At 45.1% G+C, this 288,358-nt stretch overlaps 3 protein-coding genes and 2 non-coding genes across 9 annotated transcripts in view; all 5 read right to left on the bottom strand.

The window, feature by feature from the left end:
- Nucleotides 1-97,211, bottom strand: part of TRPC5 (transient receptor potential cation channel subfamily C member 5) — a 106,331-nt gene extending 9,120 nt beyond the window's left edge. The window contains exons 1-8 of one of the 2 annotated variants that reach the window (XM_063142088.1): nucleotides 96,834-97,211; nucleotides 74,042-74,563; nucleotides 46,175-46,511; nucleotides 41,071-41,210; nucleotides 27,671-27,993; nucleotides 16,851-17,046; nucleotides 3,915-4,121; nucleotides 2,449-2,490 (exon numbers count right to left, since the gene is read on the bottom strand). In XM_063142088.1, the coding sequence (XP_062998158.1) occupies nucleotides 2,449-2,490; nucleotides 3,915-4,121; nucleotides 16,851-17,046; nucleotides 27,671-27,993; nucleotides 41,071-41,210; nucleotides 46,175-46,511; nucleotides 74,042-74,563; nucleotides 96,834-97,211 (2,145 nt within the window). The remainder of the gene's footprint in view (nucleotides 1-2,448; nucleotides 2,491-3,914; nucleotides 4,122-16,850; nucleotides 17,047-27,670; nucleotides 27,994-41,070; nucleotides 41,211-46,174; nucleotides 46,512-74,041; nucleotides 74,564-96,833) is intronic. The other variant, XM_063142089.1, reaches the window with a different exon arrangement.
- A 19,923-nt stretch (nucleotides 97,212-117,134) lies between these two features.
- Nucleotides 117,135-254,789, bottom strand: PABIR2 (PABIR family member 2). 2 transcript variants are annotated; one of them, XM_063141868.1, is made up of 11 exons: nucleotides 254,406-254,609; nucleotides 252,952-253,030; nucleotides 250,914-250,970; nucleotides 249,135-249,178; nucleotides 249,001-249,055; nucleotides 248,692-248,793; nucleotides 246,824-246,912; nucleotides 245,159-245,223; nucleotides 243,084-243,180; nucleotides 240,183-241,225; nucleotides 117,135-117,149 (listed from the first exon to the last, which is right to left on the bottom strand). In XM_063141868.1, the coding sequence occupies exons 1-10, from the start codon at nucleotides 254,510-254,512 to the stop codon at nucleotides 241,075-241,077; spliced, it is 846 nt and encodes a 281-aa protein (XP_062997938.1). In that variant the 5' UTR covers nucleotides 254,513-254,609; the 3' UTR covers nucleotides 117,135-117,149; nucleotides 240,183-241,074. The 2 variants fall into 2 exon arrangements, with proteins under 2 accessions (XP_062997938.1, XP_062997939.1); XM_063141869.1 differs by lacking the exon at nucleotides 117,135-117,149 and having other exon boundaries at nucleotides 239,101-241,225; nucleotides 254,406-254,789.
- On the bottom strand, nucleotides 244,677-244,810 carry LOC134409424 (small nucleolar RNA U109). Its single transcript, XR_010026185.1, has one exon. It is a non-coding gene; the product is annotated as a small nucleolar RNA U109 (small nucleolar RNA).
- LOC134409423 (small nucleolar RNA U109) lies at nucleotides 251,253-251,389 on the bottom strand. The gene has a single exon (XR_010026184.1). It is a non-coding gene; the product is annotated as a small nucleolar RNA U109 (small nucleolar RNA).
- Nucleotides 254,790-276,374: 21,585 nt separating the features above from the next.
- MOSPD1 (motile sperm domain containing 1) lies at nucleotides 276,375-288,307 on the bottom strand. Of its 3 annotated transcripts, none has more exons than XM_063141672.1 (6): nucleotides 288,202-288,307; nucleotides 281,839-282,096; nucleotides 281,581-281,656; nucleotides 279,352-279,575; nucleotides 277,594-277,755; nucleotides 276,375-277,241 (listed from the first exon to the last, which is right to left on the bottom strand). In XM_063141672.1, the coding sequence occupies exons 2-6, from the start codon at nucleotides 281,990-281,992 to the stop codon at nucleotides 277,210-277,212; spliced, it is 648 nt and encodes a 215-aa protein (XP_062997742.1). In that variant the 5' UTR covers nucleotides 281,993-282,096; nucleotides 288,202-288,307; the 3' UTR covers nucleotides 276,375-277,209. The 3 variants fall into 3 exon arrangements, with proteins under 3 accessions (XP_062997742.1, XP_062997740.1, XP_062997741.1); XM_063141670.1 differs by having other exon boundaries at nucleotides 277,617-277,755; XM_063141671.1 differs by lacking the exon at nucleotides 288,202-288,307 and adding an exon at nucleotides 288,068-288,155 and having other exon boundaries at nucleotides 277,617-277,755.
- Between the last annotated feature and the right edge of the window lie 51 nt (nucleotides 288,308-288,358).

The following is a 288,358-nucleotide window of genomic DNA, read 5'->3' as shown; positions in this document are numbered from 1 at the left end:
CAGACCCCATGTTTAGACAACATAGTAAGTAGGGATGTGCACGGACCCCCCGATCCTCTTTGCGGCTGATCCACAAATTGCAGATCAGGCCCACTCCGCCCCGCCTCGATCCGCCTAGGGTCTGCTCCGCTCCTCTGCGGAGCTCCGGCTCCGAATCGGAGCTCCGCAGCGGTGGGGAGTGGCGCCAGGTTAGGCCCTCCTTCCCCTTACCTGTGTCCGTCCCGGCCCATCCTAGCTTCACTAGAGCCCGCAGCTCAACCAGGAACTGTAGGCCCCGATTGCAGCCTACACTTCCTGGCTCTAGTGAAGGTGGCGACAGGCCGTGATGGACGCAGGTAAGACCCCCCTCCCCCTTACCTGGCTCTGCCACTGTCGCCGCATGAGCAGCAGCGGCTGCAGGGCCAGATAAACCCCCCTCCTTCCTCCCCCTTACCTGCGCCCGTCCGTGGACCCGCGGCTGCTTCAACTGAGCCCGAGGACTCAAACAGGAAGACCAGGCCGCAGCCTGGTCTTCCTGTTTGAGTCCTCGGGCTCAAGTTGAAGCAGCCGCAGGACCGCAGACGGATGCAGGTAAGATCCCCCTCCCCCTGATCTGGTTCTGCCGCTGTCGCCGCATGGGCAACAGCGGCAGGGCCAAGTAAACCCCCCTTACCTTTTTTGCAGAGCTCCGGACCGAGGCAAAGGATCCACCTTCACCTCGATACGCTCCACAATGCTCCGCTGCTCCCCCAATCCTCTTCGCCTCCGCCTTAAGGGGAGGCGAAGCCCCCTGATCCGCTTCTGCTTCTCCGGTCCGAGGAGAAGCGGAGCACATCCCTAATAGTAAGCTTTTAATTTCTGGATAGTTAATGGCTCAAACTAGCATGGGTGCACATCCTTCATGCCCATCCTCCGGTGTTGGAATGGGGCTGCTTATATATGTGTCATTAGTCAGGTAACGCAGCAATCCACAATGCTTTGGGGTTGCTGGAGGATGGAGGTGTTTTTTTAAAGAAAAAAGTTTTCTCCTCTTGCATCCCTGATTGGGATTGCTGTTCCCCACAGTGGACTGGGATCAGCTCTGCTGTGGGGAAGAGTGTGTGGGGCACCTGTGGGTAAAGCCTCCCAATTGTGCATTCCTTCCCTACCAGGAGGACCCAAGTGGGAGCTAACAGGCTGCACACACCAACACACACCAGAATCCTGGCTTACTGCCCTGTGTGAACGCAGCCTTTTCGTATGATGTTTAACCCATGCGCCGGAGCATCTGTGCACGTCAGTAAAACACTACAGAAAAAGAATCTTGAAGCAATCGTAGTAATGATCTCATCCAGACTGTGTTTTGGAAGTGTTTTTAATCAATGCACTTTGGAAACGTCAAGGGAATTGGAGACGCGAATGAGCCGAAGGCACATGCTCACTTCAGCAATTTATTTTAGGAATTCTCGTAGTCCAAAGGGAATTCTGGGTGTGGGAAACGCATGGCAGAGCAAAGCAGAGAAACAGCGAAGCTTGTAAAATGCAAATGTTGTCTCATCATACATTTGCACGGTTCACACCCGACACAGCCGAAGTACTAAGAATACATTTCGGAGGCTTGCTCAGGTGCCGAACAAGAGTATTAGAGAAATCAGTGCCCTAGATCCACGGAACTGGGGCACTATTTCTCTCGGCTAGCTGTGGGAGATTTGGACTAGTGTTTTGCCACACCAAACCACACGGCAAAGCTATTTCGAAGCAGAGGGGTGTTTCAAAAGCAGTTTTTGATATGGCACCGGGAGGGGGAGGGGTCTGCCATTCCAAGGGGAATTTTTAAAAAAGACAAAAATCAGCTAAGAAGGTGTGATTCTGGTCAGTGACTGGACGGAGATCATTTGGGTACCCTGTTTATCTTGGTTTGAATATCAAGATGGAAGAAAGGCAGGAGTATGCTGTAGAGGCCTGCTGGCTCTGATATCAGTGAGGTGGTGAATGTGCTCCGGGTTTCAGTGAGAATCGGTCAGAATTCTAAAGAGGCAGGGTGGTGTAGTGGCTAGAGTGTTGGACTGGGAGTCAGGAGATCCGGGTTCTAGTCCCCACTCAGTCATGGAGACCCACTGGGTGACTTTGGGCCAGTCACAGACTCTCAGCCCAGCCTACTTCACAGGGTGATTGTTGTGAGGATAAAGTGGAGAGGAGGAGGATTATGTACACACTGCCTTGGGTTCCTTGGAGGAAAAAAGGCAGGATATAAATGCAATAATAAATAAAATAAAGGCGCTATCCAAGGCGATGTCTTTTAGAATTCTGATTGGTTCTGATTGAAACCTGGAGTGGATTTATCACCCCATTAACATTGGAGCCACCAGCCTCCACTGCGTAAATATATGCATGAAAGAAAGAAAGAAAGAAAGAAAGAAAGAAAGAAAGCCTCCTCACAGCAAGTCAAGAAACTGCAATAAACCTTCTTTATGAATGAATGCTTTTTACCTGATAATGCTGATTCTGAATCAGGTTGTCAGCATGGCGTTCCTGTAACGAAAGGAGCACATCGCATATATTACACAGGTGGTCGTCCCATGTTCCGCTTTTTCACAGTAAGGCTGGCAGGGTAGAATCTGTGATCATCCAGATGTTACTGGGCTACTATGATCCCTGACCGCTGGCCATACTGGGTGGGGTTGATAGGAGGTGGAGTCCAACAATATCTAGGCCAAGGCCAGCCCTATCATTAGACAGGGTGAGGCATCCACTTCAGGAGGCGGACATTAGGAGGCAGGAGGACAAAGTGGCACGTGCCTCACAGCCTGTCCTCCTACGTCCACCACACTAGCCTGCTTCCCTCATGTGTGATGGGGGGTTCTATCCTGTTGCCAGTGTTGAAGGAAGGCTCTAAGTTTCTGGAATGGAACGGGGTGCCATCTTGTCCTTTGCCTCAGACAGCAAAATGTCTTGGTCTGGCCCTGCTCTGGGCTGTGGAATTAGTTAAGAAGGTAAGAAGAACCTCAGCTGGACCAGATGAAAGGCCTGGCTTCCTTGGCATTTTGCATTCCACTGTGGGCAGCCAGATCCTCCTGGGAAGCCCTCAAGGACAGCCTGAAGGCAATAGCTTTCCCTCCCACCCCCAATGGTGCTGCCCACAAACTGATATTCTGAGAAAAATATTTAGAAAAAAATATTCAGAGATATACAAGCTTCTCAACCAGGATGTACCACTGAGCAATCTCAGCAATGGCTGTTTTTCAACCTGTCATCCACCAATTGGTCTAATTTTTCCCCCAGCAGCCTCCCTCAACCTGGTGCCCTCCAGCTGTTTTGTACAAAAGTGAGAGCGCAGCCAAAATAGACCCATGAATGGAAGAGAAACGTCTCAAGATGCAAAACCCAGAGAGTTTATTTGGAAAGACGCCCAGCGCGTTTCAGCCTATTTTTATTTTAAGGCCTTCTTCAGGGAGTTATGAAAAACATCTGCAGGAATGTTATGTGTAGTAATGTCTCCTACTAGTTGTGAGAGAATTTTAGCAGAAGACATTGCTGCATAATTCTGTGCAGATGCTTTTCATTAGCCCTTGAAGAAGTGCTTAAAGTAATAATAGGCCCAAACGCATTGGGCTTTTTAACAAATATAATATTTGTTTTAGCATCTTGGGATGTTTGTCTTCCATTTGTGCCTCTGCTGTTTTGGACTACAATTCTCAGCATTACCGACCACTGGCTGGGCCTCATGGGAGTGTTTAGTCCAACAACATCTGGAGAGAGACAGGTTCAGCTTGTCCAGTCTTCTCCAAGCAGGTGCCCTCCAGATGTGTTGCACTACAATTCCTAGCATCCCCAGCCAATGCTCAGGAACACTGGAGTTGCAGTCAAAAACAACTGGAGGTTGAAGAAAACCGAGACCAAAACAAATGAAAACGCTAAAACAGAGCCTCTCCGGAGTTCTCTGGCTTCCTCCTTACCGTGAACGTCTTCAGGTTTTCGTGCTTCTTCTGGTCATTCTCCGGGTCCTGAGATGGGCACAGCTGTTTGTGGATCCACTTGCAAAGATACCAGAATGACTTGGGGCTGGGGATGATGTTAAAAGGAGGCGGCAAAGTACCGCCCTCGTCGAAGTAACTCATCCAGAGTTTTGTGCGTGCAAACTTCCATTCGATGTCGGCGTGGTCCTGGGAGGGGAGAGGCGTGCAAGAAAACAACAGCGTCAAGAAATGCTTAGCCTTCAAATTGTTCAAGAAAACCTCTGGCTGAAAAATAAGAATGAGGTTAGTGCTGGGGGTTATGTTTGAGAATCAAATACGATTTGCTCCATCTGGAGCGCAGGAAAGGAAGCAAATTCTCCTCATTTTCGTCCTCCATTTTGGAGGGCTGCAGCACGTGTCTTGTTTCTGGTGCGCAATCAATCTGTTAGGAATTCTCCCCTTTCTAAAAAAAAAAGAAGAAGAAATCTCTCCGTTTTCTACAGAGAACAATGCCTGCGCTGTTTTCTGCATTTTCAACTTCTCTCCCATCCTTCACGACTTCCCTCCGTTACGATTGTTGGTGCATGTGTACACGTTGGTTTTCTGCAGGGTTTTATCTAGCATGTGACAGGTCATAAGTAGGCATGTGCTCCGCTCCGATTAGGAGCGGAGAAGCAGTAGCGAATTGGCCTGCTCCGCCTTACCCAGAGGCGGAGTAGAAGCGGACCGCGGACCCCTAGAAGCAAGGCGAAGAGAAGCGGCCATTTTTCGGAGCTCCTATTTCAGGCGGAGCGCTCCGATCGCCATCTTGAAAACATTTCACCCATAGGATTGCATTGCGGGAAATAATCGCGGATAACTAGGTTGTTTTTGAAGCTATCGTTCTGAAAATTCTTGTGCTCAGAGAGTCGTGGATGGGGGTCATTTTGAGACTACTCTCACCTCTCTGCGTCGTGTGGGTCGCATGCTAGAATTTTTAAAAATCGGGTAAACAAACGGACAGCACGGGTCAAATGGCGGTTTTTGCCCATAGGATTGCATTGAGGAAAAGAATTGGGGATAACTGAGTTGTTTTTTAAGCTATCGTTCTGAAAATTCTTGTGCACAGAGAGTCGTGGATGGGGGTCATTTTGAGACTACTCTCACCTCTATGCGTGGTGCGGGTCGCGTGCTAGAATTTTTAAAAAAATCGGCGGGAAAAATACCTTTTTCAAAGGGCTGAGGGGCAGAGTCAGCTCCCGGTCATGATGATCCCAAAGTTGGAGGAGGGGATAGGCAAAACGGGTAACTTGGGATTCTGGGAAACTTCTCTTTCTTAATCTGAACGGACTTTTCCCAGTGTTTTTTAACACAGTAGCCCCACCAAATGCACAAACACAACCTGAAATCATATACTAAGCCAATAATAAGAGATAGAAACACAGCACTGCTACCCACCCTAACTTTGGGGAACAACTGAAAAGATGTGGTGCAAGGGGATGAGCTCCCCTAGGGCATCTCATTGTGGACGTGCCCCCACTCTCTCCTGTACTGGAAGGCCATCAGAGCCTTCCAAAGAGAGTAACCCGGTGGAGCAATGCCTATCATGAGTCGAAGTGAGCGTTCTACTTCTCTTAGTGGTGGAGCAATGCCTATTATGAGTGAGCGTTTACTTCTCAGAGCTGTTGGTGAAGCAATGGCTTTCATGAGCTGAACTGGCAGCTGCTTCCCTCTCCCCCGGGCACGTCCCCCTATTACTGGTAAAAGACAGATATAGCCTTTTTTTAAAAGTTCTTCTTGTTGTTTATTCAGCAACACTGCTGCTTTTAATTCCACCCCTCCTTTGTTTATTTATTTATTTATTCCATTTTATATGCATTACTGGCTTATCCTTGGCTCACTTCCTTATGCCCCCAGAAATGCCAGCTGCATGCCTGCCTGCCTTCCCTCCCTCCTCCCCTGCCCACCTCGCAGGGATGTTGTGTGTGTGTGGCTTTGACTCAGGGGAGAAGTCCTTCCTGCGCTCACTTGGAGTTTTGGAAGTTCCAAATTTTGCAGGTTTAAGCCCTGCCAAAAAACAGGGGATGATGGGACTGCCTTGAGTCTCGGCGTGCGTATGTATCCCTGGATAAGCTTTCATGGTGGTGAGTTTGAGGTTTCTAACATGCAAATTGACGGAGCTATGGAAAGGGGTGTTGGTTTTCATAAATTCCCCAAAAATCAGGGGATGATGGGACTGCTTTGAGTGTGGGCGTCCATGTGGACACATGGATAAGCTGTCATGGTGCCGAGTTTGAGGTTTCTAACATGCAAATTGACGGAGCTATGGAAAGGGGTGTGAATGGGGTGCCCGATTTTAAAAAATTCCCCAAAAATCAGGGGATGATGGGATTGCCTTGAGTCTGGGCATCCATGAGGACACATGGATAAGCTTTCATGGTGCAGAGTTTGAGGTTTCTAACATGCAAATTGACGGAGCTATCCCAAGGGGTCTGAATGGGGTGCCCGATTTTCAAAAATTCCCCAAAAATCAGGGGATGATGGGATTGCCTTGAAACTTGGCGTGCGTGTGTATACCCCCATGAGGTGTCATGGTGCCAAACATGAGGTTTCTAACTTGAACAGAAAAAAAGTTGTATAATTTTTTAGCTTTCAATGCAACCCTATGGGGGGAAAAAACGGAGCTCCGAGCGGAGCGGAGCGTAAGTGGGCGGAGTGGGGGCGGGGCGAAGCGGCCCGCTCCGAAAATCGCGGATCTGCAAGTGAAGCGGAGCGGGGGGTCCGTGCACACCCCTAGTCATAAGCACCGTCAAATCCAATTTGGGTGCCCTGGCGGAGAGGGAGCATCAATGGAGCATCCCTCCCTTAGTCAGTTTCCCTTGTCATCGTCATTGTCAATAGCTCCTCTTGCTCCTCAATTCTTTTCTCATCATTGCTACCATTTATGTCTTTGACAGGCAGAGAGCCAGTGAGAAAGTAGGCTGTATCATCCCGCTGCTCGTCTTTTTCACTACCACGGTTATCTGGGCCAGAGAGAGAGGCAGGCAAATAAGAAGATCATAGTGGTGAAGAACAGGAGCGACTCCAGGGGGCTCTTGTCATATAGGGTGACCCTATGGAAAAGAGGACCGGGCTCCTGTATCTTTAACAGTTATGTAGAAAAGGGAATTTCAGCAGGTGTCCTTTGTATGCACTCAGCAGCTGGTGAAATTCCCTCTTCACTCCAACAGTTAAAGCTGCAGGAGCCCTGCCCTCTTTTGTATCTGGTCACTCTTGCTTAAGAGGGCAGGGCTCCTGCAGCTTTATATTAATAGAGTGACCATATGGAAAGGAGGACAGAGCTTCTGTATCTTTAACAGTGGTACTGAAAAGGGAATTTCAGCAGGTGTCATTTGTATTTATAGAGAACCTGGTGAAATTTCCTCTTCATCACAATGGTTAAAGCTGCAGGAGCTATACTAGAGTGACCAGATACAAAAGAGGGCAGGGCTCCTGCACTGTTGTGACGAAGAGGGAATTTCACCAGGTGCTGCATGCATACAAATGACACCTGATGTAATTCCCTTTTCTACACAATTGTTAAAGATACAGGAGCCCTGTCCTCCTTTTCATAGGGTCACTCTAGCATTGTGTTCTGAAAGGAAACTGAAAGGAGGGGTTGATATTTAAAATAATGCCTGCTCAGGGTTTTGGTATTTAGATGCTTGCAAAACTAGTCATATGGGCTAATTAGAATCTGTATTTTTCATGCTCAGCAGTTTGCAGTGTATTGAGGTTATACATGGTGTGAAATACCTTCTATTGCTTAAGAGTCCCATAAAACAAAACAATGACAGCTAACAGGGAACTTTTGGACTTCTAGAAATGGGTTGTGGTAGTGTGTGTGTGTGTCGGCAGGATAAGGCTGTGTGGTTCATGTTGTTCTATTTCTTCTTTTAGATTGTCTGTTGCGAGAAACCTCGAACGTCTGTCCAAATCCAATTCAATTGCGTTCCGCTTTGATTTTGAGTCAGAGTACCGTGAAGGTTGTGGGTCAGAAATCGTGCTCCGAAATCCGCAACAGGGGATTCGAGACAGGAAAGAAGATAATTTTAATCTTTGGCTTTCTCACTGTCCCTTCTCTCTCGTAGTCCAGTAAAATTATCCATTCATTTTAGCCGCTTTCCCCAACCTGGTGCTTTCTGGCTCTTTTGGACTACAACTCCCATCATCCATGCCATAAATAAGGAATACCCATTGTGTTCAATGGAACTTACTCCCTTATAAGTGTGTTTACGATTTCACCCTAAATAGCTTTTGTTGTATTGAAAACTACAGCTCTTTGTAAACTGACCAGAGAGCATTGGATACTGGGCAGATTTGAAATGTAATAAGTATTGGATCATATCGTCTCACTTGGTGTTTATTTATTTGCTTATTTATTTTATTACATTTTTATACCACCCGGAGCTGATTAAAAGGCAACTTACCTGCCTAGCACCAGCCTACCACTTTAAGACGATTACCTTGCAGACATATAACATAATACAAAGTTGCACAATGTGCATTTATTCATGCAAGCTGGGCATAAGGTTTTTCTTGTCAATTTAGATTTTCTTTTTTTCCTCCCACGCAGCCCTAGGGAATAAATGGGTGATTGACAAGGCCCTATCACTTCTGTTTTGTTACATTGACATATTTGATGTATGTCGACACATATTTAGTTCACCCCTAACCAGAGATGTTAGAGAAATGCACAACAGAATCAAACGGGTTCAAATTTCTATGAATCTCAACCTGCAGTTTCTACAGTGAACAGGTTTTTCCCGGTTCACACAGATTCCATGGACTTGTGGACTGTTCTTTTTTTACTTTCCGGAATTTTATGCAAATTTAATTGTAGAAAAATACATAAAATAAGAAAATTACTGGTTGAAAAGCTGCATTTGCCTGATAAGCTAAAGCATGAAAAAGCACATGGTTGCTTTTATATATATATATATTGGGAGGGAGAGATTTGCACATTTTTGCAAATGTGAATTTGCACAAATTTGGGAAAGCGAGAAAAAAAATCTAATTCCATCAATGAGCGAACAATGGAAGGAAAGGCACCTGACAATCCACAAAACACAAATAGAATGGATTTTGCAAATCCATACATCTCTACCTCCCTTTCCCAAATGCAATAATTTCCCCAATCCAATGCTATTATTATTATTATTATTATTATTATTATTATTATTATTTGTAAATTACAGTTATACCCAATTTATCTTCCATTATGGAAATCTAGGTGGCTACATGTTGTTCCCAAATGGTCTCCCCTCCAAGCCCTGACCAGACCCAGACCTGCTTAGCTTCAGCAAGGTGGTAGCCTCATGTGCCTTCGGACCATGCCCTGCGACCAGTGCTACAAAGGAAGCTACAAGGAAATGGGAAAGCCACAGTTCCCCTCTCTTGAAAGCAAGATGTGCATCTGCTCTGCATGAGAGATGATTTTTTATATATTTAGTTTTTTCTGCAAAACCTTGGAACCACAAGGGACAAATTGGTGGGAGAATGAATGAGTTAAAAACTAAGCATGCCACTGAGAAGGGCTACCCTTTTCTTGTTGAGGTCCCCAAACTTTTCCAGTTGATGGGCAGAGGAATTTTGAACGAGTGTTGTGGGTGCTCTCCCAAAATGGCTGCCATGGGGGCAGCTTGCCCACTCATAATGACCCCTGAATAGGCTGCTGTGCCATTCAGTACTGCTGCTCTGTGGGCAGGGTCAGCCCAAGACATTTAGCTGCCTGAGGCAAAGAACAAGATGGCGCCTTCTCTTCCATGTATGAAAACTGACTGGACTCTTTATTCAACACTGTCAATGAAACAGCATCCTCCACTGCACCTGAAGGCAACAGGTTAGCTTAGAGAGCACAGGGGGGGGAGGCTGCCACCTCGCTCAGCACCTTGCTGCCACCACCGAGCATTTGCCGCCTGAGGCAACCACTTCACTCTGTCTAATGGTAGGGCCAGCCCCGTCTGTGGGACATTCTGGGCTGAAAATGGCAGCCCACAATTGATGGCTACTTGGGGAAAACCATGGGTGGAGATGTGAAACAAGCAGGCAGATGTGAGAACAGTAGGCAGATTTTGCCCCTCTCAACATTTAGTCAGACATGGTCTTCAGAGAGTCTTATAGAAAAACGCCCAGTCTTTTGTTTTCTTGAATGTTGTAATCTTCAGCTACTCAGCTGCTGGAGCAAATTTTATAGGTGCCCATTGGCTTCTGAGCACCTGGATACTGATGAGTAATAGCTGGTGTAGATTATGGCTCTTGCCTATTATTTTTAGCTTTTCCTTTAGCATTTGGCCATTTTCCCAGGCAAATCTCTTTAATTATATAGATCTGGTTTCCAGGGTTAGGAGGAAAGGAAGAGAAGGTTGCAGAGGGAAACGGGAGAGGGAGGCAGAGCTGGTTTGCCTTCTGTATCTTAGTTTGCTTAATTAATTCAGCAACAAGAGAGCGTGTTAATTTTGCTTGACTCAAGGATGAAAGAACGCACCAGGCACACGGCTCTGTTGCTTCTTCCCGATCGCTTGACTTCCATCATTTAGCAAAGGGCCTCCCTCGTGATGCTGTTTTGCCTGTAATTTGGCACGCAGGTAGCAAAAAGAGAAAAGGAAAAGGCAAGGAAGGAGGAGAGAGAGGAATTGGTAAGATAAGCAGGGGCACGTTTATTTTCAAAAGGGCAATTAAAAGCTGGAGCTGTCTGTGGGCTTCCGATGGAGCAGAGAACATCCCCCCATTTTGTTCTTGTATTGTATGGCAGCCTTTGCCAACCTGGTGCTCTCCAGATGTTCACATTATCCCCAGCTAGCATGACCATCAAGGCAGGTGGAATGGGTTGGGCCAGGCTGCCCTACGACTCCACACACAGAGAGAGATGCAGCCCTGGGTTCCTTTCCTCCTTATTTCCACTTTAATGAATCCCAGATTTGAAGCGTGCACGCAGCTTGACCCGGCCTTCATGTCATTTGCGGCTTGGTCCTGTTCTGCATTATTGATGCCCTTGTGCATATTGAGAAAACTCTGCCCCCACACACACAAAAAAGGCAATCCAGTTGTGACAGTGCGTACGATAGACTCCAGATGGCTTTTGCTGTGGCGTTTTATTGATGCGAACGTGCGCTCCTGCGTACACCGCACGAAAAGCAATCCCAATTACACCTATTTGCATGACCATTGCATCAAAATGGCTTCATGGCAGGGTTTTCTTAACATGCCTGGGTGCATCCGGGATATCAAGGGGGGGAGGCAGAGGCGTAAAGGATCAGAAACGACGGAGAAATGCTACAAACTGAACAGCGCAAGGTTCTACACATTCCAGATTGATTCATTTTTTAAAAAATTGAACAATGGGAGAATTCCTGCCACTTGTCACTGCTGCCCATTCTATAGGCCTCTGTACCAGATCACCCAACCTCCCCAGGGAGGAGGACAAGATATGCAGAAGTGGGCGCTGCTTCTCTCTCTTGTTACTACTCACTCAGGGAAGGAAGGTGAACGGACAGTGCCGGCAGGGAGGAGCAGCGGCAGGGTTCGGCAGTGAGCCCCTTGCTGCAGTGTTCCCAATCATCCCAACTTCTGACACCAGCCCTGGCTGCTGCTTTCTTGCCTTCTCTTTCTCCCAGAGTAGGCAGGCGTGACGTTTCCTCACCACCACCTTCTCTCTCGTATTTGCCTTTCTGCCTGTTCTCTGAATGAATGAGCAGGCAGCAGCAGCAATGGTGACCAGGAGGAAGAGGAGGAGGAGGTGCTGACTGCAGGGGGCACACCAGAGAGACAATCTACTCAAGGATCCTCAAGGATCTACTACTCACAGATCCTTCCCCATGGCCCTGGCAAAACCAGGAAGCAATGCCAAATTATAATAAACTACTATTGGCTTTTTGCATGATTGCAGAGGAGGGAGAAAGAGAGAGAGAGATGTTCTGGCTTGTGCAAAATGCAGCATACAAAGAGGGAAGCGATCGCTTAGAAGGGACCCATTCCTCCGAAGACGCGCAAATATCCTCTCGCACTGAGATGTATCTCAGTGCAAGGGGGCTTGTGGTAGTGGGAGATTCGACACAGACAGCTGGGTTTGTGATGGGCGTATAGACCGCATGGTGAATTGCCTGCCTGGTGCAAAGGTTGCAGATCTCACGTGCTGCCGAAATAGCGTAGTAGCCAATAATGGGGTGGAGTCAGTAGTCATGGTCCGTGGTGCATTTTAAAGGCTGGCTCCAGGCTCAGTGACTGCTCTCCAAATGCATCCAATTCCGGGCTTGAGATCCCTTTCCCCGATTGTCAAACCTGACGTTGGGAACGGACTCCTTCATTCTCCAGGCAGGCAGGCAAGCAATGATGACAACCAGAGAAAGAATTTGCCCGATCGGACGGCCCCATTACCCACACCATTACGTCCAATTGCTGATGAGTAATGGAGTCACCCGGCCATCCCTGCCTCATGGAGATAAATCCCACTCTGTCCTTCTTTTCGTCATCACAATGTATTCCATCTGTATTCATAGAGCACCGCTACTTCTGTTGTGTTTTGGAGAATATTTAGAGGAGGAAATTCATCCATGCAGAAAACCCACTGAGAGCAGCATTCCAGGTGTGGGAGGATAGACTGTACAACCTGACCTCAGCTGATGGTCAAAGCCCCCTAGACCCATTCACTTGCTGAAGCACGAGGGGAGGTAGCATTTTGCTCTCTTACTGAGATTGCTGTGATCGAATATTGACTATTTTTGGAGAGAGAGAGAGAGAGAGAGAGAGAGAGAGAGAGAGAGATGCAAGTTGGTGCAGTGAGACGATCAATAATTACTTTGCCTCAAGGTGCCCTGAAGGGAGCAGACGGCTACTGAAGTTTAAAATAGCTTTGTCCAAAAAAAAGGAGGGGGAGAGATCTTTCAGTTCAGTTCAGCTGCTTCCCCCCTTAAGCAGTGCAGGGGTTATGCTGGTTGGTTGTCTTATTGTGTCTTGTTCAACTGCTCTGTTGCCATCATTATGAAGTGCAGACAGGGAACAGTCCTTCTGCCCCCAGAACTATCCGGCCATTGGGTGAAACGATACTTGAAGAGCTTATAAAGTGGACCTAGATGGCAGCAAGGAAACAGGGTAAGGTTTAAATGAGGAATCATTTCTGTTTTCTGGATGTGCACAGTGTGGTGTAATGGTTGGAGTGCTGGACTGGGATTTGAGAGATCTAGGTTCTAGTTAGAGCTGTGTGCAAACGGCTTCTTGAAATTCTTCACCGTATTTGTGGGCAGAGAGATTGGGGGGGGGAGGATTTCTATCCAGGGGGAGGAGAAATTCCACAACAGTTTCTCCCAGGTAGGGCTCACCATTGGCAGGGACTGTAGCACAGCTTCTCTCCTTTTTGCCTAAGGGTTTTTAGTTTGTTGCACCATTGAATTTCCTTTCAAAAGCACTTTCTTTTCTATCAGGTTGAATGACAATGGTCCAAAAAAAATGTGGAAGAAATTTTCAGCCCTGCACTATTTCTAGTCCCTGCTTGACCATGTAGCTCACTGGGTAGGGTGACCCTATGGAAAGGAGGACCAGGCTCCTGTATCTTTAACAGTTGCATAGAAAAGGGAATTTCAACAGGTGTCATTTGTATGCACGCAGCACTGGGTGAAATTCCCTCTTCATCACAATACTTAAAGCTGCAGGAGCCTTGCCCTCTGTTGTAGCTGTAAGAGGTAACTTTGCACCATTGATCCCAAAGGTCCAAAACTCATGAACAGTTTTGTTCTCAACTGCTTTAGGAACTTCCTGCAAGATTTAGAATCTCTTCAGGTTTGCCTATACGTCAACATCAGGGCTGCAATAAAGCTGAGAAAGGTTCTCTTTCCAGGTCACAGAGACAGGGAGAGGGAGCGTTGATTCCTCTCTCTGTTCTTGACGTCCTGCCAAATGTCCAATGTCACCAAGAGAACTGAATTTCGTGCCCAGTTCTGCATTTGGGTATTCAAGCAAGCAGGCTAGGACCAGTGGAAGCTGGTGGCTCTGATGTCAGTGGGGTGGTAAATCCACTCTGCCGTTCTGTCAGAACCGGTCAGTACTCTAAAGGAGCGATCCAGAACCCTAGATGCTTTACAGTTAATATGAATCACAGAACACACAGCATTCATACCTTTTGCTGATAAGAAATGGCAGGCAGGAATTCTTGAGTTGTATATTTAAACCACATTGGTGGGCCATGGGGATTCCAGTAAAATAGATAGATACAGATAGGGAAAGCTGCTTTAGAGTTCTGACTGGAATCCAAAGTTGATTCGCTGCCCCACTGAAATCAGATTCACCAGCATCCACTGCTTAGGACTACAGTTCTAAGGATACAGTTTTAAGTAGGGCTGTGCACGGACCCCCCGATCTGCTCTGGTTCCCGATCCGCAACTTCCGGGTTGGGTCCGCTCTGCGTCAATCTGCCTATGGTCTGCTCCGCTCTGCTGCGGAACTCCGGATCCGAATCGGAGCTCCGTGGCGGTGGCGGCACCAGGTAAGGCCCCCCTACCCCCTCACAACTTACCTGCCACCATTGTGGGCCAGCGGCGGCTTCAACTGAGGCTGAGGACTCAAACCGGAAGACCGGCCTCAGTTGAAGCCGCCACACGACCGCGATGGAGCCAGGTAAGCCGCCCTCCCCCCTGCCCCTTACCTGGCTCTGCCGCCGTCACCGCATGGACTGCGTCAGCACCAGGTAAGCCCCCACTTACCTTTTTTCAGTGCTCCGGATCGAGGCGAAGGATCCGCTTCATCTCGATCCGCAGCTCCCCCGACCCGATCCATCTCCGCCTTTGTCGGAGGCGAATCAGGCCGCCTCGCTATCGCTTCTCCGATCCAAAGCAAAGCAGAGCACAGCCCTAGTTTTAAGGCATAACCCATCAAGTAAGGTTCTATTAAGTAGGGTTTTATTCCCTCTTATTCTTCTGCTTCTACTGGAGATTCTCCATAGGATTCTACCTTGAAAAACCAATTTGAGCCTTAGAAGCATATCTACTACAGTAGAGTAGACACAAGAGGATAACGATGCTTAGCTTTCAATATAGCACTTTCAGAGTCCAGAGACTGTTTCACATTGGCAGTTATAAAGGTGCATAGCGGAAGGAAAAAAAACTATTCTCTGATCTCTGGCAGACCTAATTCCCTTCTGTGGGGCTACTGTGCTGGCAAATATCGAATTCTGACCAAGAGGAGAGGGGAATATAGCCATTTTTGGATTTTCCATGATAGTCAACAGGAAGCAGGTGACATTGGATTTCCGAACCTCAGCTCGTGTTCAGCACCGAGTCAAAGTGGGCTGACTCTGCACTGGTATGAGCAGAAGCAAGTTCTTTTCTGAAGTGCAAAATGTGGGTCAAAGTTGGAGCTTGGGGTGGGGGTCTGTGCACATTCCTATTTTTCATTCTTATCCTCATATTACAGATGGGAAGACTGAGACTCAAGCTTGCCTATGACCATCCAGTATGTTTGCGACGGAGACAAGAGTCAAACCATGAACTCCCTTGTTTCACACAGCTCAGTTTCCGCCTCACTATGCTACACCAGCTCTTCAAGAAAGCAATGGTGTGTTTAGAATTCTGATAGAGTATTAGAAAGTATGGAAACTCATCATGGGGGGTCATTACATGCAGCCTAACTGAGTCCATTTCAATATTACATTCCTATCTAAAAAGTCACCCCACAGATCTTCAAGCTTTTAGCAGAAGCCAACTGCACACAGCACCGGTTGGCTGACATTCTGCGATGTCAACAGGAAACACACACAGCAATCTCTGGAACAGTTTTTGGGGGGAGAATTTCAACTTGCTTAAATTGATTAAGGTGATAAATGGACAGATAAGTATCAGGTCAGAGAGAGAGAGAGAAGGTGAGCTAAAATGTGTTACTTATTTTAAGCATACTCAGAAGTAAGCAGGACGAGGCACATCTACTCAGAATTAAGTAGAACTGAATCACTCACCAGTGCTTTCCCAAATACTAAGCCTATGTATGTCTACTCACAAGTAAGCAAGATAACCCCCTGCCTGTCTGCTCATATGTAAGCAAGACTGAATCATTCTGCAGCACTGCCAAATAGCATCCAAATACCAAGACAATGCATGTTTAGTCAGAAGCATGACTACTCACAAGTAAGCAGGGAAAACCTCAGAAGTAAGCAGGACTTAATCACTCAGCAGCTTCCTCCCCAGCTTCTATCTCTTCTCCCTTGTTGGGGGGAAACTCTTATCTCCGAACAGCTACTGAGTGGAGATAAGATTTTTTTCTTCCAGATGAAGGGGTAAGTGCTGGGGAGGAGGAGGAAGGCAGGCTGGATGGGGAATCTTTGTGAGCAGGACCTGGTCCATGGGCAGAGGTTCCCCATACCTGCCTTCCATGTAGCTATTAAAGATGTGGAGCTTCTTTCACACACACACACACACACACACACACACACGGTGTCAATCCTTAATCAGAACCATAAGCATGTTTAAATAGACAGGTATTCAAGCCCAGACAATGAAAAGCTAATGTAAATAAATAAATAAATAAGCACTCAACACGCTCTGCCTGAATGGATAAAACTGTCTGATTCATTTTCTCCCACATTTTTTTTTTTTTAAAAAAAAATCTCAAGGGTTTTCTATGAAGAAATTTGCAAATTTTGGTAAATTCTTATATATAAAAAAGTAACCAAATGAAATTCTCGCCATGCCTAGCCTCACCCCAGTGGCTGAGGGAGATATTGCTTTGATCTTTCACATCCTAATACAGCTGACTTTATCCACACTCAAGAGCTCATAATGATTAATTTCATCTGATCACAGAGGGACTCAGCTGGGAATTTCCAACATATTGCACATGCACAAATACACCCACACATACGCACGCAGAGAGTGAGGAACACGCTTGCTTGAAAGGAAACCAGAAACCAGAAAGGAAGCCCATCCATTGACTTACTGCTATCAGTTGGTAGGAGTTGTTCATCATCGCTATAAGCATGTTTAGCAAGACCACCAGGGAGATGACGTTGTACGTGCCAAACATGGTGGCCCCGACGAATTCCGTAAATTCGTGCCTGGCTTTCACGTTCGTGACGTAGAGATTCAACAGACCAAACACAGACCAGAAGAGAGACTGCAGAGTTTCAAAGAGCCTGAAAAAAGACAAAAGTTCTGTTACTGTTTGGGTCCATCTAGGGCAGTGGTTCCCAAAGTGGGCGATATTGCCCCCTTGGGGGCAGTGGGATTGCATAGGGGGGTGTTAAGAGGCAAGGGGGCAGCAGGGGGACACTTGAGGTGGTCTTTTCCAAGAAGCACCTCTCCAGAAGGTCTTAAAACCCAGGGACATTTTTATGGGAGAAGGTAGTTTGGTCCCAAGCCATATAGGGGAAGAATCCACACATGTATTAATACCATTTAAGAAGAGTCCTTTTAACGGTGAACTGAAATGTTTCAAAAGCACCAAAACGCTAATGAAGAGACATACCCTGCTTGGTGTGCCCCGCCACGCTGGCTGCAAAACAGAGGTGTTCGCTCTCTTTCCCCTCCCTTCCTCGGCAAGCCTGCAGTGGGTGCTTCCCATTTAAAGGGGCTGCATACAGGGGGCACTGGGCATGAGTTTGTGGAACCAAGGGGGTGGTTACCTGAAAAAGTTTGGGAACCACTGATCTAGGGTGATAGATAGATGACATTTGATGGGTCAAATAACAGTCAGGCATTTCAAGTTTAATTTATTAGAGCAGTAAGAGGGAGAGGTATGCTGATGTTCAAAGCTGATGCTTTGAAGCTTTAAAGAGGAGGGCAGAACACACAGTAATTTCCAGAGCAAATGCTAGACTTGACTCCTCCTGATGACTGTTTGAGCTTGCCTACTTCTTGCTTCCTCTTGAGCCTGGGATTCCTGTTCTTTGATGAACACAGTACCAGCATATGGCTCGTAGGAGAAGGAAGACCCTGATGCCTAGGGCTGGGCATTAAAATGGCAGATCCATCGAGAAATGGCAGATCTGTCATGAAATGGCCCTCATGCTTCGAATTTTCAAACCCAAAGCCTGTGGTTTGCACAGCCCTAATAACCAATTGTTTTATCTCTTTCTTCTCAGACCCTTAGGAATAGTTGAATGTTTTCAACTCTGCTACTATTCCCTTTAGATATCTTCAATATTGCATAAGGCAATGACTTAACCCCCTCTCCCCCCCAAAAAAAAGTCTAGGGTGAAACTGCAGCTGCAATAGGGGTTCCAAATTTTATCCCATGGTTATGGGGTGGGGGAGGTTAATCTTTTCCCTGTGTCTTTTTCCAATCCGTCCCTCTCCCCCCCCCCCCCCACACACACAACCTTTCTCACTGCTGTAATTTCAACCTGCAGGCTAACAGCAGCTTCAGGAGGGGGTGATTTAGATCAGGCATAGAGCATTGTGTGGGGTGGGGAGTGGGGAGCGCCCTGGCTCTGCTCACATTCAGCTCCCCCCCCTCCCCAGGCTCAGCTTGTAAGTAATAAGAAAAAAAACACCAGACCTCTAGTGCCTTGCGTAGTTTGGCCCTTAGCCTGACGTTTGTCAAAGCAGTACCCAAAATGGGAGAAGCTGCCAAAACCCCGGCCAACGCGAGTACATAATCTTGGAGTTCCCAGTACAGCATGGAGTTTAGTCTACACCTGCTTGGTTGGCACTGGAACTAACTGTCCGTGCCGACGAAACTTCCAGTGGGGAAAATATCAAACTGCAGCAGCTTTCTAAAGAGTCCAAAGCAAAGAGAGTGTCAGATCTCACTTCAACAGCACAGTTGTCGTCGACTTTGTAGTGGCTCTCGAACAAAATCCACCCCGGTCATCAGTCACAGTTCACAAGGAACGGGACTGTAGAAAAGCAGGTCTGTCCGTCCTTCCTTCCTTCCTTCCTTCCTTCCTTCCTTCCTTCCTTCCTTCCTTCCTTCCAATTACCAGTTATAGCACTACGGAAAAATTCTGTGTGTGTTTTTCAGGGGGGGCGGGGAGAAAGGAGAGGGTAGATTGTGCCTGTGAATGTTGAGGAAATTATGTTCTGCAGTGGGGAGATAAAGTTTTCAGTAGGCCTGTGCACGGAGATCAGGAGGGGCGGATCGGCATTTTGCCCCCCTTCCCTACTTACTTGCCTCTGCAGGGGCAAAATGGAGGCCAAATAAGCCCCCCTCCCCCCTTACCTGGCTCTGCCACCATCACCACACGGACTGCAGCGGCAGCGGAGCCAGGTAAGCCCCCCCTACTTACCTGCCTCCATCGCGGTCCAGCACCGGCTTCAACTGAGGGCCAGGCCTCAAACCAGAAGAGCAGGCTGCGGCCTGCTCTTCCGGCTTGTGGCCTGGCCCTCAGTTGAAGCCGGCACTGGACTGCGACAGAGGCAGGTAAGCCCCCCCCCCCGCCCCCTGCCCCCTTACTTGGCTCCGCCACCGTCACCTCATGGACGGCAACACCAGGTGAGCCTGCCCCCCCCTTACCTGTGCCCGGAGCTCCGGATGGAGGCGTACCGCTTTGCCTCGATCCGCAGCTCCCCTGACCCGATCCGCCTTTGACAGAGGCAGGTTGGATCGGTCGGCTCCAGATTCGCTATCCAAATCAGAGCCAAGCACAGCCCTAGTTTTCAGGGATGATTTTGCTTGTCCTTCAACATTGCACGACCCATGTCTACAATTCATGACCACAGTGATGCATTCCTTTAAACTAGCCTTCCCCAACCTGATACCTTCCAGCGATGTTGGACTACAACTCCAACCATCCCAGCCAGCATGGCCAAAAGATTGGGGAAAGCGGCATTGAACTACGAGTCAGACTCTTGGTCCATATAGCCCTGTATTGTTGACACTGACTAGAAGCAATGGCTTTCTGGGTAGAAACTTTTCCAGCCCTACCTGGAGATACCTGGGATTGAACTGGGGACTTCTGCATGGGCTCTGTCACTGAGGCACAGCCCCTCCTTCATCCCCACCAGAGGATCCCTGCTCCCTGCCAAGGGGAAATGCACAACACCATGATGGATTCCAGTAGAGGCTGGCGGCTCCGCTTTTGGTAGAGCTGCAAATCCATTCTGGGTTTCAGCCAGAACTCAAAATGATCTATCCAAGGTGCTGAACCCAGCTTGGGCGGTAGGCTTCAGCACCTTGGATAGCTTCAGCATTCTGGCTAAAACCCAGAATGGATTCATGGCCCCACTGAAATCAGACGCACCAGCCTCCACAGGTGGGTTAAGTCATCTTTTATGTTGCGGATGACCGAGGGGGGGTGAGGAATAGATGCGACATCCCCATTTCTGGCAGTCCTTCCCTTTGTTTTTTCATGTTCCAACCCATGACTCCTTTGTAAATATATTTTCCAGATGCACTATCAAAGCCAGAGACAATTTGCCAAGAACTGGGAGGCCGAAGCATAAAACCTGAATTATGGACAGTTTGACCTTCTGCTGAATATGACCGTCCAAGGACCTGGATCTTTTTAGAAAAAGAGATTAAGAAGACCATCCTTGAGAAGCAATAAGCAGCAGTGTGACAGTGCCGTATTTTAAGCAAGCCAAGCCCTCGCTCGCTGGGTCTCTTCGAGAAGCGGAGCTGATCGAAGCGACTGCTTTTCGCGAAGCGCTGAAGGGGCGGGCCGAGCCAACAGAGGCCGCTCCGCATCATTCTTCCATTAGGGGTGACTTCAACAGAGCAAACTAAAAGTGGCATCGGGGGGGTGGGGGGCAGGGCAAATCCACCGCAACGCCTCTCCTTCGTGTCGGCCCACAGACATAATTCCTTGTTTCGCAGGCCGCCCATTCTTCGCAAGCCCTTCATGCTGAGCGGCTGTTCGAAGAGGAAAATGTCACTTGGCACCAGGGGTGTTAATCATGGCCGCTTTGGCTTTTAAGACGAGGTTGAGCAGAGTTGTGGTGGAAATGCAATTGCCGCGCATTCTCTCCCCGCCTGGGAAGAGGCTGCCGCTCTAATGGTCTCCACCTGCTGCTCCTTTGTTCTCGACCACTAGCTTCCGCTGCAGTCTGAGCCCCCTCACATTGCGTCGTATGCAGCAATTCTACACACACACCCCGCCCTGGGAGTGTGAAGTTTTGCTGGTGCGCGTGTTGCAAAGCCGTTGTCAAGTCACCGTGTGCCGTTGCTGTCGAACGGTTTTCCATACATTTTCTGAAGCTTGCTATTGCATGTTGCTTGAAGATACAACAATGGCTCTCTCTTACAGTCATCATGAAATGTCAGGATTCAAAATATGTGGTCAGCGCCGCCACCAAGCGTCGGTATGGCTGGGCGCCTGCCCCACCCCAACATGGGGACACTGAAAGTGAGCCCCCCAGGGTCACTCCTCCTCGTCACCACGGCAACCTGGTTGTTCACCTGCCTCTCACTCTGGCCCAAATGTACCCCCAAAAACATAATACCAACATGTGTTTGGGAACATGTGTATAACTCACGATACTCATCAGAGAGTCAAGACTAGCTGGATCGCCCCACTGAGTGCACTCTGGGGTTGCCTCCCACTCACATCATGTGTGAAATGACCATAATCCTGTGTTCAGACTCCCCAGATTTGAGAGGTGAAGCCAAGGACTTGGAGGAAATCTGAGAGTGGGAGAGGGAACTGCTCTCAATGCTGACTCCAGACAACTCCACTTTCTTGAAAGGCCCTCTTAAACGGCAACTAGACTTCCTACCACCACTTGGCCTGAGGAGATCATCAGGGCCAGTGTCAAAGGTAGGCATGGTTGAACTCTTCTCGATCCTCCCAGAGTGCAGGACACGGAATAACGGGCTCAAGTTAAAGGAAGCCAGATTCCAGCTGGACATCAGGAAAACCTTCCTGACTGTTAGAGCAGTACGACAATGGAATCAGTTACCTGGTGAGGTTGTGGGCTCTCCCACACTAGAGGCCTTCAAGAGGCAGCTGGACAACCACCTGTCAGGGATGCTTTAAGGTGGATTCCTGCATTGAGCAGGGGGTTGGACTCGATGGCCTTGTAGGCCCCTTCCAACTCTGCTATTCTATGATACTATGATTCTATGAACTTCTGCTGAAGGCCCACACCCCAGCAGGGACACACTGACAAAAGCCCCCTGGAGTTGCTCGCCTTCTTCACCACTGCAAACTCCTTGTTCACCTCTGTCTCACTCCAGCCCAGACAAAAATGGTGGTTAGAAGGAGGATAGGAAATGCCAGGGCCTACTGGCTATTTCCCTGTCAAGCAATCATGTGGTAGAAAATGCTGAGAAGGAAGACGAGGAACAATGGCAACTGATGACAATGGCGGCGAGAAGCATTGGATTTGGAACTGGACAGATCGCAAGTGTACAAAATGGGAAGACCACACTATCAGAAGCAGAGGATTCTGGATTCAAGCAGCATTTCTGTTAACCCAGATCTTTTGGTAGAATGAAACATGAGCTAATTGGACAAAAAAAGGGGGGCAGAAAGGAGAATGTAGAAGAGGGATGACTTTCTGGCCAATTTTAAATCCTGTAAAGAAGATAAACTCACCCATTGAGGATGTCTTGCATGGAAGCCAACCTGGAGCCAACACTGCATAGGATTCTGGGACGTGGAGCAAGCGTTAGCTCTCCTTCCAAAAAAAAAATAAGGAGGACCTCTATATCTTGCCTTCCTGTACTGTGTGTGTGTTGGTACAGACCTTTAAGCCACAGATATTGTAAAGCAGCAATTGAGTGCATCAACGATAAACCGGATGTCCCTGGTTAAAACCTGAGCTCAGCCATTGACTCAGCGGGTGTCCTTAGGCAAACCATTATCTCTCCATCCCAGCTCCTGTCTGTAATATGAAGATAATGCTGCTAGCTGGTGTTATGAGTTTGGATGTCTCAATTAGCCTGAATGGGTCTGTTCCTCCCGTTTCATCTTACAAACAGGGTGGGCGACAGGGGACTTAACCCAACGGCTGGACACGTTGCCTTTGAAAGGGTTATTGTTGTAGTTTAAAAAAAATAATGATTAAAAAGAAAGCCAGAATTACAGATATATATTTTTTTAAAAAAATCTGTAATCAGGTTTCATTTTATTTTTAAATGTCAGCTATTAAGCGTCCCTTTAAAATAACCTGGTTTAAAATGATATCTGAATGCAGTACAAAACAAACATATTGAAATCTTCCCCTGTAATCTCTTTAAAACACAGACCATGGCCATCTATCAAATATATTGAGTTAAAAATCTGCTAATAATAATAATAATAATAATAATAATAATAATAATAATGAGCCAGGGACGAAAATATGCGAGTTTTGAGGATGAGCATTGTAGATGAGACATGACAGGTTATATTTGGTATTTATTGTTGGGCAAATCATGATGAGCTAGACAGTGCCTGGTCCAGGTTTTTGAAGGCTTTGGGCAAGACATCCTCAGTGGGGGGCCTCCCTCAGTGGGTCTTCCTTTTCGACACCATTTTCAACAGTTGATCCCCATCCTTGTTCTCATCATGGCTACCAGTTGCCACCTTGACAGGCGGAGAGCCAAGAAGCAAGGAGGCCGTGGCATCTGCTGCTGCTCCTTCTCCTCACTGCCAGTGTGGCCTGGACCAGAGCGAGAGGCAGGTGATCAAGCAGGTTGCAATGGTGGAGAAGAACAGCAACTCCAGAGGGATCTTGTTACCTCTGGCTATGGGATTCTGGGAGTTGTGGTCCAGCACTCCTGGGGGACATCAGGTTGTGGAAGGCTGTTATAAGATATGGTGCAGGTTTCTACAAATACTAAGATGAACCAAGCTACACCAAACAAACCCACCGCAATAGTGGTGGCAAGGAACATCCCAAGACGACAAAGCTAAAAGTATCCTTAGAGAGCAATGCTATGGCTCCTAGACAGCATCGCATGGGTATGGGGGGATAGGACAGTTCAGATTCCTGGATACGAGGCTGGAGACAGCACTCAGGAGGCCATGTCCCCACTGGAGAAGTCCTCTTTGGAGGAAGAGCTAGAGGCCCCAGAAATCCAGGGCACCCCAGACCAAGGACTGCCACCAGACCCACAGGTGCCTGAGCCCCCAGGGGAGATGGTTTCAGGGCCATCCCTGTCAGGGGAAAGGGATTTTGCTTCTGAGGCAACCTGCAACTCTAGAGTGCCATGCGGTCCTCAGACCAATTTCATGTGGCCCTCTGCATGCGATCAGTTCAGAGCTCTGGCAGGTGCAATCTGTCCCTTCCATGGCAGCTGGGTGGGAAGGAAGAGGGGAAAAAACAGTGGAGGTCGGTGGCTCCGATGTCAGTGGGGCACTAAATCCTCTGGGTTTCAGTCAGAATTCTAAAGGACCTCTACAAGGTGACAACTGAGGACTGTGTGGCACCCTAGGGCCACAGGTTGTCCATCACTGTTTTAAAGAGTGAGCCCAGGCTACCTACTTGCCTATTTATTTATTTATTTATTTATTTATTTATTTATTTATTTATTTTATTGAGTATGCGTTAAACCTCCTGATAACCCGGGTTTTCTGGGCGGTTTTCTGCAAAACACCTTTAGAGTCCTGAATGGTTCAGACTGAAATCCGGAACAAATTCATCACTGGGGAGAAATAGGAAGAGAAAAGAGGCGGCCTGCCTTTGGCCCTGGCCCTGCCCACAGCTGGCTTCAGCCCTGTCCTTCAACCTCCCCCACCTTGGGGGGTGGGCCCCAAGGGTGACCATATGACCAGATTTGCCCGGATTTGCCCGGATTAGGTAGAGCTTTAGCTGTACCAAATTTGAAACAGATCCGTTCATCCATTGATTTTTTAGGATTTTTTTAAAAATTGAGGTTTTAAAATTATTATTTTTAAAATCGTCATTTTTAAAGTTAAAGAGATGAAACTTTGTACCATGATAGGATCTGGGTAGAGCTTTAGCCACACCAAATTTGAAACAGATCTGTTCATCCATTGATTTTTTTAGGATTTTTTTAAAAATTGAGGTTTTAAAATTATTACTTTTTAAACTGTCATTTTTAAAGGTAAAGAGATGAAACTTTGTACCATGATAGGATTTAGGTAGAGCTTTAGCCATACCAAATTTGAAACAGATCTGGGGCCAGTAGCAAACCCTGTTAACCACAGCAACAGCTTGCAATGAGTGAAGATACAGTCAGAAAAGATATTTGAGGGAAGGGGAGAATGTAACACACAGAGTATAGCAAAAGCTTCAAAGTACAGCAAAACCTACAAAAGTAGGAGTGAGTGAAGTTAATTTCAGATACATTGAATCTCTCACTTGTTCTTTATTTCAGTGATTTTAACATTAAGATGTTATGTAGAACAGATTTGTCTTAAATGTGTGCTGTAAAATCAGACATGTGACCAAGGCTATGTTTGGGTGGGCACGCCCCTTTGGGGGCTGGGCATGTTGTCCTCCTTTTTGGTTTCCAAAATATGGTCACCCTAGGGTGGGGGAGGTTGCCCAGCCAAAGCAGGACATGATGGTGGTGGTCACCTTAGTTTGTTATGGGTCTGCCCTATTCTCAGCATAGGTAATGGGGGCAGATGGGTCGGGTCTAGTTTTTTTTGCCTCTAGAGAGATTTGGAGGTGAAGGGAGCTGATCCCTTCCTCCTCCTCCTCCTCCTTCCTTTCTTTCTTTCTTTCTTTCTTTCTTTCTTTCTTTCTTTCTTTCTTTCTTTCTTTTCCACTTTTGGAAACAGGATGTTGGATTAACTGGGTCCTTAGCATGGCTCAAGTTCTTCTGTTCTTCTCAGAACATTCCAAAACATCCCTTGAACAAGAACGCCGTGCCAGGAGCTCTGGTAAGTAAACAGCTTCTAATGTCAAACGCAGTGGCTCTGATTTTTAAAGGGCAGCTTCCTTGGAGCAATGTTGAGTTATTATTTCCCTGACTTGAGAACAGGAATGTTACGGAGATTGAACGGACAGTGTCGATAGATCACCCTTTGAAGGAACTCGTTACCGACGAAGACCAGCGCCACAAACACTTCGGAACAGAGCTGTGCGCAAAGAGCCCCTCAAAATCCTCTACTCTAGTTGTGGCAGAGAAATTGGGGCGACAATTTCACTGAATTTCTCCAAGGGGAGGAGAAATTCTCCGATAGTTTCTCTCACATGAAGGACTCGCCATTGGGAGAGGATGTAGCACAGTTTCTTTCTTTAATTCCTACCTTTTGGGGGGTGGGGGTTGCACTGCTACTGCAAGTGGCAAAAGCATCATATCTGTGGCTAACCCGGCCTCCATTTTGCATCTTTCACAATGCAGTGTTGCGCCCAGCGCCAGGGAAGAGGTGGGGTTTAGTGCGGTGCCAAAACCTGCCCTCCAATTGCCAGAACGTTTTCCTCCCCCATGAAAGAGGATCCGTTGTTCTGCCTCATTCTCAAGGAGTCTTATACTTTATTTTGAATTTAATCACTGCAAGGTGACTGAGGATGCTGTATGTGTGTGTTCTTTTTATTAAACATCCTGGCACCGCTCTGCAGCTTCTACTTCCTCATCCGAAAAAGCCCTACGGAAGGAATTACCTCCTAATGTCTTCCCCTGGGGAAAGATAGGACACGTGTGCACATTCCTCAGGCACCTCCAAAGTAAGTTTAGTGTAAAAAACAAAATTAAACCCAAACCCATGAAAATTGCCTTCTTCACAGCAGCCGCATATTGGGTTGACATTTCCATTGAGCTGTCCACCACAACCCTGAGATCTCTTTCTTCATCGGTAACCACCAGCTCAGATCCTACCAGGTTATATGCAAATGCTAACAGAAAGTATTAGAAGCGTTAGCCAGGGATGTTAATCCCTCTCTCGCCCTGATGGACCACAATACCTGATGGAACACCTCTCCTGACATGAACCTACCCGTACACCGCACTCAACATCTAAGGTCCTCCTCCGAGTGCCTACTCTGAGGGAAGCTCGGAGGATGGCAACAAGGGAGAGGGCCTTTTCAGTGGTGGCCCCCCAACTGTGGAATGCAGCTTGTGCAAAATGCAGCGGCCAGATTGATAACTGGAACAAGGAGGTTCGAACATATAACACCAATTCTGGCCCGCTTGCATTGGCTGCCTATATGTTTCCGAGCCCAATTCAAGGTGCTGGTTTTAACCTATAAAGCCCTACACAGCTTGGGACCGCAATACCTGATGGAACGCCTCTCCTGACATGAACCTACCCGTACACCACACTCAACATCTAAGGTCCTACTCCGAGTGCCTACTCCGAGGGAAGCTCGGATGGCAACAAGGGAGAGGGCCTTTTCGGTGGTGGCCCCCCAACTGTGGAATGATCTCCCCGATGAGGCTCACCTGGCACCAACACTGTTATCTTTCAGGCACCAGTCAAGACTTTTCTCTTCTCCCAGGCATTTAACAGCATTTAACAACGCTAAGTTTGTTTTTTAACGGACCCCAGAACTGTTGTTTTTAAATGGATACTGTTGTTTTTATACTGTTGTTTTTATGTTTTTGATGGTTTAAAATTTTGTATTTTTTTTAATGTTTACTGTTTTTAACTTTTGTAAACCATCCAGAGAGCTTCAGCTATGGGGCAGTATATAAATGAAATAAATAAATAAATGTCTACCTACCCAAGCCCCTTCTCTTCTGACAGGCTTGCCTTTAGCTTTGTCCCTCTGCAGAATGGCTGTCTGAGATAACTCAAGCCGGGCTTACATAACCCTGACAAACGGGCTGATGTTTGCCCATGAATAAATAAAGGGATTTTTTTGCTAACACCAGCAGCAGCAGCAGCAGCAGCCAACATGCCAAGGCTGCTAAAAGAAGAGATGACAGCACTCACAGGTCAAGAACAAAGAGGAAGAAGAAAGAGAGACAAGACGTCTTACGTGGAGAAGGCGTTGTTCTGCTTCTCACACCGGATCCCCTTGCAATTGTTGGGTTCCTCGGAGGCACTGGTCTCATAATAGAAATAGAGCTGGTTGAGTCCATTGGCGAAAGCCAGCAGCACCAGGCAGTAAATAAAGAGGAATTTGAGGATGTCAAGCAGCATGCGTCCCAGAGAGATCTGCAAGGGTCCCAGGTGGGAGTTTGCTGTAAACAGGGAGATGAGACGCAAGGAGCTTAAAATGTTTGATATTGCAAAGAGGGCTTCTGCAATGAGGGTGGGGTGCCACATTTCCCATTCCTGCCTTGGACGGGAACCATTGTACTGCAAGAAATAATAGGGGAGGGGGGAAAGGAACAGACGTGAATGGTTGCGCTCAATACTTCAAATGGCATTTATTTCACTTCTCAGAGCATTTTCGAGATGCACGTGTGAACACACACACACACACTACACAAATGGCTTTAAGCGAAAGGGATGCCAGTCATGCAGGGCAGGAAGCCTGCCTCCCACCCTTTCACCTTCCCCCACCCCATGGTTCAGAGTACGGGCAAGCAGGTTGGAGCAATGCTGAATGCTGCTTACGCGGACCCACCACTAAAATGGCATCCCTGCGAAGGACGACCTGATGGCATTGACCCGATGGCCGTAGAGGCCCCTTCCAACTCTACTATTCTATGATTCTATGATAAACGGTCGTATGATAAATTATCCTGGGAGAAAAATGAACGAACAAAAATTTCTTTAATCACTACAACTTCTAATTTGTTTGCATGTCTGAGATGAAAGGACTTTTACAAGTATTAGCGGGGAAGTGGCCTTTGGAAATTCTCTGCCACGGGCAGAAAAAATGGCTGGGAAAACATTTTGGTGACGTTCTCCAGGGAGGAATTCTCAAAAAAGAAAAAATCTGTGAGGAGGGGGAAGAGCTCTGTATTTGCAAAGCAGAGGATATTTGGTAAAATCACCCTATTTGGTGGTGGAGGTAGTGGTGAGACCCAAAAAATAAGATTTTTTTTAAAAAAAATACCTCTGAAAAATATCTTTTGCGAAATATTGAAGTTGGGGGTTGACGTTGCCCATTAGCAGTGAACACCTGGAGAGCAGACTGAGGACGGCAGACAGATTGCCTGGTCACAGTCTTTCCCTACTCTGCTGAGATGCACTGCATTTAAATTACAATAATAATTTCTAAATTTGCATCTATGTGTATAAATTAGCAAGTGCAAATTTTATGCAAACTAGTGTTCTCTTTAAAACACTAGCACCTTTACCTTTCGTGATGGCCCCTTTTTGCTCTTGTTTTAGAAGGCTGCAGAAAGGGACACAATTTGTCTAAAATTGGGGGTGGGATCAGAGGGCAGAGCCTGTGGATCCCTTTAAAGCCCCTTCCCCCATAATTCAAGCTCCACAAGTGGCTCCACCAGGCTATGTCCAAGCCTCAGACCAGGAGCGTCCAGTTGAAGACCAGGTTTGCCAATGCTAGGGTGGGAAAACTCACAGGTGGTATCTAGGCAGGGTCTGGTGGTGGACCACCACGAGTCAGGGAGAAGACCAGAGAGAAGATGTGCTCTCTGGTATGGAGCTAAGGCCTAGCAGAAAATACCTTTATTCATCAAAGGCATACAGATCAAAATTTAAGAAAAGGATGGAAACAACCTTGCTCATTGCCTAAACAAACAAACACAAACCAAAAATCCACGTGGGTCAAATATTGTCTCTGGTGTGATGACCATAATGAAGCCACTCTCATAGCTTAGTCCAGCCTTCCAGATGCTTTAGACTTCGAGCTTTATCGCACCAGCGTTATACTGTGCAATCACTGCGAATTGCGTGCAAAGGACTCCGAAGTTTTCCAGCTTATAATCTGATTTTATTGCGAAGTACTCCCATGCATCCTGCTTTAATTGTGCTTCGATGGCAAAGGCCTCACCGTATTTTGCTACTAGTTTTCGAGCGTATCATTTGTTGTTTTCCGAGCGGCCCCTGGGGCGCAGGAGCAGGATTTGAAGAAAAATTAAACAAATGCTTATATCTGCGTAAGCTTTAAAGATAAAGACATCAAAATTGGCACAGTAATAGATGTTAAGGAGAGCTTTAAGCACACCAAATTTGAATCAGATTGGATCATCCGTTGATTTTTTATGAATTTTTTTGCATTTCCCCCCTTAAACCCATTTCCTGGTATGCAAAGGATCTAGCTGCCCGGTAGCAATGACAACAACAACAACGGCGACAGCTTAGCGCTGTAGGGGATAATTCAAGGGAAACAGGTACGTGGGATGAAGCTCTATAACTCATATCAACCCTATGGCAGCATGGCCAATGGTGAAGAATGCTGGGAGTTGTAGTCCAAAAGACCTTGGGGTCACCAGGTTGAGGGGGAGGGTGGATTAATCGGTCCGGAAACTTCAACTGGCACAAAACAGGGCAGCACGGTTACTAACAGGGACTGGCCGATGAGATCACATCACGACAGTCCTTTTCCAGGTTCATTGGCTGCCAGCCCAGGTCTGGGCCCAATCCAAAGTGCTGGTATTGACATTTAAAGCCCTAAACGGTTTGGGGCCAGGTTATCTGAAGGAACGCCTCCTCCCATATGTACCTCCCCAGACCTTAAGGTCATCTACAGGGGCCCTTCTCCATGAGCCCCTGCCAAAGGAAGTGAGGCAGGTGGCTACCAGGAGGAGGGCCTTCTCCGCTGTGGCACCCCGGCTGTGGAATGAGCTCCCTAAGGAGGTCTGCTTGTCACCTACGCTATATGCCTTTAGATGCCAGGTGAAGACCTTTTTATTCTCCCAGCATCTTAACAGTCTATAAATAAATTTTAACTGGTGTTTTGAATTTGTAATTTTGCATTGCTGCTGTTTTTATCTGGTTGAGCTTTTATATTGTATTTTATATTATGGTTTTATACTGTTGTTTTATACTTTGAATGGTTTTAATTTTTGTGAACCGCTCAGAGAGCTCCAGCTATTGGGCGGTATAGAAATGCAATAAAGAAATAATCAATGTCTCTCCATATGGCATCAAATGCTGCATATTTTAAAAAATGCCATTATTCACAGGGGTGCCATTTTGTAAGACAATGTCAAGTTGAACCTACTGGTAATAGTACACTTAAAGAGAAAACAACAGGACTACTACCCAAATATCACTTCCTTCCTGGTATTATACTAAGGACTTATTTTTTGCCATATGACTACAGAAAATAAAGGCTGGGTATTTAGACTAGTTTTAAAGGTTTTAAAATGAGTCAGATGTTGCATTCCCCCCTTCCATTTGTTGGCAAGGTATAGATATAGCTTGTTTTTGAACCACACTATAAATTAAATTGGTCTATATGAATCAAGGATTTTGTAAAACTAAAAAAAGAAGAAGGAATTTTTCTGAAGTACAGAGGAACTCAGCTCTTCCACAACTGCATTTCTGCATGACTGCTGATCCCTTCTGACATTTCAAACTGTTCTCTATGTCTACGAACGTCATGGATAGACCCAGTTAATTTGATTTGTGGAGGGCCCTTAAAGTGCTCCCTTTTAACTCTTCACCAGGCCTTTCACTCGAGTTATGTGCACAGAGTGGAATGTGTGCTGCAAAACACAGACGCTTAAGGAATCCATGGGATGCCAAATATGGCTTTGCCTTTTTGACAAACTTTCCCAAAGCACATGGCTCTTGGCCAGTCTTTATGCTGACCTCCTAAGAAAAAAGGACTTGACAAAGTCATTTGATTGCTCAGATCTATATATATTTTGGCAGCTTCAAATGCAAACTCTAACTGGCCCATTAAAAAAAGAAAAATCAATGACGCAGCCTCCTCTTGTCCTACGTAGCAATTCTGGCCATCGTGTTCCAAATCACGATGGAATCAGCTTTCCAAATGCTAATGAACATCAAAGAAGCCTGGACACCATGCATCTTCAACTGGAAGTCCCTCTTCCTAGGTCCTCCACCTCAGCTCCATGAGGACAGGCTGTGTTTGCTCACTGGTGGAGGACTGACACTTTGTACATGCTCCAGGGTAGCCAAGAGTCCTAATTTACAGAGAGCAGTCCTCTGTTTGAAGGTGTTCTCTATTTAATAGGCTGTCCTGTCCAAGTTTGGTTTAAAGACAAGGACGCATAAGAACTGAGATCATCAGGGTCCTTGGAGTTGCAATCAGAAGAACTCGGACAGCAGACTGAGCAGCAGGTACGCAGCTCATGTGGTCAATCTTCTGGACTATGTGGGATATAAGATGAAAGCCAACATGGTGTAGTGGTTAGAGTGTTGGATTAGGAGTAGGGAGAGCCGGGTCAAGAACCTAAGAAGTGCCCTGATGCTGGATCAGACCAAGGGTCCATCTAGTCCAGCACTCTGCTCACACAATGGCCAACCAGCCATCGGCCAGGGATGAACAAGCAGGACATGGTGCAACAGCACCCTCCCACCCATGTTCCCCAGCAATTGGTGCACACAGGTTTACTGCCTCAAATACTAGAGGTAGCACACAACCCTCAGGGCTAGTAGCCATGGATAGCCTTCTCCTCCAGGAATGTATTCAACCCCCTTTTAAAACCATCCAAATGGGTGGCCATCACTACATCTTGTGGTAGTGGATTCCATAATTTAACTATGCGCTGTGTGAAGAAGTCCTTCCTTTTATTTGTCCTGAATCTCCCACCCTGCAATTCCTATTTTCTGAGGAAAACATGCATAAGTGGCTGCCCTGATGTGCTCACAGATGGCTTATTTGAAACCCCCTTTTCTGTGAGTGGCCAAAGAATAAATTTTAAAAAGCATTTTTTAAAAAAGCCAACATTATTTGATGAACTCAAACTGCGTACACTATCCAAAGATGGACTGGTTTGAGTCTGGAACATGAACTTGGGTCTCCCCTGGCCTTGCCTGCTGCTCTGACCACTACACCCCACTGCCCAGAATGCAAGCAGGTGGGGTGAGGATGGGGAACTGGTCATAGGGGAAAGAGATGCAGGTTTCAGAGAAGGGTGGCTGGTCATTTAAGCTTTTGCTCCCAAGAGAGGACATTGCCATTTTCTGATCTTTGAACCTAGATGACCTAAGAGAGTTTCATGCCTCTCATCTCACACTATTGCCTCTCTCATCTCACACTATTGCCCCGCTCGTGCTCTTCGCTCCTCTGATGCCATGTTTCTCACCTGCACAAGGGTCTCTACTTCCCTTGCTTGGCTTCGTCCATTTTCTTCTGCTGCCCCTTACGCCTGGAACGCTCTTCCAGAACATTTGAGAACTACAAGTTCAATCGCAGCTTTTAAAGCTCAGCTAAAAACTTTTCTTTTTCCTAAAGCTTTTAAAACTTGATTTTGCTCTGACTTTTATTCTGCCTGTTTGGTGCATTCTCTTCCCCTCCTTATTGTTTTATTATGATTTTATTAGAATGTAAGCCTATGCGGCAGGGTTTTGCTATTTTATTGTTTTACTCTGTACAGCACCATGTACATTGATGGTGCTATATAAAATAATAATAATAATAATAATAATAATAATAATAATAATAATAATAATAATAATAATGCCCAAGGCAGAACTTCCAAATTTGCCCTGTGACAGGCAGATGAAACAACAAGTCTCATGGCAACTGATTGGTGCATACATTTTCCTGAACTTGGGCACAAATCATGAGATGGGCAAGCAGAAGGTCAAATAGAGACCCCTCAACTGGCCCAGATGAACAGAGAAACCCCTCCTCAAGGATAATATCCAACAGAATGCTTGGGGTGGGGACAATCACTCCTCCTTCTCTCCCCCCCCCCCAATCTACCCAGTTTTGCAATCCCCATTGAAAGGGATTTTGGGAGTCATGAGCACATTTAGGAATTTGAGAAACTGCTGTAAGCATCAGTGCAGAAAGCCTAATCAGTGAATTGCTGCTTTGGCATCTACCTGTCGGGTCCATTGATCTTAGACTGTGTCTTATTCAGCAAAACTTTTTATTTTGTGTCCTACTGGACACCACAATGTCTCTTTTACAAGAGATTGTCTAATTTGGCTAATTGCTGGTGGTGCAATACAGCTAATGTTTGTTTTAAAATATGTTTTGGCAACATCCAGCAGTTGCTTCTTTTGGGGAGGCATTATTAAAACAGATGGATTTTGTACTGGAACAGTCTTTAATATTTACTGATGTACACACTTTTTTAAATTACTTGTTTTGTGGAAATTAACAAATGGTCAGCGTAAACGGATACTCTGCACCTTTTGACAGCTAAAAGACTGATATTTATTTACAAGATTGGGAGGATACTGCTCACCTCCTACAATGTTTGAACTGCTTTTACTGCTTTTAAATTATATATTGTTTTAACTTGGTTCATGGTTTAATTTGTTTTTAACTGTGCATATTTATTCTTTTATACTGTATGCTTTTATCTGTACGCTGCCCTGAGATCTTAATGATATAGGGTGGGATGCAAATGTTTTAATTAACTAAATAAATAAATGGATTGAGGACTTAAAACACTTTCAATATTTGAATGGGTGGCATATCGTTGCTACCTTCAAACGGTTACTTATTTGGATATTTGGTCCAGTTTTGTTGGCGCCTATGCATAATCGCTAGAAGGTTGTATGCATTTCATATGTATTCGTTACTACAGATATATACAAATCCATGTATGTATATTAAAAAAAATGGGAATAAAAAAATAAAAACAAAAAGTTTGCGGGTGCCAAAGGGTTCTGTGTTGTGGACCCCTGTGGTACTCCCTCAGCCCAGCATGGGGTGTAAGACTGCAGCTTAAATCCTTGTTCCCAATGCCCCTGAGCCCTGAGTCTGGGGCAGGAGCCAGAGCCATTGAGAGTAAGGAACTCAGTGGTCACTGCCACTGGCTTATGCCCAGCGCTCTTTGTTACAGCATTGGGTGAAGCAGCTATAACTCCTGCCATATCGTATTTATTTATTTTAGTTATATACCGCTCCCCATTCAGAATTTCAGAGCACTGGACAAAACAAAATAGAATAAAAACAGAATAAAAACACATTAAAAGTACATTTTTTAAAAAAGAAACAAAGTGCAAAATAAACCGTGGCTGGTCATTAAAGGTTAGGGTTAGGGGTTAGTCCTAGTCAGGTACAAGGCAGACATAGGTGAGAACTCAGACTACAGTTATCTCTGATGACTCAGACCCCTTTCGGTGCTCTAGCTAGAATGGGATTATCCAGGCTCCACGTCTTCCAGGAAGTGCAGGTGTTTGCATAGACATTGCTAATCTGTGGGCGTACCGCCAAGTGTTCACCCTTAGAAACGTATTTATTTTATTTAGAAGGCGTGTTTGTTTTTTGGTTTTTTAATTGAGAAGAAATCATCCTTGCAAATCACTGAGGTTTTCCTTCCATCCGCACAATGAGTTTTGTTTGTTGCACAAAAAACCACCGTTGGCCTTTGGAGCTGTGTACAATCATCACTGGGGGGACGGAAGAGTGGTGGGGGAGAGGCGAAGAATGTGTGAACTGGGAAATCATAGAATCATAGAATAGCAGAGTTGGAAGGGGCCTACAAGGCCATTGAGTCCACCCCCCTGCTCAATGCAGGAATCCACCCTAAAGCATCCCTGACAGAGGGTTGTCCAGCTGCCTCTTGAAGGCCTCTAGTGTGGGAGAGCCCACAACCTCCCTAGGTAACTGGTTCCATTGTCATACTGCTCTAACAGTCAGGATGTTTCTCCTGATGTCCAGCCAGAAATTCCCAGAATATAAACTCCAGGTTTCAGTCAGACATCAGAGTCACCAGCCTCCACTGATTGCAATAGCACCCTCCTGCCCATCTTCTCCAGCAACTGACATACAGAGAGCTCATATTCACCCAAACAGGATATTCCACTATGAAAGCAGTATATAAAATGCAGGAGCCACACTACTGCTTTAGAGTGGTATTGAAGTGCACTGACAACTGTTGGGGCTCAACGACCCATACCATATACCACTTTCATAGTGCTATATCCTGCTTGGTGTGGCTCCTGCCTTTTATATACCGCTTTCATAGTGGAATATCCTGCTTGGTGTAGATGAGCCCACAGTCATATATCTATTTTGCCCTATTGCAAAATGTGAGACTGTGGTCTGCCAAGCATTTCGGCTAGTAAAGCTGATGCAGAAAAGGCATTGTGCAAGCAGGGCGGTGGGAGGGGGTGGTTATACAATTAAAATTCTGCTCAAATTCTCAAGCAACCAACTTTGTTCAGTGTGAGTTCAGTAAATGGGCATTCTAAGCGAGAAACAAACAGAAGAAGGTGAAATCACATGTTCTGCATTTGAGGCAGAATCCAATTTGCCCAAAATGGCATGAAGCATTTTCTATAACTTCTTCTGAACTACTGCAAAGGCCATGCCACAGCCAACAAATAAACTGCATGTAGCAGAGCAAAAATGACAACAGTTTTGAGGCACTAGTACCTAATGACCTTTTAAATATATATCTTTATATATATATATCTCAAAGCATCCATAAATATAGATACTAAATGCCCAGGATGAATGCTGACTTTAAAAAGCTCCTGGTATCTACCAGGTATGAGACATTCATTCAGTTTGCATTTCAATGTGAATTTATCGAAATTGCACTCCCTGAGCTTGAAGGCAAACACGATTGCAATGAGGCGTAGTTTTCCAAAGTTTGTGTGGCAGTTTGTAAAAAAAGAAAAGAAGAAAAGAAGTATACAGAAGTGTAGACTTTTGAAAAAGTGTGTGCCCAAAAATGTGCGCATTTGAAACAGTGCCTACAAAAAATGGATATATTTGGGGGGAAATGCATACAGGGAGCATACAACTCCCCTGTTAAAACAGCTTCACTGGCTTCCGGTATGTTTCCAGGCACAATTCAAAATGCTGGTTATGACCTATAAAGCTCTCTACAGCTCGGGTCCAGGTTATCTGAAAGACCGTATTCTCCCATATGAGCATGCTCGTGCTCTGAGATCTTCAGGGGAGGCCTTTCTCTCAATCCCACCAACATCCCAGGCACGCTTGATGGGTACATGGGACAGGGCCTTCTCCAAGCCTCTGGAACTCCCTTCCCAGGGAGGCCAGGCTGGCTCCCTCTGTGCTACAGTTTTGGAGCCAGGCAAAAATGTTTTTGTTTCAGAAAGCTTTTGGAACTATACTGGACCTGTGTTAATGTATTGGATTCCCCCCCCCCTCTTTTAACATGTTACAGTTTTTTTTAATTTTTTAACATGTGGCACCCCAGCTGTGGAATGAGCTCCCCAAAGAGGTCCGCCTGGCACTTACACTGTACTCCTTTCATCGCCAGCTGAAGACCTTTTTATTCTTTTTTTTTTAATACTATTTTAATTGATTTTCAAGTAAGGACAAATACAATAAATACACAGAGTAAAAGAAAACACTCAACAACAATATAGATGTTCCCATAGCACCACTATAAAAAAAACATGGGTGTTCATTCCTTCAATAAGCTCTTGGTACAGAAAAAGATGCAGGTTAAGTTAGAACCTCTGACCAAAAGGATTCCTGAGTCATTGGGGGTCTAGGTTCGCCAGGATTCATATTAATAAATGTGAAAAAGTCCAACCAGTTTTCCACAAATGTGTCTGATGTTATTTCTCCTCTTGCTAACCTGCTATGTTGTGTCAATTTATCATTTAAAGCTAGTTTCCAAATCTTATCAAACCAGCGTTGATGGTCAAAAGGTCTGTCGCTTTTCCAGAATTGGGCAATTTCCCACCTGGCTGCAACCAGCAAATGGGTGACCAAGGCTTTGGGAATAATGTTTCTATTGGCATTCCTAAAAATAGAAAGTAGAGCCAGTGCTGGGTCAGTTTCTACTTCAACATTAATAATGTTTGTAATGGTTTGGAAAACCCTTGACCAAAAAGTTTTGACCTGTTGACATTCCCACCAAAGATGAATATAAGTGCCAGGAACGGAGCAACCACGCCAACAGTGCGGGGATATATTAACACTAATATGGTGCAGTCTAACAGATATACCACCTGTGAGTGATTTTCAGAGTGAGCTCTTTAACTTTTGCTGATATTGTTTTATAGGGTGCTGATTGCCACAAGCTTTTCCATTCACCTTCAGTGAAACTGGTGCACAGATCATGTTCCCAAATCGTTTTTAACCCTCCCTTATCTGGGAATTGACAATTCAACATCATGTGATATATATCACATTCCTCCCTAGCCAAGATAATTTAAGTTTCTTCCACAGTGTCATATCTTTTCTTAGCGCATTCCATAAAGAATCAAAATTGCGTATATGCAGTTGTTTGATTTCCTTAGTGATCTGAATGCCTAAGTATTTTAACCTGCCAAATCTTAAAGTGACTTTGAAAATTCGTTGAATATTTTTCTGTTCAGCCAAAGGGATATTAACACAGAGCAAATCAGATTTGTCATAATTGACCTCCAGACCAGCAACTTCCTTGAAGGTATCCAGACGTGTGCAAAGAGCAGGAAGAACAACCTTAGGTTCTGTTAACATAAGCAATATATCATCAGCAAAAAGGTTGATGCAATGATGTCTCCCATTTATTCTAGGCCCCGATATAGCTGGGTCTGCCCAAATTGAGGTTGCTAGGGCTTCTATTGCAATGGCAAAGATAAGTGGGGAGAGTGGGCAGCCCTGACGTGTGCCTCTAGTTATTTGAAACCTTTTTGATTCCCAAGAGTTAACACATACTGTTGCCTTAGCATCGGAGTACAATTGCTTCAATACCTTAAGAAATTGATTACCAAACGCCATTTTATGAAATAAGCGGAAAATAAAAGGCCATTCCAAGCGGTCAAATGCCTTGAAAACATCAAGAGAAAACAGTGCCAAAGGAGACTTTTGGCTTTCGCTGTGGTGAATTAAGTTAAGTATCCTGCGCACTGAATCAGCTAAGTGTCGACCTGGCATAAAACCTGTTTGATCTTCATCTACATATTCTGTTATAAACTGGTTCAGACTATGAGCAAGCAAGGATGTGAAGAGTTTAGCATCCTGATTAAGAAGTGCTATTGGGCGATAAGAGTTCACTAGGTGGGGATCTCGTCCTGGCTTAGGAATGGTTATCAAGCGCGTGCGTTTCCAGGATTCTGGAATCTCCCCACCTTCTAAAATAAAATAAAATAATCTCACTAAATAGGGAGTAAGGGTGACTTTAAAAGCTTTATAAAATCCTCCCCCCCAGACCATCGATGCCTGGTGATTTGACATTTTTTAAACATTATATGGTCTCTTCTATCTCCTCAGCTCTTATGGGACTATTAAGAAGAAGACCTTTTTATTCTCTCAGTATTTTAACACTTAATTTTAACTTAAATTTAAATTTTACTGTTCTAACTCTGTATTTTAATCTTATATCAATTTTGTTGCGTGGTTTTATCCTGGTTGTGCTTTTTATACTGTATTTTGTATTTGTGCTTTTAACCTGTTGGTTGTTTTATTATGGTTTTAATTTTTGTGAACCGCCCAGAGAGCTTCAGCTATTGGGCGGTATAAAAATGTAATAAATAAATAAAAATGTTTTTAATTTTACTGTAGGTTTAATTCTATTTTAACTTTTGTAATTTATATGTATATGTTTTAATTGTACATGTTTTAATCATGTAAACTGCCTTGAGTCCCATTACTGGGGAAAAAGTAGGATATAAATTATTATTATTATTATTATTATTATTATTATTATGAATAATACAAAAGCAGTTTATTCATCAATTAAACACTTGCACAAATGCCTGCCTTTAAGAAAGTGCACCCTAAAATGATGGGACATACTTAGCAGTGGGGAAAATGGAGCTTGACCAATTGCCCGTCCTTTTCTTTTTTTCCCCAGAACAACTTTAACCGAAAGGAGTACGCTCTTTGCTTTTAAATAAGCGAAAAGCGATTGCAGAGTAAATAGAAACAAAAGGTGGAGAAACACCTTCAGCAATGTGTAATAGTGGTGGTGGTGGCGATGGCGGCGGTGTGCTCAGGCAGCACTCCTTAGTGTGAGAAGACAAGGGGGTACCACAAGAACACAAGATTGTCCATGTGTGAACTGTTGTCGGAGACTTATTAGGCTGTTAACATTTTCTTTTTGAACTCCCCATGGTGCCAACAGCATCCGTCCGTTTCCACTCTAGCTCAAGAGTGTGTGGGGGTGGGGAGTGTACGGAAGAGCAGAGAATGCAGGCTTTGATGCTGTGGTGGAGATCCCTACTTGGGGGAAAGCATCTCCCTTGGTATTCAGTTGGAGAGGCGTGCACTCAACAGGCCCCGTGTGAGCCTATGGCAGCCAGAGTGTTTACTGCACGGCCTTCCTGCCTCACAGCCACCTCCCTGCCAGTCTGTAAAATATTTAGACTCCTGATGCCTCACCTCCTTGCCAGCATTAAAAGCAGCAGGAAATGAACAACAAGAAAGCTTTTAAGAAGAAGTTAGCCCGAGGGTTGCATTCAGCATTAGCACGGGGATTCAGAGGCGCGCAGCACCAAATCGCTCCTGACAAAAAGGGGATAAGGACCCACGTCCATAGCTACTCCAGTGAAACACAAACGTATGCCTCCCCCCTCTAACAGAGTTTTCCTCAACCTGAGGCTCTCCAAATGTTTTGGATGACAACTCCCAGCATTCCTGCCTAGCGTGACCCGATACAAATGAGCAGGGCTCCTGCAGCTTTACCTGTTCCGATGAAGAGGGAATTTTACCAGCCTATCAATGACACCTGCTGAAATTCCCTTTTCTATTCAACTGTTGAAGATACAGAAGCCCTGTCCTCCTCTCCATAGGGTCACCCTACACTGGCTGCCGTGGTGGACTTGACGGTTTACAACGCAATCGTTTTCCGGAAGGCAAACTGGTGATACTAAAAGAAAAGCGGCTTGAGCGATACTTGAATTACAAGGCAGAAGTAAAGTCTGAGATACAAAACACAAAACACGCTTAGGAACCCAAATAAAGAAGATGCTTGAAGACGGCACTTCACTTTGCAACATGACAGGTTCCCTTTTTAAAATATATAGATATATGTTTAATGTTTAAAAGTTTTAAGAAATAAAATAAAAATCAACAGGGACAGTGAATCTGGCAGATGCCAGGAGAGGTGTCCATAGGCACCACATTGTAGACCCCAGGTTTATTTTACATCTCAATGGTAACCATGCTTCCCATCTTAATCAGGATTTGAAATCGGAGTTCATTTGAAATGATGTTGTAAACCCTGGTTAAAAGCTTGGTAGAGTTTGCACTGGAATGGGCCTGATATTAAACCACGGTTGAAGAAGAGAGTGGGGAATTTGTGTCAGAAAGTGAAGGCCGAAGTAGTGGACGCCAACAGCTTTGAAGGCAACTCTTGAATGGACCACACCTCCATGAAATGGAAGGGAGAAGTCGTGATTGTGGGGAACCCCTGCCACCAAAGAGCCCACGCACATGCTCCACGCTTCTGGTACCTTGACGTATGCGACAATCTTCAAGGAGATCGTAGCCAAGTAGAGGGAATTCATTGCAAAATCCATCAGGTTCCACCAGTCGTGGACGTACTCGTTGAAGCCTCCGTCCCACATTTCTTTGATTTCGCCCCAAATAAAACCTGCAGAAAGAGAAGTCGTTTCGGTGAGACACCGTTACCGCGCACCAAAGCAGAGCAAATGGGATGGAAGGAAAAGGCCGTTTATTGCTAACGGCTCGGAAGCGAGATGACCTCCTTCTTTGCTGCGAAATGTAATGACGGTTCAGGGCGGGTTGCAGTGACAGAACATGAAATGCGGCTTGAAATGGTCGGGATGTGCAAGCATAGGCAGATGAATTTCAAACAGAAGGGATGTAAGGTCTCCGGATGAAATGTACACTCAGGGATGACGTTTATATCAAGATGAAAGAGTAAAGAGTGCAATTGGGTCTTGCCTGGAGAAGCTTCAAATTCTTTTTTTTATTATTATTATTTCCCCTTCTTTTGGGGGGAGAGAATCATCTCTTTCCTAAGTTATTAATAAGGTACTAACTTCAAGACTTTTCATGCCACCCTCTTCAACCCAGTGCAGCAGTGGTGTTTGATTCTCTCATTCAGAGTTCCATGACAGTGGACCAAGCGGAAGTTAGTACAGAATGGCTTTTTAGAACACCATCCCTATAATGATTGAACTATGAGCCCTCGTCTTGTTAAAATCTCTGCCAGGCGTGGGCCTCGGAGAACTTCTGCCAGTCAAATGAGACGGTAGTTGGCTAGACTTACTTATTTTATTGATTTGTTACATTCATATCCTGTCATTCCCCCCACCCCAGGGATCCTAAGGTGGTACCCAGTGGAGGCTGGTGGCTCTGGTGTCACCTTGGAGAACTCCTTTAGAATTCTGACTGGTCCTGACAGAAATCCAGAGCGGATTCGTTACCCCACTGACATCGGAGCCTCCAATCTCCACTGGTTTCAGGCCTCACTGGGGTCTTCTCTTCTTTTTATTTTTGGATTGCCAGTTAAATGTCACCGCCATGCTGGCACCGGCAAAGGATCTTTCACTCTTCGGCCACAAATCCTTTGCCTGCACAAACAAATCAGTGGAGAAGCTTCTGATGAAGATTCCCATATGTTACTTTTATTGTGAGTAATCATTGTTAGAGTTGTGTTGCTATAGTTACTGCCATGCCGTCTGCACAGAACGTGACTGTTCTCTCCGTTCATCTTTCTTCTTTTTCAAGACGAGGCATTTCATTTTTTTTCCTGTCCTAAAGAACTTATTTCCAAGGAAATGTTAACTTTCCTTCCTTTCCTTAATCAATAACCCTGTTCTATTTTTGCTGATCTGGGACAAATGCAACCTTTTAAAGAAAAGATTGTAAATGCTAAAAGAACCCCAATGAGGAAGCTGTCCTAGAGAAAGGACACCAATTTATTCACAAAGATCATTTGATGCAGCCAGGGGGGCAAAATCCAGGGCCCCGACAGCTTGGGGGGGGGAGTGAAGAAGGCGAAATGACCAGCTGGAGAGCGGCAGGTGTTGAGGGCAGCAGACAGCAATCTCCATTTTATTCCTATGGTCATGATGATGCTATAATTTAACAGAATCTATAAAAATGCACCTGCTCAGAGTATATTTTTTTTAAAAAAAATCTGGGATAGCAAACAGTGTTGTTCTAGCATATCAGGAATATTAATTGTAAAGCATGGAATCACAGGTTCTTTGGAAGTCAGATGGGGGTGGGGCAGAGAAAAGAAATGTTAGCTGATGGGAATGTGGGAGAGGGCCTTCTCAGTGGTTGCCCCAGGCCTCTGGAAATCCCTTCCAAGGGAAGCTAGGCTGGCTCCCTTCTTGCTATGCAAGCAAAAACATCTGTGTTCTTCTGGCAGGTCTTTGGCAAATAGTCTGGACTTCTGCTTATGTGTTGTTTATGCATTGGATTTTTTTCCCAAATTATTATTTATATTTTAAATATATTCATATTGCAGCATGGTTAATTATATTTTTAAGTTTTGCATATTTCTATTTATATGTTTTAACTGTATATGTTTTAATTTGTAAAGCTGCCTTGAGTCCCAGTATTGGGGAAAAGGCAGGATATCAATAATAATAATAATAATAATAATAACAACAACAACAACAACAACAACAACAACAACAATAATTCTGTTTTCACAACTGAAGTAATACTCATGAGCATCTAAAGCTTCCCCCTCCAACTGCATAAGATAATTAAATGCAGGGTCTAAAATCACCTGGCTACACCACTGCCTTTCCCCAGACAGCTGTCAAAGACAGAAAGATATGTGTTAAGGAGTGGGTCACGGACTTGTTTACAGGCGTGCGCTTTTACACAATAGCTAATTCCCGCTGTTTTGAGCTTTCAGTTCAGTTCATCAACCTCGGTTTCATTTTTAGAAGCTGTGACTGATCTGTGAGAATAGTCCAACTGAAGAAATACAAGCTACAACGGACTAATTGATTTCATTTTATTTTAAAACCCACTCAGCCCCTCCTGTATCTAATTAGAATGTAAATTTCCTTGTAAATCCAGTGAGGTCTGAGGGAATTAATCAAATGTGTGTGTGTGTGTGTGTGTGTGTGTGTGTGTGCGCGTGTGCATGTGTCCTCAGCTACACCAAGCAGAATATTGCACTATGAAAGCGGTATATAAAAGGCAGGAGCCACACCTAGCAGGATATTGCACTATGAAAGTGGTATATGGTATCTGTGTCAATGGGCCCCAACTGTTGCCAGTGCACTTTGATACCGCTATAAAGCAGTCGTGTGGCTCCTGCCTTTTATATACCGCTTTCATAATGCAATATCCTGCTTGGTGTAGATTAGGCCTTATTGGTTTGGTGATCACGCCAGGGGCTGAAAAACAGAGGGAAAAGTCTCTCCCATTCTGAGGGGAGATTTGCCCTCACTCTGCTCTAGCTTTATGCGGTGTCATCATACAGACAACACCGATTGGCTAACTGGTTATGTTGCACTGTGCTATCTTCATTCTGGCTACTTGATCTCTGCTTGGCTGGTCATGGAGCCAGCCAGCCAAGAGAACTCTCTTTTCTTAAAAAAAAGGAAAGGAAAAAAAAGATGGCACCACATTACCTTTTGAGCACGGCCGTGAACAAGTGTGAAATGGTGCCAAAAAGCAAGGGGGTCTGTTTGTGTGTATTTGGGGGGACATTCCAGACTCTCCCAAACCCCACCTTTCATACTGAAAATATTCACCCACAGAAAATCATCTCAGCTTTTCACCATACATAAGGACATTCTGCTACTTGAGGTTTATATGGCTCTTTTAGGTTGCGATTTTTAAATTATTGTTACATTTATATCTCTCCTTTTCCCCCTCTTGCAAAGAACCCAAGGCAGCTCACATGGTGCTCCTCCTCTCCATTTCATCCTCACAACAACCCTGTGAGGCAGGATAGGCTGGGAGTCAGCGACTGGCTGAAAGTTACCCTGTGAGCTTCATGGCTGAGCTGAGTGGGGGCCATAAACCCCCATGTAATCCGCCTTGGGTTCCTTGCAAGAGGAATAATAATTATCATCATCATAATAATAACAACAACAACAGCTGGAGGGACAGAGGTTACCCACTTCTATTGCAAATAACAATAACATTTGGCTATGCACAGACGACAAGGACATGGTTATAGAATTCGTGGTTCTCACCAGGTGTGATATCTTCCAGGGGTCATATTGCTCCTTGGCTCAGTGCAAGGGCCCATCTATTCCGGCACCTTTTTTCTGTCCCACACAGCAAACTCCAAGAAGCCCACAAATAAGGCGTGTAGAAAACAGCCCTCCCTCCTCCAAATCTCTGTTATTGTCAGGCCAACCACCTCTTTTTAGCCATCCAGGCTAAAATTCTCAGAGGAGAGAAGAGCCATCAGGCCTCTTCTCTCCTCTGAGTTGTCCAACCCTCTTTTAAAGTGATCTTCGCCAACAGCTGTCACCACATCTTACAGGACTGGGAATTCCCAGTGTTAATGATACACTGTGGAAAGGAGCATTTTCTCTGGCCTTGCATCCCGAGTTTAGACTCAGAAATCAGAAACAGGCTTGACGTAGGACACCGTGATGCTGTACTCTAAGATTCACAAGGCACATAGGAATCTGCATAACATCTGGTCTAGCACAGAGTTGCTTGCTCTAAGTGCCAGCAACCCTAACCCATCCCCTCCTGCCTTTAACTGGAGATGCCCAGGGACTTAACATGGGACTTTCTGCCTGTAAAGCAAATGCTCTACCATGGACCTGCGGCCCCTGCCCAAAATGTGTCTCAGCATCTTCTGGGGTGGTGCAAAAGGCCTTGGACTGCCCTGCACACATTGTACACCATTTCACCGGTTCCCCTGCCAATATTGCTGTTCCTATCTACCTTTTAGGTCACTTGTACCATTTGTCTGTCCTGAGTACCAGCTCCAGGTTTTTGAGGCAAACCACCCCCGGTGGGTCCCCTCCCCACAGTGAGCCCACCTTCTCACTGCCATGGTCACCAGCTGCTCTTGCTCCTCCTCCTCTTCCTCATCAATGCTGCATCACTCGCTTAATTGATAGGAAGGGAACCAGTGAGCAATTGGGCTGTGATATATCTCCTCCTCCTCCTCCTCCTCCTCCTCCTCACCATTGTAGGGGCCAGAATGAGAGGCAGGTGAACAAGCAGATTGCAGTGATGAAAAGGAGGAGGAACTCCAGGCCGGGGGTGGGAGGGTGGTCTTGTCCATGGGCCCCTGCTGGGGTGGGGGCCCATGGCAGGTTCCCAACCATGCTGACCCTTGATGCCGGCCCTGCTTGGCCCTAACAGGAACCGAAGGCCAGCATCAATGGAAAAAAAGAAAAAGAAGGTCAAGATTTATCACTCTTCTCAATTCTCAAGGTGGGCTGGGTAGAGACCAAAAACAGACAACAAGGCTAAATTCATGAAAATGTGTGCCCCCACCTCACCTCGCCATGGAAGAGACAACAGCTGTTAATGTTGACATTTATGTGCCAAGCTGATTTGCATGGAAATAGCAGCGCCCCGCTCAGAATTAATCTGCACGCGACTCCCATTAGCTCCCACGTGCGTTGGAATTCATGGATTTACCTAGAACCCAGGGGAGGATCATCCATTCCACGACGGTGGGAGGAGGCCCTTGCATGTGGAGGTCCGTCCTGACAATGTGCTGAGAGGCCAGGAGGAGCATGAAGAGGAACGTAAGGTAAGAGCCAGTGTGGCAGATGAACTTGATAAATGGCTTTTTGATGAACAGTCCCAGCCTGCTCTTCGGTGCAATCAAGTAGGCCACGGAGAGCACCGGAAACAGGAGTCCGATCGTGATGCAGGTCAAGAGCTTGACCGCCCAATGCTTCCGCCGCCATCCGGGAAAGCCGTCGTACCAAAGCGTCGCTAGCAGCTGCTGGCAGTTGGGCTGGGCAACGAACTGGAGAGGGAAAATGGGGAGAGAGAGGGAGAGAGAAACGGAGAAGCTGAAAGTGTATTTATTTGATTGATTGATTGATTGATTGATTGATTGCATTTTTATGCCGCCCAATAGCCGAAGCTCCCTGGGCGGTTCACAAAAACTAAAACCATTCAAAGTATAAAACAAACAGTATAAAAACATGATATAAAATACACGCTACAAAGTGATTAAAAACATACCACACAGGGTTAAAACATCTTTAAAATATCCTTAAAACATTCTAAAATTTCACTGGATAGGCCTCCTGGAAGAGATCAGTCTGAATTTATTTATTTATTTATTTATTTATTTATTTATCATATTTATACCCCGCTCCTCAGCCAAAAAAGGCTCTCAGAACAGCTTTTGCTTTTTTAAACTCTAAAAGACTGTCAAGTTGACGAATCTCCTCCGGCAGGCCATTCCACAATGTGGGGGCAGCAGAAGAAAAGGTCCTCTGGGTAACAGTTGTAAATCTAGTTTTTGCTAGCTGAAGGAGATTCTTCCCAGAGGACCTGAGTGTGCGGGGCGGATTGTACGGGAGAAGGCGATCCCGCAGGTAGCCTGGACCGAAACCATGTAGGGCTTTAAAGATGAAAACCAGCACTTTGTACTTCGCCCAGAAACTAATCGGCAGCCAGTGAAGAGATTTTAAAACTGGTGTAATGTGGTCCCCCCTACGTGTACCGGTGACCAGCCTGGCTGCCATATTTTGGACTAATTGAAGTGTAACATTGCAAAGAGGAAAAAGCACCGACAATCACCATAACATAAGAAGAAGAGCTTCAGTGGATCACAACCAAGGTCCATCTGGTCCAACATGGCACCCTCCAGATGTAGTGGACTCCAACTCCCATTGGCCAGATGGGGATGATGGGAGTTGTGGCCCAACACATCTGGAGGGTGCCACATTGGGCAAGGCTGATCTAAGGCCTTGCTAGACCTACCTTAGAATCTGTGTGGGAGGAGGGGCCAGGCCGCGCTAGAAATAGCACGGCCTGTAGACCCCGTCTACACGTGAGACGCGACGGGGCCTAGGAAAGCCCCGTCGCGTCCACCAATTTTTTTTTACTTAAAGGTGCCACGATGCAGGAGCGCACCAACAATAAAGGTAGGGGTTTTTAAAAAGAAAAATAGGGTCCCCTTCTCCCCCTTCCCCCGATTTCCTCCCCCCCCCCCCACGTCCTCCCCTGGCCTCCGATCCCCCCCCCCATGTCCCTACCGCCATGTCCCCCCGCCGCTGCTGTTCCCAGACGCCGTTTTCTGCTGTCGTCATGTCCGGCCTGTGCTGCCTGCTGTCGCCATGTCCCCTGGCCTGTGATCGGCAGTGGCAGGCATCACAGGCCGGACATGGCGACAGCAGGCATCACAGGCCAGGGGACATGGCGACAGCAGAAAATGGCGTCTGGGGACAGCAGCGGCAGCGGTGGGAAATGGCGTCTGGGGACAGCAGCGGTGGCGGGACATGGAGGTGGGGACATGGGAGGGGGATCGGAGGCCAGGGGAGGTCATGGGGGGAGGAAATTGGGGGAAGGGGAGTGGGAGTGGGAGTGCTGCAGCCCATCTGCCACTTTTCCCGGCTGCTCGTGCGTAAGTGTGGTAGCCGGAAAAAGCAGCGGAATGGTCCACACGCCTGCAGTCCCGGCCTCAGCCCAACCTGAGGCCGGGACCGCAGGAAGAACCCCGCTACAAGCGGTTCCGGTTAGTGTGGTGCCAGGGCGGCTCGAGCCCTGGCTGAGGCCGGGATCCCCTGTGCATCATTTGAATGCACAGGGACGAGCACGGGCCTCCCACCGCGCTAACCCCTGGGCTAGCAAGGCCCCCAGCCAGTAGCCTGCCAGATTGATTGATTGATTGAGTTTCTATACTGCCCAGTAACTAAAGCTCTCTGGGCATTTCTGAGATGCTCATAATCAAGATGCTCATAATCTTAAAACAACAGAATTGTTGTTTTTATACTGTTGTTTTATATGTTTTTGATGGTTTTTAAATTTTGTATACTTTTTAATGTTTACCATTTTTAACTGTTGTAAACCACCCAGAGAGCTTCGGCTGTGGGGCCGTATATAAATGTAATAAATAAATAAAGGCGTGAAGCTGATGGTCCTCTTTGTTGGCTTATCCATCTATGTAAATTATTGCCTATTATCATTACAGCCTGTGGCAATGAAAACCCCTTGGGTGCCCCAGCAATTGAAAACATCCCTGTTGAATCAGATCAAGCACCCATCTAGTCTGATGTCAGGAGGTCAGACAGGCACCAACCTTGTACTCCTTTCGGTGCCTCCTGAAAACATCTTTATTCCAAGAAGCCTTTCCTTAACATGCAGCCTTGAATCTCTGTTTTTGCTTCTTTTAAATTTTGTTTTAACTGTTTTATTCTGTTTTTATTTTCATTTTATCTTGTACACCGCTCCGAAATTTTTCAATGGGGAGCGGTATATAAATATTCTAAATAAATAAATAAATAAATGTCTTGTTTTTTAAAAACAACAACAACAACCTGATGCTTCTGGGAATTCAACAAGCAGAGCATGAAGGCAATCATCTTTGCTACTACCACCACCCAGCATCTGGTACTTAGAGGTACACTGCCTCTGAAACTGGAAGTTCTATGCAACTATCACGTCCAATGACCTTTGAGGGACTACATCCTCCACAATTAAGTCTATTTTTTTCCAAGTACCCCCCCCCCCCAACTTCTTTTTAAAGCAAGCCCTAGAAATGGGCCAACCATTTCACATCTGCTGGGCACTGCTAAGTGCATTGCCCATGCTGACTAGTTTGAAGCCAACTTCGGGCCAGTTTACGCAACTGCCGTGCTTGCGATGTGTGAGCCTGCATTTCCAATTTGCATTCGAGGGCCTGTTTGCTGCAAGTTCTCAGGCTCAAACCTCCATTTTGGCACAGGGCGAATTTGCCAGGCACCTGCCTTAGGCAATAGCCAAAGAGCATTGTCGAAGAGCATCAGCCCTGAGGTGGCCCAAACTTGTTCTGTGACGAAGGCCCTTTCTATACATAAGGATTATCCCAGGAAAATTGATGGATCGTCCCTGCCTGCTCCCAGGATCCCCTGTGTGTCATTTGGATGCACAGGGATGATCCCGGGGGAAAAGGCAGGTGTAGAAACGGCCCAAGCCTCTCCTCTTGGTAAGATGCACACTGATGACGCTACATACATACATGTGATAACGGCCTCCCCTCTCCTGCAGCTCTGATGCTTCGGTTATCTGATTAATTCCTTGTGAGTAGATGCTTTACTGTCATGTTCTCTGGCCTTGATTCGCCCCTCTGGCTCAGAAGAGAATTTTGAGCTGGAGGAGGCATCATCCAGTGAGCCATCATCTGTTCCTCTGGGACCCTTCCCCAAATACATTCAAGCAGGTAGGCAGTTTCTCAGATAGAGTGGGGTTAACTTTACAGCCAGATCAGCCAGCCTCCATAAAGCCTCAGAAGACCTCTGCATGATGCTAAGACAACAGTTCTAAGTTCCTGAGTGAGTTCCAGCCAAGAGAGTTCTGTCCAAGGTCCTGACCAGCCTGGCATTCTTGACTCTGTTTGAGTGGCTTTGACTCTGCTCTGTCCTTCAAGTAAGTGCAACTGCTTTGGCTTGGCTCCCTTGGGTGCCTTGAGCTAGATGGGACACATCACCACACCACCCTAAATTTACAGCCACGGCCTACAGATCCTTTGGGTGACTTCACTCTTCTTCAACCAGCAACAAAGACAGCCTTTAGCTCAAAGTTAGACAATCTGGCACCACATGTTTTTGACTACAACCAAGCATGACCGATGATTGGGAATTACAGAAATTATAATCCAAAGCATCTGGAAGCTACCATGTTGGCTTCCTCTGTTTAGTACTAGAGCTCCCACCACCACCACCAAGAAAGCAGGAAACTGCTCCGTTTCTCCCAAGTCCTAGCTGCCCTGTTGCTTGCCAGCTCCAATGGGTTAGCCTTTGGCTCTCAGTCAAGGAGCCAATTGCAAAGTAACCCACCCAAGCATTAGCCCATGGGTAGGCGAACCCTTTGGTCCATGGGTATATATCTGGCAATTTGATAAACTGTCCTGGGCACCACCACAAAATGGCTGCCATGGGAGGCATGGCAAAGGACAAGTAAGCTGTCCAAAGGACTGAGTGCAAGGCGGAGGTCAGGGCTGAGCCCCAACACACTAAATGGTTCCTTTGATCCCCCAATTTTCAGTACCAACAGAAGTCTATTTCACAGTAATCCCAGGTGCTAGCAAGAAAATATGGCAATTAAAAAACAACCACACAAAAATGGGAGGGTGCCATTGGTACCATGTTGGCTACTTTGCTTTAGTCTGATGCTCCTTGCACCTTTGTCCACTGTTGTGTTTCCTCTGGGAGAGCAGAGAAGGGATATCACAGACCCACCCTAATAAGCTGTGTAGCTCAGTGGAACCTGTGTCTTTGGGAAGTATTCCCTTCTGCAGGAATTGTGCTATTCCCAAGGGAACTGGCCTGCCCATTGCAGGCCAGGCCACATGATCAGAAACTCCATCAGCACACTGGAGCACATGAGGGGACTTTGAATGGTGTCATCTATGTTAGCGAACATGTGCTATTCTCCTGCAACTCAGAGTGTGCAGTGAAACTTCAGTGAAATTATTTCATTGCACAAATTGGGCTTTGCGATTAAAAATTAAGAGGGTTCATATTTCATTAAAGAGATGCTATGAAGATTGGCGGCGGTGGCAGTAGCGGAGGAGGAGGAGGAGGAGGAGGAGGAAGAAGAAGAAGAAGAAGAAGAAGAAGAAGAAGAAGAAGAAGAAGAAGAAGAAGAAGAAGAAGAAGAAGACACCATTAAAACCAGCAATTGTATCTTCTAATCAAGCCCGTCTTTGGGAGGAAATTAACTAGAAGAGGCCATACGCAGCAATGATCCTGACCCCAATAACAGCTAAGAGCAAAATTCACAGTTGGAAAGCAATTGAATTACTCTCTGATCATTGAACCACAGCCTCCATAGGCTTAGCGTTGTACGATACTAGGCTATGTCCCTTAGTACCATGGCGATGGGATTTTGCTTAAATATATAATGACTGCATTCATTTATTTAAAGCAAATAATAAGAAAAGAGTGTATAAAATCACTGTGAAATGAACCTGGCATAGTGATGACCTAACCAGTGCTATTCCAAACGCCCACCTTAAAGGAACTCATGCTGCCTTTGCTTTTGTTCTGAGGGATCCCAGAGCCCTGGGCCACAGAACTGGTAGACATCGTAGAGGTTTCTGTGTCCATGTGCTAGAGACCACATGCCCAGTTTATGCAGGGCACCAGCCACATCTGGCTCTTGTATTAGTCAAGGAAGCCCAAATCAGGTCAGCTGGCTTAAAAACGCACTATGGAGCATCTCTCCATAGCGTTGGCCCCGAGCGACAGGACTGAGGATGCTGTGATCTCTCCCCTCCATCCTGCCTGGTCTTCTCCTCTCGTGTGAACCTGAGCCAAGGTGCTGTTATTGTGCCAGAGCTATTAGCATCCTTTGTAACACAATCACTCCAAATGTGATTTTCATTCTACTCTATAATCTTTCTTCGTTTGCCCTGGGGAAGGAAGAATGAGTGCGAATATCACATTTATTGTCTTTCCATATGACGCTGCCATATAGGTCAGGCTTCACTATTAGCTGAATATTTTTCCGCTGAGGGGAAAAAAAGAAAAAGACAGAGAGTGAGCACTAAGAATTGCTGAACATGCTTCATTTTATATTTCCTCGATTAATCACGCTTCGGGCAAACCGCATGCTTGGTACAGCTTCACTTATATTTGCATCTCTGGTCTCTTTTTTTCCCCTTTTCTTTTTTAGCAACAGTGAAATTACGATGCATTAATTATACATGCTCAAATAATCATCAGGGAGGAGACAATGTACTTTCGCCCTGTACCACAGCAGCTGCCGCCTCCATCTTCTTTTTATTAACAGGTAGGGCAGGGGAACTACTAGGCAAATCCGTTAAGCCATGGCACTGGGGACAAGAAAAATGGACGTTATTGGGAGTGCAATGGAGACTCCATTTTTCAGAGTATTCTTCTTAGGCACAAAACGTTAGGAATCAAGTTGGCAAAGATGTGTCACAGAAAAACCTGCGGGAGACGACTCAGCTTGTAGGGGGAAATCTCATTAAGGAAAGGAATCCATACCTATTAATTCCCAGGATGTAGCTGGGTAGGCTCACATTTTGCTTTTTTTGAGTAGAAACTGGCAATTTTGTGACAATGAAATCCCTCCCTCCAAAATAAACCCCAGAGGCATGATTCATCCTCATGCACCTGTACTACAAACGCCGGGAGGGATCACCAGAGGATGCAATAGAACGCTGCTTCCCTCCCATCCTTTGCATGTGCTCTTAGCTGCATGCAGAAACAGAGTTGTTGCAAGGAATGGAAGATCAGTGCGTGCCTTCTGTATCCCCATCCTGCCCTTCCCTTCTGGTTTGGTGGGAATTTCACCTCAGGGTCTGTATAACTTGAACTGCAGGTGGGGGCGGGGTCAGATGGAAGGCCCAGTAGACGGCACTAAGGATGACAGAGAAATCCTCCAAGGATTCAAATGAGTTCAGATTTCTATGAATGCGCCCTGCAGATTCCACAGTGGACGGGCTTTTTTGCAAGTCAAATGGATTCTGCGAACTTGCGGGCTTCCCTTTCACACTCGCGGGGCAGGGGAATTGTGTTCATTCACACTTGCGCAGATGCATTCGTGCACATTAGCTAATGCACATCACTGTTAATGCAGATTAGCACAAGTAGAACAAAATTTTGGTAGAAATATATATCTGGTTTTGTCAATGAGCAGAAGACAGAATGAAAGATGTCTGATAATCCCTGAAGCGCAGGTGGAATGCATTGAACGAAATCCGTACATCTCTAGATGGTGCTGAACTGGCCCAGTGCCAACATCAAAGTCAGGGAGCCGTCCTTACAGAAAAAGCATGGATGCTTTTCAGCCTTCCTTTTTCTGTAAGGAGGGTTGAAAAGTCATCAAAAAGGAAAGGCATTTTCTGGTGTTGCCAAAAACATTTGTAAACCCGGAGATGTTTCAGCTGAGCTTTAGTGAAGAACCATTCTACTGTTGCTAAAGTCATTGCGTATCATCTGTCAGGTCATGCAACTTTTCTAGGACTTCATTTCCTGGTCTATATTTGACAATACAATAGACTCCCCCACCCCATAAAACCTAATGATTCAAAATCAACTAATCATCTGATTTTACTACTTCCTCTTCTATACAACCTCCTCTGGTCACAAATGTAGAAATGGCTCTTCCTCTTATCCAAACTGTTGAAGATTAGTTTTGGCTTTTGAGTTTCTCTGGATCCACCTGGAGAAATTATATTCAAGACTCTAGCAATGGCAAAATATTGATCTTAGTCTAGATCAAGTATTAATCAGCCTCAGAGACCTTCACACATCACAATGTTTTGTAACATGAGAAAATGACTACCTGGTGTTCTCACAAAATCCCACAAATCCCCTTGGAGTCTTGTTGTGCTACCTGAGTTTGATGCCTGATGTGTTTTCATGTGGAAGTGAAGGTGGACGAGAAGGACTTCTAATGCAAATTGAACATTCTGGGCAACGTCGTTTTTAAATTCACAGTATGAATCAGAGTGAAGCAAAAACAGACCAAAATGTGTGCAGATGCTTTGCAGTTTTGCAAAGGAAGATGTATCTGCTCTGTCCTGGTTGCAAATTCTGTCCTTTCCTTCAACCAAACAGGAGTAGCATAGTTTTGTAGATTTTACCATTTCATTTTAAAGAGATGTGCTTTTAAGTCTCGTGTGGAAATATGTGAGACTGGAAGCCCAAAGTCCAAATCTCATCATGGCTAGAACGTTAATAGATGGCCATAGGCAAACCACTCAATTTCGGCCTTGCACACACACACTCCCATCTCCATGCAATATCAGGATAATAATTATGGATCAAAGAGTTCCCCCCTCCATTCTGTTCCTTTATTATTATTCCTTTAGCTCTCTCGTTGCTTTGCATCCTCTTCCTGAATTCTGGTTTATATGCCATTGATGCACCTGTGTGTAGTTGTGAAATGCTGTAAAATAGAAACCTTGCTGGGTTTGCATGTGTGGATGCATCATACTACTGATCCCTTGACCCGCCTAGACCTTCTACTCCTCTTCTTGCTACGTATGCATATATCCAGGCTGTCTGTGGGACACGTACTTTTCGTATACTATTTTGGAAGGGACAAATTGATGCATAAGGGGAAGGGGGAACAACCAGGGCTGGCCAAGACATTTTGCTACCTGAGGTGAAGAACAAAATGGTGCCCCCCCCCAATTCCATGTATAAATCCTTCATAGAACCATAGAATCATAGAATAGTAGAGTTGAAAGGGGCCTACAAGGCCATCAAGTCCAACCCCCTGCTCAATGCAGGAATCCACCCTAAAGCATCCCTGACAGATGGTTGTCCAGCTGCCTCTAGTGTGGGATGACTCTAGTGTGGGATGACTCTAGTTGAATGACTCTAGTGTGGGAGAGCCCACAACCTCCCTAGGTAACTGGTTCCATTGTCATACTGCCCTAACAGTCAGGAACTCTTCTTCAAGACCAAACGTCTTTCTTCAACACAAACAACTGGACAGCATCCACTGCCACACCTAAAGGCAGCAAATTAGCTTATGGGATGTAGGGAAAGCCACGTGGCACACAATTCTCTCCACCAACACCTTGCTGGCACCTCTCAGCATTTGCCACCTGAGGCAACTGCCTCGCTTTGCCTCATGGTAAGGCCACCCCTGGGAACCACTTCTTTCCTCCCTGCATTCCTAACACCAAGAGTCATGATGTTGAGCTCAGCCTATTTTCCTAATGGACAAAGCACAGCAAGCTGTCATGACTCTGAAAATGGTAAATGGCGGCCGCCATGCCTGAAAAACGTGTTATCTCATTTTGGGACTGGGTGAATCATAGCCATGCAATGACAGATTGATAGCCCTTGCAGAAGGACAGCAGGGGAAGCCATGGGGGTGTATTACGACAAAACAATGAGATCCCTGCCACTGGAGACAGAAATCATAGCAGTTCTCCTGACTGAAATCCCTAATGGATTCCGATGAATCACTCTCCTTGGCTCACCCTTTTCCTAAAGAGAAGAGCGACACAATTGTCATCTCTCCACGCCATTTTTTTATAATGACCGCCCTGATCATCATTCTAATTTGGTACAGGCAAAAGTACTGTCACTGCTGCCTTCATATACAATGAATCATTCTGAAGCAGAAAATATATAAATATTTTCTGCTTGCACACAGGACCAATGTCAATGAATGCCATCCTTGGGCAACTGACAAGTCTCCAGGGCTGAACCTGGCCCTATCCCCCCTCTACCTCCAGTATCTGGGGAATAGGCCTACATACACCAGTTGCTGTGGAACATAGGCAGTAGGGTGCTGTTGCACCCATGTCATCCTTGTGGATTCCTGGTCAACAGCTGGTTGACTACTGTGTGCTGGATGAGACAGACCCTTGGTCTGATCCAACATGGCTCTTCTTATGTTATCATAAAAAGTGGCTGGGTCTCAGAGCTATAATTTTAATTTCCCACAATGCCCCGGAATGCTGCTGCCTGCCACTGGGGTCAGCCAGGGAGAAGTTAACCGACGGAGGGGATTTTGCTCCAAGTGGGAAGCCAGTCTGGCTTGCTGAGCAATGAGTTTGTTTGTTTGCTTGCAACTTCAAAGTCTGTGCATGTATGGCTGGGGGTGCTCTATCTGCACAAACATTTCAGTGCATGGTGGCCACAAGAAAAAGATTGGCCTCTGTTGAATGCTAGGCTGTGGCGCTAAGAAAAGTGGGCAGGCGGGGGATAGCTCAGGACAGAGAGTACACTTGGTGTGCAGAATGTCCCAACTCTTGATGTATATGTGAAAACACACACACACACAGAGGATAATATCCAATGTTAAGCCTATGTAGAGTAGACCCATTGAAATGTATGGGACTTATGATCATAGAATCATAGAATAGTAGAGTTGGAAGGGGCCTATGAGGCCATCGAGTCTGACCCCCTGTTCAGTGCAGGAATCATCTTTCCTAAAATCCAGAGTACATGTACAGGTACACTCTGCTTTTGCTTCCTTTAAAATCCAAATGACGCACAGGGGATCCCGGAAGCAGGCAGGGATGACCCCTCCATTTGCCTGGGATATGACATGGTCACTTTCCCCCAGAGTTCCCATGACTAACTGATGTTACATTCATTTCAATGGGTCTACCCTACATAGGACTAACATTGGATGCTACCCATTGAGAGAGAGAGAGAGAGAGAGAGAGAGAGAGAGAGAGACAGAGACAGAGACAGAGAGATCATACCAGGACTGAGAACAACTCCTGGTGTAGACTTCAAAGTGCAGCTACAAGAAGACAAGAGACTAGCTTTCCTCAACTTGGTACCCTCCAGATCTATTGGACTACAGCTCCCATGTCCAGCTAGCACCAGATTGTGAAAGGTTGACATAGACAATCCTGGACTATATGGATCTTTCTGACTCAGGGCATGGCTCATTCATATACATCAGGGATACACATTCTTCACTGCAGCCTCCCTATGCATTCTCCCTATGCAGCCTTAAACCCCCCTGCCAGATCCCCTTTCCCAACAATCCTGATCCAGGTCTTTCCCTGCCTGTGCAGCAAAGAAAGAGTGATTTCGAACAGAGTTGCTGGTGTGTGTGTGCGTGGATGTGTGTATGGACACACACACCCATGTACGTACAGACCCCAAGCAACAAGCTAGCATCATAAGCAGCCGTCACGACCGAGAAGGTTATGCACCTCTGAGATACATGCTGTCATTACATTTCTAGCAAAATCAATGCCCAGACTACAAATAAGCCGTAGATGATGCAACTCCTGAGATACTTGACTAAAATGATGTTTTACAAGTAAAGCTCTCATTGATGTTATGTATGTGATTAAAGAAATTTAGGATTACACACACTTCGGTTTGATCATTGCTATGAAAGGTTCATCATATAATAATTATTTTTATAACATAAGCACCTGCTTTTAGCATGGCGGGAATATCTACACAACAGAGATCCGATGAAGACAGAGGGCCTGTTCACATGGTATTTCGAAGTGCCAGTTTGATCCCACTGCATGGAGCTCACACACCATCCCTTCCTCTCCTGTCCCTAACCCATCTCTGTAAAGAAGTGTTGACTAAGTACTAGGGCTGTGCTTTGCTTCACTTCGGTTCAGAGAAGCGATAGCAGAGCGGCCTGATTCGCCTCCGATAAAGGTGGAGATGAATTGGGTCGGGGGGCTGCGGATTGAGGTGAAGTGGTTCACCTCGATCCGGAGCTCCGGTCGCAGGTAAGTGGGGGGAGGGGGACTCACCTGGCGGCAGTGCCACCGCCGCAGTCCATGCAGTGACGGCGATGGAGCCAGGTAAAGGGGCAGGGGGGAGGGGGCTTACCTGCCTCTGTCATGAGCTTCAATTGAGGTCCTAGCTTGAAGCTGGAAGAGGCTTCCGGCTTCAACCGGGGCCTCAATTGAAGCCCGCAATGGAGGCAGGTAAGGGGGCAGGGGGTTGGCTTACCTGGCACTGCCGCTCCCATCCATACTGTGTTAGCGGCAGAGCCAGATCTCGCTCCGCAGAATGGAGCAGGTGACGGGCGGATCGACACGAAGCGGTTCGGGCCCGATCCGGAAGGTCCGGATCAGGCCACGAAGCAGTTCAGGGGGTCCGTGCACAGCCCCACTAAATACGTTATTCATGCAGTTATTCCTGGATAAAAATCCAGGAATCGACCACCCAACTGACGTGTACATGGTTGTATTCAGACACGCTGCCCTCAAATGGACGCTGCCCTCAAATGGGGGAAATTCTGGAAGTCAACGGACCTGTTCAGACCACATGCTAAACCATGGTTAGGCCGCTCATCCTTTTGCAGGAAATGTTTCATGAGCATGTTTAAACCATGGTTGTCTAGCCACCATGGTTAAGAATGTTTCACGCGACATGCTCAGCCATCAGGGTTAGCTCAAAATGCGCAACCATCGTGGCTTAGCGTATTGTCTGAACAGGGTCAATGCGGTTATCATGACCCGTCAGGCCATCCAGTGTGGAGCAGAGGGTTTTGATGGAGAGGAGGCACAGACCACTTCTCCTGGGGTAGGACAGTCAATGCCTTATTCCGGGTATTCCTGGTCAGAGGACACACCCCTGCCATCCTTCACTGGCTCAGAGGATGCGTCCGCAGCAGAACTCCCAAGTTCTAAGCCTAGGGCTGTTGTAGATGGGCCCCCACTGTATCCAGCATGCCCCATGCCGAGAGGCGCCAGGATTGGATGGAGGCAAGCCTGCTCTGCAAGTGCCCCACAGCTTGGTGACACCTGGCAGCCTCCCGCCGTCATCCTGGAAATTGCAGACATTTCTTAAGAATTGTGTTCTTGCTTGTGTTTGGTGTTGTGAATGGGACATGGCCCTGCCTTTTCTATACCACTTTCATGGTGCAACATCCTGTTTGGTGTAGATGAGGCCTTTGTCTCCAGCACAGATTGGGATCCTCTGTGTGTGCGACAAACACACCTGCAGTGGGGTCAGGGTGGCATGTCTTCAGGGGGGTCTACTTGAAAACTTAAAGTGCCTGATCACGTCAAGCTCTGTATATGCACCTAGAAGAGGCATGTTGCAGGTGTCCATGTGAATGTGCATGGGCAGGGGCGGGGGGGCGGGGTGAAGCCTCCCTCCTGTTTTACACACATCCATTTCATGGGCAGAGGACCTGACCTACTGGGTGAAAAGGGCTTCTGACCTGAGCCAAGCTCAGAGCAGCGACCCAGACAGAAAGGCAACGGACATCTCTGAGGACCACACCATTCTGCTGCTTCTCTGCATCGGGAGTGGAGGAATTATTATTATTATTATTATTATTATTATTATTATTATTATTATTACATTCATATCCTGCCTTTTTTCCTCCAAGGAACCCAAGGCGGCATACATAATCCTCCTCTCCACTTTATCCTCACAACAACAACCCTGTGAGGTAGGTTGGGCTGAGAGTCTGCGACTGGCCCAAAGTCACCCAGTGGGTTTCCATGGCTGAGTGGGGACTAGAACCTGGATCTCCAAACTCCCTGTCCAACACCTTAGCCACTACATCACACTGATCCCATCATGCCCCATGCTGAGATGCACCAGGATTGGATGGAGGCAAGTCCCAGAGATGATAGCCATACAGAGATGCAGCGGGCAACCTCCTCCTTGGATCCGTACCCTGGGGACATGGGAGCCTTTAGCTCAGGGGTAAAGAACTTCTTTATCTCTGAGGGCCAAATTCTATTTTGAAGAAGCTCTAGGGGAGGGGTGCGTTCCAGTGGTGGGTGGGATCGAAGGTGAAAGGAGTGAGGTCCAAGTACCAGTATGTTTTAGCTTAAAGCGCTCAGTGAGTGTAACTGAGCCTGGGCAGAGGAATTTCAGCCCTTTAAAATGAATGTGCGTGAGAAAGCGGGGAAATGATCAATGGTTGGGATAAAAGGGGTGGGGCCAGGAGAAGAGGCGTGGCCGTTTGGGGAGCCTCAAAAGGCATGACTGGAATTCCTGGAGGACCTGAGGTTAATGCTTTCATTTTGGTGGTCTGGTGTGCTTCAGCACACAGTTTGGGGATGAGGATCGGAAGCTCATTAACGTTATACTGGGATCATGCAGGGCTTAGTTTCCTTTGGCAGAGAACGGCAAAACAACAAAGGCTTAGAGTTCATGATATACAAAGAGTTACTGAAGAAAAATGGATATTTTTGAGCTGACGGGAGGTGAAGACTCCGTGGAAATCATGAGGATTGTTTTGAAATGCGTCAAGCCTTGCCCCAAAGAAAGAACTATTCTTCATTGCCGCAACAGGAAGGAAAGAATGAATGAACGAAAGAAAGAAAGAGCTATAGATTTCAGTTGCAGCAGCATAAATTCAGAACGGGGGGGGGAAATACCAGCAGCGTCAGGCCGGTAAGAACATTTAGGGTATGGAAGAATTTGCCCTGGAAAGATGTGGAATATCCTTTCTTTGAAGTTTCTCAGAAGAGTCTATATAACCATGATCTGTCAGGGATAATTTAGGTTAAGTGGCTTTTGCCTGGAATGCAAGAGATTGAAACCAGTGACCTTGGAAGTGTTGCAAGAAGTGACACACACTTGAGGCAAACACTTAAAGGAAGAGACTCGATCGGGAGAGTGCAGGGGGGATGTTCTTCCATTTCATGTTTCAGGCTGAAAATAGTAACGGTGGCTAGAAATGTGCTCTTGTTGATACCGTGACTGAGTTGGTATTGACTGAAGGGCCATGGTTCAGTGGAGGAGTGCATGTTTTGCATGAAGAAGGTCTCAGGTTCAATCGCCAGCATCTCCAGGTTGGGCTAAGAAAGAATGCTACCTGAAACCCTGGAAAGCCGTTGCTGCCAGTCAGTGTCAACAATACTGGGCTAGATGGACCCATGATTTGCCAAAGTATAAGCCAGCATCTTACATTTTTAATTCCTTCCTCAATTGGCTGGACTGATCCCAGCCAGTTAGGGAACTCACATGCCCGGTTCAGGCATTTGCCTGAATATGTCAGGGCTTGAAGTGGGTAGAGAGTTGAGGCACATTGGCCCCACCCCCTATGTCTCTGGGTGCATGAGCCCCGTCCCCTCAGTTTGGACCTTGCCATGTTGAATTGCCAAGGGACTTCTACCCCAACTTGCTTGAACTCGAACAGGACTCTCCACATGACCACAGCTCCTGGCTCATCAGGTCTACCCATTTTAAGCCCTCAGGCATTCAAGTGAATGCCTAAACAGGTGTTAATAAAGACTATGTCACAATGCTAGATAGGTTTGGGTTCATGATTATGTTATTGAGAGTATACAAATGAGGGGTGGTGGTGGACGGATTTGGCAGTACAACCAAGTTCACAACTTTAGTTGATAAATAATTTCATGATACTGCTGGAAAATGTCCCATAAAACAAGTTTTGCTTTTCAGTTTTTGTACACTCTGTTGTGTTACGAAACCTCTGCCCAAGCAAAATGGAACCGTCTTTGGACTCCTGTTTTGCACAATCGTTTTCTGGAGAACTTTAGATTTTATGTTCAGGTTTGGCTGCATTTAGCCTGGGGGTGGAGGTGGGGATTTTACTGGTTCTATTCTGCTGTTGTTCCATCAAGGCTTTAATCTTTGTAAAGCACCCAGACAGCTTCGGCTATGGGGTGGTACATCAATGTAATAATAAATAAATAAATAAATAAAATGGTTTTAGTTAGGGTGACCATATGGAAAGGAGCACAGGGCTTCTATATCTTTGACAGTTGCATAGAAAAGGGAATTTCAGCAGGTGTCATTTGTATGCATGCAGCACCTGGTGAAGTTCCTGCTTCACCACAAAAGTTAAAGCTGCAGGAGCCCTGCCCTCTTGACCAGATACAAAAAAAGGCAGGGCTCCTGCAGCTTTAAATAGGGTGACCATATGGAAAGGATGACAGGGCTCCTGTAATCTTGTAGAGAAAAAGGAATTTCAGCAGGTGTCATTTGTATGCATGCAGCACCTGGTGAAATCCCCTCTTCATCACAACAGTGAAAGCTGCAGGAGCCCTGCCCTCTTTTGTATCTGGTTACGCTACACAGGGCTCCTGCAGCTTTCACTGTTGTGATGAAGAGGGGATTTCATCAAGTGCTGCATGCATACAAATGGCACCTGCTGAAACTCCCTTTTCTATACAACTGTTAAAGATACAGGAGCCTTGTCCTCCTTTCCATGAGGTCACTCTAGTCAGCCTGGCATTCCACTGTGCCTTGTTTCCAATTTAACATGAAGGATTTCTCAAATTAATTCTGGAACCAGTTCATGCACGGTTTGCCATAGCTATTGTCTCCTACCATTTGTTTGCATAATTTTCTCCTGTACTTTATCAATGTTCCCAGAATGATTACTGATGCAACACAGCAGCTGAGGATGCGGCATGAAATCAGGCAAGCAAATGAGCTAATCAAGATCTCCCCCCCCCTTTTTTTTAGTCCTGTAGGGTCTTCTTCTTCTTCTTCTTCTTCTTCTTCTTCTTCTTCTATGCACTTACCTGTACACTGGTACATAGGGATGCCTGAAGGATTTGATCTTTATGAATTCTGGTATAAACTGACCTTCCAGGATAACGTGTGGATTGGAATTTAGTTATCTGTTGGCTTTTGCACTTTATGAATATTCCTACACAGTTCTCAGGTCCAAGAACTTATATAAAAAAAGGTGCATTTTGAGAGCACATATGTGTAAATACCTATTTAAATATGTATTTGAATGCAAATTTCCATGGGGATTTTTTTTGTCCTGGTTTAAAGATACAAATTAATGTGGAATTGGGACAGAACAGATTTAAAGGTGAAGATGTGCAAAGATGACATGGGCCAGAAATAGACTGATTCACCTGTCCTTTTTATTTATTTAGGGTGCAATCCTATGCAAGTTTAGACAGGGGGAAAATGTCCTACAACTCCCAGCATACTGATTGAGAAATACTGGGAGTAGTAGGACTTTTTGTTCTTTCTACACATGCATACGATTACACCCTTAATCAATATACTATATATATCGGGGGCTTCTAAAACCAAACATTAAAATACACCATCACAAATGTTTAAAATATTAAACATCAAAACTAAAAATACACGACATACCAAGCAAACTAACTGGGATGCATAATCATTCAGAGATGGCTAAAACACACTACAGTTGGTGCAGTTGATGCCTTCTGACTACTAGGGAGAGAACATTCTATAGAACATAAGAAGAGCCCTGCTGGATCAACCAAGAGTCCTTCGTGTCCAGCAGTCTGTTCATACAGTGGCCAACCAGCTGTTGACTACAAGCAGGACAAGAATGCAACAGCACCCTCCCCCCCATGTTCTCCAGCCACTGGTGTACATCAGCTTACTGCCTCTGCTACCGGAGGTCAAGCATCTATCTATCTATCTATCTATCTATCTATCTATCTATCTATCTATCTATTTTTATACTTTTTATACATAACCATCAGGGCTAGTAGCCATTGATAACCTTCTTCTCCAAGAATTTATCCAAGCCCCTTTTAAAACCATCCAAAATTGTGGCCATCACTACATCTTGTGGTAGGGAGTTCCATAGTATTTATTTATTTATTTATTTATTTTTATTTTATTTATTACATTTTTATACCGCCCAATAGCCGAAGCTCTCTGGGCGGTTCACAAAAATTAATCATTATGTGATTAATTATGTGTATCATTATGTGCTGTGTGAAGAAGTCCTTCCTTTGATCTGTCCTGAATCTGTCCCCCTAGAGTGGATACCACCACAGAGAAGGCCCACTTCTAGGTTGCTGCCAGATGACAAACTGCAGGTCACAGCAAAACCAGCAAGGCCTCCTCTGATGACTTTCGTGTTTATAGAGATCTATTTCAAGAAGGGCAACGTGCCAGGTAAAATGGTCCCAAGTGATTCATTCAGGGTTTTATATGTCAGCAGCAAGATCCTGAATGTGTCTCTGTAGCTAATAGGTTGTCAGAACAGATGCTTCAACACTGGTATAATATGGCCTTGACCAGGTGCCCCACTCAGCGTCCTGGTCACTGCATTCTCCATCAGCTGGAGCTTCTGGACCAAGCGCAAGTGTGGCCCCACATGAAGCACATTATAGTAATCTAAATGCAAGATTCCCGATGCATGGACTACAAGGCCAAGCTATCCCTTGGTAAGGTAGAAGGGGAAATAATGTGAGAAACTAGTGGAAGGAAATGAAAGCTGTGACAAGTGTAAGGCATACAATGAAGTAAAGAATCAAAATGGAAGAATGGTGGATCGCCAAGGCATTTGTGTCATCCCACAAACCAGAGACAGCAATTCAAACCTTCACATCCTTGGAGAAATCCAAGAGGAGAATTCCATAGCATTCCTAATCTAGAATTGATGTCAGTGTGTTGCCCATAAGAAAATGCATGGGATATCCAAGATGGAAAAAAAGCCCTATGACGAGAGACTGAAACAACTGGGCATGTTTAGCCTGGAGAAGAGAAGATTGAGGGGAGACATGAGAGCACTCTTCAAAGACTTGAAAGGTTGTCACACAGAGGAGGGCCAGGATCTCTTACCAATCATCCCAGAGTGCAGGACACGGAATAACAGGCTCAAGTTACAGGAAGCCAGATTCCGGCTGGACATCAGGAAAAACTTCCTGACTGTTAGAGCAGTACGACAACGGAACCAGTTACCTAGGGAGGTGGTGGGCTCTCCCACACTAGAGGCCTTCAAGAGGCAGCTGGACAACCATCTGTCAGGGATGCTTTAGGGTGGATTCCTGCATTGAGCAGGGGGTTGGACTCGATGGCCTTACAGGCCCCTTCTAACTCTACTATTCTATGATTCTATGATTTCAGCAAAGCTAGAGGTAATGTTGCACTGAAGGAAGCTGGATGGCTACATCATTTGGATACAACGCACACTCTTCTTGCTCACAAAAAGGTTTATTTATAATGGTGTTCAGGACGCATTGAAGTACAATCTGTGCCCTTTGTGGGCAGTCAATCTTAAGTGTTCAGCTTGGCAGGTAAAGGTGAACTCCCACACCTCTCTGAAATCAAAAGGAACTATAAATAGGACGGGTCAAAGAAATCTTGTCCAGTGCTGCAGTTCATCAGCACCTTTCATTGTACCATCTCTTTCTTCTACTTATTTGGGGCAAACTACTTACAATATTGGAACTGGCAGGTTTCATCCTTTAAAATGCACACAGAGACATTGACAAATTCCATTTAATAGAACGAGTGTAGTGGAGAATAATATTAATGACCTATTTTTAATATCTGTTTTTCAAAAATGCTATTTTATTTCCTTTTACTTTACTGCTTTGGGGGGGGTTGGCAAAGGATCTTTGCCTACAGAGCCATGTGCACATTTATTTTCACACTTGAAAGACTCCATTTGATTCCTGCCTTCTGGCTCATATCGGCTCAAGGGAACGAGCAGACAACTTTTTATTTAGAAATCTAAAACCTTCACTGGAGCACTTAGGAAAAGAAAAGAAAAGAAATGGTCTTCCTGAAGGGTAGGCTTCTGCAGACCTTGGGTGCCTCAAATCTTTTCCAAATCATGAACTAAATAAGAAAACATGAACTACACGAAAATGCCAATAATATATTTTGAAGAGATGGTTATGGATCCTTTCCATTCTGGTGCCCATCAAGGCAGTCTTGAAATCAGTAGATCTGGTGGGTGGAATTGATTACCAATAAATTCAGGACAGACAAAAGAAGCTACATCTTAGCACGTGTTTTGCTTATAGAGAGGTCCTCCTTCAATCCCTGGCATTTCCAAGTACAGCTAGGAAGGAATTCTGCCTGAAACCCTGAAGAGACACTGCCAGTCAGGGCATGTCGACACCATGCCTTTTCCCCACGGTCGTCCCTGGCTCATCCCTGTGCATGCAAATGATCCACAGGGGATCTCGGGAGCAAGCAGGGCTGACACCTTTTTTCTGGGATAACTGCTTCCCCAGTTATCCCGATTTTACCCACAGTCCCGGGATTATCCAGAAGGCCACAGCTGGTGTGACGCTCCCTCCTGGGACCTCCCTCCTTCCCAAGAGTAGCATAGCACAACAATCAGGAACGGAGCTATGGGGTGGGGGGGCGCTCCATGCCCATTGAGGGTAAGGGGGCGAGTTTTTTCTGCCATCCCTGGAATGGCTGACTGCATTTTATGGCACCAGCTTTGGGTTTTTTGTTTTGCTTTATCATAGAATAGCAGAGTTGGAAGGGGCCTACAAGGCCATCGAGTCCAACCCCCTGCTCAATGCAGGAATCCACCCTAAAGCATCGCTGACAGAGGGTTGTCCAGCTGCCTCTTGAAGGCCTCTAGTGTGGGAGAGCCCACAACCTCCCTAGGTAACTGATTCCATTGTCGCACTGCTCTAACAGTCAGGAAGTTTTTCCTGATGTCCAGCTGGAATCTGGCTTCCTTTAACTTGAGCCCGTTATTCCATGTCCTGCACTCTGGGAAGATCGAGAAGAGATCCTGGCCCTCCTCTGTGTGACAACCTTTTAAGTATTTGAAGAGTGCTATCATGTCTGTTTTGTGCTGGATCATGCCCTTACACTCACGCAAAAGTCTCCTTTTCTTGGGGGGTTGGATGCCACGCCAGAGCATCCCAGGATCCTCCCCCTGTGTCTTGGATAACAGGTAGGTGTAAATGAGCCCATAGTCTCCAAAATATTGGACTAAGGGACCAAAGCTCTAATAAGGCAACTTCCTAGGTTCCGAATTCACTTGCAGAAGATATGTAATGACTACCCGCTTAGATAGTGTCCTGTCCTAACCCATTCAGAGCTGTTACCCACAACGGCAGCAGGGGCGGTCACTGCAGCACCATGGAAAGCTCTAATTGAGTTGTAGGACTTGTTTCTGTTTAAATACACATAGGATTGCACCCTTAGAGAGCAATCCTATGCCCTCTAGACATAGGCTCTTTCGCTTTCCTGGCTCCAAGCTCAGAGCCAGGAAACTGCACTTGCCCTCATCCCCAGTCCCCTTGCGGCCATGTGAGCTTGTAGGGGGTGAAAAGGTCCATTCCTGGAGGGAGGGAGAAAAGGAGCCTGGGGACAAGGTGATATGAGGTATCCCCAGCCATCCCCAGCCTCCTTTGCTCCTCCTCCCTGAAGCATCCGCTAGATGGGTGGAATCACCCGTTTAGCTAAAATGCAAAGCAGGAGTCACAAGGCACCTCCTGCACTGCATTGGATTCTCATAAACCTCCAGGTTTGGAGATTTATGTGCATCCCATAGGACTGCTCTCTTAAATCTGTGGATCTTTGGTTCTAGTCGATCCGTGCTGTGCCCCAACATTTCTAGGGGATGGTTCTCTGGGATGTAAACCACTATTACAGTCTCTAAAACAACAGCCCTATAATGATAGGGCTGTTGCTGGGGAACATGGGTGGGAGGGCACTGTTGCACCATGTCCTGCCTTGTTGGTCCCTGGCCGATGGCTGGTTGGCCTCTGTGTGAGCAGAGTGCTGGACTAGATGGACCCTTGGTCTGACCCAGCATCAGGGCACTTCTGATGTTCTTGTGATGATGCACTCCTTCAGTTTTGAATTTGAATGTTTGTCTGATTTGTACTATTGTCTATGCTTGTCAATATGAAGGGGAATTTGGCAGCGTTAATCAAATTATTATTTTCAGTGGGGGAGGAGATTAACCGGAGGAAAAAAATCAAATGCCATTTTGATACAATAATATATCTTTCTAAAAAAAAAGGTAGCAGGACTACATTCCACATTACTGATTTAGTGCAATATTTTGTGCAGGGATAAACTGACATCCACCTCACATGTAGCATAACAACATGCTATTTTCGGTGGGGGGGGATAAAATATTATATTTATATTATATAAAAAATGTATACATTATAAATGATCGTTTCTTTATATTTTTTTAGGTCTTGCATATCCTAGAAGGCAAACTACCTTTGTAACAGAAGTGACAGAGAGTTAATTAAACAGGAAACATTAGTACGTGCCCTGCGGTGGTTTCTGTACAATATTGTTTATAAGTGTTGAGATTCAAAATGAAACACTCAGCCTTTCTCGCACGGGAAGCAGTTTACTACGTCGAACAGAAGCACACCATGAATTTCAAATATACCGAGGGCATCTGATGAATTATTTAGAAGACGGGTGGGACGTAATTGTGTGTGATACATTTATGCACGGCACGGACAAAAATAATGCCATTCGAACACAGTACGGATCCTTTTGTTTAGGTCCATCAGCTGTTCATGCATCAGGTGCTGTGTATCCATTCTGCCAATGGTTAGACTCCCTAAGATCAATTGCTTGTCTGATGAATGAAATGAAAAGGGCTGCGTTTGTTACATCTTTTGTATTCACGTTATCTATTTTACTCATTTTGGAGAATGGGCAGAATGAACACAGTCTCTTCTACGCTCCCCACGCAACCTCAATAGCCATATATAAAAACAAACGTAAACAGGAAAAGTCTTCCAAGTCTGCTGTCTTGTGCCATCTTTAATACTCCCCTGTCAAAATGTATGTTCTGTATCTGGGGTGCTGGAACTCTTACAGCCCAGTGGATGGGTTCTGTGTTGCGCCAGAGGCTTCTCCAAAAAGACCCTGTCGGTTGGACTGTAGGTAAACTGTCCAGTTTTAGTTGAAAGGCAACTGCTTAGCTTTGTTAGGCTAATTAAGTTTAGAGGATAGCTCCTAGCATTCACATACCCATCAGGTGTAAAGAGATGTTTATTTGCTGAATAAAGAGCAGATCTCTTTATAAAGAACATAAGAAGAGCCCTGATGCTGGATCAGACCAGGTCCATCTAGTCCTGCACTCTGCTCACACAGTGGCCAACCAGCCATCGGCCAGGGATGAACAAGCAACTGGGGCACACAGGCTTACTGCCTCGAATACTGGAGATAGCACACAACCATCAGGGCTCATAGCCATGGATCGCCTTTGCCTCCAGGAACTTATCCAACCCCCTTTTAAAGCCATCCAGATTCGTGGCCATCACTACATCCTGTGGCATTCCATAACTTAACTATGCGCTGTGTGAAGAAGCACTTCCTTTTATTTGTCCTGAATCTCCCACCATTCAGTTTCATGGGAGGACCCCATTGGGTTCTACTATTTTGAGAGAGGGAGAAAAATGTCTCCCTCTCCACATTCTCCGTACCATGCATAATTTCGTACACCTCTATCATGTCTCTCCTTAGCCTCCTTTTCTCCAAGCTAAACAATCCCAGTTGATGTAACCTTCGCTCCAGCCCCTTCATCATTTTAGTTGCCCTTTTCTGCATTTTTTCCAGCTCTATATTGTCTTGCATCTCAGCAGGACGACTTGGAATCATGACACATATGTGTGTGTGTGTGTGTGTGTGTGTGTGTGTGTGTGTGTGTGTGTGTATCTCCCCCCCCCTTTGTTGGTGAACCTGTGTGCTAGGGGTTGAAGGGAAGACTCTGGAATCATTCGGCAATCAGGGAAGGATCTACATTACTGCTTTATAATGGTTTATAACAGTATTAACAACTGTCAGAGCCCAGGACACATTCCATATACTATTTTCAAACCGCTTCCAAAGTGTTCTATCCTGCTTGGTGTAGATCTCGCCTGGACCAGCAGATATGGCGATTGGTTAGGCTGTTGATTAGGGTGACCATGTGAAAAGGAGGACAGGGCTCCTGTATCTTTAACAGTTGAATTGAAAAGGAAATTTCAGCAGGTGTCATTTGCATGCCTGCAGCACCTGGTGAAATTTCATCACAACAGTTAAAGCTGCAGGTGCCCTGCCGTCTTTTAAATCTGGTCACTCTAGTATAGCTCCTGCAGCTTTAACTGCTGTGATAAAGAGGGGATTTCACCAGGTTCCCCATCTATACAAATGACACCTGCTGAAATTCCCTTTTCTGTGCAACTGTTAAAGATACAGGAGCCCTGTCCTCCTTTTCATGTGGTCACCCTACTGTTGATCATTTAGCCTCTTGAAATCAAAATCTACTAGTTTCCCTTTATGGTTCTCCTGCACAAATCTTCCTTGGATGGATGCCCTGTCTTGAATTGTACATCCCATTTTTGGTGGCTCATGTGTGTGCATGGGGCGGGGGAGGGGGAGATGATGCAAAATCACTGATTAAAATGTCCTTCCAGATTTCAAGAGACTCAAATAGCAACAGCAACAGAACAAAATATTTTGTTGGCTTTTTAGACATATTTTGTTGCTTTCATATCTCTGTGTGTGTGTGTGTGTGTGTGTGTGTGTGTGTGTGTGCGTGCATGTGTTGATTTTGTGGTGGTGTTTTTCCTTCTGTGTTGCACCAGAGGCTTCTCCAGAAAGACCCTCCCTGAGGTAAAGTGCCTGTTGGAAAAAAAGCTTCAAGAGATACTTCTAAAGATAAAGGATTTGAGCCATCATTTCTCCTGGAGACATTTTTGTAGCCCTGAACCACCAGAGAGACAGGTATTACCTCGTGGTATACGGACAGACTTCCCAGTAACGTCATGGAAATCTCTGTGGGGTTCTAAACCTGTCAAGTTTGCCACCACTGCTGGCTGTACATCACCCCTAAGAGACTGTGAGGGAATCTGGACAATTTCTAAAGGGGCACTTCAATCCACTTATTAAAAAAAAGGCCTTTTAAAAACACCAGCGGCACATGAAGAATGCGTGCGGAGTTTGTGGAAATGGAAGGTCCAGTTCAGCACACTGTTTATATATATTTCTGTAAATGCTTGGTATTCTTGAGGAGATGCCAAGGACCTGCCTTTTCTCTCAGCCAGGCTCTAAGAAACTACCCAATTCAAAAAAATACCATTTGTTATTGTTAATGCTGGTAGAACCTAGCAGTTTGTGCCCTTCACGGGTTCACAGATGAAAACAGGGGTACTCATATGTACCTGTAGAACTCCTATCTGCACACCAAGGATCACCACTTAGGCCTATATTCCCCTGCTGTTCCACATTCAGTCCTCTGCACAACAGAATGACCAACCATCCTAGGCTCTGCTATCAATCAATTTCCACATCAGGTTTACATGTATTCATTCACAATTCCGGACCTCTCACAGGATGGTGAGGAGGCTGGAAACCATGAGGCATGGTTAAAAGAACTGGATATGTTTAGCCTGGGAAAGAGAAGATTAAAGGGAGACATGAGAGTGGTCTTTCAATAACTGAAAGGCCACCATGCAGAAGATGGAGCAGATGTGTCCTCTGTTGCTCTAGAGAGAGTAGGGCTACAGCCAACAGCTGGAAATTGGAGGGAAACAGATTTTGGCAAAACATTAGGAGAAACTCTTTAACAGCTGTTCAATGGTGGAACAGGTTGCCTTGGGAGGTGGTGGGTTCTTCTTCGCTGGAGGCTCAATGCAGGAATCCACCTTAAAGCATCCCTGACAGACAGCTGTCCAGCTGCCTCTTGAACGGCTCTGGTCTGGGAGACCTCACCACCTCCCTAGGTCATGGGTTCTCTTGTTGTAGTGCTCTAACAGTCAGGAAGTTTTTCCTGATATCCAGCCGGAATATGGCTTCTTGTAACTTGAGCCCATTATTCCATGTCCTGCACTCTGGGAGGATCAAGAAGAGATCCTGGCCCTACTCTATGTGACAAGGACTTGAAGAGTGCTATCATGTCTCCCCTCAGTCTTCTCTTCTCCAGGCTAAACATGCCCAGTTCTTTCATTCTCTCCCCATAGGGCTTTGTTTCCAGACCCCTGATCATCCTGGTTGCCGTCCTCTGAACACGCTCCAGCTTGTCTGCATCCTTCTTTAAGTGTGGTGCCCAGAATTGGACACAATACTCAAGATGAGGCCTAACATAGAGAGGAACCAGTACCTCGCACAATTTGGAAGCTATACTTCTATTAATGTCGCCCCAAATAGCATTTACCTTTTTTGCAGCCACATCACACTGTTGGCTCATATTCAGCTTGCGATCTGGATAGTTCTGACCAGCTCTGACTGAAACCTAGAGCAGATTCGTTGCCCCACTGACATCGGAGCCACCAGCATCTACTGATTGCACTCATGCCTCCCATATGCATCTGATGGGCCACTGTGGAAAAGAGGATGCTAGACTAAGGCCATAGCTACACCTAAGGTTTATCCTGGGGTCATCCAGGGTTCGCCCCTGCCTGAGCACTGGATCCCCTGTGTGTCACCTAGATGAACAGGTTTGACCACTGGACGATCCAGGGATAAACCTTAGGTCTAGCTATGGCCTAAGATAGGCCTTTGGTCTGCTTCAGCCTCATCCCATCCCATCAAAGCCTGATCTGTGAGTCATCACACTTTACCTCCCAAGTTCTCCCACCACAAGTCTCGGGGCAAACCTTTACATGTCGCTAGATCTGGGATTTCAGCGGATGCTGAGCGCATCGGAAATGTTGCTCTATGTTTTCACAGTAGCACAGACATGAATAAACTGTAAGTGTGACCGGGAAGCGCCATCTGGCAGTGTTCTGTACGTGCACTTGAATGTTCTCACACATTTTCAGAGTTGACTAGAGTTCAAAACAATTGATGCTAATTGGGTACTAGTGATAGATGTGGAGCTAGGCAGAGATCTTGCGCATCAAGGTAATTGCTCACATGGTAGAGAGAATGAGAGGAAATCAACATCGCATCATGTCCACGTGAGCAAAGAATTGTCTAGGGGTCTTAGAGCTAAAATAACTTTGATTGTTCACAGGTCATGGGTGTGTGTTTTTCTCTGTGGAACTCTAAATCCCACCCAATTAACAGCCCTGACAATTATTTATACATTCTCTAGAACATAAGAGTCCTGTTGCATGAGACCAAAGGTCCAGTCTCCTTCAGCACCCTGCGTCCCACAATGGCCAGCCTGATGACTCTAGCAAGCTGAAAATAAACATGCTGTGATCACAAGGAAGATTAAATAAATATGCTGCTCTCTTCTGGGCGAGGAGGCAATTCCACCCATGGATTTAGCCATTGCAGGTTCACTCCCACCCCAAAGATGTCCCACGTCGGCACCTAGACGTTCTCCCATATGTCTGCCATTTACTCCAAGGGAGGAAACTGCTGCACTAGGGCAGTTTCCCTCAACCTGACACCTCCACATGTTTTGTACTTCAACTCCCATCAACCCCAGCAAGCATGGCCAATGGTCAGCAATGCTGAGACTTGTAGTCTGTAACCTCTGGAGGGCATCAGGAATACTGCAGGGAAATGCATGATACATAACCATACAAAGTCCAAAGTCCTTGCAATGGAAGCTGTAAATACATACAGGACCTTACAATTTCGGGCTTTTCTGCACTATCATATCAAGTCCCTAAGTATCGTGTCCTGCTTGTGGCCTTCCCAGAGGAATCTTTTGGGCCCTTTTGGGAAATAGGATGTGGGAGCAGATAGGCCTTTGGCCTGATCCCGTAAGACTCTTCTGAAATCCTTCTGTTCTTATTCTGAGGCTGGGGCGGTAGACACTCACAACCCGTATTTAGATCACACATACACCACATCCCAATTGCTAGGCACAATGGCTCTGTACGGATATGTTTCTCAGCTCAAAAAACGTATCACAGTGCATTTAAAATATGAATGATAGGAAAAGACATTTAGAAATGCATGTTTGGAGCGAAACTGCATCTAAAAATGCAAATTCAAAGAGGGATTTCAGTGTGAATTTTCATAACAAATTTTGATTAAAAATCACAGATCAATGAATGAACACATGAGAAAGTGACATGGACCAGAAATAATTTGATCCAGCCGCCGCTCTACCACAGGCTCCCCCAATCTGGTTCCCTCCAGATGTTTTGGACTGCGTCTCCCATTAGCCCCAACCAGCATGATCAGGGATCTTGGGAGTTGTCATCCAAAACATCTGAGGAACCAGGTTGGAGAAATCTGCGGTGGGCTGTGCATTCACGCACCGTGCATCACGCCGTCCCTGCAGAAAAACAGCCCTTACCTCTTTCTGGTGATACTTTATTGCTACCTTTAGCTTGGCCAAATCGTGACATTTCTGGGGATCCAGTTCTTCGCTCTGGTCATCCCTGTGGTTCAAGATGATTTCCAGTTCTCTGGAGCTCCGCGCCTGGTCCAGAAGGTCCTTGGCGAACCGCTTGCACTGCTGCGAAAGTTCCTCGTATTCCGCCTTGAACTCGTTCTCCACCTTGCTGAGCTCCTTCAGTTCCCAGCCCAGCCGGAAGGCGGTCAGGATGGGGTCCTCACTAGACAAGGCGACCAACGAAGGGCTGGCCAGAGCCTTGTAAATGTTCAGCCTCGACCGGGAATGCCTCAGGCTGTCTACTTCGGAACTGGAGACGCATTCCACGCAGTTGCATCTGATCTGGTGCGGGCGCGGGATCGTCACCCGTCTTTGGACTAGCAGCTTAATGATTTCGTAGTTATTGGTGTGAGCTGCCAGCATGATGGGCGTGATATCGGGGGTGAACTCCGAAAACTGAGTGTCCATCATCAACGTGGGGACCTGCACAAAACCAGTCGGCCAATTAAGATCTTTCTTGCACAAGCTACATACAACCATAGCAAAAGAAACCAAGAGTTTATATAAAGAACAGAGGAATTCTGGCCCAGCCAAGCAGAATTAAAACTTTAAGAAAATAATGATAACGCAGGCTTGAGGCTAGGCCCCATTTCGCAATCACGTAAGCAAAATTGGCTACACAGTTAGCAATACTTGTCTATATATTTCCCTCTGAAAGAATTACTGTAATTTCCAGGCGGAGGACAGAACTGAATTGCAAGATCAACACTTTACTTTCTGTTCTGCTGAGGTGGATAATATTGTCACAAAATGAGATAATGACAATATTTATCCAACTCAGCAGAATAGAAAATAAGCTTACTTTCAGTCCTATTAAGCAAAAGCTATTGCTTCCGAAATCAGCATTTAGGTTGTGCATACTATTAACTATTCACTACTTAGCACACAAATACACACTCACACACACCTTCCTAAGAAAGTTTACACCGTCCCATTCAATGACATATTACACCCATTAATTCACCCCCAATACTGGTAAGCTTGTTTAATTGCAGACTATTATTCTGGAATCTTAATATAAGCATAGGAGTAAACGTATAGCATCATCAGTGGAGGCTGGTTGCTACAATTTCAGTGGGGCGGTAATTCCATTCCAGGTTTCAGTAAAAGCCAGAGAGTACTCTAAGGAAGCTCTCCAGGGTGCTTAATCTAGTTTGGCGATAGGGCCCAACTCCTTGGATAGCTCCTTTAGAGTTCTGACAGGTACTGACAGAAACCCAGAGCGATTTCACCACCCACTAACATCAAAACCTCCAGCCTCCATCTTTAACTAGAGCTTGGAACATTCCACAGTTGGCATCTCCCAACGACTGAAGCCGGATCTTCCTGTATCCAAATTGTGTGTGTTGCCATTGAGCTCTGCCTCCTACCCAAAGACTACTTATTTACTTGTTACACTTATATCCCACCTTTCTTCCAAGGTATGCAAAGTATACATGATCCTCCTCTCTATTTTATCCTCACAACAACAACCCTGTGAGATAGGTTAGGCTGAGAGTCAGGGACTGGCCTAAAGTCACCCGGTGAGCTTCATCACTGAGTCAGGACTAGAACCCAGATCTCCCCAGTCCTTGTCCAACACTTTAACACAGGGGGAGGTAATGTGGCAAGTAACGTATTTTGTTACCGTCATCTGGGATTGCTGTGAAATACGTTTCTGTACACGCTGTTGTTTAGCGCGCTGGGTTTCAGACTCCACCTCTGCCTTGTTCCTCAGTCTTTGGGGCAGGTTACTAGTCCAATGACACCTCACCTCCCATGGCAGCCATTTTGTGGTGGTGCCCAGGACAGTTTCTCAAATTCCCAAATAAGCCCACAGCCCCACAAGGTCACCTACCCCTGCTCTATCCACTGCACCACACAGGCTGTGCACTACACAGGCTCACACGAATTACATATGGTAAAATATGGCTTCTTTACATGCTCTAAACAGAGAATTGTGCCTTGTGTGTAGCTGTATCCCGATTCCTGGCTGCATCATGTTCCTGCTGATGGATTCAGGAGAGTCCGGAAGTGGTTACAGAAGCTTTGATGGTGTCTTACCAGGGGGATCATGCCCAAAGCGGTTGATACTTCCACGTGAGTAATGCCATTTGAGGAGGATGAGTCATGCCCATCAACCTTTAAGAGCTAGCTAAGTGTCTATGCAGTCCAAGATGGAGCACGGGATCAAAATGGAAGCTGACAGAACTAGGCCAAGGCACTTAGGATGGTGGCCATGTGTCCTACTTTACAGAGGACAGTCCTCTAGTTCAGCCTTCTCCAACTTGATGCCCTCCAGAAGTTTTGGATTACAGAGCCCAGTTGGCTCCAGCCAGCATGGGCAATGGTCAGATGGAAGTTGTAGTCCAAAACGTATGGAGAGCACCAGGTTCAGAAAGGCTGTCCTAGCTGACAGGCTTGCAGAGGACAACCCTTTGGTTGAAGATGTCCTGTCTTTGAAGGGCAGTCCAGTCCAAGCCTGCTTTAAAGAGAAACAACCATAGGAAGGGAGACCACGGCCTTGGAGTTCCCCATCAACAGTTAAAGGGGACACCTGATCACAAACTTACTATTTAAAACTGGGGTGGGCAGCTGGGATCCCTGTAGATCCTCCTCCCCCTTCACCATCGGCTGAAGCTGTTGGGTGTTGTAGGGAGGGGGGAATCTGGAAGGGTACAAATTGTCCGCCCCTGATTTAAAGTACAGCCATTATTCCAAAATGTCCTCTCTACATATACATTAGCACAGGCACATTTTATGCAAATGAATGCCCTTTTTTGTGTAGGGTGATGATGCATTTCTTTTTTGGTGATGCGTACATAAAACCACATGGCTGCAGGTCTCCCACACAGGTCAAGGAACTGTCAAATCTGAGCACTGAAATATTCCTAGTCAACTCCTCTACCAGTCCATGATCCCTTCTGCCAGCTTCTCTCCACTAGCTTTTTACATTTCCCCAAAACGTTTCCCCCGAAAGTTCTGACACCATCCAACAATTGCCTGGGCCTCCTCCTGCCACCCCAGACACACACGCAAGACCTGAACGGTTGACTGGAGAATATTCACTCACCACCTTGGACAATATAAAGCGGATTTGAGAGCGACAGCAGCACCAAGGCCTCTGTTGACTGATGAAATGAAGAGACGTTTAGTGAAGAGGCAGCTTCAAGTTCAGAGACAGTGTGAAGAAGAACACTCTCAGAGAGCAAGAGGAGTCCTGGGTTCAAAATGCCAGTCCAGACAGAGGAATCGTGCAGAGGAACAGGCAAGCTGCCGGATCTCAGACTGGAGCCCAGTTTAGACAGCCATTTTGGGCATTGGATGCATCCAGCCACAAATCAATTACGAGCCCTATGATACGGCAATGGAAAGATCTTTTAAATGCTCCATTGCATTTGGGGTGGGTGGGAGTGGAATCTGTAAAGCTGTGGTCTGTCACTAGGAGGCCACAATGTGCAAACTTTGCCATTTAGGGTCTAACGGAGAACCCTGTTCTAAGTACAAGGTGGTGGTGGAAGTCCATCAAACGCTATCAGTGGCTACGAGTCCTGCTGGCTCTACACTACCTAGAGTATCAGAGGCAATATGCTAATATACACCAGTTGCTGGGCAACATGGGTGGGAAAGTGCTGTTGCACTCATCATGCCCTGCTTATGGGTTCCCGGTCGACAGCTGTTTGGCCACTGAATGAGCAGAATGATGGACTAGATGGACCCTTGGTCTGATGCAGCTTCAGGGGTCTTCTTATATTCTTACATGAGTCAGGGTTTTCAGCCCCAGGGCCCAATTCTGTTTCAGAGAAGCTCTCAGGGACCACATTTCCATGGGAGGGGGAGGGGCTAAATGCAAAATCCTCCAAATACCAGCATAGCTTAGCTTAAAGCTCTTACTGCCAGTAAGTAAGCCTTAGGAGCGGCCTTTTAAACTTTTAGAATAAGGGGTGGGGGTGGGAATTGCACAAAAGCCAGGAAACCCCCCAATGATCTGTGGTGAGGGGAAAGGGGGAGGGGCCAAGGGGAAGGGGTGTGGCTATGTGGTGAACTCCAGAGGGGCAGATTTGCCCTCCATGCCTGAGGTTTTGCAAAGCTCAAACAGGAGGCCTGCTTGAAAACAAACATTCTCAGAGGCCTCCTACATTCGAGTAGCCCAAGCCCCAACGATAACGACACGTGCTGATTGTGTAAACTCACCTTTCGTGAAAGGATGAGCAAGGAAGCACATAACGTAACACCTGAATGCACAAATTGCAAGCTTTGCTGTGCATAGCGAAATGACTGATCAAAAGCCCGCCCAGCGCCATGTGCACGGTTCTCTCTCTCTCTCTCTCTCTCTCTCTCTCTCTCTCTCTCTCTGTGTGTGTGTTAAGTTCAAACTGTTATTCAGAAGAAAGAATTGTGGCTTGCTCACCTCCACTTTAAAGTGGAGAAGGGAGGAGGGCGCGAGAAACGCTTAAAAGAGAATGAGATGTAAATAGTCAAAAAGCCGTCAGCCCCACAGCCGTGTGCTATTAAGTTATCAGTGTACCTCACAGCTAAGCCTGGAGCTAATGCATCCCCCCGTTGCGGCTTATTATCGACATCTGGAGCTCAGAAAGCTGAAACGTGAGTGCGCAGCGACCTTTCCAAACAATTCCATCTGTAACCTGGCCAACCCTGTTTGTGGCTGGCATCCACGGCACCCGGCACTTCATGTGCGCGCTCTCCAACCGAACGCCCTCGTCTCCTCAGAGCGTGACTAATGGCAGGTGAACGCTGCACACATTTGCCTTGTGACTGTCAAAAGTACTTCATGGAAAGCATTGTCAAAAGATCTCAGGGGCAGCGGTCTATGATGTAGTCTGAACAAAACTGTATAACTGGAATCAGGGATGTGTGACACCCATCCCTTTCTTTCAGTTTTCCTCTTTCGCACCAGAACATCAGAAGAGCCCTGATGCTGGATCAGACCAAGGGTCCATCTAGTCCAGCATGCTGTTCACACAGGGGCCAAGCAGCTGTCGGCCAGGGATGAACAAGCAGGACACGGTGCATGGTCAGGTTGGGGGAGGCTACCTTAAAGTATACCCGACATGACAGTGCAGTTGTGCATTTTAAGGGACTATTGAAAATGACCGGTGAGCTGTTTGCTATTAACATTCACCTATCGTGATTGAACTCTTTATTGATAAGCTTCAGAGGAACTCCAGAGTCATTTGGTCACTCAGTTCCTAACAACAACAAAAGTTGTCAATGAGTTAAATATAGTTTTCTATGATTATTCTTTATGACTAGTAGATTATCTCTGCATTTAGCGCTATACGTCAGTATCTCTTATCTGCTCAGTATGGTTTAGTTTGGTCAGCTGCTAACACAGAGCATTTTCATGTAACTGTAAACGGGCATGTTCCCAAGACAGGAATCATGCTATAATGATAACAAAAAAATAAAGCATTAATAGAAATCTTAATTAGATAAAACCTTTCAGAAAAACCATGTTTATTATCTATAATATGGGCGTTGTTTTGTATATTTTAGTGTGTTGATATGGTATTTGTATTATTTCAATTGTAGCTCCTGATGAAGGATCTGATGATCCGAAACATTGAGCCTTCTTGAACTTTTAAATAAAAACAATATCTTTTGACAAATACCAGCCTACACTTATCCTCTTTTCCCACACCCTTTTGTGGCATTCTTTCTCCTGTTTTCCCTCATCTTCACTCAGGACACAGCCTGAAAACTGCAGGGTTAAAAAGCTCTGTTCCATCAATCCAAATTCTCCTTTGAAAAATAGGTGTGGAAAACGGTATTCTCCCAGATCAAGAAAGGACTTGACCCCTTGGTCCTTATCTTTACCAAAGGTTAAGAGCCAATAGACTTTATCAAGGGTTAAGCGCCAAAGGGGATGTTGAGAATAAATGCCGGCTGGATTTGTGTGAAGTGATTTTGTGTTGGCTTGCTTCTCCCTAGGTATGGGGAAGAAATTTGTTCAAACATGTCTAGTTTCACACTACTGAACCACTGTGCGAACTAAAACTCAAGTTATTCTTCAAAAATTTGCACTTTTCTGATTTTGGCCAATCAAAAAAGAGGTACGTTAGGAAAGCGACGTTCAAAAATGCATTCTATTAGGAAACTTGCTTGCAAAAATGAGTATGCATATTAGGCAAAACTGCACGCATTAGGGAAATGAGCATACGAAAGCTAAAGGATTTGCATTGCAAACTTTAAAACAAAAATCTGCAGAGTCCAGGATGAACCAAACTTAAGACTGGAGAAATTCTCACAGTTAGAGATGGACCAAACTTTTTAATAATGGGGAAATGAAACACTGAGAGAAACCAGCATTGACAGGTCCATCTCTCCCTGTTGCCAACATGCAATAACTTCATTTCCGCAGAGCTGTTGAAAGTGAGTTTGGAGGCTGCAGGAAATGTAACCCACATTTGCAAAATGGGCAGTCACACAGGTGTTCCAACAATGGGTTCTGAGAACCCGTGTGGTGTAGTGGTTAGAAGATTGGGACTGGGAAAACCGGGCTTTTGGTCCATACTTAAGCCACGTAGCTCACTGCATGACTTTGGGCCCTGATTATCAGCCTAACCTACCTCACAGGATTGTTGTGAGAATAAAATGGAAAAGAGGAGGAGAATGTGTGATACCTTGGCCTCCCTGAAGAAAAATGTGTGATATATATGTAAAAATATAAATCATGCACATCACTTCACATGGCTCCACTTTACATGCCAATTTGGTTGTGTAGATTAGCCCTGGAGGAGCCCAGAATTTGGACTGTTCTCTTTCTCTCTCATACTTTTGGTCCCCAAGCCATTTAACTAAATCAGAGTAATCTTGATGCCTTTGATGGAACAACTCAAGATTCCAGCCAATACTGTCTTTAACATGGAGGCTATCGTAAACAATTTTTGTGTGTTCCAGATTTTGATGGCATCGCAAGGAGGAGGAAAGACAGGACTTTTGAAGGATGGGGAGAAAAGAGACCTTTGCCATTCATACTGACTGGTTTGTTTATACTTTAATGTGGCTGCATATTCAAGTCTTTAAGAAGTGAAATATCCCTTTGGGACTAGCTTGCATACAGAGGTAGCAGGTGTGCTTTGGGCCTCTGACAGCGGCTTCAAAACTAATCAGTACTTGCTTTGTTCATCCGTGCATTTAAGAAATGCACTGGAACTGCATAGACTGTCAGAAGATGTTACTGCTATTTATTGCTCAGACTGCAATTGTTGCTTCTCTGCTATTTGAGTTACACACACAGGCAAGGTTCCAAATTGGGTATTACTACTCAGGGACAATTCTGGAGTCATTCTGGGTACGGTCTCAAATTAGCACACCACACTGCAGCTGTACCAAATCGTAGGAAGAAATTGCAAATTGGTACCAATCTAGAAGAACCTTCTCCAACCTGGTGCCCTACAGATGCTTGGGACTACAACTCATAAGAACATAAGAAATGCCATGCTGGATCAGGCCAAAGGCCTCTCCAGTCCTTTGTTTCCACTGTGGTCCAACCAGTAGGGCGGCCCTATGGAAAGGAGGACAGGGCTCCTGTATCTTTAACTGTTGTGATGAAAAGGGAATTTCAGCAGGTGTCATTTGTATGCATTTAGCACCTGGTGAGATTCCCTCTTCATCGCAACAGTGAAAGTTGCAGGAGCCTTGCCCTTTTTAGCTAGACTGACCACTGCTAAGGCAGACCTGGGGGCAGAACCCAGCAGTTCTTCTGGTGGCCTTGGGGGCAGAATCAGCTCACTTAAGGTCATGCAGCTGGGGGTGGGAAATAGCCTTGCCTCTCGCTTCTCTGGCAGCCAGGAAGCAAGAAAACTGGGCTAGCCATGGCATTTGGTACACCATATTCCTGAGAGAGCACTTTCTCCTTTACCAACCTTCCCAATCACTGGGGACATCAGAGGTCATGCTCCCAGTGGAGTCCACGAGGAGGAGAGCCTTCAGTGTGGTGGCTTCCTTCCTCTGGAACTTACTGCCTCTGGAGATCAGGCAAGTGCCAACACTGTCTTCAGTACTTCCTGAAAACAGCTCTTTTCCAGGAAGCCTTCCTTGCTTGATCAGCCTTACATTCTGTTTTTTAAAGAATAATTTTAATATGTTTTATTCAGTTTATCCTTTGTGAATCTAATCTCTTGTTGTTCACCACTCCGGAATCTATCTAGATATGAAGGGGTATAGAGATGCTATGTTAAAATAAAATAAATCAATAATTTGGGCAGGTGGGACCAATTGACAATCCTAAATTCAGCAAGAGAGACTTCATGGGACTACGCTGATGGTGTGCCTTGGAGTTGCCCATCCAGATTTAGCATGATGTGGACAGCAGCAGCCTGAGCAGGGAAGACACACCGCCCCCCTGGACATAGTCTCCTCCAGCATGAAGAGATGTGTTGTATTTTTGATTAAAATTATAACCATTATTTCTGAATTTCCATCTACACATCTAGAATCATAGAATAGTAGAGTTGGAAGGGGCCTATAAGGCCATCGAGTCCAACCCCCCACTCAGTGCAGGAATCCACCTTAAAGCATACCTGACAGACGGCTGTCCAGCTGCCTCTTGAATAACTCTAGTGTGGGAGAGCCCACAACCTCCCTAGGTAACTGGTTCCATTGTCATACTGCTCTAACAGTCAGGAAGCTTTTCCTGATGTCCAGCCGGAATTTGGCTTCCTGTAACTTGAGCCCGTTATTCCGTGTCCTGCACTCTGGGAGGATCGAGAAGAGATCCTGGCCCTCCTCTGTGTGGCAACCTTTCAAGTCTTTGAAGAGTGCTATCATGTCTCCCCTTAATCTTCTCTTTTCCAGGCTAAACACGCCCAGTTGTTTCAGTCTCTCCTCAAAGGGCTTTGTTTCCAGACCCCTGATCATCCTGGTTGCCCTCCTCTGAACATGCTCCAGCTTGTCTGCGTCCTTGAGTTGTGGAGCCCAGAACTGGATGCAATACTCTAGAGGAGGCCTAACCAGGGCCAAATAGAGAGGAACCAGTACCTCACGCGATTTGGAAGTTATACTTCTATTATTTGGAAGCTATACTTCTAAAATTGCATGAGCACATTTTATGCAGATGGGTGTCTTCTTTTGACCTCTTTTTCTGATGACGTATTTCCGCTGTTTTGGTGATGGCGTAAATGGTCACCCAATGGAGTGGAGGATTGGTGGTGCGCAACCCCAAACTTAGATCTTCAGCATCTAGTTTAAGACTGACGTTTTCATCTTGGTTTCTCTCTCGGCCTTTCTTCAGATGTTCCAAATGAATAAGGATGGCTTGGAGGATTTCATATCATTTCTCAGCAATTTATTAAGTGCCAGGCATCCGTCTGTATGCATTAAGTAATGGAAAAGCTAATCCCTTCTCTTCTGTTTATGACTTCTCACTTTAGTGGTTATAATAAACACACTAGAGTAGTTTATTGTGGTGATGAATTGCAGGCTTTATAGTACCACTCCTCCAGTTATTAAAGGCCTCTGCTATATTTCATTTCTGCCAACCTTCCGCAATCGCTATGTTGGCTGGGGATGTTGGGGATTGTAGTCCAACACCTTGGGAGGGCACCAGATTGGGGAAAGGCTGATTAATGTTATTTAAAGATACCTAGAAAAGATAATGGCCCCATTCAGAAGACACCTTAAACCATGGCTTTAACCACAGTGGTTAAGCCAGAAAACTGGGGCATGTCCAGAAGACACCTTAAACCATGGCTTTAACCATGGTGAATAATGTTTTTTGCCTTAGTCACCATGGTTAAAGGTGTGGTTTAATGTGTCATCTGAACACAGTCCAGCTTTCTGGCTTAACCACTGTGGTTAAAGCCATGGTTTAAGGTGTCGTCTGAACACAGCCCAGCTTTCTGGCTTAACCACTGTGGTTAAAGCTGTGGTTTAAGGTGTCATTTGAACACAGCCCAGCTTTCTGGCTTAACCACTGTGGTTAAAGCTGTGGTTTAAGGTGTCATCTGAACACAGCCCAGCTTTCTAGCTTAACTGCTTGTTTCCAGGTGACAGCTCAGATATGTTCCTTGTGCTGATAATAAAGGAGTAAATCTTCTGATACAGTCTTGTGTTCCACATTGTGATGCTTCTCACTTAAAACACGGGCACACAAAGGGGTATATATGTGCTCTGCCATTCCTTCCCCTCCCCCATTGCTCCAGCTTCAGAGCTATTTAAATGCCAGGAATCAGAATTTTGGTGATAAGAATGACTAAGAATCAACAGTACATTTTGGAAAGAAAGAAAGAAAAAAGACTGGCAATTAATCTTGCTAAAGAGCTTTACCCACTCAAATTCTCTTAATACCTTGTATGGCTGCATTTTATACAATGTACATTTTATGGATAAGATAGTTTTAAATCGAAAGAAAACAGGCTCAATAAAGCAATGCTATGGATAGTTGTTGTAATTATTAACATGTATGCAATTCAGCAGAAGTTTTGCTTAGCTTTCTTTAGGGAGAGTTATTCTAAGGGGAGGGATTGATGTTCAGCTTAGATCACAATCCTATGCACATTTAGATGATGATGATGATGATGATGATGAGATTGTGAACCACCCAGAGAGCTCCGGCTATTGGGCGGTATAGAAATGTAATAAATAAATAAATAAATAAATAATACTAATCCCAAAACTCCCAACGTTCCCCAATCAACATGGCTGACTGGGGGAATCCTGGGAGTTGAAGGCCTTTTCCCCCCTGTCTAAATGTGCATAGGATGGTGCCATCAAAGCCATTTCCATTCATCCGACCTACATCCCACCCAGTGAGAGATCATCTCTAGAGATGTTGGACCTGGCCACGGTGACACATGCCTTAGTTACATCCCGATTGGATTACTGTAACGCGCTCTACGTGGGGCTGCCTTTAAGATTGTTCGGAAACTCCAGCTGGTTCAAAGAGCTGCAGCCAGGTTGTTGACCGGGGCTGGTTACAGGGAGCACACAACTCCCCTGTTAGAACAGGTCCACTGGCTTCCAGTCTGTTTCCGGGCACAATTCAAAGTGCTGGTTATGACCTATAAAGCTCTACATGGTTCAGGTCCAGGTTATTTGAAAGAACGTATTCTCCCTTATGAGCCTGCCCGTGCTTTGAGATCTTCTGGAGAGGCCCTTCTTTCAGTCCCACCTTCTTCACAGGCACGCTTGGTGGGAACACGGGAGAGGGCCTTCTCGGTGGCTGCTCCAGTGCTCTGGAACTCTCTTCCCGGGGAAGCTAGGCTGGCTCCCTCCTTGATGGGCTTTTGGAAGCAGGCTAAAACTTTTTTGTTCAAGCAGGCCTTTGGAGAATAATCCAGCCCTCCATCTATGTTAATGTCATATAATTTTGTTGTGTATTTTTTTTAATTGTTTATGGTTTTGTTTCCCTTCCCCTTTCCCCATGTATATTTTAAACTTTGTAAGGCCGCCTTGAGGCCCAGCATTGGGCAAAAGGCGGGATACAAATAAATATAATAATAATAATAATAATAATAATAATAATAATAATAATACATTGGGTGGCAAATACCAGGGTTGAGAGAGCCTGTTGCTGCTGCTGCTGCTGCTACTCCATCACAAGGTGGAAGGGGAGCGTTGCTCTTATAATGGACAGAGAGCTTCTAAGTCTTCCTCTGTTCACTAGTTTCCCAAATTCAACAGGGCAAACACACATCTGGGTGAGATTTAGAGGAGATTTACAGGAGATAAAATGAAGGTCGTCGAGGGTTAAGACATTCTTCCCCTCCCCTCTGCTGGGGCAGGGGGGAGCACAGTGTTGTGGCGCAAGATTTGCCTGCAAACAGTCCTCAGCAACTCCAGACTGCAGTCCAGCACATATGGTGGGAGGTCCAGGGCAGATAAAAAGGACTTCTTCAGACAGCACGTAGTTAGTTAGGCCGTAGCTAGACCGAAGGTTTATCCCAGGATTGTCCTGGGGTCAAACCTGTTCATCTAAGTGCCACACAGGGCATCCAGCGCTCAGGCAGGGACGAACCCGGGATGATCCTGGGATAAACCTTAGGTCTAGCTACGGCCTTAGTTAGTTCTCCTATAAGAACATCAGAAGAGCCATGGTAGATCAGATCAAGCATCCATCTCATCCAGCATTTTGTCCCCACAGTAGCCAAGTAGGGCATGTGTGCAATAGCGCCCTTCCACATGTGTTCCCCGCAAATGGCACGCAGAAGCATTGTGCCTCTGATACTGAAAACACTATGTAGTGATCAGGGCTAGTAGCCATTGATGGCCCTTATCCTCCATGAGTTTCTTTAACTAGTTTTTAAAAGCCATCCAAATTGAAGGCCAGTACTACAGGTTGCGGTAGCAAATCACATAGTTTAACTATGCATTGCACGTGCCTTCACTATGCTAGGGATGTTAGAGGAATTTGGTAGGAGGGGTGGACCTTGACACACTTTTGTCAGCTCGGCCCACCGGGCTCCGTTCTGTCTTCCACAAGTTGCGCCAGGTGACAGAATTTCCGTAAAAAAACATTTTGCATAAAACAACATTTGCACAAATTTCAGCCACGCGTTTGCAAAATTCACACAAGGTACAGTCATAGTGTGAGCTAATGACTGCTGAAATTTGCTCAAGTTAAGCAAATTACAGCTGGAATTTGTGCAAATTAAGCAAATTACAGTCACAATTGGCGCCCAAAGGTACCACCTTGAGATCCTGGGGAAATGGTGATTTTAGTTGGAGGGGAACCAATTATGTTCCCAGATTTCAGGAAATAGCCTGACCTGGAGGCTCTGTGGAAATCTGACAAACCCAGAAAGGGGCGCATTTCTCCCCACTGGCCATCGCTATATTATGCACTGTGCTCACTGTCTCTTTCTCGGTCTGTCTGTCTCTCTCCTGTGCCTGTAATGCTGCTGCAGCATGTTCTGTGTGCCAGGAAAGGGGGGAAGGGAGAGATGGGGAAAGAGAGAAAGAGAGCCTCCTTGCTCTTCACAGCTTCTTCCATTGCAGCAGCTTCACGATAGCAATAGGAGGGAGGATTTCTTATCTGGCTCGGATTGCAATAGACTCATGTGGATAGTGCTTGTTACCAGTTGTCAGAATTCATATTATCAACTTCAATGGTGTTGCCAGTGATTATTCTTTACCATTGCAAAAGGAAATTGGGGGGTGTGTGTGTGTGGAAGGGGTCCAGTCCATGTTTGGAGGGTTGCAGGGTGCGCAGATGCCTCTAGGTTTCGTCACACACCAATGGCATCATGGGATGCATGAAGAAGCATGGAGGCCAGGTTGCTCAAGATGGAATTGATCTTGGCGGGAGGGGGAAGAAGCAGATTATTTCCCCCCCCCCCATGTGAATATCCTCTTAATTAGTTAATGCTGTTATTGTTTCAATTCTGAATCAGGCTAAAAGGAATGTTCTCATCTCTACTTTTTTATTTCCTTTCTCCAAATCTGCAACCACTTCCATGCACAGCTTCTATTCCTAAGTGACACTGGATTCTTCCACCCCCAGCTCAGATTTTTCCTTATCTCTCCCATTCCGTGAGATGGAATTCTGCAAATAGTTGTGTGAAGAAGAATGGGATTGGTGTATTGGCCAGTGATGTCATAATGCCCTGTAGGCTCTCTTCTGAAGTTGTCTTAAAGTGGCTTTTCCTTATGCAGGGGAAAGGGCATGGAGGGGGCTTTCTCTCCCAGCGGAAGAACACAAATTTCCTCCCCCACCACACACAAATACACACAGCCTCACATCTTCCTCTCCATTTCATAGAATCATAGAATCATAGAATAGTAGAGTTGGAAGGGGCCTATATGGAGTCCAACCCCCCACTCAGTGCAGGAATCCACCCTAAAGCATACCTGACAGGTGGTTGTCTAGCTGCCTCTTGAAAGCCTCTAGTGTGGAAGAGCCCACAACCTCGCTAGGTAACTAGTTCCATTGTCGCACTGCTCTAACAATCAGGACGTTTTTCCTGATGTCCAGCCAGAATCTGACTTCCTGTAACTTCAGCCCGTTATTCCATGTCCTGCACTCTGGGAGGATCGAGAAGAGATCCTGGCCCTCCTCTGTGTAACAAACTTTCAAGTCCTTGAAGAGTGCTCTCATGTCTCCCCTCAGTCTTCTCTTCTCCAGGCTAAACATGCCCAGTTGTTTCAGTCTCTCCTCATAGGGCTTTGTTTCCAGACTCCTGATCATCCTGGTTGCCCTCCTCTGAACATGCTCCAGCTTGTCTGTGTCCTTCTTGAATTGTGGAGCCCAGAACTGGATGCAATACTCTAGAGGAGGCCTAACCAGGGCCGAATAGAGAGGAACCAGTACCCCACACGATTTGGAAGCTATACTTCTATAATGCAGCCCAAAATAGCATTTGCCTTCCCATAAGTATGTCTTGAATCCATGGCAGGAAAAAACCAGGGACGGACTGATTCACATGCATAATATTATTGGGGAGGGGGGGAATAATCTCTGAATTAACTTCCATTGCAAAGCAGCTTACATAAAACAAAAGGTCAGACTTAAGTTAGCCAACACCATTCATTATGGACACCCTTGTTTAATAAGTTCTAGGGGATTAGCAGTAAGACTGCAAAAGTTCTCCTCTTTTTTCCCCCTGCGAAACAAATCTCTTGCCTCTGTTTATTCTTGCAGTATGCATTCTCCAGAGCGGAACACATGGAGATGGGTGTCTGCTGAGCTCTGATTCTGAACAGCAAGCTCTTGGGCTGTATTGACCTTTGAAGCAAAATTCAAGCACATATAACGATTTCACCCTTGATATTGATGCTTTCTGGAACAGCCATTCCTGCTGGTTGAAGTCCTATCTACTAACCAAATATTAATTTGGAGCCATCTGCTGTGGGCAAGTTGCTCACGACGGCAGATATGTAGCCTACTGCCTTTATACAAATCTATGGTGCGACCACACTAAGAATACTATGCACAGTTTTGGTCACCGCACCTAAAAAAAGATACTGTAGAGCTGGAAAAAGTGCAGAAAAGGGCAACTAAAATGGTTAAGGGGCTGGAGCATTTACGAAGGACGGTTACAACAGCTTGGATTGTTCAGCTTGGAGAAAAGGAGGCAAAGGGGAGATGTGATAGCGTTTTACAAAATGATGCATGGAGTGGAGAATGAGGACAAGGAGACATTTTTCTCTTTCTCTCATAATACTAGAACCCGGTCTAAGCCAAATCAGACCACAGCGTTTTCCAACGTGCCAAACTGCAGTCCAAGGCCTTAGCTAGACCTACTGGTCTAGCAGGACGGAGGGGTGAAGATCTCACGATATTTTTATCGCGAAATCTCCCCCTCTGTTCACATGTGGTACGTGATGCCCTCAGAAGGAGAGGCGCCGTGCCCACCATTTTGGTTTGTTTCGTTTTTTTCTTAAAGGGGAAGATGCGAACGAGCGCTCATATGCAAAAGGTAAAGGATATAGATATAGATATATAGATATTCCCCCCTCCCACCCCTGATGGGCACAGTGCTCCTGAGCAGCTCTGAGCCCCATGCATGGTTCACAGCTCCTCACGAGTAGCCATGAGTAACCGGGACAAACCGCAACACCCGGCCACACATTCCGTGGTCTCGGGGTCAGCCTGGGACTGTGGAAAAACCGGGCTCGAAGGGTAGGGCGAGATCCTGAAGCAAGGGAGAGATCATCCCTCCCTCATCCCAGGGTTCCCTGTGCGTCATGTGAACACACAGGGATGATCCTGAGGGTTGCCCAAGGATTTCGCCCTGTCTAGCTAAGGCCCTCGTCAAATCTTATGGTCGGGGCTCACCCCTAATCCCTAGATACGAATGCAGGTGTTTGTAATGCTGCTGCTGCGGCTGAATCTCTTAACTATGAATATGAGATCAGGATAAGCCTAAAAAGGGATGGGGTCAGCAACTCGCATCCATGGGTAACTGCCAGGACCCCTCCTGGCCCACCACGGATATCCGACCTAAGCCATTTTCCTATTTCTTTAAAGAGTGTCAGGATGGAATTTAGTCTCCCTGAGAACTGCACACATCTTAATTTAGCCCGTGGACTTCTCTTGGAGGTTAAAGTAAAATAAAAATAAAATGAAACGTCTCCTCTAACAGGAGTGCAGTGAATTCTTTTGCTAAACGCACTCTGGCACTCCCCTCAAACGGCCTTTCGTTCGCTTGTGGATTGCTAAAGCGTGAGATGTAAACAAAACCTCGTCTCGGTTTTCCTGTCAGGCACCTCTAATTCAAGCAAAGTGGTGAGCTGGGTTGTTATAGTGACTATCCTGTGAATCATCTCCGCAATTGCAATAACATTTTCAGAGAACTGCACTTAATGTGCCGAAATGGCAGAAATAAACTTCCATGAAAGAATTAGGGTGTTGTCACCATTAGCAGTATGGGGACCGACACAATTGCAATATTGTCTGATCTCCTAACCAGGGCTGTGAAGCTGGGAGCACCTCATGGCCTAGAAGGATTCTCTCTTAGTCCTGCACAAATTCTGCATTTCTGCCCAATTACAGATCCCTCAAAAAGTTGAAATGGCAGAACATTCCATGCAAGTCGAATAAGCCTGCAATCTCCTATGAAACAGACATATTTGACTTCTGCACCATCAATAATGACAGGTCTTTTAGCAAATAGTAATTAAAAATAATTTAATAGCAGAAGGTTCCATGGGTTATCGGATGCATGAATGGTTAGCCTTAGGGGTGGACGATCTCCCCCAGGTCACCAGTATCCCACCAATTACCTGACCCCAGTGGGCACACCAGGAGAGCTGCCAACTTAACAGTAAAGAGATGGAGAATCCCAAATTCATGGCAACCAGCTGCATTTTATGCTTCCATGAGTTTGGACCCGTCTCTTCCAATACCATCAGAAGAAATTCTGATACCTGCTTAAAGATGGTACATGGAGCAGCAGTGCAGAGATCCAGAGGCTCGTGGTCCAGGCTCTGGAAGCTTCAGACACCGTGGTTGAAAGAGTCAGTAGCATTGCATGTGTACTGGGCGATTTGCACCAGGCATCAGATATACATAGATGCCAAATTTATCTGTGAGCAACTTGGGTTAAAGAGAAGATCATCGAGTCCAACCCCCTGCACTGAGCAGGGTGTTGGACTCGATGGCCTTGTAGGGCCCTTCCGACTCTGCTGTTCTATGGTTCTACACTACTGCTTTATAGCGGTATTGAAGTGCACTGAGAACTGTTGGGCCACAATCCACTTTCCATATACTTAGGGTGACCCTATGAAAAGGAGGACAGGTCTCCTGTATCTTTAACAGTTGCATAGAAAAGGGAATTTCAGCAGGTGTCCTTGTAGGCATGCAACACCTGGCGAAATTCCCTCTACATCACAACAGTTAAAGCTGCAGGAGCCCTGCCCCCTTGACCAGATACAAAAGAGGGTAGGGTACTTGCAGCTTTAATTGTCATGATGAAGAGGGAATTTCACCAGGTGTTGCATGCCTACAAAGGACACCTGCTGAAATTCCCCTCTTCTCTACAACTGTTAAAGACACAGGAGCCCTGTCCTCCTTTTCATATGACCACCGTAATATACTGCTTTCCTAGTGTGATAACCTGCTTTTTATTCCAGATTTGCAGTGATTTGACACACGGTGTAGATCTGGCCGACGCATGCCTCACAACCTTGCAATATTTGAGCAAGGGCTGCAGTGTGCTTTCAGGCACACCACAACAGAAAGGTGCTCCTCTTTGTGAATGCTAACGAGTTTCCTATCTACCTATAGTCCTTCTTAGTATTCAGGAGGCCTCAGAGAGGCTCCACTGGGACGTAGACAGGTGTTGCTTCTGATATGTAACTTCCAAGGGCATAGTGATGAACTGGCAAATGTCTCCATTGTTTTCTTTGGGGATTATTTACCTCTATTATCAAAAAAAGTCGCTCGCCGCACACCCTGTTAGTGAGAAAGACAATGCCTTTTGTGCTTAAATCCCATTAATCCCTCAGTTCTTTGACACAACAGTGAACACGCTTCAGTGGATTCGGAGACAAAATGGAGAAGCAGAGGGAAAAATGATCAACAGGCTAATCCACAAAGGGCAGACATTGGAAAGCATCTGTTTGTAGCACTATTGGCAGTCTATACAGGAGTTTGCAATACGCCGTGCAGATTAGAGAGGCGCTAATGAGCCAAATGTCCACTCCCCAACACACAAACACACACACACTTTTACAGCTTAATTTGCAGGATGTGCAATTGGGAGACATTCCAGAGATTTTCAGGGATGGGGCAAAATCCAAGGATGGCTCCCCACGCCCCAGAATGCCCCTTGCAATTCTGGTCACCACACCTAAGAAAGGGTATTATACTAGAGCTGGAAAAAGTGCAGAAAAGAGCAACTAAAATGATCAAGAGGCTGGAGCATCTTCCCTACGAGGGAAGGTTGCCTCAACTGGAATAGTTTAGCTTGGAAAAAAGGAGGCGAAGGGGAGACAGGATAGAGGGGTACGAAATTATGCATGGTACGGAGAATGTGGAGAGGGAGACATTTATCTCCCTCTCTCAAAATACTAGAACCCAATGGGGTCATCCCATGAAGCTGATGGGTGGGAGATCCAGGACAAATAAAAGGAAGGACTTCTTCACACAGCGCATAGTTAAATTATGGAACTCACTTCCACAATATGACTTCCTGACTGTTAGAGCAGTACGACAATGGAACCAGTTACCTAGGGAGGTAGTGGGCTCTCCCACACTAGAGGCAGTCAAGAGGCAGCTGGACAACCACCTGTCAGGGATGCTTTAGGGTGGATTCCTGCATTGAGCAGAGGGTTGGACTCGATGGCCTTGTAGGCCCCTTCCAACTCTGCTATTCTATGATTCTATGTAGTGATGGCCACCAATCTGGATGGCTTTAAAAGGGCGGGTGGATACATTCCTGGAGGAGAAGGCTATCCATGGCTACTAGCCCTGATGGTTGTGTGCTACCTCTAGTATTTGAGACAGTCAGCCTGTGTGCACCAGTTGCTGGGGAACATGGGTGGGAAGGTGCTGTAGCACCATGCCCTGCTTGTTGGTCCCTGGCCGATGGCTGGTTGGCCACTGTGTGAACTAGATGGACCCTCGGTCTGATCCAGCATCAGGGCACTTCTTAGGTTCTTACTTCATAATGAAATAGTGTCATTCTGGGGTAGAAAAAGAAAATGGAAGCCACAAGGAGCTGGCTGAAGCACTGGTGTTTTCCGCCCTTCACTTTCAAATTCACCCGACACCAAAAAATTCCCCTTAAATGCCTGTTTGATCTCTCAAACATATGGCCCCGATCTACTAAGGAGACTACCTAAATGGTGCTATAGAAATAAATGTAAGCATCATCAGAGGCATCATTTCATGCAGTGACCAGGATGTGGACACTCCAAGGATGAGATCCTTCTCAATGATGAGATTTGGGGCAACAGTGGCTGTTTAGGCAACACTGTTGCTATGCCCCGTCGGCTAATGTTGCAGGTCTGTTCTGGAAATCAGCACAGAGACAGGCACAAAGGTCAGGTGGATTGCGGATGGCAGGAGTATTGATTGATTTGGACAGCCGGACAGCCACAAACCGCTGCATTTTGGGAGTGCCCCAAGGGGTGTTCCATGTCATGTTTCTTAGTTTAAGTGAGCTCCTAAGAAGGAAGGAGTACGCGGTTGCAATTCTGTGCCAATTGAAGATACTATTCACATACTGCTAGAATGCTCTATTTCTAATGATCTTAGAACCAAATATATCTATTCACTGTTAACATCGTTGAAGGGAAGTCCACCTCTTGTTAAGGCTTGTTTCCTATTGTCTGATGCTGAAAAGTATGTATCTTTTAGAACATCTAAATTCCCTTGTCAATGCTCTACAAATATGTGCCATAAAGTGCAAAGATCCTTGAGCCAACCTTTATAGGATCCAATGAGAAGGATCTTGGAATTGTTGTAGATCGCAAGCTGAATATGAGCCAACAGTGTGATATGGCTGCAAGAAAAGCAAATGCTCTTTTGGGCTGCATTAATAGAAGTATAGCTTCCAAATCACATCAGGTACTGGTTCCTCTCTATTCGGCCCTGGTTAGGCCTCATCTAGAGTATTGCGTCCAGTTCTGGGCTCCACAATTCAAGAAGGACGTTTTTTGTGGTTTTAATTTTTGTGAACCGCCCAGAGAGCTTCGGCTATTGGGCGGTATAAAAATGTAATAAATAAATAAATAAATAAATAAATAAGGACGCAGACAAGCTGGAGCGTGTTCAGAGGAGGGCAACCAGGATGATCAGGGGTCTGGAAACAAAGCCCTATGAAGAGAGACTGAAAGAACTGGGCATGTTTAGCCTGAAGAAGAGAAGATTGAGGGGAGACATGATAGCACTCTTCAAATACTTGAAAGGTTGTCACACAGAGGAGGGCCAGGATCTCTTCTCGATCCTCCCAGAGTGCAGTACATGGAATAATGGGCTCAAGTTAAAGGAAGCCAGATTCCAGTTGGACATCAGGAAAAACTTCCTGACTGTTAGAGCAGTATGACAATGGAATCAGTTACCTAGGGAGGTTGTGGGCTCTCCCACACTAGAGGCATTCAAGAGGCAGCTGGACAACCATCTGTCAGGGATGCTTTAGGGTGGATTCCTGCATTGAGCAGGGGGTTGGACTCGATGGCCTTGTAGGACCCTTCCAACTCTGCTATTCTATGATTCTATGATTCTATATTCTTAAACAAAATATTGCTAATTCTACAAATAGTAAATTTATTATACTAACTTCCTCTACTATTTTTATTTCCTTTTTGTTGTCGTTGTTGTTGCAACCAAGGAAAGTTAAACAGTAGGGCAAATGCTTGTTCACTTTCGTTCGCTGGGCCTTTTCCCATGCAACAATTTCCAAGTTGTTACAGGGGATCCAGATGTCTGCCTTCAACGAAGTGCTTCTATGTTCAGGGAAGATGGAATCTTTCAGCACGAAAAATGATGGGGAAACGCATTTTCCCCCCAGGGCTGGCTCAAGGTATTTTGTTAACTAGGTGAGGTGGGGGGGGACTACCAGAAACAAACACACACACACACACACACACACACACATTGTCATATACTGGAGACAGTGGCAGCAAACAGTGCGGAAGAACAGATTTCAAAAGCCTGTATATGCCCTGCAAAAGCATGTCTTTCTCCCACTGTTTCTGTAAAACACAGTATTAAATATTTACTTGAATCCTTTTCCCTCCCATACAATAAACTGGATGCTCTGTAACTAGGAATGTGTGAGAAATTCATTTGGGTTCATTTTGTTCGGAAAACTCAGCTACTCAGGTGTCCAGGTGCTAACGGTGTTCAGAGGACATGTGGATAGATCCTTGCCACGTGGAGCTTACAGTCCAAACTTCCAACAAAGGGGGAACAAAGTTCTTGGAAGAAAAAAATAAAAGCAACAGACTGATTATTCGTTCAAACAACAATACTGTTTTGTTTTTTCCTGGCGAAGTTGTATCCCTGGCCTATCTCAGCCTATCACAACCGCAGCTGAAGAACTAGGGTGCTCACTTATGCATCACCATCAAAGAAGACAAAGATCTGTGTTACATTTGCCCGTGATAATTTAGATACATAGAACCCACATTGGGAAATAATTACTGTAATTTAAACAGAAATACAATACAGTGAGATAGCCTGTGTGCCTGCTCAATCTGCTGTCCAGGGCCAGATCTACACCAAGCAGGATATAACACTTTGAATATGTTTTTAAAACTGTTTGTGTAGTGTGCCCTGGGCCTAAACAGTTGTCACCACTGTTATAAACCATTATAAAGCAGTAGTGTAGATCCTGCCCAGATGCTACCTGTGGATGGATAACCTCTAGGCCCCTGTTTTCCCTTTTTATGGTTCTGCATCTTAAAACCAGCAGACTTGGACAGGACAGTCCTTCAACCACCGGATGCCTTCCAACAGAGGACTGTCCTATGTAAAGTAGGATACATGGCCACAATCTCCGTTGTACAACGTTGCACATACCAGACTCCCCGTTTGCCAAGTTTCCACTTTGTCCCCCATTGCAACCCATGTAAACGGAAGCCTCCATACACAGCAATGTCTGAGCGTATAAATATCGTAGATCTTAAGGGCCTAATCTACACCAAGCAGGATATTGCACTATGAAAGCCATATATAAAAGGCAGGAGCCACACCAACCAAGATATTGCGGTATGAAAGTGGTACATGGTATGTGTCAGTGGGCCCCAGCCGTTGTCAGTGCACTTCAATACTGCTATAAAGCAGTAGTGCGGCTCCTGCCTTTTCTATACCACTTCCATACCGCTTTCATGGTGCAATATCCTGCTTGGTGTAGATTAGGCCATTGTCCCCCCATCCAAGTTAGATAAAGAAGGTCACGCCTAGGGACGCACAGGCTGTGTTAAATCCATCCCGTCTGCATTTTGCAGATTGTTCGTTGCCTTTCGATCGGTCGTCCCCCCATTGACGGAATGGGCTTTTTTAAACCAGAATTTCATTCTACTTGTGCTAATCCACTAGAGCATGATGCACACTTGTGCAAATTCACACTAACTGATGTTAATGCGTAGTTGCGCTGATGTGAATTAGTGCACATTTTTTCCCCTACCCCAAAGTGAAAAACTGGTCTGCAAGTCTACGGAATCCATGAGACTTGAAAAAAGCCCATCCACTTGGGAATACGCGGGTCATATTCATCAAAACCCAAACTCATTTGAATCCATTCTGGGTGTCGCCAACATCCCTAGTGAAACCATGCAGGATCCACTTCCCTCCTTGACCTACCTGTTTCTCCCCACTTGGCTTCCTGTAATTCAGAAGGAGCTCCACGGCCCCCACCACTTCCTTCCGTATTGCATACAAGAGAGCATCGCCCACGTAGACGCTGTGGCTCAGGAGAAGCTCCATAATCTCCAGGTTCTCGTTCTCTATGGCTATTAAAAGGGCACTGCGTCCAAGAGGGTCCATGCAGTTAATGTTGATGTTGTAGTAGATCTCAGCCTCCTCTAAGGAGTGCTTCACACTGGCATAGTCCCCCTTCTCCACAGCAATGAGGTAGGCCTTCTCCTCTAAGGACAGCTCTGCTTCTGCCCGCACAATTTGCAACGGGATCCTGTCTCTGTAGGGCGAGTAGTTCACCTTTTTGTAGTACAGCTGAGCCATTGTTCATAGCGACTGGGTAGCCTGTTGGGAAAGGAGAGAAAGCAGGTCTTTAAGAAGGAGCTCCAAAATCCCATACTTGGGGAAGGTCTTGTGCGGAATATGTTCTCCGCATGGGCAACTGATGCTTCTTGGCCACTCTCTTATATTGGCTAGAGCTGCTTTGCTCGACTCGATGTCCTTCAGATGTGTTGAACCACAGCTTCCAACATTCCCAGCCATGAGAGTGATGGGAATTGCAGTCCAACGCACCTGACGGGCACCAGATTGAGGAAGGTTGAGTTCAAATTCTGGCTCAGTCATAACACTTTGTCAGGATCAATAGCCCTCCCTCCATTTTATTTATTTATTTATTTTATTACATTTATAGCCAAAGCTGATCTGCCACTAGCTTGCAGAATAAGAGCTATTACTAAGAGGTCCTCTTCATTGTGTGACCACAAAGTGGACCGGAGGCTTGGCACTTGACATCACCTAGATCAGGGATGGAGACCTGCTTGTGGGTTGGGAGCTGGATGACCTCCTCCATGGTCCAGAGGATTTCAGAGGTAGGGCCATGCCTACCTCTGAAGTGGTAAAGCCCATGCACAGCAAAGCTGGGTCCCCGATCAAGGGGCTGAATGGAGGCACCGGTTCTCCCAACCCATGCTTTCCCCTGTTGTTTGAAGCAATTAGCACGAGAAGCACACTAAGGGTCATCCTCACTGGACTGGATGAGGGCTAATAAACTGAAACTCAATCCAGACAAGACTGAGATGCTGCTGGGGGGTGGTTCTTCTGACCGGATGGGGGGTGTTCAACCAGTTCTGGATAGGGTTGCACTCCCCCTGAAGGAGCAGGTTCATAGCTTGGGGGTTCTCCTAGAACCATCTCTGTCACTTGAGGCTCAGGTGGCCTCAGTGGCACAGAGTGCCTTCTACCAACTCCAGTTGGTGGCCCAGCTACGCCCCTATCTGGACAGGGATAACCTAGCTTCAGTTGTCCATACTCTGGTAACCTCCAAATTAGATTACTGCAATGCCCTCTACGTGGGGCAGCCTTTGAAGATGGGAGAGGGCCTTTTCAGTGGTGGCCCCCCAACTGTGGAATGATCTCCCCGCTGAGGCTCACCTGGCACCAACACTGTTATCTTTCAGGCGCCAGGTCAAGACTTTTCTCTTCTCATAGGCATTTAACACCGTTTAACAACGCTAAGTTTGTTTTTTAACGGACCCCCAGAACTGTTGTTTTTAAATGGATACTGTTGTTTTTATTTTGTTGTTTTTATGTTTTTAAATGTTGTATACTTTTAATGTTTACTCTTTTTAACTTTAGTAAACCGCCCAGAGAGCTTCGGCTATGGGGCAGTATAGAAATGTAATAAATAAATCTACAATCAGTCAGTGGGGAATCCTCTCCCTGCTTTCCTTCTGGGGTGGGGCTTAATGGAGTGGGAGTGGCCTCATCCAAGGCCTTGTGAGCTGGAAGGGCCAGCCCCGCTGGCCAAATTTGGCCCACAGGTCAGAGGTTCCCCATCCCTGACTGGTACATCATAGATGCACATGCACCATGAAAATATTTTAGTAAATATCTGGAGGCCCAGGGATGGGATCCCTGCTGAACCTACTTGTTAATTTGGGCATAGACCTAATGCTCCTTACTTTATAACAGCCAGGGGCTGTGGTTGAAAGGCAGATTAATAATAATAATAATAATAATAATAATAATAATAATAATAATAATAATTTCTTTATTACCCACCTCTCCCTCTGGATCAAGGTGGAGAACAACATTAAATACAACAATACAATATAAATCAAACACATAAACAGGGTTGGCAGCATCAGAGTTACAGTGTCTAGCATCACCCCATTCTACAGATCAAACAACTGGACATGTTTAGTCTGGAGAAGAGAAGATTGAGGGGAGACATGATAGCACTCTTCAAAGACTTAAAAGGTTGTCACACAGAGGAGGGCCAGGATCTCTTCTCGATCCTCCCAGAGTGCAGGACACGGAATAACGAGCTCAAGTTAAAGGAAGCCAGATTCTGGCTGGACATCAGGAAAACTTCCTGACTGTTAGAGCAGTACGACAATGGAATCAGTTACCTAGGGAGGTTGTGGGCTCTCCAACACTAGAGGCCTTCAAGAGGCAGCTGGACAACCATCCGTCAGGGATGCTTTTGGGTGGATTCCTGCATTGAGCAGGGGGTTGGACTCGATGGCCTTGTAGGCCCCTTCCAGCTCTGCTATTCTGTGATTCTATGATTCTATGATTCTTCTGTTATCCTTTTCCTGGCAAAACAGAAGAATCTGACTGCCCCCTCCCCCTCCCTGTGTGCTCTGCATGACCTTGCGATAGTTTTATTTACATTCTGACACATTTAATTATTTTTAGTGTAACCTTCTCCCTTTTCTCAATTTATAAATAAACCCTGAATGTGGCTCCGGCACGCAAAAGAGCGCATCAGTCCCCTGTGGTACCCTGATGCCGTATTCAGATGAAACAATCTCTTCCCTTGAGCAAAAACTGAAAATTGAACTTCAGTTCTTAGAATCCATTAGATCCCCTATGGAATGAAAGGTCCCCCAGTCAAAACAGATGGTACATACAATTGAGGGGGTGAGGAGTTGTGAGATAAATCCATCGATGCCCGGGTTATTTCTATTATATTGCAGCCAGTGGGACAAAGCAACTTGCAATCGTATATGTTTCTAGGCAAATCCACCTGTTGGCAAAGCAGAATTGCTCTTCCTGGTGCACTTGAAAGGGGTTTTTTCTCATTTGGTTTTCCACCAGCTCGTAAGCTGAGTGTTTATAGGAAGTGACTAAGACTGGAAGGATAGCTCTGGCTGTTAATGCATAGCCCCAGGGATGCTGGATGCTCTCTTAAACTTATGCTCTTAATGAGATCATTCTCGCCAGGCGACATCTGACAACAGATCTGTGTCCTTTGTGTTATCAGTAATGTGTATAAAGTGTTGGAGATAGCCAGTCCAATTCCCGGCCTAACAGTGCAGAAAAATAGAGGAACCCGGGCAGTCATTTAAACAATATCAAAATAAATAAATAGAGGAAGGAAGGAAGACGGTGTCCAGGAGACACAGATCCAGATGCACCTGTTGATGGACAACTTCAAGGCCCCTACCTGCTCTGCCTTTTAAGGGTTCTTTATCTTTAAAATTTCCAAATCTATATTAGAGGGATACCTTTATTAGTCCAACCAAAAGATCACAAAAAATATGCAAGCTTTCAAGATCTCAGGATCTCTTCATCAGTCGAGGTGTGATAGTGGACACGGACTGGCAGCCCTTCAAAAAGAGGGAGCCTTCAAATAGATGTATTGTATATTTCTATTCATAGTAATTATTGACAAAATAAATTAGCTAGGGATGTATGAGATTCATTTCAGATTGCTTTTTGATCAGAATTTTACCCATTTCGCACCTTTAAGATTGAATACGGACTCAGATGCAGTCTGTGGTCAAAGCACATGTATTTCTGAGCTTGCAATTTGATTGGCAGAGCAATAAATTCATTACGCAGAATGTGTACTTTTGAAAAATGCTCATGAAAATTTATTCATTAAAAAAGCAAAGAAATGCACTTTAATCAATGGGAAAAGAATGTGTGCATTTCAAAGATGCTCACAATGGATGCGTAGATTTGGAAAAAAAAATATGTACAAAAGTACACACAGATTTTCATGCAAAAAGCAAGGGAAACAACCTCAGCACAATCTGATATGGACTCAAGTTGGAATGAGCTTCCAAAAATTAGCATATGGAAATTTTATGCCAATCAGTTGATTTTGGGTGATGCATTTCCTCTTTGGGGCACTGCACATTGGGCTACCCTAAAGCTACCTGCCCTCTGGGTTGGGCCATGCTAGCAATCCTCTATCTAACCCAGCTTCTGATGCTGGAATATAATTTTGCACATTGTATGCAACCCATCTGCCGCTACTCCACAGGAGCGTAGCGGAGACTTTGTCTGCAGACTTCAGTCACTAAAAGGAGAGTGTTAGTCATTCCACGGATATCAAAGGAGATTTGGATCAAACTCTTAAAACTCCACAACCAGCTGAAGCTCCTCAGGCTCATTCCCAGTTGAGTCAGAGTACTGGGATTGAAACCCTGTGTTTTTAAACTCTGTTGCAACAGGCATACATCACCAAGGGTTCATGCTTCCGCTTAAGTGTGGCGTGCCCTTGCTTGTTTCTGAGGCAACCAGCCACTACTAATCTAGCTGGTGGAGGACATTTCCTGGCTGTGTCTAAGAGGAAGGGGGGAAACTAGGCTTGACATCAATGGTTCTTCATAACTGCTGTTCTACAGGCATTCCCAGTGTCAGCACCAAGGTTTAGGGGGTGCCTGGGCAAAATACACTCAATGTCTCCCTCCCTGAATGGACACTCTCCTCATGATCACTGTTACTGTTAGAGCTGTTACTTGGTTTGACAAATCAGGGTAGATATATGAATTCAGGGGTCTCCTGTGTGTGTGTGTGTGTGTGTGTGTGTGTGTGTATGTAGTGGAGGCTGGTGGTGTCAATTTCGGTGGAACTGTGAATCCATTCTGAGTTTCAGTCAGTACCACCCAGAACTTTCAAGGAGCCATCCACGGTGCTGAAACTACTTTGGGACTAGGGTTCAGCACCTTGGTCAGCTCCTTTAGAGGTCTGGCTAGTTCTGAGTTTAACCCAGGATAGATTCACAGCCCCATTGAAATCACAATCACCAGTCTCTCCCCCCCCTCTGTCTTCCCCTTAATTTGGGGGGAGCTGGGGCAAACATTAATGAATTATTTGGGGAGGAGAAAGGCTGTCTTTTTTATATGTCATAAGGTAGCATGACACTGTTGATCCTCCCTTGTTCCCCCTTTCCTTGCGGGGGAGGAGTGGGAATGAAGTCTTAGCTGGCCGGCTGGCTGCCCACCGAACCACTATTATCTTGTAATGGAAAGCAAACCCAGGTGGCTGCTTCTGTGGACAGTACCGAAAGCTGCACCGCATCCCTTGCCACAGAGTTTTCTGTTCTTTCTCAACCGTAGTAGGAAGAGATAAAGTAATGGCCGTCTGCCTCTAACAGCCAGGGCTCAGAGAGAGAGGCAGCACTGGCATTTATGAGCAGGAGTGCTGATATCATTGGCCCACCCTCCTCAGACCTCTGCGTTCCCTGAGTCTAGGGCCAAACTAAACTTTCTTGTAATGTTTTCTTTTTTTACTATAGTGTAAGCACTTGTGGCACCAATTTGGATCAGGGCCACAGTGCTCCCGGACAGTGTGTGTTTCAGCTTCTCCACCCACCCATTTTAATCCCCCAAATTTCACCATCATGGGAGGGGGGGCAGTTAAAAATTAAATTAAGAAAACACATTGACTTCAGTGGAGCTCTCTCTCTCTCTCTCTCTCTCTCTCTCTCTCTCTCTCTCTCTCTTTTACCCCATTCCCTATTTAGGGGGTGGGATTTCAGGATGAAAATAAATGGGTGGGGAAGCCTCCCTTCCCAGAGTGCTTTGCCCAAAACCTGAATCAGGGCAGCATGCAGATACCCTGGAGTAAATAAACATGAATGTTCAGTTTGGCCCTTAGTTTACACCTTGAACCACTCCTTCCGAGTTCTTTGATGGTTCTAGCTGAAACCCGGAGCGGATTCACTGCCCCATTGATATCGGATCACAGGCCTTTGGTCTGATCCAGCACAGCTCTTCTGGTGCTCTCATGTGCTTCCATGCTTTGAACTAAAGCTACAGGAACTGCAAAATTAGTTTTCAATGGTTTCATTTCCACTGTTGAACGGGTAACCAAAGCAATTGTGAAAACAGTTCCTTTAACAAATTAACAAATTAATCTTATTCGTAGAGTGGTTAAGATCATAGGGCATATTGGTCATGATGACACAGCAAATGAGGCAAATTATTTGCTATGGATAAAGATAAATACACACACACACACACACACACACACACACGTTCTAGCCAATATGAACTAGAAGACAATTCCTTCCTGACCCATTGATATTACTCATATCCAGGAAATCCTTCCATGGGTTTCAGTGGCTGACCAGGAAACTGATAAGGAAAGGAAGATTTCTCCCCTGAAGACATGGACGTATCCCCCCCCCCTTGCATATAAAATCAGAATTTATGGAGATCACCCAATGAAATTGATTGGTAGTAGATGTAGGACAGACAAGAAAGGAAGTTCTTCTTCACACAACACATAATTAACTGATGAGGTGCCTTTAAAAGAGGGTTAGAAAAATTCCTGGAGAGGGACAGATCCATCATGAGCAAAATGGAACCTCTGATGAATGGCAGCAACAGGGGAAGATGCTTGCCCCTATGTCTGCAAACATACAGCTAGCCAATTTTGGAAACAGGAAGTTCGCTAGATGGTTCCTTGGTTTGATCCAACAGAGGACTTAGGTTCTTAAATTCACCATGGCGTTCCTCGCATTCTTGCTTAATGTGAAGCACACGAGACATCTCACTGAATCAAGACGAGCACAATTTGTCCAACACGTTCTTCTTCACTGTAAATTATTCATTCATCTCTGCAAAAGAGCCTACAGCTGCTATTCCACTGATCATAAGAAAATGTTGCTGGCAGGCAGAAGCAAATGCATGCAGTGTCCAAGCGACTGTATTTCTTGCAAGTTTGCACATTGAGGAAATTAAGCAAGCTGCTAGTTGACTCCAAGAGGCCTCTGAGGAGACAGGCCTGCTCGAGGGTGGATGATGAGGGATTCCACGCAGGCATTTTAATCTTATTAAGTGAGCTTTCAGATAAAATAACAGCATAATACGGCAGCAGAGGTGAGGGACCCCTTGCAGTTCAAGGGCTGAATTCAATTTCGGAGAAACTCTCAGGAGAAATAGTCCCATAATGAAGGCAAAGGGGGCGGGACCAGAATGCCAAAACAAAACAAAAGCAGCATATTGTCAAGGAGAGCTCTTCCTGACAGTCACAAACCCTTCAGGGAGGCATTTCGATCTTTTAGCATGGGGAAGAAATCACACCAAAGCTGGGAATCCAGTGGAGGCTGGTGGGTCCGATGTCAGCAGGGTGGTGAATCTGCCCTGGGTTTCAGCCAGGACCAGTCAGAACTCTAAAGGAGCGGTCCAGGGGGAATCTCCTGAGATAGTTCTCCTTTGGAGTTCTGACTGGTACTGATAGAAAGCCGGAGTGGTTTCACTGCTCCACTACTGGAGCCACCAGTGTCCACTGTGGGTAACCACCAAATAATGCATGTTTAGGGGAAGGGGCACGGCCAGATGGGTTTGACCCCTGAGCCTGAGGTAACCGACTCCTGAACTAACAACTTGCCATATGCATCGACCCTTTCCCATTGCTAGTTGGTTAACTCTAGGGAACTTCGGCTATTGGGCAGTCAACTTAACAGTCTTTTAGCATTTAAGAAAGCTATAAGACTGATCTATTCCAGCAGGCCTACCCAGTGGAATTTTAGGATGCATTTATTTATTTATTTATTTATTTATTGCATTTTTATACCGCCCAATAGCCGAAGCTCTCTGGGCAGTTCACAAAAATTAAAACAATAATAAAACAACCGTCTAAAAACACAAATACAAAATACAGTATAAAAAGCACAATCAGGATAAAACCATGCAGCAAAATTGATATAAGATTAAAATACAGAGTTAGAACTGTAAAATTTAAATTTAAGTTAAAATTAAGTGTTAAAATACTGAGAGAATAAAAAGGTCTTCACCTGGCGTCTAAAAAGCATATAATGTAGGTGCCAAGCGAACCTCCTTTGGGAGCTCGTTCCACAGCCGGAGTGCCACAGCAGAGAAGGCCCTCCTCCTGGTAGCCACCTGCCTCACTTCCTTTGGCAGGGGCTCATGGAGAAGGACCCCTGTAGATGATCTTAAAGTCCAGGCAGGTACATATGGGAGGAGGCGTTCCTTCAAATAACCCGGCCCCAAGCCGTTTAGGGCTTTAAACATCAATACCAGCACTTTGAATCGGGCCCGGACCTGGACTGGCAGCCAATAAAGTTGTAAAAGGACTGGCATAATGTGATCTCACTGGCCAGTCCCTGTTAGTAAACGGGCTGCCCTGTTTTGTACCAGTTGAAGCTTCCGGACCATTTTCAAAGGCAGCCCCACGTATAACGCATTGCAGTAATCCAAACAAGAGGTTATCAGAGCATGGATAACTGTAGCTAGGCTATCTCTGTCCAGATAAGGGTGTAGTTGGTATATCAACCTAAGCTGATAAAAGGATGCTTTTAGGATGCTTTTAGGAAGTTTTAACAATGTATACTGTGCTTTGATTAATATTCTATGTATTTTATAGTTGTTGTTCCCCGCCTCGATCAGGATGGAGAGGCAGGTTAGAAATAGATTAATTATTATTAAATAATTATTATTATTATTATTATTATTATTATTATTATTATTATTATTATTATTTGATGGTTAAATCCGCTAAGCTGGAACATTGTTTTAACTGTTTTAACTGCTTTTACTGCTTTTAAATTATATATTGTTTTAACTTGGTTCATGGTTTAATCTGTTTTCAATTGTGCATATTTATTGTTTTATACGGTATGCTTTTATCTTTTACCTGAGATCTTAATCATATAGGGCGGGAGATAAATGTTTTAAATAAATAAATAATAAATTATTAAAATGCAATAAATAAATAAATAGTGAGCGCCAACGTGTGGAAAAAGAACTAATGCTGAAGTTGATCAATTGATTTCATTTCTCTGAATTGTTTCTTTCTTACCCTAAAATGAACACACACACACACACTGACCTTGTTCAGACAACACACTAAGCCATGGCAGTTAAGCATTTTGAGCTAAACGTTATGGCTTGGCGTGTCGTGTGAACCATTCCTAACTATGGTAGCTAAATAACCATGGTTTAAATATGTTCACTAACCGTTTGCGGCAAAAGGGTTACCGGCCTAACCATGGCTTAGCATGTTGTCTGAACAGGCCCAATGTGTGGCTAAAAAGGATTCAAATGGTCGAAAACAACAACAACATTGCAAAAAGCGGAACCATTCCCTGAATCTTTGCAAGGAAAAAAAATATTCACAGAAAAAAATGTATTTTAATATTATCTCATTCTCTCTCTTTTGCATACTCAGTGGATGCATTCCACTAGCTTAGTTTAATTGTGTTTCATGTACATGTTCTATATGTCAACTTATACAATCAATCCAAGTCATGTTGCCATATTAATGCCAATGTGCATACATTGAGCCACAGTGGGCCCTGAGCTTGAAGCATGCTGTGTAAGGTGGAATCCTCTGGTTGCCACAGAGAACTGGCCAAAGGGAAGATAGTGCTGGATTATCAGCTGGAGCTCAAGAAGCTTTATGAACATTAAAAGTGCAGCAGATATCAAGTGATGAGGCCACATCCTCCAAATGTCATCCAGGTCAAGGTTAGCCTTTGGTATAAGCCAGAGGCTGGCAGAAGGTAGATCTCCAGATGTTTTGGAGTTCAATTCCCAGCATTCTTGACCATTGGCCTTGTTTGCAGGATCCAACAACATCTGGAGACCTACCTTCTGGCCACACTTAGTATGAGCAACAGCTTTGAATGAAATCTTTATTGCTAAAAGCAATAAGCCATCACAATTTAACATAGAAAAATAAAATACAAGTTAAAGGTGGAATAAAAATAGATAATTTAAAATAAAATAAAAAGATAAACAAAAATATAAGAATATAAAAATACACAATTGCATTTACATAAGTTAAGAGCTCCGCAGTGGGGAACTAGAACAACACATTTAAAAAGGACAAAATCTCCAACTCCCCATTACAATACTGGGGAGGCGTCTGGGGAGGGGTGCCCGGAAGTGACCAGTGTCTTCCTGATCGAAGGGCGCGAGGGGGGCGCTTGCCATGGCCGCCCCCGCCCCGGAGGAACCCCTGGAGGCTCAGCCACCAGCCGCCAAGCACAATCCTGCTGTTGAAACAGCAGAAGAATCTACAGAACCAGCAGAGGAAGATATCAATGAACTTTGTAAGGATATGTTCCCCCAAATGGCCATTTACCTAACAGGTGAATTGACAGCCACTAGTGAAGACTATAAACTCTTGGAAAAATTGAACAAGCTGACGAGTTTGAAGTACCTGGAAATGAAAGATATTGCTAGCAACAGCAAGGTTCAGCTCATTGCTGCTCCTGACCCTCCATTGGCCATAACCAGGTTCATTTTGTAATAGTTTTTAAACTATGCACAAGGGAACCCACAGTACCCAATTAAGAGCAATATAATGTATTACAGAGAAACACAGCAGTGTTTCCCTGTGTTAATAAGGATGAAGAGTATACAAACAGCATTCCACCATGTTAAAAGCCGTTATTGGGGGGGGGGGTATTCTAGCATCCTAAAATGGAAAATATTTTACCAATCTTTCTGAAATGGAGTCCTGCCAGAAAGAAATGCTGCTTTTACATACCATGCACGTTTCAAGAAGATTGGTGAAATATTGAGGGCAGGATGGCACTTTAAATGACAAAAGGGGGGAAAGCCTCTCTGTTTCAAACTGACACAAAAATGCTTCCGGGTGGCGACCATTTTTTGCGCACTAAAAGCTCTGAATTGGGCGCCTTACCATGCAATCCAGTAGTAGGATTGCATTACCCTGTCCTCCTCATTGATGGAATGGCCTTTCTTTTTTCAAAAGTCCATTCCTTCAATTTTTAATTATTATTTTTTTGAAATCTAATGTTTCCCTATGGGGAATCTGATAACGCAGCGCATGCACCTCAGATTCCCTGGAGGGAGGGGGAGAAGAAGGGAGAGTGCGACCCGCGACGACGGAGCAGGTAAGGGGGGGGCTTGCCTGGAGCTGCCGCCGCAGTTTGCGGGGCCAGGTAAAGGGCCAGGCGGGAGGGGGGTCTTACCTGCTCCATTGTCACTGGGCCCGGGCTTGAATCGAGCCCCCAGGTCCACCCGGAAGCAAGGCTACAGGTGCGCCCTTGCTTCCAGGTGGACCAGGGTGCTCAGTTCAAGCCCGGGCCCAGCAACGACGGAGTAGGTAAGACCCCCCCCTCCTGCCTGACCTTGGGAGATACTGACTTGCAATGATGGGAGTTGTAGTCCAACACCTTTGGAGGGCACCAGGTTGGGGAAGGGCTACTCTAAACAAAAAAAGAGAAGTTGTTCGTCATCAGTTTTCCACAACCCCACAGTCACCTCTGCATATCCTATTCTCCATCCTGTCCTCATGGTTTATCTGCTTTGGGAGAATGAGAATTTCACTGGTACTTTCTGCCTCCTTAGGGAGGATGTGGCGTTAAGGCTGGTGAGCCTTAACTCCCAATTTCCCTGCTTTTTGGTGCTTGGTTGAAAACTGTACATCCTTAACGTTGTTTTGTAAACCGTAGGTTTTTTGTTTATTGAATTTATATTTAGTTTATTTAGACATTCCCCAGCCCAGCTTCTACTGCCCATGCACCACTCAGAGCAGTTTGCAAGAATTCCCCCATTCTAAAAGTTTGAAATGTCTCCGTTAAGGCTTACTTGCGACAGTAAGCATATTAAGCTAAAATATGCTGGTATTTTCGGTGTTCTAGTCCCTCCCCTTTCGCCTCTGGCCCCACCCCCAGGATCATCTCTGAGAGGGCCATAAAACATGACATTGCATCGAAAACAGTCACTGCAAACCTCCAAACCACGCATCAAATCTGCGACAATCCTGAGCTGCGTGCAAGCCCCATCGGCTGAACAACCATATTTTGACATTGCAACATTTTTCATCTTCCACATTCCTAGTGAAGAGCGCCGAGACTTAGCTACGCAGCTCCTTATCAAATCTGCAGCCGCGTTCCATATTTTATCTTGTTCGTTGACTGCTTTTGGCCGATGACTGATAGCTGGCAGGGACCATCAGCCCAAACCCATCTTGCTAACATAAGGGAAGCATCGCTATAATGTGTTTTGATTCCGAAGTGCAATGCTCATACATGATGCAAACCATCTGCCTCACCAAAGAAAAATCAGAATCTGGTACATGACAGAGAGAGAGAGAGAGAGAGAGAGAGAGAGAGAGAGAGAGAGAGAGAGAGAGAACCCCCCCCCCCCACTCACCCTTGTCTACTGGGGCCCCGACTGAGCAGCCAAGCTGAAGCAAACAGGCTGGAGCAGACATCAAAACGGAGCATCTGCCTGTTCACAAATAGCACATGGAGCTATTTGCTATTTCCGTCAATTCACTTTGGAAGATGTTGGCAGAGCTGGGCGTGTCTCTTTAAGCACTGTAACTACATCTTATATCATTTTGTCATGTCCTCAAGGATCTGGCTGTATTATCTGGTCTCCTCTGTGAGGTCTCCATGCTGTTATAAAACCAAATAGCCATTTAAAACACAAGTGATTGTTTTGTTTTATTTTTAAAAAAGGGGATGTTACCAAACACCACCTCAGTAACAGTGGTGATTTATGCCCCCCACGCACTCCCACTTAAAAAGTGGCTTTGCTTCAAATTACACCCAGCTGACTGCCCAAGACTTCCCCAAGTTTAGGGTGGCTAGAGTGACCATATGGAAAGGAGGACAAGGGCTCCTGTATCTTTAACAGTGGCATAGAAAAGGGAATTTCAGCAGGTGTCATTTGTATGCAGGCAGCACCTGGTGAAATCTCCTCTTCATCACAACAGTTAAGGCTGCAAGAGCCCTGCCCTCTTTTGTATCTGGTCAAGAAGGCAGGGCTCCTGTAACTTTAACTGCAGGAGCCACTGTCACCAAGTCTACCTTGCTACCTCAGTCCCACCAACTCCTCTTACTCTTGCTCTTGGTCTTCCTCCTCCTCCTCCTCCTCCTCCTCCTCTTTCTCATCATGGCTACCACTTGCTTGCTTGACAGCGAGCCAGTGAGCAAGTAGGTCATGGTATTCTCCTTCCCCTCCTTCTCATCACCACTGTTGTGTCAGCCAAAGAGAGATACAGCTGAACAAGGAGGCTGCAATGGTGAAGAGGAGGTGCAACTCCAGAATGCTCTTGTCAGGGGGTTGTGGGCCCTCAGCAAATGCCCAATCATGCCGGCCCTCGGTGCTGGTGCTGCAGATGCACATTGACAAGACAGCAGTATAATGAGAGTGATACCACTCAAACCACAAGGATATCAAAATAGCTTTCATAAATGAATATTTCAGAAATTTTTACAAATTTTTACAAATATACAAAATACAGGCACAACAACAATATTTCACAAAGCCTGTAATATCCACATACAATCTACATAAGTGAATTATGCATATGAAGCGTCTTTTTTATATAAACAGAAGTCCGGTTACTATGCTGTTTCGAGGGTTCTTCTTCAGTATAACGCCACTCAGTTTATAGAAGGAGCCACGGCTACAATAGAAAAGAAACCCACCAGGGTTTATCACCATATCATTTCTGTTTCCTTAAGCCGACAGTAACGCTCTCAGTCCATTGATAAGACAGAGCAGGGGGTGAAGAGAGACTGGACTTAAGGAGCTGAAATTGTGGGGAACCATATGTACAGGGTGCCCTAAGCCAAATCTAGAAATGAAAATGGAAGAGTGGAGATTTCCTACAGCCTCAGTTCTACTTTGAAGACAAGAACCAGGTCATTTGGAACGCCAACATCTAGGGAGGAATGTGAATGAAGGAATTTTCAAGAGCAGCTCTGCTGTTTCCAATGCAGCTAAAGCCCATAAACAACAGTAGTGCCATCAGAAACCCGCCTGCAAGACCCCAGCCAGCATCATACAATACTTTTGAACATGATGGACATTTTGATTGGCACAGCCAATATTTATCCCAGACCCAGCTCAGACAACCTCTATCGACTTTTGTGTGAAAGGTTTGGTGGTGGTGTTTTTTTAACAAAACAACAGCATCGCTTGCTCATACTGGACTTGGTTCCCCACCCCTTGCTTCCAAAAATCACGCAAAGGAGAATCAAGCACCCAGCGTTAACAATTTGTTTTTAAACTGACAGTGTCAAAGGTATAATAACTGAACAGTGAGATCTAGCTTAAAAAAAGACATTAAACAAGCTCAAGTGACATCAGCCACACTTCAGATGGAACCGTTGATAAGGCTTTAATCAGGAAGTTCTGTAAATGGACATGGTTTTGGAAGAGAGGGAGCACACAGCTACTTGCAATAATAAAACGCTGAACTCAAGAGACATGAGGACATCAATTTTAGCAATCAAAATAAACACCAGACAAGACATAAAGCAGCAGAGGGGGGGAATAATTCCAGTGCTTAATAATGCTGCTTCTTAACAGGAAAAATGGATAAGGCATGGAGATTTGCCGTTCTTAATTCTGGATTAAGACCCCATATAATTCCTCCAGTCTGCCAGCACAATGGTAAGGCTGTACAGGCAGTGAGAAGCAGAAGATTCAGGCAAGTTCTGCTGCATTTCCTTAATCATCACACATACATATGGCACCCTCTGGCTAATCATTCAGAAAAAAGGGGAAACAGAAACACGTCACTTAGCTCTTCTTACAATACTTTGGCTATAGATCCCAACACGTGGCAATAAAGCCAAGAACGTGATGGGAGAACAAGAGAGAGAAACAGCATCTCAAATACCTGTCTGAAAACACACAGAGCATATTTCTCCTGGGGTTTTGCCTGCGCAAACCTTGCCAGGATGAATTGGAGCCACCAGGAATGAGCCAAGGCACATTGGCTGAGTTATTCAGCCAGCTCTTAGAATCACAGAATAGTAGAGTTGGAAGGAGCCTATAAGGCCATCGAGTCAAACCCCCTGCTCAGTGCAGGAATCCACCCTAAAGCATCCCTGACAGATGGTTGTCCAGCTGCCTCTTGAAGGCCTCCAGTATTGGAGAGCCCACAACCTCCCTAGGTAACTGGTTCCATTGTCATACTGCTCTAACAGTCAGGAAGTTTTTCCTGATGTCCAGCCAGAATCTGACTTCCTGTAACTTGAGCCTGTTATTCCGTATCCTGCGCTCTGGGATGATCAGAAAGAGATCCTGGCCCTCCTCTGTGTGACAACCTTTCAAGTCTTTGAAGAGTGCTATCATGTCTCCCCTCAGTCTTCTCTTCTCCAGGCTAAACATGCCCAGTTGTTTCAGCCTCTTTTCATAAGGCTTTGTTTCCAGACCCCTGATCATCCTGGTTGCCCTCCTCTGAACACGCTCATATCTTGTTCATATCAATAAGATTAGTGAAAAAGAACTTCCTTGAGGATTGTTGCTGGACATCAGCTCAAGTGACTTCAACATCCACATTTGGAGACAAGTGTCAGGAAAGGGCCTGTGGAGTAGGAATAGACAACCTGTAGCCCTGGGCCTAACTGTACAACCAAAATACACTTACTAAAACTGGGATGTTGAAGCTTGTTCAGCGGGTCCAGAATGCCAAAACTATGAACATATTTTAGATTGTTACACATGGGGAAAACTGAGCAAAAGCCAAGAATGCACCAAGTGAGTAGTGGTCAGTGGGGTGGGAGAGGAGAGGGGGGCTGGAGGTATGGGAACCTGGGAGGGCCAGATTTGACCCCCAGGTGCGGTTGAAAATTGATCCACGATCTCCACATGCCTATATTATATAGATAAATCCTATTGAGAACATCTGAGGGCCACACTACACAGTTCATTAAAGATGTAGCGTACACCTCGCTTTCTGTTCGTATCCTTTTGCAAAAGTAAGTTCTGAGACCCTGATCCACATTGGGTTCATAACATCTGGGGAGGGGAGGTTTAATCCTTCTCTCTTCAGTTGCAAATCACACACCCCTCCCGTCTCACTTATCAATCATAAAATAAATAAAATAAAAAGTCTCCATTGGCATCCATGGGGGCTTCTTCTTCTTCTTCTTCTTTTACTATTGCTAACTGCCATGCGAGAAGGTGATTGCGGGATGGACACAACCAGGGAAGGGCAGGTGAAACTGCCCCTCCCCTATATTCTGCAATTGTGATCAGGATCAGGTCCTCGCTGGACCTAATTTTGAGAAAACTATAACCAGAAAAGGAGCTGCATGCCATGTATTTAATGCAACGTGTAGTTCTGTTCCGAGTAAAGAGGCACAGAAATAATCCCCTGAACTGAATCCGTGATGCTCTGTTATAGATGCTGAGTTGAAGACTGATCTATACAAAAGAACAAAGAATGAAGAAAAATAGCTTTACAAAAAGGACACAATAATGAATGCAACATACAGCGGATGCCAAGCTTCCGGCTGGACACAGCAACTGGCGGGTCACCTTAAGCACTAAGAAGCAAACTGCATCCCAGCAGGACAATCCAGTGAGGGTATTAGGGAAGGTTACAACAGCTGGGATTGTTTAGCTTGGAAAAAAAGGAGACTAAGGGGAGACGTGGTAGAGGCGTATAAATTATGCATGGTATGGAGAAGGTGGACAGGGAGACCTTTTTCTCCCTCTTTCAAAATACTAGAACCCGGGGTCATCCCATGAAGCTGAATGGTGGGAGATTGAGGACAAATAAAAGGAAGGACTCCTTCACACAGCGCATAGTTAAATTATGGAACTCGCTACCACAAGATGTAGTGAAGGCCACCAATTTGGATGGCTTTAAAAGGGGGTTGGATAAATTCCTGGAGGTGAAGGCTATCCATGGCTACTAGCCCTGGTGGCTATGTGCTACCTCCAGTATTCGAGGCAATAAGCCTGTGTGCACCAGCTGCTGGGGAACATGGGTGGGAGGGTGCTGTTGCACCGTGTCCTGCTTTGTTGGTCCCTGGTCAACAACTGGCTGGCCACTGTGTGTACAGAGCACTGGATTAGATGTACTCTTGGTTTGAGCCAGCATGGCATTTCTTAGGTTCTTATGTATAAAAAAAAAATCAATTATTTCAAGCGGTCTTTTTCCTGTGGTGAATTCAATTAATGATTTAAATAACCTGACCTGGGAATTTGGTGAAGCTCAGGGTACAAATCCCTTAAATAAAGAAGTCACCTTGAGTCAAATCAATCTACCTGGGCACACTGACCCTCTTCCTCCTGTAGGCAAACAGTGAATTTTTCGCTCACGATTAATAAGACAAGTATCCTATATGCACAAATGAAGCTTCATGCTTTCTCTGCTCTATTATATCCTGCAAATATTTGAATGCTTCCTCAAAATCTCAGCACCTGCTAATTTGCTAATGCTGTTTTCAATTAGTTTAGGAGCTTGTGTGTGTTCATAATTATGCTAACAAGGGACCACACTGTTTAACATACTAACATCAGGAACATGTGCTGCACATTTTTCGAGTGCCGAATCTGTTTTGAGCAAATGGGTGCAGGTCGTTATCCATCTCTCCCTTAAACTGATCTTGCATCCAGCCCCACTGAGAACTCTCTGTGGTACAAACCACCAACTCACTGCCCTGGATTATTACTGTGGTTTGCCTTTAGTCCTCTGCAGGCATCGACCTGGAACAGGAGAATGCCTGTTTGCACATGAATTGCTCATACAGAGGTCCTTCCCATGTGTACATCAGCCTTTGGTCTCTGAGGCACAGAGGGAGGACAATGGAAAACATTTTCTCAGATTAAGTAGGGTGACCCTATTATTATTATTATTATTTATTTATATAGCACCATCAATGTATGAAAAGGAGGACAGGGCTCCTGTATCTTTAACAGTTGTATTGAAAAGGAAATTTCATCTGGTGTCATTTGTACATATGGGGAACTTGGTGAAATTCCCTCTTCATCACAACTGTTAAAGCTGCAGGTGCCCTGCCCTCTTTTAAATCTGGTCACTCTAGTGTAGCTCCTGCACCTTTAACTGCTGTGATGAAGAGGGAATTTCACCAGGTTCTCCACATATACAAATGACACCTGCTGAAATTCCCTTTTCTGTGCAACTGTTAAAGATACAGGAGCCCTGTCCTCCTTTTCATATGGTCATCCTAGATTAAGGGAGACAGAGGCCTTAGCTAGACCTACCTGTGATCTCGCAACGGAGGAGGGAAGATCTTGTATTGTGTTTAATGTGAAATCCCTCCTTTGTTTACAAGCAACGCGCGATGACCTCAGAAGGAGAGGCGTCATACCCGCCATTTTTAAAATTTTCTTAAAGGACCAGCAGCACATGAACGCTCGTGCGCAAAAGGTAAGTTTTTTAAAAAATTTAAATTACTTTCCCTGCTCCCCCCACCCTACCCCCGATGGGTGCAGCACTCCTGAGGAGCGCTGCGCCCCATGTGCGGCTCCCAGATCCTCACGAGGAATTGCGCAGAGCCGGGTCAACCCACGGCAACCGGCCACATGCTCTGTGGTTTCGGGCACAGCCCAGGAATGTGGAAAAACCGTGGCCAAAGGGGAGGGTGAGATCCCAGAGCAAGGGAGGGATCATCCTTCCCTGATCCTGGGATCCCCTGTGCGTCATGTGAACACACAAGGATGCTCCTGGGGTTCGCCTCGGTATAAAGCCCTGTCTAGCTATGGCCCTAGATAATGACCAGGACACACTTACTCAAAACAGATTCTGCGCTTGTTAAAATGTGCAGCACATGTTCCTGATGTCAGTATGTTAAACAGTGTGGTTCCTTGTTAGCATAATTGTGAATGGTTCATGCAGGCCTTTTCCAGGGTAGGAATGATGGAGAAAACTGCAACAGATTCAAATGAGTTCGGATTTCTATAAATTCGTCCTGCGGTTTCTGCGCAGACTGGCTTTATCCGAGTCATGCGGATTCTGTGAACTTGTGGGCCTTTCTCAGTTTTGAGGGGGGTATGTGCTCATTTGCTTGAGCACTAATGCATTCTTGCACAAGTGCATGTGTGCGCTTTAATTAAGCCACATTTGCGCACCTGCACATTTGTGGGATCATCGCACAGGTTGACACATATAGGAGGGCCAGGATCTCTTCTCGACAAATGGGTTCAAGTTACAGGAAGGCAGATTCGTTGGACATCAGGAAAAACGTCCTGACTGTTAGAGCAGTACAACAATGCAACCAGTTACCTAGGGAGGCTGTGGGCTCTCCCACCCTAGAGGCCTTCAAGAGGCAGCTGGGCAACCATCTGTCAGGGATGCTTTAGGGTGGATTCCTGCATTGAGCAGGGGGTTGGACTTGATGGCCTTGTAGGCCCCTTCCAACTCTGCTATTCTATGATTCTATGAGAATCAGCACAAGCAGAACAAAATTCTGTTTCAAAAGAAACCAATTCTGAACGTACAACAGAATAAAAGATGCCTGACAGTCCACAAAAACCGACGGAACAGCTTTAACAAAATCCGCACTCCGAGGTGTTTACTCCTCCACAATTTCAATGTGTGAATCTTCCCATCTGTCCGGCCACTTCTATGCTCTGCTGTCTCCCATTGGTTTCCCCCAGGAAATGTACCCCGGAAGCAGGCCTTCCATTCATCAGTGGTGTGATTTCTTGCTTATCAAAGAAATAGTGAGCACTGAACCTTGGACGGGTAAATGTGACTAATGACCTGATTAACCTAAACAAAGATCTAGAGGTGAAAGAGCAGGGAGAATTCTTGTTCTTTGGATGCATGTGCAGCCCCTGGCTTACCATCCGGACTAACTAGGAAGCCAGTAGATAGTTGCACATACGCACACTCCCATCCATGTGGCATGTAGATATTTGGTGCCACCCCCATCCACCCGGCCTGGCCAGGCTGCTACTTCTTCCCTAGAAAAGTTACATTGGTGATCCCACCCAATCAGGAATCACACAGTGGAGACATGATAGCACTCTTCAAGTACTTGAAAGGCTGTCATACAGAGGAGGGCCAGGATCCCTTCTTGATCCTCCCAGAGTGCAGGTCACAGACTAATGGGCTCAAGTTACAGGAAACCAGATTCTGGCTGGACGTCAGGAAAAACTCCCTGACTGTTAGAGAAGTATGACAATGGAACCAATGACCTTGGGAGGTTGTGGGCTCTCCAACACTAGAGGCTGTTAGTAACCTCAACATGGAGATTTGATTTAATTTGATTTATTACATTTATATACCGCCCCTTGGCCAAAGCTCTCTGGGCAGTTTATAAAAGTTAAAAACAGTGAACATTAAAAAGTATACAAAATTTAAAATCATCAAAAACATAAACAGTATAAAATCAGCGGTATCCATTTAAAAACAACAGTTGTGGGGTCCGTTAAAAAACAAACAAACTTAGTGTTGTTAAATGCTGTTAAATGCCTGGGAAAAGAGAAAAGTCTTGACCTGGTGCCGAAAAGATAACAATGTTGGCGCTAGGCGAGCCTCATCAGGGAGATTATTCCATAATTGGGGGGGCACCACTGAAAAGGCCTTCTCCCTTGTTGCCATCCTCTGAGCTTCCCTCGGAGTAGGCACTCGGAGGAGGACCTTAGATGTTGAGCGCAGTGTACGGGTAAGTTCATGTTGGGAGAGGCGTTCCATCAGGTATTGTGGTCCCAAGCTATGTAGGGATTTATAGGTTAAAACCAGCACCTTGAATTGGGCTCAGAAGCGTATAGGTAGCAGGAACGTGTAAGCCACCTTGGGTTCCTTGCAAGTGGAAAAAAGGGGATATAAATGTAATAATATATGCTTTGTTTTGTTTTTATAATACGATGGAAATTGATGGATGGCTGCATGAGTTGCCACACAGGCATTAAGGTGCTTTTTATACTGTATTTTGTATTTGTGTTTTTAGACTGTTGGTTGTTTTATTATGGTTTTAATTTTTGTGAACCGCCCAGAGAGCTTCGGCTATTGGGTGGTATAAAAATGTAATAAATAAATAAAAAAAATCCTATGCATGTTTAGTAAGAAACAAGTCCTACAACTCCCAATATGCTGGAAGATGTAGGACTTACTTCTGACTAGGATTGCGCCCTTAATGTATTTATGTATGTGGTCCTGTTGGACTCCCGTTAGACTAGTGGCAGTCGGAAAGAGGTATTTGCTTGTGTGTGTTTTGTTTAATCTCCATTCGTATCCTAGCTGCTTTTCATGGCTTCATGTTTGCATAGATCTGCCTCATCAACCTTATTTACAAGGGAGCCCAGATTAATATCAATGGAGCGATCCAACGTTATCCTTACAGCACCCCTGCAAGGTTGGTAGGGTTGCCAGATCTTCCATGGCTGACTGTGTGCCTTGGAGGGTGGAGCCTGTGATCTCATGGGTGGTGCCTGGTTGAGCAGAGGGTGAAGCCTAGTAATAGTTGGCAACCTATAGGAAGAGATCTCAAACCTCTAATTTGATCTGATTTCTACAGTGCAGAATCATCACCCTATTTTTATATATATGTTTTCAGAACAGACTGATAATGCCTGAGTTAGAATTTAGCTTTCGGTTGCTGTAGACACATAGAAAGAGATTTGGGGGGGGGGGGTTTGAAAGAAAATGCTGCAAAAGGCAGGGAGTGATTTAAATGTTAGACTGGGGAAAGACTACCGGGGTGGGTGGGGTTTGAATCCTGTGCAAAAATAGCTTGATTCCTGCCCTACACCCTGCAATATTAGTCCTTTCCGGGGAACAGGGGCATTATTAAGCACTCAAAAGATTTGGTATCCATGCCCATAGGACACATGTCTGCATAAAATTTGCATATATTGATGGATATCTATATACACAAATGTAGAAATAATTACTAGGATTTATTTAAAATTCACAGGAGGCAAAGCCGGCCATAAATTTCTCATCCGGATAATCTCAAGCAACGTAACGTTCTTCAATTTATTTGCACCCTGCTTCAGATCATCCAAGACCAACGGAAAGAGGTGTTTTGTTTTGTTTTCGTTTTGGTAAGCTTAATTGCTGTGCAGGGAAAGATTTGGGGAGGAGGCGGAGTTACAGCATGTGGAGAAGCTGGAGTTAACCCTTCCCTCCCTAGCCTGGCAATTAAGCTGAGAAAATAATCTTCCATTGGCACCAGTAGACACTCAGGGCTTTTGGAAATAGATCCTGGTATATACATCTGGGGCCAGGGATGGTAGGTCCAGGCCTAGCAATACCCATGCCTAGGAGGAAGACGAGGAGGAGGAGGAGGAAGAGGAGGAGAAGGAGAAGGCTAAAACTCCAGCACTACTGGTCAAACCTTGAGATTTGGCAAATGCTGGAGATAAATTAGGTTGAAACTTACCTGAAGCTGCCAAATTGAGCTTCCTAGAAGACTTTGGCAATTACCTGTGGGCTCACGTAGCGTGGCCACCACTTATTACCAGGACAAAAGGGGACACAAAACTGCATACAAATTGCATGGGATAAGTTATATGTATAGATGCATATTTGAAAACAGGGAATACATTTTTGTCTGTTTTTTCTGGCTCTCTTGCTTCCAGAAGTATGTTTGTGCTATGCCCCCCCCCCTTTGTGAAACTGTTGCTGTTTGGGTGAGTTCCGGGCTCAGTGAATAGCCAATCAGCTGTGAGGGGCGTGTGCATGAGCATCGGAGGCATGGACCTGTCCGCCATTTTTGCCACATGTTTGGATGAGTATCGGTGTGTTTTATCGCCGAGTATGCTTGTGTGGTTTCTTTAAAATACAAAAATATCTCTACACAGGAGTGCATATTCAACAAAGTTCATATCCCCCCATGTGTTGCTGCACATCTGCGCTAATGCACATCCCTCACAAGTAATTAAAAAACCCCTCTGCCCCGTACCCATCTCCCTAGCCCTGCCCACTTCTATTTATTTATTTATTTATTACATTTCTATACCGCCCAATAGCCGGAGCTCTCTGGACAGTTCACAAAAATTAAAAACATTCAAAGTATAAAACAACAGTATAAAACCACAATATAAAATACAATATAAAAGCTTAACCAGATAAAAACAGCAGCAATGCAAAATTACAAATTTAAAACACTGAGTTAAAATTTATTTATAGACTGTTAAAATGCTGGGAGAATAAAAAGGTCTTCACCTGGCATCTAAAAGCATATAACGTAGGTGCCAAGCAGACCTCCTTAGGGAGCTCATTCCACAGCCGGGGTGCCACAGCAGAGAAGGCCCTCCTCCTGGTAGCCACCTGCCTCACTTCCTTTGGCAGGGGCTCGCGGAGAAGGACCCCTGAGGATGACCTTAGGGTCCGGGCAGGTACATACGGGAGGAGGAGTTCCTTCAGATACTGATAGACATGTGCAAGCACCATAACAGGGCACACGTGCTCCCACAATGGCACTCCTGTAATTACGGTAAATATCGGTTGTGTGTGTCCCTTGAGCGCCAATCGTAGAAACAGGAGAAATTTGGAAGCATTCCTCTTGTGTTGCAAAAGGGCTGCAGGTGAAGATCAGGCCCTAGTCAATTGCATATAGAGACAAATGGCCTTACAAAGCACAAAGGTAGATCATTCCCTCTAGTTCTGACTAAAACCCAGAGCGGATTTACAGTCCCTCTGAAATCTGAGTCACCAGCTTCCGGTGGGTGAGGGTGATCTATTAAACACATACATTTGCTTTTTCCTGTTTGATATTTTCTTTTTCTTTTTTTTACAGTTAGTTATATATGAACAAGAAGATCAGACGCTTGAGGTTACAGACAGGATTCCACTTGATGGCTCTTCTACAGTTATATGAAACATTCAATTCATGAACTGTTTCCCTTTAACCACCACTCTAATCTGACCAAAATACAAATCCTGGGAGAGAGATAGTTTTATCTGATTGTTGGCTGCTAGATTTCAAATAAATCCATTTCAAAAAGCCTGCTAATTATGAGTCTGCACACATTTAGCAGAGAACGCTGTTCAATAAAACATTTCAAGCTAATTTGACTGCCCATTTTCCGCGTCTTGTTTTTTTTTTTTCCCCTCTCTTTTTAAAGCTGCTCATAAAACGTACAGCAAGATGAATATGGATTCTTTTCATCAGTCTGACTACAAAGGGGCTAAACTGTTTAATTGCATGAGATTGGGTGCTCTTTTCTTGAATACTGGTGAAAAAACCCCATTAAAATCTGACCAGTTGCTACTCCCAATTTGCACTGATGCTAATCAAAGTGGAACTGAGCCTCTTGGGATCAATTCTGCTCTGTTAAAGTCTACTGAGTTTAGAAGAACTCCCTTGGATATGTATGAGATTATATGAGTTAACCTCATATAAGGTTGATAAATAAGAAACCTCTGGGAGCTTGGATGTGATGATTTTCTGCTCCCTTTAAATATTATAAACCACTAGGAACTTGTGAAGCATTGATCTGTACCAGCCACCCCTCGCCTTCCAAGCCCTCCCGCCTGACATATCTGAGGACAGGCAGCGGAAGAGGAAATTCACATGCATGCAGTCCAATCCTACGCATCTTTGGGCTGAATTGATTTATATCATGTGAACAGTCTGACTTCCTGATTTGCTGCTGCATGGGATTATTATAAGTAGTAGCAGTAGTAGTAGTATTACCCTTTATTTATTTATTTTAAAAAATTTCTAACCCGCCTCTCCATCCTGATCGAGGCAGGGAACAACAACAGCATAAAACACATAAAACATTCATCAAAACACAATATACATTGTTAAAACTTCCTAAAAACATACTAAAAACATCCTAAAGGCATCCTAAAATTCCACTGGAGAGGGCCAGAAGACATCAGTCTTTATAGCTTTCTTAAAAACTAAAAGACTGTTCAATTGATGAATCTCCTCTGGCAGGCCATTCCACAGTTTGGGAGCAGCAGAGGAAAAGGTCCTCTGGGTAATACCTGTCAACCTAGTTTTGGCTGGCTGAAGGAAGTTCTTCCCAGATGACCTGAGTGTGCAGGGCGGATTGTACGGGAAAAGGCGTTCCCGCAGATAGCCTGGACTCAAACCATGTAGGGCTTTTAAAGTTGATAACCAACACTTTATACTTTGCCCGGAAACTAATCAGCAGCCAGTGAAGAGATTTTAAAAGTGGTGTAATATGGTCACCCCTAGGTGTACAGGTGACCAGCCTGGCTGCCATATTTTGAACTAGTTGAAGTTTCCGAACTAGGTACAATGGTAGCCCTATGTAGAGCGCATTGCAGAAGTATGTGTATGTGTATATATATATATATATATATATATATATATATATATATATATAAAACTCTATTTAACAAAGAGGTTTTAAAAAGTTAAAAATATATATAAAAACATACAAGTCAGACATTGCAGAAGTCAAGCCTTGAGGTTATCAGCACTTGCACTACAGTCTTTAGGTCTTCCGACTCCAGGAAGGGGCGGATCAGCCGAAGCTTATAGCAGGCACTCCTCGCCGTCACATCTATCTGGGCTGTCATTTGGAGCGACGGATCCAGGAGCACCCCCAAACTGCGAACACAGTCTTTCAGGGGAAGTGTAGCCCCATCCAGAACCGGTTGACACACCTCCAAACCCAGATTCTGGCCTTTGACAGCAAGCACCTCCGTCTTGTCTGCATTCAGCTTCAGTTTGTTTTTCCTCATCCAGCCCATTACCGCCTCTAAGAATTCATTATTATTATTATCCTGCTTGAAATATCTTTTCACTTGTTGTTTGGTCAGGTCATCATTTCATTTTGATGTTTTATCAGTTATTTCTATAGTATGAATTAGGGCTGCGCACCCACTCCCCGAACCACTTCGGGTCGATCCGGACCTCCTCCAATCCGCTCCAGAACCGGATCCGGAGTGAGATCCGGCGGTCCAGATCGATATTTTGCCCCCACTTTCCCACTTACTTGCCTCAGCGGCAGGCGGCGTAGGCACATAAGTGGAGAAGGGGGAACAAAATGGGGGGCAAATAAGTCCCCTCCCCCTTACCTGGCTCCGCCGTCTGCCACCGCACAGACTGTGGCGGCAGCAGGCGGCGGAGCCAGGTAAGCCCCCACTCCCCCACTTACCCGTTGCTGCCTTTGTCGCCATATGGTCTACCTATTGATACAGACTGCAGCGGTGGCACCAGGTAAGCCCCCCTCCCCCATGGCCCCTTAACCTGCTTCCGTAGCGGTCCGGACAGTGGCTTCAACTGCGGCCCAGGCCTCAAGCCAGAAGCAGGCCACGGCCTGCTTCCAGCTTGAGGCCTGGACCGCAGTTGAAGCCGCCACCCAGACTGCTACAGACGCAGGTAAGCCCCCCTCCCCCCTTACCTGGCTCCGCCGCCATCGTCCCACAGACTGTGGCAGTGGTGGTGGCTGCAGCAGGTAAACCCCCCTCCCCCCACTTACCTGGGTCTAGAGCTTCAGAACAGTCTGAATCGCTTCAGACCGTTCTGAACCCGCTGAAGCCAGGGAAGGAGAGAGGGTTGCAGGGTCCTCACCTGTCAGGGATACCCCAGACCACTGCCTCGTTTTTAAATGCAAGTTTCTAGGCTCCCTTCTTGAAGAGTTGACTATTCGCACAACTGTTGGTTAGTGTGTTGTCTGTCGGGCCCAGTGCACTATTTTGCAGGGTTGAGTTGACTATCTCGGCTGGCTACAGAGTTCCCGGGCAAGAGTGGCCGAAATTGTGCTGGCGGCTCTGCTACAGTCTGCACAACTTGCAGAGGTTGCTGGGATAGCACCAGGAAGACTGAAGGAGGAGGGTGGGCAGGGAGAGGGCTTTGTCAGTCAAACGCCGGGTTGACTATTAGTCCACTCAATGCCAGCCCCAACCACTCCACGGTTGTGTAGGAACATGTTGTGAGGGCAGTACTCCCTCAATAATCAATAATCGTTGACTATTAACCCACCATGGACTGTTGTGTTGTCCGAACGCAGCCCGGGAGTGGCACCTTCTGCTCTTCCTTCTCACAACCACCATTGTCTGGGCCAGAGCAAGGGGCAGGTGAAAGAACAAGTCACAGCAGTGAAGAGGAGGCGCAAGTCCAGGCAGCTCTTGTTAGTCGGCCCCTGCTGGGGTGTGAGCCCTTGGCAAGAGCCCCACTGTGTCTACCCTTCACGCTGGCTCTGCAGCTCAGACTGTTGCCGGATTATGTGTCTGTCGATGCCCTAGCTTCTCCCTGACAGTTGGAATCCATGTTGTGGCTTTTAAAAAGGTGGGCTGCTTCACCAAGGTTCTGCTCACCATGCTCCCATCATCAACGTGGACCTTAACAACAAGTCCTCTTTGCGTAGCCACTACTCCTTCCCTACTCATCTGGGTTGGCAACTGGAAAGTGAGCATAAGCTCCTCAGTAGGGCATTTTGGCCCTGGGGTCTTCAGTAGCTGAGCTGTATTCTACCATTTCTACAGGATGCATTTTAGATGTGCCAGAGGTTAATGAACGGCTAGCATGAGACTGCAAACCCCTACACGTACAGCAGCCATCTGGCCCCAACACTGCTTGGACAGAGGGCCCCCAGTGCCATTTCACTGTCTAGCACACTGTTACACAAAAGCCCCTCTGAAATCAGTGGGGCCTCGCTTCCAATTCATGTGTACGAAATTCGGCTGTAAGTACAGCATTACTGTTTCATGGCACCACGGTGTTGCCTCAGCTGTGAAACTGTGAATGGATTCATTCCGTTTTTTGTCTCTAAGTTGAATTAATCCCTAAGACAACCACTTTGCCATATTGTGAAAACATGTGTTTGGCTTGCATCTTTTAAACAGATAATTAATCATAGTTTTTGAATTACTATCAACTATTTTAAACACACATCAATGCACCCTAGCTATTCAGGTTTTGAGGAGAAATAAATTATATGTAGTCAAAAGGTCCTCCTCCCATTTGAAGACTCAAAGTTGAAGCTGGGTTATGGACTACAAGCCCCATCATTCCCAGCCCACATGGTGGCTAGGAATGATGGGAGTTGTAGTCCAGCACATCTGCAGCATACCAGGTTATGCCATTTGGCTACACTCATTCTAAGGATTTTAAGGTTGGGTGCTCCTGTCAGAGACTTCTTTTTAATATTTTAAGGCAGAGGTGGGCAACATGATACCCACAGGTCTCATGTGGTCCCAGGGCCCCACATCAATGAATTGGGGGGAGATCAGCCATTTTAGTCCTACAGAGCACTAAGATGGTCCAACTATAGCTTGCTCTCAATAACTCAAGCTGACCCTTTTAGCATTCTGTAGCTGCTACAGAGTGGCAGCAGGGTCAAATTTAGCTTAAAAACAAGCTTAAGTTGATCTTTCTAGTGATCCATCACATTTGGAACTGAATTTTGTTGGAGAAGTGCCAACCTTTTTCAACACCCCACAAAGTGTGGCCTGGGGAAGTCGAGGCAGGGCAGGGAAATAAGTCCCTGTTGTTTTTGCTGCAAGCGTCTAACACGATCACCTCTCTGGAAACAATTAGAAAGTGTTCAATATGGCAGGTCCCAATGTGAGCTGGAAGCATCCCAGAATCCTTAGTGCAGCTTACACCAACCTGGTACTATCCATATGTTTTGGATCCTGGCCATACTGGCTGGGGTTGATGGGAGCTGAAGTCCAAAACATCCGGTAGGCACCAAATTGGGGAAGGTTACCTTAGTGCACAATCCTACGCATATTTAGACAGGAAAAAAGTCCTACAACTCTCAGCATGGCTGGCTGTTGGCATGCAGGACTTTCTTCTGTCTAAACATGCATAGGATTGCTCCGTTAGTGACATCGTCAAGGGCTGTGGAGTGTCCTCTCCCTTTGACTTCTCTCACCCCTAACCCTTTAGCCAGTCCTGGCTGTAGGGCACACTCAATGTAGGGCACACTCAGGTACATTATACAGGAGATGGAGACAAGATTGCTAAAAGTCATAATAATGCTGCACGTCTGGCATTTTATGCCTGTAAAGTTAGGGGGTAATGCACCAGGTTCCATTTTTATTCACCTTTAGCAGCACGGTGAAAAAAAACTAAGCCATATTGGATTGCCCTAAGTGATACTTTAAATGAGATATTCTAATTTAACATTAACCTTACCCTACTGACAGTTTTACTTGGATTAATTAAAGGTGTAGTTTCCCCAAACTGTAAAATCATTTGGGCTGTCTTTTGATTGATGCATGAATATGGCTGGAGTGGAAATTGGAAAGCACAAGTCCCCTTTCTTCGCTAGCTGATAGAATAAGATATGGATCCTGTTAGAAATAAATAAATGTTGCTCCAAGAAAATAAGGCCTGAAATTCATCCTGAAATTTAATGTTATGATTTATGGAAGCCATTTAGCATCTAGCACAGCCTTCCTCAACCTGGGGCACTCCAGATGTGTTAGACTACAACTCCCAGAATGCCCCAGCCAGCTGCAGTCCAACACATCTGGAGTGCCCCAGATTGAGGAAGGCTGATCTAGCACATAGGAGCCAAACCTCTTTCGGCCCAAAGGCTGAATTTAGTTTTGGAGAATTAATTCCAGTGATGGGCACGGCCAAAGCAAAAGGATGTGAGGCTAAAATACTGAAAATACCAGCTATTTTAGCTTAGACCTCTTACTGCCAAAACATAGGGGTTTCTGTGTTAAGGAAAACAAACACATCCTTACCAGGCTTTCCTCCACTCCCCTCAGGTGTTTCCACATTTACTATGGGCATCTTTAGACGGAGACCAATAGCAACCACATGATTTGTAAATGAAAACTTCCCCTCCGGGTGATGCTCCATAAAGTTCAGTGAAATGGTGCCATCTAGTGGCGGTATTGTAGTACAATGCCGACTTTACACACAGGGGATATCCCGCAGGAATTTTAAATAGTGCATTATCTCTGATCTTTTTTAAAGCAAGATTACCATCAGAAGACACAGGAGACACCCTGGTTGTTGACAACGTCGTGTAAAGGGCCTGCAGACTTTCGTGAGTGGCTAATCATTAGCATGCAATAAATTGCTCATGTAGAGAAGCTCTAAGCCTTAGGGGAGGCATTTCAACCTAGAATAGAGAGGGGGGATGAACATGCAAGAACCAAGTGTGTGGCCATCCTGTGATTTCTATCACTTGCTTCAGTCCAATTCCATATTTAAGGATGTCTTGGCAACTGCACCAGAACACCACTTTGTATGATTGAACAGTGAAAAGAGCAAAAGTAAGCTTCCAATCCCTGCCCACTACCTAAATTTATGGAGCAGAATTTGGAAGCAGTGAGTCCTGGGAATGTTCAGGAGATGCTTACTCTGTCCTTCTCTGAGTTCTGGCTCTTTGCTAAGCAAATACAATATATCAGTCAATCTAGCAGTTTTGACTGATTCAAGCACAGTTTTACCAGGAACTTTCCAAAGTGATGTCTGAGCAGCAGCCAAAGTTAAAAGCCAGGAGATCAATCAAGTAGAAATGCAGTCCAAAAGTACAATCAGGTAGAGGTTCAGGGGTCAGTAGCATAGAGAGCCAAACACAAGGTAAAGGAGGAAACAAGTTACAGCAGCCAAACCTAAAATCAGACAATTCCAGTAGCTCTCAAGTTACAAGTGAGACTTGATATTGCTGGAGCCACCAAAGCTCACCCAGGACTCAGCTGCATCATGTTATAAGCTTTGCTCCTGAGGAGTTCCTTCCTCCTGAGGAGTCCTCTTTGGTAGCCAGGCACATCTTCCTATAGGAGCCCTACTGGCCTGCCTTTTGAGGTGATGAACACTCTCACCAGCTAGGTGGTCGCTCAGCTTTAACCTCTGCCTCAGAAGCTAAGCCCTCTGCCTCTAGAGGAGGCAGATCTGAAGGTTATTTGAAGGAACGCCTCCTCCCATATGTACCTGCCCGGACCGTAAGATCATCCACAGGGGCCCTTCTCCGTGAGCCCCTGCCAAAGGAAGTGAGGCAGGTGGCTACTAGGAGCAGGGCCTTCTCCGCTGTGGCACCCCGGCTGTGGAAAGAGCTCCCCAGAGAGGTCCGCCTGGCGCCTACGCTGTACTCCTTTCTTCGCCAGCTGAAGACCTTTTTATTCTCTCAGTACTTTAACACTTAATTTTAACTTAAATTTAAATTTTACTGTTCTAATTCTGTATTTTAATCTTATATCAATTTTTGCTGCGTGGTTTTATCCTGGTTGTGCTTTTTATACTGTATTTTGTATTTGTGTTTTTAGACGGTTGTTTTATTATGGTTTTAATTTTTGCGAACCGCCCAGAGAGCTTCGGCTATTGGGTGGTATAAAAACGTAATATATAAAATAAAATAAAATAATAAATAAGGTGTCAACCCTGAACGATCAGGGCCATCTTGAGTAGGGCCTGTTCCTTGAGGGCATCTACGCTGCAGCAGCAGAGGCTGGTGGCTATGATTTCAATGGGGCTGAAATCCATTCTGAGTTTGGGGCAGAACTCTAAGGGAACCATCCAAGGTGCTGAACCCTATCCTCAAAACAGGGATAGCACCTTTAGAGTTCTGACTGGTCCTGGCTTTAACCCAGAATGGATTCACAGCCCCACTGAAATGAGTGTCACCAGCCTCCCCAAGACCAAATCTCCCCCAAGAGAGTCATGGCACTCCCCCAATGAAAGCCACAGGTCTGTCTTGGATCCCAGTGGTGGCCAGTTCCATCCCCTCCCTAGCTGCACTTTAAGACATCAAAGGACTCAAGGGCAGCAACTGTTTATGCCACCAAGGCAGCTCAGAGGCTGGAGATGTTACCAACCTGATCTCCTCTGTACTGCAGCACCCCCCACATAATGGTCAGAAAGGGTACTGCAGCTCATGAGTTCAGCCAGACCAGCTGCCTCAAGGAAGCAAAGAGGCGGCTGATTCTATATACTGTTGTTTCAAGTTTGGTTCTTCAGTCTGAGCAACTCGCTGCACTAAGTAGCAATGCAGACCTCTTCATGCACCATCTCTTGCCTTGCCTACCTGTTCTGATATCTGACCACCAGCTCATCCTGCCTCTGGCCCTTGGTCCTTATTTGTGTGGTCTGGAATCTGACCCATTGCCAATCCTCGACCATGTCATCCACCAATGTGGACCTTGATTCACCCATACCAAAACTGGAGTTCCAATACTGGTCTGTCTCTGAGTGTAGCTAAGGCCTGACATGGACTTATTTTCTGGTATACAACAGCCAACTTGTGACAGTGTAGCCCAGCCTTCCCCAACATGGTGCCTCCCAGATGTTTTTGGACTACAAGTCCTTGCATTCCTGACCATTGGCCCTTCTAGCTAGGGCTGATGAGAGTTGGGGCCCAAAACATCTGGAGATCACCAGGCTGGAGAGGCATGGTGTGATACACCAAGTCTAGGATATGGCAATGGACATACATTATGGACTCAGAGATGGGGTTCACACAACACGCTAACCCACACTCAGTAGTTGAGTATGGGTTGTTGTTCAACCATGGGTTGTTTGTTGAACTGTGGACTTTTATATTGTCTGAAGCCAGGACATTTTCCACAGGGTGGCTTTTTAACCATGCAGTGTGGCTTATTTGTCTCAAAAAAAAGGCCACCTTGAGAACCCATGGTTAGTTATTGTGTTGTTCAGCAAATTAGAATCATAGAATCATAGTTGGAAGGTGCCTCTAAGGCCATTGAGTCCAACCCCCTGCTCAATGCAGGCATCCACCTTAAAGCATCCCTGACAGGCGGTTGTCCAGCTGCCTCTTGAAGGCCTCTAGTGTGGGAGTGCCCACAACCTCCCTAGGTAACTGGTTCCATTGTCATACTGCTCTAACAGTCAGGAAGTTTTTCCTGATGTCCAGCCAGAATCTGGCTTCCTGTATTTAAGCCACACTGCATGGTTAACAAGCTGTCCTGGATTCAAACCGCCCAGAGAGCTTCGGCTGTGTGGTGGTATATAAATGTAATAAATAAATATAAACATGCTAACCCATGATTCAATAAACAACATGTTGTGTGAATGACATGGAGCATCTCGAGACCAGTCTGGACTTGGCTCTTCCTCTACTGATTGAAGTGAATAAGGGTCCATCCAAAGTAGAATTGGGATAGGCAGCAGATTCATCCTTATCCAAAGCCAAGGATTCAAACATGGGCAAGAATGTGCATGGATTTGCGGCTGAGAATCACAAATACTAGCTTAGAATCATATGGACCATCTTCCCTATTGTAAACAAAAGTGACGATAGGGGTGGGCACCTGCCCCCTAATTTTATATGGTGAGGTTCAGCTCTTCTGAAATGGACAGACATTTGGAGATCAAATTATTGCAATTGCCTTGTCTCTGAACGCTGCCTCCGTCCACTCTCTGAGCTCCCGCTCTCTTTCACTCTGGAGCCAAATATGATTTACATGTTTGTTTACTCCGAACTACATTCATCTGAGTCATTCAACACCCTCTCCTGCTAGCAGATTACAATGAATTCTGAAGAGGCATATCTGTGAGCTAATATTGTGGCACTCAGAAGGTTTTAGACAGCATCCCAAATTCTTGGCTGTATTGTCCTGCTAATTCTCTCTCTCTCTCTCTCTCTCTGTGTGATATCACTGAATTCTTTGAAACAAAGCAAAAAGGCTATGTTGAAATGTTGGTACCTGAGGGGAGGGGAGGGCAGCAGTGACTCGTCCATACCACGTTCAGCATCACTATGGGCCACCTAGTGTCTAGTGGTTGCATGAAGTCTTGCAGAGAATGCTGGATTAGATGGACCCTGAACCAATCCACCCCAGCCCTTCTTATGCTCTTCAGCAGGAGTGCATGCTCAAGAACACAGAACAGAGGTCAGTTATGCCCTAATTGTTCAGCGATCTGAGTATTTTTATTTATTAATGACCCTGTTCAGACAACGTGCTAAGCCATGGTTAGGCTGCTAACCCTTTTGCAGCAAATGCTTTGTTTCATTTTGCAAGGAAGCCAGGGTGGCTTTTATGGTCCTCCTCCTGTTCTCCATTTGGTTTACCCTCACAACAACCCTGCGAGGTAGGTTAGGCTGAGAGTCAGTGACTGGCCCAAGGTCTCCCAGTGAACTTCATGGCCGAGTGGGGACTAGAACTTGGATCTCCTGAGTTCCAGTCCAACACTCTAACCACTACACCACATGGGCTGTCTTTATGTGCTTTCTCTATTTGTTAAACTATGATGGAATATTATTATTATTATTATTATTATTATTATTATTATTATTTTAAAAGGTGGTCATGCTGGACTGGTTAGCTTGTCCCTGTCGTAGGAAACAGGGATGAATACTCTTTATAATTTCTTTCCCATTTTAGTTCTATTTCAGCCTGGATTAAACAAGGCTATTTGCAAACGATGCATGTGTACACATTACAATCTTGAGTAAACTTTGCTTCAGAAGAGTTGATAGCACTTAAAGATTGAGTTCAAGATTTTTAAATTGGGCTATGACGAAAATCGACGTTGAATTAGTAGCAAATTTATTGAGAAATGCTAAAAAAGAACACAGGATCTACACTACTGTTTTTTAACGGTTTAGAAAGGTATTGACAACTGTTGGGGCCCAAGACACATTCCTTAGACCATTTTCAAAATACTTTCAGGTGTTGTATCCTGCTTGGTGTAGATCTGGCAGTCTTGGGAAACTTCAAATTCTGTGTTGATTGAGGAAGAGTTTGAAAACTTGTGAGAAATCACTAAATCATTCAAACAAACTTTTTTTAGAATTGGGGGAATCAGTTTTAAAAAGCCTTTTCAATTAGGTTGGACTAAAGATGTGAATTATTATGGTAATGTTGAAATCGTTTCCTGCATTGTAGCGTGTTCTATTGCATGTAATTTGGGTTGTCCAGTGTGTAATCTCTGACGTCTCTTATGTTGTTAAAAATTCCAGAGGAACTCCCCTAAAAATATATATAGTGTATTGCAGTTTAAAGTATTTATTGCCAGTGAATAAGCCCTGCAAGAAACATTAAAACCTTTTAAATGTGGGAGAAAGAAATCTGCACAGAAGCTGGAAACCGACCACATGATTGGTGGTTTTGGATGGAAGAAGATTTGCAACTCTGCAGGACAACAGCATGACAACCTCCATGAGCAACTGCTTGATGGTCTCACAAAAAAACTCCGCTAGTACTGCACAATTTTATATATATATGGGAGAGGGGACGTTTCCCCCATTCTTGCCCGCACGTCCTTCCAGATACAATTTAGTTTGGAAATGTAATCTAAAACCAATAAATAGCAAAGTGAAGGAAATAAAGGTACATCTCAGATAACCTCCCTCAAATAAATGAATCTGTCCCCACTGGAGTCTCAATTTGGCCCATACCCACTTCCACTGGCTCCACCCACAACCACCAGTCATGTGGTTGTTTTACAGCTTTTGTGCCATTTTCCCCTGGATTCAAAAAGGTTGAAATGCATCTCCTGAGTTACTGGCAATAAGTATTTTTAGATACAACATGCATTTATTTTTGTATTTTTGGACCTTCCTCTTTTGCCTTTAGCACCGCCCCTTTTGCCTTTGGCCCCACCCACCACTGGAGCGTGGTGTCGTAATCAGGCCTGTTCCCCTTGGGGTGGAGGAAGGAGTTTCAGGCTATCAATCAGAATCAGATTCTGAAGCAGAAGAGACAAGGCCAGAAAGGTTCCAGCCTACATGGGAAGTGGTGGAGGTGATTCTCACAGGCTATTCAACAGCTGGTGATGAACCTTCACCAGGTCTTATCAGTGAAGATATTAACAACTCCCAGTCTGTGGGAAATCAGCAATCTTCAGAGGAGGAGGGGACTTCAACGTGGGCTGATCCTAGAGTCTGCCACAGACTCAAAAGGGCAGAGCTAAAAGAAGGAGAGAGGTGATTGGCTGGGCTAGCTTCTCACCGAAGGCTTCTTCAGAGGAATCATAGAATAGTAGAGTTGGAAGGGGCCTACAAGGCCATCGAGTCCAACCCCCTGCTAAGTGCAGGAATCCACCCTAAAGCATCCCTGACAGATGGTTGTCCAGCTGCCTCTTGAAGGCCTCTAGTGTGGGAGAGCCCACGACCTCCCTAGGTAAATGGTTCCATTGTCATACTGCTCTAACAGTCAGGAGGTTTTTCCTGATGTCCAGCCAGAATCTGGCTTCCTGTAACTTGAGCCCGTTATTCCGTGTCCTGCACTCTGGAAGGATCAAGAAGAGATCCTGGTCTTCCTCTGCGTGACAACCTTTCAAGTATTTGAAGAGTGCTATCATGTCTCCCCTCAATCTTCTCTTCTCCAGGCTAACCATGCCCAGTTCTTTCAGTCTCTCTTCATAGGGCTTTGTTTCCAGAACCCTGATCATCCTGGTTGCCCTCCTCTGAACATGCTCCAGCTTGTCTGCATCCTTCTTGAAGTGTGGTGCTGTTGGCTCATATTCAGTTTGTGATCTACAACAATTCCAAGATCCTTCTCATTTGTAGTATTGCTGAGCCAAGTATCCCCAAGGAATCCTCCTTGAAGTTAAAGGGAGCTTAGGAAAAGGCTTTCCCTTTTGTTGAAAGGACAATTGTCTCACTTAGCTTAGCCAAGTATTAGCCTAGAAGAAAGTTCCTAGGGTTTAAACACTCTTGTGGTGCAAAGAGATGTTTATTGGCTGAATAAAGCTTTGTGGATTACTTGGCAGACCTCTTGATTGTCTCGCACGTTGGCGGGAGGGCTTGGAAACACGACATGTGGCCATTGAGAACTTTTTCTGAAATTTAATTTGACCATCAGGCTGAAAGAGATTCCTCACCCTTCACACAGGGCAAATGTGCATAAAAACCAGGGGTCCTCAGGTTTGTTCTGGCTTTAGTTGCCAACCAGAAATTTATGCTCATTTTCCCCTTAGGGGATCAGAGTGGGGTCTTATCTTTGACCTAATGCTTGATTTTGGAGATGGTCAGATCCCAGCACAACAGCAAAGAGGAGTCCTACACCCTCCTTGCCAACTGCTTGCAAAGACAGGAGGAAAGCCTCTCACCCCAGTGAGGGCTTAGCCATGTCATGCTCAGCTTCACCTTCACCAGAGGGTGGAGAGATGCTCACCATGGCAACCATGTTTGTGGACCACCACCTCCACCACCTCCGGGCTAGAGACGAAGGCCTTAGCTAGACCTAAGGTTTATCCCAGGGTTGTCCCGGGGTCATCCCTGTTCATGTAAATGACACACAGGATATCATAGAATCATAGAATAGCAGAGTTGGAAGGGGCCTACAAGGCCATCAAGTCCAACCCCCTGCTCAATGCAGTAATCCACCCTAAAGCATCCCTGACAGAGGGTTGTCCAGCTGCCTCTTGAAGGCCTTTAGTGTGGGAGAGGCCACAACCTCACCAGGCAACTGATTCCATTGTCGTAGTGCTCTAACAGTCAGGAAGTTTTTCCTGATGTCCAGCTGGAATCTGGCTTCCTTTAACTTGAGCCCATTATTTCGTGTCCTGTACTCTGGGAGGATCAAGAAGAGATCCTGGCCCTCCTCTGTGGGACAACCTGTCAAGTATTTGAAGAGTGCTCTCATGTCTCCCCTCAATCTTCTCTTCTCCAGGCTAAGCATGCCCAGTTCTTTCAGTCTCTCTTCATAGGGCTTTGTTTCCAGAACCCTGATCATCCTGGTTGCCCTCCTCTGAACACGCTCCCGCTTGTCTGCGTCCTTCTTGAATTGTGGAGCCCAGAACTGGACGCAATACTCTAGATGAGGCCTAACCAGGGCCGAATAGAGAGGAACCAGTACAGGCAGGGACGATCCCAGGAAAAAACCTTATGTCTAGCTAAGGCCAAAGTGTGTGTTTGGGAGGGAACATCCAGATTCTAGGAACTAAATTGTCAGGACTTCTTTGAATGTTCTAAAGGTTTGCTCATCTAATCAATAGCAATTATGAGACAAATCACGGCAATTTGGTGTCTTTCTTTTCACAGCTCAAGTGCAAGACAGCCCCTGGGCCCTTTCATTGCGGGACATGTGTGTGCAACACAATATCTTAGATTATGTGATCTACATTTCCCTGAAAAACAGACGGGAGAGAGGGGAAGAGAAACTAAGTAAAATGACAAATCAGGTGACATGGAGAGACTGTGTTCGTGTCAACAGACCCATGTGCTTCCTGCCATATATAGATGTATTTAATGTTCACTAGACTAATTGGAAGGGAAATGATGATTCTCCCTTCACCTGGTATGTAAACACTTCAGCTTAAGAGAACTGGATGTGAATATTCACAGAGAGAACAAATGAGTACACATCTCCTTTCTTTTCCTGGACCTTTTTTTTTCTTCCCCCTTTCAGTATAATACAGCCAGGTTTCAATGCCCCTGTAGATTCCCAGGTATAGCAAAAGGGCTCAGGTTTCTGGTGATTTTCTTTTTAAGCTTTATGTGTAAAGAAATCAACAGCAGAAAGGTTTCTTCGTAGCTGCTGCTTGATAAAAGCAATAATAAGGTTTTGCATTTATACCGCCCTTTCCTTAATTTCTGTAAACCGCCCAGAGAGCCCTGGCTATGGCAACGGTATATAAGTGCAATAAATAAATAAATAAATAAATAAATAAGAGCCATGGATCTTTAGTGGCCCTGCACACATTTGACGGGGAAGGAAAAACAGAAAGGAACGGGGAGAGTAAATGAATTGCCCAAGGGTACAAGGGAAGTTTCTGTCATTGCTGGAAAGAGAAAACTGGTACCTTGGCCTCACCATCGTTATGAGAAGAATTTAGCTGAAACCTTCCATTCCATCCCTATTACCTGGATATTGCATTAAAAAAAGGCATGTTACAGTATCACCTGATGAAGGCTTTACTTTGGTCCCTGCTGCTATGCTCAGCAGGGAGACTCACAGACAAAACTAAATGTGATGCCAGCGTCGGAAACTGGCAGAAGCCCTGAGCAAATAAAAGTTCAAACCAATGTTGTCCCTTTGATTAGGCCTGGAGAAGAAAAGAGCTTCATCCTCAGGATGAAATATTACTTATTAGCTGGCCCAAGTCCACACCAAATGCAATGAGATATTATTTGGTAACAAGCACCTACAGTATCTTTGAATGTCAGCATCAGTACCAACAGCAGTTAGGGTGAACATCTAGAGGTATTGGGGAGCAGCAGTTAAACCCTGAGTATAATGAAATCAACCAGAGGTGAACGACGTTTGCAATCTCGAAGAGGCGGCTTCTGCCTTTTAAAATGTCAGGGGGTTCCTAGCAAATGGCCACGTAGCTGACAACTTGGGGAGAGAAGAATTATGCCCGATGTGCAGCCTTTAGGGCAGAAAATGCTTCCCAATGACATCATGTCTACCTTTTCGGATTTCAAAGCTTGCTTATATGTGCATGCGTGTGCAAGGGTGTGGAAACCTCCCTCTCCCTCGCGCGGGCACATGCTCATACGAGCGTGCACGCACACACAAAACATGAAGCCCTGTCATCACAAAAGATCAGCAGCAGAGGCAACAAAAAAATGCATGATTTCCCCCCCACACACCCCATTTTTACCCATTCTTCACAGGGGTATGCATGCGTTTATGTTAGTATTTAAGACTAAGGATAAAAACAGGTATTCACAGGTGCCTGGGATCCAACCCACACTACATTAAATGAAAACTGAGCCTAGATCCACCAGCTGACTTAAATTAAACACCGAACCTTGACCACCTAAGCTCCAGGAATAATATTATTTATTTATTTATTGCATTTCTATACTGCCCAATAGCCGAAGCTAATATCCAGATGAGTTGGCGTCTTTGCAAGTTTGCACAGCCTCAGGAGAAGATACTGGGCCTCCTTGGTCCTGTGAACTGCATTTAGTTTGGGGCAAAGTCAACTCCATTTCGCCTTGGGGCTTCAGTACCTTAGATTTGTCAAAAACAAGCAACCCTCAGGTGTTTGAATTTATAGTTCTCTGAGGGCAAACGGTGTGTATGTGGGTGAGTGAGAGACAAGGGGGGGATGTTTTGAGCCATCCTGTGTTCTGGGACAAGGGATAAAGGCTGTCAGCAAACAGTCAAACCAGGTCATTAAATAAAGGCTGATTTGGAGGCAGAGGTCCTTGTGAGACTGTGTACAGATCATAAAAACCAGGCAATCCCTTTCCTTCATTTTACCCTAAATGGCCTTTCAGGGTACTTGGGAGGCAAAGAACGTTTCCCAAAGGCCTTCACACACATGACATGACAGAAGTATTTGGGCTGGACCACTTGATACAGGACTGGAACCATTCCTCACTAGCCAGTGAGTGTACCTGTATGATACCTGTGCTTCCCAAGGTACACTCATCCCCATGTTATATATATATGAGGTGTAGACTTAAAACAAAGAAAGAAAGTCGTCGTGAATACCTAAACAAAGGTACATGTGAAGCAGCCCTGGGCTCATCTTCACTGTGACGATGTCCATCTTTGGAGACCACAACAACCTTTCTCTCAAGGTGCAGTGAGGAGAGGTGTCCTCTTTGTGTGACACTCTGAAACGCTGCTGCAGTTAGGTAATTTTAGATTCTGGATTTAATGGTCTCATGCTCATCTCTCTTTGTATGGTAATTTGAATTACTTCGGCGTATGCTCAACCAGCCCTGATGGGTTTGTGGGGGCGGAGAGGCGCCTGCTCATGCCGCTCAGTGGGGCCCCGAAGTCTGGACCGCACGGCTACGCTCCAAGTACCAGGTAGCTGCTCTGCAGGATCCCAAATGGGAGATCTGCCAGTCTACTCGGAGAGAAGTCCCACCGAGTTCAGCAGGATTTACTGCCAGAGCTCAGTATGTACAGGATTGCAGCCGTCAGGTTGCAATTTAAATCCCCTGCACACTTCCTTGGGAGTAAGACCCATTAAATTAAGATGGACCAACTCCTGCATACACACACACACACACACACACACACACACGAACAGCAGCAGCAACATGCAATGCATAGACTGGGTCTGAAAGCCCTGGGGAGTGTGCATTTTAAAAAGCATCGCTGATGGTGTGTGACTTTTTCCCAGACCTCTTAAGAACCTGGGTTCTAAGAGCTTCCGAGGAATAACCCATTCACGTGTGGTCTAAGACACGGGGGTTGGGGGGAGAGAGAGAATTGCCCCTCCCTCCCTGGTAGCCCTGACTGAATCCTCAAGTCAAGCAAATGATCCCATCATCTGGCGGTCATGTCCAGGAACGAGAGCACAGCCTTGCAGACCCTAGCACGGGTTCAACCCTCCTCCTCCTCCTCCTCCTCCTCCTCTTCTTCCTACGCATCCGGCAAACCACCACTCCCCGGCTCTCGCTCGCTCTCGCTCTCTCTCTCTCTCACACACACACACCAGGTTTAAGCAGACTCACCTAAGCGAGCGACCCTTGGAGCTCTACATAATCCGGAGCCTGCGATGATTTATCCTGAGGTTCCCTCGTGGGAGACTTGCACTCCTCTTCCGCGGGGAAAAAAATAACAGCAACAATAATAATCCAAATCCCCGTGGCCATCGGGAAGGAGGGGGGAGGGGGAGTCCCGCGGCGGCTGCTTCCATCGGGCTCTTTAGGTGGCCCCAAACTTGCCCATCGGCCAACCTTTAGGCGTCACAGCGGCGGCGGCGTCTTCGTTTCCCAACCCGGTTTCCAAGCCAAGCGGATCCACGGTGCAGAAGGGGCGGCGGGGGGGAGCGAAAGGGGGGCGAGAGGCAGACGCAGCCTTCGCGTCTTTTGCGCTCCGGATTGGCTACAGTCCCAACCTCCTCCTCCTCCTCCGCTGCTGGTTCGATGGGCGAGCCGAGACGGCTTGCGCGCGCCCTGCCCTCGCTCGCGCAAAGGCGAGTGATCCGCGCCACCTGCCAGCAGCGAGAAGAGCGTGAAACTGACCAGGGCGCGCGAAACTGACCAGGGCGCGCGAAACAGACCAGGGCTCGCGCCAAGGCGGCGGAGGCGGCAGGACTTTCGCTCTCTCTGTCCCCATCAAAGACCACGCCGCCCGCCAAAACCCTTTCCGAGTCGTCTTTTCTCTGCCTGGACTGGGATCCAGCACCCACTCACCCCCAGCCTCTTTCTTGGGGAAGGGGGTGGTTCTGGAAAATGCGATCGAAAGAAGAGGGGGCTTCCAGACGAAGGCAACCTTTTTCCAAACACTGAAAAGGACGACTCTCCCCGCCACACACACACACACACACACACACACACACACACACACACACTACTCCAAGGCTTAATGAAGGATTCTCCTAAAACGCAAATGCAAATACATAAGAAGGAAAGCAGAGGATTCCGTTCATTTTTGTCCCTGGTGTGGATAGGAAAAAGGAGGGTTTTTTCCTTGAGTGTGTGTGTGTGTGCGTGTGTGTCGAGGAAGCTCTATGTGTCATATTTATACTATTTTTATTTAAAATATTTATCTCTCGCCTTTCTTGAAAATAAGTTAAAAGGAGGCTCACAACAAGAGTGACAGAATAGGATAAAAGCATATATGCAGTAGGGGGTGTGGGGGGGGGGGGAGGGAACCAAGCAGGCAGCAGTTAAAAGCCTGCAAATTAGAACACTTTAAACAAGTGGCACAATGTTTTGTATATATGCGCCAGCAAATTCAGCACCAGCCACACAAAGCTTAAAAATCAAAGAAAACCGATCAGAAGTCAGGTAGGGTAGGGACTACGTCTCCGTGGTAGAATCCCTGGTTTGCATGCAGAAAGTCTCAGGTTCAATACTCAGCATCTCCAGGTAAGGTTGGGGAAACTCCTGCCTGGAAGTCCGGAGAGCCACAGCTGCCAGTCAGTGTCAACAATACTGGGCTATATGGACCCATGGTCTGATTTGCTCTAAGGCAGGTCCTGATGTTCCCAACTGCAACCAACAAAAAGCCGAAAACCCCTTCTTATTCCACTCTTATTTAAGAAAGAACTCAGGTTGCAGTGGTGGAAGGTTAGCCCGTTTTAGCCTCACAACAACCCTACAAGGTGGGTTATGCTGAGAAAGTGTGATGGTCATAAGGTCAACCAGGGAATGACAATTTAAAGTCTGACCTCGCATCTCTCTCTCTCTCTCTCTCTCTCTCTCGCTCGCTCGCTCACACAGTTACCATTCTTATATTTTTAGAAATAGAAACTCCACTTTTCTTCTGCTGGACAACTCAAAGCTGCTATCAATACAAACATGTAACCAATCAAGACAGCACTGAGAAACATAAAGCATCATCATGAAATAAAACAGTAATGTAAGCAGCAGTAAGGACAACTGGCAACTCTCTGCCAGCAGCCCAAGCCGTGGGAAATGTTGTTCTCTCTTGCTCCTGGAAATAGATGGATGCAACAAACGAATCGAAAAAGCATAAGCTGTTCTTCTTTTCCTTGACTTCTCTTGCAGCTTGAGAAACCGTTTGCAGTGGAACCAAAGAGCAGTTTAAAAAGTCCAGGGATTACCTAGAGTATCAAGGGATATTCTGTGGATCGATGGTAGAGCACACACTTTGCATGCAGAAGGATGCCCACAGGCAGAGCCAGGAATGACTCACCTTTGAAACCCTGCAGAGCCGCTGCCAGCCTGTGTAGGCAATATTAAGTCATTACTTATTTATTTAAACTTCCCATGTTCCGTCCAATATTGTACGATCTCTCAGCAGTATACATAAGAAATACATAAGATTCAATATAAAGGCCAATACAAAATAATGAATGTTTTGTACCAGATACAAAAGAGGGCAGAATTCTTACTGCTTTAACTGTTGTGATGAAGAAGGAATTTCACCAGATGCTGCATGCATATAAATGACACCTGCTGAAATTCCCCTTTCAGTGCAACTGTTAAAGATACAGGAGCCCAGTCCTCCTCACCATATGGTCACCCTATTAATATAAAGCTGCAGGAGCCCTGCCCTCTTGACAGATACAAAAGAGGCCAGGGCTCCTGCAGCTTTAACTGTTGTGATGAAGAGGGAATTTCACCAGATGCTGCATGCATACAAATGACACCTGCTGAAATTCCCTTTTCAATACAACTGTTAAAGATACAGGAGCCCAGTCCTCCTCACCATATGGTCACCCTACTCATGGCTAACATGGAACACTGGCCACTTGGCCAAATTGAAGCAATGGTACTTCATAACCCCAAGAAAATGTTGTCCCAAAATCCTGATGTACAGCTATAAATGTACACCAGCCTTCCCCAACCTCACCCATGCTGGCCAGGAAGGATGGGAATTGCAGTCTGACACTTCTGGAAGGCATCAGGCAGGGGAAGGCTGCCTTAAATACAGAAGAGTGGCACCATAACCACCATCCCCATCATTCTCCGCACACTAGATCTCTCTGTGGACTTCTAAGCCCCATATTGATTTATTCATTTAAAGTAATCTTTATGCAGCTCCTTAGTCAAAAAGGCTCCCAGCAGAGCCCGCATTTAATCAATTAAACAACACAGTCCTTACAGGCTTACCATCTAAAAATGCATGGCACGCAAGGAAACAGGCATGGGGAGGGAAGAAGGGGGGACTATTTTGGCAGAACTGATGGAATGCCCTGCTTCCCCCTCTCATCTTCCAGTATTGGCTGCTGGTGGTGAAAGTATGCACTGTGGCACTTGAGGTCAGGGCGATAGGTGCCACTAGTCTCACAAGGCAGAGGTGGGTTCTGAGCTACAATGCCACTGAAACCACATTTCCTGTGCTGGCAGAAACCTGTTCCAGGCTTTTTCCTCACCCCACCCTCGCTCTCTGCAAACCAACTTGCACACACGCCATCTTTTCTTTTCCTTTCTCCCCTTAAATCACCAAGCATGCACACAAAGAGAGAAAGAGAGAGGGGGCAGGCTGTGGCAGTAGTTGGAGGCCCTCACTTTGCTTGGAAGCCATCTCAGCTCCTGGTAAGAACATGAAACAAATAACATCTGAAGAAATTAAAACTGGGAGGGGTAAGGCACCTCAGTTAGCACCAGGGAAGGTGTCCGAGGGCACTCTGGTGTCTACAGGCATGACATGGTGTACCCTGGTGTAGTTTTCACCAGCCATCTAAAGGCCAATCATGACGGAGCAGCCTTAACCTCCCTGGGAAGGAAGTTCCAGAACAGGGTGCTGCTACACAGAAGGCCCTGCCTGGTCTCTATCAACCACATGTCTCCAATATGTGGGACACAGAATGGAGCCTTAAACAAAGAGTGGATTTATATGGCTGCATTGAGTGAAATTTTAAAAAAAGGAAAAGCAGGGCCCTTCCACCAGCCATGCTAAAAGATGGACTTCTTCTTCTTCTTCTTCTTCTTCTTCTTCTTCTTCTTCTTCTTCTTCTTCTTCTTCTTCTTCTTCCTCCTCCTCCTCCTCCTCCTCCTCCTCCTCCACTAGAATCCCTATATACTGTTTCTACTTCCTCCTCCTCCTCCTCCTCTTCTTCTTCTTCTTCTTCTTCTTCTTCTTCTTCTTCTTATTATTATTATTATTATTATTATTATTACTATTACTCTTCTTCTTCTTCTTCTTCTTTTTCTTCTTCTTCTTCTTCTTCTTCTTCTTCCTCCTCCTCCTCCTCCTCCTCTAGAATCCCAATATACTGTTTCTACTTCCTTCTCCTCCTCCTCCTCCTCCTCCTCCTCCTCCTCCTCCTCCTCCTCCTCCTCCTCTTCTTCTTCTTCTTCTTCTTCTTCTTCTTCTTCTTCTTCTTCTTCTTCCTCCTCCTCCTCTTCCTCCTCCTCCTCCAGAATCCCAATATACTGTTTCTACTTCCTCCTCCTCCTCCTCCTCCTCCTCCTCTTCTTCTTCTTCTTCTTCTTCTTCTTCTAGAACCCCCATATACTACTACTACTACTACTACTACTACTACTACAAATTCTTATTCTTATTCTTATTCTAAAAACCCCATATACTATTTCTTCTCCTCCTCCTCCTCCTCCTCCTCTTCCTCTTCCTCCATCTTCTAGAATCCCTATATTCCTACCTCTGGATACAAGCTGACTTACCCAGCTTGGCAGTGAGCTGACCATGGTCCTGAAGTAGCCTGGATCCAGTCTGAATCTTAACCATGCCCCCTGTAGCTCTTAGCAAGGAAGACAATATCCACAAGTTATTTTTGGTGTACAACCTGTTTTATATGTTAATAGAGTAGGGAGTAATTGCTTAGTGGTTGAGTACCTGCTTTGCATCCAGAAGATCATAAGAACATGAGAACATAAGAAGAACCATGCTGGATCAGACCAGGGGCTTCTCCAGTCCAGCATTCTGTTCACACAATGGCCATCAGGAAACCCACAAGCAGGACATAAGTGCAACAGCACACTCCCAACCATCTTCCACAGCAAGTAGTGTATATAGGCATAGTGCCTCTGCTACTGGAGATACCATATCACCATCAGGACTAGTAACCACTGATAGCCCTTATCATCCATAAATTTGTCTAACCCCCCTTTAAAGTCATCCAAATTGGCGGCCATCACAACATCTTGTGGTAGCCAATTCTATAATTTAACTCCGCACTGTGTAAGAGAAATCTATCTATCTATCCTGAATCTCCCACCAATCAGCTTCATGGGATCAACCCAGGTTCTACTATTTCAAGAGAGGGAGAAAAATATTTCCCCACTCACTTTCTCCACACCATGCATAATTTTGTACACTTCTATTGTGTCTGATCTCACTTGCCTTTTCTCCAAGCTAAACAATCCCAGCTGTTGTAACCTTCCCACATTCAATCCTTGGCATCCCCCATTAAAATGGCAGGCTATGGGGTGATATGAGAGAGAGAGAGAGAGAGAGAGAGAGAGAGAGGGAGAGAGAGAGAGTCCAATTCAGGGTGTTTGACAGCATGTCTGAATGGAGCAAAAGTCAGAACTGGCATTGCCCAGACCATCATTCCATTTCAAAAGGGATACTTTAGCCACACTGTTCATTACAGATGCTTTTATGTGACTTAGCATCCAAGGCTGGCTAAAGCCGACGTTAATATGTGAAATTCCAAAACTGTCATTCTTTCTCTTACCTTTTAGGGATTAGCTAGTCTAATCCTTTTGTTCTGAGAGACAAAGCCCATTCTAAATACATTTGAGCAAGTGATTTAAAGAATTACTTTGAGAACAGCAGGTAAAATCTTATCTCTTTCCAAATCAATTGTTTCATCATTAAAGTTAGTGGAGAGTTTGCCCCAGTACTTCAAAAATCAGAATTTCCTATATAAATTACACACTTCCACCTATGTCATTTCAAGAAACGTTTCACTTGCTTGGGTGAAAAACACTCCACCGTGTAGTAGAGCGTCTCAGTGGATTGTACTCCATGGGTCATATCTAGGGATGTATGAGAAATTCATTTCAGTTTGTATTTGATCAAGATTTACCCAGTTCACACCTTCCAGACTGAACACAGACCCAGATGCAATCTGCAGTTGAAGTCTGTACATTTGAAAGCTTGCAATGGGACTCATTTTATTTATTTATTTATTTATTTATTTATTTATTTATTTATTTCACTTATATACCACCCCCATAGCCAGAGCTCTCTGGGCGGTTTACAGAAATTCTAAAATTAAGATAAAAACGAGTATACAAAATTTAAAATTCTAAAACACAGAACATACACACATAAAGCATTAAAAACCTTTTAAAAAATTAAACATGTGGGTGATTAAGATGTGCCGCCATATGCCTGGGCAAAGAGGAAAGTCTTAACCTGGCGCCGGAAAGATAGCAGCATTGGTGCCAGGCGAGTCTCGTCAGGGAGATCATTCCATAGTCTGGGGGCCACCACCGAAAAGGCCCTGTCCCTCGTTGCCACACTCTGAGCCTCTCTCGGAGTAGGCACTCAGAGGAGGACCTTAGATGTTGAACGTAGTGACCGGGTATATTCACGTCGGGAGAGGCGTTCCGTCAGGTATTGTGGTCCCAAGCCGTGTAAGGCTTTATAGGTCAAAACCAGCACCTTGAATTGGGCTTGGAAACATACAGGCAGCCAGTGCAAGCGGACCAGAGCAGGTGTTATATGGTCGAACCTTCTGGTTCCCGAAATCAATCTGGCCGCTGTATTTTGCACGAGCTGCAGCTTCCAAACCGTCTTCAAAGGCAGCCCTACATAGAGTGCATTGCAGTAATCTAACTTGGAGGTTACCAGAGCATGGACAACTGAAGCCAAGTTATCCCTGTCTAGATAGGGGCGTAGCTGGGCCACCAACCGGAGTTTGTAGAAGGCACTCCATGCCACTGAGGTCACCTGAGCCTCAAGTGACAATGATGGATCTAAAAGAACCCCCAAGCTACGAACCTGCTCCTTCAGGGTGAGTGCAATCCCATCCAGAACCGGTAGAACACCCCCCATCCTGTCAGTGGAATCACCTACTAACAGCATCTCAGTCTTGTCTGGATTGAGTCTCAGTTTATTAGCCCTCATCCAGTCCATTGTCGCAGCCAGGCACCGGTTCAACACATCCACAGCCTCTCCTGCTGAAGATGAAAAGGAGAAATAGAGCTGTGTGTCGACTCATGGACCCAAAAGCTGTGTGTGCGTGTGCATTTGAAAAATGTGCATGAAAAACGGTGGACTTTTGAAAAAATGCACACAAATGCCCTTTAATCAAGGGGAAAAGAATGCATGCATTTCAAACATACGCACAATTGATGCATGCCTTTGGGGAAATATGTATGCAGATATGCAGCGATTTCCATGTGAAAAATTAAACCAGCAAAGATCTCAATCTGATACAGACTTGAGTTGGAATGAGCTTTGGAATGGAATTTGGAGAATTTTGTTGAGGTTGAGTTTTGCTGATTCATGTCATATCTCTGTCTCCCACAAAGACAGCTGCCTGGTGTGGCTGCTTCACCTTTTCTCATGAGCTACCTTTGGTTTTTATTCCAAAGGGATTCTAAGGAAGGAAGAGGGTCTTCTTGATAAGAGTTTCAGGCCTAAGGGGGCAGTGAGGGAGAATCACAGACTTCACACTGCATGTGGAAGAGGACAAGAGTTGGGGAAAGGCTTCACTTTGTCTGTCCAATGAGAGAAGGGAATTGTTTTGGAAGCAGGGTTTGGTATAGAGGTGAAAGGTCTGCGGTCCAGCGCAGCAAGGCCAGAGAGCAGAAGGTTTCAGGAGCCAAGGCAAGAAGCAACAGGAGCTATCTAGAGTTGAGTTTTAGCTCAGGGATCTGGGAGAGAAAGATCAATACTATACATAGATTCCATATATCATGCTCCTTTTATTCCTTGCCCCATTAATTTTAACCCAGATGCTCTCGATGGGGCTCCCGCGCTCATCCTCCTGTATTTCTGTGCAGGGATAAGTGTTTTTAACATATAGTGCAACTCCGCCTCCCTTTCTATTTCTTCTGTCCTTTTTGAACAAATTATACCCTTCAATTGTTGTATTGCACTCGTGTTATTCATCCCACCAAGTTTCAGTTATACCTATCAAGTCATATTTGCCTTCATGCATTAAGAGTTCATTCTGTTTGTTCCCCATACTCTGGGCATTCGTATATAGACATCGAAGACCATGTGTTTTATTGTCCGGCTTCTTTCCTACGTTATTGTGAAGACTATTTTGGGGGTGTTCTTCTTAGAGCTCTTCTCTCTGTTATGGTGCATAAACCTTCATCCTTGCTGCCTCGAAGTTTACATCTCCCGGCCCTGAAGGATTCAGTTTAAAGCCCTCCTGATGAAGTTTTTCATGCTGTGGCCAAACACATTCTTCCCAGCCCTTGTGAGGTGTAACCCATCCCTTGCCAGCAGTCCATCTTCCAAGTAGCGTAGCCCATGGTCCCAGAATCCAAATCTCTCACATTGGCATCACCTTCGAATGACTGGCTATGGCATTAGCTAGACCTAAGGTTTATCCCGGGATCATCCCGAGGTCATCCCTGTGCATCTAAATGACACACAGGGGAACCTGGGAGCAGGCAGGGACGACCCCGGGACGATCCCAGGATAAACTTTAGGTCTAGCTAAGGCCTTTGTGTTCTGTGGACCATTCCTAACCATGGTGGCTACATAACCATGGTTTAAATACACTCGCTAATCATTGGTTGCAAAAGGGATAGCGGCCTAACCATGGTTCAGCATATTGCCTGAACAGCCCCAGTGTGTTTCTTTGAATAGACCAATACAGATGTTTTTTGTGTATTTCCATTTATGTTTCCATCTGTATTTCTCCTTAACCTGGAAGAGGCAGAGGTGCAACCATCTGGATTTTTCATTATTTTCTCCAGTCTATCAATACAGCACACCGCAGAAGAAGTCAAGCCCTTAAAGCAGACTGAGAAGTCAATTATATCTGTAATTGGAGCTTTAGAGAGTGTCTTTTATCTCACAGAGGGAGGGGGGGGAATCAGTCCATTATACAGAAGAGGAGATTTTGTATATTTTAATTAGATCAGAAGTAACGGCTGGGAAAACAAAACTGCACAACTGTCACATCTTTTACTTCAGAATAAATTATTTTAAAAGTTCAGGAACTGGGAGAGTTCCGTAAATCAACAGAACCTATAAATAAATCCTTTTGTGAAAGAAAAACCCTTCATCAACTTCTACCTTTTAGATATGAACATTAAAGTTGGAAACTTAAAAACATTCTATTCCTTACCTTTCAGCTATTCCCCAGCAAGCTGTTTAACCTATGCCTGGACTGCGCCACTTCAGATAGCTGGCGGGGGAACCATGTTCCTGTGATTGGACTTTTATACCAAAAAAAAACTGCCCACAGAGAAACCTTGACATCAGTGGGGAGGGCTATACCTGGAACATCTTTGTGATGTGGTAGGTTTTCTACATGGGGGGAATTGTCTGCATAAAGGAGCATTCAGTCCTGTACGCCCCCACTTGCTAACTGAAGTGGTACAGCCCAGACACGGGTTGACTGCCTCAGTGAGAAGGAGATCTTGGTCTTCTTGGTCTTCTTAGCTGCTAGAATCTGTTCCTCCAAGGGAATTGGACTGTTTGCCATACTGCCTATCAGAGAATCCAGAGTTTGTTTTAGACCTCTGACCATCTGAGCCTGGGACCAAGGTGTTCAAAAGAGTGAGAGTGACTTATGAACTTGGGTGCCTGTTCATTGAACCTCTTCCTTATGAGACTATGGACTCTCCAGTGCCTCTGGATTATCCCCCTGGAATTCATTTCCCCAATTTTACCATGGCCCTAAATCCAGTTCCTGGGAATTCCTCTGGGCTAAAAAGTTACAACTAGTTGATGGGCGAACTTAAGAACATAAAAAGAGCCCTGCTGGATAAGGCCAAGAGTCCATCTAGTCCAGCATCCTGTTCCCACAATGGCCAACAAGCTGTTGATAGGAAACCCATAAGCAGGACATGGGTGCATCAGCTGCTTCCTGCCCATGTTCCCCAGCAACTAGTGTACACTGATATTGGAGATAGCCTCTGATATTGGCAATAGCACATAGGCACTGATAGCCTTCTCCTCCAGGAATTTGCCTAAGTGAGTTACTCTGAGTGAGTGCATTATTTACTCAGAAATTAACAAATTCATCCCTGTGAGTGCAGCTGAGAGTTCTTCTTTTATACAAGATCGCATTCCATGTATATGAGTTTTTGTGCTTGCCCAATATCAAAGTCCTGGGAACTGTCATTTGGAATCACATAGTGCAGCAGGTCATCAGGGCATGACCACCTAATGGGACCTCTTCCTGATTGGTTGTTTTCACGTGGCCAGCCTGCATAATGCGATGTTTACTCGTGATCGCTGTCAGACACAGGAGAGAAGAAAATGGACCTGTAGAGTGTTCTTCCTCCTCCTCCCAGAGTGACAAAGATGAAAGAAATAGTGATGGACACACCAGATCATTCAAGGGTTTAACCAATCTACTGCGCATGCACAGAAATGGCATTGTTTAGATACAGGCAGTGCTGGATTTAGGAAGCCAAGTAAGCCATGGCTTAGGGTTTTGTATTATGAGGGAACTCCAAATACCTTGGAGATAACTAAGTTGAAATCACTTTGGCTTAAATATGTTGGAAAGTCTGATGTACAGCAGAGTTGCCTTATACAGAGAAAGTGTGGCAATACAGCATTTTGTACTGGAGGCAATAAGTGAGCCAGTTTAAACGAAGTTCAAATCAACTGACTTTATTAGTGCTTTTATATACATCTTCAGAGAAGGCTATCTAATACTGTTTAACTATAAGAACCCCTAACACTGGGTAGTACCCTTTCATTACCCTTCCAATTATAATGTAATAACATTATTTTTCTCTTTATTTATTTTTTATGGTATGAGGCCTCTGAATCTTGACATGGCTTAGGGCCTCAGTAGATCTTCATCCATCCCTGGATGCAGGCTGCACGTTGTCTGAAGCTTGCAAGTAATCCCAAACTTAATAGTGCATTTGTAATACATCAACCCAGGCTTGCTACAAAGATGAACAGACGGTTTTTAACCGACTAATTGCAAAATTCAGCAGCAACCACTCATTACGACAAAGAATATTTTCCCTTCTTCTCGCTTACTCCTTACAGTAGCACAGCACAACATTGTTCCTTTTAAAAGTATGACATTTTACTGAGTCCATTCCTGCATTACAAATTAAAGAGGAACCATGAAAGCACTCTACGCCTCCCCTGTTGCTGGCAAGCTATTCCAGTACCTAGGTGTGCCATTTAATTAAGTGAGGGCTGCAACAAAATGACGCCTTGCAGCAGGAATGCGACTGTTCAAGGTTCCAGCCAGCCAAGCCCTTCTCCAGATGCTCTATTCCGTCCTCCTAAGGCATTCTATTTTTATTTTCCATCTGACACTCAACATTTTGAGGTCATCTAGCACGCTTAATTTTCATTGGCCAGTCTTGGAGGGGGTGTGTGCCCCCTTAGGATTTATTCTTTTTAAGTTATATATTCTGACAAACCTTGCTACTTCATCCCTCTTTTTTTCTCAGTGCTCCCATTTGCCTCCATTTCTGTTGGCATTCACCACCTGAGTTTATTATTAGAGGGTGTTCATGACAGCCAATAGCCACATGAGCCCAAACGGCAGACCGGCTCTGCCAGAGTGTAACCGTGATCCTCTCATTTCTTTTGATTTGTACATTTGGCTTCTGCTTGCAACTATAAAATCACAAAACCAGAGCAAGTCATTATTATTATTATTGTTATTATTATTATTTATTGCATTTTTATACCGCCCAACAGCCAAAGCTCCCTGGGCGGTTCACAAAAACTAAAACCATTCAAAGTATAAAACAAACAGTATAAAAACATAATATAAAATCCACATTAAAAACCGATTAAAAACATACCATACATGATTAAAAAATCTTTAAAACATTAAAAACATCTTTAAAACATTCTCAAATTTCACTGGATAGGCCTGCCGGAATAGATCAGTCTTTATTGCTTTTTTAAATTCTAAAAGACCGTCGAGTTGATGAATTTCCTCCGGCAGGCCATTCCACAGTCTGAAATGGTTAGGGGGAACAGTTCAAACCAAGCTCTTAGACTTATTCAGAAGTGGTCCGTCCGTCCCGGCCCCAGATCACACACACCACTTTATTAGTGACAGCTGGATCTCGTCAGTGTCCCTTCCTTAGTTTTTGATCACTCCATCTTTATTTACAGCCTAGCCTTTAATTTAACAGCACCAACACAGCCACATTAGCTGGAATAACTTAATTACTGCACATTCATAATTAGGGTAGTTTGGGGTAGGGGCTATGAACATAGCAGAAACATTTGCATGATAATCATTAGTGTGCTTTGCAGATGGAGGTCAGCCTTATTAAGAAACGTGTTAAATAAGGTAATGCTAGCCTCTTTCAGCACAAAGAATTGTTAATAATGATTACCTTTTTTCTTTAAATGCCTTTCTGTGTACATAGTACTTTTGCAGTTTCTATACTCATGACGTCCCCATTGAGAAACTCCCCTTGCAAATGGTACAGCAGTGGGGGCTGACAGATACACACGTGATACTTCCTTTCCTCAAATCAGCAAAAATTGAAAGCTGCAGTGTGTGTGAGAGAGAGAGAGAGATGGGGGGGGGGGAGAGAGGTTATAATATAAAAAGGATGTGGAACATCTGTACTAATGGGATTTGAAATCTAATTTGCATGTGTGTAATACAGAGGAAAAAATATAGCAGATACTGGATTATCCACTACATTTGTGGCTTTTTGTCCAAATAACAGGTAAGTTCTCATTCAGACTGGGAGGCAGAATTCTCCAACGGGCTTCTGTGCGATCATGATTGAATAGGCGTGCTACCAGGGCAGAGGGGGCATTTTCTTGCAAATACCCTTTTCAATCCAAAGCTGAAATGAAAATAATTTTTAAAAGCTGCAAAGGCCAATACTAGTGGGGGGAAATCTGCCCAACAGACCAGCTCCTCTGCAGCTGAGGGCAAAGCAGGTCTGCCTTATTTAACACTAACAACTGGACCTGGCTTTGCATGGCTTGGAATAGCCCTTGGTTTGACTCACTGGACCCTTCAAGCAAACGTATGCAGCCGGCAGGGTTGAACACATTGTGCCTGGCCTGTCTGAGCGAAGGCAGCCACGCCGGCAGCCCTGCCATCGTGCAGCCTTAGAGGCCCACTAAGGAAGTGGTCCGTCGACACCATTCAATGAAAGGCGGCCTCACAGCAGGAAAGGAGGTGATAGCCGTATATCTCTGCCCTTCGACCTACTGATCTCTCATGGCTTCAAACTGTCTGGACTGCAAAGCTATGTGCTGGTCAGGGAAGTCTGGCCCCAGTGATTTTAGATGTTACTGCAAACTTCAACCACATGGACTAACTAAAATTAATTAATGTGATTTTTAAAAATAAGCCTGAGGTGCCACCCCTAGGGTCCTCTTGTGCAAGCTGAGTTTCAGTTCTCTGGGCTTCATAGTCTTGGCCCTACAGATACACACCCTTTTATTGTTAGATCACAGGGTGACCATATGAAAAGGAGGACAGGGCTCCTGTACCTTTAAGACTTGTAGAGAAAGGGGAATTTCAGCAGGTGGCATTTGTATGCATGCAGCACCTGGTGAAATTCCCTCTTCATCGCAACAGTTAAAGAGGCAGAAGCCCTGCCCTCTTGACCAGTTACAAAGAGGACAGGGCTCCTGAAGCTTTAACTGTTGTGATGAAGAAGGAATTTCACCAGATGCTGCATGCATACAAATGTAGGGTGACCATATTTTGGAAACCAAAAAGGAGGACAACATGGTCACCCCAAGGGGGCGTGTCCAGTACCAAGGGGGCATGTCCAGTACCAAGGGGGCGTGTCCAGTACCAAGGGGGCGTGCCCACCCGAACATAGCCTTGGTCACACGTCTGATTTTACAGCACACTTTTAAGACAAATCTGTTCTACATAACATCTTAATGTTAAAATCACTGAAATAAAGAACAAGTGAGAAATTCAATGTACCTGAAATTAACTTCACTCACTCCTACTTTTGTAGGTTTTGCTGTACTTTGAAGCTTTTGCTATACTCTGTGTGTTACATTCTCCCCTTCCCTCAAATTAACAGGGTTTGCTACTGGCCCCAGATCTGTTTCAAATTTGGTATGGCTAAAGCTCTACCTAAAAGCTATCATGGTGCCAACTTTCAGCTCTTTATCTTTAAAAATGACAGTTTAAAAAATATTTTTAAAGCCTCATTTTTTAAAAAAAATCCAAAAAAATCAATGGATGAACGGATCTGTTTCAGATTTGGTGTGGCTAAAGCTCTACCTAAAAGCTATCATTGTGCCAACTTTCAGCTCTTTATCTTTAAAAATGACAGTTTAAAAAATATTTTTAAAACCTCATTTTTTAAAAAATTCCTAAAAAATCAATGGATGAACGGATCTATTTCAAATTTGGTATGACTAAAGCCCTTCCTAAGAGCTACCATTGTGCCAAGTTTCATGTTTTTATCTTAAAAAATGACGGAGTTATAAGCATTTTTGTTAATTCCCATTAGAGCTGCTCTTTGGAAAAGAAATCCGGATTTCCCCTCCCCCTCCCGAATTTGCCATCAAAGACCCGGGCAAATCCGGTCATATGGTCACCCTATCAAATGCCACCTGCTGAAATCCCCTTTTCTATGCAACTGTTAAAGATACAGGAGCCCGGTCCTCCTTTTCATAGGGTCACAGTATTATATCATAAATCAGCAGTTCTTCTAGTAGTTCAAAGAAGTAAGCAAGTGTGGCCTAGAAAAAAATTTAAGGGTTGGGGGGAAATCACTGGACCCACTCTGGCCTATTAGTGCCAGACTTTTTCCTCGGCTGGTTTTCCAGCAATCCCTTTCTGGCGCACAGGACAAAACATTGGAACTCAAATGAGTGCCTGGTGCAAGAAGCCTGAAGAAGAGTGTCATACAAGGCAGTCTGCACAAGTATCTGCTCAGTGGCTGAGACCAATAATACATATGGCTCTTCTTCGCTTGATTTGTGTAGCAAGCATGACTGACTGTCATATCCGGTGGAGGCTTTGATGTCAGCAGGGTGGATTGAAACTACTCCAAGTTTCAATCAGAACTCTAAAGGAGCTAGCCAAGGCATGGAGCACCTTAGATAGATGGAGCAGAGGATTCCTCAGCATTGAACAGACTACCTATAAATCTTGAAAGTGTCATTGTCTTAGCAGTCGGCCCTACAGAACAACTTTTCAGTAGTGCTTCTAGGGACCAAAAAGGATGTTGCATTTCAATGAATGGCTGCCGCCCAGACTGATAAAGGCAGGATCTACGCTACTGCTTTAAAACATCATCATCATCATCATCATCATCATCATCATCAATGTATTTGTTACCCGCCTCTCCCTCTAGATCGAGGCCGGGTACAACACAAATAAAAACACCATAAAATACATACAACTAATTCAAATGTTTATAACCAGTGCATCATTAAAAGCAGCACACCATTAAAAAAGGCATCTTAAAATTCAACTGGGTAGGCCTGCCAGAAGAGATCAATCTTTATGGCTTTCTTAAATTCTGGAAGACTGTTAAGTTGACGAATCTCTCCTGGCAAGCCATTCCACAGTCTGGGAGCAGCAGAGGAAAAGGTCCTCTGGGTAATAGTTGTCAGCCTTGTTTTTGTTGGCTGGAGTAAATTCTTCCCAGAGGACCTGAGTGTGTGGGGCGGATTGTATGGGAGAAGGCGATCCCGCAGGTAGCCTGGACCCAAACCATGTTGGGCTTTAAAGGTGATAACCAACACTTTATACTTCGCCCCGAAACTAATTGGCAGCCAGTGAAGGGATTTTAAAAGTGGTGTAATGTGGTCCCACCCTAGGTGTACCGGTGACCAGCCTGGCTGCCATATTTTGAACTAGTTGAAGTTTCTGGACTAGGCACAAAGGTAGTCCTACGGAGAGCGCATTGCAGAAGTCGAGCCTCGAAGTGACCAGCACGTGCACGACCGTCTTTAGGTCTTCTGACTCTAGGAAGGGGCACAGCTGGAGTATCAGCCGAAGCTAACAGTAGTGACAACTGTTGGGGCCCAGGACACACGCCATAGACAGTCTTCAAACTGTTTTCAAAGTGTCATATCCTGCTTGTTGTAGATGTGGCCTATCACACGTGTCACTCCCCCCCAACTGCTTGTGGACTAGTAGAATTTAATGTCTAGTTCATGAGCTTCCCAAACCTACTTCGTGTGTCATTGGTTGCAGAGAAATACAGATCATCATAAAGCAAGGGTAACTGGTGTCTGGGAGTCAGGGACCTCATTGGCCCCTGGGCCCTCCAGGGGATTGTCGAGGACATGTGTGAATGGGCTGTTTTGTCTGTGCCCACCCTGTTTTGATGTAAGCCCTTAGAAATTAAGTTCTATAGCAATTTGATCCAAACTGTAGCTGAAAATATATTGAGCAACACTTGCTCAACCAACAAGAAGTGTTGATACATTAGTCAGAGTGTGAACCTCCCAGCGAGGACAGGAAGAGTAGTAACCACAAAGGAACAGATGTTCCAGGATTGCAATACTCATCTACATATTGTTTTTCTAGTCTTAGAATTATCTGCACTCTGCACATGCATAAATTCTTTGTCTATCATTGGTTATTGTATTGCAAAACTGTATTATGATTGGTTTATTATATGAGGAAGTTCTGTTCTTGCTTCTGAAGATGTTACCCTATAAGTATCTTAGCTTTACCTGCAATTAGTGGGCAGTCCTTCAGATCCTCTAGGGTTTGCCACCTTGCAGCACTGCAGGCTGCTCGTAATAAAACTTTTTCCGAGATGAAAGAAATTGTGTCTTGAGAGTCTTTGACCGCCACTCAGCAAACCAAGGGAGCCTGCCCTTTCGGGTTCCTCCACAGGATGCCCCCACCCCACCCCCTGAGCCATGCCAACAAAATTTTAGTAACACAACATCAGAAAAACACACACTGGCATAGTTTTGCTTTAAATCAAAGGGTGCACTCTGTGAGCTTTATTTTCAAACAAAATCATCCCCCCTCTCCCCCCCCCCTTCTGCCACTCCATCAAATTTCAGCAGCAAATTTGGCAGCACTACAGGAATGGAGTGACTGAGAGGAGGGCAAAAAAAATGGCCAAGGAGAGCATATATGACCCAGATGCTTCCCACCCCTGTCATAATGTCATGAATGGACAGGTGAGTTTTAAAGATGCTGCAGAGGAAGCATGAAACACGCGGCCTGCCATTTTCAGAAGCCACTGCTTAGTCAAGTGCAATATCTACTTTGGCCCCAAGACAACGATTTTGAATTATATCCTCTGGCTTCTCCCCATCCCAAAGCACTGACTAATTGTGATAAGTCTAGAGCTGCCTTAAATAAGTGCATATTTTCAAGGGCAGACACCTAAGGACACCTTTCTCTTTCTCTGGCAGGAGAATCTGTCTAAGCCATCCATTTCTATTCTTTTTTAGCACACCAGACAAAAGAAGAGGGAAACCAAAAATGTGCGCATGGCCCGCGTTTGTCCTGATTAACCTGCTGAGACAGCATGTCCAATTAGAAAAGAGAGCAAAACGCAATATTCCACCCCCATTAGTGGAGACAGTTAATGCAGTGGTGCTAAGATAGCTAAGTTGAATTACAATAGCAAGCTTTCTGAAAGGTCTCATCTGCATTCAGATGCAGCCATTTGAGTGCAAACAGCTAAATTGCTCTGAAATCACTTAGTGGCAAACAACAAACTTAGCTGCGTATAGAGTCAATATTGTCTGCTTTCTTAACCATTTATTAAATTGCTTTGCCATCACTTTGGTTTCCGCAGCAGTGCTGTGAGAGCCACCTTTGAGTCAGTAGATCAAAGGGCTGGAACCCTTCAGAACTTTTATTCTAACCACCAACAGCCTATGGCTTGTCTTCAGTGAGTTCTAGCCAACATTTGTCTAACTTGTCCCATTCATTTCAATGGGTCTGCTCTAAGTAGGACTAACAGTGGAGACAACTCTATGTTACCAGTTATTATTATCTTACAGAAGTGGGGTGGCCACCTCTGACTGGACCCCACCCCATCCATGAAGGAAGCACTGGGGCTGTTCTCACACCGAAAGGTCAGCCTTTTGTGGGAGGTGTAAGAGGGCTATTCACACAACAAACTAACCCACACTTAGTGGTTGAGTGTGGGTTGTTCTTGAACCATGGTTTGGTTGTTGAACCTTGGGTTAGTGTGTTGTCTGAACCCAGGGCATTTCCCACAGAGTGGCTTGATAACCGTGCAGTGTGACTTTATAACCATGGGTTCTCAAGGTGACTTCTTCAAGAAAAATAAGCCATGCTGCATGGTTTATTTATTTATTTATTTATTTATTAAATTTATATACCGCCCCATAGCTGAAGCTCTCTGGGCCGTTTACAAAATCAGCTACCCTATGGAAAATGCCCTTGGTTCGAACAACATGCTAATCCATGGTTCAACAAACAACCCATGGTCATAGGCGTGCATACAGGGTGTGCCACGTGTGCCTGGGCACACCCTAATGTCTCTGGACCATTAGTGGGCCCAGGGGAATTATGCACTTTCTGGAGGCCCCAGAAAGCATGCTTTCTAGAGACCCTTGAGAACACACTTTCCCACCCCCATCCCTCTTCACACCCTAATGAAATGTGACATGCACGCCTATGTCCACAGTTCAACAACATCCCACCCTCAACCACAGAGTGTGGGTTAGCATGTTGTGCAAACCAAGTCTCTGTGTTTGTAAGAACTACATTCAGGCAGAAATTCAAACATTGCAGCTTTCACAATCAACTCATCTCTATGGAAAGAAAAAACCTGCACTGTTCAAATCCCTGCCTTTCAGTGCTGGTGTTAAAACACAACGCGCCTTCAGTGGTCTGGGGGCAATGACATCAGTATGTAGAACTTAACTGCAATTCCTGAACCGCATTCCCTAAATTGGAAAAGAGCCATCCTCACACAGAATCTACCAGATAAGCCCAAGCTGAGCAGTTCTTCAGCGGTGGGAACAAATTTCCCTTCGGAAAAGACTGTGAAGGGAGAATTGGAGAGGCCGTCATTTGCGGTCTTCCAATCATCATCTTCTCCACAAAGCTGGGCCTGAGCCAAATGCATTGAAATGATACCGATATGTCCATAATTGGAGGACATTACCTTGGCTGGAATCCTGCATGAATAAATGGGATTTCTTCTGGGTTGTGGAATGAATGTGTGCCGTCCTTTTTTTTTCTTTTTAACCTTTGCAAAGTCAGTTGATTGGTTTCCAAATGCTGAACTTTTCACGGCGGAGGCAAAGCACCTGTCACATAGGAGAAGATCCAGTGGAGGAAGAAACCCTTCCATAGGTACACCTTTTCAAGGACCTGGAAAATATAATTGGACTTGGGGTCCTATGAGCCCAGACCTGGCAAAATCCCTGGCTGAAGGGCGTCTGGTTAGGTAAGGCTGCTCTGCCCTACTCTGACATCCAAGAACTTAGGTATTATTATTATTATTATTATTATTATTATTATTATTATTATATATAGCACCATCAATGTACATGGTACTGTACATAGTAAAACAATAAAACAGCAACTCCCTGCCACATAGGCTTACATTCTAATAAAATCGTAATAAAACAATAAGAAACAATAAGAATGCACCAAATAGGCACAGGGGACAATAAAACTAGCAGTGTAAAAGTAAGATCAAAATCAAGTTCTGAAAGCTTTAGAAAAAAGAAAAGTTCCCAACTGAGCTTTAAAAAACTATAATTGGACTCATAGTCCGCACATGCTCTGGAAGAGAATTCCAGGCATAAGGGAGAGAAAATGGACGAAGCCAAGCAAGAGAAGTAGAGACCCTTGGGCGGGTAAGAAACATGGCGTTCGATGAACAAAGAGCCCGAGCGGGGCAATAATGTGAAATGATAGAAGAAAGAGAGGAAGGAGCAACAGGTATCAGGAAAGCCCCAGACAACCCACGATACATCTGAGTCATCCAGGGATCATGGGAGTTGCAGTCCTAATACCTCAGGCTGTTTCAGGTGCACAGCCTGAAGGAAGGAGGGGTACAGCTGGGTAATTTCAGACCCTGGACTTAATGGGGAGGGGGGTGTCTTTAGTTGGCCATGCCTAGTAGGTAGCTACTAGGAGGAGGGCCTTCTCCGCTGTGGCACTGCGGCTGTGGAACGAGCTCCCCAGAGAGGTCCGCCTGGCACCTACACTGTACTCCTTTCGTTGCCAGCTGAAGACCTTTTTATTCTCTCAGTATTTTAACACCTAAATTTAAACTTTGCTGTTTTAATTTTATATTTTAACCCTATATCAATTTCTGCTGTGTGGTTTTATCCTGGTTGTGCTTTTTATATTGTATTTTGTATTTGGGTTTTTAGATTGTTGGATGTTTCATTATGTTCTTAATGGTTTTGATTTTTGTGAACCGCCCAGAGAGCTTCGGCTATTGGGCAGTATATAAATGTAATAAATAAATAAATAAATAGTTCAGTTACAAAGCACACAACATTTCTCTCCCCCTTTCCCTTCTGACCAACATTCCAACTGCTTCTACATTCCTGATATGTTAGAACAATATGAAAAATACGGGCCCTATTTTTAATAATAATAATAATAATAATAATAATAATAATAATAATACTCTGAGCATGTGTAGTGTTGCATTTTATATCATAGCACCATCATGACGACAGGAAGAAACTGGAGTTTGTTTCTGCTGCCCTGCTGCCCTCACCACCTGCCAATCCCTGGGTGGGGAGGGGAGCAGGGGCTAGTCTGCTTTGGCCCTAAAGTCCAGTCCTGACAGGAAGGAAGGAAGAAGGATTGAGGGAGACAAGAGCAGATGAAGGGAATATTGGGGCCTGGTCCAGTTGGCCCTGGCCCTGCTGAAGGAAGCCTCCTCCGTGGAGGAGTTAGAGCCCTAAACAGACAGTGCCAAGGAGCCAGCCATGTCAGGTGACCTGGGGGGAGCTTGGGCCCTCGGAAGAGACTGCTGCTAGTCCCTTCCTGCAGGAGGATGGCAGTTCCACCTGTGAGGAGGAGGCTGGGCAACCACCTAGCCCCTGAGGGTGTCACCACCTCAAGAGGCAGGCCAATACGGTTCCTCTGAGAAGGAGTGCCCCATTACAAAGGAGGATTCCTTGGGAGCAAGGCCCTTCTCCTGATTAGGACGTTTGCCAGAAGGTGTATAATACACTGCAGCTAAGCCCTGGGTGGGGCTCAGAAAGCTCCAGCTATATAAGCCTTCAGTTTTAGCCTAGCCAGTGCTGGAACAATATTGTTCATTGGCTCCTTTGCCTGGCAATGTGCTTTCCAGATCTTGTGTTGTGATTGAGTTTCTGTGCTACTGACTCTTGGGCCATAGCTAGACCTAAGGTTTATCTTTGGATCATCCAGGGGTCAAACCTGTTCATCTAGGTGACACACAGGGGATCCAGTGCTCAGGCAGGGGTGAACCCTGGATGATCCCAGGATAAACCTTAGGTCTAGCTGTGGCCATAGACTCTTACTTGACTCTGCCTCTGGCTCATGTATGGTAACTTGCTACTTAACTGTGCGTTTACCTTTGCCTGTATCAGGAGTATTCCTGCCTTTGCCTGATCCCATACCGGATTGGAACTGTTGTGTATGACCGTTTGCCTGCAGTGTTTCCTTTCCTTTTGGATTGTCCCCATTTACTCTAATGCTGGGTCTCATTCAGCCATAGCAGGACACACACAGCCCAGGGCTGATTGGTATCAAGTACCCTGCGGAAGCAACATCAGATATTGGTTCCTGCCCCACTGGAGTTGGTTGCATTGTTCAGTTTTGGTTTTTGAGCATGTGGTTCTTGCTCTATGCATTTTATCAATCCTGTAACCCACTTCTAGTTGAAAAGTGAGATATAAATATACTAAACGAACAAAGAGCACCTGAAACTTTCTCTTCAGAGATTGGTCTCTCGCTGCCTGCCTGCCCACTTTGCATTACTCACCATAAGTGGCAGGGGGGGGGATGGGGGACGGGACATGAGAGAATCTAGTTTTGCACATTTTGGTTGACATGCCCTGCATTTTGCATTGCATAAATGCTCTCTTAGCCACATCTTTCTTCCTTCCTTCCCTTTATAATGCATATTTATGTAACTCGCTCAAGTGAAAGAAAACAGCTGAGCTGGGTCAGGTAAAAAAAAAATTCTCCTTCGTCGCTATTTTTTCCAATTTTTTTAGCCTTGGCGTTGCTTTTACAAAAGATGTGTTTGGTTGTCAACAGCGAAGCTTTATGAATGGCGGAACCTCAGGGGTCAGCTTTCCATGTGCCACTGCTGTGAAATGGCTCTATTAGTCATGCTCGTGGCAAATGGGAGAGCAGACCCCTCCGTGGCACAGGACAAAAGGCAAAGGTGAGGAACAAAGCCAAAGCGTGTTCCGTTTTGAAAAGAACAGCTGAGGTGCAAAACCTTTTTGAAATGTGCATTTTAAATAATGGAGAGAAATTATACATTGATATTAAACCATCAGACAGAAATTGAGCGTTAACACCAGTAATAAAGCACATACCGTTTCATTACTGGCATTTATCAACATAATACTAAAATTATAAAGGGAGCTTTTTAGCAAGGAACAAAACTCAATTGAATGTTCCGTCCACATGCTGAGAAGCAGGAAAAGGGGGGTTGACAATAATTACCCCTCATCACTTTAAATTGCTGTAAGAGTTCGGTAATTGCCAGAACCTTCCCCACCCCACCCTGAATGTTTTCCTGGGCATCTGAAAATTAATAAATTTTGCTTATGAAAGAAGCTTTCAGAGTCAGAACAGCCAAGCTCCAGGTTGCTTATGACAGAGGGGAATTATTCCTTTCCAAATTTTCTCCTCTTAATGCTTCACAATGCCCAGGGGGAAGTGGATCATGACTCCCCAGCCGCTCCACTGGAACTGTTGCGTTTAAAAACATAAAGTAAAATAAAAAGTATATATGCAGCACTCCAAATTCTAATGGCCAATCTTCCAGGGCTTATGTGAGCCAGGACTCCAACACAGTTCAACCTTTGCCATTCAGGGTGGTTCCACGGCTCCTATCGGCTCTAGGTAATTCTAGATCCTGTAATTAATGGTCTTATGCCCCCCCACACACACACACATCCTTTGGATGGCAATCAGAAGTGGCATAAACTGCCAGATGAAACGTGCCTGCTGACTTTAAAGAAGGCATTAAAGACTCTATTATTCTGGCAGGACTTCCGTTTTTAGAATATTATTGCTGACGGTTGTATATTGTTTTTATGTTGTGTTGTTTTATTGATTGTATTTAACTTTGTATGCCACCTAGGCTATACAGGAAGGATATCATCATCATCATCAGAAAAGGTCACAATTATTCCATTAGTTACATCAGCCACCAGCATCATATCAATTTTTTTTTTTTACAGAAAACCTTCAGAAACTGGGCCTACCAAAATACATCCACACCAACATCCAGAAAGCAGTCCTACTTAAAACGTGTTCAACAACCAGGAAAGTTCTGAACCAGTAAAAGACAGCATGATTTGGCAAAGCCCGTCATGCCCATCTCGAAAAACTGCCACAAGCAAGAAAAGAGAGAATAATAATAATAATAATAATAATAACAACAACAACATTATTTCAGTGAGGAAGCAGAACACACAACTAACATTTCTCTCTTGCCTAACCAACCACGATTCCATGCTTTACAACATTGTCATTCGAGGATAGAATGTACCAAATCCTCCAAAACTGGTCTCCCACGAACACACAGTCTCTTTTGGACCAGTATACATAAAATCTGCCTGATTTCATCGTTGAATCCATTTGTTCAAAGTGAAGGCCCTTTCCTATTCTAACGCTTTGGGGGAATGAAAGGCACCCGTCACATTGGCGCTGGTGTCTGGTACCTGCCAACCACCTCACTGTTTTAAAGGATGTAAGGTAAGTTATATCAAACTGTCCACCCACATCCAAAATTCCATTTTTTAAAGCCGTTTCTAACATTTCCCCATGGGTTTAAAGCGGTAAGGAGAAACTGAAATCTGGAAAGAATTTTGAAAATTTCTGCAACCACAATCTCTGCAACTATGGAAAATGTTTTGTGAAGGTAGGAAGATGGGGAAACATTGCATATATATCAGCTATCTGCACTGTCAAATAAATGCTACAATATCATACTGCAAAGAATCATAGAAGAGATATTAAAATCAAATATCGTTGGGTAGTAAAATAGACAACATGTTTGGGGATTGTTCTGAAAATATACACGCTTTCAGCAAGCAACTCTAGAATAAGCAAGGAATGTTGAAGAGAATATGGGGAACAAATTCTTTTCAGCAACAAGAGTGAGCAAAAAATAAGATCAGGTTTGATTGCTTCATGCATAGAACGGGTTCACAACACCATCATCTTATGCACCTGTTTACACTTCCCTGTGCCTGTTTGCATTCTCTTTCCCTCCTTATTGTTTACTACAACTTTATTAGATTGTAAGCCTATGCGGCAGGGTCTTGCTATTTACTGTGTAATCTGTACAGCACCATGTACATGGATGGTGCTACATAAATAAATAATAATAATAATAATAATAATTGTACTCAGAAGTAAGTCCCACTGAGTTTCATGGAGCTTACTCCCAGGTAGCTCCAGCTATAGGGCGGTATAGAAATGTAATAAATAAATAAACAAACTTGCCCAGTTGTTTCAGTCTCTCTTCATGGGGCTTTGTTTCCAGACCCCTGATCATCCTGGTTGCCCTCCTCTGAACATGCTCTAGCTTGTCTGTGTCCTTCTTGAAGTGTGGTGCCCAGAACTGGATGCAATTCCATTTGCATTCCATTCCTTCCCCCTCCTTAACCTTCAAGGAAGTGCCTCCTTTCTTTTCTTCATCCTCCCCACCCCTGCCCTAAGTCCCTGTCTGAGACCATTAAGCGTTCACACCTGCAATTTTGGATCTGCCTCTACCAATCCAAGCATGCATGAGCCAGTAGTTTTGTGGGTAGGTAGTTCAATCTTCCTGTTGATGGGCAGAACTCAACAATGCTATACATGCATAACAACAGAGGCAGAGATTTCCCATCCACCATCATCTTTATCTCACTCCTTGCAGAGTTTCCATTCAAAGACTGTGGAACGTCTCTTCATCCTCCTGCAGAGTCCATCTCAGTGGGGTATTTTTTTTCTGTAGCCCCTCCAATGTAAGCAAAGAGGGAAAACAGGAGACATGGTTGTCCTCACATGAGAGGCAAGAGGTGTTCCATTTTATTTTGGGCTGCTACAGCTATTAACAAGGATGCATCAAATCCAAGTATTACAAACTCATAAAATCAGTTCCCATTTCAAAAACAAAAGCAGTTTGGGCAAGCTGGCTTCTGTATTCCTTTTTACTTTTATAAAACTGGCTTTTGTATTCCTTTTGACTTCTAAAAGGAAAGTGAGTGTGAAAGCACAGCCACAAAAAAAAGTTTCTAGTTTCGTAGGCCATCGGTTTTGCTTTTTTCTGCATTTGCATTTGTTAAACTCTCAAGTTTTCTCTCCCAAATATGAATGCTGCAAATCATGGTAAATTCTTACAAAAAAAATGAACTGAAATGAATTTCTCAGCCATCTGCACCACCCAAATCTGGTTGGTACTATTATTCCCAGGATGGAAAGGACCCATGACCTAGGGAGGTGGTGGGCTCTCCCACACTAGAAGCCTTCAAGAGGCAGCGGGACAACCATCTGTCAGGTTTTTTTTTAAGGTGGTTTCTTGCACTGAGCAGGGGGTTGGACTCGATGACCTTAAAGGCCCCTTCCAACTCTACTATTCTATGATTCTATGATGATGTACTTGCCTGCCATATAGCTGTTAAAGATGAGAAGCCTATGAGACACAAGGGGCAAGAGTAATTAAGTACATACACAGGAATTCAAAGAATTTTATACATTTTTAAGATTTTGGTTTCTCCCACATTCATTCATTTTTTAAAAAATCTCAAGTCCTTTTTGTGCCAAATATGTAGCACTTTGTGAATTTTGGTAAATTCTTATCCAACCAAACTGAAACAAAATTCTTACTCGCCCCTAATTGCATACATACCTGTAAAGCAAAAGTCTTTTCAAACTGCCCCCACCTCAACAGTTTATTTATTTATTTATTTATTTATTACATTTCTATACCGCCCAATAGCCGGAGCTCTCTGGGCGGTTCACAAAAATTAAAACCATTCAAAGTATAAAACAACAGTATAAAACCATAATATAAAATACAATATAAAAGCTCAACCAGATAAAAACAGCAGCAATGCAAAATTACAAATTTAAAACCATATTATTTAAAATTTATAGATTGTTAAAATGTTGGGAGAATAAAAAGGTCTTCACCTGGCGTCTAAAAGCATATAATGTAGGTGCCAAGCGAACCTCCTTAGGGAGCTCATTCCACAGCCGGGGTGCCACAGCAGAGAAGGCCCTCCTCCTGGTAGCCACCTGCCTCACTTCCTTTGGCAGGGGCTCACGGAGAAGGACCCCTGAAGATGACCTTAGGGTCCGGGCAGGTACATATGGGAGGAGGCGTTCCTTCAGATAACCTGGCCCCAAGCCAGGTGATCATGGACATAGACCCTGTAGTTGTTGTAGTTGATAATACTGAGCAACATATTATTTTCCATTTCTAGACATCGGCATCATGTTTTTCAATCAGAAGATAGAATCATAGAATAGTGGAAGGGGACTATAAGGCCATCGAGTCCAACCCCCTGCTTAATGCAGGAATCCATCTTAAAGCATCCCTGACAGATGGCTGTCCAGCTGCATATTGAAAGCCTCTAGCCCACAACCTCCCTAGGTAACTGGTTCCATTGTCATATTGCTCTAACAGTCAGGAAGTTTTTCCTGATGTCCAGCCAGAATCTGGCTTCCTGTAACTTTAGCCTGTTATTTCATGTCCTGCACTCCAGGATGATGGAGAAGAGATCCAGGCCCTCCTCTGTGTGACAACCTTTCAAGTCTTTGAAGAGTGCTACCATGTCTCCTCTCAATTTTCTCTCCAGGCTAAACCTGCCCAGTTCTTTCAGTCTCTCTTCAAAGGGCTTTGTTTCCAGACCCCTGATCATCCTCGGATGAATGTGATTTTAGCCTTCTGAAGCACCCAGTTCCCTCACAATCTAGTAAAGCAGAAAGAATTTGATTAAAATTGATAAATCCTTGTAGGAACGTTAGGTAAAAGGTATAAGGTGAGAACAGAACTTGATCTTTTAAACAACCCAACCACAGTTGTTTAAGACTACAGGTAAACTGGCATGCATCCAAGTACAGACATCTTTAATGAAATGCATGCTCAGAGATGTACATGAAAATGCACATGCACATATAGATGAGTGTCCAAGTGCACATTCCCTTTAAAGCACTGCAGCATGGACGGAGTGCGTCTGCATTCAAGTGTATTTCTGTATATCTGATATAGGCACGGGCTTCCTGTTCCCAGTGATGCACGTGAAACAGGTTAACCCTATTTCAAAATAAAATAAAATTTCATGAGAGAGAAAGAAAGATAAGAAAGCCATCCTATAAGTGCTTGATGTTAGGTTGGAAAGAGTTATGCGATCAGAGGCTCTTGTGCAAGCAGACTCACACTGACCCCCGCCAAAGGCATTAGTGATAAGTACCTACTGTCAGCTAGAGATAAGAAGAGGAGACATGGAGTGATGATATATCAGATGGATGGGGAATAAAATGAATTAAACAGTTAGGAGGCTTAATAAAAGTCCAATGCTTGAATCTCACTGGTAAATGTAAGGCATGATTTAAAAGCTCGGCTTTTTGAACTGGATTAAATATTGAAGATGTTTTCCATGAAATTGACAGCTGGTTAGAATAGTGAGCAAAATGATGTGATAGCATCACTTGTTTCCAGGTATTTTTCCAAAGGGCTCCACTGGGAGGTTTCATCCCATCTGGACATTAGAAGAGGTGAGGAATGTTTGTCTTGAAGCTTGAACTATCTTCAACTGGGTCTCAATATAAGTCTGGGCTTTCTATACCCTTACAACTGGAAAAGATAATTCTTCAGCTGAATTTCCATAAAGGCTACTACAGTGATGGAGGTGCCAGAGTGACCTTCCTATGGTGAAAGGTTGCAAGGATTAAGGAACTTTAGTTTAGTAAAGAAGGCAAGCACAGGCAAGCATGTATAAAGCTGCATAAAAGTATGCATGATGTGAAGGCAATGGATTTTGTTGTTGTTTATTCGTTCAGTCATTTCCGACTCTTCGTGACTTCATGGACCAGCACATGCCAGAGCTTTCTGTCAGCCGTTGCCACCCCTAGCTCCCCCAAGGTCAAGTCTGTCACCTCCAGAATATCATCCATCCATCTTGCCCTTGGTCGGCCCCTCTTCCTTTTGCCTTCCACTTTCCCTAGCATCATCCTCTTCTTCTTATTTTTATTATTTATTTATATAGCACCATCAGTGTACATGGTGCTTCTCCAGGTCTCCTGTCTTCTCATTATGTGGCCAAAGTACTTCAGTTTTGCCTTTAATACCATTCCCTCAAGTGAGCAGTCTGGCTTTATTTCCTGGAGCATGGACTGGTTTGATCTTCTTGCAGTCCAAGGCACTCTCAGACTTTTCCTCCAACACCACAGTTCAAAAGCATCTATCTTCCTTCGCTCAGCTTTCCTTATGGTCCAGCTCTCGCAGCCATAGGTTACTACGGGGAATACCATTGCTTTAACTATGCGGACCTTTGTTGTCAGTGTGGTGTCTCTGCTCTTAACTATTTTATCAAGATTTGTCATTGCTCTCCTCCCAAGAAGTCAACATCTTCTGATTTCCTGTCTGCAGTCAGCGTCTGCAGTAATCTTTGCGCCCAGAAATACAAAGTCTGTCACTGCCTCCACGTTTTCTCCCTCTATTTGCCAGTTACCAATCAAACCATAATCTTGGTTTTTTTGAGGTTTAACTGCAACCCAGCTTTTGCACTTTCTTCTTTCACCTTTGTCATAAGGCTCCTCAGCTCCTCCTCGCTTTCAGCCATCAAAGTGGTGTCATCTGCATATCTGAGATTGTTAATGTTTCTTCCTGCGATTTTAACTCCAGCCTTGGATTCGTCAAGCCCAGCACGTCGCATGATGTGTTCTGCATACAAGTTGAATAGGTAAGGTGAGAGTATACAACCCTGCCGTACTCCTTTCCCAATCTTAAACAGTCCGTTGTTCCGTGGTCTGTTCTTACCGTTGCTACTTATTCGTTATACAGATTCCTCAGGAGGCAGACAAGATGACTTGGTATCCCCATACCACCAAGAACTTGCCACAGTTTGTTATGATCCACACAGCCAAAGGCTTTAGAATAGTCAATAAAACAGAAATAGATGTTTTTCTGGAACTCCCTGGCTTTCTTAAACAGTTCAGCTGGGATACCGTCGTCTCCTGCTGCCTTGTTATTAGCAATGCTTCTTAAGGCCCATTCAACCTCACTCTTCAGGATGTCTAACTCACTGACCACACCGTCTGAGCTATCCTCGATATTATTATCCTTCCTATACAGATCTTCCGTATATTCTTGCCACCTTTTCTTGATCTCTTCTGTTTCTGTTAGGTCCTTGCCATCTTTGTTTTTGATCACACCCATTTTTGCCTGGAATTTACCTCCGATGTTTCTAATTTTCTGGAAGAGGTCTCTTGTCCTTCCTATTCTATTGTCTTCTTCCACTTCCGCACATTGCTTGTTTAAAAATAATTCCTTATCTCCTCTGGCTAACCTCTGGAATTTTGCATTTAATTGGGCATATCTCCCCCTATCACTGTTGCCTTTTGCTTTCCTTCTTTCTTGGGCTACTTCCAGTGTCTCAGCAGACAGCCATCTTGCCTTCTTGGTTTTCTTTTTCTTTGGGACATTTTTTGTTGCCACCTCTTGGACAATGTTGCGAACTTCTGTCCATAGTTCTTCCGGGACCCTATCTACTTATCTATTTGTTTTATTACATTTATATACTGCCACACAGCCAAAGCTCTCTGGGCGGTTCACAAAAGTTAAAACAGTAAACAGTAAAAAATATACAAAATTCAAAAACCATCAGAAACATAAAAACAACAGTATAAAAACAACAGTATCCATTTAAAAACAACAGTTCTGGGGTCCGTTAAAAAAACAAACTTAGCGTTGTTAAATGCTGTTAAATGCCTGGGAGAAGAGAAAAGGCTTGACCTGGTGCCTGAAAGATAACAGTGTTGGTGCCGGGTGAGCCTCATCGGGGAGATCATTCCACAGTTGGGGGGCCACCACTGAAAAGGCCCTCTCCCTTGTTGCCATCCTCCGAGCTTCCCTTGGAGTAGGCAGTCAGAGGAGGACCTTAGATGTTGAGCGTAGTGTACGGGTAGGTTCATGTCGGGAGAAGCATTCCATCAGGTATTGCGGTCCCAAGCCATGTAGGGCTTTATAGGTTAAAACTAGCACCTTGAATTGGGCTCAGAAACATATAGGCAGCCAATGCAAGCGGGCCAGAATCGGTGTTATATGCTCAGACCTCCCTGTTCCAGCTATCAATCTGGCTGCAGCATTCTGCACAAGCTGCAGCTTCCAAACCATCTTCAAAGGTTGCCCCATGTAGAGGGCATTGCAGTAATCTCCCTCTCCCCTAATGCTAGATCCTGGGGTCATCCCCATGATGCTGATTGGTGGGAGATTCAGAACAAATGAAAGGAAGGACTTCTTCACACAGCGCAAAGTTGATCTCTGGAATTTGCTAAGACCAGATGTAATGATGGCATAAACTTTGACGAATTCAAAAGGGGATTAGACAAATGGATAGAGAAGGCTATCACTGGCTACCAGTCATGATGGCGATATGTTACCTCCAGTAGTGCTAGATGTTGGGGAGTATGGGCAGGAGGGTACTATTGCAATCCTGTCCTGACTATGGGCTTCCAATATGCACCTGACTGGCCACTGTGAAAGCAGAATTCTGGGCTAGAGAGGACTTAAGTCTGACCCTTTTGTCTCTACATACGTTCATACACCAAGGTTAGGGAAACTGCAGCCCCACAAGATGTTGTCAGACTCCAACTCCCATCAACCACATGGGCACTAACCTGGAAATCTAGATAATGCAAGTGATGCCACCAGGATCTGGACCCCAGTGGACCAGAAACTGAAATTCTCCCATCCTTGGTCAAAGGAGTTTCAAAGAGAAGGTGCAAAGTGAATTAAAGTCCCTAAAGAAAATCATTTGGACCTGAATAGAGACAATGGTTTCCTGTCCCACTGTGTAAGTTAATTAATTAAGCAATTCTAAGTTAATTGCATTATCCCATATTACTGCTTTTGTGAAGGGTCCCAGTGCTTCTTTTGCACACATTCATGCTTTAAGTGAATTGTCATTGCCTGCCTGTTTTGCATTTAATTTCCCTGTGACCTCACTGCTTACAATTCACCACCACAACATTTTTTTTAGACATTAAGGTGCCACAGGACTCTTAATTGTTTTTGCTGAAATCCCCCAGTTTGGAATCTGTTGCACAATTGCAAGTCAGGTCCAAACATTCTCTGTTCTTGTATGCCACCACATTGCAGCCAGCGCCCCCATCAAAAACTTCATCTGGCAAGTGGAGAAGGCTAGAGTGGAATGGATGGCTTCTAATAACATTCAAATCTTCATTTTTAAGAAAGGAGGAAGTTTCCTCCCAGCATGCTCAAGACTGCTACTTGGGATATCTAGGAATTAAAGTTCACAATGCTTCCCATGGAGCTGGGAATTGTACTTCCCATGCTCCTTGGTAGTTGTGGATACTTTTGAGCATGCTTTCTCAGAAACAGCTCAGCTCCGCCATGGGTTGGATCTAGTCTCAGAGGAGTCCCAGTGAAATCAATGGAACTTTGATGGCAATGAGCCTACCCTAACAATGACTGAATCTGGATCCTCAGAACATAAGAAGAACCCAGCTGGATCAGACCAAGGGTCCTTCTAGTCCAGTGTTCTGTTCAAACAGTGGCCAACCAACAGTTGACCAGGGACCCACAAGCACCCTTCCACCCATGCTCCCCAGCAACTGGCGTGCATAAGCATACTGCTTCTGATACTGGAGGTAGCATAGAGCCATCAGGACTAATTCAGATCCCTTTTAAAGGTCATCATCACTACATCTTGTGGAAGTGAATTCCACGGTTCCTTCCTTTTATCTGTCCTGAATCTCCCACCAATCAGTTTCAAGGGATGACCCCTTTGAGCACTAGTATTGGGAGAGAAGCGTAAAAAATCTCCACATCCACATTCTCCAGCCCATGCACAATATTGCCCACCTCTACCATGTCTCCCCTTCCTCGCCTTTTTTCCCAAAGCTGAACAAGCCCAACTGTTGCAAACTCTCCTCATAGGCACGTTTCTCCAGCCTCTTGATGGTTTTAGTTGATCCAAAGCCATGATTATTTTCCCCCAAGAATTCTCTATGGAATCTCAGAAAAACCAAACTCATTGCAAGGTGACCCAGGGGGGATTTGCCCAGTACTCAATAATGCCAACTTGGATGCTTTGGAAGGCAGTTCTTCATTTACAATGGACCAGGAGACATTTAAAAACAAAAATAGTTAATTCACAGGCTGGGTAAAGAAATGGCCTCAATACAGTATGACGCTTTAAAGCAGCCTTCCTCAACCTGGGGCACTCCAGATGTGTTGGACTCCAACACATCTGGAGCGCCCCAGGTTGAGGAAGGCTGCTTTGAAGGATCAAGGTGTAGGTTTAGGATATAAATACATACTCTCTTATTTCTGCCTCAGATCTTTCAAATATCCCCAAAGGTTAAAACTCTCAGTAGCATAAAAGAAGGATTAACTCTGTGGCTATCAGTGAGCTTTTACACTAAGACAGCCAGTATTTTTTTAAAATAATCATAATGATGTTCCTTTCTTAAAAATAAAAGTGAAGTGCTGCTTCTTTACAAAAGAGGTAGAGATTATTTGTTGTTGTTATATTATTATTCCATTTCTCACCCAAAGAACCCTGACTGCAGCTAACAACTATGATTAAAAGTGCTTTAAAATAACAATAGTTTTAAAAATGAGATAAGACATTTAAACACAAAAGCTAACTAAGTAAGTAGCACAGAGAGAAATTGGGGGTGGAGCCCTCTACCACTCAACAGGGAATCCAAAATTAAGAGAAAAACAACGTGTACCTAATTTCTAGGTGCCAATGTCCTGGGCTTGTCTTCTCCAGCCTGCTGTGCTCCAGATGTGTTGGAGAGCAACGCCCATAATTCCCAGCCAGTATTGGCCATGTTGACTAGGAATTATGGGAGTTGCAGTCAAAACCATCTGGTGAGCGCCAGGAGAAACTTGACCCAGACTGAACTGGTGCCAACTTGTAGGCTACCAGAAGACCAGACATGGCCATACTTCCATCTCACGTCAGTAGAGAATCAGTGGGAAACTTTTGCCAAGCTTCAATTGAGGCATTTGGTTTGGGGGTGTTTTTCAGCACCATCTGCCATCTGGATAGCTCCGTGTGGGATATATAGCCACATCTCTGATATGGTGGAAGTTGCACAGCTGAGCAAGAGACAGGCACTGTTCGGCTGTCCTCTCCAAGCATAGGAGCAACAGCTACTACAGAGAGAAGACCGGGATGCTTCTTCTACTTGCCTTGCACCATTGAAGCAGGACCACTAAGGGCCATGGGCCCAAACACAACCATGAAGCCGCACTGTCCAAGCCAAAAGTCAATCTTATAGGACTATGAAAAAAATGTAAACATAAATAAATCAATAATGTGTGTGCATGCCCCTTTGATGCGCATAGTGTTTGACAGATCACAGGAAGAGAGTTCTCTGCTCTGTGGAGCTTAGGATCTAGAGTTTGACACACATGACAGGGATTTCAAGTAAGCGATGGAGGTGGCATCTCATGGTGTTCTAGAAGACAGTTCTGGGTATATGGCCTGCTGTCACTGAAATAGACCAAGCGTTAAGGCAAATTATGGAGAAGTCCAAAAGGCAAGACCGCGAAGCAGGTCAATGGCCATGCGCAAAGATCCAGTTCAGTCTGGGAACAGGCAAAGGCAGAAGTGGTCCAAATAGAAGCAAGGAGGGCAAAGAGGGCAAAGGAGGGCACAGAGCTATTTGGCAGGCTGGGGGAAGACCAATTCTGCTAGGAAATGAGGTGCAGACTCACTGGGCATGTGACCCCATGGCCATTTCCATTGCAGCTGCAGTGGGGGAGGGGTGCAGAAGCCAGAGGGTCCAATGCAGCCCCCCCCAACACTCCAAAGCTGCCCACCCCGACACTAAAAGGAGGGAAGGCGCTTGGGGGATCAGGGGGCTGGGTGGTAGGGGGAAAGGACTGTTGATCGGCAATTTCTAAAATTTGGATGGAAAAATAAGATGAGCCATTTCCAATTCGGGGGGAAAGTACCTTGACTTATTTTCCAAGCTACGTTCTGCTGCAAGCTTGTGGAGGGTGGGGGGGATTCACCCTCCCAGACAAGAAGAAGGGCGACATTCACCAAATACCAGACATTTACTGTCATGTTGCCAATGCAAAAGGGAGAATGGAGGGAGAAAGACAAGACGCTCTGGGGAAATTAGCTTATCTTGCAAGCTTGCCTTTTAGCTGATTGGCTCGCTTATTTAGGCTCACTGAAACACTAGCCAATAAGGCAGCGTTCTTCCTATTGTGCCCCATGCCAGGTTTTTAATTAAAAATGAATGCTTAGGGGGGAATTCAAGAGAGTGATCTTAATTTAGAGATCACCAGGGTATTTAGGAAGAAGATGAGTGACTTGTAGTTCTTGTTGTTTTCAAATGTATGGTCTTTTTTATTATTTTGAAAATTGAAAAGCCCACCATGGCTGAAAAACACATGGCTAAAACCTACAAGTAGAGGCTCCAGTTCATAATATAAGTAAACAGGCCCCCATCTTGTGTGCCCCCCATGATTTAAATCTCTCCATGGAGCCACTGGGTGAGCTCATTTATTGGTTTAGGGCAGGAATGTCGAATGTCATTCGGCCTGAAGACCGAATTCAGCTTAGGAGAACTTCTTGAGGGCTGCGTTCCAGCATTGGGTGGGATCAAAGACCAAAGCAGGGCAAAGACAAAAGAGGTGGGGTGAAAATACCCCCAACTCCCCAAAATACCACCATATTTTAGCAGAAAGCTCTGTCTGCCAGTAACTAGGAGATGCATTTCAACCTTTTTGAATAAGGGGGGGGGAATACAAAAGCTTCAGAAAGATCAAACAATTGATTTTTTGAGGGGAAGGGGCATGGCCATCTGGGGAAACCCAAAAGGCCAGATTAAGACCCCAGGAAAGCTGGATTTGACCCATGGGCCTAAGGTTTCATACCCCTGATTGACAGCTTGGTGTCATCAGCATTCTAATGATAACATCCATGGGTTTTTCCCCCTTTTCTATCAGGTGTTCTGTTTTGAAGTGGGCAAGTGCCATCGTCAAGGCTCAGATAGTCCCAGGTGTAAACAAAGAGAGAAGCCACTCCAGTCCAAGGTCATACACAGGAATCCGAGTAGCATTAGGAGGACAAGGTTGTCACGCAAAGGAGGGCCAGGATCTCTTCTCGATCCTCCCAGAATGCAGGACACAGAATAATGGGCTCAAGTTAAAGGAAGCCAGATTCCAGCAGGCCATCAGGAAAAACTTCCTGACTGTTAGAGCACTACGACAATGGAACCAGTTACCTAGGGGGGTTGTGGGCTCTCCCACACTAGAGGCCTTCAAGAGGCAGCTGGACAAGCATCTGTCAGGGATGCTTTAGGGTGGATTCCTGCATTGAGCAGGGGGTTGGACTCGATGGCCTTGTAGGCCCCTTCCAACTCTGCTATTCTATGATTCTATGACAAGGTGTGAGTGAGGTCAAAAGCAGTCCAGAGTTCGATCCACAGAAGTCAGCCATGCCAAGCATCAAAGCCAGTTCGGGGTGTCCAAGAGGGTGGCCCAGGTGGGTTGTTGAGGGTTGAATAGCCATTGTCTGCAGCAGAGAGTCAGCTCCAGCTGAACTGATTTATAATTGGCCATTAATCAGCACAGGCTGTTGCTTTTAAGAGAAGCCTCTTCTTGCTTCTCTGCTGCTTGATTTTGAGCCGACGTCATTTGGAGGCATGGGCTTCTCCGGCTCTGCCTCCTGCCTTTGGGGGAGTCCAGGAATAGCACTGGGGGTGGAGTCAGGGAAAGAGGGCATGGCCATCTGGGGACCGGGTAGAGCCAGGTTGGGATCCCAGGAGAGCAGGATTTGGGGCCCAGGCCTGAAATTCCCCACCCCTGAATTAGGGAGATGGTCCAAACACTTCTCAGAAACCATGACCATGACCTGCATTTCTCCTCATCAGATATTTATTTATTTATTTATTTAGAATATTTATATACCGCTCCCCATTGAAAAGTTCAGAACGGTATACAAGATGAAATGAAAATAAAGGTATCTGTTTTTGAAATTCTTATGTTAACACGGGTATTTGGGATCATTCCCTCTCAAGTTTAAGGAGCAAGAACTGCCTGCATCTCAGCTCTCCACTTGCCCTTCCAAGAGCAAGCTCATCCCCCAAAGCTGCTTTATAATTATTGTTAAAATTATTATTCTGCAGAAAAGGCAAAATAAATAGTTTGGTTCTTGGGCGATGGAGGACATGTGCGGAGAGGATCGTTTTCAATGTGAAATGATACCCTAGAAAATACAGGGTATAATTCCATTTTTAAATGGAATTTACTGTGGTGCCATGAATATCCAACACCATTTTTTTAGTAAAGCTGAAGTTATAGGTTTTTAATTGCCTGTTCCTATAAAGTGTCTCAGTAGAGTGATCTCGTAGCAGTGAGGTAGGAGAGTTAAGGCACAATTCCATGCATGTTTAGACAGAAGAAAATCCTATGACTCCCAGCATTCCCCCACCAGTAAAGTCCTACGACTCCCAGCATTCCTCTGCCAGTAATGTCCTATGACTCCCAGCATTCCCCCGCCAGTAAAGCCCTACGACTCCCAGCATTCCCCCGCCAGTAAAGTCCTACGACTCCCAGCATTCCCTCGCCAGTAAAGTCCTACGACTCCCAGCATTCCCCCGCCAGTAAAGTCCTACGACTCCCAGCATTCCTCCGCCAGTAAAGTCCTATGACTCCCAGCATTCCTCCGCCAGTAAAGTCCTACGACTCCAAGCATTCCCCCGCCAGTAAAGTCCTACGACTCCCAGCATTCCTCCGCCAGTAAAGTCCTACGACTCCAAGCATTCCCCCGCCAGTAAAGTCCTACGACTCCCAGCATTCCTCCGCCAGTAAAGGCCTACGACTCCCAGCATTCCTCCGCCAGTAAAGTCCTACGACTCCCAGCATTCCTCCGCCAGTAAAGTCCTACGACTCCAAGCATTCCCCCGCCAGTAAAGTCCTACGACTCCCAGCATTCCTCCGCCAGTAAAGGCCTACGACTCCCAGCATTCCCCTGCAGCTGGCAGAGGAATGCTGGGAGTCGTAGGCCTTTTTTTCTGTCTGAACATGCTTGGGATTGCACCCTTAAGTATCATTGAATCAGGCCTTCCTTCAGGATATTCGCTGCGTTATTATTTTTTAGGTCATTGCCATACAACTTGACTAAATGGAAACCAAGACATCTTTATGGTCATGGCAGTGCATCTAAATGCCCTCCATTCGACCTACATCATTGACCACAAAAAAATTACTGTCATTGCCTATTTGCTGGCAGTATTTATTTGGCTGCTACTGAAATCTAGCTGTTTTTCGGAAGTCGTTATGCTGCTATCTTGTATTTAAATTGTCATTTGAAATTGGTTACTGTTATATTTTAATTAATGGTTGCTTTGGTTCTTTTGATTTTGTAAGAAAGTGATACTACGTCCCCCTAGACAGCATCTGGGGGCTATAGGGTAGTTCAGATTCCTGGATCTGAGGTCAGAGACAGCGTTCTGACCTCGGAGCAAGGAATCCGGGCTCCCTGCCCTCTCCCTCTACCCCTCACAGCCAGAGCAGAGAGAATTACGCTGGCTGCCTCTCCGGGGTCACAAAAGCAACTGCGGAGAGGAAGAAATGGGTGTGTGCCAGTGGGAACAGGGGAGGGCAGTATGGAGTACCTCTGGATCATGTAATGCATGACACCCTTTCAAATATGACGGGTATTACTCTTCACCCACTTCTAGTTCGTAGTCACATACCAACCTGGTACGAAGAATGGCAAGAAGGATGCATTGTCTAAAAAAGATGAGCTCTGTTCCAAAGAAGAGGTTCTCCCAGTCCTGGTGCTAACTCCAGCTGACTTCATCAATAGGACAATTGGCACAATAAACTTCCTCTCCCAGGTCCAGATGCTCAGCATCTGTGGATGATGACTTTTCTCAGGTCCACATAAAGGATGGCTCTGTCCCACCACAAGAGGCTCTATATTCCTGAGGATCCTAGTCCTCAATCATTGATTTGTGTCATGGTCCAGGACTATATTAATATATTCAGGAGAGGGCTTGATCATAAAAGGGCATCATGGGGTTCCCATCTTCTTAGGAAGTAGTCCTCCAGGAAGGTTCCAAGGAGAAGCAACCCTGTGTCCAGAGGAAGTCACATTGCCATTCACAGATTCTAAGGATTCTATCCATGAAGATACCACATACTGCAGCCAAAGGGACCTCGTCTGATATTGCTGAAACAGTCCACGGCCCTTTAAGGGATAAGGCTTCAATCAGAATGGAGGTGAAGCTACCTACCCTAAATGAAGGCAACTCCATACTTAAGGCTCAGTCACAATCTGTTGCTTGTTGGAGCTACATACAGTCAAACCCATCTGAGTTGCAGGCAGCCCTAGTACCACCTGAAGCTCTATGTGGTGCAATTTCCTTTCTCTCTGGGAAACCTGACTCCTGCTTGGTCAGAGTCAACTGAATCTGATTTGTCCTAACAGAACACCATGATGCTCCCAGTGCAAGTTATATGGAGTTTATGAAAACTCTTAAGATCCTGACATCTGCTTTCTGGTGGCCATCTGTATGGAAGTACATCAAGAACTGTGATTTGTGCACCAGGTTCAAAGTACCCCATCACAAACCCTGGGGCTTAATCCAGCTTCTACCTACCCTTTAGGGACCATGGGCCAACTTCTTGGATTTCGTTTGCAACTCACACCTGTCATATTTCCAAGCCCTCCCACTGCCATGCAAGACAATAAAGAGGTCTGCCAAGTAATCCACAAAGCTTTGTTCAGCAAATACACCTCCCTTCACACCTGAAGAGAGCTTAAAGACTAGGAACTTTCCTCTAGGCTAAAACTTGGCTAACTAAGCGAGACGATTGTCCTTTCAACAAAAGGAAAGGTCTTTTCCCTGAGTCCCTTTAAGTTCAGGGAGGATTCCTCTGAAGAAGCATTCAGCGAGAAGCTAGCCAAGCTGATCGCTTCTCGCCTACTTTGAGCTCTGCCCATTTGAACCTGCAGTGGATTCTGGGATTGACCAACTCTGAAGTCCCTTCTCCCTTTGAGGATTGCTGAGTTTTCACAGACTCTGAGTTGTTAACATTTTCACTGATAAGGTCCGGTGAAGATTTATCCCTGGCAGGTGAAGATCCTGGGAGAATCTCCTCTCCTGCTTCCTGTGTAGGCAGGTACATTTCTAGTCCTGTTTCTTCTGGTTCAGAATCTGATTCTGATTGATAGCCTGAAACTCCTTCCCCTACACTAAGGGCAACAGGCCTGACCATGACAACACCATCACAAGGCAACAGTGTGATCTTAGTCATGGCTAAGAAGAAAACCTTGAATCCCGAACATGCAAGTGGTTCACGAAGCGGAGAGCCCATTTTTCTTTCGATATTCATCCTTTTAAAACCAGTTTAAAGATTTTGAAGCCTGACATGATTTTTGAACATTTGGGACTGGCAGCAAGCCCTAAACACTTATGCCAGTTATATAATCAAGTGCAGCATTAGTCATACTTAAATTGTCTTGTTTGGCAAACAAGAATACTAATGACTTTCCCTCTGTCATTCTGCTGTTACGCTCTGGCTTAGTGATGCATTCCTTTTAAAGAAGCCTAGAGCTGTTCACCTGCCCTAAAGCCAGTTCCTTAGCACCGGGGCAATTTGACAGACAACAAAAAAGGGTGGTTGATGTATAATGTGCTAATGCGCATAGGTCGTTTTGAACCACGATGTGCAACAGCTGTTATCATATTTGAGGCCAAACCTATGCGCCATCTCACCAGGGTGATCGCCAACTTTTGACACTGTCAAAATGCCAAGTCTAGAACTGGCAGCCTGAGAGAGAACAGGGAGAGGATATTCATTCTGCATCCTCCCCACACACACCTTTAGCCAGGTAAAGGGACTGCAGGGAGGAAAGGAGGTCTGTCAGAAAGCTGCCTTGCATTGGGTTAGACATCAATCCATCCCTCACGAGCCTCCCGGAAATTTGTGCTCATTGCCAGAGATTTTGTCTCACCTCCGAAGAAAAAAGAAAGGGTGTTGTCCTTAACAAAATATTCAATGATCCAAATGCAAAGGGTTAAGGGGAAGGACTGTTATAACAAAGTTTTAACACATACAGACAATTCAAGCTTTTAAAGTGCAATAGCGTCTGCTGTATACATCTGATAGCCTCAATGTTATCCAGGAATACCAAAAACAAAGAATTAAAAAGCAGGTCAAACACGTTTCGACACCAGGATGTCTTCTTCAGTGACCCCTGCAAGAATTCAAACGTACAAAAACACTTGTTTAGAATACTATACTGAGGGTGAAGAGAATAGCAGAAAAAATGTGTGACCCAAATTGAGCCCAGCGTTTGAATGTATTGCGTAGTGCCTTGACTGGTGGGTCATCATCCCACTGACATTGGAGCCATCAGCCTCCCTTGGTGCCAGCTCCAGGTATGTGAGGATCGTTGGGCAAGACACCCTCAATTGGCCGCCCTCACTCAAAGGGTCTCCCTTAGGGGTGTGCACGGACCCCTCGATCCGATTCGGATCGGCCCGCTCGCACCGCGCCGCTCCGCCCATTGTCCACTCCTCTTCGCCGAGGAGCTCTGGCTCCGAATTGGAGCTCTGCAGTGGAGGGGAGTTGTGCCAGGTAAGGCCCCCTCCCTCCTCTCCCTTACCTGCGTCCGTCCGCGGTCCCTCGGCTTCTTCAATTGAGCCCTCGGCTCAACCAGCGGCAGGGCCCGGTAAACCCCAGTTACCTTTCTTGCGGAGGCTTCACCTTGATCCTCTTTGCAACGCTCCGCCGGCCCCCCAATCCTCTTCGCCTCCGCTTTAAGGGGAGGCGAAGCACCCCGCTCTGCTTCTAATTCGCCGGTCCGATTAGAAGCGGAGCACATCCCTAGTCTCCCTTCTCACTGCCTTTGCCATCAGCTGCTAACGCTCCTCTTCCTCCTCCTTCTCATCATTGCTACCACTTCCTTGTTTGAGAGACAGAGAGACAGTGAGAAAGGAGGCTGTGACATCTCCTGCTCTTTCCACTCACCACCATAGTTGTCCGGGCCAGAGCGAGAGGCAGGTGAGCAAGCAGGTTGCAGCAGTGAAGAGGAGAACCAATGCCAGAGATCTCTTGCCTGGCTGAGAGTGGCCCCTTGGCAAGCGTCTCTCCTACTCTTGACACTCGGGATGCCGAACTCACCCTTGCCCAGGCCACGTGCTGCTCACCAGACCCCCGCTGGCCGGCTGGCCCCATTGCCTACACGCGGCCAGGTCCACGGGCACCCGGCGGGTATTGCACAGCATCACGCTCCCCCATGGATCCACAAAACGGTGGTCCAGCCTTTTCTGTCAAGGGAAGATGCTGTTCTCCTGATCTTTTAATAGATCGTACTGCTCTCTATCTTTATTATTAATCTCTGGTTTTATCGGGCAAAAAGTGATTGTGTATTTCATTCATTTTATTGTTTTTGTTTGCTCACCCCCTTGAGTGGTCACTGGACAGAGGGGTGATCCAAAAATTTTTTTAGGATGCAGACCTATGCATCCATGCTGGCTGCGGGTGGCTGGGTGCGTACTGGGAGTAGCAGGCCATTTTTCTTTTGTCTAAACATGCATAGAATGGTGCCCTTAAATAATTAAATGAATAAATCTTGTATTCTTTGTCTTGTATATTTTGGCAGGCATTCAGGGCAATGGTCTGGCCTATCACCTCTGATCCATATTTAACCGGAGTAGCCAGGAATTGAACCAGGGCCTTCGGTTTGCAAAACATGTGCTCAGCCACTGTGCTGTGCCCCCTCCATGAAGTCTCCTTGCAGCAATATGCCAGACCTGGTGCAACGTACTGGAGGGAGGATTAGAACTGAGTTCCAGGTTTTTGCCCCTGCACCTCTTTTCAAGGGGCAATATGTAATATGCACTGCAGTGTTTTATTTTCCTCAGTCACTGAGACACAGGAATGCTTAGAATATAATTTTCCTCTCAACGTTCAAAAGAACTTCTCAACCACCATACCTATATTTAAGGGTGTAGAAAAGTTCTTATACACAGATGGAAAACATGTAGTGCAACCTGCCCCAACCTGGAGTCCTCCAGTTTTGTTGGATTGGAGCTCCAATTGTGTACAAACATAGAGTTCATCTGTCCTCCAGATGTGTAAACCATGTAGTGCATCTGTCTTCCAGGTGTGTAAATATAAAGTACATCTGTCCTCCAGGTGTGTAAACCATGTAGTGCATCCGTCTTCCAGGTGTGTAAACATAAAGTACATCTGTCCACCAGATTGTAAACATGCAGTAAATCTGTCCTCTGGTTGTGTGAGATATTTAATACATCGGTCCTGCAGATGAGTAAAACATCTAGTACAGCCTTCCCCAACCTGGTGTCCTCCAGAAGTGTTGGACTGCAACTCCCATCGTTCCCAGTCTGCATGGCCATTGGCTGTCCAACACATCGGGAGGACACCTGATTGGAGAAGCCTGCTGTAGTAAATCAAGTGTGGGCGACTTGTGGCCCTCCAGGTGTTTTGGCCTGCAAATCCCATGATTCCTCACCATTTAGAACTGATGGGAGCTGTAGGCCAAAACACCTGGATTACGGCAAGTCGTCTTGTAGTAGAGGGTGATGCAATCACAGAAATGAGGCCCCTCCGTCATGGTGCTTTGCTACTTATAGAACTGGCAAAGCAAAAACGGGTAACAATGCCGGCAATGAAATTATCACTTCCCACTCATGTTTTCCTGACAATTTCTTCATACAGAATATGTGCAACTTACCTTTTTATCAAAACTGCCATCACAATTCTAGTAAATAAACAGCAAAATCACTCCATCTGCAAGTAGGATAATAAAACGAGCTTTCGGAGTTGCCGCAGTAGAATCCCCAATGACCCGGATTCTCTGTTTACCCTGATCTCCTGTCTAAATCACACGTCGCGTCTGCTTTGCAAAAATCAATCTAAATCACACACACACACATTCAAACACACACACACTGCTATCGACTTTATTAGGGAAAGCATACAAGCGCATGCATTTTTCCCCCCTCTAATGGGGTGTGTGTGTGTGGAATAGTCATTTGGAGTGAAATTTGGAATGAAAATAGTATGGAGGGAGGATTAATCCCCCCACTACCATCATGGTCCCAAGCCCATTCAGAACCTCCGCCCCACAACTGCTTTTCAATCGAATTAAAAGCGATGGACCATCTGGTCACAGAGCTGCAATTACTTGTTGATGTATTAATAAATTTATTTGATTTAAAATTCATAGGGTGGATCATTCTCAAGATGGCATCCAAGAAACCCACACACACTGGATGCAAACTAAAAATTCAGCTGACTGCGTAAGTGTAGCTGAGCCTGATCGCTTTCTTTACTCCAGTGTAACAGCACAGAGTACTGATTTGGATTGAGATCAATGTGTTCCAGGAGGAATTAGGCTGGGTAAGGCCTGTGGGCCAGGGAGGAGGCACAGCTCAGTGGCAGAACTTCTGCTTTGTGTGCAGAAGGTCCCGGGTTCAATCCCTGTGATCTCCAGGTAGTGCTAGCAAAGAATCCTGCCTGGAACTGCTGCCAGTCAGTGTTAACAATATGGGGCTGGATGGAGCAATGGTCTGACTCATGAAGCGCATGGCAGCTTCACGTTTTATCTATTTGTTACATTTCTACACAGTCTAATAGTCAAAGCTCCATCCCGGCCTCATAGGCTACCAATGCACACAGCCCAAATGCATATTTGTAGAGGGCAAAAGTGGGAGGCCTGTAGTGTAGGGTGACCACATGGAAAGGAGGACAGGGCTCCTGTATCTTGAACAGTTGCATGGAAAAGGGAATTTCAGCAGGTGTCCTTTGTAGGCATGCAGCTCGTGGTGAAACTCCCTCTTCATCACACCAGGGAAAGCTGCAGGAGCCCTGCCTAGTGGGACCAGATACAAGAGGGCAGGGCTCCTGCAGCTTTCCCTGGTGTGATGAAGAGGGAATTTCAACAGGTGCTGCATGCATACAAATGACACCTGCTGAAATTCCCTTTTCTATGCAACTGTTCAAGATACAGGAGCCCGGTCCTCCTTTCCATGTGGTCACCCTAGCATAGTGGAGGACTTTACCAGCCATGGCTTCGGATCTCTTCCTGACAAGCAGCCTGCTAGGGCTGCCATTTTAGTTCCCGCCTGTTCCCAGGGCCGGTGCCAGACTATTTTGCGCCCTAGGCAAGGCGAGCTACTTGCACACACACACACCCAAAATTGCACAGAAGTCTGAACGTGTGCACCGAGTGGAGAGCTGGGACTGGCTCACTTCGATTTGGGACCAAGCCGTCTGGAATTCACCGGGACTTACTTCCGTGTGAACGCAACCTGCTATGCAGCCTGGCGTCCCGATCCCCTCAGCATGTTTACTCGGGGGAATAAGGCTTCCGAGTAAGGAGGCATAGGAGGGTCGGGCCGCATCGGTGCCTCCTGGTGCAACACTTTCTGATATGCAAGTCCTGTTGATCCATGCGCGCAGGATCGGGAAGCAGGAGAGTTTGCCTTGCGAGGAGTCCACAAGTCCCTAGCTTTCCTGGGGGAAGGGAGAGGGAGTCCCGCTTGCCCGCCTGCCTGGACATCGTGGCTTGCTTGAGGAGAGAGGAAAGGCGACCCGGTGCCCTTTCCTCGAGAGTAAGGCAGAGGCTGGCTTGGGCCAGGGTCGAGCTCACCACGTGCTTTTTCTTCTTCATCTTCTGGCGGCGGCCTCCCAGCTCTGGGAGGGCAGCTTCCAAGTGGAAGTCCAAAAGTGGAGCCGCCCCCACCCCATGCCAGCATCCCTGGCTTCGCTTCGGCTGGGCAGGCGTTGGGCGCCATCTCGCCCGCCCAGGCCCAGCTGAATCCTCGGGCTGGGCTGGCTCACAGCCAACAACGTGTGTGAGTGCTGTGCGGCACCCCTCTTAGCTTGGCGCTCTAGGCGGCCGCCTGAGTGGCCTCTATGGTAGCACCAGCCCTGCCTATTCCTCTAGGAATGGGTGCTACGTCATCATATAGCATCTTTCCCAAGGGGTGGGGGGGTGGACAAGGTAACCTGGGGAGCACAGTTTTGCCCCCAGGTCCCCGGCCAACTATTCAGCCAAAAGTATTCATCGGTGAATGTCCAGTCCACCCTCTGCTTTTGGCCTGCTGAAGCCCATATCTGACAATGGTGCCTGAACTGCAGGACAATAGCATAAGCAACAGATGGGAGCAGAGAAACGAAACACTTGATTGTATCCTGAAGCAAGAACCAAAACTTACCTGAAGCATCACGGTTGCGCCTGCTACAGTCGGTGGGTAAATCGGAAGCTGGAACCAGAGCCCACGCGCAAGCATGCGCTCTGCCCCGAACTAGCACTTTCTCATTTCGAAGTCCCTTTCCTCATTCCCAGGGTTGTCCAGCAATCATTTGGAGGTGATAATAATTGTTCAAGATCCACTCAAACTGTTGGCAGCCTGGCTCAGCTGTCTGCAGCGCTCTCGTGTGTTAGCGCTGGCCCTGGCAACTCAGCGCTGAGCTTTGCCCTGGGATACCTGGCATCCCTTTCGAAGGGACATCTGGCAATTTAAAGTGCTGTTAATTAGATTTGGTTTATGTACAAATTGCATGCTATGCCCTGAGCTTTGTCGCCAGGCGCCCCGACACACTGCCCAAAGACCGGATTTCCAATCATCATAAAAATAATAAAAAATAAAAAATGTAGCAAGATGGAGTTGCAAGGGTCATTGCAACGACGTGATGCGCTGGCAGAAAACAGGGGAAGAGATGGGCACATGTTCAGGCCGCACATGTTCGTTCTCGGCCTCTGTAGCATCTCGCTTTTCCTTCCTTTCCAGGAGGGAGGGGCACACTCTCCCCCAAAGGTGTGGCATTCGTGGCGTAGTGGTGCCAGGTCCCTCAGGGATGCACCACCGGCACTTTTATTAGCAGGGATGCAACCCCGAGCCCTGTGCCAAATTTATTTTTCAGCCGTTCGTTGGAGGCAAAAAGGAATTGCACCTGCAAATGGCAGGAAGGGGTGAGAATTTTGGAGAAATTTCTCAGGGGGCAGGGCTTCCTGGAAGGAGGTGGCTGAGGGGTTCCTGTGTGCTCTTTCTTTTAGGGTCTCCACTCCCCGTTTTCTCTCTCCTCGCAGGTCTCTCCGGCTACTTGAACTTCTTGGAAGGCCCTTTAGACGGCTTACGCAGGACTGCCTCCCTTGGGGCTTGCTTGTGCCACGGCCTGTTCGGTGCTTGAAAGCTGAGCAAGGAATTCCTGTTATTGTTTTTGCTGTTGTGATTCTTGTTGTTGTTAAGGTAGGGTGACCCTATGGAAAGGAGGACTGGGCTCCTGTATCTTTAGCAGTTGTAAAGAAAAGGGGATTTCAGCAGGTGTCATTTGTATGCAGGCAGCACCTGGTGAAATCCCCTTTCCATCACAACAGTTAAAGCTGCAGGAGCCCTGCCCTCCTTTGTATCTGTTCACTTAGTATAGCTCCTGCAGCTTTCACTGTTGTGATGAAGAGGGGATTTCATGAGGTGCTGCATGCATACAAATGACACCTGCTGAAATTCCCTTTTTTAGGCAACTGTTCAATGTACAGGAGCCCTTGTCCTCCTTTCCATGTGGTCACCCTGGTTAAGGCCTTTTAGGAAAAAAGAAAATGGACACACACACACACATCTGCCAGCTCCTTTCAGTAAAGTGAGCCCTGAAGCCCTGCAGCCAGAAAAAATTCTCTGAAATTCTGAACATCCCAATGAACAAGTAGGAAAAAGGGCTGCCTCTTTCGCGTGGAACAAAGAAGTTGTGAAAGAAATGGCAGGATTTCGGCACAGCAGTAGCCCACATCATTCACCTCGGAATTATACTGCATTTTAATGTTATTTTCACTCACATTTTTAATGTTATTTTCACTAATACAACTTACACATTTCTGTACACTTTGGGGGACTGGAGAACTCTGTTGCAACGTTGAGAAAAGCGCAAATTTCAAAAGGGAAACTGGGTTTCGGTTCGAAAGTGTGAAATGAGGGACGTTCGCGTTAAAATGTGAACTGGATGAATATGTTCTCAGGCCTGCCTCTAGCTCGCCTTTCGCTGCCTCTCACAGGAGAAGCAGACACACCTTGACCTGGTTGCTCTCGCCTGTATCAGCCGCTCCTGTTAATTACAGCAGAGCTCATTCATCTCCTGTCCTTGCTGCTGCCAGGTAGGTGGCTAAATTACAGGTGTGTGCTCACTAGCACCCTGCTGCTGGAACTGCTCTGCTAATGGAATTCACGGTAAGTGCTTTCAGGCAGGCCATCATCCCTGCTCAATGTGGTTCCTTCCCTGAAAATCACAGAGCTGAACTGACAACTCCATGGACTTAATAGATTAGCACGGTGCAGTCTTGACTCCGAGGCCTGATTTATGTCCATTTGAGTCCCTGGCTTGTTTTGCGGTTGTGAAAGCACGGAGGCTGTAACCTTGGGAGTCTGTTGAAGTGTCAGTGGCACTCTTAGCACTGGGCTAAAGGGAACAGATGAGGGCTACACAGCCCAGAGGGCTCTCAAATGACAGTGTGGCGGTGGTAGCAGTCACACCCTGGGATGTATGGGTTTAGTAAATTCAATTCCATCTGCATTTCATGGATTCTCAGGTGCCTTGCATCATCTGGTCACTGATGGAATGAAATTTTCCCAATTTCCTGAATTTGCACAAATTCTGATGACCTCAAGGAGAACGCCCCACCTCTGATGTCACTGGCCCCTGATGTCATCCAGCTGTGGAGGGTCCGGGGAGGGGGAAATCCACCCCCCAGAGAGAATAAAGGTCCCTAGCTCTCATGTATGGTCAGCACCACTTTAAGGCTTTTAACAGACACCCATTAAATTTCAGTTGGCAAGGGCAGACACAGCACAGCGTCAAATGCTGAACGACGTACATAAGTGAGGGTGGTACAATTACCCATGGCAGTCAGCATTCCTCTAAGCAACCTCCACACAGCCTGAATTAGCTGCCTGGCAAGGGAGGATTATGGACTGGAATCTAGGAGCTTTTCTACATGAGGCATTTATTGTGCACTCTTCATTCCTTATGCACATTTGTTTACAGGTGCTTTACATGACCTTCCCTTCTGTTTTTAAAGACCACTTTCAGTGAGTTAGTGTTTTTTAAGAGCAGGGAAAATGCGGTATTATTTAAAGAAAGCAAAAGAAAACACTTTTCCCACTTATGTATTTGCACTATTTTGTTATACCACAGTGCCACCTACAGGTTATGTATCAGAAAGGCAGGAAGGGAAACCCTTTGTGTGTAGTACTCAGATCTCAATTCTATGACATCACCGAAAGTTCATACAGCGGATTAACAGCCTCATGCTCTCTTCTCCATCTCACACTCTCCAGACCATCCTTTCTAGGCAAGGATCATCACTTGCATGGTGGGGGAATTGTTCAATGCATCGCAGACAAGGGAAGAGAAGGGTTCATTCATGCACTGCCATTCTGTGATGTAAAGGGAAAGCTGCATAAAATGGCAGTAAAAAATAAATAAATGTCAGCATTTGAGGTCTGGTGCATTGAAAATCCGTGCCGTTGAACTCAGTGTGTCACATGCATGCCGCCTCAAGGAGCTGCAATCCACTTTACAGTTCATACAATAGATTCGACATTGCTCCAGCAGAGAACGCTTGTTAAAAAGAATGCCTGCCACTCAAGTTGAGCTTATTTATATACACGGTCCAATTTTGCTTGGGTTTGGAACGGCAATAAACTGAGCTACTATCCAAAATGTGGAGGGAACAGGGTTAATTTGGTTTTCCAAGCCTAATTACAATACTATCGGGGAGAGGTGGGGTTGGATTTTCCTTATTACTGGGCCTGCGTGCATGAGCGCAAAAATAAAATACCTTCATGTTTAACTAGCAGCCTGTGGTTGCGAACACCTAGCAGTGCTGAAAAGCAATTGTTCATCAGCGACCTTGATATCTCCTGCATTCTGTTCCCAAGGGGGAGGATGGCTGCTTACCTCTGAACCAAGCCTTCCTGCAAGGCAGCAGTTAACGTCGTTCCCACCTTTGTGATACTAAAGCTCCGTGGAGGTGAGAGCTACGGACGACATGCCGGAGCTTCAGGCTGCAATATTCCATCAACTGGCTTCCTTTCTCCCCCTGAAGATCTTAAAGCAACAAAGATTTATTAGAAAACAGCCAGCAGGCACAATTAAAATCAGTGTTCCGTAAGATTATTTTTTTTGCCACTATTACCCATTCTGTATTCAGGCTCTTCGCTTTTAATTATTCCACTTTCCCAGCACTCTTATGAAAGGCAGTTGAAATTAAATGCTGGCTTTCCTGATTAAATCCCCATTTTGCTCCTTCAGACGGCAACTGCCTGTTTATGGCCAGGAGCTTCATTTTCCCAAATTCTATTTCTAGGCTACTAATGTTATCTCAGGCAGGGAGCGAAAGCATACCGTGAATTCAGCCGGACCTCCAGCATTCTAGAGATTCAAACTTCGCAGGTTGATTTGTCTGCCAAAGAACCCTTACAAGTTATTCATGGGACTCCACGTTTGTCCCTGTCAGGGCTGGGTAACGGGTAGCAGTCTGAGATGAACCAGGAGTCATGGGATGAAGCCAGTGGTAAGGACTGAAACAGAAACCAGTAGGGTTGAGGAGAAATAAAAAATAGCCAAAGGCAAGGGTGGAACCAAGTAATCTTCAACAATAATATTAGTAAAAGTTTTATTAAAGTGCCAGGCACCTGGCACTTTAATAAAACTTTTACTAATATTATTGTTGAAGATTACTTGGTTCCACCTTTGCCTTTGGCTATTTTTTACTCCCCCACGGGGTTTTCCTTGCTTTTGCACGGGTTGAGGAGAAAGCCAGGAGGCAGGACTGAAGGGCAAGTCAGGAGGCACTGCTGAGGGATAAGTCAGGAGCAAAGGGTAAGACAGGACCGATGGACAAACCAGGCAGGTAAAGCAGTCTTTACCAACAAGAGGAAGGAGAGCAGACAGTGATCCAATCTGTTGGGAGGTAGTTCCACAGCCCAGGAGCAGTCACCAAATGCCCGTCTGAAGGCAGCGGTCTCCAAAGAAGGGCCTCTCCAGAAGATTTTAAGGACCCAGCAGGCTCGTACAGAAGAAGAAGGCCTTTCAGGTAGCCGTATAACGTTTTGTAGGCCCTAAGCTACAGGTCAGGGGCTCATCACATGAAGAACCTGTACCCAGACCCCAAATTTCACAGTTTGAGCCCTAGCGGTGGCTGACAATCTCAGAGGGATCTGAGGTATGCTTATTTTTATTTAAAATTAAAGTATTTATTTCAAAATTAAATATTGGGGGTACAAGTGGACGTTCTGCAATGTACTCTGTTTGTGCTGGGGTGTAGTGTGGTCTCTCAACAATCACCCCATGCAAATTGAGAGCTACCCCTGTATCTCCCAACGCACACGCCAAGGTTAATTTTCCCCCAGTGTCTGTGTGTGCAGAGAACGATGGGTCATTTTTCACCCTTGCAATCCATTATGCCTGGAATTGCCTCACACAACTCCTCTGTGATATCACGTCTCGTAGCCCTGATGGACACATGCAGCAGGATGATGCTCTAGGACTCCTAAAGGGATAGAGTGCATTGCAGCAGTCCAGACTACAGGTAGGGGCACCCAACTGGAATGCTTCCCCATGTAAAAACAACTCCCTGCCTCCTTGATGTGCTAGTTTTCTGCTTGCAGGGAGCAGGGTTTTCAGGCCATTCTGAGGGTGTCAACCTTGGCTTTTTCCTACTTTGACTTTAGGGTGGCCAGGATCCTTGGTGGTAGGGTGACCCTATGAAAAGGAGGACAGGGCTCCTGTATCTTTAAAAGTTGTATTGAAAAGGGAAATTCAGCAGGTGTCATTAGTATATATGGGGAACCTGGTGAAATTTCCTCTTCATCACAACAGTTAAAGCTGCAGGTGCCCTGCCCTCTTTGAAATCTGGTCACAGTATAGCTGCAGTATAGCTCCTGCAGCTTTAATTGTGGTGATGAAGAAAGAATTTCACCAGGTGCAACATGCATACAAATGACATCTGCTGAAATTCCCTTTTCTATGCAACTGTTAAAGATACAGGAGCCCCGTCCTCCTTTTCATAGGGTCACCCTACTTGGTGGCTGCAATTCTAGACCTCCATATTTGTTTTCCTGAAGTGAAGTTCTGGTTCTGGAGCATTGTGGGTTAAAAAGAAATGACCACCATCCCCAAAATATAGTGGCTGCCGATTTTATATTTTCTTTTACCTGCAGTGCACCAGAACCAGAATTTCCAGGGCTTTGCGTTTCTAGCAGCCCCTCTTCCTCAATATATGGCACTGATGCAGCGTCCCAGTACTAGGGATGTCTGAGGAATCCACAGCAAATTCAAGTGAGTTGGGATTTCCATGACTTCCATGTAGATTCTACAGCAGACTGGCTTTTTGTAAGTCGCGCTGATTCCTCAGACTTGTCGATCAGTTTTTGGTTTTGTATTTTTAACTTTTGGGAGGATTTCTGCAAATTCCAACTTGCCCAAATGTGTATTAATACATACATGTGTATTAAGTGGAACAAACTTCACATACATCCCAGAAATATACTTAAAAGGTTGTCACACAGAGGAGGGCCAGGATCTCTTCTCACTCCTCCCAGAGTGCAGGACACGGAATAACGGGCTCAAGTGACAGGAAGCCAGGTTCCGGCTGGACATCAGGAAAAACATCCTGACTGTTAGAGCAGTACGGCAATGGAACCCATGACCTAGGGAGGTGGTGAGCTCTCCCACACGAGAGGCCTTCAAGGCGCAGCTGGACAGCCATCTGTCAGGGATGCTTTAGGGTGGATTGCTGCATTGAGCAGGGTGTGTATTTTATTTATTTTATTTATTGCATTTCTATACCACCCAATAGCCGAAGCTCTCTGGGCTGTCTGGGCTGGACTCGATGGCCTTATAGGCCCCTTCTAACTCTTACTATTCTATGATGCTATGAAAAAAATCTGATCCTGAGCAGACAACGGAATGAAAGATGCCGTGACAGCCCATGAAACAGACAGAATGCATTTGTCAAAAATCACTACATCCCAAGGCAACGCCACAGTCAACCCTGACGCCATTTTGAAAGAGCCTCTTTTTTACTCCTTTGATGGAGTAACACCACTTGAGGCTTTCCCTGCTGGCTGCCAGAACTGAATTTCTGTTTGCCACTGGTGATCTGGCGAACTTACCTGAGAACCCGTAGTGAGCGGTGAGGGAAAGGGAGCAAGCACGGGAAACCCACTGTTTCTGGCGCGTCTGTTTTAGTGCGGTGAAGAAATGCCAGTGAAAGCACAGGCTGGCCTTTAATTTGCACTTATTAAGATCCAGGCTCTGAGCAGCTTGGCTCCCCAAGTTAATTACTGCTCAAAACACAACCAATTTCAGGAAATGATTCCTCATATGTTTGGGAAAAGGCCCAAAAGCGAAATGAATAAGGAGGGTGGTGTTGCTTATACCCAATATTTGAAATCAGGCAAAAGCTCTTGGAACAGAAAAACCATGAGGTCAGTATAGAACTAATGAGATTTTGAAGACTGAAAAATGGATCTAGAGACAGCTGCCTTGTGAGGGTAGACTTTTATTTATTTGCCCAGCTTAATCTAACTTAGAAACTCATGTAAGGTATTTGTATCCTGCCTAACCAGGCTTCAAGGTGGTTCACGAGCTCCACCCACCCCCAAATATGTTAGAATTTCCATATTTTATTTCATTATTATTATTATTTTACTTTTAAAAAAATTGTGCACATTTTGGCCACAAATTTGCCGAATTTGCACAAATGTCAGCCATAATTTGCACGAACGATGCAAAACTGCTGCTGAAATTTGTACACATGGTGCCTGTGTGCACCATCTTGAGGATCCAGTTTGCGCAAGTGGCACCCACTGGGAAACAGTTTTGGAAGGAAAAACAAACAATTAAGTTCCCAGTTTGGGAGAAAGCCTGTGTCTCAGCTCGCAAATGGAAACCGAGCCGTGGGCTGCAGGTAAATCCAATGATCCCCCAAAGGGCTGGGTTTCCTCATGATGGCCATAGGGTCATCTACACCAAGCAGGATATTCCACTATGAAAGTGGTGTGAAAGTGGTACATAAAAGGCAGGAGCCACACTGCTGCTTTATATCGGTATTGAAGAGCACTGACAACTGTTAGGGCCCATTGACACCTACCATAAAATGCTTTCATACCACTTTCATATTATATCCTGCTTGGTGTAGATGTGTCATGCACTGCAACAGTTGCCAGTGCACTTCATGACTACTATAAAGCAGGCCTCTGTTGCAGGGTGGCCGTGGCAGAGATTGGGGATCATCTTCTGTTGAGACCTTTGAATACTTAAAAGGTTGTCACGCAGAGGAGGGCCAGGATCTCTTCTTGATCATCCCAGAGTGCAGGACATGGAATGATGGCCTCAAGTGACAGGAAGCCACATTCCGGCTGGACATCAGGAAAAATGTCCTGACTGTTAGAGCAGTACGACAATGGAATCAGTTCCCTAAGGAGGTGGTGGGCTCTCCCACCCTAGAGGGATTCAAGAGGCAGCTGGACAACCGTCTGTCAGAGATGCTTTAGGGTGGATTCCTGCATTGAACAGGGGGTTGGACTCCATGGCCTTGTAGGCCCCTTCCAACTCTACTATTCTACGATTCTATAACTCTTCCTCCTTGAAAGAGGAATCCAATGGAGGCACAACACTTTTGAGATGCATTTATGAAGTGCCAATCATCTACAGGAGATAAATCATTCACGGTTCCAGCTGAGCGAGCTGCTTCAATCTGATAACACAAACAGAAGAAAGGGGGATGGTTGAAGCCCTGGTGAGGTGTGCAGGAAGAGGGAGCGGGGGGTGGGAAGGACTTTGGCCAGGTAATAATATATCTATGGCACAGCCCACAGCCTCTGCCGGCATGACTGCATTGACATCAAGACCTGATAAATTGCAGCACCAACAATATAGTAAATTGCATTCATTTGCCCCTTTGACCACCTGCCCTGCCAACTGCTCCCTAATCTATCTCTGCCAGGACTCGTTTGGGCTTCTAATCTCTGAGCCGTTTCAAACGGCCATCGACTTCATCTCCCAGCTCGTGTGTGTGTTTTGCAATGGATGTTCTTCTCAGCTGGGGGAAGGGGCTCTGCCTTCCCCCAGTCCTTCAACTCCTGCTGTGTATAAGGAAGTCCTCAGGGCCGGTGCTACCATAGAGGCCACTCAGCCGGCCGCCTAGAGTGCCAAGCTAAGAGGGGCGCCAGGCACAGTGCAGTACTCACATGTGTTGGCTGTGAGCCGGCCCGGCCCGAGGATTCAGCTGGCCTGGGTGGGCGAGATGGCGCCCCACGCCCGCCCAGCCGAAGCGAAGCCAGGGGCACTGGGGTGGGGGTGGGGCGGCTCCACGTTCATGTATTTGCTCTCTCTATTGCCAGTGTCATGGCCCCATTAGATGTGAATCTAAGAGGTCTGCTGAGCAATCCACAAAACCTGTATTCAGTAAATGGACACCTCTTCACACCCGAAGGGAATGTGAATGCTAGGAGATATCCTCAGAGCTCAATTAGCCTAACAAAGCAAGGCAGTAGCCTATCAACAAAACGGATGTTTTGATCAGATCCCTCCTTCAGGGAGGACCTTCAAGCTGCAACCTCGCTGTGTGGCTAATCTGGCGGACCACTTCCCACCTCCTTTCAACTCCGCACGCTTGACTTGCAGTGGACTCTGGGATCTGTCAGTTCTGAACCTCCTTCCTCCTCTGACAAAGACTGAGTTCTGGCAAGGCAGGAGACAATTTTTGAGCCTGGGCCTCCTGTTTGATAATAACTTTTATTGCATTTGCATTCCGCCCCAATAGCCAAAGCTCTCTGGGCGGTTTACATACGATTAAGACACTTAAAGACAATATACAAAACTTAAAAACCACAAAAACATACAATATACACATACATTTAAACCGCTATAACAACTTTAAAAAAACAACTATGAGCCTAAAAACGACAAGCTCCTGAGAAGATTCCACCTCGACTCCTGGAGAATCTTGGAGAATTTTCTCCCCGCTTCCTGTCTTGGCTGGTCTTCTTCAACCTCCAAGTCTGATTTGGGATCCACCCCAGGGTAGGGAGGCCAGGCCTCATCCTGCCAGCAAGTGTTACAGAACACAAAGAAATGAAATGAACAAACTATGCATGAAACGATACATTGCCCCTGTACTTGAATGCAAGGAATTGTGAGTAAACCATTCTACCTTTTCTTCTCAAATGAAAACAATTTTACCTTCTCTCTCACACCTTGTGTGAGCATGTGGGACTAGTAAGACGCATTCTGTTCTGACTTTTGTCTTTCTCCCTTTTTTTTGCCAAATAATCCCATCAAACACAGGGCCAGGAGCTCCAGTCCTGCCACAGTAGGGGGTGGGAGTTCTCCAACCTGGGGCCCTTCTACATTCAAGTACCCCAAGTACCACCCCCAAACGATAGTGTGCACTACAGCCAGAAGAGACAGAGGAGGAGGCGGCTGGGGAATCCGGGCGCGTCCTTGCCGCCGCCGCCGCCGCCGCCTGCTGCCTGGGTAAGAGCGATCCGGGTCAGAGAGTTCGGCTTCCGCCGAGCTCTCCGACCCGGATCGCTCTTACCCTGGCAGCAGGAGGCTGGCGGGGAGGCAGCGGCGGCAAGGACGCGCCCAGATTCCCCAGCCGCCACCGCCTCCGTCTCTTCTGGCTGTAGTGCACACTATCGTTTGGGGGTGGTATTGGGGCGCATGCATGCGCCTTCGGTACGGCGTGTGGAAGGGCCCCTGGATTAGACTCTACTTGGTGTAATGTAGGTTTCAGGTCCCACCCAGAATTGATGACAATCGTTCATTATGCAAAGTAATGAGCGTGCACAAAACACCTTTCCTCCAGATCCCACAGAACAACAGTTGTCAGTGCAATCCCTTGCTCGGCTTCGTCCATTTTCTTCTGCTGCTCCTTACGCCTGGAACGCTCTTCCAGAACATTTGAGAACTACAAGTTCAACCGCAGCTTTTAAAGCTCAGCTAAAAACTTTTCTTTTTCCTAAAGCTTTTAAAACTTGATGTTGTTCGGACTTTATACTGTTAGTTTTACCCTACCCAGTGCCTGTTTGCATTCTCGTCCCCTCCTTATTGCTTTACTATGATTTTATTAGAATGTAAGCCTATGCGGCAGGGTCTTGCTATTTACTGTTTTACTCTGTACAGCACCATGTACATTGATGGTGCAATAATAATAATAATAATAATAATAATAATAATAATAATAATAATAATAATAATCAGAAGTCGATCCCACTGATGTCTTTTGTAATTTTGGCTCCACCCTGCCTTCCTTCGGCCCTGCCCAGCTATGAAATGCACACAACCCCAAGAGCACCTCTGGAATGGAATCTGGCCATCGGGCTGCCAGAGTTTCAACCCCCCTGATCTAAAAGCTCTCCATCCCTGTAACCCCCTCAAGTCCCGGGTCCAGCTGTCCTACAAAAGTGAGATCTTGGTCCCAGGAAATGTCACCTGGATCAGCCTCCTCTCTCTGCTGCTGGCTGACGGACCGTCGCACGTGGGCAGCCTTTCGGCATGACTGGAGTGCGTTGCTAGGCTGCAGAGGCACCCGCGACTTCATCCTCTGAATCAGAACGGAAGGCTGCCCAACCTCACAGCCCCGAGAAGGGGAGTTGGAGACCCTGAGCTGCTCCCCACACACCCCACTAAGTCGCTAAACTGAGCCTGATGCACAGCGGGTGCCAAGCAGCCAATCAGAGCAGCGTCTCATGCAGGACAGGCGCAAGATGTAATGCCTCTGGCTGCTATCAATGTAGGCGCTGGTGCCCAGGGACTTAAACATTTCCTGAGCTCCAAGGCTCTCTCCTAGGAATCCAAAACCATTTTTCTCCAGCCCTGTCTATAAGGCCACAGTGTAAAACTATAGGCCTGGGTGTGGGGGGATTTATTTATTTATTACCTTTATATACTGCCCTATAGGTGAAGCTCTCTGGATGGTTTACAAAGCTTAAAAGACTGAACATTAAAAATCAATATACAAAATTTAAAAACATAAAAACAGCTAACATTTAAAAGATTTTTTTAAAACATTCAGCCAGGGCAAAGCTAGTTCTGGAGTCAGTTAAAACTCAACATATGCTGTTAAATGTCTGGGAGAAAAGTCTTGACCTGGCACCGAAAAGGTAAAAATGCAGAGGAGGACCTTGGATGTTGAGTGTAGTGTAAAGATAGCAGCAAAAGTCTTTATTGGGACACAGCTCCCGTTCACACAAGCAGAAGAAGGGAAGGATGGGCGGCGGGCGGCAGGGATCACACCCAGCTTTCTCTCTTGCAGTCCAGTCGGGCCCGGTGGTGCTGGGCAAGCTGACTCCCCTGCTGCTAGTCCACATGGCCCAGAAAGGGAGCAGTTCCTGGGAAGAGCAGGAGGCGTCACGACGTCCCCCGCCGGCTCCTGGCACTTTGCCCCGACATTGCTGGCAGCTCCCGGCAGGACCTCTCCTCTCCGCAGTCCTTTAAAAGAGAATTAGAACCGCCAAGGTGACGCAGGTGCCAGATTTGGGAGCATGCAGATCAGTCTTCCTCAACTGGGCATCTTCCAGTTGTGTTGGGCTACAACTCCCAGCATCCCCCAACACACCTGGAGGGTGCCCGGTTAAGAAAGGCTGCTGTAGATTCTTCAGCTATGCTCTCATTTCTTGTGCGCAGGCCGCAACATGCCCTAAATACCTGTTTGCTTATTGGTGGTTTCAAGGTGGTTTTCAGGGTTCAGTTACCCCTAAACACGGGTGCTCTGGAGACACCCGGGAGGCAAAGAAGGCACAGTGTGGTGTAGTGGCTAAAGTGTTGGACTGGGAGTCGGGAGATCTAGGTTCTGGTCCCCACTCAGCCATGGAAACCCACTGGGTGACTTTGGGCCACACACTCTCAGCCCAACCCACCTCACAGGGTTGTTGTTGTGGGATAAAATGGAGAGGAGGATTGTGTATGCCGCCTTGGGTTCCTTGGAGGAAAAAAGTCAGGCTATAAATGGAGGAATAGGAAGAGGAAGAAGAAGAGGAAGAAATAATGGGAGTCTCGGGTGCAGGCTCCTGCTCCCTAGTTGCTTTTCTGTTATTGATGAAAGAAGCTAATTTCTTCTTGAGGTGCTTGCAAATGTGTAAACACGCAAGGCGGGGCAGAAGCTTAGAAGCCAGAGGTGGGGCAAGACCTGACTTGCCTCTCCAGGGGTCGGGGAGAATGGGATGCCAAGTCCCTGCATAGTTCTTTGCCCCTTCTCGTAACTAGCGGAAACAGAACACATTTGTGCAGATGTTGATCCCAGGAACACATTTGTGCAGATGTTGATCCCAGGAACATGCTTTTCTTGGGGTCGAAGCTTCGCTTTGACATGGTCATCCCCAACCTTGTACCCTCCAGATGGGGTGGACTTCAACCCCCATCATTCCCAGCCAACATGGAGGGCGCTAGGGTTGGGACAGCTGGTGCAACACTAGAGAGCTCCGGCTATTGGGCGGTATAGAAATGTAATAAATAAATAAATAAATAAATAAAAATTATTAGGCCAACCAAAAGGTCAGGCTATCATTTGGCCCTGGACACAACAGTAAGACGGCCACCTTGCTGTGGAGCCCTTCACTGTGGGATAAGAGCGGGCCCTTGGGAATCCCGGCCTAGCAGTTGCTGGAAGCAGCCATGAGGACGGGGGCAAATGTAATCCATCCCGCTCAGGATTCCAGTTTGCTATCATGGACGTTGGTGGTCATCCGCCCTGGCTAAACCCCCAGCACTGCAGTCAGTGAGTGTTGCTGGACTGTCTCTGCCCACAGAAGGGGTGCAAAGCTTTGTAGCAACCCACAGCGCTATGGATTGATCTGGACCTTTGGAAAGCCGTGACATCAGTGCCACAGGTCAACACCTCTTTTTGTTTCTCTTTAAACCTGCTGTCCGTCGGATTCAGCGGAGTTTTGAGGAGGGGGCGAGGTCATTTTAGGGGACCTATTTTAGCCCTGTTCCGAAGTGGGCAATCAGAGCGGTGTCCGGAGTTACCGCAGGTCCGTCAGCTGCAACCCTTGCACAGCTTGGGCTGCTTCCCTTTTCTTGGGATCGTACAGGAAGAGGAACCTGAGGAGGAGGAGGCCTGCCTCCAACCGCCACAGGACCTTGTGCTTCAGGTTGTCATAGCTAGCGTGACCATATTTTGGAACCCAAAAAGGAGGACAACGTGGCTCAAGGAGGTGTGCCCAACCCAACCTGCTCAGCCCCCAAGGCGGGCCCATCCTGATATGACCGGCCCCAAGGGGGCGTGGCCTTCATCACATGTCTGATTTTACAGCTCACAATTAAGACAAACGTGTTCTACAAAACAGGTTAATGTTAAAACCACTGAAATAAAGTGAGCCATTCAATGTATCTGAAATTAACATGAATTTTTAGTTGCTGTAAAAATTTCTTTGGGGAGGTTCTTTTTGCTGTCCTCATACCAGACCAATGCAAAAGAAAATCTATAATTTTCCATTTTTCTAAAGAAAACAGGTCCTGGATTAGAAAAAACAAAGGCTAAAGAGCACTGGGGGGGTTAGGACCTGGTACACAACTGCTAGACTAAACAGAAAATGGGGAACTGACAGTAAGGAAAGAAATGTCCTACAACTCCCAGCACTGCACAGACCGCATGCAAAGGATTGTGCCCTAACCAAAAGCGAGCCTCACTGAGATTAATAGGACTTATTCCCAGACCAGGGTGGAGAAAGAAAAGAGGAAGAAGGATTGGGTCACTGCAGCAATCTTTTCTCAGGCCCATTCAATGTGATTTAATAGTGAGCAAGAAAGGGCGTCTCTCTTTAAAACATTGTAACACTTGAGATGTAATATAAACTAGATTTTCACAATTTCTATTAAAGGTCTTGCTCCAGGCATAGCCTTTTGCAGATGTTTATCTGTACAATAGTGGGAGAACTGGTGAGAAGCACCCACCATAAGGGCTCAGTGTTGAGTTTCTACCAAACTCTGTTACTACCACTATCAAAACATCTGACTACAAGTTACAAGAGTTAGGATTTATTTATTTATTTATTTATTCCATTTATATCCCACCATTTTCCCTCTAAGGAACCCAAAGCAGTGTACATAATCCTCCTCTCCATTTTATCCTCACAACAACAAGCCTGCGAGGTAGGATGGGCTGAGAGTCTGTGACTGGCCCAAAAACACCCAGTGAGCTTCCATGGCTGAGTGTAGACTAGAACCCAGATCTTCTGACTCTCAGTCCGACACTCTAGCCACTACACCACAAACCACAAGTCAGACATTTAATATGCTAGCAATATTAAAGGGATAGTCAGTGTGAAGTTCAGGTTAATTCTGGTTCACTTTGTGTGAATGACTAGGCAGTGTAGCCGAATCCTACTCAGAAGTAAGTTCAATGGAGTTTAGTGAACACAAAAGAAGACGAAGCGCTCCATCTGCTCTTCTTCACCTCTGCTCCCCTTTCTCCAGCAAGTGCAACCCCCTCCTGTCAAGGGAGGTTTGCCATAGGATTACATTGGCCTAAAGAAATGTCTATAACTTTTTTATTTTTAATGATATAAAAATGAAATTTGGTGAGCTTACAGATACCTTGGAGATGCTTAAGCATTTCCAATTTTAGACAGATATGTCCATCAGTGTTCTTGCAATGAATTTTTTAAAATGTGAGTTCCAGTCACTTCAAAGTGCTATAACTTCCTCATTTTTCAAGATTATTATTATTATTATTATTTATTTATTTATATAGCACCATCAATGTACATGGTGCTGTACAGAGTAAAACAGTAAATAGCAAGGCCCTGCCGCATAGGCTTACAATCTAATAAAATCATAGTAAAACAATAAGGAGGGGAAGAGAATGCCAACAGGCACAGGGTAGGGTAAGCAGGCACAGGGTAGGGTAAAACTAACAGTATAAAGTCCGCACAACATCAAATTTTAAAAGCTTTAGGAAAAAGAAAAGTTTTTAGTTGAGCTTTAAAAGCTGCGATTGAACTTGTAGTTCTCAAATGTTCTGGAAGAGCGTTCCAGGCGTAAGGGGCAGCAGAAGAAAATGGACGGAGCCGAGCAAGGGAAGTAGAGGCCCTTGGGCAGGCGAGAAACATGGCATCAGAGGAACGAAGAGCACGAGCGGGGCAATAGTGTGAGATGAGAGAGGAGAGATAGGAAGGAGCTAGACTGTGAAAAGCTTTGAAGGTTAATAGGAGAAGTTTATATTGGATTCTGAAGTGAATTGGAAGCCAATGAAGAGATTTCAGAAGCGGAGTAACATGGTCAGAGCGGCGAGCCAAGAATATGATCTTTGCGGCAGAGTGGTGGACCGAGACCAACGGACTGATGTGAGAAGAAGGAAGGCCAGAGAGAAGAAGGTTGCAGTAGTCCAACCGAGAAATAACCAGCGCATGAACAAGCGTCTTGGCAGAACAGACAGACAAAAATGATCGAATCCTGGCAATATTATACAGGAAAAAACGACAAGATTTAGCTACTGCCTCAATATGAGGAATAAAGGAGAGCGAGGAGTCAAATATAAAGCCAAGGCTACGAGCTTCCTTGACCGGAGTAAGCGTAACATCATTGACAGTGAGAGAGAATGAGAGATGAGGAGAAGGTTTAGGAGGAAAAACAAGCAATTCAGTCTTTGCCATATTAAGTTTCAAACGACGATGAAGCAGCCAAGCTGAGATATCTGAAAGACATGCCGAGATACGATCGTGAACATCAGGAGAAAGTTCCGGAGATGACAGATATAGTTGTGTATCATCGGCGTACAGATGATATTGGAGGCCATGAGATTGAATAAGCTTGCCCAAGGGCAACATGTATAAGGAAAACAACAACGGGCCAAGCACTGAGCCTTGCGGAACCCCTACTGAAAGGGGAAAGGAGGAAGACGAGCTGCCATTAGCCAACACGCTGAAAGAGCGACCTGCTAGATAGGAGGCAAACCAGTTATAGACAGAGCCACAAAATCCAAGGTCATGAAGCGAATCTAAGAGAAGATCATGATCAACCGTGTCAAAGGCTGCAGTTAGATCAAGGAGAATAAGAACGGAATAATGGCCACACACATGTAACTTTGCATTGTGATAGAACCTAAGCAGGGCTTGATGCATGGCAATTTTGAAGCACATATGTTCATCCACTGACTTTTAGAATTATTTTTAAGATTTTACCCTCAAGCCATCCCCCCATTTACAAAAATGCATTGATCACCATCATTTTTTAAGGTAAACACACATAACTTGGCAACCGGATAGCTTCTAAATATATCCTTACGAATGGCAATTTTGAAGCACATGGCTTCATCTGGTACTTTTTAGGGTTTTTTTAAAGTTTGAGTTTTTAAAATTATTCTTTAAAAATACGCTGTCATTTTTCAAGATACACACCTGCAATATTGCAGCATGATAGAACCTAAGTAGGGCTAGATGCATGGCAATTTTGAAGCAAATAGGTTCATCCGCTGATTTTTAGTAGTTTTTAAAAAAGTTTTACCATTCTCCTTTTACAAAAATGCATTCATCTCTGTCATTTTTAAAGGTAAAGCCATGTAACTAGGCACCATGATAGCCTCTAAATATGGTAGGTCTTTATAAGGGCTTGATGCATGGCAATTTTGAAGCATATAGGTCCATCCGCTGATTTTTAGTGATTTTTTAAAAGTTTTAGCCAAGTTCAGAAAGCTCTGTGTGTATTGGCAGCCGACAAGTTCTTAAATAAATTAGAAACTTCCTCTCAGCAGGAGTGTTAACCACTTCAAAGGAACACAGGCAATACTAAGACAGGGAGGCCCAGTGGTTTGGCCCAGTATTAGGGGATTTCCAACACATTCACCTGCGGCAGCAAGTGGGCTATCACCTTTCTTGCAGGGGGAGGGGTACTACCGAACAGAAGATGCAGCAGAGACCACCTGCTCAATAATATGTATTGATTTATTAGTATTTATAGAAGTTTTAAATCAACAGATTTCAGTGTAATGAACCAAAAACATAAAAACATAAACATATAAAAACTACGTTGGGAATACAATGCTGACATCAACTGATGTGTCTTCTTCCCAGCAGAACCCAGAGAGGATTGGAGAATGTCCCGGATCCCTCAGGAGAGTGGAGTGTACATAGTGGATGAAACAAGACCTCTGCCTAGGCCACGTCACGAACCGTGCACGCTCCCCAAATTCGTCTAGCTGCCATGCCAACTCCTCAGCCGAAGCAAGTGCCGACCAGCCTGCCGAAGGTGGTGGAGGCCTCCTTCCAAGGCCCGTGATTGAAAAAAAGACCCCTTGGCCGAAGCCAGTACAGGGCCCTTGGCAAATGCCAGTAGAGAAGCCTGTGCCGCCTCCAACAATGGTACAGAAGCAGTTGCCGCCTCCTGTGCGGAGACCAGATATCACCAGGTGGCCAGAGCCACCCCACACGTCTACCCCGAAGCCGGTGCCTCCCCGTCTGCAGAGCCTAGTGACAGCTTCGCCGCCGAAGCCACGCCTGACATCTCTCCCGACATCGATGGCGGCCTACGTGGAAAAGGCCGTGGCAAAGCCAGGGCTGACCGATGGACCCAAGCTGGATGTAATCAATCCTATGGCACTCTGGAAAAATGAAGGCATAACATGTTAGTCTTCCATTCAGACAAAAGGGTTTTCAAGTGATTCTGTGGAAGAAACTTAAATTATCTTGACTAAGGAGGAATACGGCCCTGAAATGGACTCTGTTGCCTAAACCGTCTTCTCTGTTTCATACCTTGCCAGTAGAGATTCCTGGAAATGAGTTCAAACGTTGGCAACAAGCTCTAGCTTGCAGTGGTTCCGCTCCTACTTGGATGGCCGATTCCAGAAGGTGGTGCTGGGGGATTATTGCTCTGTGCCGTGGCTCCTAAGCCATGGGGTTCCGCAGGGCTCTATTTTATCCCCTATGCTGTTTAACATATACATGAAGCCGCTGGGGGAGGTTATCCGGAGATGTGGACTGAGGTGTCATCAATATGCGGATGACACCCAGCTCTACCTTTCCTTTTCATCAAACCCAGGTGAGGCAGTGACTGTTCTGAACCAGTGCCTGGGCACGGTAATGGACTGGATGAGGGCTAACAAACTGAGACTCAATCCAGACAAGACGGAGGTACTGTTAGCGGGTGGTTCATTTGTCCGGCGAGGTGATGTTTGCCCTGTCCTGGACGGGGTTGCACTCTCCCTAAAGGATCGGGTCCGTAGTTTGGGGGTGCTCTTCGATCCAGAACTGTCACTTGAGGCACAGGTGAACTCAGTGGCAAAGAGCACCTTTTATCAGCTTAGGCTGATATACCAACTGCGCCCTTATCTGGACAGTGATAGCCTAGCTACAGTTATCCATGCTCTGATAACCTCTCGTTTGGATTACTGCAATGCGTTATACGTGGGGCTGCCTTTGAAAACGGTCCGGAAGCTTCAGCTGGTACAAAACAGGGCAGCCCGTTTACTAACAGGGACTGGCTGGCGAGATCACATTACGCCAGTCCTTTTACAACTTCATTGGCTGCCAGTCCAGGTCCGGGCCCGATTCAAAGTGCTGGTATTGACATTTAAAGCCCTAAACGGTTTGGGGCCAGGTTATTTGAAGGAACGCCTCCTCCCATATGTACCTACCCGGACCTTAAGATCATCTACAGGGGCCCTTCTCTGTGAGCCCCTGCCAAAGGAAGTGAGGCAGGTGGCTACTAGGAGGAGGGCTTTCTCCGCTGTGGCACCCCGGTTGTGGAATGAGCTCCCTAGAGAGGTCCGCCTGGCGCCTACACTGTACTCCTTTCGTCGCCAGCTGAAGACCTTTTTATTCACTCAGTATTTTAACACTTAATTTTAACTTAAATTTAAATTATACTGTTTTAACTCTGTATTTTAACCTTATATCAATTTTGCTGCGTGGTTTTATCCTGGTTGTGCTTTTTATATTGTATTTTGTATTTGTATTTTTAACTTGTTGGTTGTTTTATGATGGTTTTAATTTTTGTGAACCGCCCAGAGAGCTTTGGCTATTGGGCGGTATAAAAATGTAATAAATAAATAAATAAATAAATAGCCACGTTCAGTGGAGGGGGCAAGCGCATCCGTGTCAATCAAGCGACTCTCTTCCGGCCAACTAACCTAGGGGGGTTGGGTGTCCCAAATCTTAGGCTGTACCATGATGCCTTTCAATTGAGGCAACTACTCAAAATAATTAGGAACAAGACCGCAATCCCGTGGGTGTCAATTGAAAGCGCCCCCTGCATCCCTACGATCAGGGCGATCCCCTTTCTTCCAACACTGAAAAAACATGTACAAACAATTAAAACACCGTTTTTGAAAGCAAATGTAAAGGTATGAGCAAAATGGGCAAAATGGTTTGCAACAACCCCTTCCCCCTAACCCTGATTTATCAATAGGAATCCTGGCGAATCCTTACAAATGTCGTAGTCTCGTCACGGACCTGTGCGGTGGCTTTGGATAATAAAGCCGCATTGGCCTGGATGAATTGGAAGGCGGTGGGTTGGGTCCATCGGTCTTTTGGCAAGGCGTCTCTCCCAGTTTTGCCGGAGCGGCCTTTTCGACGCAGGTCGCCATCGACTTTCGGAGAGATGCCCGGTGTGGCTTCTTCGGCAAAGTTGTTCCTAGGCTCTGCGTTGGGGGTGTCACCGGCTTCAGAGTAGATATGTATTGTGGGTTGGCCCACAAGGTGGTGATTTCTGGGGTCCGCACACGAGGCGGCACCGGCTTCTGGACCGTTGTTGGCGGCGGCACAGGCTTCTCTACTGGCATTGCCCTTAGGAACGAAGAGATATCACTTTCGTTCAGGGGCCTCGGCAAGGAGGCCTCCACCAACTTCGGCAGTCTGGACGGCACTTTTCTCGGCTGATAAATTGGCCATGGTTTCGCTGGAAATAGACTGGTTTTGCGGTACGACCACTCATCACGCCGTGGCCTTGGTAGAGGTGTTTCTCCCATGGTCATTCCTCTCTCCTGAGGGATCCGGGGCAGTCTAAAATCCTCTCTGGATTCTGCTGGGAAGAAGACACATCAGTTTATGCAAGCGTTCTGTGTGCAATTCATCCTACACTATACATACAATCTATAGCCGGTGCCAGACTACTTTGCGCCCTAGGCAAGGTGAGCTACTTGCACTCCCCCCCCCCCGCCCAAATGGCCAACTTTGATTTTTAAGAACAGATGTTTTGTAGAAAAAATAAAAAGCACAAAACTTGAACTTATTATGTTTTTTCTTAAAACAGCTAATTTGTATAAAACGGTGACCCTTAAAGGGCAGTACGGCGCCCCTCTGAGGTCTGCGCCCTAGGCGGCTGCCTGGTGGGCCTAATGGGAGCACCGGCCCTGCTTCTCCCAATACGTTGACCATTTCTTGCACCCCTTCGTGGCTCAAATGCCTTCATATTTAAAGGAGACCTCTGATTTCATCTCTAAAATAGAGGGGAAATATATTCCGCCCGACGCCATTATGGGAATTTTGGACGTCAACTCCCTCGATACTACCCCCAATATTGAGGCACGCAATACTGTTGAATGGGATCTCAAGAAACGGGATAATCTTTCTCCACCTACCTATGTCCTATTAGAACTTACTGAGATCATATTAGAAAAAAACTATTGTAGGTGTGATGAAAAACAATCCCTGCAGATTCGAGGCGTTGCCATGGGAAGCCCTTTTGCCCCGAGTGTGGCCCATTTAATCATGGCTTTCATCTCTCATCCGGCTCAAAACCCCTTCTGTAAGGAAATACTATTCTAGAAACGATACATAGATGATATTTTTTTAATTTTTGCAAATCCACATAGTTTCATTGACTTTTTAACCTGGATCAATACTATAGCAACATCAAATTTTCCTCTCATCAAGATAGAAATGAGACTGCATTTTTGGATATGTGGGTTTACTGCCATTATGATCACTTATATCTAAAAAAGTTTATAAAACCAACAGACAGAAATTCTTTCTTACATTATTCCTCATTCCATCTTCCACGTCTAAGAAAAAATTTCTTACCTGCCATGATGCTGAAAAGGCCACGACTCTGGAAGTTTCCCAAATGCTGGAGAGTCACGCAGCTGCAGTCCTTACCATCCCAAAGTCCGGTAAGGAATAGGCCACACACTTGCAATGATGTAAAACTGTTTATGGCTGTTCCCATGGTAACCTGGGATTTGTGAGGTGGGCTCAAGGAAAATATTCAAAGTGGGATATGGTGATGAAAGACGGTGTCATAGCAGAAGGTAGGGTGACCATATGGAAAGGAGGCCAGGGCTCCTGTATCTTCAACAGTTTTAGAGAAAAGGGAATTTCCCTTTTTATCTCAACAGTGAAAGCTGCAGGAGCTATACTAGAGTGACCAAATACAAAAGAGGGCAGAGCTCCTGCAGGTTGAACTGTTTGATGACAAGGGAATTCCATCAGGTACTCCATGCATACAAATGACACCTGCTGAAATTCCTTTTCCTCTACAATTTTTACAGAATCCCTGTCCTTCCTTTTCATAGAGTCACCTTGCAGAAGAGCAGAAGAGCAGACCAAGGGCTAAGAATTCAGCTAGGCAGGGAAGAGAGTTAGTGGTTCACAGACTCCCTGTATCTGTCTGTCGAAGAGTCAGTGATCTCCATCTTGACCTCTAGAGAGCAAGGCCTAGTCTCAGATGGCTGAGATATTTCAAACAGAATCACTTGAAACCCCTTTTGTTTGAATGGAAGACTAACATGTTATGCCTTCAGGTTTCCAGAGTGCCATAGTAGTGAAGGGTCCTTTTAGTTACCCTGGCACTAATAGGGCAACCATATTTTGGAAACCAAAAAGGAGGACAACATGGCCGCCCCATGGGGGTGTGCCCGACAACATGTCCAGCCCCCAAGAGGGCGTGCCCACCAACATGTCCAGCCCCCAAGAGGGTGTGCTCACCAGCATGTCCAGCCCCCAAAGGGGTGTGCCCACCCAAACATGGCCTTGGTCACAGGTCTGATTTCACAGCACACAATTAAGACAGACCTGTTCTACATTACATCTTAATGTTAAAATCAGAGAATCATAGAATAGCAGAGTTGGAAGGGGCCTACAAGGCCATCGAATCCAACCCCCTGCTCAATACAGGAATCCACCCTAAAGCATCCCTGACAGAGGGTTGTCCAGCTGCCCCTTGAAGGCCTCTAGTGTGAGAGAGCCCACAACCTCACCAGGCAACTGATTCCATTGTCGTACTGCTCTAACAGTCAGAAAGTTTTTCCTGATGTCCGGATGGAATCTAGCTTCCTTTAACTTGAGCCCGTTATTCTGTGTCCTGCACTCTGGGAGGATCGAGAAGAGATCCTGGCCCTCCTCTGTGTGACAACCTTTTAAGTATTTGAAGAGTGCTATCATGTCTCCCCTCAATCTTCTCTTCTCCAGGCTAAACATGCCCAGTTCTTTCAGTCTCTCTTCATAGGGCTTTGTTTCCAGACCCCTGATCATCCTAGTTGCCCTCCTCTGAACACTCTCCAGCTTGTCTGCATCCTTCTTGAATTGTGGAGCCCAGAACTGGACACAATACTCTAGATGAGGCCTAACCAGGGCCGAATGGAGAGGAACCAGTACCTCACGTGATTTGGAAGCTATACTTCTATTAATGCAGCCCAAAATAGTATTTGCCTTTCTTGCAGCCATATCGCACTGTTGGCTCATATTCAGCTTGCGATCTACAACAATTCCAAGATCCTTCTAGTTTGTAGTATTGCTGAGCCAAGTATCCCCCATTTTGTAACTGTGCCTGGAATAAATCACTAGAATAAAGTATAAGTGAGACATTCAATGTATCTGAAATTAAGTTCACTCATTCCTACTTCTGTAGCTTTTGCTGTACATTGAAGCTTTTGCTATACTGTGTGCTCAGCTACACCAAGAAGCGTATTCCACTATGAAAGCGGTATATAAAAGTCAGGAGCCACACTATTACTTTATAGAGGTATTCAACTGCACTGCAGGAGCTACACTACTGCTTTATAGTGGTACTGAAGAGCACTGACAACAGTTGGGGCCCATGACACATCTACACCAAGCAGGATATAACACTATGGAAGTGTTATGAAAGTGGTATGTGTCATGGGCCCCAACAGTTGTCAGTACACTTCAATACTGCTATAAAGCAGTAGTGTGGCGCCTGGATTTTCTATACCGCTTTCAGAGTGGAATATCCTGCTTGGTGTAGATGAGCCCTGTGTGTGATACAGTCTCCCCTTCCCTCAAATATCTTTTCTGACTGCAAATCCTTCACTGGATGACCATAGTCTAACCTTTCCTAACATTTAACACTGTTTCCCCATCACCTTACTGCATACTGCTACCACTGAACAAATGAAGCAGTTGACAAGTATACAACAACCAAACATTCAGAAAGAGCATAAACTACTATTAGCCTTGTTACAAGGTAGCTTCTGTGAGCAGTACTGACTCCATTTTGAAGTGACCCAAAACCCCACCTATAGACTGCGAGCATTCACAGAAGGCCTAGGTCGAGTAACTATTTCCTGATAGACGTCTTCAAATGCCTTCCCCAGAGACAAAGGTAGGGGTAAAACTAAGCAGAATATGAATGCTGGATGGCAAGAGTTTTACCTGGTCATACACATGCTAATGTAGCCCTGTTGCTGAACTCCAAGCTGCATCAAGTACAGCCATCATCCCCAAATCACCCTCTTTTGTTCCCATAGCAAGTAGACCTTTAAACAAGATCATACCAAGACCCCCTAAAGGGGGAGGGGAAAGAGAGGCTAGCTTCTTCTTTTTGAGCTTACTACAGATTCCAGCTTGCGAGAGCAAGCTGCCATGCTTTGCCTCGCTGCTTTCCTTTCCTCTTCACCTAAGACCAAGAGTTGCAATGCTCCACAGTTCTGCTCTACAAGAAAGGGCTGCAGCCCAAAGAGAGGTATATTGCCATTAAAGATTCCCTCTACTCTTTCTCCTGCTCTCTCTCTGTGTATGCTCTTAAGTCTCAAAAGGTCTATTTTTCAATCTTGAAACTGCTTCTAAGCCTTTACTTGCTCAGCTAATTTCCCCAAAACTAGCTTGTGCCTTTGTATTTGTTTCAACCTCAATAAATGTGCCATTGTGGCGTTATCCCCTTCAGTGCTGTAAGTTTCTTGAGTTAGAATCGCCTTACTTCGCCACAGACGCTCTATTGCCAATGTCTCAGCATGTCTTTCAGATATCTCAGCTTGGTTGCTTCATCGTCGTTTGAAACTTAATATGGCAAAGACTGAATTGCTTGTTTTTCCTCCTGAACCTTCTCCTCATCTCTCTTTCTCTCTTGCTGTCAATAATGTTACACTTACTCCAGTCAAGGAAGCTCGTAGTCTTGGCTTTATATTTGATTCCTCGCTCTCCTTTATTCCTCATATTGAGACAGTAGCTAAATCCTGTCATTTTTTCCTGTATAATATTGCCAGGATTCGATCATTTTTGTCTGTCTCTTCTGCCAAGACTCTTGTTCATGCATTGGTTATTTCTCGGTTGGACTACTGCAACCTTCTTCTCACTGGCCTTCCTTCTTCTCACATCAGTCCGTTGGTTTCTGTTCACCACTCTGCTGCTAAGATCATCTTCTTGGCTCGCCACTCTGACCATGTTACTCCACTTCTGAAATCTCTTCATTGGCTTCCAATTCACTTCAGAATCCAATATAAACTTCTCCTGTTGACCTACAAAGCTTTTCACTGTCTAGCTCCCTCCTATCTTTCCTCTCTCATCCCACACTATTGCCCCGCTCGTGCTCTTCGCTCCTCTGATGCCATGTTTCTCACCTGCCCAAGGGTCTCTACTTCCCTTGCTCGGCTTCGTCCATTTTCTTCAGCTGCCCCTTACGCCTGGAACGCTCTTCCAGAACATTTGAGAACTACAAGTTCAATCGCAGCTTTTAAAGCTCAGCTAAAAACTTTTCTTTTTCCTAAAGCTTTTAAAACTTGAATTTGTTCCGACTTTTATACTGCCTGTTTGGTGCATTCTCTTCCCCTCCTTATTGTTTTATTATGATTTTATTAGAATGTAAGCCTATGCGGCAGGGTCTTGCTATTTATTGTTTTACTCTGTACAGCACCATGTACATTGATGGTGCTATATAAATAAATAAATAAATAAATAATTATAATAACAACAATGTCAAAAGATTCCTTAGAAGTGGGTGTAAGTCTCATTAGAATGTGTGCAAGTTTGTACACGGGTCTAATGAGAGCACATCACGTAACAGATCTGGTGGAGAATGTGGGCAGACACGTGTCTGTTCATACACACGTTATTATTATTTATTCATTTATATAGCACCATCAATGTACAGCATAGAGGTTCACTGTATGAATGCTTTCTTGTTTTCTGTTTCCAGTGCTGGGTAACACCAATGTGTTTGAAGTAATATTGCATGCAAAATGTTTTGCTTAGCCTAAATGTTTGCTAGAACTGTGATTTTAGAAACTGCTTTTTAGAACTGCAAAAATTAGAATTGCTAGAATTGTTTTGCAAGGCCTTGGTGTCTTGGTGTCTTGAAGGGGCTCTCCTTGTGCCTTACAAGGGACTACCCAATGCGTGTAATTTTTGTCTACTCTCTGGTGGCTGCACTTTGAGACTATTTAGAATCATAGAATAGCAGAGTTGGAAGGGGCCTACAAGGCCATCTAGTCCAACCCCCTGCTCAATGCAGGAATCCACCCTAAAGTATCCCTGACAGATGGTTGTCCAGCTGCCTCTTGAATGCCTCTCTTAATAGATTCGAGAGAAAACTAGGTTAATTTTTAAATTTAATTCAGGTTTGAGGTAGACTCTTCTTGCCGTTGGAGGCTCTATTTTTGAAGTTTTTCTGGTATGAACAGGTTGCTTATCAGGAAGCAACAGCTGGTTTGCAAACACACTGTTTTCTTTATTAGACTTTGCTACTAGTTCAGAAGACAAAGCAAGTTTTGCTTCACGCTCTTGAGAACTTTCTTGTTGTTTTATGCAGCATTCTTTAACAAGCTTTATATTTTTAATTTCTATTTTTGAGCATGCCATAGGAATTTCTTTACAACTTGGCATGGCAGAAACATTCAACTGGGTTTTCTCTTGAACTTGAGACTGAATTGGGGGAGCTTTTAAAACTGGTTGTTCTATGGGCTTACTTGGCTCTGTAAGTGAAGCTTCAGTTTCTCTAGCGGTGCACTAGACACAGCAAGAGATTGCTTAGGAGAGTTTGGGGGGGCAGTTACAGTATTGCTTCTCTCTGTAGCTAAGGTTTTAGGGAGAGTCTGCATTTCTGTTTGCTGCTTTGGGGAGTCTAGAAACTCCTATGGCATGCTCAGAAATAGAAATTAAAAATATAAAGCTTGTTAAAGAATGCTGCATAAAACAACAAGAAAGTTCTCAAGAGCGTGAAGCAAAACTTGCTTTGTCTTCTGAACTAGTAGCAAAGTCTAGTAAAGAAAACATTGTGTTTGCAAACCAGCTGTTGCTTCCTGATAAGCAACCTGTTCATACCAGAAAAACTTCAAAAATAGAGCCTCCAACGGCAAGAAGAGTCTACCTCAAACCTGAATTAAATTTAAAAATTAACCTAGTTTTCTCTCGAATCTATTAAATAGTCTCAAAGTGCAGCCACCAGAGAGTAGACAAAAAATACACGCATTGGGTAGACCCTTGTAAGGCACAAGGAAAGCCCCTTCAAGACACCAAGACAGAGCATAGCATTTGCCTAACTAAAGCTGAGAGTGTCCTTTGCTTGCAGTCCAAAGAATGGAAAGTAAAGCCCCCTGACTATAAGCCTTTTTCAATTGCAATTACTCAGTCAAGCTTTGCACAAAGAGCACCAGTAACTTTCAGAGTAATTGCTTTAGTTTTCTTTATTCTAGCCAGCCATGCAAGTATGTTTAAAGAACAAGAAATGCTGCCACCCTCAAAGCCCCGATTGAAAGTTTCACTCAGCTTTAACTAGCCCTTGGCAGCCTAGCCAAGAGCATGTGCAGAGTAAAATCTTAGCCTCTAAATCTTAAGGAGAAAAAAAAAGAGATGCACAGATTCATGTACATAGTTATTGTTTTGTTATTGCTCTTCATCCAGCGATGAAGAAAGTCCACACCTCTTTGTAGTTAATTTCCTATGCAGGTTTTTGCTAACACCATCATAACCCTAAAGAGATGCAAGAAGTCTTCTCAGAAAAGTAATAATGAAAGATGGAACCCAGATGAACTGCGGTACAGAAGACCAGAGTCCAGATGATACCAGTTGCAGTAGTCTTCCAGCATCCAAAGACTACAAGAGCCCCAAAACAAGCAGCTACCCAATAATTCCATATAGACTATTTGCTCGTCAGTGAGAAGACCCACAATAGACTGTATGCAGCGTTCCAGATAACTTAGGCCATTGCTAGACGAGGCCTTAGCGCGCTGCGAGGCCCAGTTTCCCTGCTGTGCGTGCAGATGACGCACAGGGGAATCCGGGCCCAGGCCGCGCCGAGACCTGGTTAAAGGCGCCATAAGCAAAGTCGCTTAAGGCGCGCCCTTTCTGCAGTCCCGGCCTGAGGCCGAGACTGCGGAAGGTCTAGCAGCATCCACGGCTTTTTGCAGCTACTCGCTTGCTCGCGAGTAGCCAGGAAAAGCCGCGGAGGGAACAGCGCGCCGGGAGGGGATCGGGGGGGGGGAGACCAGACCGGCAGGAGAGGGGGACAGGGAGGGCGGCGGAGACAGGTGGCACAAACACACACATGGGAGGATGACTGGGAGGGCGGCGCGGACATCGGGGCTGGGGAGGGAGGGTGGGGAAAGAGTGGGCAGGGGGGCTGGGGGGAATCAGGAGCGGGACAGGGGTGTAATTTTTTTAAAAAACCTTACCTGCTGCGGAGTCTTCGGGGTGCACGTAGCCCCTTTAAAACAAAACAAAAAATGGCAGACACTGCAGGGATAGCGTCTTCCCTGCGGCTTCCGCGTCTGGAGCCGGGGCGACGCACATTGCAAGAAAACTTGCTTATGAAGAAGCTCTAGAAATTTCAGTCCCATCAAGAACTGATATCTCAGCTGAATAAAAATAGAACTTTGAGTGAAATTGTTTTACTCCTGTATAAAGAAAGATGTGCTCTCTTCCAATTGTTGTTTTCCCAAAACATTTAGAGTGTTAATATTGTGAAGTTTACCCCATGCTTCCCTCCTTAATAGCAAGTTTCTTTGTCTATCCTAGTACATTCAACTCTTCTTCCATTCCCTCCACCAGCTAATCACCATACATAGGCAGTCACACATAAGCAATAAGCAAGAATGAAAGAATCATATCAAATGTGTTCCCCCACCTCAGAAAGAATATGGTTAAGTGCCACAGTTTTTATACTGTCAGTAGTATTGTGTATTGCCAGATTATCACTTTTGTGTTTTCAGCATGAACATGTTTTTGCAATACTCTATCCTGTTTTAAGGATAAATTCTAATTGGCTATAAAGTCTAATTAGAAAGAGTAGTTACTATGATTCTAGACCAGTGAAATAAGTCTCCAGTTCCAACCTGTATAATTGTTGTGATGACGCCACCAATAAGATTGGTTTGTCATCAATGGGGGGAGTTGTTACAAGGTAGCTTCTGTGAGCAGTACTGACTTTTTTGTACATGGGTCGAATGAGAACACATCAAGTAACAGCCTGCAAATGTTAGCCATGGAACAAAATGGATTAAAGCTCGTCTTAGCTTGTTTCAACTTCAACCAGACATAACAGTCAAAAACAACCAAGAAAAACACACCTACATTGAAATTGCAATACCTAATGACAAAAATGTTGCCAAAAAGAAAAATATACATCACTAGATATGGAAGTTAAAGAACTATGGCACCAGGAAAAACTTACAATTATTTGTTAGTCACATCAGTCACCAGCATGACATTGTGGTTGTTTGTACAGAAAACCTTCAGAAATTAGGTCTACCGAAATACATGCATGCCAACATCCAGAAAGTAGTTATACTTAAAATATGTTCAATAGTCAGGACATTTCTGAATCAGTAAAAGACAACATGACTTGGCAAAGCCCATCATGTTCATCTAGAAAAACCACAAGCAAGAAAAGAGAGAGATGATGATGATGATAATAGCAACCCTGTTAATTTTTTAAAAAGTTTCTTTAAGAAGGATGAACAATTGTCAGCCACTGTTACAAAACATACGTCATGCCATTTATAGTAAACAAATTGGAAAGAAAGGTCTATGGGTCTAAAATGCATTATTTAATAGGAACTTCACCTCCAAATCATCCCCCCAACTCACAGAAAACTACAGCCACCCCCACTGCAAACATGCACATGCATTCATTCAGTCAAACAACCAGGCATCCCATTCAGACATCAATACACTCACACTGCCAGCACACGTGTGCATGCACACACATGCATTCACTCAAAGACCCCATGCACCCACACATTCTCACACACAAACACACACAAACTTCAGTCTTGCCTCCTCCTGTTCTTGCTGCTCCTGCTGCTGCTGCTTCTGCACTGGGGGGGCGGGGGGCTGGAGGCTGCATTGCTGGAAGTTCCTGCACGCAGCCCCCAACCACTCACCCCACTCTCACTACCCACCCCTTGCAGTGTCCATCTTGAATCTCGCCCAAACTCACGCGAGATCTCGGCTGTTGGCTGGGTCTCGCAGAGACATGTTCAGAAGCCACTATAAACCATGTCTTTAACCATTGTGGTTAAGTCAGAAAGCCATGCTGTATTCAGAAGGCACCCTAAATCACGGCTTTAACCACAGTGAATAAGGTTTTTATTCACCATGGTTAAAGCTGTGGTTTAAGTTGTCTTCTGAATGCAGCCCAGCTTTGTGCCTTAACCACCCTGGTTAAAGACATGGTTTATAGTGGCTTCTGAACATGGCCAGTATAAAATATTATGCAAATTGCCAAATGTTGGAAGGACGCAGAAAGTTTAAACATGACGTGGCGGTAGTATGGGAAATAGCCCTCTGAGAGAAGCTTACTTAACATTTGAGAGTATTAAAAGAAGAGAAGAAAAATGACATGTTTGCAATGGAATGACGGAGTTTTATTAGACGCACGAATGGAAATAAAGCACCAACACGGTTTCCAAATGCCTTTAATAACTTATCTTTACAATAGTTTCTCAGGCAAAAACATTAAAATACACAATAATAAACTAACAGCCTTCCTTTCAATTTGAGAAATATCCTCCCATTTGTTAATTATATTTTAAATCTGCCTAAGAGCTAATGTTAAATCTTTACTGTGTATTTATGGTGTTGGACTCTATAGCACTTCCTTTCTTTTTTAAAAAAAGTATATGTAATTTATTACTTATTCCTTGCATGTTGATATTTCGGTTTTTTATTTGCAAATAAAGTAAAATAAAATGCAAACCACACAATTCAAACCACAAAATTCATTATGATGTAAAATACAATGTAAAATGTGAAAGCACAATTAGGAAACCAGGAAGGAATCTTGGTAATTTTTTTAACCCTATCACTGCCAGCCATTTTCCCTCTTAACTACCATTCCCCAACCTGGTGCCCTCCCATTTCACAGTTGAAGACATTTGGATTTGCTTCTAATTAAGCTCCCACAACAAATCTCTCTGGGCTGTTCGCAACAATTCAAGCCACAAAATGCATGATCAAATAAATTGCAATACACAATTCAAACCACAAAATGCATCATCAAATAAATTGCAATACACAATTCAAACCACAAAACGCATCATTAAAAAAATGCAAAATATAATGTGAAAGCACAATTAGGAAACCAAGGAGGTATATTGGTGAGCATTTTTTAACCCTATCACTGCCAGCCATTCTTCCCCTAAACCACCCTTCCCCAACCTGGTGCCCTCCCATTTCACAGTTAAAGGTCTTGGTCTTGTTCAGAAAACACCTTAAACCACACTGGTTAACACTTTTTTTGTAAACAAAAGATACTTAACCACAATGGTTTAAAGTGTCTTCCAAACAGGCCTATTGGAATTTGCTTCTGATTAAACACACATAGGATTGTGTGATAAATGCCAAAGAATGACACAAGCCAACTTTCAACAGAGCTCTCTGGGCAGTTCACAACAATTCAAACCACAAAACACATTATATAATAAAATCCCAGGCACTTACCTTTCTTGGAAGCAAGTTGATCAAGCAAACAGACAAGCTGAAAAAGAGAAGTGAAAATGTACAATTACGTACAAGAACAAATAGAACACTAAGACTAATACAAAGTAAAACTTACTAATTGTAACATTCAAAGAGACACCTTAGTTTTCAGCTGTCCCTTAAACAAAAGCTGCATTTCAATAGTGTTTGTTTGCTCTTCAGTACAGCCAGGAGGTGAGGCAAAGACCAAGTCAAGGGTATGCCCTGGCCTATGCATTGGGCCCGGGACAAATGGAGACAGCCCCATGGTTGTCATGGAGGACATGAAATCTTGAGCTGGTCCTGTTAAGGCAGCCTCAGCATGAATATTGAAATTCCCCAGGACCAAGGTCCTAGGATTTCCCAAGACCACATCCAAGAGGGAATCCATTGGGTAGCAGTGTGGGTGGCACACCAATAGTATCCCAAATCTGTCTCTTTGGCCCAGCACAAGGTACAGGCCCTCACAGCCTATCCCAGGGCAGAGGGGTCTCCTGGTGAGCAAGATTGAACTTTTAAGGATCACAGCAGCTCCCAAACCCCGGGTCTCAAGGCTGGATTGGTGCTGCACTGAATAACCAGATGAGCAAAGCTGGGTCATGTCTACAGAGTAGGGTGACCATATGGAAAGGAGGACAGGGCTCCTGTATCTTTAACAGTTACATAGAAAAGTGAATTTCAGCAGGTGTCATTTGTATGCATGCAACACCTGGTGAAATCCCCTCATCACAATAATGAAAGCTGCAGGAGCTATACTAAGTGAACAAATACAAAGGAGGGCAGGGCTCCTGTATCTTTAACAGTTGCAAAGAAAAGGGAATTTCAGCAGGTTTCATTTGTATGCATGCAACACCTGGTGAAATCCCCTCCTCTTCACAACAGTGAAAGCTGCAGGAGCTATACTAAGTGAACAGATACAAAGGAGGGCAGGGCTCCTGCAGCTCCCACTGTTGTGATGAAGAGAGATTTTCAGGAGGTGCTGCAAGCATACAAATGACACCTGCTGAAATTCCCTTTTCTATAAAACTGTTCAAGATACAGGAGCCCGGTCCTCCTTTCCATAGGATCACCCTACTACACCACCCAGCTCACCCAACCATGTCTCAGTGATGAGTGAGGTCTAGTTGCAAACCAACCTGGCATTCACCAGCACCACTAGCAGGCCAGAGGGGGCAGTAACCAGTCCACCAGGAACGTGCGGGAGGGGGTCATAAAGGGGAACTGCTAGTAGCCATCTAATCCCCCCGCCCAGAGATTTGATAACAATTCCTCCCCATCGTGCTGTAAGGAAGGGGTAAAATCATACTGGGAATGGCTGTTTTTTTAATATGTTAAATTATTTTATTGTTATGGTTTTAGGAGCGGAACAGATAAGCCGCCAGCTGCATGGGGGTGTTCTGGTACATCCTGGAACCGCTTGGGGCAAGGCCGACCTTGGGCAAAAATTAACATCTCAGGGGAAGGTGTGAAAGATCTTCGAAGGGAGGGTGGAAGGAGCGAGAAAAGTATCGATAAAGAGTATGCTTTTGAAAAGGGGTTTTTTGTCCTGAGCTGGCTGACCTCATGGCTGGGTGATGTATCATTTGCAACTTAGTTTTTAGTTTGCTTGGTCTGGGTTCTCATATGTATCTGCATGTTTTATCAGTTTGAAATGCTAATCCTGTATATCCTACCCTTATCCTGAATAAAATTGGGCTTAACCCTCCAAACTGGGAGCTGTGTGCGTTTGTTCTGGGGATCTGTGCAAAATCCAGTGGAAAGGCCAGCTTTGCTGGGGCGTGCTTCCTTTACACGTGCCAGACCTTCCCTTATCCATGGCAACATGGTATGGTGGCACACTCAACCTCCATCTTAGCCTCCCTTCTACCCTGGCACATCCAGGTTTGTAACAATCCCTACCCCAGAATAGAGAGAGAAGCTAAGAAAAGAAATGGAGAAAGAACAGTGGAGGGAGAAATGCCCAGGTTGCCCCAAAGGTGACAGCTTGCCCCACACTTGGGAGCAAGCCAGGCCAGGCAAGCCCCCTTCCCCCCCCCCCGTAGGTTTGGAAGTTTATGAGCCTCTTGCAGGTGAGGCTCTAGCCCCACACAGCCACCACACAGCCCCCAGCCACAAGCCCTTACCAGCAAAGCTGCAGATTGGAGCAATCCAGGTAAGCAGGCCGGCCTCCAAGCAGAGCTTGGAGAAGCAAGAAGACATTCTTGCCAGCAGGTAAAACTCAGTCGAGGCAGAGGGCCAGAGGTGGTTTTTGTGTAGCCCAATATGCCTCACGCTGCCAGTTGGTCCCTTGTGCTGCTCCAAGGAAGGGCTGGTTCTTTTATGAGCTACTCCCAGGTGAGCCTCTGGCCCAATCCAGCCACCACACAGGCCCCAGCAGCAAAGCCTTACTAGCAGGCTGCAGGTTGAAACAGTCCAGGTAAGCAGGCAGGCCAAGCACGAAGGCACTCTTGCTAGCAGGTAAAACACAGTCAAAGCAGAGGGCTGGGGTGTGTGTGTGTGTGTGTGTGTGTGTGTGTGTGTGTGTGTGTGTGGCCCAATAAGCCCCATGCTGCCAGTTGGTCCCTTGTGCAGCTCCCAGGAAGGCACAGCAGGACTAGGTCTTTTTTGAGCCCCTTCCAGGTGAGGCTCTGGCCCAATCCAGCCACTGCACAGTCCAGCGCAACAAACCCTTACTAGGAGGCTGCAGATTGAAGCAGTCCAGGTAAGCAGGCTGGCCAGCAAGCAGAGCTTGGAGAAGCAAGAAGAAGGCCCTCTTGCGAGCAGGTAAAACGCAGGTGGGTTTTGTGTGGCCCAATATGCCTCACGCTGCCAGTCAGTCCCTTGTGCAGCTCCCAGGAAGGAAGGCAGGCAGGCAGGCAGGCAGGCAGGGCTGGTTCTTTTTTGGAGTCTCTCCCCTATGCAAACTCCCTACCTAACTAAGGTGCTGGGAAGACGGTGTGGAGATTATATGCACTGTGGCTCCGTCGCTGCAGCTGAACGGAGCCTGGCTCGTTAGTATTCACAGGTGGGCCTCCCTTCTCTTGAGTAGACCCCTCCAGTCTCCGCCCTTTTGATGCTTTGCAGCGCTTGAAAGCAGCTGTTTCAAAAAGAAGGGGGGGGGGAAGAAACTTTAAAAGTTCCTGCAGGACTGGTTCTTTCTCTTCATGAGTAGGCTTTTGCTCCTGAGCAGAAATGTTGAGCCTTGAGCCTTTCAGGGTTGTGTAATGCTACAAGGTGGCATTAAAATATATACATAAAAAATAAAAATTATGGGGAACTGGTTCTCCATAATTTTCACATGCAATGTAGGTGCTTTACTATCGAGCAATGCCCCCAGTCCTTAATCCCCTTTAGCTCTGTGTATGGGAAGTGGGGGAATGGATCCCTTCTGTAGCTGAAGGCTCTAGACCAGTGGTTCCCAAAGTGGGCAGTACCACCCCCTTGGGGGCGTGGGATTACATAGGGGGTGTTAAGAGGCAAGGGGGCGCTCGAGGTGGTATTTTCCAAACCAAGAGTTTTGGTTACAGAAGGAAATTTCTGATCGCTATCCTGCACTATGGAGTGTGGTTCAGAAGCTCCTGGTTGCATTTCCAACATCATATTTGGTGGAATGTGGTTTTAGTGTGGTCTGCCTATTTCTCTCCAAGCAAAGAAATCGACTCCAGATTACTAAACGTGGTGATTTAAGACTTATGTTAAGTGACTTTAAACCAGACATTGGGAAACTGGTATCCCTTCATCAAGCCCATCCATCACATTAGGAATTTACAGAATAGTGAGGTACTCTACCCTAGATATCTAATATTCTTGCTAAATGACTATCAGACTTTGAATCCATTATATTGTCCTTAAGGCATTGATCTAGAATCATAGAATAGCAGAGTTGGAAGGGGCCTACAAGGCCATCGAGTCCAACCCCCTGCTCAGTGCAGGAATCCACCTTAAAGCATCCCTGACAGATGCCTTTCCAGCTGCCTCTTGAAGGCCTCTAGTATGGGAGAGGGAGCCCATAACCTCCCTAGGTAACTGGTGTAAAGGAAGAAAGCCCAGCAAACCGCTGGCTTCAGACTGGATTTAGCACGGACCCTTGGTTTGGACACTCAAAGCTCACACAGAAGGAGGTTTAAGACCATTTATTCAGGATAAGGGTAGGAAATACATGGGATTCAGCAGAATAAAACTTAGTTACATGCATAAAGTACCAGAACCCAGAGTAAGCAAGCTAAAATCTAAAACTACAGATCATATGTCACCCAGACCAGACTCAGCTGATTCTTCCCTGTTCTTTTCACAGGATTTCTTTATACTATCCTTTTCACTCCATTCCCCCCTCCCTTCAGCTTTGATGCAAGGAGTTACACTTCACACTTCAGCCCGGGATAGCTAATCTCTCAAGGCCACAAGACAGTTACAATCGGATGGCTCCGTCTTCTCCCCCTCACGCAGCTGGTCTGGATCTTATCTCCCCTCCTATACAACCATAAAACCCATAAAATTCATGCATTAAAAAACATGCCAGTCCCAAGATCCGCTTAACCTTTACAACTGGTTCCATTGTCGTACTGCTCTAACAGTCAGGAAGTTTTTCCTGATGTCCAGCCGGAAACTGGCTTCCTGTAACTTGAGCCCGTTATTCCATGTCCTGCACTCTGGGAGGACCGAGAAGAGATCCTGGCCCTCCTTTGTGTGACAACCTTTGAAGTATTTGAAGAGTGCTATCATGTCTCCCCTCAATCTTCTCTTCTCCAGGCTAAACATGCCAAGTTCTTTCAGTCTCTCCTCATAGGGCTTTCTGATCATCCTTGTTGCCCTCCTCTGAACACACTTGGTACCCTAACAGCTCCATCGGAGAATACAGAAACTGGACACCCTTGCTTTAAATCCTTGGCTATTTATTTCAGAACATGCTGGTCAAACGTCAACCCCGTATTTATACCCATTTGTGAACGACAGCAGAAGGTGTGAGAACGGGGCCTCGACTTCCGTGCCTGGGCCACGTTACTGCCAGCCGCCAGCCTCCTGCAAGCTGTTACATATCAACAAGGGCTGCGTGTGTGTTTAATATGGAGAGCTTGTCATGTTTATGTCAGAGTGCTGGCAGTTAATGATGCTCCAGATAATAGGGCTTTATTTAAAAGACTACAAACAAATGCATGCGGGATTGGGGGGCATTTCGCAAGGCGTAATTGAATGGAAAATAGTGCCCTTTAGCTGTCGGGGAAATGGATTTTAGCTCTTCTTTATTTTCCTAATAGGCTCCAGGGCTTTTCCTGCTGCCCAGGGTTGAAAAACCAGATTCCATCCCCCTCTGATTCATCTACATTTCTCCTTCATTATATATGATGCCGCAAGAATCAGCAGGATGCAAGCAAAAGCTGTCCACAAGGTAACGGCGATTAATCATTTCATACAGTCCAAAAAGCCATCATTCTGGTAAGGATGCACCACAATAGGATTGCCAAATTCCATTAATGGCTCTTTTTAAAGCTGCCTTTTAAAAATACTAATTTATTGGGCAGAAGTCAGATGGTTGAAAAAATGGTAAAGGAAATTGTAAGTGTGCACTGCAGTGGGTGTTCAAGTACCATAACAAAGCATTTTGTGGTTGTGGTATAAAATGTCTTTCATTCCGCAGGTTAATCTTTGAGAATATTCTTATTGCTGCTGGTTTTTATTGTGCTCTGTGTGTGCCCAGGATCTAGCATAATTCAGCCTTTCAATGTTGGATTTATTAGGTGATGTCCATCAAGTGGCAAAAGGAGAAATGCTTCAACAAAGAGGATAAAAGAGAAGGCAGATTTCCATATTATTTGCATGCGTTTATATATGCCATTTTAGAAATAATTACTATAATTCAAATAGAAATACAATGCATCTCACCATAGCGAGGGAGATGATGACCTGTGTCTTGCTCAGTCTCTTGACCAGGTGAGCAAGCAACTTCAAGGGCCCTGCTCTCCCTTCTTAGAGTTCTTTGACTTTAAACTGGACTTGGAGAGGACAGCTCTTCAGAACAGAGGGCACTTTCAAAATAGAGGGCACCTTCAAACAGAGGACCCGCCACTCTCCTGCCTTGCATTTCTTTGATTTTAAACCAGACTTGGACTCAATGCCTCTTCAAGCAGTGGACATGTTCAAAGAGAGGACTGCCAGCTCTCCAAAATTGAGGGCTGTCTGCCGTAAAGAAGGACACCTGGCAACACTAATGATTGATTGATTGAATGAATGAATGCATTTCTATACCGCCCAATAGCCGGAGCTCTCTGGGCGGTTCACAAAAATTAAAAACATTCAAAGTATAAAACAACAGTATAAGACCATATATAAAATACAATATAAAAGCTCAACCAGATAAAAAAAGCAGCAATGCAAAATTACAAATTTAAAACACCAAGTTAAAATTTATTTATAGACTGTTAAAATGCTGGGAGAATAAAAAGGTCTTCACCTGGTGTCTAAAGGCATATAATGTAGGTGCCAAGTGAACCTCCTTAGGGAGCTCATTCCACAGCCGGGGTGCCACAGCAGAGAAGGCCCTCCTCCTGGTAGCCACCTGCCTCACTTCCTTTGGCAGGGGCTCCTGGAGAAGGACCCCTGAGGATGACCTTAGGGTCCAGGCAGGTACATATGGGAGGAGCCATTTCTTCAGATAGCCTGGCCTCAAGATGTTTACGGCTTTAAATGTTAATACCAGCACTTTGAATCAGCCCAGAGCTGGACTGGCAGCCAATGAAGCTGTAAAAGGATTGGCATAATGTGATCTTGCCGGCCAGTCCCTGTTAGTAACCGTGCTGCCCTGTTTTGTACCAGTTGAAGTTTCCGGACCATTTTCAAAGGCAGCCCCACGTATAATACATTGCAGTAATCCAAATGAGAGGTTATCAGAGCATGGATAACTGTAGCTAGGCTATCTCCGTCCAGATAAGGGCACAGTTGGTATATCAGCCTAAGCTGATAAAAGGTGCTCTTTGCTACTGAGTTCGCCTGTGCCTCAAGGGACAGTTCTGGATCCAAGAGCACCCCCAGACTACGGACCCGATCCTTTAGGGAGAGTGCAACCCCGTCCAGGACAGTGCAAACATCACCTCGCCGGACAGATGAGCCACCCGCTAACAGTACCTCCGTCTTGTCTGGATTGAGTCTCAGTTTGTTAGCCCTCATCCAGTCCATTACTGTGCCCAGGCACTAGTTCAGAACAGCCACTGCCTCACCTGGGTTTGATGAAAAGGAAAGGTAGAGCTGGGTATCATCTGCATATTGATGACACCTCAGTCCACATCTCCGGATAACCTCCCTCAGCAGCTTCATGTATATGTTAAACAGCATAGGGAATCCACTAGGTAGATCCATCCCCTTTCCAGCATGTAACTCCTCTGCTCAGGGAACTGCACTGGCTGCCTATTTGCTACCGGGCCAGGTTTAAGGTCCTTGTACTTGTGTACAAAGCCCTAAACAACTTGGGACCAGGATACCTGAGAGAGCGCCTTCTCCCTTTCCAACCTGCCTGGTCACTGAGGTCATCCGAGGGCATGTTCCTGATAGTTCCACATAGACCCATCTTCCGATTGGAGTCCACCAAGGAAAGGGCCTTCAGCGCGGTGGCCCCCCTCCTATGGAATTCCCTGCCTCTGGAGGTCAGGCAGGCACTAACTTTGTATTCCTTTTGGTGCCTCCTGAATACGTCACTATTCCAGGAAGCCTTTCCTTAATGACCAGCCACTGTTCACTGTACATTTTGCTTCTTTTAACATCTATTTTAAAGTGTTTTATTCCATTTTTATTTTATTTTATCTTGTACACTGCTCTGAAATTTGGAATGGGGAGCGGTATATAAATATTGTAAATAAAATAAATAAGTAAATTTAAAATTTCCCATAATGCCTCTGACGTAGCATCGCTCTGGGGGCATTTTGGGAAATTAAAATGGTGGCTAGGTTCAACCAACCAGCACTGCTCACCGTGCCGGGCTGGAGTTATTCTGGGGGAAAGGCAAAGCAAGGTGTCAGTGGAGCATAGAGTTGGTAGATGCTGAGCCTAGTATTAGATTGCCGCTGGGTAATGCTACACAAAAGAATATCATTGAACAACTTCCGTGCTCTGCTTAGGCTGCAAATCCAGCCACGCCACAGCATGATTTGCAGAATTATTGACGGTAATTGGTTCGAACAGACACCAGGACTTCAGTAATTCAATCAGGGCCATAACAACCGTGACCTCCGCAGATACGGCCCGATATCAAAACGGGATTCTACATTTTGATATATCATTGTCCTCTGCGCTCTTCCCCTTGATCACGTTCCCTTGGAAAGTCATCCACAATCTAATCTGGGGTGTTTTTTTTTTTACAGCAGCTGCAGAATATTATTTTCCCTTCTTAGGACTCGGCAGTGCTTGTGTGCCGCTGTCTTTTCATCAGCCTGCTTGCTGTTTCACTGCTACAGAAGAGATTAAGCTCTCATTGGTATTCGGAAGGCTGAACGCATGCATTCCTTTTGTTCTGGTCGTGGTGGGGGCAGGATTAAGACCTTTTAAAATGTGAGTCTATTAAAATGAGAGGTTGGCATTAACTCCTCTTTAAGCTTGACTCGCCAAGGAAAGGCTCGGTCAAATTGGTGGCAGCAAACCCTGGATTTGGCTTCCTACATGATGGTCAAGGGCAAACTCCCAGCATGGTTTTAGAGCAGAAGTGGATTCTTTAAACACACACACACACACACACACAAACAAACACATGGTTTTTCAAGGAAAGGAGAAGAAAACGCAGCAGTGGGTTGTGCAAGAGGAATAAGGAAAAATTGCCCTGGTGCCACTGCGTAGTAATGATGATAGCTCAAAGGAACATTCATGTTCAGAGGCAAAGTATCTCTGAATACCAGATGCTAGGAGAAACAAGAGGAATGCATTGCTCCTTTTACTCAGTGCTTGTAACCTTCCCATCTGGTGTCATGGGCCAGGACCTCAGACCCTTGTTCTCAGAGGACCCTGACTCCTTGTCGTCTGAAGAAGAGGCTTCAAAGTTAATGGTTCGGGGACGGGGTTTGATCATAGAATCATAGAATAGCAGAGTTGGAAGGGGCCTACAAGGCCATCGAGTCCAACCCCCTGCTCAATGCAGGAATCCACCCTAAAGCATCCCTGACAGATGGTTGTCCAGCTGCCTCTTGAAGGCCTCTAGTGTGGGAGAGGCCACAACCTCACCAGGCAACTGATTCCATTTTCTGATGTCCAGCTGGAATCTGGCTTCCTTTAACTTGAGCCCGTTATTCCATGTCCTGCACTCTGGGAGGATCGAGAAGAGATCCTGGCATGAAAAGGTGTCATGAGCTTCCACCTCCACAAAAAAAGCATAGGGTTTCGCTCTTCTGCATCCAGAGGAGATTGACTTGCCATCTTCAGATTCTGAAGAACCTGGCCGTGGAGACATTTGCATACCAGAGTCACTCCCATGTTGTCACAGCTTGTGGCTGATAAAACAGGCCAGGCCTCTTTAAGAGACAAGACCTCATTCGCTATAGAAGCTGAGCCAACCAGCTTAAAAGAAGCCAAACCTATTTAAGGCTTGGTCCTGACCTGCTCTTTGTTGGAGCAACATACAGACAACCCTGTCTGGCTTCCAGCCCTAGCACCACTCGGAGCTTTCCGTGGTGCTGATCTAATCCCATCAGGCTTCCCTGTGAAACCTGACCTAAAAAGACCCCTGTCAAAGATCTGACTTCCTAGTAGATTGTTGGAAACCAAGCTAAAGCAAAACCCAGTGACATAAAGCCTTTGCCACACACTGCATTGGCACGACTGAGTCACTGTTGGAACAGAATGCTGGATTACATGAGTCTTTGGCCGATTGAACATCCATATGTTCTTATGGAACTTCTGTCTATACCTGCATAGATCTGGCCATTCAGAGCGTTTATTATTTATTTATTTATTTATTTATTACATTTTTATACCGCCCAATAGCCGAAGCTCTCTGGGCGGTTCACAAAAATTAAAACCATAATAAAACAACCAACAGGTTAAAAGCACAAATACAAAATACAGTATAAAAAGCACAACCAGGATAAAACCATGCAGCAAAATTGATATAAGATTAAAATACAGAGTTAGAACAGTAAAATTTAAATTTGAATGCTGGAAAATACTGAGTACCATTGTAGCTATCAAATACTGTAGAATAATAGGTGCCATGACTACATACTATCAAATGAGGCGGGCAAAACATGACAGATACTATATGCCATTGCTTGTCAGTGATTAAATATTGTAAAATATACTAAATAACATGACACATCACCAATCAAATACTATCAAATAGTGATGATACATTTCATAGTATAAATACCAAATGCTCAAAGATCATTAAGCAGTCAGAAATGATGTGACCTCAAAATCCACATCAAAATATTAGGAGCAAATACATAATGGTTTTAATTTTTGTGAACCGCCCAGAAAGCTTCAGCTATTGGGCGGTATAAAAATGTAATAAATAAATAAATAAATAAATAAATAAATAAATAAAATTTCAGCTCTGAATCTGTGGTTCCAGCTCCCAGCCTTAAAGAACGGAGTGGAAAGTTGTGATAAGCAGAATGCTGCTTTGCCATCTTCATGCTGCTACACTCAAGAGACGCTCTTACCACGTTAGCAACCATTCCGGATGCAATTTCTGCACTATGAGTTTTGATTAGGTCCCATATTTAGACTTCTGCAGAAGCCGACGGAAAAGGAAGCTTATCAGCTTTATCACCCACTTACCTATTGCCACCTCCAAGAGATAGTGCTCTTATTGAACACTGCAGCGCTCAGTCGAAAACTAAATCATTTTATCCTAACATCAGTGTTTCGACTCTTATTTCCATACATGCCACCTTGCATCAACAAGAACCGGGCCTGTACTGTCATTCTGTTTGTGCTTTTTTTAAATCCATTATATTGTCCTTAAGGCACCCGGAAGAGAGAGAGAGAGAGAATGTATGGGTGAATGGGGTGCATGGGGTCTTTGAGTTGATGCATGTGTTCATGCGTGTGTTTGTTTGGAGTGAGTGATGCTGAGTGTGTGTGCACACGTGTGAGTTGGGGGGGGGATGATTTGGAGGTGATATTCCTATTAAATAATGCATTTTAGACCCATAGATGTTCCTTTCCAATTTGTTTGCTATAATTGGCGTGACGTATTTCTTGCACTTCAAAATAAATTTAGTAGTTTCAAGTTTTGTGCTTCTTATTTTTTCCAGGAAACATATGTTCTTAAAAATCAAAAGTTGGCATTTTTGGGGTGCTGGTGGTGGTGGTGAAAGTAGCTCACCTTGCCTAGGGCGCAAAATAGTCTGGCACCGGCCCTGGGCGTGTGCTTCTTTTCCTGAAAAAGAAGGATTCTATCCCATTAGGGATACTGGTAAGTGGGGACTTGGGTGGGAGAAGAGAAGAGCATTCCTCCTCCCTGATTACCAGGATGGAAAGGGTTGATACAGGAATGGGTTGTTCCTGTTCCTCCTCCAACAACCCTGAGTGTCTAGTAGTGCAAAAGGAAGGCTCCCCCCTCAACATAAGGTGCAATCGATGCATACTTAGACAGAAACACAGTCCTACAATTTCCAGCCTTCCCCAGCCAGCATGGCCAATGGTCAGGATCCAAAACATTTGGAGAGTACTACGTCGGGGAAAGCTGCACTAAGGATTCTGGGATACTTCCAGCTCATGCTGGGAGCTGGCATGTAGAAGACAGAGCTGGCTGGAGAACGCTGGGATTGTTTTCTGTCTAAACATGCATAGGATTGTGCCCTTAATTGCAACACAGGGAACAATTTCAAAGGGGGATTACAACTACAGAGAGAAGGATTAACTCTCCACATACTACAGGCAGTATCTCTCTCACACACACACACACACACACTCACACACACACACACACACACACACACACACACACACACATACCATGTATCCATCTATCTCTTTGAAGTGGTGTTGCTGGGAAATTGCTTGGCTGAAAAGTCTAGAGAAATATTTAAATTGGCACGAGAGAGAGAGAGAGAGAGAGAGAGGAGGGAGGGAGGGAGGGAGGGAGAGGGGGAGAGAGAAGTTGAAATTGGCTTATAGAGGGCTTTTATTTTACTTTTATTTTGGGTCCAAATTGCAGCATTATCCCCACTGTAGCTACACTTATACAGAGGACTCTGTTGCTCAGGAAGTGACTTATTGATCTCCAGCTCCGGGCTGAATCTGGCTAGCAGCTGCTGCTGTACATCACACCCGATCATCTCTGTGTCTCATTTCCATGAATTTCTAGTTTATCACACCTGTCCCATGCTCCAGGAGAACACCTGACACCTGTGAGAGCCATGTCACTTAATAGCTTTCCTAAAATGCCATTTGTTTAAGGTTCCACTCTTTAACCTTTTCCTCATGAGCAAGGAAAGCAGGAAAGGCTACCAAACCTTTCTGATTGATTTATTTCCAGCTTACAATTAACATTTTTTTTAATGCAGTTGTAGGACCGTCTGCACACACAAGTGCCTAGATACAGCAAGGTATGGTACTGTGTGTGCTCTGGTACAAGATGCAATGAACATAATTTCATTTTAATGTGCTCTGAGACGCAGAAAAATTATCGGAACACACCAAGTCTTTGGTCGTCTAGAAAAGAACTCAGAGCAGCCTGCTTTGCAATAATTAACAAGACCGGTAAATGTATTTTGCATGCCTCAGCCTAAATAGTATTACAGATGCTAGAAAAGCCACTGTGAAGCCTATGTAAGTAGTCAGCTAGCTAAAGTTGCAACCCCTCCCCCAGGGTCATCCTTTCCCCTCTGCTTCTCTTTTCACAGAGTATGGTAGGGTGACCGTATGGAAAGGAGGACCGGGCTCCTGTGCCTTTAACAGTGGCATAAAAAAGAGAATTTCAGCAGGTGTCATTTGTAGGCATGAAGCAGCTGGTGAAATTCCCTCTTCAGCACAACAGTGAAAGCTGCAGGAGCCCTGCCCTCTTTTGTATCTGGTCAAGATACAGCAGCCCGGTCCTCCTTTTCATGTGGTCACCCTAGAGTATGGCCAAAGCAAAACTTTGTGCCCATTTAAAATGCCTTTGCCAGTGGAGGCTGGTGGCTCCGATTCAGTGGGGTGGTGAATCCACTCAGAACCAGTCAGAACTCGAAAGTAGCTATCCAAGGTGTGAAGCTCCTTTAGAATTCTGACTGAAACCTGGAGTGGATTCACTGCCCCACTGAAATCGGAGCCACCAGCCTCCACTGGTCTTTAGAACAGGTGTGTACAACCTGTGGCACTCTGGGGAAAAGTTGGGCTCTGGGGGAAAGACAACTGTGAGCAGTGCTGGGAACAGGGAACCAGTCTGCAACCACTGGGCTTCAGCATTAAATAGGGAAAACTGTTCTTGTGATTGAAAATAAGAGCATTTTTAAAGGCATTTAACATTTTAATACTCTGCTCTTTAACAGAGCATATATACTTTAAATGCATTTTAATCAATCACTGACTGGCAATGATAATGTGATTTCCCAACATAGCACTGAAGAAAGCCTCCCTCTCAAATGACCCCAATGTCTACTTCTGAGCTGTCCTTTGCATGCCTGAAACTGGTTGCACTGGGGGTTACTTTTGAGTAAACACTATTCTTCCTTCCAAATGCAGCCTTGAAAAACTAAGAGAGGCCACTATTGGGAGAAAAATCCTACAGCCATATATCTTTCATAGACTTCTGTAGCAAAGTCAAAATTGATGGAGTTCACCACGGGCATCATACAGGAAGCGTAGGAAAGGATAGGGTGGGGGAGTTGGTAGACACTCCCATTTTCTGTATGGAACCCTGCAGGACGCCATCTTATTAAATGGCTACCTTAGAGCTGTCTTGGCAACGCTTCCCTCTTGGGTAACCTAGAAACATAATCTGTGTCTCATCATAGGTTGCTGAGGGCAACCGAACTGCTTGGAAATAGTCGCAGCAACACTGAGAAAAAGAATGTTAGGTTATCAAAGGTTTGCAGTCATAATTTCTGAAAATGATAATAGTGGCTTTACTCTCATGTCTGATGTTAATAGTCAAGACACAGATGAAAATGTACAATTGGATGATGATGATGATGATGATGATGATGATGATGATGATGATGATGATGATTTAGGTTGTGTATCTCTTTAACTACAGGGAAGATATCACTTCCTCAAGTTTTTACAAGGCTGAATGCAAATGGAAACCATGATGAAACATTTAATGGATGTTTTTCACCACGGACTCATAAAATAGTTGAGCTGGAAGGGGGCTATAAGGCTATCAAGTCCAACTCCCTTCTCAGTGCAGGAATCCACCTAAAGTATCCCTGACAGATGGCTGTCCAGTTGCCTCTTGAACACCTCCAGTGTGGGAGAGCCCACAGCCTCCCTAGGTAACTGGTTCCATTGTCGTACTGCTCTAACAGTCAGGACATTTTTCCTGATGTCCAGCCGGAAACTGGCTTCCTGTAAGTTGAGCCCGTTATTCTGTGTCTTGCACTCTGGGAGGATCGAGAAGAGATCCTGGCCCTCCTCTGTGTGACAACCTTTCAAGTATTTGAAGAGTGCTATCATGGCTCCCCTCAGTCTTCTCTTCTCCAGGCTAAACATGCCCAATTCTTTCAGTCTCTGCTCTTTCAGGGGTTTCCAGACCCCTGATCATCCTCATCTGGGAATCACCTAGTTAGTACCTGCATCCTTTTCTATGAAGGGTAACTTCAGCTGTTGTGCTGCATCAATGATGGACAAAAACCTATCACAACCCTAACTTTCTAAAAAGAAAGAAAGAAACAGGGAACCGCATTGCATCTGTTACTTCTAATACTGCATATAGTGGCTGCTCTTCATAACCGATTCTGCAAACTTTAGCTCGAATGCAAGGATCAAGTAGTAAGTAATGCCGGGGCGGGGACATTCTCTGCATAAAACCCTGGGTTAGTGAGGGGCTGGTGACTGCAATTTTGGTAGGGCTGTGATTCCATTCTGGGTTTTAATCAGAATCAGAGACACCTCTAAAGGAGCTTTCCAACGTGCTGAATGGTATCCCTAAAATGTCTTCAACAGCTGATTCTGACTGAAACCCAGAATGGATTCACTGCCAAAATCAGAGCTACCAGCCTCTACTGGATAGCTGCTGCCAGTCAGAGTAGGGAATGCTGGGCTAGATGGATATCTTCCAATCAGCCAAGACTGAATTTGCTGCAACCTTGATGAAAGCTAAGCTAAGCGGGTCTAGGCCTGATCAGTTTCTGGAAGGGTGACTACCTGAGAACCCCATGTACATTGATTCCTGCACGGAGCAGGGGGTTGGACTCGATGGCCTTGTAGGCCCCTTCCAACTCTACTATTCTATGATATGATTCTATGATATATTTTTCAGCTCAATCCCAAACATGTTTACTCAAAAGAACACACGAGTTCAAAGGGACTTTATCCCGAATAAGTAAACGCAAGTTTACATCCCTTGGGCCCCATTGATTTCAATGTGAGATTTTGGCACGTGCATAACCTTCTCCCATGAATATCAGTGGGATTTAGAAAGAGCCTTCCCCTGGCTATATTGTGCCCTAAATCATTCATCTTGCTAATATATTTTGAAGCAATAATATATTCTTAGCTCACCTACAAAGTTGGAGCATAATTACCACCAGCGACAACATTCCCCGCTACAGATTTTAACCAGAGTGAGACAATGCATTCAGCTGCTGCCGTAATTTGTCATATCAAGCTGTGGAGGGAAATAAAATGTAAAGATTCGTTTTGATGTTCATCAGCACTCTTGCAATGTCAATAAAAAGCAGTGTTGGCTCACGTAGAAAGAGCCTATGTCGGCCAATCTGGTTTCCCAGAGGGCAATGAAACTAATGCTCAGTTTTTGCAGCTCCGAAACAATCAAGAGAACTATCTTGTAAACATTGCAGCGCTAAGCATTATCCTGCCAAATTCAATACTTTACAAACTGTGTGTTATAAAAGCCCTAACTTCAACAGAATCTATAATTGGGAAGATTGTACATAAAAGCAATGATTTAGGAGATTGCACTCAAATGTTTTGCCAGCACATTTCAGTTTAGGGAAAGATGTTGGAACACACCCCAATCCTTCCCACCACACATACACACACACCTATTTAAAAACATAGTGGGAGGCCAGATCTACACAAAGCAGCATATAACACTTTGAAAGCGGTTTGAAAAGGGTATTTATTTATTTATTTATTACACTTATATACCGCCCCCATAGCCAGGGCTCTCTGGGCAGTTTACAGAAATTCTAAAAATTAGGATAAAAATGAGTATACAAAATTTAAAATTCTAAAATACAGAACATACATACATAAAGCATTAAAAACCGTTAAAAAAACTAAACATGTGGGTGATTAAGATGTGCCGCCATATGCCTGGGCAAAGAGGAAAGTCTTAACCTGGCACCGGAAAGATAGCGTTGGTGCCAGGCGAGCCTCATCAGGGAGATCGTTCCATCGTCTGGGGGCCACCACCGAAAAGGCCCTGTCCCTCGTTGCCACACTCCGAGCCTCTCTCGGAGTAGGCACTCGGAGGAGGACCTTAGATGTTGAACGTAGTGACCGGGTATATTCACATCGGGAGAAGCGTTCCATCAGGTATTGTGGTCCCAAGCCATGTAAGGCTTTATAGGTCAAAACCAGCACCTTGAATTGAGCTTGGAAACATACAGGCAGCCAGTGCAAGCAGACCGGAGCAGGTGTTATATGGTCGAAACTTCTGGTTCCCGAAATCAATCTGGCTGCCGCATTTTGCACAAGCTGTAGCTTCCGAACCGTCTTCAAAGGCAGCCCTACGTGGAATGCATTGCAGTAATCTAACTTAGAGGTTACCAGAGCATGGACAACTGAAGCCAGGTTATCCCTGTCCAGATAGGGGCGTTGCTGGGCCAACAACCGGAGTTTGTAAAAGGCACTCCATGCCACCGAGGTCACCTGAGCCTCAAGTGTCAATGATGGATCTAAAAGAACCCCCAAGCTATGAACCTGCTCCTTCAGGGTGAGTGCAATTCCATCCAGATCTGGTAGAACAACCCCCATCCTGTCAGCGGAATCACCTACTAACAGCATCTCAGTCTTGTCTGGATTGAGTTTCAGTTTATTAGCCATATATGTCATGGGCTCCAACTATTGTCAATACCGTTATAAAGCAGTAGTGTAGAACCTGCCAGAGATGCTTCAGGAACTCAAAATTAAACTAGTGTTTTTCATACAATCTTCTTTTATTTATGTATTTCATTTCATTTCTATATCACCCCATAGTTGAAGCTCTCCAGACGGTTCACAGACATTATGTGTGATGTAGTGGCGAAGGTGTTGGACTGGGAGTCAGGAGATCCGGGTTCTAGTCCTCACTCGGCCATGGAAACCCATTGGGTGACTTTGGGCCAGTCACAAACTCTCAGCCCAGCCTACCTCACAGGGTTGTTGTTGTGGTGGTGGTGAGGATAAGATGGAGAGGCGGAGGATGTATGCCGCCTTGGGTTCATTGGAGGAAAAAAAGGCGGGATATAAATGCAACAATAATAAAAAAAAATATATGTATGTATTTGGGGTCATGTGTTGTGGTGGGATACAGATTTAGAAGACCCACAAATGGTTTAGAAGACCCAGAAATGGTTTACTTTGTACAATAATAGTTCATATCCCCCATGCGTTGCTGCGTGTCTGCGCTCCTGCGGATCCCTCACGAGTAATTAAAAAATAAATCCCGTACCCATCTTTCTAGTCCTGCCCAGTTGTACCGATACACACGTGGAACCGCTGTAACAGGGCACACATGCTCCCGCAACAGCGCTTCTCTAATTGCAGTACAGATCAATCCCGTGTGCCCCGTGAGGGGTGATTGCGGAAGTGGGGAACCTTCAGGAGTGTGCCTCTTCCGTTGCAAAAGGGATACAGGTGCAGATTAGCTCTGGGTTTCGGTCAGAGTGGGTCAGAACTCTAAAAGAGCTTCCCAAGGTGGTTAGTGATCTGACCGCTTCTGACTGAAACCCAGAGCGGATTCACCACCTCATGATATTGGAGCTACCAACATCCACTGTATAGGTGGCATCCATGACAGAAGATCTCCCCATAAGACTCTATGAAGGCCACCTCTCTCCGTTGGACACATTGCAATACATCCAACTGTTCGTACAAATGTGAGATTCTTTGGAAACTTGAATATGAGTATCCACCAACCTTGCTTTCTTTAACAACCTGGCATGCAGGCTGGTCATGCTGTATGTGGGCAGCAAAAAGAAATCCAATCAGACAGTTCAATCGTTGAGCTCAATAATCTACGATAACACGCAGAAGCTTTCTTTAAAAACAGATGATTCCTTAGCAAGGATGCCTCCCTGCTGCTCAAATGAATACAAATGAGCTTATAGCAAATGATAAATGATAGTTTGGCATCATTGCAGTGAGTAATGATTTTCCAACGGACACTTCAGAAAGCATTCTCGTCTTCTTCCCCGACAATTAGCTGATCATAAGTTATTATCTATTTCAATTCATACCTGGCAAACGTTTTATCAATGCATACTCTCCAGTCAGTAGTCAGTATATCTTTATTGCACAGTAAAAAAAAAAAAAAGCAAAATTTTACAATGCATCAAACAAGAAAAAATGCCTCAATCTACACTATAATCTGATCCCAGAGTAGAGGCTACATAGTGCTTGCATGTACCACTGTGGTCACAGACACTTTTCTTGGCATTCACCAAGGTGTTCTACCTCTTCCACTTTCTGTTGTTGTTGTTGTTACCAGCACTTGGGAGCACTTCAAAGCAAAGTGAAGGCCTCCAGCGACTGGCATCTTCATTTCCCAGTGTGCCTCTGGGCAACCAATGGGGCTCAGATACATTCTTGGGAAATGAAAATGGCGGGTGGTTAGCCACCAAGAAAAAGAAGGGGGAGAAGAAGGACCCCTGTCACTTCAGTCTACAAGTTGAGAGGGGTGGCAAGGTCATTTGAGCTGAGGTCATTTGTCCTTTGTGACTGGCCATGGCAGCCGTTTTGTGGCAGCTTTTCCAATTGCAGAATGTGGCGATGGTAGGGTGACCATTTGGAAAGGAGGACAGGGCTCCTGTATCTTTAACAGTTTTATTGAAAAGGAAATTTCAGCAGGTGTCCTTTGTATATATGGAGAACCTGGGGAAATTCCCTCTTCATCACAACAGTTAAAGCTGCAGGAACTATACTAGAGTGACCAGATTTAAAAGAGGGCAGGGCTCCTGCAGCTTTAACTGTTGTGAGGAAGAGGGAATTTCACCAGGTTCTCCATATATACAAATGACACCTGCTGAAATTCCCTTTTCAATACAAATGTTAAAGATACAGGAGCCCTGTCCTCTTTTTCACATGGTCACCCTAGGCAATGGGTCCAAATAGGCTACCAAAACCTGATCTAATCCACTAATAGCAACCACCCCAACTATTGGTAATGTACCCTCCCATCTTTTATAGATGAAAAAATATCAGATAAACTGTTTTAAAGCTGTAGCATAGATCCTGGCAACGACATCTGTTGCAGCCGATGGCATCTCTTTCTGACCCTTTTATTTGCAGGTGCAAAACGTTGCTGCGGTACTCGAGATGTGATTGAGAAAGAGGAGGTCTGGAAACACCTCTTGGTTTATCCGCATCTGCTCCCTTCACTGGAAATATGTGTTAATAAAAAGAATATTTAACTCCGAAGCAGAATTCAATTCAATCTATCAGGCCCCAATGGCAGTTGCTTTCAAAGAAATTAGAGCATCAATATTTGTAATTTAGAGTCTCTTGCATGTATACGACAGAACAATAATAATAAAAAAGGAGGATTATTTGGGTATGCTTGAGGAAAGAAAGCCCGTGTAAATTATTCAAATACAATTTGTCTTCTAAGCAAAATACAAATGGCATTTACATCAATTCTCAACTGTTAGGAATTCAAGCTTCAGGGTTTGGCTGGAATGAGTAACGTAAGCATGCTGTGCCTAAGAGATGGATGCCAACATTCACCACCAGTGGCATGGTGTGGTCTTCAGTGATTTGCAGTTCCGAAACCAGACACCAGGGAAAAGTCATTAAAACATTCATCCTTGGGTGTTAAATTGGTCTCGATAACAATCCCCCTGCCCCATGGAATTCCCTGCCTCTGGAGGTCAGGCAGGCACCAACTTTGTGTTCCTTCCGGCACCTCCTGAAAACCACCTGTCAGGGATGCTTTAGGGTGGATTCCTGCATTGAGCAGGGGGTTGGACTCGATGGCCTTATAGGCCCCTTCCAACTCTACTATTCTATGATTCTATGAAAACGTCGCTGTCAGCCGTGGTTTATTTTGCACTGTTCCTTTTTTTAAAAAAAAATTAACGTGTTTTTATTCGGTCCACAGTGAATTCCACAGGTCGGATTTTTAGGCATCCAAACTCATTTTAATCCACCTCGAATTTCTGCAGCATCCCTATGATTGAACCTCCATGCTACTGACCTTGGACTCCTGTTTGCCTTTGCTTCTGGACTGTGTTTTGACCTCTGCCTGTATCTTGACCATTCCTACCTCAGCCTGACCCCACGTAACTGATAGCTTCTCCATGCTTCGACCTTTGCCTGTTGCTTTACTCGCTTTGGGATTATTTCCTTCATTGAGTCTGCTGCAGCCAATACAGGACACGGCCCCTGTAAGTGTATTGACTGATCCTTTATTCTGAGGAACTTGATGCTCTCAGGAGAAAATGAATCGCCTCCTGAGGTACCATCTGCCGACCTCCAGACCATCAACTCTGATTAAGCTTTCAGAATTGTGGACATCATTATCAGGGCCTACTCCAAGATACGCTCAGGTGGCTCCCTCCTATCTCAGTGGAAATTGCAATGACAGAGACCACAGTAGGCAGAACCAGCACTCAGAATACACACCAGGCAGCACTGTTTTAATTTCCCACAATATCCCAGAACGTTGGGGGCATTGTGGAAATTTAAAGGGTGCCAGCATAGGCCCTGCTACCCAAGGCATGAGGGCAGGGAGCAGACCCAATAATATCTTTAATTCAGTTCCTCATTTAAGCAGTAAATGAAATTTGATCTGATCATGGTGTAATCACTTAAAACAGCCCTAATTTATTTTTGCGCATCTTCTTGAGCTTGTGGGCCCATCCAGGGAATTACAGGAGCAAAAGGTTGCCTTTATCACTGCTATGCCTTCTTCACTGTAGTAATTTAGGGCTTAATGGAGCAAAAAGCAAGAGCTACAGGATTGAGTGAGGCTGCTTGGCTGACTGCGAATATTCATCACACAGATTTCAGTTTTGCCTGTGTTAATCAGAGGTGGACAGACTGGGCTTGTCTTTAATTCTGTGCTTGATAAATTGATCAGTGCTGTTTAAAACAATGGAGGGATTTTCTGGTGTGTGTGTGTGTTTATAACTGTCAGAGTGCTTTGGCTTCATCCATTGAGAAGTGTGTGTTTGTGTGTGTAGGATTGCATTGCTAATATCAGAATGCACCTAAGAATCTTTTTGATAGTGCATCTAAATACTTTACTGGAAGAGGAAGAATGAAGAACAAAGATTCAGAGAGGAGGATGCAAGGCAGAAAGGATATGCCAGCCAGATATCACCATGTTGAAGTCCGTTTATAGCAACCGCACACAAAAATGTTCTCCCAACCCATCGCTATTTCATTGTGTTAGACAAGATCTAAGAATAGAATCTCCTGGGGACCTGCACTCTTTGCTTTGTAAATTAGAATGGAGACAGCACAGATGGTCTTTACAGAGTTCATCTGAGTATCCCAGAAGGTCAGAAGGTTGCCTTATTTAACTGCACTGGTGAACTGTCATGATCCATAGAGGAACACTGTAACTCTGCAACTGTAGCATCAATACAGACTAGTGCATTCTCTTCTTTCCTTCTAAATTATATAAAGAAACTTCTCTCTGTGCTTGTTGAAGCATCTTATCTATATGGGATGTCATCTGCCATAAACTGATAGATGCCTTTGGTTGCAGAAGCCCAACATCAGATTGTGTCTGCTTTTGTAAACTTTGAAAAGACCCCATGCAAGAATATAAGAGCCCAAATGCTGGATCAGAGCAAAATCCAATCTAGTCCAGCATTCTGTTCACACAGTGGCCAACCAGATGCCTGTTGGAAGCCCTCAAGGAGGATGAATTCAAGAGCACCTTCCCAATAACGTTTCTCAGCAGCTGTATTGAGACGCAGACTGCCTGATACTGGAGGTAATGTATAGCTATCATGACTATAAGTGATTGATAGCCCAATTCTCCATTTATTCTGAATCCGTACCATGCTAGGTAGATGAAGAGAATAAAAAAAAAACTTCTCATGGAACAAATGAGTGGTAGGGCAGACAAAAGGAAAACAATAGATCACCTGGATATTATCTGTGAAGCATATATATTGTTCCAAATGGCCACAGAGATCTGAGGATTATATAGTGTGGAGCAGAGGTGGCCTCTTCCCAAAAAAAAACCTAATAGAGCGGCGAGGATTAAACACCATTAATCCTTATTTGATCTACTAATTACAGTGTCATCTCTTATTTAGGTCCTGATTACTGTTAACTTTTTCTCTCCCTTGCATCATGCACTCAAGTGTATTTCAAGTCTGATTAGGACTCAACTGAAAAGATTGGCTCATTTTTATGTTTTCACCCTATGTGATAATCAGGGGGTGGGGAGAGGAAGTTTTTGGATACATGTTTGTGAGTGTGCACCCCTTTCCAAAGATGTTACTGCCTGTTTGAAACGATGGCCGGTGGTGAAATTGGGGAGGCAATCTTGCTCTACTTATGCCATGTGGCAGCATGCGAGATTGCAGGATTTATAGCACGAAACCTCAGACTGCATAATAACACATGACCTTATTTATTGAAGTTAACAGCAGCCACGGAGGGAGGAGCATCAGCTGCAGTTCTAGACCCAGAGTCATTATAGGCAAAACCTTCAGAATGTAAATCCTGGGAGAGACCTAATATGTCTGAAGTTCTTTAATTGTATTACTTCTTGCTGAGCAATAGGCTGGAATACCACGCGCATGATTTCCCATATATTTCCCCTTCTTTCTTTGGGTTTTTTTTTTTTTTAAAGTGAATGCTGAACACTTGAGGGGCCAAGGAAATCTTTAAGGGGGCCAATTCCCAACAGCACCCCCTGATGCATAGGATGGTTATAAGCTATCATAGCTAACTCGACAAGCGTGTGGAATGTCCTAAACACACAATAGTAGGAACGACGGCTGATTTGTCCTGAATCACTGTGTCTGCTTGTAGATGATGATGATAAAGAAATTTGAGGGATCTGGAAGGAGGCAATTTTTAACTGTAAGGCAACTGGGGGCTTTTTGTTGTTGAAATTACACAATAAAAATTGTGTATTAAAAAGAACCTATGGGCTGTTTGTGCACTGTTTGGTATACATTTATTGTTAAATGTATGTCCCATCTTTTTTCCTCTTTCCCAACTTTTTTTTATCCTCACAACAACTCTGTTTTAAAAAAAAAAAACACGATGCCACTGGATGGTATTTTACAATATGCACATTTATTGAAAGTGGGGAAACTAACTCTCCACAGCAAGAATAGTAATACAGGTAAGAGAGGCACAACTGGCCCAAGTATGGTATTTATTACAATTCCAAACAAACACTTTCAAAAGCAAAACGTTAAGTATGGAGAGCCAAACATCCTCTTTTTTTTCTCCCCCACACGTTCTTAGCCAGACAAGTATTGCCAGAGATCATGTGCTTTACAGGTTAGCACAGTCTCGTGTCAAATTCAGTGCTATTATCTTACCAAAAGAGGGGGGGACGGGGACAAAAAACAGAAGTTGTACTTTGACAATAAGAGCATTGAATTACTTACAAACATTCAAAACTGGAAGCGTACATTTCTGGCAGACAACGTTGCCTATTAAATACAGACCAGCCAGTACTCACGGAACATAAAAAAGGGTTTCAATCATAAAAAAATACTATAAGTCATCACCAGACTATTTTTTTTACAGTTATAAATAATAAATAGCATAACACAGTAGATTACAAATGGATCTCTTTTTTTATTTATTTTTTAAGCCCGGTTAGATCTTATGAGAAATAAATCACTTGCTGAACCCCAGATTAAACTAGGGCACACAGCAGACTTACTTCTCATAGCTTACATGTAGCTCCTTACGATACGGCACGCTATAAGTGGAGCTAGCATCCAAGTGAACAGTAAAGCCTTTATGAAAATTAAGGTTAGCTTATTGGCCTGCTCTCTCTAAGGCAGGCCCAAGGGGCTGTTCTAAGGATACACTGCCATCTGGCGCAATCACAGAACAGCTGGGACTGCTCCGAGGATCCCACCCCCTCAGCAGATCAAGGAGCGGCCAAGGAAAAGCAGTAGTGGCAATAGCACCTGATACAAGCACTCTTTACAACAAAAATCCTTTTCCCCCACCCAGTCCCCTCTGGTTTACATTCCTCCACTTTGTGACTATGTCCCCTAAGGCACAAACACATCTCAGCGCCACAGGAGACACCGAATGCTTGATAAGGTCTACATGATATAGCCTAAACAACTGTGGCTATTAACTGCCACCATGCCCCTTGCATCCCCTTGGCTGAAGACACTTTTGAACTACGGTGGTAATCCAACACAACCTTGAAGCAGTCTGGGTTAGAAGACGCAGCAGGTGAGTTAACTGTGTGTCATGAAAAGCTGGTTTATCCCCCTCCCATTGCCAAAACAAGGAGCTACAGTAGCATTCAATTGTAACAAAAACAAAAAAAACAACCATCCACAAACATTTTTGGCTCCCAGCACCATCACAGCGATTGACCAGAAGCATAAACGACAGTTCAAAAATCTTTTCCCCCATCTTTGGGAAAGACAAAAGAGAGGCTGCAACAGGAAAATAAGGGGGGGGGGGGAATTCCCTATTTTAAAGTAGTTATCTTTTAAGTGTGATGGGTTTTCCCCCCCCCCCCACAATATACCAATTGCCCATCAGAAACACTTAAATTTTATTTTTCCTAAATACATTACCTAGAGTAATCTAGTTCATTACTTTTTTAAAAAGTATCTCAAACAGTGAAGATTTTGCAACAACTCTGTAACCACCATTCTTACCTCCAGAACAAGTGATCATGATAGCAACAGCAACAGATTTTCCATCTACAATTCTAACACTAATATAAATTAGGTGCTTGTTTGGGAATTTTAAAAAGTGTATGCAGTTTCTTTGAAAGCAAAGTTAGTATGATCTGAGCAGATACTGGTAAAGTAATTTGTTGTTTTTTAAAAAAAAAAATCAGCAAAACCAGACATCTCTGTGGCCTGATATGTCCATTAAGAAGGATAATCAAAACCACTTGGAGAAGTTGGCAAGGCTTAAGTTTACGATACTTCCACTCAGAGTTTAAATCCTCACGTCCTCAAGAATTTAATTCCACAAGGTGTTCTGTACAGGTGTACAGCAAGGGAACAGCACAGGCAGACATCAGCTGATGGCTGGGTCAAGTCACTTGGGTGAAAGGTCATCCATTAAGATGAAAGGTGAACACGAGTTGGAGCAGGCAGCGGGAGATTCCGTGGTGCAGCTGCCTTTGGTCAAAGAGTCAGAGGAAGAGCTGACGCTGCTTGTGCTCCCGTCAAGAATATCTGAAGACAAACTGGGGACAAAGAAGGGAACCCGTGTGTTTTAATCATGTTTATGCAACAAAACAGTTCAAGCTAAAGAAAACACAGGAAAACACATGAGCGTGTGAAATTCAGCCTATGCCACCCCTCTGCCTCCTGTTCCTTGGCGTCCCCTTAGAGTTGCCATGTCACACTGCTGCTCTGGATTCCAGGGCTGGGGTGGAAGGGAGGCAAAAAGTCTTCCCATAGCTCAGGAGGGAAGGCGGATTTAGGAATAAGAGGATATTGCATTTACTATTATTTACAAGGTGTTCCAAGGGCTTTTTTCTTCATTTTTAGCTTTAAAAAGACAAGCTGAATGCTCAAGCAACCGCCCAGCTGCTGCGTGCTTTGAAAGAGGCTGGCTAATGTCCCTGGGAACGATGCTACAAGACATATCATTACTTTCAGGGACACTGTATGGAAAAAACATGGCTGTCTTTACGGCCTTTTTAAAGCTAAATAGTCCTCAGACCACATCATAAACAGCAGTAAGTACCACCATCACTTCCTGAAGTCAAATGACTTCCGTGTCTCCCTGTCACCGAATTCTTTCAGAAGAAAGGGTCCAACAAAGCGGAGGGACCCTGTCTGATGCTGCCCTTCCTCTTCCATAGCTCCTAGGATAGCGGTTCTCAACCTGTGGGTCGGGACCCCTTTGGGGATCGAATGACCCTTTCACAGGGGTCGCCTAAGACCATCGGAAAACACATATTTCCGATGGTCTTAAGAAACTGCATTGACTGAACTATGTCATGTATCATCTTTTGTATTATTAAAGCTATTGTTATGTATTATTTTCATTAGCAAACCATCCCATGACAATGGATCGTGTAGAGGAGAACGAAAATAATTTTATGGTTGGGGGGTCACCACAACATGAGGAACTGTATTAAAGGGTCACGGCATTAGGAAGGTTGAGAACCGCTGTCCTAGGACCTCTTCCAATCCAGTTCCATTTTCCTCAACCTGTCCCGTGTACTTCCTCCTATCTCCAGGATTTACCCAGCCAAACTGGCCTTTTGCTTTCTTCAAACAAGTTCAACTGTAGGCATTCTTAATTGTTAGCAGCTTAGTTCCCTGATAGGTTAGAACGTCTATAACATTATGACAGGTCAGCCAAGGGCTGGCAAAGGCCTTGCCACAATGTCCCTGGATGCATGACAGTAGGAAGCTAACTGCAGGGTCTGACCATTCACCCACGGCTGTCTGGGAATTGTAGGACTTTTTTTCCATCTAAACATGCATAGGATTGTGTCCCCAGTCAGTAATGTCTACACTGGACATGTTAGCACAAAATGCCATAACGGAATTCTGGCTTCTCATTCATGAGCATGTTCATGCACGCGGATTTGCTTCCACTTGGCTTCTTTTGAAAGTGGGATCAGCTAAACTAACCATGAATTTACCAGGGCTGAAACGCTCATTGTTATAGCCAAAATCCAGACTCCTGACTTGCTGCTTCCAGAACCAAGCTTGTTAGAGTAGGATGTAACACTTTTCTGCCAAGGTAAGGCCCTGGTTAATTCAGCTTTTCCCACTTGCAGGAGCAGCCAAGTGGGAGTGATCGGAGAACATGCACCAGCAAACTTGCTTGTGAACAATAAGCCATGATTCTAAAGAATCCTGGCTTAGTGCTTTGTGTGATTGTGGCCAGTGACTGGTAGAAGCCCTTCAGCATTTCAGACAGTGGTATTTCCCAGGCTTACCTGGAGATGTGAGAGATTGAACCTGAGACTTTTTACAAGCATGTGTTCTATCACTGAGCTATAGCCCTTCCCTAAAGCAGATGTGAGAAATAAGCAGTGTCTGCTTTGGTGGTTTTGGTGGCCTTGTTAAGGTTACTTTTACCATGAACTGAGGTCTGCCAGATGTGTCACATCAGGAGAAAGCATGTTAGTGGTTCCTTGGAAGAGTCTCTTTGGCTGGCTTTCAGTTTCCATTTCACCTATGGAAATCAAGCCAATTTTGTTAGATTTGCGGAGGAAACTTTCTAAACTCAGTAGCCTTAAAGTTCACCTAACAGAAACATGTTTTGTCAATGGAGATGTCTTGTTCTGGTGTTAAACACAATAAAATCTGCTAGATTAATTTAGCAAAGTGTTTGAAAGAGTCACCCATTCCACCTCTCTATTTTATACAGGGGTCCACAAATTATGTCTGGGCTTAGCAGCCAAAAGTTATTGCTACAAGTCAGCAACAATATCATAGAAGAGTCTCTGAAGATATGACTTACCCTTCCCACCCTGAAGTTGTTGTCTACCCCTTTCACAGAATTAAGGGCTAATAGCATTGATCCCTATAAACCTAATTCCCTGCATGTCTCTTTCTAAAAATTAAACAATATATCCACTTCCCTGACAAGACCCAGGAAAACCCATCAAGCATGTTTTCAAAACCAGAGTTAAAAAGGCAGTCTGTCCCTCTCTCCCAAAGAAATCCACATTTTTCTTCCTTTCCCGCAGCAGCTCCCTTTCACGCCCAGTCTTGTTTTTATTTCTAAGCAGGCAAAAACTTGCTTGTTCCGGTAGGCCTTTGGAGAATAATCTGGTCCTCTATCTATGTTAAGGACTTGTAAAATTGTTGTGTATTTTAAACGTTTAATGTTTTAATATTGTAATTTTTTTTAAAAAAATGTACATTTCTTTTCCTAGGTTTAAAATGTATATGTTTTAAATTTTGTAAGGCCGCCTTGAGGCCCAGTATTGGGCAAAAAGCAGGAAACAAATAAATATAATAATAATAAATCAATGTTCAGAGGAGAAAAGAAAGCAAAGGTGGACTTTATTTGCGGGGGGAGGATCTTTCTGTTATGGAAAAGGGGAGGAAAAGAAAGAAGTTGCAAGTAGAGCTGGGGAAATGGAGAAAGGTTGAGTGAAGTAAAAGGGAAATTTGCCCTCTGCATTCTTTCTCTACCTTGCCAATTAATTTAAAAGTAAACGCTCCTTGTTCTTTTTTTAAAAAAAATCTACCTGCAGTTGGAAAGAAGCAGCCCAGAAGCTTGTTGACTGGGAGGCATTTGGAAGGAGTATAATCAGGGTGAAGTATGGAGGCTGGGGTCAGCAGCTACTGCTGCGTTCCAGGGAAGGATAACGCTGGGGGAGGGGAGCAACATTGCATATGGAGCGGCAGAGAAACGAACTGAGAACAGCACCAGAGTGAAAGTGAAGAGCGTGGCAACATCCTCCCTGCTCAGCCCACCAATCAGATCTAGAGTGTTCCCCGAACAAGAAGGCAAGAAACCCTTGCAGTTGCCACTTAGAACAAATGAACAGGATCGCTCCTCATTTAGCTGCTGCAATGCAACTTCCTTCCCTGAGCAAGCATTCTTGCTCGCCAAGATCAAAGACTTTCCCGCCCCTGGTCTGATTGAATTTGTTCAAGGCTGATTTTACAGCAACACTGGGACAATGGGATATGGTGCATGCAAATTCTTCTGTGTTTTTATGTTGAAGAAATATACTACCACTCAACTTCCACTTCAAAGCTGGTGGCCCTGAAAACTCCTCATTTTATAGCATTGAAGGAATAGTCATTCTGCTTGGAAAACAGAAGAATGATGAACTTCCATCATGCAGAAGCGCCAGGGAGAATACCATTCAGTGAATCAGATATTTCAACGTGTCCCCCCAAATTCCACACAAATCTCACTCTTGCTACCTATATATTGAGATTACCACACTGGGGAAAGAAGTCAAGTCCTATCTCAAATTCTTAGCAGTCTTCTGCCATCATCGCAGTGCAGTGATGAGTCTCAGAAAAGAACTCTATAGCAAGGACAGAGACATCCTTTCAAGGATTAAGAAAAGTTGACTCCAACTGGACCTAGCCTGTCATATATTACTATCATCATATCCCATAGCAAATATATAATGATATTGCTTCGCATCTGCTGTATTTACAAATGTGTGGGTACCACCACATACCTTTCCTTTTTATAGGACCAAGAACACTGGGCCTGATGCAGTTGATTGGACTCTGGCTCCTCCTGCTAAAATTAAAGATGGATTATTGTCTTTCTAGGATGTTAAATGCTTCCAGGCTTATAAGGAAGCACACACTTGCACTACTTTAAAGCAAATGTGTTTTTAAAGCTGTAATCCTATATAGTAAAGCTCCAACAGTCCCTATAAAGAATAAACATCTGTCTTTCACGGGGTTCCCTATAGCTCCAAAAGGAAATGTAATATTGTTAACCAAAGGGTTTCAGTCTCAATGTGCCTAACGAGGAGTTTGACCAAAGATATCTCCCATACCGAAGCTGTTAATTTTACAAAAAAGTCATGTATGAAACAGTTTCCCTTTGGTCTAAGTGGTATTAAATGAAAAACCAAGAACACACATTGGCATGCAAGTCTTCCTCACAACATGTGGCAACTCAAGAATTCGCTATTCCTGTTGCTTTAGCTTTTATAATTGACCCCATTTGCCTTTTCAAACCTCCTTTGATAATAAAACACTGAAGGCAAATTTAATCTCCCTACCAAAACTGGGTGTTGCAGTCTTTGTAAGCCTAACACTCAACACATCTTCGAAGACATTTGACCTATTAATTAAATATATTACTTTGAAACAAAGCCAGATTTCCAGATCTTTGCTTTGCTGAACTCATACCTCCACCCTGTGAGCCTTTTGGAACACCACATGCAGTTTTCACCTGTGCATTTTTACTTTTGCCACGTTGCCCATCCTCATCATGTATTCCTGTTCTACTAGCTTTACCTGCCAACTATGTTTAGTGGCTGCCAGAAACCGTAGTGGCATCTGCCAGGCTAAGCTAGCAACACAGTTTACTTATCATATGCTTTGTAGCTTTTCTGATAGAGGAGCCATTTATAAGTAATGGAAATAAAGTATTTGCTTTCCCCATCCAGATTCAAGACAGGGGTGAAGTGCAAAATGACAAACTAACTGCTTTAGCATTTTGCTAGGGACAAAGGAAGAAACTCGGTACCGGGCTTCCACTTCCCTATAAGGCAAACTATCACCTCCTCTCCCCAATATTATAGCTATTCAGGACTCCTTAACAATAATATTAAGGAGTCATTCTGAGTAGCTATGGTACTGGGAAAAGCCCACACACCTCGGGCAATCTTTTCTGTGAGATTAAGTAGAACATGTATCCTATTTCAGATCATTCCAACTCCACACAGACATCCTTGGGGACACTAACTCAAAGTTCTAAGAAGAGACAGACAGCAGTTCTCTGTAAGTATTGCTCCATTACACTTCTAAGAAAAAGTTTGATGTCATTCATTTCAGGGAATGATATCCCTGCCTTTTATTTCTATGTAACATGGCTTAGGAGGTGTGCGTGAACTCACTTAGGTTGTCTTGAAGCTAACACGACTTGCAGGCCATGTCTGGGTGGACTATGGACACAATCTATTAGGTACTTCTGTACAAGGTTTATTGAAGTGAACATGCAACTAGAGTTAATTTTAATGGAACTTATGCACAAATAGTTCCCAACGCTCAACCGATTTGCTGGCACCAACTTCATTCACTGGCATAGACCATGTAGTGGTGAATATTACAACAGTCAAACTGTTTATTAAGAAGCACTTTATTTCTCAGACGTATTGACTTACTTCGAAAACCTCCTTGTAGGGCTGGGAATAGGGCTTGGAGGCAATCCATTACTACTCACAAACATTTGCAAGGATGGAGAGAAACATTGCTAGGGAACACAAGCACAATTTTTAAAGGCATTTAAAATGATACTTGAGATTAAAAAAACCTTGCAAAATCCGGTTTTTTAACCTCACTTAAAAAGCAATACCCCACTCACACCCTCATGAAGCATGGTTTTATTTCAGCAGGTTTTTAAAGCTTTGTGCCAAAAAGTCTACCCACTCATTCTACTATCCTATCGCTGGTAGTCAAGGAAGCTTCAATTATTCAACACAGCAGCAGTGGCAGACATTAACCAGCAGTGCCCTTCCTAGCATGGTCCACATTTATACACAGTTGCCCTCTGCATCTACCTCTTGCTTTCACTTGAAGGAGAGAATGCTCTTTGGGACTGAAGCCCTGTCCTTAGCTGCTGGAAATCTTATTCAGCCATTGCTCTGATCGGAGAAATTTTTTTTTAGCAGACATTGCCCCCCACCCCCACATTAGATCTCTGCAACTAAAGCACTGAAAAGTTAGCTTCTTTTTAATGTATAATTATTCTGTTAGTTCTTCACTCTTGGAAGTCTCCCCTGAGTCATGATTTGAGAGCCTTCTCTCTGTTGTCTTCTAATAAATGCTTAAAGGTATTTGAAAGAGTTCTGTTGTGGAACTGGGAAGGATCTCTGTGGAGAACCTCAGGAAGCACTAGAGGCATTCAAGAGGCAGCTGGACAACCATCTGTCAGGGATGCTTTAAGGTGGATTCCTGCATTGAGCAGGGGGTTGGACTCGATGGCCTTGTAGGCCCCTTCCAACTCTGCTATTCTATGATTCTAAGATGCTACCACTCAGAATAGACAATCCTGGACTAGATAGACCAATTATCTGACTTGGTATAAAGGTAGATTCATAGGCTCAAAAGACGTTATTCATGGGTCCTTATAACAAACAGATTATGGAGAAGCTTAAGACTGCCAGAAGAAGAGCTACTGGATGTAGCCACAACAAGCATCTTTTGTTTTCTCTTTCATGTCTTGTTCCATAACTAAACAGCACTATGTTTAGTTCCTGCATGGGAAAATAATCCAACACTGCCATCTTTCGCTCTTTCTTTGCAATTACAACAAAACCCATTCTGGCCAAGATCATTTAGCCTGCAATTCTATGCTCCCTTACTTGGGAATAAGTCCTGCTGAATTCAGTGACATTTACTTCCAAGTAAACACACAGGAGTTTGACTTCTCATTTGCCATGGATCATGCCGGTACTCTCATATTACTTTCTTCCCCAGTACACATGAGCTAGTACACAGAAAACCTAATTTAACCAGAAGCTTAAGCTGAGACAGCGACCCGTTTGGACACAAGTGTACAGCCCATTCGCTGCGGCTTGGCTCCTCCTGCCATGAGGAGCGGCTAAACCGGAAATTGAAAACTTAGTGTGTCACCAAATCAGGGCTCCTGGCTTGTTGCACTCCTGATAAGACACAATTGCAAAGCAAGGTTTGTTTTTGATTTACAATCTCTGGCTTGTAAGGGGCACAACAACCCAGCAGTTGTAGTTTGAACCACCAACTAAGGTTTCCATTCCTGGGTGGTTTAGCTGCTCCTACTGGTGGGAGGAGCAAAGCAGGAGTAGACAAGGACAGACTGAGCAAGTGTACATAGCTTGTTAATATTAAGACAGCAGTCTCCAGAATTCTGGCTTAACTCTGCGTTTGGACTGGGCCACTGACCCAAGACCAACTGAATTCAGGCATACCAAAATTATTATTTTGGGAAATGAATATTCAATACCCTTAAATCTTTTTGCAACTCCCAAATCAACAGAACACTTTGGCATACCTTTCCTATACCCCTTGTAGGCGAAGGTGCTGGAGAAACAGGAATGAAGTCTATCCTCTTTGGAGATGAAGATTTTTCAGATTTGTCCAAGTCGTTGTCACTCTGAGAACACAAAGCGTCATGTTTACAGCCTCACAGCACGCAGCAGCTCTAGAAGGCGAGCCACAAAACAATCTGATGAAAAGTAACATGGCCAATTGGTAGGACTCACAGGACATTCCAATTAAGCTATTTCCACTCTTTTCCATTAAGTTCACTGGTTAAGTGAAGGGGTGGAATTAAAATATTAAGCATCTGTAAATAGATTACCAGGCTCAAGCTTTCCTCCCATGACTGGCTTATCTGCATTGCTGTTTGCACTTCCCTAAAACACAAAAAGGCTCATCAGTGGCTACAACAGGACAAGTCTGGCTGCTTTTTTACAGCATTCTAGTTACACCCACCTTTCATGTGCTGTTTCTCTGTTCATCAAATCCACTCCTTCCTCCTGGAGAAGTAGAAGAATTCATGTCTTAGCTCGTCATGACTTCTTTCCCAGCAGAATATAACTTCCTATATCAACCAGCATCTTTAGAATTAGGGCTGAGTTGCATGGTCTGCAGAACAGCATGGTGCAGAAAACTGGGGAAGGGCTGTGGGTTTGAATGCTACTTATATAAAGAACTGGCTGCCTCCACAGAAAACATAAACTGTCAAGAAGATATGTTCTAGCCTACTCTTTTTCCCAAGATGTTCGCTTTCAAGCCTACAATAACTTATCTGCGCCCCAAAGTGGGACCTCTGCTTATGGCGCTCCTGGTCAGTCGAAAGGCAGATCAGGGAATAGGGATTCAGCTTGTGCTGGGTGGGGTTACACTCCCCCTGAAAACGCAGGTCCGCAGCTTGGGTGTACTTCTGGATTCAGCCCTGAGCCTGGATGCCCAGGTTTCGGCGGTGGCTAGGAGTGCATTTGCACAGTTAAAGCTAGTGCGCCAGCTGCGCCCGTTCCTAGAGATGTCGGACCTGGCCACGGTGACTCATGCCTTAGTTACATCCCGTAACTAAGGGATTACTGTAACGCGCTCTACGTGGGGCTGCCTTTGAAGAGTATTCAGAAACTCCAGCTGGTTCAAAGAGCTGCAGCCAGATTGTTGACCGGGGCTGGTTACAGGGAGCACACAACTCCCCTGTTAGAACATCTCCACTGGCTTCCAGTCTGTTTCCAGGCACAATTCAAAGTGCTGGTTATGGCCTATAAAGCCCTATATGGCTCAGGTCCAGGTTATTTGAAAGAACATATTCTCCCTTATGAGCCTGCCCGTGCTTTAAGATCTTCTGGAGAAGCCCTTCTTTCAGTGCCACCATCTTCACAGGTGCGCTTGGTGGGAACATGGGAGAGGGCCTTCTCGGTGGCTGTTCCGGTGCTCTGGAACTCTCTTCCCAGGGAAGCTAGGCTGGCTCCCTCCTTGATGGGCTTTCGGAAGCAGGCTAAAACTTTTTTGTTCTGGCAGGCCTTTGGAGAATAATCTGTCCCTCCATCTATGTTAATGGACTTATAATTTTGTTGTGTATTTTAAACGTTTATGGTTTTGTTTCTCCCCACCCCACCCCAAATGTATTTTTTAAACTTTGTAAGGCTGCCTTAAGGCCCAACATTGGGCAAAAGGTGGGATACTAATAATACTAATAATAATAATAACAATAATAACAACAACAACAACAACAACAACGTATTGGATTTTTTAAAATTGTTATTTGTATTTTAAATGTTTTTAAACGTTTTAATATTGTAGCATCTTTATATTTTAATTTTTGTATATCTCTATTTTAACTGTACATGTTTTAATTGTAAAGCCGCCTTGAGTCCCAGTATTGGGAAAAAGGTGGAAGAAGAAGAAGAAAGCACAATATAGTTTTGCTATCCATATAGCTCAGCTCTTAGATGTAAAGAGGAGGAACATTCCAGTTCCAGCAGCACTTCCCTCCCCTAGGCCTGCAAACAGGAACTTCAAATTTGGCACTGATTTACACAAGTTAATCTTCGTAAAAGTAATATTTATGCTTCTGAGAAGTAGGACTCTTGGGGTAAGCTGGATCAGGGATTTCTGTCACTGAACACCATTATAGCAAGCATATGCTGAAGCAGTAAAAAGTTAGCAAAGAACCCCAGTGTGCCATTTTCAGAGGAAACAGAACTTGCACTTAAAAGATGGTACCCATTAAGGAAGTGAAATGTTACATACCCTTCTGATTTGATGGAGTCGGCTGCTAGGGATGCGAATTGGGGATGATGATATCAGCTGGAAGAAACATACATGTATTTCAGAACTTACAATTACTTTACTTTGGTGTTGTTTAAAGCTGACCCTCACCCAAGAACCCTGCATTGAACCTTGTGATGGACTGAACATGAGCTGTATTGGTTAAAATCGTATTGGATAAGTGCCTACGGAGCTTGGAAATTCATTCTACAAATCAATGGGGGAACAAAACCCTCAGGTCTACAGTAAGAAAAATCACCACTTCCACAGCTGACACCACTCAAAATTGTGGATTATTATACATATATGGCCTGCCCATTTTTATGTAAGAGAAATATACTACCACTCAGCCTTTACTTCAAGGCAGGTGGCCCTGAAAACTCTTTTAAGTTTTTATAGCATTGAAGGAATATTCATTCTCCTTGGGGGAAAGAAGAACAACCGTTTCCATCATGCAGGAGAAGCCAAATTCCACCATCTGAGGGTGCAACCTTATGAATGCTTTGACAGAATAGAGTCCTACAACTCCCACCATTCCCTCCCATGCATAGGATTGCGCCCTAAAAGGGCTGCAAAGTAAGAGGCATTACCCTATATAGTTTAAGCACTATAAAATCTGAAAATACCTTCACTAGTATGCAAAAGAACCTGATTTGGCTTAGTATTTCAAACCTCAAGATATATGACTTTTTTAAAAAAAAAAAACCGATGTTGCGCATTTTAGAGTCTTAATACTGAGGCACAAAAACTACTCTATGTTTTCAGAAGCAAAATATTGTTCTATAGGAGATGAAAGAATCTTACAATTAGAGAAATGACTTTTCATATATTTATTGATGAAACTGAAATTAATTCAAATCCTGCAGCAAAAAAACCCCCACACATGTTGGCTTAACTGTAGTACTATTAATGAAACTACTAAAAGCTTGTTCACAGGACCTAGAAACTGCAAGCTTCTCAAAACTGTAAAATAATTACAGGGCTGTATCTGAAGTGAGCTAGAGAACAAAGCACCATTGCTTTCTCTGAAAGAATAACTTCAGTCTTGCAACACCTCCTGCACACCACTCGTACCGCTATGCTAGGTTGATTCCGTGGAAAAATCAAGTAAACAACAGGTGTGTGTTTTGATCTAACAGGCTCTAAAAGCTGCTGCAATTTTCTTTTCCAACAATAGTGTTCCCAAGTGAACTGTAAAGAACAGCAAATACAGAACTGCAGAACACAGTGGCCTGGGAGCAAACTTCAGGAGGTTTTGAGCCAGCCATGATATCCTGACGTCCCTGGTTTTTACTCTGGATATTCTTGCTATTTCATCCTTGCCAAACGTCATTCAGAAACCACGATCCTTTCGCCCACCTTCTCTACCTCAGTGTTTCCCAAATTTCTGATATCTATGGCCCTTTTTTCTGAATTAAAATTTGAAGCCATACTTCACTTTTACAGCTGAAAGAGTTTACTTTTAGAATAAGAACTGTATGTTGAAATAAGAACATCAATGCGCAGAAGAGCTCACCCCACATCTCTGCAGGAGTCAATGTTCTATCTGATGGAAGATGATTCTACTGTTTCTGCACTGGGAGTGATTAACTGATCAAATCATACCCAATGTGGAGACATGTAGAATTATCCCACTTCAATGGATACTGACTGAAAGGAAGCAGGGTCAGAATCAATGGCCAGCCTCTTCTACGGGCAAATATTCAGTTTATTTCTTGCAGCACACCAGTAATTCTCTCACAACACACTAGAGTGTTTCACAGTATCACTTATCAACAAGCATTACAAGCAACTGTTTGTGGGAGATCTGACAATAGCATGATATAGTCACAATGGGATGGAGATTACCCATGTGACTAGAGCCCTGGGTCAGTGTCCACTGTGAAATTCATAGACCTTGATATAACTGCAATGGGGGCTTAGCTGGAAGTCTGTCAGGCCGCCTCAGTGAATCCACCTCAAGTGCCCTTACCCCAAACCTCTAGGGTTCAAGAGCTCTTTGCATCTCTCAAGTACTAACCATGCTGTGCCGGTTCATAACTGTTGTGCTGTTCCTGCGGGTTCGCAAGACATATGGCTGAAAAACCTGTGAATTGTCACTGAAATAAATGAACAATTGTTACATTTCTGCACCATTTTTATTCTTCGGATTGTTTTTTTAAAATAATTTATTCACTTTTCTTCTCTCACCACTTTCTGTTGTGTGAGCTCCTTGGAGCAGCACCCATTGTTTGTTCTGTTACATGCAGTATATATTGCTCTGACTATACGTAGGCTGAGATTCAACCTCACCCTTGTAGGCACAAGTGGAAAGCAGTGACTCTTTCTGATGACAGCCTCTCAAGAGGTGCCAGTCTAAACTACACCACATATTGGGTCTATTTATTTAGACCCTAATATATGCAAAAGAATGCAAAGCCATCTTTGTGCAACTGGGTATATACATAAAATAGATACGAGCAGCCTTCTCTGACCTGGTACTTTCCAGAAGTTTTGGACTACTACTCCCAGGATTCCATGGGACATGCTGATGGGAGTGATAGTCCAACACATCCAGAGGGCATGAGGTTTGGGAAAGACTGATATACAGAGTGTACATACACCAACGTCAGGCAACCCTGCACCCGCCATGTTTTTGACTACAACTGCCATAACTCCTGACCATTGGCACTGTTGGCTGGGGCTGATGGGAATGGTAATCCAACACATCCAAAGGAGGCCATGTTGAGAACGGCTGTGATTCAGTGTACATACACCATTTATTTTACTTATTTGTTACATTTACATCCCACCTTTTCCTCGAAGGAGTCCAAGAGGACATACATGACCCTCCTACTCTCAGCATTATCCTCAAAACAACAACCCTGCGAGTCAGTTGTCCGGCCCAAAACACCCAGAGAGCTTTGGCTATTGGGTGGCATAAAAATGCAACCGTTAAATAAATGAATAAATAAATAACCCACCCAGTATGTTGCATGGCCAAGCAGAGGACTTGAACGAGGGCCTTTGCAGCCCCTGTCCAGGGGCTTTGGGAGACCCCAGTGGGTGACTTTGGGGCAGCCAACGACCTAACCTACCTCGCAGGGATGTTTTTGTGAGGGTACAAACAGAAGCCAGGCCTCGGGTTCCTCGCAAGAGGAGGGGGGAAAATGGTCACGAAAGTATCGACCATCCTCTAACCAGCCCGACACCTCCTTGGCTCTACGCCCACCAGGCTTGGGTCACTTGGACCCACTACGTTTGGGACTCCAACTCCAGCAACCCCCGTGACCGCTGGCCACACTGGCTGGGGCTGATGGGCGTGGTAGTCACAGACACACCCAGAGCCTACCCTAGGGCCCCGTGGACGCGGAGCCTCTAGAGGAGACCCAAAGGCCGGGATACCGTGGGGTGGGGGGGAGGGGGAGAGGGAGAGGCGGGGGTCGTCCCCGTCCCCTCCTCGCTTTCCTCTCGCCCGCGACGGGCCCTCCTCACCTGAGCCCGTGGATGAGGGGGGCGCTGTTGGAGCGCCTCAGGCCGCCCCCGTCGCTCCCGGCCGGCGGCAGCTCCAGGTCCAGCTCCATTTTCTCGGCCTGAGCCATCGCGATGGCGGCGGCGGCGGCGCTCACGGAGGGCCGGAGCGTCTCCTCATGCCCGGGGCGGCGGGGTGTGAGGGGAGGGAAAGGCGGCGGCGGCGGCCCTCTGGCTTCTCCCGCTACAGGCCCCGCTGAGGCGGGCGGAGTCCAGAGGGGGCCGGGCCGCGGAGGGAGGGGCACCCCATGCCGGGGAAATAGGGGGTCGGCGGCGGCCGCCCCCTCCCTCGTCGTGAACGCGCGCCGGCCCGACCGCCTGAGGTGAAAGAAACGGCGCGCGCGCACCACACACACCCCGGGCGCCTCCACAGGTTGAGGCAGGCAGCCGGCAGGCACTGCGCATGCGCCCAGGCGAAGGCGGCCTAGCGGTGGCGCTGAGGGACGGACGCGGGAGCGAGAAAGAGACGAGGCCCGGCCGCCCCCCTGGTACGCATGCGCGCGCCCAGGCGCTTGCCCGGCTCGCTCTCGGCCGGCGCGACTCCGCATGGATACTGCGCATGCGAGCACGAGGCGAGCCTCCTGCCGTCGTCACGCCGGACTCCTCCCACTCCTCCTCCTCTTCTCCGCCCCGCCCTCTGAGAACGGCACAGACGCCGATTCGCAAAGGGATTGGCTACTCCGCTTTTACGCCCCCGCCCTCGGAAAGGGACCAATCAGCAAAGCGGACCCTTGTGGTGGAAGGAGGGAAAAGCGTCCCCCGTTCTTTTCTCAGCTGCAGGGTCGCGGGTTCGAATCCATCTTCTCCCCTTTGCTGCAGCTTCTGATTTTCGTGCTATCCAAAATGATCTTGATAGGTTAGAAAACTGGTCAGAAAAAAATAGAACGCAATTTAACAGAGGCAAGAGCAAAGTTCTTCATTTAGGAAAAAGAAATCAAATGCACAGGTATAGGACAGGAGATACCTAGCTTGACATCAGTAGGTGTGGAAAAGATCTTGGAGTTGTACTTAGATCACAAGCTGAATATGAGTCAGCCGTGTGATGTGGCTGCAAAAAAAATAAAAAAGGTAAATGCAATTGTAGTTTTAAGAATAGTTTCCAAATCATGGGATTTTGCGCTGGTCTGATCTCACCTCAAGTACTGCATCCAGTTCTGGACACCAGTCTTTAAGAAAGGTTGAGGTACATTGGAATGAGTTCAGAGATGGGCAACATGTCAGTCCAGGAATTTGCTTTCAGTACTTGAGCTGAACCCATTTAGCCTGGTATGACCTTCTATGACTGGCGGTGGCACCCTGCCAGTGCTGGCTCTAGGTTTTGGAGGGTCCGTGGGCAACATACCCGCCTGGGGTCCCTCCCCCAGTATGTTTACCTTATCCCCACTATTGTCACCAGCTGCTCTCACTCCTCATTGCCACCACTTGCTTGCTTGGTAGTCCGAGACCCGGTGAGGAACCAGGCACTGGTGTCTCCTGCTCCCCTTCCTCGCTGCCAAGGTTGCCTGGACCAGAGCGAGAGGCAGGTGAACAAGCAGGTGGCAACAGAGAAGAGGGGTCATATTGTTTGGGGTTTTTTAATGAATCTACTTATTGCAAATTACAAGAACAAAGCAAAAGAAAACCACAAAAGAAAACATGTTGACGTGATTAAATGTATCAGTTTCAGTTAATACATGTGAAATGGCTGTATGTATATGAAAATGCAGATTTCTAAAATAAAATAAAAGGTTATACACATAAACTTCAATGAAGGGAGACCAATTGTCCATTTATGTATCCATTTGTGAGTGGTGCTTATATACCACCCGTTTAAATGTTGAGAGCATTATGTCTCATTGCATTGCGTTATATGAGGTGAGCATTATCCTTGCAATGTTGTAATATCGGTCTTTTAGCTGTCAGAAGCACACAGTGAATCCATTTATGCTGCGTTAAGTTACAGGAAGCAGGTAGATAAGTTAAAAGAAGATGTGCACCAGTAAATATTAAAGAGTCCAGGGGTTGCTGTTAGTGGAGTCTCAGCAAGGGCCTGAACATGCCTACCTATGACGCTGGTCCAGCACACCATAGTCTCAGGCAGGGGGTCTTTTCAAGCCCAGCTATGTGAAATCTCTTTTAACCTAGAAACTGAATCTGAGGTCTTCTGTGTGAAGCTGGAGCTTTGCAGGTGAGCCATGGTGACTCAGCTTGCCTACATATCAGAATGAGCAGTGCAGGTAGGACCTTTACACTAATGGTCAGTTTAGCTCAGCCTTTCCCAACCTGGTGCCCTCCAGATGTGTTGGACTGTAACTCCCATAATGGGAGTTGTAATCCAACACATCTGGAGAACATCAGACTGAGATAAGCTGGTTTAGCCATTCAATTGAATAAAAAGGCAAGTCTCTTCCTGGATTGTGCCACTTCAGATTACCACTTGTGGGAAAACATGCTTTTAAAACTCCCTGCATGTAGAAAAGTAAGTTCTCAGGGAGAAGACTTCAGCATAGGGCTTTTTTTTGGAATTTCCCCTGCCTTCTATGATTCCATGTGAGAGCATTTAAGCACTCTGTTCCCCTCCCCCTCCATCTACAGCCTAAAGTGGTACATCCCAGGAAGAATTTTACCAGCTGGTATTGCTGGATGTATAAATTGGCTCTTAGAGGTGCTAAGGAGAAAGTTTGTCCTTCCTTTGCCATTAAATCCAAGAAAGGAGGAAGTGGAAGTCCTTGCATCTTTGAAGGTATGTCTAAGGAATAGGGGCTGTAATATTTAAAACTTTAGATGGGATGTTGTTTAGTGGAGAGAGAAACAATTCAAACTTGTAATTCCCCCTGAGTGTTGCTTAAAAACGGTAAAATGGTAACATTATTATTATTATTATTATTATTTATTTATTTATATATATAGCACCATCAATGTACATGGTGCTGTACAGAGTAAAACAGTAAATAGCAAGACCCTGCCGCATAGGCTTACAATCTAATAAAATCATAGTAAAACAATAAGGAGGGGAAGAGAATGCAAACAGGTACAGGGTAGGGTAAGCAGGCACAGGGTAGGGAAAAACTAACAGTAGAAAGTAACAGTAGAAGTCTGCACAACATCAAGTTTTAAAAGCTTTAGGAAAAAGAAAAGTTTTTAGTTGAGCTTTTAACAACCTACAATAAGATTATTTTTTAGCTTTTATATGGGATGGGAGCAGGGGATACCCAAATTCCATCTCTTGAGCAGGTCAGCACAAATACAGCCTGGGTGCATTGGAGATATTGGAGGATAAGCAGTCTAGCTAATGGCCAAGAAAATGCGGAAGCGTTTTGGTTTTGACCAGAGCAGCTATTGAAAAAGAAAATGGTGGAACTATGCTTATCACATCTGTGGTCCACATAAAAGCTTCTGGCTTGTGTATGGACTTTCTCTAATTGATAAAACACAGATAACTAAAAATAGTTTCATGGCCTCTTTATCTTTAGATGGAGGGTTGAATCCAGACAGAGTCATACTTTGAGTAGACTCACTGAAATCTATGGGACTTCAGTTAGTCAAGTCTAAAGTCCCATTGGTTTCAATGGGTCTACTTTAAGTATGATCCAACCCAGATTTTGTAGCTGTCCCAGTAGATACCATTTTAGAAGAGACATTTCACTGTGCCCTAGGTGAGAGTCAAGGAGAATGCCTCTTCCAAGATGATCCCTCCCACCTGCAGTTATTACAAGAATGTGCTCTTTTAAGCAGTTTAAAACAAACAAAACATGTCCAGCAAATTAGGGATGCCTTCATGTGGCACAGAGCAGTAAAGCAGCCGTTTCTGCAGCTGAAACTCTCCCCACGGCCTGATTTTGATCCCAGCAGAAGCTGGTTTCAGGCAGCCGGGTCGGGTCGACTCAGCCTTCCATCCTCCCAAGGTAGGTAAAATGAGTACCCAGTTAGCTGGGGGACAGGTAATAATGGCTGGGGAAGGCAATGGCAAACCACCCCACTATAAGGCCTGCCAAGAAAACAGCGAAAGCTGGTGTCCCTCCAAGAGTCAGTAATGACTCAGTGCTTGCACGAGAGTTTCTTTTCCTTTTCCTTTCCTTCTGTTAACTTAAAAGGCACTTAACCGGTTAAGCTAACCAATCAAGTGGTTAAAGTGTACAGCCCTATTTAGTTGACATCTATATCGCTGCCTTCCATGTTGGTACCCCAGATGGTGGTTATGGTCTTTCAAAGTAGTCTTCTTTTCAAGCGCTGAGCAGACCCAGATCCGTGTAGTAGAGCAAACTTGCTGCACCGTGTGCCTCTTGACCACACCCTGGCACCAAATACTGGCTTCCCACAAACAGACAATTGTAGAACAGTTTGGGCATTGGTAGAAGGAGGTGGAAAGACCATCCAAGTCCCGTTTGGGGGCTTCGTTGAGTCTTCCAAAAGGAATATTCTAAATCAGCAGTGATGAGCCTCCTACAACCTGAGGGTACAATACAACTTTAAAGAAGCTCTCAGGGGCTGCATTTTGGTGTTGAGCAGTGCTGATGGGGAAAATGGGAGAGGTGGATTTGGTCCATGGGCCTGAGGTTCTACATCCTTGTTCTAAATTATATTTTGTTGCAGATTTGGGGTAGAAGGTGGGGACCAAGGCTGTGAAAGCAAATGGCTTGCCTAACACTACCTTGTGAGTTGATAGAAGACGAGATTCAAAGCAAAGAAGCTGAGTCTCTTAGCGACAGTCTCTGTTGCAATGGAGACTCTTAAGATGCGAAATATTGAAGCGGAATGATTTTGAGGAGATTTGGAAACCATTTGTTAAATTTGTATTAGGAAAAGGGAAAGTAAACCGTCACAAGATGTGTTACAATTTTGGAGTGGAGAATAATGGTCCCAGGGGGTGGGTTGCACTTATTATTATTATCATTTTTATTATGGTTATTATGATGATGATGATGATTATGGTTATTACTATTATTAGATTATTGTATTAAGCAGTTTTTCCTTTGTTCTTTATTGGTTATTATTGTAGGGTAATGAGTTGATGTGTTGTGATTCTTGTATACTTCTAATTTTAAAAATAATAAATAATTATTAAGATGCACTCCTGTGTGTATTTGGATAGGAGGGAAAGTCCTACAACTCCCAGCATATCTGGCTGGGAAAAGCTGGGAGTTGTGGGACTTTTTTCTGTCTAAACATGGCTAGGATTGCATCCCAAACATTTAAAAATCTAATTGATTTACCGATTGAAGGTACAATCCTATTCATGTTTAGCCAAAAAAGTCCTACAATTCCCAGCATTTCCCAGACAACATTATTAATCATTAAGGAACACAAGCACATTCTCGAGCCAGGAATTTGTTTTCAGTACCTGAGCTGAGCCCATATTAGGCCACCTTGCCTAGTGATAGGACTTCTTTCTGCCTAAGCATGCATAGGATTGCACTTCTGGGCGTTAACGCTCACCAGCATGTTGAGAAACTCGTACCAGAAATGTGCAGAGCCTATTCCACCTATTCCTTTTTAAGAAAAATAAAACAAAATCTCCCTTGGATCCAGCAACAAAAGTCCTTTGACCGCCATCAACAGCTTGAAGTTAGCGGAAGACCGGGGCTGGTTGTGGAGCAGCTGGATCAAATGGAAAACCTGAAGCTGACCATCGAGGCCTTGGAGCAGCAGGAAAGGGAGCTGCTCCAGAAGCTTCATAGCAGTGAAGAAAGGCTCCGAGCTTTATCCCGGGAGAGAGATAATCTGAAGATCATGGTTGACGATCTTGAGGTTGAGAGGGATACCATGGAAGGCAACATGAATCGCCTTTACAAGACGATAGAGAAGACCGTCGCAGCAGTAAGTGTCATGATGTAGGGCTCCATCACACCTGGTGTTTTATTGCACTTCCGTCCTGCCTTGTTTACCGTTTTGCCCTGCGTGACACTCTATATTAAGGCAGTTGTACAATACAAATTTATCTATGTTGCAAAAGCCATTGCAAAGAAACAGGACACGTAGAAACAAAAGTAAAATACACATCAGTTTAAAATAATGTTAAAACCCAACAGTAATGGCTTACTCATCCATACAGATCAGCAAATTTCTCTCCTTAAAATTGCTACTCTGAAGGCAAACTGGGCCACCTTTTCAGAAACCTGGTGCAATCTGTCCCCCAGTAAGAAGTTAACCAAATACCCATCAGAACTGCCTAATGGCAGATTTAAGTCCCTGAACAAATCTGATCTTAAACCTTCGTAAATTGGACAATAAAGCAGATAATGAGGGAGATCCTCAGGCACGTTGGCCCCACATGGGCAGACCGTAAGGAATCTGACTGAAGCGTCCTGAGATTATAGCACTGCTCATGGACTGAAATCGTAGGGCTGTAAAGGCTTTCCTCCATTTGAAATTTGTAATATTTGTTATGTATTGAGGGTAGGGAGTCTGGATGGGTAATTTAGCATACCGGTCTTGCTGACAAAAGAGATGGGCAAGCTGAGTTGCTTGAACAACCAAGCTTGTGCTGAGTCACTCGAACATACTTCTGCTGCTCCAATCCTTCTCTCATTGCTATTTCTCCACCTCGAAAGGCAGAAACACCACCTAATTGATCAAACGCTAAATCGTTGAAACAGTTGACAACAATATCAGAAGGGGGGAGGTGCCCATGTCCATCAACCACAAGAACCAGTGAACTGGAGGGGGAAGGAAAAGGGGCGGGGCGAGCGCAGTGGCGATACCAGAAAGTGCGAGCCAGCACAGGTGAAAAGGTAAACAAGGTGAAATAGAGCTAGCTAGCGTGCACATGAAAGTGACCAGCACTTGACTCGCTAATAAAATAGAGGTGGAAATTGCGGATGCATGCCAGGAAAAAAATGCACGTGTGATGGACCTCATAGATAAAGCAGTCTCAATTTTAATAGTGGCTGAGTAATCAATAATGTGGATGTTAAGCCAGCACTGTCAAGTCTTTATGCTTATGTTTAAAGAACTGGGAACTGCAAGAACAACTCAGGGCAACAAGGTCTTTTGGAGGACTCCATGGAAGTCAGCCAGGAATGAGGGGCGCGGCTTCAGACAAGTCCACTCAGCTCTCGGAAGACCAGGAGAAGCTGGGCTCAGCAGCTGTTGAGCTGAACCTACAAGTACGGTGATACTTGGCACTTTTATAATGCACAGTGGAGAAGGGGCGGGGGAACCTCTGCCCCATTGGCTCCACTCCCAGGCCTGGCCCGGTCTCCCCAGCCCCACCCAATGGCCAGCGCTAGAGAGGTTGCCCCATACGTGCAAGAATGTGCTCTGCCCCCTCTGTTCTGTGGAACAACTTGCAGGTTGATTTCTGCCTCCGTTCCCTTCTGTACGATGGCAACATATCTGTCAGGTGGCCACCGCTGAGAAGTCCCTCTCAGGGATGCCCTCTCGGAAGGCCCTTTGATCAACAAACATAACCCATCTCTGAATGATAAAATCTCTTGTCTGCACTCTCCTCCTAGTACTTGTGTTAGTACTCCAGCTAGATTAAACCACCCCGAGAAGGTTTAGTGATACCTGTGTTCTCTGTTCTTCTGTTTGTTCCTACTAGTTGGAACAGCTGAATGCAGAACTGAGGCTGCAAGTTAATGAAAAGCAGCTGCTGTTGACAGAAATCAAAGGGAAGCTGCAGGAGGCCATAACGAACAATGCCTACCTTAAAAAAGTACTGGATGAGCTTTGGGAGACCGTGTTGAGCCTGAGAGTGGAAAATGATCATCTTCGTTGCAGGTTGATTTTTGTCGCTGAGAAGGTATTGCATGCATGGTGACACCCTTAATAATGGGAATGTATTAATCCCCCTCACCACACGGGATGGTCAGTGCCAGATGTTATCTGAAAGGGCAAGCCAAGCATGCATCACCTAGGAGAGGTTGCCTAGCATGATTTTACTGAGATGATGGATGACTTATTTTGGAGTATTTTTATCTCACTTCTCAGCCGAAAAGTCTCCAGGAGCAACTTGCGTACAATCGGTTCAACAAGACAGTCCCAACCCTCGGGCTCAAAATCTAAAACGGCCTGACACGTAAAGAAAAAGGGCTGGGGAGGCAAGAGGGAGTGGGAATTACATAGTGGCTCAGTTTGGACAATACGTTAGTCAACGCAGTGTGAAAACTCCACTCAACGGTTGAGTTTTTAGGGGCCGCTCCCCACACAACATGTTCGAACTCCACCGCTGTGTGATCGCGGTCTTCCGTGAAGTTGAGTAAAATCCATCGTGATGTGTGATTGACGCTTTCTCTGCCCTCTCTCCTGCCCCAGTCCTCCCGATGGTATCCCATCAGTCATTGCTAAAAAAAGCAAAAAACCACAATCCTGGCGGCTCTCTTAGAGTGGCACTTGTGCCTTTTGCCAGAGAACTCTGTAGCCAGTGGGAAAAGTCCACTCAACATAACAGTAAACTCCACAGAGCCCTCCACATAACACAAAACACACTGGTTGTGCAGGAACTCTCCCCTGCACAGCATGGAGTGTTGTTGTTGTTGTTGTTTTAAAAAAAACCCACCACCACGGACCATGGGGTAGAGTTTTCCCTTCGTGCAGGAATGTACACAAATGCCTAATGTACAAAAGCCCTCTATGGTGCCATGATCCTACCTCAATCGCAGCCGTTCAAAAGCACTTCCTCCACCTTTTCCCTTAATGCCGAAAATCCATTAAGGAGAAAGACGGAACAGCTGCAAGCTTGCGTTGGGTTTGCCTGCTCTAGGAGCGCTCTGTCCGGAAGCACCCTTATTCCGTCTTCTCATTTCAGAACCTGGCGTCAAAACTGCCAATGATGGAGAAGAAGAAAGACTACATTGCAAACGTTGCTCTCAACCTGAAGAGCGAACTAGAAAGTCTGAAAGCCGTGGTAGGAAAAGCGTGTTGCAATCTCACGCAACCCAGTGCGGCCCACATCCGAAAGCTTCGAAGGCAATATGAACAAATTGGTATTGAACTCTGGTCCGTGTTGAATGACGTCAAGGCAGGTTCTATTTTGGTTTTTATCTTGGTTATATACCTCATAGTATTAAAGCTTTCTACCCGTAGATACATTTCACCGTGTTGGGTTCTATGGTTTTAATTGTTGTGAACCATCTAGAGCGCTTCAGCTATTGGGCGGTATAGAAATGTAATAAATAAGGTATTAGGTTGGTTGCTTCTGTGGCAAGACTGATCTCTTCCGGCAGGCCTACCCAGTTGAATTTTAAGATGCCTTTTTTAATGGTGTGCTGCTTTTAATGATGCACTGGTTTTAAACATTTGAATTAGTTTTATGTATTTTATGGTGTTTTTATTTGTGTTGTACCCCGCCTCGATCCAGAGGGAGAGGCGGGTAACAAATAAATAAATATATTATTATTATTATTATTATTATTATTATTATTATTATTATTATTCACCAACGTATCCTAGGGATGGCCGGATTCCTCCATGACCTCTTTGTGCTCTGCTCAAGGGATTCCTGCTGGCTGTCCTATCCCAGCAGATATGTGGGGCAAACTGCCAGACCATCTGTGGACACCTGGCAAAGAGTTTACGACTTTTTTTTTTTTAATCCATGAGCTGCGATTTTGTGCAAAATTGCAAGGGAAAATATTTACGCAAATTGTGATTTGTGTGAATTTGCAGCCCTAAATTTGCGTAAGATTGCCAGTGTTTTTCTGCAAATTGCATTATTTACAGCCGTGAATTTGCACAGATAGGGATTTCTGTTAATGTTCCCACCTGCGATGTTGCGCAAATCGTGATTTATTTATTTTTAAGCCAGTAGCTCAAATAGCTTGCATAAGGAATGGCTTGCATTGAGTTTCCTACAGTCGGTAGCCAAATGCCCTTTCTTCCCTACATCTGGTCTAACCATAGGATTTTTGTAAACCGCCCAGAGAGCTTTGTCTATGGGGTGTTATATAAATGTAATAAAAAAATAAATAGGATTGGCCCACTTCCACTGTTTTCCAGCAACTGGTATGCTACCTTTGATCCTGCCTGTAGCATATAGCCACTGAGCTGGCTTGAATGTCACAAACAACCCATGGTTAACAAACTCTGGGTTGTTGATAATGAAGCAGGAGTGAACATGCTAGCGCCCGCCCACTCCCACTGAGTTTTAAAAAACAACAAGGATGCCATGTCCCTTGGCAGTTTATCATGCCAACCAATCTTGGGATTGGACGTTGTTGGGGGAAGAACAAACCAGACCTATAAACCATGGTTTGTTCTTGGATTACAAGTCTGGGTTGTTGTTCTCTCAACAACCTCCAGTTCGGACATCATGATAAACAACCCAGAAATGGTGCATCCCTGAGTTGTTAACCTGGTGGGAGCAGGCAGGTGTATACATGCTAGTTGATTTGTTCCTGCTCCTTCTGGGATACCTGGGGTTTAAACAAACTCTGTGATGTGTGAACTGAGCCATCATGACTGGCCACATTTTATAGCCTTATCCATTCATTTGTCTTATCCCATCTAAATGGCAGCATATGTTCGGGCAGGAAATGACATAGATTTAACTAGGTGCTCTGTGAAGTACTTCCTTTTGCTTGTCCATAATTTCCCATCATTCCATTTTATGGTCTTTCACTTTCAACAGTACTACTTTGCGTATTGGTACAAAGAGAGCAATGAGTACTACGTGAGTGTCTCAAGATACATAATGGATCTGCTTGAAGAGAACCTGAAACAACTCAAGTTATTAATTCAGATTCAACAGCTGAAAAAGATGGACCGTTATGGAGAAGAATTCAGACAGCTCAGCATCCCTGCCCTGAGAAAGAAGCTGGATGACTTCCTAGAGGTACCACTCTGCCAAAATAAAATAAAATCCTATCTTTCCAGAGCCAGGTGGTTCTAAATTGTTGCAGTATAGCTGATGGGTCCTTCCCATTTGGCAATATGCTCAACGTTTAATAAAATTGATAATATGCTCAATAGCTTGATAACGTAAAAGGAAAAAACTTGATGCGTGGGTTAATAATAATAATAATAAAATATATTTATTTCTTACCCGCCTCTCCAGCACAGGCATGGTGGACCTCTGGCCCATGGGCCACATTTGGCCTATGGAAGCTCCCCATCCAGCCTGCCAGCACTTTCCCTAGGCCTTCCTCCCTCTCCCTAGCAGGTGAAAGCTCTTATCTCCAATCAACAGCTGATCAGAGATAAGAGCTTTTCTCTGTCAGGGAGGGGCTTGGTATTTGGGATGCTATCTGGAAGTGCTACTATGTGATTCAGGCCTGCTTGCCTACGAGTAAACAAACAGAGGCCTGTTCTGTTTGCTTGTGAGTAGGCTTAAAACAGGAAAGAAGTACATTCTGGCCCCGCCCACAAATAGAATGCAGCCCCCATCTTCTCAGATTTGAATTTTGCCCTTGGGCTGAAAACTCTACCAGAGCTTATGTAAATAGTGGCCAAAACTAAGCTATGAATAAACGTGCTACTTGGTGTCTCATCTCTAACATAAACTCCTGATCATTAGCAGCTTCCTCCCTAATCAATGAGTGCTATTTTACATTTTTTTTTAAATTGCATAAGTGCAATGACAGATTCAATGACACTGTTCAGACGACACGCTAAGGCACAGTGGTTAAAGCATTTTGAGCTGAACATTATGGCGTCGTGTGAACCATGTCTTAGCAAGCCATGTGAACCTTTCCTAACCATGGTGGCTACATAACCACGATTTAAATATGCTCACTATTAATTTGCTGCAAATGAGTTAGTGGCCTAACTATGGCTTAGTGTGTTGTCTGAACAGGCCCAATGCTGTGTCTAGTTTGGCCTTAGGCAAGCCACACTAGAGAAATCTAATGCCACACCCTTGAATGAGTTAGAGGAATCTATGTGTATCTTAGTGTAGATGTTTTCAGCTGGTGACTAAGGAAGTGGAGAATAAGGAAGGTGAATTTATGTATTTTATATTTTATTTATCACATTTATATACCGCCCCACAGCCAAAGCTCTCTGGGCAGTTTACAACAGTTAAAAACAGTGAGCATTAAAAAGTATACAAAAATTTAAAACCATCAAAAACATAAAAACAACAGTATAAAAACAACTGTTTTTAAAACAACAGTTCTGAGGTCTGTTAAAAAACAAACAAACTTAGCGTTGTTAAATACTGTTAAATGCCTGGGAGAAAGGTCTTGACCTGGCGCCGAAAAGCTAACAGTGTTGGTGCCAGGCGAGCCTCATCAGGGAGATCATTCCACAGTCGGGGGGCCACCACTGAAAAGGCCCTCTCCCTTGTTGCCATCCTCCGAACTTCCCTCGGAGTAGGCACTCAGAGGAGGACCTTAGATGTTGAGCGCAGTGTACGGGTAGACTCATGTCGGGAGAGGCGTTCCATCAGATATTGTGGTCCCAAGCCATGTAGGGCTTTATAGGTTAAAACCAGCACCTTGAATTGGGCTCAGAAACATATAGGCAGCCAATGCAATCAGGCCAGAATCTGTGTTATATGTTCGAACCTTCTGGTTCCAGTTATCAATCTGGCCGCTGCATTTTGCACAAGCTGCAGCTTCTGAACCGACTTCAAAGGCTGCCCCATGTAGAGGGCATTGCAATAATCTAATTTGGAGGTTACCAGAGCATGGACGACTGAAGCTAGGTTATCCCTGTCCAGATAGGAGCATAGCTGGGCCACCAAACGGAGTTGGTAGAAAGCATGTGTGCATGCCCATGCCCTCATCAACCTTGTACTCTCCAAATGTGTTGGAGTACAACACACCTAGTATTTTATTGAAATGGTTTACCTGTTGAAATTATTTTAAAAATCGTATTCTACGTTTTATTATCTTGTATTTTAGTGGCTTGTTGGGTTTTTTTTGAACTGCCCAGAGAGCTTCGGCTATTGGGCGGTATAGAAATGAAATAAATAAATAACTCCCATCACCCCCGGCTTCGAAGACGCATGGTAACACGAAAGTGCAAGTGTCTCAAATAGTAATTATTTGAATATTCTGATGCAGAGTATTTTTGAAGACGTATCGGGTTTGGAGGAAGCACTTCTTGATATAGATGCGAAGGTACAAGAGCTGGAAAGTAATGGCAAGGAAATGAAAGAGTACTTGGAGCACTGTTCACTTTCTTTCTCTGTTCAAGACTTTGAGGAGGGAATGGGGCATAATACGGAGAGAATCCGCCAGATGTTAGAGTTTCTGAAACAAAAATCTGAGGTGAGGAGCTTTTATTTTTTTTACAATTTTGAAAAGCATAGCAAGTGCAATGAAGTCAAAAGCCGCATGGGAAGTCCATGTGTTTCATTTATACAGCCAGTAGATGGCGTTGCGATATTGCACGATTCCGGAAATACACCTCTTTGACGGTAGTTTATATCTATTACTGCACTTTTGGCGATTTGAACAAAAATGACGGGTGAGGCATCAGAGGTTGACAACGTTGTGAAAGGGACCCGCAAACCTCCATAAGTGTCCGACCATGAGTGCACGATAAAAGAAGGTGGCCATATGAAAAAGAGGACCAGGCTCCTGTATTTTTAATAGTTGCAGAGAAAAGGGAATTTCAGCAGGTGTCCTTTGTATATATGGGGAACCTGGTGAAACTCCCTCTTCATCACAACAGTTAAAGGTGCAGGAGCTATATTAGAGTGACCAGATTTAAAAGAAGGCAGGGCACCTGCAGCTTTAACTGTTGTGATGAAGAGGAAATTTCACCAGGTTCTCCATATATACAAATGACACCTGGAATTTCCTTTTCAATACAACTGTTAAAGATATAGGAGCCCTGTCCTTCTTTTCATAGGGTCACCCTACAATAAAAGCTTTATGTGAAGATGGCCTTATAGTGGGTCCTCTGATGTGTTCTCACTGCTTTCATCTTTTCTTTTCATCTTATTAGGAAAAAACCTATTAAGGAAGATAAAATACAATGCTAGGGACCCTCCATCTGGAAGTTTCCTATGAGGTCTTCATATAGAACAAAAATAGGCCTGGGAGGGATAGTGTTACATATCCTTACCTTGGTGATATTGGCTATGGTATAGTTCTGGGGTAGGCTAGCAAAATGGCTGCCATCTGAGGCATGGCAAAGGGCAAGTAACCTGGCCAAATGCCTGAGTACAAGGCAGAAGTGGGGACTGAGGCCCGACACAGTTAGCAACTCCTTTGGACCCGCGGTTCTCAGTGCCAACAGAAACCTATTTCACAGCCTTCTCATCTGCCAATATGAAAATGCGTTGATTATTTTTTTTAAGCAAGAGAGGTAAGGTGCCTAGAGGCACATTGCTGCCCACGGGCGCCATGTTGCTCACTCCTGGTATCATTGATGCATAGCTTATTCTAACGATTCTCTTTCCTGATCTATGCACGTCTCTTGGTGGCATGGACGGTCCTGTATATTGCAGATTCTCGTGAAAACTAGGTCTGACGTAGTACTCAGACATGCTTGCTACTACAGAGAAGCTGAAGTTGCAGTAAGGGCCAGCAGAGGGAGGTCTGAACAATGGCTGCAGGAATTGAAGGCACTGCAGGCAAAGGAAATCGCAACACCAGCCGCTCTTGCTGCCGACCGCGGACTAGAAGAGCCTAAGGAACTTGGGTCTAACTTGGCACCAGTACAACCACCTATGACGGTAGTATTATTATTACTACATTTCTGTACTACCCCATAGCTGGAGCTGTCTGGGCAGCTTACAGAGATTAAAAATAATTAAAATCCAGTATGATTTCCACAATACTTGGTTATATCCTGATTTAAGGGGCAGGACTGGACATCAGGAAAAACTTCCTGACTGTTAGAGCAGTATTACCTAGGGAGGTTGTGGGCTCTCCCACACTAGAGGCCTTCAAGAGGCAGCTGCACAACCATCTGTCAGGGATGCTTTAAGGTGGATTCCTGCATTGAGCAGGGGGTTGGACTCCATGGCCTTAAAGGCCCCTTCCAACTCTACTATTCTATGATTGTCGGTCTGTCATTGAGCACACGCTTTGCATGCCAAGGGGCTGCCTTGATGGAGCTGGGCTGCTGCCGCTTTTGGGAATTTCAGCAGTTGCTGGGGAACATGGGTGGGAGGGTGCTATTGCACCATGTCTGGCTTGTTCATCCCTGGCCGATGGCTGGTTGGCCACTGCGAACAGAGTGCTGGACTAGATGGGCCATTGGTCTGATCCAGCAGGGCTCTTCTTATGTTCCTCTTCAATTCATTTCCAGCAAGGGATAGTGCTAGATGTATTTCCTCTTCTCTCCCTGCCCTCTCAATTTAGGCCCAGCTGGATAGAGCAGCTGAAGTGAAGAAAGAAGAAACGGAGGACCTTGCAATTCAACTTGCTAATGCTAACATGTCATAAGAGGCAGCTTTGGCAATTGAAGAAATGGAAGAGAATGAGAGATTTAGCAACACTATATTTTTCTATTAATCTAGTCACTTTTCTACATAATGTATTAAACCAAGCACACTAATAAATATACCGCGTTCACTGCAAATAGATAATCATGTGTTCTTTGGATGGATTGCTTCAAACAGGGTTCCCCAACCTGGTGCCCTCTAGACATTTTGGACTTCATTTCCCAGCTAAGCCCAGCCAGCATAGCTAATGATCAGGAATGCTGGGAGTTGCAGTCCAAAGCACCTGGAGAACACCAGTTGGAGTCGTCTGGTTTAGAAACTGGGGCCATAGCTAGACCTAAGGTTTATCCCTGGATCGTCCAGGGGTCAAACCTGTTCATCTAGGTGACACACAGGGGATCCAGTGCTCAGGCAGGGGCGAACCCTGGATGATCCCAGGATAAACCTTAGGTCTAGCTGTGGCCATGGTTTATTGTAGCTGATAATGTTGAGCTACATAAATGAGTTCAGCCTGAGCAAAGAATACAAGTGGCTAGGTATTTGGGTCAGAAAGATTGTGATGGGTGCTTCTGGACAAGGCTTTTATGGGGCCATCAGCTTGCCTCAACTGTGGAAATCTGTGGTGGCCCAGATGTCCTCTGTTCGTGACCCTCCAGTGTTTTCTTACTTATGTCTTCTTTAACACAGAATAATCTGTTAAGGAGAAAAACATGGAGCAGCTGCACCTTACCTTCTGAACGTTAGTGCTAGGAGCCCTTCTTTTCAAAGCATCCCATATCTGAAAAGACCAACCCAGGGCTGACTAGCAGTCTTCCTCTTCCTGGTGTATAATGGAATGGGTTCTACAAAATGGGTAATCTCAGCAAAGATAGAGCAGCACTCTTAAACAAGCAACTTCCTCAATAGCCTTTCTAAAACACAACAAGAAACAAATTCTAGAAATTACAGTTCTAGCCCTATATACGATACCTAAGTGTCACATTATGGTTCCAAATTCTCTTGACCGTCAGCTTCAAAATTACAGCCATAGTTCAGATTGCTCTGCTACACTTGTGTAAAAAAAAAAGGGGGGGGATGAGGAATTTTATCGTTATCCATGTCCATTAAGAATGTGAGAGCCAATGCTGAATCAGACCAAGGGTTCATCTAGCCAAACCCATAATTAGGACATGAGTGTAACAGCACCCTCCCACCCGTTCCCCAGCAATTGGTGTACATAGGCTTACTGCCTCTGATACTGGAGGTAGCATAGAGCCGTCAGGATTAGTAGCCATTGATAGCCTTATCTGCCATGAATTTGTCCAAGCCCCTTTTAAAACCATCCAGATTGGTGGGCGTCACATTTTGTGGTAGCAAATTCCACCGTTGAATCACGTGCTATGTGAAGAGGTCCTTGCTTTCATCTAGCGTGAATCTCCCAGCAATCAGTTTCAGCGGATGTGCTTCCATTGGGTTCTAGTATTATGGGGGGGGGGGATGCTTTCCCATCCACTTTCTCCACACCATGCATAATTTTGTACGCCTCTGTCTTGGTCACCTTTTCTCTGAGCTAAACAATCCCAGATGTTGTAACCCTTCCTCATATGGGAGATCCTTGAGCTCCGTGGTCATTTTAGTTGCCCTTTCCTGCCCTTTTTCCAACTCTTCAGTAACCTGTTTTTTAAGTGCAGCGACCACATCTATACACAGTATTCCAAGCCTAGCCACACCATAAATTTGTATAAGGGCAGTATATTGGCAGCTTCATATTTTATTTGTTTTCTAATTATGCCTTACGTGGACTTTGCCTCCTTCACAGCAGCTGCACACTGGATCGATATTGCCATTGCTCTGTCATGGACATGACTGATGAGAAACATTGTCGCTAGAGCAAATTTCAGGGACCTTGTCATTGTAGCAGGGCAAATTGTCAACCAGGCCCCAGAACCTAGCACTGCTGATTTACTTGCCTTTCAAAATGGGCAAGCGGCCACTTTTCCATCTCCCAAGGAAATACCAGCTGTATGTGGCAGCCTAAAGAATTTGCTCTGAATTGTTTGCACAATATGTCACACTTCATGTAATGTTTACAGGTTGCCTAGGCAAGCCTCCTACTGCCACTAGTGCCTTTGAGAAGCTCCAGAGTTTAACTAGGCACTGGATTGTTGCATAAGAATATGCCTGCAAGTTAGCAGCGAACGGTCACGATCTGTCTCCTTCCAAATTCAGCAGAGGTCAGCTTGAGTGCTCTTGTTCAAGACCCCAGCTAGACAAGCCCTCCTCTAGAGAACTCCAACCCATTTTGGTTTTCCCCCCTCCTTTCCAATTGAAATTCAACATCTACAAACTGAGCATACTTATTCTTCTTTCGACTGTTTTAGTACGTTTTAAAACAAGACAAAAGATTCGTTGCAGTTTTTACGCACCTTGGGAATCCCCTGCATCATCTAAAACCTTCCTCGTTTCTCAGCGGTCCCATTCTGGCGACACTCCTCACCACCTGAGTTCACTATTAAGAGTGATGTAGTGCTATCTCTGTAGATGGTGCTTTACACAGGACAAGGCAGGTCCATAACCCAAGGTGCTTGTGATTGATAAGCTGACATGAGAACACAGAGGGAAGGGAAATAGGGTAAACGGGAAGAATATGGAATTGTTATAGTTTCACATACTTAAGCTTAATAAGAGCAGGATATTGGGACTTAAGGGCCTGATCCAAACGTTGCAATGTGTATACTAGGGCTGTGCTCCGCTCCGGAGAAGTGATAGCGGAGCAGCTTGATTCACCTCCAACAGTTTGCCTCGATCCGGAGCTCCGGACACAGGTAAATGGGGGGGAGGGGGACTCACCTGGCAGTGACAGAGCCAGGTAAGGGGGCAGGGGGGCTTACCTGCCTCCTTCGCGGGCTTCAACTGAGGCCCCGGCTTGAAGCCGGAAGAGGCTGCGGCCTTCTCTTCCGGCTTCAACTGGGGCCTCAATTGAAGCCCACGCTGGATACAGGTAAGGGGGTGGGGGTTGGCTTACCTGGTGGCAATGGTGGCGGAGCCAGATAAGGGGCAGGGGGCTTACCTGCCTCTGTCGCGGTCCGTCACGGTCTTCAACTGAGGCCCCGGCTTGAAGCTGGAAGAGGCTGTGGCCTTCTCTTCTGGCTTCAACCAGGGCCTCAACTGAAGCCCACGACAGACCGCATGGACACAGGTAAGGGGGTGGGGTGGTTGGCTTACCTGGCGCCAGCGGCAGAGCCGGATCTTGCTCCGCAGAGCAGGGGACAGGCTGATCGACACGAACCGGTTTGGGCCCAATCCGGAAGCTCCAGATCGGGCCACGAACCGGTTCGGGGGGTCCGTGCACAGTCCTAGTGTATACCCCATAGTTCATCATTCATCCAGTCAACTACTGAATGTTCTATATGCAATGGAAGTTTGGGGGATATAAATCCATCAGTTGATGGATGTATTTGTAAGCCCCTTTGATTTCAATAAAAGGGGCATATGCTTAGTTATCAGTGGAGCTTGGCACCATTTTTATAATACAGAGAAAACAATGTGTAACAATCCACCTTCCCTAATCAAGAGACACAGCTTCAGGGTGATTAGGATCTGGATTTGGTGAAAGGCTTCCTTTGGAAGGGAAATTTCACGTTGACAAGTGACGCTTCATTGTGCACAAACGGAGGACACACAGATCAGGAAAATCTTGGGCATGGGAGGCCAAAGGAGCTAGCAGGGTTTGGCTACCATTATCCTGACAAAGAAATAGCAGGAGTGATTACAGGCTTCCGGTGTGACAATGATGCTCTGTTTACAAAGGAGGAAATGGGAGGCCTTAGCCTAAACAAGAAAGACTGCTTCTCCATGAGTGGTGCAAGAGAAACAAAAGCAGGTTCAAGCTCTGGCGTGGGCTGGTCCATGAAATCATGAAGAGTCGGAAGCGACTGAACGAATAAACAACAAAAAATTGATCTGCATTTTTCCAGGTTAATATAAAGGAATAGGGAAAGAAGTGCCAGTTAATTTCCTTAAGACTTAGAAGGTAGTTGGCATAGGAAGAGAATGAGAAAAGCAGGATGCCCTAGGGAGATCAGAGGCAGCCTTGGCACTTCTGCACACAATCTTCCGCTGTCAAGCTGAACCACCTGGGAGATGCTCCCTCAGGTATACAGCCAGGATGTCATAATGGTTAGAGAAGGAATGTGGAATCAGTGGCCCATCAAATGTTGGATTAGAACTCCCATAATCCTTGACCACCGAAGTCAAAACAGCATTTGGAGGGCTGCAAGTTCTCCACTCTTCTGTTAGTGCTGGTCTAAACCCAGATTTGTACTTCTGCAGATCTCACAGGAAAAGCCAGGCTGGATCAGACCAAAGGCGCATCTTGTGAAGCATTCTGTTTGAATAATGTCCACCCAGGTACCCCAGTGGGAATCCCACAGCAGGACATGAGCTCAGTAGCTCAATCCTCTTGCTTTTGCTCACCAGCAATCGGTATTCAGAGGTTTACTACCTCTGACAACTAGAAGTAATATAGCAGCTAGTGGCCACTGATAGATAAATTCATGAAGGATAAGGCTAATCTCCCTGAAAATCTATCGAAGTTGGCAACTATCACTGCATCTTGTGGTAATGAATACCAGTTTGTAAGCTGTGTGAAGTCATTCCTTTTATCTGTCTATAAACTCTTTAAGGAGACTGCGGGCTGCCGGATGGGAGTGGAGGTTAATCTGATACTGCCCAGCCCAATTCTATGCATGTTTACTCAGGAGTGAGTGCTATTTCAAATAAACACCATTTAGTTCAATGGAGCTTACACCCAAGTCCATATGCATAGAATTGCAGTGTTAACTGAGTAATACTAGTCTGCCTTATCATATTAGAAGTCTTTTGGGTGTGATATGATAATCAACAATGCATCAACACCACTCGTTTTTCAAGAAGGTAAGTGGATAGGAATGTCATGCATCAGACATCATGTTTACTATTATTTATTTCCAAAATGCTACCTACTTTAACCTAGCTTTCCACAATTAACAACACTGAGCTCTAATAACTTCTACAAGCACTAACGCTTAAGAATCTAAAAGTAGAGGATACAAGCAATCTTTACTTCCATTGCCAAAGATGGGCATCAAGGGAGAAATTCAAAATGATCTAAGAGGACGATTTTTTAAAATCAAATAAAAATCACCAACTTTTTAGGGAATGCCTGGTCAAGATCCCTATATTCACCAGCGTATAGGTATAGGATGTAGTAAAGGAATAACACATCCAGATGCAAATTATCTGTGTGCAAAGGAATTACCACCCACCACAGATGAGTTCACCTGCTGCAATGCAAATGTTGTCCCAACCGTCACAAAAACAGTAAGAAAAATAGCTTCTGAAGGAGGTGAAAATGAGAAAAATCTGTGTGTCAAGTTTATTAGAGACAACAGTTCAGCATAGTTAAAACAGTTGCAGACAACCTCCTATTGAGGCCACCAGTGAGGGAGGAAGCAGCAGCCAGGCACCTCTCCACCGTGCCTGGGTCCAGCTCCAGATTGTAGTGCCTGAATTTGCTTTCCTTTTCCCCCTCCTCCTCCTCCTCCCTCCCAATCCCCTTTCCTTTTGTGTCATGTCTTTTAGATTGTAAGCCTGTGGGCAGGGACTGTCAAGAAATACTTTTGTAAGCCGCCGTGAGAGCCTTTTTTGGCTGAATGGCGGCATAAAAATCCTTAAATAAATAAAATATTGAGTAAAAGCCTGACCTCCCACTCCCCCGCCCCCCAGTAAACAGAACATCCTGGGACGAAACAGATGTGCTACATGTTATTTCGTAACTCAATAAACAAGATCTATTGGGCAACTTGTTTACAAGAACTTTGTGTGGCATATCTGTCTGGGCTGGAGCATGTGACGTTATTTCACTACCTGCTTCTTGCTCATAAAAGCCAGCCAGCATGTTTATGGCTGGTCAAACAAAACATTGTTCTTCTAATCATATCTCAAAGGGCAGATCTGGCTCTTAGAAAGTTAGGCTTGACTGTACGAGCATTTAAAACCATTTGTCCTTATATTACTGCTACCTCATGCTATCCACTTACCAAGGTAGCATTTATACTCTGGGCAAATACAACCATTTACAAAGCAGTGTTATTGCTATGTGCCTGTAACTGCTTGGTGTGATAGCCATCAGTTTTATTGTAAATGGTGCAGTTTTATCAAACGTAAGCATTACTTTGGTAAGTTACCACTTGGCAAAATAATTTTCTGAATTCTCCTTCTAAATGTTCTACCACGTACTCTGCCCATTATTTCAATCTTCCCTTTTGCCACCCTGTGTAAATATTTTGGCACCATTGCCTTGTATCCTTCACCATCATGTCAACTTGAGTGAAGTAGCTGGCTATTTTTCTGTTCCCCAGGCATACACAGAGGTGAACCATGATACTCAGTGTGGGGGCAAAGGTTTAATTTTCTAAAACATTCCTTACACAGATCAAAGTGCATTAGACCTTTCAAAAACATGGTGAATGAGAATGAAAGAGCCAAAACACAGTAGTAACCAGGTCCAGGGAAGGAAACAGCGTACTGTCTCTTTCAAAGTAGACAAAGGAGATCTACCAGAGAATGCCAAGGGGGCAATAGCTCTTTCCCGTGGGTGAGTAATGCAAGCGAAAAGTACACAAAGTGTAGAAATAAATCCTTAACAGCAGTTTTTTGCAAAAGGACATCAAGCACATATTTTAATTACACACGTTGATAGAGGCTTTGTTTTTGTTGCTATACAATGTATACATAATCAGGTAGACAGTACCAATCAAGGGAATGTTAAGTCTCCATCCCACCCCCCCAACCCACCCTCCATTGAGTGGATTTATAGCCAGCTCTTCCTTGCTGGATGTTTTCAAGGTAAGCATCAATGTGCAGTTATTGAGGCAATTATATTTGACATAAACAGGTACTGCAGATGAGTAAAAGCCCTGTGTCCCACGTTGGTGAAGGATGTATGAATGGACTAGTTCCCTATGTAAACACGATACTGCCTTTTTCGTTTCTTTAAAGCTTTCGCTGCCAGATGTTCAGTTCTGTATGATGTTCGGCCATCCTGGTATATATCTGTACATAAAGTCGTTTAGCACTAACTGCAATACTTACAGGCATGGAGTAGACAAATGAACATTGCAGACGGGACTGCCGGCTCTTTTGGTGATCAAACACAGATGTGAACATGAATTTAAAAACAACAGAATATTACTTTAATATTTTTTTGTACAGTAGGCGTAGATATAAAAGTTTCTCCAGATTCATTTCACAGATATCCTTACTGAACAATTTATAGCTGTCTGTTAACAGAAGCACCTCTGAGTGCTTGAGTCTTTTCAGTTAAACATAGTTAAAACATAGTTTAAAAAAAGGTAAATCATTGAATTATTTTTCTGTAGCCTCTTAATGAGCCAAATGGGAGTCAAAGGCAGTCCACATTCATGATGTGAATTTATAACACAGTTTTTAAAAAAGAAGAATCTTGACATCCAATTAAATTATCACTCATGTTTTCAGGATAACCATGGTGATGAGACCTGAAAGAATTAAAGAACATGTCAACTATTGTTTTAGTTTAACTTGACAAATTACCCGTGTTAAGAGACACCGCATGTGTACGTGTGTGTGGGTGCACATGACTGATTGTAACAAGCAATACTTAAGTTTAATGAAATATGGTAACACATTGTATACCCAGAAAACTTACCTATGTACCAACAGTGAACTGTCAGGTACTGCTTTCAGATTTGCTTTCAAGTTTTTAATATTTGTGAGTTGTGCTGACATAGCATCATGTGACCAATTTTAATGCTATTTTACCATTTTGAACTGTTCCACTCAAATGAGGAATGTTGCCCAAATTCCATAAGGAAACAAAACATTACATACCTAATACATAAGCAGCTACTAACTTTTGATTCACACTTAAATGGAGGTAGAGAGGCACCAGAGAATCCATTTCTCCCAATGTGGGAAGCATGAGAGCTGCAATGCACACTATTCCCAGGAAGACTGTGAGTAAACTAGGCCCCGATGAGGCAATTCTGTTTTCTGAAAAAAAGGAAGAAAGAAAAAAAATCACATTATGGGATAGTGTAGTATTTCAGATTGTATTGGCTGCTCCCTTTAATCCATAGCCTGTCCTCATACCCACAACCATTGCAATAGTCTATAAGACAGCAACTCACCAGCAGTTCCAGTGTCTTCTCTTATAAGAAGGGAACAGCTCTAAAAGGTATATCCTCTGTATCACCCAAGAACACAGAATTGCAGAATAGCATAGAGTTGGAAGGGGCCTTTAAGGCCATTGAGTCCAACCCCTTGCTGAATGCAGGAATCCATCTTGAAGCATATCTGAAAGATGGCTGCCCAGCTGCCTCTTGAAGGCCTCCAGTGTGGGAGAGCCCACGACCTCCCTAGGGAATTGGTTCCATTGTCGCACTGCACTAACAGGACGTTTTTGCTGATGTCCAGGGGACATGAGAGAAACCATGTTGGATCAGACCTAAATTCCATCCCATCTAGCATCCTATGTCCTACAGTGGCAAACAGATGTCTCCAGAAAATTCATGAGTAGGGCATGAAGGGGAGTCTCCTTACGTTGCTCCCACAAGAAGGACTTATGTGCACCCCATTAACCATGTTCCCCAGCAACTGTTATATACAGGCAGGGGTGGGCAATTTTAGGGGGGCCAGGAGGCCACCGCACCGGCTGCAATCCTGTGCGGTGGCGATGGTGTGAGGGAGCCCTGCAACCCACATGCTGCCCACCCGTGCTGTAAGGGATGCTATGCACTTGTTAGGCCCGTTCTTGCTGAGGAAACAGAAGCACCATGTAACAATATCTATGTCAGTTCCCCCACATCCTGTGCCGCAATACAGAAATGTGTTTGATTCTTTACCAAGAGGCAGTGACTAGCCCCGGGGCCACAATGGTGGGCAAACACACTCTCTTACTTTCTCCCCTGTGAGTGAATGGTTGCACTTATAGTGAGGAAAAATAATCCATTTCACTGGGGTTTCTCAGTGGCAGGGAACCGCAAGTCAAGCCACAGCCATTACAATTATGGGCAGCTTTGCTTTTCTACCTTTCTAAGTCACTTCCTCACCATCTGTTGCATTCCAAGTAACTAAACAGAGATGAGGCTTTCCTTGACTCTTAGCGGCTGGGGAGGCTCACACCAGGAGAAAGGAGCAGCTTTTGCCCCCGTTCTATTAAGTGTTGCTGAGTGCACCCCTCTATTTTCTACCTTGTGAGTTAATAGTTTAACTTTAAATTTAATCAGAAGGATTTCTATACCCATCTTTCCATAAAAAAACATTCAAGGCGCCTGATGACATTAAAACAACCAGCTACAATAAAACACAAGTCATAAATAAAGAAGAGCCAGTGGCCAATTAACAGCCTTTCCCAACCTGGTGCCTTCCAGATGAGCTGGACTGCAACCCCTACGCTAGCATATTGACTGAGGATGATGTAAGTTGTAGTCTGGCGCATCTAGAGGGCACCGCATTGCGGAAGGTACCTAAGTCAAGGGACTGAGCCTATGATTACTGCCATTCCACAAGAGTGGCATAAATGTTATGAAAAAGGCAGCCACATATTGCCTGAGCTAAAAGCAAAAAGGTTCCAAGAATCTTAAATACCCGGCTGACACAACGTCTGCTCAAAAAAGACACTTTCAGTCAGATGTTCCTTTATCCGCTTTTCCTCCTCTTCCTTCTGCTGCTGCTCTTTTGCTGTGGGAAGCAGCGTAGCAATGACTTCTTTCCGTCCCAATGCTTTCCTCTGGCTTTGCTCAGAGACCTGGAGCCGAAATTTGTCTATCACGCCATAGTGGCAAGGCCGGACATCTCGATGTCGAATCACTCTGTAAAGGGAGCAAATCCCATGATTGGTATATAAATATACTTGCGGTGGAGGGTGGGGAACGGCCATTGTGCAACTATTGCAAATAAGAAGATATAGCAGCGTAGTAGTTTTTGATGAGAGCCTGAGCAGCCAATTTCCACCCACCCCGGATAACCACATCTCTGTTCTATGGTGTCATTTACACATACATACGAGGATGAGATGCACTGAGTCTTTGGGTTGCATGCTCCCCGTTCCAGTGCGGCAGAGGGGAGTTTGTAAGCTCTAGCTTCCGTTTCAGATTAATTGTAGCTTGCCATGATGTTTGAACCCGAATGAATTTTGTTTAATCTTAATGACAGTTTAATGAAACAAATCAACTTCAAACCATAGTTTATGAAGTTGGCCTGTTTCAATAAGCCACAGTTAAGATTAAACAGAGTTTAGGGTTCAGGTGTAATGCTAATCAGTGGTTAAGCTTCCAATCTGACAGCAAATTATGTTATACTGGGAAGCGTCAATTTCTCTAGTAGTTGCTCTAGAACAGCAGTGGGAGCAAAGAACCTGACTGGGATTGAGACAGAGTTGGATAAATTTACAGAGTTTGGCACCACAATACCTGATGAACCTACCCATACACTGCACTCAACATCCAAGGTCCTCCTCCAGGTACCTACTCTGAGGGAAACTTGGAGGACGGCAACAAGAGAGAGGGCCTTTTCTGTGGTGGCCCACCAACTGTGGAATAATCTCCCTGACGAGGCCTGCCTGGCGCTGACATTGTTATCTTTTCGGTGCCAGGACAAGACTTCTCCCAGGCATTGAGCAAGATGTAATTAGCCTGGGTTTGTTTTTGTGGTTTTAAATTGTATGTTTTTGTATACCGCCCCATAGCTTCAGCTAATAATATACAATTATTATTATTATTATTATTAGCTTCGGCTATTGGGCGGTATAAAAATGTAATAAATAAAAAATAAATATTTATGAAGGCCATCATCATGCAATTCCTCCCACAACGCTTCAGTGGTGGCATGCTAGAGCCAGGAACCCTTGTGGAGCTTTTCCCCCTTCCGACACTTCTCTTGCTCTGCCACCAATGGGATGTGTGCTAAGGGGCATCAAAATGCTCCCAATAAAAATTCCCTTTATAGGGCATTAATAAGATCTTGCATATTCAGAGGTCTGATTGCAATATTTGAGATGATGAAAGATAACGGCTGGGTTCAGCCACAACAGGGGTTCCCTTTTCACAATATAGCTTGCCCCTCTATAAAAAAAAGACACCTGCCTTTTAAGCTACCTGTTGGGGGTGCGCAAAAATGGAGCAGCAAGTTTTCCCAGCCTTTCCTGCAACAGATGCAAATACTTTCCATTTCCTACCATCCACTGCAATAACCTTTGTTTGCCTTTCATGAGCAGCAAATAATAATTCAAAATTCAAATCATCACAGGGTCTCTGGAACTATTTAAAATTTATTTATTACATTTTTATCCCTCCCTCTAAGGCAGGGGTCTCCAACCCCTGGGCCACGGACCGGAGGTGAGCTGCTTTCACACACACACCCAGCGTACCTGGGCATAGGGCGCCATTTCGCCTGCCCAGCCAAAGCGAAGCCAGGACGCTGGAGTGGGGGGGCAGGCGTGGCTTCCCAAAACCATCCCCTCAACACCCCCCCCCCCCCGGTCCGTGAAAAAATTGTCTTCCACGAAACCGGTCCCTGGTGCCAAAAAGGTTGGGGATCGCTGCTCTAAGGGACTCAGGGTGATATATCTGGTTCTTCACCATTTTATCTTCACAAAAACTCAATGAAGTGGGCTAGGCTGAGAGGCAATGACCAGCCCAAGGTTACCTAGTCAGCCTCATGACAAGGATTTTAACTTCCTATATGAATTAAGAACTTAACAAACCTCTCCAAAGGGTAACCGAAAACTGTGTGAAAGGAAAGGTTATGCTGTGACTATGTCACTGGCTTGGGGGTTTCTCTTCATTACGAACTATTGAAGAAACACCTTTTACTTACATATCAACACAGCACTGAGGCTTCACTGCACCCGAAGCATCCACAACAACATATTTGTTTGGAGTTGTACAAAGAACTGAAATGAAAGAAAACTGGCAGTAATAAGACATTAGCCCATCACAAAGCTCAAGTACATAAATACAGTACAAAACCTATTCACTGTTTAGTTGCCTACAATTTCCGTGCATTCTAAACATTAAAATTAATACAATTCCATCAACCACGCAAACCTTAAATGGAGTTGTACCTGAGACCCACCTTTGAATTTTAAGGCAAATTCATAGGGATTATAGAGAGTCAACACCTGTTTGTGCGTTGACTGGTCATCAGCATAAAATATAAGTTCGGTGGGAAACACAAAGACGGGAAGATGTCCTTCCACTAGCTCTGGCTGTCTTTTTTGTTGCTGCATTGGCACCGTGTCCTTCTTGCTGTTCCTGCTGCTCTTAGGATGGCTTGATCTCTAAAGACTTCTGGCTCAGAGTAATTTAGGAATCTGAAAGCATTTTGGCAAACCTGTAGATGGAAAGGAAAACAGCAAACATAACTACTTTTGTTTTCCTATGTTTGCAACCAGGTGAACTGTATGTTAGTAAGCAAAAAGGCGCACCAAGCCTTTCAACTAGCACAATTCTGTTCTACTCTGACATGGGTCTGACACACTTCTTTTGGGGGAGGAACTTCCACAAGTGTACAGTCCTGATGACCACCATCTGTAGCGTTGTCGTGCATTCTCATTCACATGGATATGCAACTTGCGTGTATACATGTGCCATGACTAACCCAGGGAGTTTCTTTGCCTCTTGATTAATTTACATTTAACCGAGTAGCAAAGTACAATATTCAGAACAAAAGGTGCCATCAAGGGTACTCAGATAGTGTGTGGCCTTGCTGAACTGTCTAGAACAGCCTTCCTCAACCTGGGGCGCTCCAGATGTGTTGGACTGCATCTCCCAGAATGCCCCAGCCAGCTGGGGCATTCTGGGAGTTGTAGTCCAACACATCTGGAGCGCCCCAGGTTGAGGAAGGCTGGTCTAGAAGATGGGGATGTTTCAGGATTGGCAGTGAAGTGTGGGAAAGGGGCGGATCGTGTCACTATCTGTACTCACATGTACTACAGAGGTAAGTGAGGTATTATAAAAACTTTTTAATATACTGATAAGTTACACTAGTTCCCAGAATTCAAGTATACTTCCACTGTAAAGCTGTATATTATGTCATTAAAAAAGCACTGACAAGTACTCAAAGACCATTTAGAAAACACTCAAACACAGTGGAAGTATACTTGAATTCTGGGAACTAGTGTAACTTATCAGTATATGAAAAAGTTTTTATAATATCTCACTTACCTCTGTAGTACATGTGAGTACGGATAGTGACACGATCCGCCCCTTTCCCTCACTTCACTCCCTTGATTTTAAGGGGCCTGGATAGGCTTCTCCTTATCAGCTTGAGGATTGGGCCATTTTTCCTGCCAGGGCTTTGGATTGGTCAATTCAAAGGTACTCCTCCTGTGTTAGTTGGCTGGATAATAGCATGGCAATCAGTGAACAACCCTCTTTAATCTAAGTAAGGAGGAAGCAAGTAGATTCAGTTTCAGATTCAGAGGAAGCAAGTGTATTCTAGTGCTCCTGTGCTTCTGAAGTGGGTTCAGAGCCTTAACAATTTTCTTGACAGCTTTTCAGGTTGTGCCTTCCTGAACCAAAATGGATTCTTGAGCCAAGGTGTCAGAGTAATGCTAATTAAGTCCATAGCACACAGTACACCTGTCAAGGGGACAGTACAGCTGAAGGTCCTCTGTAGCAGTAGGTGCTTCAAGATATAAATGAACCAGTCTGTATTTTGAATGAGCACTATCAAATTAAAAAGCAACTGAAAACAAGAGACTTCCTAATTGCAGCAATTTTAATTTCAGGTCTTATCATAGCGCTGTTTCAGTCTGCAAAAGACGGCATATAAAACATTAAGTGGGATGAATAAAAGACTTGTCAACACCGTCTAATGAAAAGTGAGGGGGACATTTTTTCCCAGTCACATTTGTCTAAGTCCAATAGATGTTCTAATTTGATAATCATATTCCAAAGGGGTCACTGTCTTAATCTGTTGCAGCAAAAACAAAGACTTTTGCGGCACCTTAAAGACTGACATATTTATTCTGGGATAAGCTTTCGTGGACTATACTCCATTTCATCTGATGCATGATGAACCTTTTTGATACCAAAGTAACAATTGTCCCAAGTGTGGCCTCTTTTTTTTTAGCCCTTCTAGGTTTCCAATTTAGTTCTGAAATCTCAATCCAACTCAAAGCGAAGGCGTGCCTATGAGACAATGCTTGCTGATAGAACAAGACCCTAAAATCAATTTCTGATAGAACAATGATGGGATGTATTTAGCACTCGAGGCTTTCATCGACTTATAACAAGCACGGAGGTAAAAAAAGCTTGAAGCTTAGTATTTTAGTTGGAAATTGGATTTTTCAAGATTTTCACAAGAACTGATCAGTTATATGAAGGAGCTTCAAGAGCATGTGATGAGGTTTATGATGCTCATCAATGCTATTGGCTAATTTCAAAGATGAAACCAGCAAACCCTATGGGCGCTCGCTCCACAAACTTACAAAATTCCTACAGGAGAGGAACTTCAGTGTAGGAATTAACATGCAAACCCAAAGGTAGACTGTTATGTGCCATGAGCACCCTTGAGATTTTCACCCCATGTACAGGTTTAAAAAACAGAACAAAACAAAAATAAAAATGATTCAACTGTCAGAGAGTTTCGGCTATGGGGCGGTATATAAATGTAATAAAATAAATAAATAAATATTGATCTATCCTTGGGTTACATGGTATGTTCTACAGGCAAGTATTTGAGTGGGTATTTTGTAATGCATCAAGTGTCCCTAAAAGTTAAACGGACGATGTTGTTCATGTGTACTGTGGATTAGTTATTTCTGAACTACATTATCAGCCAAGTTAGAATTCTGGAGGTGGTCCATCTGCTTGCGTACATCTCTAGATTTTGGGCACTTTTTGTCTCAAAATAGATGAATAAGATCTACAATTACTTTGCACAGCATGTCTAATTATTAGGACTCAAGCCTTCATGTGCTATTGGTAATTTATATTCACTGCCTCATTCAAATACACAAGGAATATCACTGAGTCTACCCTGGAACTATGCCAGCCCAAGAAAACACAAGATTAAAAAAAACAGTTTCTGGAATTGCATAAATGAAGAATTCCAGGAAAAACTAATAATTTGAGTGCAATGAATCAGTTTGTAAAAGTAACATTGTCTAGGATACCAGTAACCTGTGATTTTCTCATTCAACATTTCAGAGAAGCCAAATTTACACGGCAAACATATATTCCATATTGTGCTAATACCAGAGATATACTACTCCTATAGCACGATGGCTGCCATATACAATACATGCTCAGACCAGGAAGGGGGGGGGGAATACACACAACCAGAGAATACAAAAATGGTGCAATAACAACAGATATGCCCACAGTGTCCTAGGAAACTGCCAATGCCTACCAGTCAGGGCCTATGCCAGAGGCAATGTCCACAAGCTACCTACACACAGAAGGAGCTGATGAACTCACAACGAAGAGCCATGCCCCCTGCATCACCCCTATTCCCCACACGCAACATTGAAATGAGGCCATAGTGCTTCGACGCCATCAGTTCCAATGGCACAGCCAGCAGCAACCTCACTGCTACTGGTTCCTATAGGTGGGTATTTGAGCCTTCTTATGCACCTGACAACCACTTTTATGAGCACAACACACAAAAGGTTGGAAGGAGAGCCCACACAACACCCACATTGCTCCCGTGGCATGATGACTACAGGGAATGCACACAAGGGTTCTAAGTCCCACCCAGAAAAGGAAATACTCTTTGGACAAGCAGCCATGAGTGGGGGTAGGCAGGGCTCACAAAAATGGTAGCCACAGGCACACAATGACAGCAGCAGCCTCCACTGGCTCACTGAATAGGACAGGGGGCTAGGAAGCAGAAGAGGAGAATTTGAGCTTCGTCGGGGGAAAGGTACATCTCAGTTTGCATGAACAGGAAAAAAAACCACACTACTCATAAGGTGCAAAAGAGAGGGAGCTCCCAGGAATTGAACCACATTGCAAACGCCAAAGAAAAGCTCCCTAACCACTCAGCCTCAGACAGGAACCATAAGCTTTCCCTCCACCCTCAGCCTTAAAATACAGTCATAACGTCAGGAACAGAGGAGCGCTACATGGTGGGAAAGCTTATGCTTTATATGCTGGAGGTCCATGGTTCAAATTCAGGGTAAAACCCCACTATAGGAAAGATGAACCACCACCCATATATAGGCACACCTGAGCAAATTGGGAATGTTGCATGGACCAATAACCTGCCACCTGCATGGGCAAACCAGCCCTTCTAGCTCACCCACTGCCCCTGGCACGCCATGTGACGATTCCTCTCCTCTATGCTGCCTGACAGGCCAATCCTGGTGGGCAGCATCACAACTGGCCCCTGCATTGCCCTGATCTTTATCATCCTATCCAACTGACTATTTCATTCACCCTTGTGGCAGCACCCATCCCTCTTGTGCACACTGAGAAGCCTGCTCATCATAGTCCAAGAAAACAGAGGGAGACGCAAGGGCAGTAGCCCTTCCTATCAAACTCCCTGCCCATTCTTCAGAGTCCCATCCTGAGGCCAGAATAGGGCAAGAGAAGGAACAAAACAGCGACAAAGAAACAAAACATGAGGTAATGTCAAAGACTTTACTGATCAGCAACTAGGGTGAAGGAGATCCTGAAAGAAGATGCAGGGCAGCAGGAGCAGTGTCCCTTATAGCACCAGCTCATCCTCTCTGTGTGGCTCTCTGCAGGCCACTTTCCTAAAGGTATAGGGTCCACCCAACACCCCCATTCTGTGCTGACCACAAGGGATGCCCACCCCATGACCAGCAGAAATTATCAGGTTTATTCAGTAGGGCTTATTATGATGCATAGAAAAAAGACTTTGCGTTTGGCCTTCAACATGGAGAAAGTAAAGCTAATAATAATAATAATATCAGGAGCACATGCTAGTTCACCATCTGCCCCTAACAGAAACTCCTTCAGCATTCAGAAAGGGGAAAGTCTCAAAGCTAGTCTTTGACTTCAGTGTAAAGAACAAAAGATACAAATACATACATATAGGGATTTGAGATGAGGAGGAAATTAATTTCATATTATCTAACTAAGTAACTTTCAGAGACACTACTATGGGAACACACCAATTATTCACCAGGCATATTCATGCCAATTAATCTTTAAAATTATATGTGTAAAAATATTTATGCTGGAGAACACATGCCAGGAAGTTGTGCAGGACTGATCCTGATGCCACAACTGTGAATCACTCTATTGTTCTTGGAAACCATATGGTTTACAGGAATCTGAGCATCAACCTGGATTCTTTTCTTCTACCACCACCATCCTCTCAGTCGCTACTTCCTCATTTGTTAATTAGCCATGTTCTCGGATTTTCAGGGAACTAACTAACTGAGCGCACGCACACACACCCCTGCTGATGGATTTCAGGGATAAGGTTTCCAAGAAATGAACGGGAGACAAACTTCATACCCTAAGGAAAGGGAGGTGTCATTAACGGCTGGTCCTCTCCAGCCTAGCACCCCTGACAAAAATGCAGCCAAGTCACGTGATGGTGTTTACAGCAGCCGAGGATATTGTCCAGATCTGTCAAAACAGCAGCCAAGGAGTAAAGGGGAAGAAACGACTCACCCAAACTCAACCTTCAGATCCAGACCTATGAAACCAAATTTTATAGGCTCTGATGCCACCAGCCCCCCTCTCACAGAGGTCCCAGAGCCGCTGCTGTAGCTGGTGCTGACTTTATTTTTAAACTGGCGGGCCAGACATCTTGCACTTGTTAAGGGTCATCCCTTATGCAACTCTGAGAACTCCAGCATAAGGTGGGAACTTGCTACTCAAGCAACTCTATATAAATCCCTCTTTAAATAAGAACCCCCAAGGCCTAAATTCCCCCCCCCCATATCCAGCCTCTCAGCCCTACGGAGCTCCATGGCCATCAACGACGTATTAGCAAACAATTTATCAGCAAACGTTTTACATAAGGGCTGTTAATAAATAAAAAAATAAATAAACAAACTCCCCTTTTCTCCTCCTCCAATAAATGCCAAAAAGGGGAGGGGGGAGGCAAAAAGCCCTATATGACAATAAGCTACAATTCTGCCCCTCCCTCTCCAGCCATTTGGCAACTTGACCTCCTCAGAGACATCCATGTTGGGGACCCCCTCCCCATACACAGACCCAATGAACTGACACGTGTAAACACATGCACACAACCTGAGAGACTCCCCACGAATAGCTTTGCCCCCCCCGTCTGAAACAACCACAGAGTCGCCTCAGCCGACCCTTCCTCGAATTCGGCCCCTTTTTATTTCTGAGGGGATTTAACTCTCTGCTTTTACCTCACAGGTAACGAGGGGGTGGGTGTTTTGGTGGGGGGTTGGGGGAGAAAGGGACGTCCCATCCCCTTCACCCCACGGAGGGCCGAGCGGCCCCTTCACCTACAAGGCAGCGGCCCCTTCGTGCCCCCACTCACCCCTCCGGCCAGGCCCGCCGTCTCCTGGCTCTTTTGTCAGCAGCAGAGGAAGCGCCGCCTCTCTCTCTCCCGCTCTCGCGCACCTTCCCCTCCGCTGCCTCCTCCTCCTCAGCAGGCCGGCTCGCGTCTCCCCGATCCCCCCGCCCCCTTTGCGTCA

Source organism: Elgaria multicarinata, chromosome 15 (assembly GCF_023053635.1).
Source record: "Elgaria multicarinata webbii isolate HBS135686 ecotype San Diego chromosome 15, rElgMul1.1.pri, whole genome shotgun sequence".
Classification (NCBI taxonomy): Eukaryota; Metazoa; Chordata; class Lepidosauria; order Squamata; family Anguidae; genus Elgaria; species Elgaria multicarinata.
This window is presented reverse-complemented; position numbering and strand designations above follow the sequence as displayed.

Coding starts and splice junctions, on each gene's coding strand:
- PABIR2 (XM_063141869.1), bottom strand. CDS start 254,512: ATGGCTCAGGCCGAGAAAATGGAGCTGGACCTGGAGCTGCCGCCGGCC. Junction 248,794..249,000: donor GGGAGGAAAGCTTGAGCCTG/GTAATCTATTTA, acceptor TTGTGTTCTCAG/AGTGACAACGACTTGGACAA. Junction 243,181..245,158: donor TGGTCCTATAAAAAGGAAAG/GTATGTGGTGGT, acceptor TGATTTCCATAG/GTGAAATGGAAACTGAAAGC.
- MOSPD1 (XM_063141670.1), bottom strand. CDS start 281,992: ATGCAGCAACAAAAAAGACAGCCAGAGCTAGTGGAAGGACATCTTCCC. Junction 277,756..279,351: donor GCAGACGTTGTGTCAGCCGG/GTATTTAAGATT, acceptor CCTTTTTTTCAG/AAAACAGAATTGCCTCATCG. Junction 277,242..277,616: donor CATTTAAGTGTGAATCAAAA/GTTAGTAGCTGC, acceptor TAATTCTTTCAG/GTCTCATCACCATGGTTATC.